General features: G+C 45.0%; 3 protein-coding genes, 3 long non-coding RNA genes and 5 pseudogenes across 12 annotated transcripts; 4 read left to right on the plus strand and 7 right to left on the minus strand.

Annotated features, from left to right (window-relative positions):
* Positions 1–6,423: 6,423 nt before the first annotated feature.
* LOC136513143 (metallothionein-like protein 2C) lies at positions 6,424–7,125 on the minus strand. The gene is made up of 2 exons (XM_066507132.1): positions 6,967–7,125; positions 6,424–6,845 (listed from the first exon to the last, which is right to left on the minus strand). The coding sequence occupies exons 1-2, from the start codon at positions 7,029–7,031 to the stop codon at positions 6,662–6,664; spliced, it is 249 nt and encodes an 82-aa protein (XP_066363229.1). The 5' UTR covers positions 7,032–7,125; the 3' UTR covers positions 6,424–6,661.
* An 84,685-nt stretch (positions 7,126–91,810) lies between these two features.
* Positions 91,811–94,182, minus strand: LOC136513059 (outer envelope pore protein 16, chloroplastic-like). Of its 2 annotated transcripts, XM_066507059.1 has the most exons (6): positions 94,050–94,182; positions 93,774–93,965; positions 93,120–93,151; positions 92,687–92,720; positions 92,498–92,565; positions 91,811–92,053 (listed from the first exon to the last, which is right to left on the minus strand). In XM_066507059.1, exons 2-6 carry the CDS (start codon positions 93,937–93,939, stop codon positions 91,913–91,915), a joined length of 441 nt encoding a protein of 146 aa, XP_066363156.1. In that variant the 5' UTR covers positions 93,940–93,965; positions 94,050–94,182; the 3' UTR covers positions 91,811–91,912. The 2 variants fall into 2 exon arrangements, with proteins under 2 accessions (XP_066363156.1, XP_066363155.1); XM_066507058.1 differs by lacking the exon at positions 94,050–94,182 and having other exon boundaries at positions 93,774–94,043.
* Positions 94,183–108,877: 14,695 nt separating this feature from the next.
* LOC136510289 (LRR receptor-like serine/threonine-protein kinase RGI1) lies at positions 108,878–229,532 on the minus strand (annotated as a pseudogene).
* Positions 116,828–117,521, plus strand: LOC136514431 (uncharacterized). The gene is made up of 3 exons (XR_010773651.1): positions 116,828–116,994; positions 117,082–117,174; positions 117,270–117,521. It is a non-coding gene; the product is annotated as an uncharacterized lncRNA (long non-coding RNA).
* On the plus strand, positions 136,650–140,841 carry LOC136514428 (disease resistance protein RGA2-like; annotated as a pseudogene).
* On the plus strand, positions 141,726–151,224 carry LOC136513481 (receptor-like protein EIX2; annotated as a pseudogene).
* Positions 171,811–173,297, minus strand: LOC136513482 (uncharacterized; annotated as a pseudogene).
* Positions 185,971–188,338, plus strand: LOC136514429 (uncharacterized). 5 transcript variants are annotated; one of them, XR_010773647.1, is made up of 6 exons: positions 185,971–186,332; positions 186,430–186,492; positions 187,206–187,391; positions 187,650–187,690; positions 187,764–187,816; positions 187,992–188,338. It is a non-coding gene; the product is annotated as an uncharacterized lncRNA (long non-coding RNA). The 5 variants fall into 5 exon arrangements; XR_010773648.1 differs by having other exon boundaries at positions 187,206–187,242; positions 187,353–187,391; positions 187,650–187,816; XR_010773646.1 differs by lacking the exon at positions 187,650–187,690 and having other exon boundaries at positions 187,206–187,242; positions 187,353–187,391.
* On the minus strand, positions 202,756–204,989 carry LOC136514430 (uncharacterized). Of its 2 annotated transcripts, none has more exons than XR_010773649.1 (3): positions 203,428–204,989; positions 203,273–203,354; positions 202,756–202,894 (listed from the first exon to the last, which is right to left on the minus strand). It is a non-coding gene; the product is annotated as an uncharacterized lncRNA (long non-coding RNA). The 2 variants fall into 2 exon arrangements; XR_010773650.1 differs by having other exon boundaries at positions 203,273–203,357.
* Positions 229,533–229,582: 50 nt separating the features above from the next.
* On the minus strand, positions 229,583–231,906 carry LOC136514427 (receptor-like protein EIX2). Its single transcript, XM_066508389.1, has one exon. It carries the CDS (start codon positions 231,904–231,906, stop codon positions 229,702–229,704), a length of 2,205 nt encoding a protein of 734 aa, XP_066364486.1. The 3' UTR covers positions 229,583–229,701.
* Positions 231,907–234,498: 2,592 nt separating this feature from the next.
* LOC136510290 (receptor-like protein EIX2) lies at positions 234,499–238,160 on the minus strand (annotated as a pseudogene).
* Positions 238,161–244,698: the final 6,538 nt, after the last annotated feature.

Raw genomic sequence — 244,698 nt, forward strand, 5'->3', positions numbered from 1 at the left:
AGCGTCCGGTCAGTTTTGCCGGAGCATCCGATCAGCTTCGTAGCCGTTGAAATCTGACGAACAGTGTTTGAAGCCTATGACACATGGCGTCCATCAGTGGACCGGACGCTAAGTCTAGGGTCCGGTCTATTGGACCGGTGTGTCCGGTCAGAGCACTGTGTGCCCAGTGAAGGGGTACAACGGCTCTATTTCGTGGGGACTTCTATTTAAGCCCCATGGCCGGCTATGGCTCACATCTTTGGCCATTTTCATTGACATAGCAACCTTGTGAGCTAAGCCAAAGTCCTCCCACTCATCTCCATCATTGATTCATCATCATAGTGAGTTTGGGAGTGATCCAAGTGCATTGCTTGAGTGATTGCATCTAGAGGCACTTGGTGTTCGTGTTTTGCTGCGGATTTCGCTTGTTACTCTTGGTGGTTGCCGCCACCTAGATGGCTTGGAGCAGCGAGGATCGTTGAGCGGAGGGTGGTGATTGTCTCCGGCTCCGATCGTGGTGATTGTGAGGGGTTCTTGACCTTTCCCCGGTGGAGTGCCAAAAGGTACTCTAGTGGATTGCTCGTGGCTTGTGTGATCCTCATCTTGTGTTGGTTGTGTGGCACCCTATTGAGGGTTTGGTGTGTGAAGCCAATTAGCGCGTGAACCTCCAAGTGAGTGAATCGCCAAAACGAGGACTAGCTTGCCGGCAAGCAAGTGAACCTCGGTAAAAATCATTGTGTTCATCATTGATTCCGAGGTGATTAGTCATCATTGTTATTCATCTTCGTGATTGATTGGTTCATTCATCTACATGGCGGTATAACCCTCTTGATCACTCTCTTTACTTTACCGCAAACTAGTTGACAAGCTCTTTAGTGTAGCTAGTTGTGAGAGCTTGCATGCTTGGTTGGTGTGGCTCTTTAGTTAGCATTTGAGAGCACACTAACATAGGGTAGTGTCATTGCTCTTGTGTGAATTGACACTATCTAAACTAGAATTGTGGTAGGTGGCTTGCATTTTGAGTAGGCTAGCGCAACACTTGCTTCGCCTCATAATTGTCTAACCATTTGGTTAAGTGTTGTTGTAGAAATTTTTATTAGGCTATTCACCCCCACTCTAGCCATTAGGACCTTTCACCAAGTCTTCATGCTGAATGACTTGAAATTGAATGTGACATTGTTTTCATCATCAGAGTTTGGAACCATTAACCCTTCATCATCAGTTGAGAAATCCTCATCACCTTTGCCCACCACAACTTGAGCTCTCTTTCCCTTGGGTACCTTCTTTCCCTTGGCAACTCCTTGATCAACCACTTGGTCATCAACATTATCCATGAATAGATCATCATCTTCATTAGCCACATCATAATCACTATCTTTAAAATCCGAGTCATCTTCACTAGAACTATATTGCACATCATCTTCATAAGTTGCATCCACATCATCAGGAATATTGTTCATGTTCCTTGTCGACGAAATATGGTCGGCAGTCCACCGAGGGGGGTGCCCGTGGTGGTAGATTATCGGTAGACGGTGCGTGTAATCAGGAACCAGATGGTGACACAAGGCGCAGAGACAGCGATTTAGACAGGTTCGGGCCGTCTGGTCGACGTAATACCCTACGTCCTGTGTCTTTGGTGTATTGTATTGAGATGTATATATATTAACCTGTTTGGATCTGTCCTCTAGGGGACCCTTGCCCCTCCTTACATACTCCGAAGGGACAAGGTTACAAGTAAAGTATCCTATTTGGTACTATTACAATGTCTTGCGGTGCACGCCAAGCAGCGCCGTGCACGCCTTGATCTCACGGGCTGGGCCACCTCGGATGGTGCAGCCCATGTACCATCTTGTGGTACCCGGGGGTCTATCCCCCACAGCTAGTCCCCGAGCGCCATGTATTCTGATGCGACACGCCATTTCAACCTTCTCCGAACAGTGAGGCTTGAGTTCTTGACATCTCCGACCACCGTTGTCGCCGGAGAAGGAGGTTGTCCGAAGAATGTATGGTGCTCTTAAGAAGAAAGAAAAAGATTTCCGTCCTGGGAAGTGTGCCCACTTGTATTTCTGAAAAGAAATGTAAGTGCGTCCTGAAGCGTAGCGTCCTTGATCATCAGAGGCGTAGAGGTCAAAAAACAAACACATTCACCGCAAGGTGAAGTGTGCCCACTTAGTCCCCGAGCCTGGTAGTAGGTGACGTAGGCACGTGGTGCCAGGGTCTAAAAAGAATTCCCAGTTAAGTTGAGAATCCAACCGTCGTACAGGCGATACAAGATGCACCGGCAGGTGCATCGTACCGATGTAGTCCCCGAGCTTGCTGAAAGGCGAGGTATGAGCCTTGTAGCAAGGTCTAAATGAGAAAGAATATCCCCAACTGTATGCGAGTTGCCTGTCGCATGTAGTCGAGACGCAAAGTCCCCGAGCCGTGGTCGGAGAGTGGTCGAGGCAGTCCCCGAGCATAGGTCGAGGAGCAAGCGACGAAGCCCCCGAGCCATGGTTGAGGCAGTCCCCGAGCACAGGTCGAGGAGCGAGCGACGAAGTCCCCGAGCCGTGGTCGGAGAGTGATCGAGGCAGTCCCCGAGCACAGGTCGAGGAGCGAGCGATGAAGTCCCCGAGCCGTGGTCAGAGAGTGATCGAGGTAGTCCCCGAGCACAGGTCGAGGAGCGAGCGACGAAGTCCCTGAGCACAGGTCGAGGAGCGAGCGACGAAGTCCCCGAGCCGTGGTCGGAGAGTGATCGAGGCAGTCCCCAAGCACAGGTCGAGGAGCGAGCGACGAAGTCCCCGAGCCGTGGTCGAGGAGCGAGCGACGAAGTCCCCGAGCCGTGGTCGGAGAGTGATCGAGGCAGTCCCCGAGCACAGGTCGAGGAGCGAGCGATGAAGTCCCTGAGCCATGGTCGGAGAGTGATCGAGGCAGTCCCCGAGCACAGGTCGAGGAGCGAGCGATGAAGTCCCCGAGCATAGGTCGAGGAGCGAGCGACGAAGTCCCCGAGCATAGGTCGAGGAGCGACCGACGAAGTCCCCGAGCCGTGGTCGGAGAGTGATCGAGGTAGTCCCCGAGCACAGGTCGAGGAGCGAGCGACGAAGTCCCCGAGCCGTGGTCGGAGAGTGATCGAGGTAGCCCCCGAGCGTAGGTCAAGAAGCGAGGGACGAAGTCCCCGAGCATAGCTCGAAATGACTGCAATATAAACATGTAGAAAGGTAGTACATGATGTACAAAATAATAAATTATGGAGAAAAATCAGCGGTGAAGAAATAGCGTATGACGTTCAGCAGTCATTTGCAAATGAGCATGATGTGATAAAGCAGTTGGTGCTTTGTAAACATCAGTGTTAATGTGAAGTTTGTGTTTATACTTAATATAAATCGTCCGACCAGTTAGTATGTAGCTGAGCCTCCAGCCCTAGCTAGCCCGTTAACCATAACGCGGGGCGCGGAGCCCGTGCACGTGTAGGAAGAACAAAGCGTCGCTAAGGAGCCGCTGCCGGCCACCCATAACGCAGAGGGCAGACGCTCGTGCACGTGTAGGGAGGAGCCGGAGACAGGGCCATCTCTGGAGGCATCGAGCGTCAACATGACTGGTCGAGGATTTGCATTAAGTATAGCTGTATGTTATATTTAAGATGGTATACATGGACAAACGTTATTTGAAGAATAATCATGACGAGGACGTTGTGGAGAAACGTCGTAATGAAAATTATATTAAATATAAATATTTGAAGTGTACTTATCATTGGATAGAAATCTGGTCTATAGCGATAAAGTTGTCCGATCCTCGAGCTTTTTGACTTATCGCCATGACGGTGGTCGTGGTTGTCGTAGCGCCGTTCTTCGCGGCGATCATTATTGCGATGTGGTCTAGTGGTCGATGTGGTCGGAGCTCGACGGAGCTGCTCGGGACGTGGTCGACGTGGTCGTGGTCGGAGCTCGGCAGAGCTGCTCGGGACGTGGTCGACGTGGTCCGTGGTCGACGTAGTCGGAGCTCGGCGGAGCCGCTCGAGACGTGGTCGACGTGGTCGGAGCTCGATCAGTTCGGTGGTCGGAGTAAGTAGTCTGGGTGACGTCGAAGACTGATGGAGTCAATCTACGTGAAGAGACGAAGCCCTCGGGCGTGTCCAACCGGGGCGAGATGCAGTCTGAAACCTCCTTTGTTTGGCATACGTGTATGCGCGGAGTCGGCCCTTGCATGCTCCGGGAGATGGTGCGTACGTGCATGCGCGCATGCAAGTGCCTTGGAAATCTGTAGTCGGCTTGCATGTCTTTGATTAATCTGTACGTGCATGTGCCAAAGCCTTGCATGCATCGTCTTCATGATTGATGCTGTAGTAGATAACTTCCTTGGCTGACAGCACTATTAATCCTTGGCTCCCAGATCAGGAACAGCGGCGTAGCATCGGGTGGACAAAGCCTTCTCGCCTCTAATCCTTGGCTGACAGCACGAACGGCTTTACGTAGATGAGAAATTGCGTCGTCGAGGCGCAGCTGAGGGCATCGAATTGGATCTGGTGGCAGCGACACGGAAACCGACTCCGTCTTCATCTCGATAGCAATAAATTGATGAGATCGGCGGAAAATAGCAGATCCCGTCGACGACAACGGCGGCGCGAAGAACAGTGATCTGATCTCTTGCCCGACGCCGAGTTGCCGATGGATGATGTTGATCTTGAGGTCCATCTGGCTCGCCATGGATCAGCGCGCACACCCCCTACCTGGCACGCCACTGTCGACGAAATATGGTCGGCAGTCCACCGAGGGGGGTGCCCGTGGTGGTAGATTATCGGTAGACGGTGCGTGTAATCAGGAACCAGATGGTGACACAAGGCGCAGAGACAGCGATTTAGACAGGTTCGGGCCGTCTGGTCGACGTAATACCCTACGTCCTGTGTCTTTGGTGTATTGTATTGAGATGTATACAGATTAACCTGTTTGGATCTGTCCTCTAGGGGACCCTTGCCCCTCCTTACATACTCCGAAGGGACAAGGTTACAAGTAAAGTATCCTATTTGGTACTATTATAATGTCTTGCGGTGCACGCCAAGCAGCGCCGTGCACGCCTTGATCTCACGGGCCGGGCCACCTCGGATGGTGCGGCCCATGTACCATCTTGTGGTACCCGGGGGTCTATCCCCCACATTCCTCCTGTTCTGCACTCCCACTCTACAGGGGCTCATAACCTTGGGCAGTGAACTTATTGGGTTTGCCACAATGTCAACCCAATCCAAGCCAGCTATAGAGTCATCATGATCAGCATACAGAACAAATGTCCTCACTCTACCTACCAGAGAGGCCATCACCAAGGTATCTGAGTCACTAACAATCAACCTAATGCCATCTGAAATGTCTTTCCCAGGTAAAAGCCAGTACATCTTCAAATTTGGGTTCTTCGGGTAGTGAAGCATGAACAACAACTCATTAAACCACACTGGAGACCAACTGCCTGCCTCACAATGATCAAAGCAGTGAACTTGCCCACCAACATAGGCCCGATTAACTCCTGTTCTAGTAAAAAACCCTCCATGATGCATCTCAACCGTGAACTCACCACTATCAGCTCCTAAAATTGGAAAGATTGCTAACAAATTAGGTCAATCCCAAACCCTAGACGAACCAAAATCATAAAAGATGGTAAACATTTGCCATTCCGATTCACAACACCATCTAACTACATTCAATGCGAAGACTAAGATTACAACGAAATGAGCTAAAGGGGATTCACTCACCATACATAGGTCGGCCTCGCCCTTGCGGCCGCAACACCGTCACCATCGTGCAGATTCACCGCAACCACCGCGGGAATCTGCACACCACTGGGCTTCGACGTCACTCCTCCGCCGTGTTGGCCTCCTAACTCGCCGGCGATTGCCTCCACTACCGGCCGCCCCACGAGCTCCCCGCGACTTCGTGTGACCATGACGGCGGACTCAGAGAGGTGAAGGAAGGGGAAATGGCGGAAATGAAAATAACTGGGGGGCCTCTCTGCTTATTTGCACGCCCCAAACCAGGCTCACGCGCGGCTCACGTGCGCTCTGTCCATGCCATGTCGGCAAAAAGCTTGATCCGATGAGTTATGTACCTAAGTGGCATACTTAAACAACATTAGGGTGTCAGAAGTCCGATTTGAGAGTTTGGGGACCTAAGTGGCACCATGCGACAAGTTCAAGGGCCTACGATGCATATACCTCAAAAAAGATTAACAATACTGCCATGACGCATGGACTTCTGGTTAGAGCTCTCGCAGGAATGCCTTACTGTTTAGCACCAACTTTGAGTGATGCAGCCCTGTTTCACACACATATATATTGTTCATCTCAGATTTTGTAGCACTGTAAATAGGTTCTCAGATTTTTTTTGCAGCATCTCGTTCTCGTCAGTCACAGCAAGAAGCAAGCAGTGACTCTGATGCATGGGGCCGTCAGTCAAACAGAGACACACACAGAGACACAGGTAATGCAGAAAAACACATATATTAAATCAGGCACGAGGCGGACATAGGAGGATAGACGACGACGGCATCGTCAAACCGCGAGACGTTGAGATGAACCCCAGGAGACGGAGACGAGGCAGGCGACCATGCATGAATAATGGCGGTGCACGCAGTTGACAGGATCTTATTTAGACGCCGCTACATAGTTTAGTACGCTGGGGGGTGGTTGTCTCCTTCCTCCTCGTGCGCCCTCGCGGCTGGCTCAGTTGCAGCTGCAGCAGGAGCAGCCGCAGCTGGTGCCGCACTTGCAGGTGTTGCAGTCGCAGCCGCCACCCTCGGTGGCCACCTCGAACCCGCCAGCGCTGGCCTTAGTGGTGGGCGCAGCGAGCACCAAGGGCTTGATGCCGACGGTGGCGGTGGTCTCCACGTCAGGGGACATCTTGCAGCTGCATGCATGAGGATGGATCATACATACGCATTCAAACATATATGATCATCATCTACTCGTCATGAATATGTATACGATATGATTGTGATGTGAGGAGGATTAGCAATCTGTTTTTTTACCCGCCGCAACCGCTGCCGCACTGGCAGCCGGAGCCGCACCCGCAGTTGCCGTTGCAGCAAGACATGCTCGGTCGAGTGGATCACCGGCGAAGGGCGCAGGGGCTGCTGTGTTACTGAAGAAGGAGTTGTGCTGCCTTGCTTGTGATGAGGTTATGGCGAGGGCGAGGAGGGGTATAAATAGGCCGGGCGGCGGAGTGGGGGACGGCAGCCGGTGGCCGGAAAGAATGGACGCGGGCGAGCCAGGGACCACCACGGCACCACTGCTTGCTTTGGGAGCAGGAATATGGATAGAGAGACACAGCAGCGCCTCTCTTTCCCTCTCACTTTCTCTCCGTGTTTTGGAGGGAAAGGGTCCAAATGGTGCAGGAACCGAACAAAAAGGGATTTTTTCTGCAGTAATTTCACTTTACTTTGAGCGAGCGAGGAGTAGCTCGCTGTCTGTCTGTCGCCATCATATTCATATCGTGGCAAGAATAAGTTTGTCTTTTTCATTAGAAACACAGAGACAGATAGATGCAAGGGGATGATGAGGCACAAATTAATATAACTCAAACTCTGCGTAGTTTATGCTAATTGTTAAGCACCAACCAACCAATTAATCAAACTGCAGGCAGGAAAGAAGTCAGGGATGTTGAGATCAGTTTAGGATTAGCTGATCAGGTCGAGTTCTCCTTGATCAGATCAGGGGTGCAGAGTCCAGGGCCAACAGTTCAGACTTGAGAGGTAGGTTCAGTCAGATCAAAAAATCTGCAGGTGGCCAGGCGTGCTCGCTGGTCCTCCTATTGCTCACTCAGAAAAGAGAGAACAGAGGTTGCAGCACCAGCTGCAGATTAAATTAAAATCACTGCATCAATGCCATCCTCTGCCGTCACTTTCATCTGCAGGACGAACACTTCGTTGCCGAATCAGAATCTCTGCCACATCGGCGAGGCGACGATGGGGGTTGCGTAACAATCCGCACGGCATCAATCAGAGAGATTGCCGGACGGGCGCAGTGATCACGGATGTGCATGCGGATCAGACGACGAGAACGACGGCTCGCGGGAACCCAACCACTCGTGAAAACGAGAAACAGTGGGCGAAGCAGAAGCAGAGCAGGACTGTTGGTGGCGCCCGCCAATTATTGCTTGCCGCGAGCTGGAATGGAATCGATGGAGCATCGCGCAGCAGTCGCTGCTGCAGGACGCGAGCATCGGGTACTAGTGTGTGTGACTGTGAACTGTTGTCGTCGATGGAGCAAGGGCCTGCCTGATGAGAGTGGAATCTCCGTGCCCATCAGATCAGTCCCACACGACACGGATGCTTGCTGGGAGCATCATGGATGCATGCAGTAGTGACTAGTGAGTAGTCACCACTACCAGCATCAGCGGCGGATGGATGGACTCCTGCTATAATGCCTCACGGGTCATGCACTGCTCTGCTGAAACCAAGTTCAGACTCGAGAGTGATCGTCATCGTCACTTCGGTTTCAGTTCCTGATTACATTCACACCAAAGGCGTGGCTCAATTTTTACGTAGTGTTTCCATCAACAATGCTGGAACGTGCACCAAATAATATCACTAGAACAGAGACGGCCTGTACTCCCGGTGAAAACCCCTCTAGTCCCGGTTCCGGATGGGGAACCGGGACTAAAGGGGGACCTTTAGTCCCGGTGGGTAACACCAACCGGGACTAAAGGTGCCTTCTGACATGTCACGAGGCCGGCACCCTTTAGTCCCGGTTGGTAATACCAACCGGGACTAAATGTTATTTTTTTTCTTTTTTCTTTTCTTTTCATTTTTTTTGTTTTCTTTTCAAAATAGGTTTTCAAAGTCGTATTGTACGCTGCTAATAATACATTTATACGTGCGTATAGTATGTTTCGGTTCAAGCACAATGAACGTATTAAATGACACAATTCAAGCATATATATATATATATATATATATATATATATATATATATATATATATATATATATATATATATATATATATATATATATATATATATATATATATATATGCATGCATGCATATGTGTATTTTACATTATATTATTTCATGTGCATATATTACAAAAGATTGCATTACAGTTGTTGTGATATAACAAGTTTCCTCTCATCCTCTAGCTTGGCTTCCATGACAGTGTTGGGTCGAAGTAGAACTCGCCCTTAGAATCGATGACCTGGTTATTAAAAAATCCGGCTATAGACTCTTGAATTACTTTGAACTGGTCTTGCCGTATGACCTTTTCCTCCAACCATCGAGCCTACATGTTTGAATTAAAGAAAAATAAATTAATATATGTACATACATACACACACACACACACACACATATATATATATATATATATATATATATATATATATATATATATATATATATATATATATATATATATATATATAAAGACATAGTAACACAATCAATAATAATAATTAAATGAATATATAGTGTATTTTTAATGTACTTTGAGTCTCTCTGTAGGAGTTCTTTGGGAGACCTCCTTGATAAACTTGCAAACATAGTAACCACAGTAGTTGTTCCCCTGTTTCTGCCTCAGACACCACTTTACGAGAAAAAGATTTGTCATCCAATCTGGTGATCCGGTGAAAGCTATATGTTTAATTAATAAAGATGATGCGATTTAGGGGACTTACTTTCAAAGGGATTACATTCAGTGGCGCTTTGCATTTTCCCATGTGTTGCTTCTCAATAAAGGTTTTCCAAACACTGCCCAATAAAAAATTTGCCATGTCATCAGATATAGTTAATCATCATGTTTGTGTGTATATATAGTTGCTAGAGATACCGAAATTACCTCTGGATAATATCTATCATATCTTGGTAGTTTTGTTGTGGTTTTCTCATCGAGTCATAGATTATCAAGTGACTTTTCACCAGATCGATGTCCATCAATATCCAGTGATTGCTGCATGTGTTTATAGGATATAACGCATAACACTCATTAATTAACTAGAATCAACATATGAGCCATTAAGGATGATCGACATTATTAACACTCACTTGAAGTTGTAGGGAAAGAGTATATCCTTCTTGTGGCGTTGGTTCACTAAGAAGTTCATGAGGTTACTCTCTGACTTAGACTTCCAATTAGGCTTTGGAGTAACTGGGTCTTTGAATACTATATGGGGATCAACAAAACCAATTTCATTGCAGCCTTTCTTTCTGCGCTCTGTCATTGTAAATCTGCATATATATAGTACTTGTTAGGATAATTTATATGCATATGCACACATATGATGAGTTTAATAATAGATCGAAAGAATTATTACTTACAGGCAATAGCAGCTAATGATAACTTTGTCTAGAGAGGTCAGGTGGCATAGTTGATGAAATTCTGCAAAGTCAACATACATAACATCATCGCCACAGAACCAATGTTCGTCTCTAATTCTGACACCAATGCAGAAGTCTCCACCGGTAGACGCCTGCATGTACCACTTATTTAGCAGGTACATTTACGTCCCCAGATCACCTAAGGCTTGAGGGTTGTATAGACTCTGGCCTAGTACAAATTTTTTTCTTCCAAATATCAACCTCCGCCGTACTCTCAATGTTTCCATCACCAAACATATGGTAAAGGTCGAGACCAGTCTCTTCAATAAATTCACCAAGGTGATCCAAATCAACATCCGGAGGTATGTTTGTCTGATGCATTAATCCTAAATTCGAACCATATTCATTTCCAACAACTAGCGGGGGGACTGATTGGTGCGATTGTTGTCCGAGTTGTGCAACTCCTTTCCCTGCCCGCTTCTTTTTCTGTGCCGCCTCAATTGACTTGGTGAGAGTGCGGTCATAGTCCGTTAACGTTGCTTTGGACGGCTTACGAGATTCCCGCTGTTGTTGCTGGTAAGAAGCCACCTTTTTTCTTAGAATATCTGGAGCTACAAAGAAGTACGGTTTCTCCGGGTTACTCCTTGCTTCTTGATCCTTTTTAAGTTTGTCATAGAATCTAGACATATCTTTTTTTATATGCATCAGTTACTTCTTCCTTCTCTTCAGATATTATTTTGGGAATAGCCCTTGGTTTCACGGTGGTTTTCTTTGCCGGCGGGGGCTGGTTCTTCGTTTGCGGGGCTGGCCTCTTGCTAGTACTTGGCTTCTTGGTAGGCGAGGGCGGGGGAGGCGTTGGAGACCTCCTTGGAGGTGGTGGCAGCGGCGTTGGAGACCTCCTTGGAGGTGGCAGCTGCGGCGTTGGAGACCTCCTTGGAGATGGTGTGGATGCAGCCTCGCCTTCCAACACATTATCATCGTACAGAGCACTATGATGATCTGGCGATTGAACAATTGGACTTAGGTTGGGGGAGGATCTGCTACAAAAAAAGGAATGACATATTATTATGAGCAGATTGTTAATTATTTAAGCCAATATAAATTAATGATGTAGTGTTTTCATCCGCACCTATGGTGAGGTAGTTCAGGAGGAGGTGGAGGCGACATCCCGGGAATGATGATGTAGCGCTTGCGCCATAGAATGAATGTCTTCTCTGCTTCTCCTAGAGTCTTCTCGCCATCACCTCTAGAAATGTCAAGAGGTAAATCACTAAAACCTTTTTTAGCTTTATCTACCGAGATGGTAGCATATCCTTCTTGGATTATATTCCCATGAATCCTTGGTGTCTTGGTTTGGTCGATAGGATTAACAAGACCAATAGCCACCTTGATTGTGGAATTCCCCTTCGGAATGTGTAGCTCACTCGATGTACAAGGTTCAGTGACGTCATCCACAGGGAAGCGCAGTCCTATGTCCTCTTGATTTGGTATCTCCGTGGAAGTGCAGCTGCTTTTCAACTGAGCAGGGGGGTTAATGTTGATTCCTGGCTCTGATGCCTGCTTGCTTGCACTCACTGCTATTTGCACTTGCCTTCTGATTTCCTCCTACATTCTCGCTTCAAGGTTTTTTTCCCGCTCCTGTGCTTCTCGCACCACTTCCTCCAACCTCTAGAGCCGCTGTGCCTCTTCTTCCTTCTTTCTCTGGCGGCTTCTGTAGGAAGGTCTATCATGAGGGAATCCATGCTCCCACGAGATACTTCCTTTGCCTCTAGTTCGGCCACCGTGTTCAATAGTCCCGATGGCATATGCCAGTTCATCCTTCTCTCTGTTGGGCCTGAACGCACCACTAGCAGTAGCTCTCTAGGCATAAAACAATCTTTCTGCTGCTTCTTGCAGTCTTACGCCATAAACGCACTTCCCTGTCTCCTGGTCTAGTGTTCCCCCATGAGCGAAAAACCAATTCTTTGCACGCTCTCCCTACTCGAGTGATTCTGGTGTGATACCCTTGTCAAGAAGGTCTGCTTCCATTTTATTCCACTTCTTAGTGGCAGTCAGGTAGCCACCTGATCCCAAGTTATGGTGGTATGTCTTCTATTGGGCATTACGTTGGTTCTTTATCACCCGACTCACACCCTCTTCCGACGTCTTGTACTATACAAACTCATTCCAATAGGGCCTCTGCTTTGAGATCGGGCCTAGGATAGTGAAATCTGGTGCTATGTTCTTCTTGACATACGTCGTGTATAGATGTTTCTTCCAAGTCTGAAACTGGGTGGCCATCTTCTTCATTGCCCAATCCCTAACTCGCTCCTTAAATTCATCACCATCTATTATATCATCATAACCATCTGTTTGGAGCGTGAAATGTTCCAAGACATCATTCCAAATTAACGTCTTGTCATGATCGGAGACAAAACTGATATGAGGAGCATTGGTCTTCTTCTTCCATTCGCGGGTACTGATCGGGAGCCGGTCCCTTACAAGGTAACCATAGTGGTGCACGAATTTCATTTTATTTGCCCCCCCGGTTCGCCTGTATCCACATTGAACTCCGAGATGATGAAGCGGCCCTCCAATGGCTTTTTGGGACCTCGAACATTTTTACTCTTTGTTGTAGTTGTTGATGTCGATCCAGAGGGCTACAAAACATAAACATTATTTTTAATGTCATGAGCACACATAAGACATGATAATATATATAGCTAATAATAAAAAATATATACTTGGCCAATATGTTGTTGCTCATTTTGTTCAAGAGCTAAGTACTGACTCCTGTCATCTGCATCCTCTTGCACGTTATTTTTAGCACCATCATCGCCGGCAACTTGAGTGCTAGTGTTGATCAAATTCATCATCAACTCTTCCTCATCCATGTTTCTCGGGTCAGCCATCTAGCTTCAAAAAACAAAACAAATATATAGTACGTCAAATCTTTGCTTACATGCGTAAAATCTACGAACAATATGCATTATTAAATCTTGCCCCTCAGTCACGGACACAATTCGCCACACTAGGGCAAACTGCGTTGGTACTAGGGCGAATTAGGGCTATACATAAACGGCCGAGGGCGAATTGCGTCGGTGACTAGGGCGAACCACGTCGGTGACATCAACAATGCGGTTCGCCCTAGTCACCGATGCAATTCGCCCTAGTGTGATTGTTTAGCGTTAACGATAACGATAATACGAATGTTGATCGACTAGGCCGCGAGAGAGGGTGGTGTGACGAGAGTGGCGGTGCTCTGCTCCACCGTATATATGTTTGTACACATGGGTGAACGAGGGCGGCGGTGCTCCACCGTATAAACCCTAAACCCTAGGGCGAACGAGGGCGGCGGTGCTCCGCCGTATAAACCCTAAACCCTAGGGCGAACGAGGGCGGCGGTGCTCCGCCGTATAAACCCTAAACCCTAGGGCGAACGAGGGCGGCGGTGCTCTACCGTATACATAGAAACGCATGGGCGAACGAGGGCGGCGGTGCTCCGCGACGTATATATACATGCATATGAATACAAATGACGAAAACATATGGATCGTGATCGAGGACAAGGATGTACGGCAAGACGAGCGGCGTGGTCTCGACGTCGGCGCAGAGTGGGCCGGGGCAGTGGTCGGCGTAGCAGAGCGGGCCGTGTCGGCGCGGTGGCGACCGACGTCGGGGGCGCGCACACTGCGGTCTCTGCTGACGACGACGACGTGAGGTGGGCCGGGCCGGGGGTGGTGCTCGGCGCGAACTGCTAGGGGTGGCGGCGCGGTGGAGGCGACCGGTGTGCTGACGATGACGACGTGAGGCGGGCCGGGCCGCGGACGCGCGCGAGGCGGTGGGGACGACCGGCGTTGGGCGGGGTGGCGGCGATTGAGGCGAGGCGGCCGGCTGGCCGGGGTACTGTGCGAGGCGAGGCGGGGTGGGCTCCAGTGTCGCGGGCTGGCCGGCTCTCCGGTGTTGGGGGCAGCCGGAGAGGCGTCGACGGCCGCACGAGGCGAGGCGCGGGCTCCGGTGTCACGGCGGCGAGCTGATGCGCGGGGGCCAGGCGACCGGCGTCGGGCGGGGTGGCGACCGGCGTGCGGCAACACCGGTAGGGGAAGACGAATCGACGGCGGCGCGAGGAAGAAGAGAGAAAGGGCGGCGGTGTTCGATGAGGAAGAAGAGGAGGGGATCGATCTGCGCCAGGCACTAGCGCTTATATACCAGGGAGATTTACTCCCGGTGCGTGTTACCAACCGCCCGGTTGGTAACACGCACCGAGAGCAAAGGTTTTTTTGGCGGGCCATGAAATTGCAGCCCACCTTTACTCCCGGGCGGGCTTCCCACCCGGGAGTAAAGGTGGGTTGCAGTTTCGTTTCCCACATGTTTTGAGCAAATTTTTTTAATAGAAATGCAATAGTCTTGTTAAATACATAGTAAATTAAATAAAAGGCATAAAATTATTTTGTTAAAAATATGGATTTTCTTTTTCTTTATTGCACATAGGAAAAATCTATAACCTAACTTTTTTTATTTTTTGTTATAATTATAAAACATAATGTAACTAATATTTATTATTTCGTTAATGCAAAAATGTAGTATTTAATTAAAATTATTAAAACTATTGGTTTTGGACAGGAAATTTGTTTTCACATCATTTTAACGTTAATATTTTAATTTTTCATCACTCAATATCCTAATTTAACTTTTCGAGAGAGAAATCCCACCAAATCAAACATTGATTTAATTTGAAACATGACATAATAAACATTTGAATTCACAATTATTACATAATATCTCAAACACACACTACATTAAATCACTATATCATCAAGTGGGCATAGCAGTGAACTTCTTCTTTACGTATGTCCCTTGGTTATGATCGCATCGTAACCATGGAGTGTCCTCATCATTTACCAAGATGCTAGAGTCTTTATTCACTTTGAAGGGCGGAATTCGGTCATCCTTTTTATAATCTTCTGACATGTCCGACTTGTCCTCAATTCCCACGATGACTCTTTTTCCTGAAAGACCTATGTGGTGCTTTGGCTCTTTGGTTGAGTCATTATCGTTTTTCCCTCTTTTTGGTTTGGTAGACATATCATTGACATAGAACACCTGATTCACATCCTTGGCAAGGACGAATGGTTTATCTTTGTACCCAATATTACTAAGGTCTACTATTGTCATTCCATACTCGTTGTCTACTATTACCCCGCCTCCGGTCACCTTGACCCATTGGCACTTGAACAATGGGATCTTCAAAGTAGGTGCATATTCTAGTTCCCATATTTCATCTATGCGGCCATAATATGTCTGCTTATTCCCATTCGGGTCTGTGGCATCTATGTGGACACCACTGTTTTGGTTGATACTCCTTTTATCTTGTGTAGAATATGTTCCCATTTATCTCATACCCTTTGTATGTGACGATATGCCATGATGGTTGCATATCCAATAAATATAGTTGCTCATGGATGCTCTCATCACCTTAACATTTTTTTTGCAACCAACCGCCGAAAGTTTCCATGTGCTTACGCGTAATCCAAGCTTCAGTCTTCCCTGGAAACTCGGATCGTAAGAGATCCTTGTGTGTCTCAATATACGGATCTACCAAAGAGGAGTTCTGTAGAACTGTGTAGTGCGCTTTATTGAAATAATCATCCTCCGTACCAATATATGTTTTCCTCCCTAGTGTCTCCTTTCCGCTTAGTCTCCCCTCATGTCTTGATTCAGGAACACCAATCGAGTCAAGGTCGAGAATAAAGTCAACACAGAACTCAATGACCTCTTCTGTTCTATAGCCCTTGGCGATGCTTCCTTCTGGGCGAGCACGGTTATGAACATATTTCTTCAGGACTCCCATGAATCTCTCTAAGGGGAACATGTTGTGTAGGAACACAGGACCAAGAATGAAAATCTCCTTGACTAGGTGAACTAGGAGGTGTGTCATGATATCAAAGAAGGAAGGAGGGAACACCAACTCAAAGCTAACAAGACATTGAACCACATCATTCTGTAGTTTAGCTAGATCAGTTGGATCAATTGCCTTCTGAGAAATTGCATTGAGGAATGCACATAGCTTCATGGTGGCTAGACGCACATTTGGAGGTAGAATTCCTCTTAATGCAACTGGAAGTAATTGCGTCATGAGAACGTGACAGTCATGGGACTTTAAGTTACATAATTTCTTCTCTGGCACATTTATAATACCCTTTATATTCGAGGAGAACCCAGATGGTACCTTGATGTTGTTTAAGCATTCAAACATGATTTCCTTCTCCTCTTTGCTTAGAGTGTAGCTGGTAGGATGTAAGTAATGGCGTCCATCATCTGTCTTCTCTAGATGCAGGTTGTCTCTTTCTCTCAAACAACGCAGGTCCTGTCGTGCTTCAAATGTGTCCTTAGGCTTTCCATACACACCCATGAAGCCTAGCAGGTTCACACAAAGATTCTTCATCAGGTGCATCACGTCGATCGAGCTGCGGACCTCTAGGACTTGCCAATAGGGTAGCTCCCAAAATATGGACTTCTTCTTCCACATGGGTGCGTGACCGTTAGCGTCGTTCGGAACAGGTTGGCTGCCATGTCCTTTTCCAAAGACGACTTTCACATCATTGACCATATCGAGTACATCCTCACCAGTTCGGTTGCGAGGCTTGGTCAGGTGGTCTGCCTTCCCTTTAAAATGCTTGCCTTTCTTTCTTACGGGGTGATTTGTAGGAAGAAATCGACGATGGTCAAGGTACACGACCTTTTGACATTTTTTTCAAGAATACACCTCTAATATTACCGAAGCAGTGTGTGCATGCATTATATCCCTTGTTTGACTATCCTGAAAGATTACTTAGAGCAGGCCAATCATTGATTGTTACGAACAACAATGCTCGCAGATCAAAGTGTTCCTGTTTGTACTCATCCCACATATGTACACCTTCTTTATTCTACAAAATGAGAAGTTCGTCAATAAGTGGTCTCAGGTACACATTGATGTCATTGCCAGGTTGCTTCAGGCCTTGGATGAGCACAGGCATCATAATGAACTTCCGCTTCATGCATAACCAAGGAGGAAGGTTGTAGATACTTAGAGTAACATGCCAAGTGCTATGACTACTGTTCTACTCTCCAAAAGGATTGATACCATCTGTACTTAAAGCAAACCTTAAGTTTCTTGCGTCATTTGCAAACTCCGGGAATTCTCTATCGATTGCTCTCCACTGGGACCCATCGGCAGGGTGTCTCAACATATTGTCTACCTTACGGTCTTCTTTGTGCCATCGCAACCATTTTGCATGTTCTTTGTTTCTGAACAGACGTTTCAAGCGTGGTATTATAGGAGCATACCATATAATCTTGGCAGGGATTTTCTTCCACGGACGTTCGCCCTCAACATCACCAGGGTCATCTCGCCTGATCTTATACCGCGATGCATGGCATACCGGGCATGCATCCAATTTCTCATACTCTTTGCCACGGTAGAGGATGCAGTCATTAGGACATGCATGTATCTTCTCGATTTCTAGCCCCATAGGACAGACAACTTGTTTTGCTTCGTAGGTAGTGGCGGGCAATTCATTGTCCTTCGGAAGCATCTTCTTTTGGATTTTTAGTAACTCTCCAAATCCCTTGTCAGATACACCATTCTTTGCCTTCCATTGCAGCAATTCTAGTGTGGTTCCCAACTTTTTCTGCCCTGCATCACAAGTTGGGTAAAGCAATTTCTTGTGATCTTCTAGCATCCGCTCAAACTTGATCTTCTCCTTTTCACTTTCACATTCTCTTTGTGCGTCACGAATGACCTAACAAAGATCATCAGCAGGCTCATCTTCTGCGGCTACCTCTTCTTCAGCTTCTCCCATTGCAGTATCATTGAAGCACGCACCATCGGGAATAATATCATTGTCGTCCCATTGTTCTTCTTCACCTTCTTCCATTACAACGCCGGTTTCTCCATGCTTCGTCCAACAAATATAGTTTGGCATGAAACCCGACTTGAACAAGTATGAATGAAGAGTCCTTGAGCAAGGATATTCCACCGTATTCTTACATATGGCACATGGGCAGCACATGAAACCGTCGCGTTTATTTGCCTTGGCCGCACGTAACAAAGAATGCACGCCATCAATGAACTCTTGGGAGCGGCGATCAGCATTGTACATCCAATGCCGGCTCATCTGCATTACATGATATAAATACCATATTAAAACCTAGATCATAATTAATTATTTATACAACATGCGTGCCACCACAAAAGGTACAAATTTATGAAAGCATCGCTACAATGTAGACAATCCCAACTACCACTAAAAGAACTAAAGCTAAAATACATTTCTGGAGCACAAGGATTTCGCGACCAATCTCAACTAAAACAGACAGATCCCCTGATTATGCAACATCTTTGGGCTTCTTCGGCTGGATCACTGCCTCATTAGCCGCCGTATCTGCCTGTTGTGCAAGATATTTTTGCACGAGTTCAACATACTCTTCCTCCCGGTAGAAGCCTAAACATCGTCCACTGCCATCCCACTGAAATTAAAACAAAAAATTAGAACTTTAATCACAACCATCATGAAAATAGGTATAAACTAACCATAATCATAAAATACGATAAAATAACTCACATTGCGATCCGGACACTTGTAGAAGATACGGCCATTGTTGGGACCCTCCTTCTTCACTCGGTACTCCATCACAATCTTCGTCTCATCACGACACTTGCCGCATGGAATGAGAGGGAGGCTCGGCCTAAGTCGCTTTGGAAACCCATGTGAGGCCGAGGACCCGGAAGCAGTTGCCATCTACTCTCTATACTCATTTTTTAATACACTATAAATTTCTCATTTTATAAAAAAATAAAATTAAGAAACTATAAAATTATCTATATCTCTAAACAATGAAGTGTGCTATGCATGCTAGAAATAAAAAGTGAATACTAATTTTAAATACCTACTTTAACCTTTCTTCATCCAAATATGCAAACTATAAGTTATTTTGAGCTCAAATTGTTTACAAATAAAAAAAACACCATAAAAACAATATATATATAGTGAACAATATGAGATAAGCCAATGATGAAAAATGAGAGTATGAGATTGGTAACCTTTACAACTGAAGAATCGAAGAAATCGACGGAGGAATTAAAGAATGGATGGAGGAACAATGGAGGGAGGAAGCAAGAACACTAGTGCAGTGAGCTTCAAAATGTGCTGAGCTCGGGCTCGGGGAGGAAGAAGGAGACGGCCGGGATATAAAGGGGGGACCTTTCGTCCCGGTTGGTGGCTCCAACCAGGACTAAAGGTAACTTTCCAACCCCCGGCGTAGCCCCGGCCCGGGAGTAGACCTTTACTCCCGGTTGGAGCCACCAACCGGGAGTAAAAGTCTACCTTTAGTCCCGGTTGGTGGCTCCAACCGGGACTAAAGGTCCCTGCCACCTTTGTCTGGCACAGTAGCCATTGGGCAGGGACCTTTAGTCCCGGTTGGATCCACCAACTAGGACTAAAGGTCTCTCTAGTCCCGAGCGCAAAAAATGCCGGGACTAGAGCCCATTTTGGCCGAGGATCAAAGGTCTGTTCTCTACTAGTGTATATAGGGTTGACCCTAAGCGGATCATCTGCAGAAATGATAGCCTAGTAACAAAGTGGGCGCCATAGGATTCACTAGAGGACTTCATGACCTTGGCGATTCATTCGGTGAAGCTAAGCTAGACTTCGTTTATAGTTGGCCGACTTATTGTGTTATGTTATATGATTCAGCAGAGGACCGCGTGATCTCAGCAGATCATTCGAGGTAAATGTCCAACTTGACTTAATGACTTGTCACCATGGTTATTGGAGTGCATTGTATGATCCAACAGAGGACTTCATAACCATGGAGGACCATCAGGTGGGCTGAGCTAGACTTTTTACCAGTCGGCTAAGTCTCTATGGTGCACCATATAATTTGGTTGGATTGTGTGACCCACCGGCGTATGATAACATGGAATATTCAAACATGATATTGTTATGGTGGGCCAAATGTACCAGAGGAGGCAATGCACCACCAGTGGCTAGAATGCGGCTTCAGTTGGTTAGATCAGCTTCAGCTTGTTAGATCACAGGAGCTTTGCGTGGAGTTTGTTGGAAGTTTGTTAGCTGCATGTTTAGTTTGTTATTCCTAAATTAGTGGTATGCTTGTAATTCACCTATAAGGCAGACCATTTGTTTAATGAAGAGTTAACCTGGGATTGAGACATTCTATCTCCCTTGGGTGCCCAGCACTGTTCACCGTCTCCTCCTTGCCGCCCGGAATTCAGGCGCCGGCCACGGCGCCGCCTGTTCGCCGCCGAGGATTCAAGCCTCGACCAGCAACCATCCACTCTTACCCCCTATGCAGCCTAAGCCGTAACAATTTGGTATCAGACTTCATGGCTTCCTCGGGACTTTCTGCCGCCGCCATCATGCCCACCACCGCCGCCGCTGCCGCCATCGCGCCCACCACCACCGATGTTGCTGCCATCGCGCTCACCACCGCCATCACCACCGCTCCCATCACTGGTGTCTCCGCTGCCATCATACCATCCGCGCCGTCTTCGATGTTCTGCGCGAGCATCAACTACACCTTAAATGCCCCAAGTGCGCGTTTGCCTCGTCGTTGGTCTAGTACCTTGGCCACGTGATCTCGGCCGAGGGTGTCGGGATGGACAGCTCCAAGGTGGACGCCGTCTAGGCCTGGCCACAGCCGCGCTCTATCTGTGGCTTGCGCGGGTTCCTGGGCTTGGCCGGATACTACTGGCGTTTTATTCAGAACTTTGTCTCCATCGCGGCTCCACTCACACAGCTGCTCAAGCGGGACGCGTTCCAGTGGTCCGCGGCCGCAGAGGCGGCGTTCGCGGCCTTGAAGGCCGCCCTGTCTGGCACTCTTGTCCTACATCTCCCCGACTTCAGCAAAGAGTTCGTGGTGGACTGCGATGCATCCGGGTCAGGCTTCGGTGTGGTACTCCACCAGGGCGAGGGGCCACTCGCCTTCTTCAATCGACTGTTCACGGCCCGGCACCTCAAGGTGGCCGCATATGAGCGCGAACTCATCGGCCTCGTTCAAGCAGTGTGGCATTAGCGTCCCTATCTGTGGGGGCGTGCGTTCGTCATCCGCACCGACCACTACGCCCTCAAATATATGCTGGATCAGCGGTTGTCAACCATTCTACAACACCAATGGATTAGCAAACTATTTGGTTTTGATTTTAGGGTCGAGTACCACCCCGGGTGACTGAACACGGTCGTCGACGTGCTGTCGCGCTGTGACGGCGACACGCCCCTTCTGATGGCCCTGTCCATGTCCTGTGACGGCGACACCTCTCTCCTGGCGACTATGTCTATGCCCATGTTCACACTCCGCCGAGGATTCAAGCCTCGGCCAGCAACCGTCCACTCTTACCCCCTACGCAGCCTAAGCCGTAACAGATATTTCAGTATATTTCCAACTAACCATTTGAGGAATCAGCCAGCACAACACCGCCTTATGATCCAGCGTGGCCTTTTTTACATGGTGAATCATCTAGTGATTACTGTGTCCTGTGTCACCCAGCTATTTGACACGGCTAGTAGTCTCTTCACCCTCTATATAAGTGCTACCCCTACCTCATTTAGACCTACTCTTTAACCCCATCCTACTCGGCACATGTATAGAGAGGATAGTGAAGCATTTAGAGAGCCACCCAACACTACTACAATATTCTTTTTGTAGGCGGTCATTTTTGGTTTACGGAGGCAGGCAAAGCGTCTGCCTTTGCCAAAAAGTCTGCATTAATGCGGCTTTATGGAGGCAGACGCCGTTAACACCATTAACGTAGGTTAATACTCATTAACGGATATATGGTTGTTGCATTTATGTTGTTGCATCGTTTACTTTTGTATGCTTTTTAGTTGTAGTTTTATGAATTTTTCTATGCTTATTGCTTAGAACCGTCTAAAAAAATGCTTATTGATTAGAAATGTTTTAGTTATTTTTCAGTTCTCTGCGCAAGCTTCATTTTCCTTCCAGCCGACACCTTTTCTTTTCTTGGGCATTGTACTTTTCTTACCGGCCCATCAACGGACGCAAGCCCACCTACCGCTCCGCCTCCTACAGCCCAGTGTCGTAGCCTGCAAGCCAGCTAGTTGCGACTTACCAGCGCCCTCACTCACTCTAGCGGGCCATCGTCCAATGTCGGCTTAGTTCAGTCAGTGCGGCTGACGGAGCAGGCCCACACTCAACGTCCATTTGCCTCTGTTCTTTCTTCGTTCCCACATGGAAGACAGCACGTCCGAGTCCGACCGAGAGATATGGAGTAGTATATTATTACCATCACGGTCTACCAAATCGAACGGGAGCAACATTGCAGAGCAGCAGGAAGATCGAGTAGCCAGCGATCGGCGCCGCATCCCTGCTCGTTCACGATGACTTTAAATCCGCCTCGCACCCTAGCTCGCTCGCATCTCTCGTATGGTTTTAAATAGCCCGCTGTAGCTTTGCAGACTATCTACCGCTATGTTATTGCTAATTATTTCGCTATTGCCGCTAATGACATTTTAGCTCCACTAAACTCCACTATTTGGTTTCGCCGCGATATATTTTTAGCACCGTTAATCCTGACCGAGGTAAATATTAATTCTTTAGTCTAGACTAAAGGACTGTAATCTATGCCTGTCTCTCTCCTTTATATACATTCTTTACTCATTAAATGATGTAATAAACCACAAAATAATTATTTAATTGTTGAATGTTGAGCGCTGATCACAATAGTATGTTGATCTATATGATAAATGTTAAGTAATGTGTTGGAGTTGACAGTTCCGAATAGAAGAGAGAGAGAGGAGGAGGAGGGAGGGAGGTGAGAGCACGGCGGTGGAGAAGGGACACACTAGGATTTTGAACAAGTGGAAATGAGCGAGTGAGAGGTGAGGTCCCTTGCCTTCATTCCCTTGGGCACTTGTATAGGTAATGGCTATTTCCAAGTGGCCCTTTTGTGGGGTTGGATTTCACATGACACTACTCTAGCTACTAGTTGGACATCTTCTATGGGGATATTTGGCCCACATACCTCATGGGCTCTCCCAAAAAGTAGCCACTCAGCTATTAGGTTATTGCCGGTACAACATGACCTAATAGATGCTCATACTAGAACAGACGCAAATAGAACTCAAATCCTGGTCATGAGGATCACCCTTTGCAATTAGTGCGTGTACGCCTCACTAAAAACTTCATCCCAAAACCTTGTGGGAAAAATGGGAATAGAGAAAAGAGCATGCACACGACTCTAGCCTATACAAGTGCTAACTCACGGGAAGCTACTGACTCCAAGTGCTTCTATGTCGATCTCCCTGATGAGCTTCGGCTTCCTCGACCGCTTCTGTGACATGGATTGTTAGGTTCGTTCGACGCGCGGGTCTTTACCTTCGAGATCTTCTCCTTGCATAGATCTTCATCTCCGGGACCTTCTTGATGTGTTGATCTTTGCCTTCAGGACCTTCTCATTGCGTAGATCTTCATCTCTAGGACCTTCTCAGCATCTAGATCTTCGCCTTTGAGACCTTCTTGTATGAGGCTTCGCATGGAGACACACCTTCTCTTTAAGAATGGTTGTAGTCATTATAGTCATAGTTGAAGGTTTCCGTGAAGCCTCCAAATCTTCTCTCATAAGCATTCGGCAAAAGACTTCACCCTACGGATTGTAGGGTCCTCTATTATGCTCCCCTAGCTCTTGAGCCATTGAGTGGCCAAAGATGATAGCAAAGTTGGGGGAGCCCTTGATGTATATGGGTCAAGTCTCCTCTAGAAGAGGCCCAACTAGTAGCCAAAGTAGTGTCATGTAAAATCCAACCCCACCAAAGGACCACATGTAAATAGTCATTACTTATATAAGTGCCCTAAGGGCATGAAGGCAAGTGAACTCACCTCCCACTCATTTTCCACTTGTTCAAATTCCCAATGTGTCCCCTCTCCACTGCCGAGCTCTCTCCACCCTCTCTCCACTGTTCGAAACAGCACAGATACTAGGCTTCACCATCCCAGATGTTTGCCTTATGCCAGGACTCAAAGTAGATAGCCTCATCAGCGTTCATAAGCTCACGAGGCAGAGCAGGATCTATACGTGGTTTGTCGGAGACTGGGTGATGCTGTACATAGGGCCCAAGCTGGTCAGCGTCGCAGTCGCTCCACAAGAGAATTTGTACCATCTCTACATACTGCAATTCTTGAGGACGGTGCAAAAAAATGCTACTGCTTCATCAGGTAACTGTTTGAATGGAGATATAAAATTAGTGCCTGTTTGGTGCGGCTCCTTGGCACGCACTCCACGGCTGGAGTCAGAGTACTTCACGGGGGGCTAGTTTTCATCGATCCATGTCCATACAAGAAAACAACTTTGAATCCATATCTATATGCAAAAGCAGCTTCGGCTCTATGCTTGGCTAGCCAAAAATGATCCTCCACGTGAGACTATTTGAGGTGGCTCCGTTCGCGGAGTGGAGGAGAAGGTGGTGCGCTAGCTGCACCAAACACGGAGTCTAGTTAGTTCCTTGTATAATGTATAGACATGCAGACACAAATTTGTTGTATATAGAGTGAAGGAAGTGTTGGATTTAATTGGGTTTGTACAATTTTTATTCAACAATTAAATAAGATGAAATTCCAAGGCCAAAGTTAATGCTAGGTATAATTTGTTGGGTCCTTCATGTGGTGTAACTTATGATTTGATGTGGGTTGATAAGAGGTTAAGTGCATGATGACCATTATGTGTTGGTGGATCATGATTTTGTGGTTGATGGTGTTACAGTGGTTTCTGTTACTAGTAACGGACAATTCATTTGTTGGTTTCACAAGTTACTTGTAACAGACAATGACATGATGACTACTAACTCTTCATGCGCCTAGCTCTTCAACTTCGTCTTCCATTGTCACTGCATAAAAGGGACACTCTTTCTCTTGTGCGCGAGAGAGAAGAGAACATGTAGCTAGAACGCCGTCATGCTGCTGTTGTGCTGCTCTCTACCATTCCCATCCCGGTTCCTGCGTGCACAGGAATAGGGAGAGCAGGCCTCTGAAACAGGTGCCGTTCATGAGTTCATCTGCTCGGGTGAAGACCGGCAATCAGGTTTTTGGGGAACGTCTTCATGCGACTGTTCGCTCATTCGTTCTTCTTCCTGCTACTTCTCGATGGCTTGGGGTAATCGGCACTACAATGTTACTGCACTGCATCGAGCGGGACGACTACATCGACAACCGCTATATCAACTAGCGTCGGCTCTTGTGCCGTTGGGTATGCTGTTGCAACCCGTCCTTTGTTATATACGATTAAATCATGATGATTAGTATCATGTACATGTTTGTTGCACTTAGATCACACGTGCACATGTCTGATGTCACAAATATGTTACTTATAATTTTCTGTATTAAATTGGTACTGAATTTGCCTAAATTTCTAACAATCCAAAAACCTGATAGGCATTTTTCGGTAATTGGCTTTGCGAGTATGCTGCAACCAAATGTTTTTGAGGGCACACATTACAAGAGGTGGCATCAGAGATGCATATTATGGTTGACTGCTATGCACTGCTGCTTTGTTGCCGAACCTAGATCAGTTGGACCGCATACTCCTGAGGAGGAGCGTGCGTTCCAAGACGCTGAAACTATGTTCAAGGGGGACAATAATCAACATGCTAAAAGACTCCATAGTAGATGCATATATGACTACAAATTGGTAAGAGATGTGGGATGCACTTGAGGCCAAATATGGAGTGTTTGATGCTGGTAGTGAGTTATATGTCATGGAGCAGTTTCATGACTACATGATGGTTGATGACGGTTCTATGGTTGAACAAGCTCATGAGATACAAACATTTGCAAAAGAATTCAAGAATTTTGGTACGGTGCTGCCGGATAAGTTTGTGGTGGCCTGCATTATTGCTAAGCTGACACGGGCTTGGACAGACTGTGTTACTTCTCTGAAACATAAGAGACAAGAGCTGAACTTTGAAAATTAATATCAATTCACATAGGTGTCCAAAAATTATGAAATAAATTTTGTTGGGTTCCTAAAAATGTTGTCTATCTGATGGTATGATTAGATTATGCAGGTCTGAGTTGATGCTAAGGCTTATTAAATCATTTGAGAGTGTTTAACATTATTTAGGTTAATATTTGTAGAAATGTTTGTGGCAAATTGGTAATAGTTTTGTTCATGAAATTTTTACAGTAGGTTCATTGTATTATTATGTGCTCACTATAATTTTTGTAGTCCTAGAATAGGTTGAGAAATAAGGTAGCTAAGTACTCCTTGTTTTAGTCTATATTAAATCGGTAATAAAAGAAAGAAGGCATTTTAGTTGCTAAGTAATACTTGAATGGTTCATGCCTGTTTAAGGGAGAGAAGGGGTAGTTTAGCATCTTAGTCATTAGAGTTAGCTTAGTAGCTTGGTAGATGTATTGTTATTTTAAGAGTTGCCATTGTCGTAATACTAAGTGTTTCATCATCATTGTATGCATATAGAGAACGAGTTGGTGGAGTTCATGACCACGGGCGAGCAGGAGTACGAGGAGGTGATCGAGGAGTACGAGGAGGAGGTTCTTGTACAGGAGGGAGCCTCGGAGCCACCAGCGACTGACTTTGCTGACACCCCGCCTGCCCAAGGCAAGCCCTGGTGCATAACCCTTATTTTGAATAATCACTGGATATATATATGTGATGTGCATTCATGTTACAGGCTTATTATTGGAACTACATGCATAGATATACCTACCTATGAGTCCTACTAGCATAGGTCGAGTAGTTGCTATGCTTAGGTTTTTCGGTAGCGTGAGTAACCTGTCGTTACTCACAATAGGTGGTTATTACTATTACTCTCATAATAAATGGTGAAAAGGAAAAATGGAGACCGGGTAGGGATATAGTACGGGTATTGGTGGGTGTAACAGGTTGTGTCCCGTGGCCAACGAGGCATAGCTTGGGTACACTATTTTCCCTGTCCGTATCGGTTAAGGGCCATCCGTTGCTATGGATGGTAGTCACGTCATAGACTTATTATCCTGAGCACATACTTGCTTATGGGAGCGGTAAGGCTTATTGCTCTCTTATCGTGGGTTCCAGCTCTTTCCAGACCAACTGATTGGAGGTGGGGATGATGGAGCTCTAAGCACCACACTGAATTTGGGACTCAGGTGTGGGGGCTTGGAGTCCAAGTTTGGATATGGACCTGGACCCCTTAACAGGAGAGTGGTGGGTTGGTCTTGCTTATGCCTGGGGTACAAGTGGGGCATGTGTTTCAGGGTACCTAGCTAGGATACATTGGTTCGTGAATCGCCACGTGATGCGGTACAACTTGGCTATGGTCTAGCACCATAGTAAAAACCATAAGATGAAGGATAATGAATGGATCTGATTGCTCAACTCATGCTTGAAAGTAGAACATGTGCTTACATAGAATGGTTAGCTAATGAACTAATTATGACTGCTAATAAAATAAAACATAAGCATTCTGTAGCATCCGATTTTAAGAACAAAACCAAATACGCATCATATGTGAGCCTAGGAAGTCAAATCTCACATATAGCTACAAATAAGGGTAATATCAAAAGACAATGCTCGATATATCACATACTTAGTATAAAGGATATAACCTTAGACAAGAAACAACAGAAAGACAACTCTGATCTTCGGGTGAAGACTCCAATTCCATAGGGACAACTGACTGGTTGATCACAAGCCTAATTCCTCCAAACTAGCAATCCGGGATTTTTCCAAATATTTGAAAAGTAAAGCAAGCGTAAGTACATGTCGTACTCAACAAATATAACATGGGGTTCATGAGGCTCAAAAAGGTTGACACTGGTTCAACTGCGATTAGCTTTTAATGAGTCATGATTTTAGCAATTGAGTAGCAACAAGTTTATCCATAATCCCAAATAAACACATGATCAGGTAAACATGAATAATGAATAGCATAAACAGTAATCATTAGTGAGCATCTTTATCATCCATATCATTAGTGTTCATCATCATTAACCATTAATGATCATCTATTCTGTAAGGGTTCCAAGGCCGCTCGTGACCATGAGCACGACTGTTATAATAGTTTTACACTCTACAGAGGTTGTACACTTTCACTATGAGTCATGATTTACCCTTTCGCCCAAGGTGATCAGCCTCTTGACCCACTACCAAGGAAGGTTGGTAGGGTTCACTATGAATCCTTTCAAAGATTCATCTAACAAGTTAGGGCCATTAGATTCACTTCGCAAACAGATGTAGGGACCCCCCTTCCCGATGGCACAATGACACGCAGCCTATACACAAGGGGACAGAGGCTGTCCTATACCCGATTCGGCAAGCCATTCTTAAGCCAATAAAGGTAACCTCTAACAAGCTAGAAAAGGTCCTCATACTTAGCTAAAGCCAGAGTCATATAGCCCTCACAGCTGTACTATAAGTCCTGGATGATCACTTACAGATAAGTCCTTAGAGAGAGGAATCTAGAGCACCATAAAAATAGCCCAATGCTCTACCCTCCATGTTCCATGTTGCTAAAAAGCATCTTTTAATGCTTATTGCATATACCACTAGTCAAGTTACAAGATCGTCGCTTTAGTTGAGCACTGGCATCATACTACCCAATGCAATACCCCATAGGTATCAAGGTACAAGGTAACAAAGTACTAGGAAATCCTTAGTGGTAATCAAGGTAGACACATGCAACATGAATTAAATGATTAAAGGTGCATAGGACAATAGGGATGATTCCATGCTATACTTGCCTTAAACAATGATCCTTCGGTAAGCTTTAATCTTCAACGTTCTTCTTCTTCTTCTTCTTGATCAACGCGTATACCTCACCGACTGGACATGATCATATAACACCACACAAACATCCATGCAATCATACATGAAGCAAACAATAGATCTAAATTAGAGCAGTACACCAATCAATGAAAAAAATTGAAATCAAATCTGCGTGTTACTACGATCACACAGATGCGAAGAGCACGCTAATCGGAGCTACGGTAAAAAAGATACAACTACCGAAAGATTTACTTTAAAAATAAAACTATAGGCTTCATTTATTTTACTTATAAAACATATATAAGATTCTTCAAAAAATATCTAAATTGTTTTAATCCAAATTATATTTGTATTTAGAAAATCAACATAAAATTATTCTTATTTTATTTACAAAAGAAAGAGGTGAAAAACCCTAATTGCTTTTAATTGAAAAAGTAACTACATATAGATTAATCAGATTAATATTTTATTCAAAAGCTTTAAACATGTTAAACAATACCACTAATACGTAGATTACGTCGTTACGAACCTAACGCAACTTGAACGGGTCAAATCGGAGCTAAAACGGAGAAGATATGGCCTAGAGAATGTAGTGGCAATTTTGTAAATAGATGGAACTTATGTTTCGAATTAAAATAAGTAAAAACCTGATTTTAACTCTGGCCGAGGTCCTCGGGTTCTAATAGAAGAAAGGGCAGGGGCTCTTTAGCAAAAGTGGAGGGACAGTGGGTTGATACTTAAAACTTCAGGGTTCCTTTTGTAAAAAGAATAGGCGAAGGGGTATCAAGCTATATCAGCCGTTAGATCTAGATTGGAGGGCCCGAATTAGATCAGAGAGGGGATTGGAGATAAATATGCCAGAGTAGTGGGGCTCAAGGGGGGGGATTCCTCGCCGGTGTTGTAATTGCTCGTCGGAGAAAAAGTGGAAAACGCCTACGGGCTCAATTAGGCTCGGATTTTGGCACAGGGAGATAGTTTAGGAAGCGACGAACTCATCTATGCACTTTACAACGGCTATTGGAGAGTAGAGAAGGCTAGCGGCGAGCTATGGCGGCAGCGGAGCGACGGCGAAGAGGTTCTGGGCGACACGGAGCGAGAGAGAGAGATTAAAGGGTTCTGCGGGTTTGCAAACATGATTAGAAGCTCTAGGCTGTTCTTACCGTGATGGAGGGGCGTCTAAATGGCTCGGCGACGATGGCTTCTTCTCGGCAGCTCAGGATGGTGAAGCTAGGGTTCCTGGTGGTGCTACTGCTGGTTCTAGGGTTAGGCGAGGGATAGCACGACCGCGGTGGTCGCTATTTATGAGCTGGGCAGCCTTAGGGTGCAAGCTACCGAGGGGGAGGCGTAATGGAGAAGGACACGGTAATGACGAAGGAGTCCGTGCCAGTTATGAGCTAGAAGATAGAGCTGACAGGACGGCCTGAGATGACAGCATAAGAAAGAGAGAGGGCTGGCTGTCGGTGAGAGAAGGGAAGGAGCGCTTGGGCGTTGGCTGATGCCGAGTTGGGCTGCGGCTGGCTTGGGCCTTTGGGCTAGCTTGGGCCGAGGCCGAGAGAGGAGAGAAAGAGAGAAAGGACTGGGCCAGCCAAGGGAGAGGGAGAGATTGGCTGGGCTAGGCCAATCAGGCTAAATAGGAGGGAGAGGAAGAGAGGGCTTCTTCTTTTCCTTTTTCTAATTCCTTTTTCTTTTCTTAATTCAAAACAAATTCAAATATGAACCGAATCAAGTATAAATATGATTTAAAATACACTTTTCAATTCAATTCAAAATGAACAATTTTGGTAGGCTTTCAAAAATAAATTTTACAACTTTTTCAATGCTTTTATTTTCTAATTTTTCTTTTCTTTTATTTCAAAGCCATTTTCAAATTCATTTTCAAAAGCAATTTAATTTCATTTTGAATTTTTGTCAAAACCACTCAACCAAATAAATCAAATGCTCCAGCGTGTATGCACATCCATGTTGCTATGCCTTATGATGAATTTTAATTTAAAAAATATATTTCCTACATTTTCAAGAGCACATAAAATACCAAAATAAATCATTTTAATCCTATTTCCAAAATTAAAATTTTTAGGGTGTTACAATTCTACCCCCTTAAGATGAATCTCGTCCTCGAGATTCGGAAGTTGTCGACTAGGAGATAGGGTTACTTTGTCTTTGGATTCTTCTTTACTTCCTCATGTAGTTCCATTGTCTTGATAAGGATTCTGCCTTACTTTGCATACCTGTTAACCTTACTCCAAGTAACTTACCAAACTGATTCCAAAATTTTAACAGGCACCTTGAACAACTCTCAGGTAACTCCAATCACTAGGCCACCTTTTCTTTTTAGTCCATACTTATTAGACCCCTTTCTTCCTATGTTCACCTTCTAACAGAGCCTGACGAATCTCTTGATCAGAAGGAGATTCTACTACCAATCATCAAAACATTAAGGATTCTGATTAAGTTGCTCGAACCTTAAATACAATTCATAGTCCTTGGTGTCACCCGAACCTTCTTAGCACAATTCTCCGTTGCTAAGGGCATTGGTCATGACTTTGCACCTCCAAGTGATAGCACTTTTCCAAGTCATAATCAATTTCATTCCAACGAGGATATCACAAGCTCAAGACCAACTTAGTGAAGATGTTATGTAGATTCTTGTGACCCTCCTATATTTCACTTTTTCTTCCAAGAAGATATTACTCCCATGCTCCACAATGGATAACTCCAGATAACATGTTAGGTAGTTCAACTCATGCTTCCTTAGTTGACTTAATGATCAAGCCACTACTTTTCTTCTCGTATAAGGACACATCCCACACCTTGACAAGATGCATCATTGTTGATATAAAACTCTTGTCCAGATCTTATAAAGCTAACACATAGGTTTTACTTCAACCTCTTCTTGGACTCCTTCAAACATTTAGCTGAGGTCTCTTGATCCAAACTAACTTAAAACCTCTTCCAGTAGCATTATCAATATCTTGATGATCTTGGTTAAACCTCCCTTGAACCTTTAATCAAACGTCATTGAGACTCTGAGTTTCTCTCAAATCTTTGGGTACCACCATGCTTCCGCTGTGTAGACTAGAACGTACGATGCTTCATCTTACAATTCCTTCAACTTGGCTACCCCTCTTAAGAAAAATTAAACTAGGGGACACAAAAAGGGTAGCTTGCACCTTCTTCCAGATGAGCCAACTAGTCTCAAGACGTTCTAACATCCCAATGATACTCTCGTGTAGGGGCAAGAACAAGAAATCTGGAATTTCCTCGTGAGTAGAAAAACAGTAGTGCGGTAAAACAACTGTAACTCACATTCTATTAATCCAACAAAGTTGTAGCTTATACCATTAGAAAGATTATAAAATTCTCCACAACTTCCTTATAGAACATTTCCAAATACTATAGTTTAGGTGGTCGAAAAGAGTGCACAACAAAAACTACTCCAGATTTTAGATAACGCGGTTGCATCATCTTGTGATTTTCATATCTCCCAAACCATAATGGCTATAAGAGCGGTTCTTGCGGTCAGAGAAAGATGTCAAAGTCTATTGTTGTCCAGAATTTTCTCATGATTTTTTTGGTCATCCAAGGATAGATATATAAGCCAATAAAGATAGGTTGCTCCGAAAGACAAGATAGAGGAAATAGGAGAAACCAAAACCCAACTATTTATTGCACTTAGGCCTATAAACTAAATGAAATTGTGGGAACACCCAACAAGATCATTGCAATCATTACAAAGATTCAAAACAAGCATAAACATAATGACAATTCAACAAAGCAATAAAGGTGCACAACTCAATCATTGACTCAACTCGCGATACTATCGTCCTCATTGTACTAGGGGTAACAATCCTAAGACTCATCTTTAGATTTTGCAAGAAGGTGACGAGGGATAGTTCTAAAAGCATATCAAATCAAGGAGTGAAGATGAGAACAAAGACTTTAAAATAAGCACCAATGTAGAGATGAATAACAAGAGTAGAGCTATAGTAGAGAGGAAAATATCAAGGTTCATAGAGCAAGGGTTTTTGTAGCAACTTCTAAACCTTAAAACGACTAGTTTCTACTAGGCTTGCGTTCTACAGTCAGCATTGCTCTAATACCACTTTGTAGCACCCGATTTTAAGAATAAAACCAGATACGCACCATATGTGAGCCTAGGAAGTCAAATCTCACATATAGCTACAAATAAGGGTAATATCAAAAGACAATGCTCGATATATAACATACTTAGTATAAAGGTTATAACCTTAGACAACAAATAGCGGAAAGATAACTCTGATCTTCGAGTGAAGACTCCAATTCCATAGGGACAACTGATTGGTTGATCACAAGCCTAATTCCTCCAAACTAGCAATCTGGTACCCATCCGGGATTTTTCCAAATATTTGAAAAGTAAAGCAAGCGTAAGTACATGTCGTATTCAACAAATATAACATGGGGTTTATGAGGCTTAAAAAGGTTGACACTAGTTCAACTGCGATTAGCTTTTAATGAGTCATGATTTTAGCAATTGAGTAGCAATAAGTTTATCCACAAGCCCACCTAAACACATGATTAGGTAAACATGAATAATGAATAGCATAAACAGTAATCATTAGTGAGCATCTTTATCATCCATATCATTAGTGTTCATCATCATTAACCATTAATGATCATCTATTCTGTAAGGGTTCTAAGGCCACTCGTGACCGTGAGCACGACTGTTATAATAGTTTTACACTCTGTAGAGGTTGTACACTTTCACTGTGAGTCGTGATTTACCCTTTCACCCGAGGTGATCAGCCTCTTGACCCACTACTAAGGAAGGTCGGCAGGGTTCACTATGAAGCCTTTCAAAGGTTCATCTAACAAGTTAGGGTCATTAGATTCACTTGGCAAACAGATGTAGGAAACCCCCTTCCCGATGGCACAATGACACGCAGCCTATACACAAGGGGATAGAGGCTGTCCTATACCCAATTCGGCATGCCATTCTTAAGCCAATAAAGGTAACCTCTAACAAGCTAGAAAAGGTCCTCATACTTAGCTAAAGCCAGAGTCATATAGCCCTCACAGCTGTACTATAAGTCCCGGATGATCACTTACAGATAAGTCCTTAGAGGGAGGAATCTAGAGCACCATAAAAATAGCCCAATGCTCTAGCCTCCATGTTCCATGTTGCTAAAAAACATCTTTTAATGCTTATTGCATATACCACTAGTCAAGTTACAAGATCATGGCTTTAGTTGAGCACTAGCATCATACTACCCAATGCAATACCCCATAGGTATCAAGGTACAAGGTAACAAAGTACTAGGAAATCCTTAGTGGTAATCAAGGTAGACACATGCAGCATGAATTAAATGATTAAAGGTGCATAGGACAACAAGGATGATTCCATGCTATACTTGCCTTAAACACCGATCCTTCGGTAAGCTTTAATCTTCAACGTTCTTCTTCTTCTTGATCAACGCCTATACCTCACCAACTGGACATGATCATATAACATCACACAAACATCCATGCAATCATACATGAAGCAAACAATAGATCTAAATTAGAGCAGTACACCAATCAATGAAAAAAAATTGAAATCAAATCTGCGCGTTACTACGATCACACAGACGCGAAGAGCACGCTAATAAGAGCTACGGTAAAAAAGATACAACTACCGAAAGATTTACTTTAAAAATAAAAGTATAGGCTGCATTTATTTTAATTATAAAACATATATAAGATTCTTTAGAAAAATATCTAAATTGTTTTAATCCAAATTATATTTGTATTTAGAAAATCAACATAAAAGTAATCTTATTTTATTTACAAAAGACAGAGGTGAAAAACCCTAATTGCTTTTAATTGAAAAAGTAACTACATATAGATTAATCAAATTAATATTTTGTTCAAAAGCTTTAAACATGTTAAACAATACCACTAATACGTAAATTACGTCATTACGAACCTAACGCAACTTGAACGGGTCAAATCGGAGCTAAAACGGAGAAGATATGGCCTAGAGAATGTAGTGGCAATTTTGTAAATAGATGGAACTTATTTTTCGAATTAAAATAAGTAAAAACCTGATTTTAACTCTGTCCGAGGTCCTCAGGTTCTAATAGAAGAAAGGGCAGGGGCTCTTTAGCAAAAGTGGAGGGATAGTGGGTTGATACTTAAAACTTCAGGGTTCCTTTTGTAAAAAGAATATGCGAAGGGGTATCAAGCTATATCAGCCGTTAGATCTAGATTGGAGGGCCCGGATTAGATCAGAGAGGGGATTGGAGATAAATATGCCGGAGCAGTGGGGCTTGGGGGGGATTCCTCGCCGGTGTTGTAATTGCTCGTCAGAGAAAAAGTGGAAAACGCCTACGGGCTCAATTAGGCTCGGATTTTGGCACAGGGAGTGTCGATATGGGACCCACGGGATACCCCTCAAGGAAGGGAGAAGATCTAGTCTAACTATAATTCTTTCCATGTAATCCTAGTTGTAGTATTACTCTGTAATCCTACTAAGAACTCTCATTGTAAATCGACTAGGACTCTGGCCTTCTGACCATATAAAGGAGGGCGGGGTTCCTAGAGACGACACTTGACAATCAATCCAACGCAAAGGCTAACGCCGACTGGACATAGGGCTATTACTCGATCACGATCGAGGGTCCGAACCAGGATAAATCGACTGTCTCTTGCATTTACCGTCGAGTTCTGCATACGCTAAAGCCCGAACAAACTGCCCCGGGTACCCCCGTGGCAGGCTATCGGTGGTGAAACATCGACAGCTGGCGCGCTAGGTAGGGGCTTTCGGTGAATTTGCATCCGAGAGCTTGACGGACCTCGACAACATGATCTTCTCAACGGGATCAACCTTCATCTTCGGTTCATGGATCTGCGAGGTAGGCGACGATGGCAAGCTCCAAAGCCATCTCCTCGAAGATTCGGATCACCATGAAGACCTTTCTATTTCGGTGACCATGACAGATCAACTCGTCGGAAGATTCGCGTAGCTCGTGATATCCGATCCAACTCAGATTTCACAGCTTTGTGCATCCGACTCAAACTCAGGCTCTGCATCCGAGATAGAGTCTTACCCTAGTTCTTTCAAGAAACCAAGTTCTTTTTAGATAGGGCTCCAGAACACGGCCTCGGCCTATCAAGAATATACCTCGGAATACACTCAGAGTCCTTTTAAGAAGTCGGGTCCTTTTCTGTTTGGACTCCACAACATGGCAAAATCTTATCAGGCATGGCCCGAAGGATCCCTCGATCCGGTGCTTAGAATGCCACTAAAAGGAGCTCAGGAAGGTCTCATACTAACTATAACATCCCAAGACTGCATCGTCCACTGGCTAGGTTCTGTTCCTAAGGATAGCGGTACCCGACTAGTCAGCACGACGACAACAACAATTCTACCCTACCAAGAAGGAGACTCAATCTACGACCTTGAAGCCTCTACTAAAGTTATCAACAACTCCGACAGTGTGGAAACCAACATCGATAACAGAACAATTAACGCACGAGAAGTATTCATGGTTTGCCATCCTTGATCACCATTGGTCCCCCTAGAAGCACCCGACATTAGGTCATCAGATGAATCTGAGTCCAACATATCACCCTTTATCTAGGGGCACGATGGTGAGACCGAGAATCAGAAGCAAGCCAGAGAAAGAAGAAACAAATTGAAACAAGGATGCCAACGCCGTGCTAGGCAGCGTAAGGAAGCTTGGATCAAATATGAGTCAGATCTAGCCGAGTACAATAGAAGAAAATCAGAACAAGAAGTCAAAGAAAGACGTGCGGTGAATACACCCTACAATAGGATCTGAGAAGCACTAGAAGAACTCAGAGCGACATCACATCCCAGTGAAAAATAGGAACAGCTCCGGGACCTTCTCCAGTCAACAGCCCTAAGGACACACGACGGAAGGACCCGCTTAAGACTACCTGCCAGGTCAACATCTCATGGGCGGGAAGATCAAAATCAAAGGAAGTCTGCTTTCGAGAGACTCGGACCAAGTGGAAGTCACAACAAAGAAAGTAGAAGGGACCATAGTCAAAACTACCGAGTCGAACAACCAAGAAAGATCAGAAGCAAAGTACCTGTTCAGACAGCCCCGCTGAACTACTCTCACCAAAACAACAGTTGGCTAGAAGGAGGTGCTAAATCAGAATACACAGAAGCCGGAATGCACGATAGATTCCCCTATTTTGCAAACAGACTTGCTTCAATATGACTACCTCACAAGTTCAAGCCGTCCAACCACTCTAAATATGATGGCAAGACCGAACCAAGGCAGTGGCTCAGGATTTACTAGTAGTCGATTGAACTAGCCGGAGGAGACAATGATATCAAGACCTTGTTCTTTCCCATGGCCCTAGAAACCATGCCGCTCCAAAGGTTCGACAAATTAAATCTAGGGTCAATCAAAAATTGGGAGGACTTGCAAAGAGTTTTCTATGAAAATTTCGCGGGTATCATTACGCACCCCATCACCCACGTAGAATCAAAAGGACTCAAGTAGAAAGGAAGCGAAAGTCTCAGAAATTACTATCGATGATTTAGCGAACTATGTGCTCAAGTACATGACATCACTGAATGAGAAGTAATCGAAGCTTTCTCTCACGGAATCATGGCTAGGTGGCAATTTTAGGACTTCTGCAAAGAAAACCTAAGAAACAATGAAGAATTCAGACGCACAGTAGAAAAGATGATTACTGTAGAGGAGAAGACACGAGAAAGGTTCCCAGATAGAAACAACCAAGACAACCTGGATAAGCAAAATCATCGAAACATTAGACATCAGGAAAGAAAACGTGGACCAGACAACACCATAGCGGTGGTTGACAAATCAAGGAAGTTTTCCAAACCCAGAAGGTATGCCGACATTGAAAACATGCATTACATCTGGCACCCTAAAGGAAATCACACCATCGGAAATTGCTACACCTTCAATGATCGATACACAAGAAAAGATAATAAGGTAAACACTAAAGAAGACAATCAAAAAAAGATGAAGACAACCACAAAGACAAGGGATTCCAAAAATCTAGGGGGACAGTAGCAGTGATCTTCGCTGGGCCCCAGATTCTAGAAGCAAACATCAAGAAAAGCTAGCTCTAAGAACCATCATGGCAGCAGAACTAGCTACTCTAAGATATCTCAATTGGTCACAGTATCCAATCTAGTTTTCAAGAGAAGACCAATGGACTAGCGTAGGAAACGCAGGCCATTACCCACTGGTTCTAGATCCAACTATCGCCGGTATGACTGTCACAAAAGTACTAATCGATGGGGGAGCCAGACTCAACATCATTTTTTCAGAAACGCTAAGGAATATGGGACTACAACTCACCGGGATGATTACACCAATGAGCACCCCTTTTTATGGGATAGTACCCAGCAAGGTAGCCATGCTACTTGGACAAATCACTCTACCGGTTACTTTTGGAACTCCCTCAAACTACCGAACAGAGTTCATCAAGTTTGAAATTGTAGACTTCGATTCATCATATCACTCAATCCTCGGGCGCCCAGCACTAGCAAAATTCATGGCGATACCGCATTACCCGTACCTATTGCTTAAGATGCCAGGGCCTAACGGTGTCCTTTCCCTTCGAAGTGATTTGAAGCGCGCTTTTGATTGTGACGTTCAGGCAATTCAAATTGTAGCCAAAGCACAAGCCGCCAATGGTAGAAAAGAAATAGCCACTATTATCGCAGAAATGAGCCCAGAAGAACTAGAGATACCGGCTAAAAAGCCTAGCATCCTCGCACCACCAAAAGAAGCCGACGTTAAGCAAATCGACCTAGGCACCGATGATCCCTCCAAAATGGCAACCATCAGCGCCCACCTCTCGGCAAAATAGGAACTCACGCTCACCAACTTTCCTCGGGACAACAAAGATATCTTCGCTTGGAAGCCGGCCGACATGCCAGGTGTCCCAAGAGAGTTGGCTGAGCATAGAATCGATATCAATGAAGGCTCCAAGCCTGTGAAGCAACGGCTACGACAATTCTCACCCGACAAGAAGGCAGCAATTAAAAAAGAAATCACAAAGCTAATGGCAGCCGGATTCATCAGAGAAATCCTTCATCCAGATTGGCTAGCAAACCTAGTTCTAGTACAAAAAAAGAATACGGACGAGTGGCACATGTGCGTCGACTACACAGATCTCAACAAACACTGCCCGAAAGATCCATTCGGGCTACCACGCATTGATCAGATAGTTGATTCAACAGCAGGATCTGCCCTATTATCCTTTCTTGATTGCTATTCAGGATATCACCAGATCACATTAAAGGAACAAGACCAGAGCAAGACATCTTTCATCACTCCGTTCGGTGCCTACTACAACAAGACCATGTCATTTGGACTCAAGAATGCTGGAGCCACTTACCAAAGAGCTATCCAAACGTGCCTTGGTGAATAGATCGGCAAAAACATAGAGGCATACGTGGATGACATAGTAGTAAAAACAAAGAACCCGGACACACTAATTGAAGACTTAAAGCAAACCTTTGAAAACCTGAAAAGGTGGAGGTGGAAATAGAATCCAAACAAGTGTGTATTCGGAGTCCTTCAGGACAACTACTCAGATTCTTGGTCAGTCGTCGTGGAATCAAAGCCAGCGCCAAGCAAATTCGAGCCATAACAGAGATGGACCCTCCTCGAAGTGTCAAAGATGTGTAGAAACTAACAGGCTGCATGGAGGCCCTCAATCGTTTCATATCAAGACTCGGCGAAAAAGGGTTACCTTTCTTTAAACTACTAAAGAAGACAGACAAGTTCGAGTGGACAGAAGAAACCAACGAAGCTTTCAAAAGACTTAAGGCATACCTCACCTCCTCGCCCATTCTCACACCTCCAAAGAAATACGAAGACATGATGTTGTACATTGCGGCAACTTCTACTGTGATCAGCACAGCGATAGTCGTAGAAAGAGAAGAAGAAGGGCGCGTATATAAAGTACAATGCCTAGTATACTACATCAGCGAAGTACTGTCAAAATAAAAAATCCGGTACCCGCATATGCAAAAACTACTCTACGCCTTCCTGATCACTTCACGCAAGCTTCGCCACTATTTTGAAAGCCACAAGATTACCGTGGTGATAGATTTCCCACTCGGAGACATCTAACACAATAGAGACGCAACAGGGCGCATATCTAAGTGGGCAGTTGAACTTGGTGCTCTCAATATCGATTTCACCCCACGGAAGGCAATTAAATCTCAAGCCCTTACCGATTTTGTTGTCGAGTGGACAGAAATTCAACAACCTATGTCAAATACCATCCTTGACCATTGGAAGATGTACTTTGATGGATCGCTCAAGCTAGGCAGAGCTGGTGCAGGCGTTCTCTTCATTTCTCTAGATGGAAAACAACTCAAGTATGTCCTTCAGATATTATGGCAAGCTACAAACTATGAAGCAGAATACGAAGCCCTCATCCATGGGCTCTGAGTACCAATTACCCTTGGAATCAAACGATTACTCATATACGGCGATTCGACAGTAGTCATCAACCAAGTCAACAAAGATTGGGACTGCACCAAAGAAAACATGGGCGCTTACTGTGCTAAAATACGAAAGCTCAAAAAACATTTTCAAGGATTGGAAATTCTATATGTCCTACATGATTCTAATATTGCAGCAGACGTCCTCGCCAAGCTCGGATCGGACAGGGCAAAGGTCCCACCCGGCGTATTCATAGAGGAGTTATCAGCTCCCTTTATCAAACAACCCGGTGAGATAACCCTTGAACTCCTAGCTAAAGGCACCCAGATTTTGGTAATCACCACCTCATGGACCCAGGTTTTTATCGATTATATCAAAGAGAATAAGTTGCCAGCAGATAAAGCGGAGGCTACCCGGGTTGTTTGCAGAAGCAAGAACTACGTCCTAGTAGGGGACAAGCTATACAGAACAGCCGCATCATCAGGAGTACTCCTAAAATGTGTCTCGGTTGAAAAAGGCAAAGAGATCTTAGACGAAATACACTCAGGTTGCTGTGGAAATCATGCCGCTTCAAGAACACTAGTCAGCAAAGCATTCCGCACTGGATTCTACTGGCCAACCGCTTTGAAAGACGCAGAAGAACTCATCAGAAAATGCAAAGGTTGTCAAATGTTCGCAAGACAAGCTCATGTACCAGCTCACAATCTCATCTGCATCCCACCCGCTTGGCCTTTCTCCTGCTGGGGGCTGGATCAAGTAGGACCTCTCAAGAAAGCAAAGGGCAGTTTCGAGTACATTTTTGTAGCAATTGATAAGTTCACCAAGTGGATTGAATACAAACCACTCGCAAAATACAGCGTAGCCAAAGCAGTTGAGTTCATCCAAGACATTATGCACCGCTTCGGCATGCCCAATCGAATCATCACAGATTTGGGTTCTCCCTTTACAGCTACAGAATTCCAAAGTTGGGCACAGGATTACGGCTTCGGCATAGATTACGCATCAGTTGCACATCCAGAAGCCAATGGACAGGTAGAAAGGGCTAATGGACTCATACTAGCCAGATTAAAACCAAGATTGTATGAAGAACTAGTGGACTATGGATCCAAATGGATTGAATAATTACCCAAAGTAGTATGGGGGCTACGAACTCAAACAAGCAGAGCCACCGGATACTCACCTTTCTTCCTAGTTTACGGATCAAAAGCCGTACTACCTGCCGACTTGATCTGGACGTCACCAAGGATAGAACAATATGACAAAGGAGAAGCAGAACACACCTGAAGATTAGAACTCGACAGTACAGAAGAAGTCAGAGTAAACGCTACCCTTCAATTAGCCAGATACCTCCAAGGTTTAAGATGCCACTACAACAAGAATACCTAGCCTCAATCACTCCAAATCGAAGACCTAGTACTAAGAAGAATACAAAAAGCTGACGGACGCCATAAACTACTCAGTCCATGGGAAGGTCCTTTTATTGTCACAAAAGTCACCAGACCAGGCACGTACAAGTTGATAACTGAAGATAGAAAAGAAGCCAACAATACATGGCACATCAGCCAACTAAGAAGATTCTACGCATGAAAACAACTCAAGGAAGAATATATATACAAGCCACAAGAGATCAACGTTCAAGATTAATAAAGATGGTGTTCCTCGACAACATGTGTCTTATTATGGCTTTCCCCCAGTTGTTTTCACTAAGCATATCAACATTCATGATCAATAAAGATGGTGTTCCTCGATAACATATGTCTTATTATGGCTTTCCCCCAGTTGTTTTCACTAAGCATATCAATGTTCATGATCAATAAAGATGGTGTTCCTCGACAATATATGTCTTATTATGGCTTTCCCCCAGTTGTTTTCACTAAGCATACCGGTCGAGAGCAAAAGAGCTGAAAAGATGCTTGAGCCCGCCAATGAGGGTAGCTAATAAGCTAACACCCAAACCAAAAAGCAAAATGGCTGAAATTATGCCTGAGCATACTGGCCGAGAGCAAAAGAGTTGAAAAGATGCTTGAGCCCGCCGATGAGGGTAGCTAATAAGCTAACACCCAAACCAAAAAGCAAAATGGCTAAAATTATACCTAAGCATACCGGTCGAGAGCAAAGGAGCTGAAAAGATGCTTGAGCCCACTGATGAGGGTAGCTAATAAGCTAACACCCGAACCAAAAAGCAAAATGGCTAAAATTATACCTCAGCATACCAGTCGAGAGCAAAAGAGCTGAAAAGATGCTTGAGCCCGCCGATGAGGGTAGCTAATAAGCTAACACCTGAACCAAAAAGCAAAATGGCTATGCCTAAGCATACCGGCCGTGAACAAAAAAACTGAAAAGATGCTTCAGCCTGCCGTTGAGGGTAGCTGATAAGCCAACACCCGAACCAATCCTAAGATGTTTTTACAACTAGGGAAAGAGCTAGATGCTGGCCACATCTCGAGTTAAGCAAAAAAGCTAAAAAGAAGAAGTTGAAGATACCTGAGATCGCTGGTCCTAAGTCTCTTCAGTACCAATAAGAACAAAAAGGTTGTTAGGACAAAGATCTACTTACCCCGAGTTGTTTACACGGTAGCCAGACAAGCACTCGACAAATCAAGAAAGTTTGTCAAGACAATGATCTACATATACCGAGTTGTTTACATGGCGTAGACGAAAGCCTGACAAGCGCTTGACAAATCAAGAAGATTTGTCAAGACAATGATCTACATATATCGAGTTGATTACACGACGTAGATAAAAGCCATACAAATGCTCGACCTATCAAGGAGTGATCCTACAACGGATGAAACAACACGACCACCATAAACTGTGGATGCGCACCACGACCAACAAATGACTACTCGGAAAAAATTCCGATCACTTGGACAACTCATTTAAAGAATAAACAAGGCAAAGACATCCAGGCAAAGAAGACATCAACAAAAAATAAAGAATCTTCATTCAAAAAGAAGTATAATATCCTATTACAGAGGCTGGAGTACAAAGGTCAATTACATCAAGCATCATCATCAGGAGAAGAAATATCAATATTAAGATTATCCACAATCCTCCTGGCTAAATCTTCGACCTCAGGCTCCACCTTTTCAATGGCATCTAGATATTCTTGACTCTCGGCTTCCTCTGCAATCTTGGACAAAGGCACCTCCGGAGCAAGAACCCGGACCTAGGCAAGAACATTTCTGGTACATAGTTGGGCGCACCTCTTCACGAACTCCTAGAAACGGGTCGGAACTTGAGGAATAAACTAAGCCCAAGATTGACCATCATCTGTTGGAGTCCGAAGAAGATCGGCTACTGACCGAAATGATTTCCACAAAGCATTCCAGTTCTCAGTAGCCATCGCCAACTTGCTAGTCAAGACTTCAACAGTTTTTTGGACCTGCACAAGATTCCTATCAGCTTCACGCCTAATCAACTTGGCAAGCATGAGTTCTTCTTCAGCACGAGTAATTACCTCCTCAGCCCTGTTGTGACTATTGCAAACAAGTATCTTCATTTCCTCAATACCCTCTGAGAGCTTCTGCTTTTCAACTCGGAGAGCTAGACTAGGCCCCAAAAAACAAGTCAGCAGAAAGGGAAATTTGAATACAAAAGGAAACAAAAAGAACCTACAATACCATTGCCCTCATTCTACATGGCCTCCACATTCTTCAAGGCCTCCTAGACAGCAGCATCCCTCCGCTTTTCTGCCTCAACCACCCGGGCACGGAGAGCTTGTTGCTCCCTTTGGTGCGTTTGACGCTCGGTCTCCATCTCAGCCTGATAGAGGTCAAGCTCTGTTTTTAGGGCACTAACCTTAGAAGACAACTTTTCTCGATTTCAGACAAGAAAAAGAAGCCGATATGATCCTGAGAAAAAGACTGAACAAAAAGAGAGAGAGAAAAATAAGACATAAGAACAGAAGAAAGATGAACATCCAAAGAAAGAACTTTAGAAAAACTTACCTGGAGTTTTTTCCCAAAAGAAGTCGCAAAGGTTCCCCAGGCAGCGGTCAGCTCTGACAAATGATGAGTGGCATTGAATTGTTGCACCACATCATCATCCAAACGCTGACCGATAGTAGCAAGAGGAGCAGAGGGAGAAGCCGACCGATGCAAAGAAGGCAAGACCAGGGCCATATCCTAGGAAGCCCTGGCTACCTCCTCATATGGATCCACCGCCATGGCCATGGTCTCCCCCAGAGTCAGCAAATCCACAGCAGCGTGATCACCAGGGAACCTTGTCTCCCTCACAGCCACCTCGCCGACCGTACATTCCAAGTCCTAAAAATCAGTACACAGGGGCGCACCAGAGGTCTGACAAGAGGTCGACTGAGGGTTAAGGGAAGGCGAGGGTCTACAAGATGATAAGGAAACTCGACGATAAGAATATGAATCAGAAAAAAGGAAAATAGAAGCAAAGAAACATAACCAGGATTCACTCACTTAGCTATCTTCTTCTTCATAAAATCCCCAAGATGAACAAAAGACCTTAGAGGGAGAACTATGGCAGCAAAAATATCACCACCACTCTGCGACAGGAGTGGCGTGGTCGGTACCGGAGCCCCAGAAGAACTCGAGCTCGATGACCGCTTACTACAAGAGAACAAGGCCAAAGTCAGAACAAAAAGAGGTGTTCAACAGCAGAAAAACAAGAAAACAACTCACCGACGCATGACAAGGGCCGCATCATCATCCTCATCTTCCTCACTCTCAAACAAGGCAACCATAGCGCCATCTGAAAAAGGAGAAAAGTACTCAGTTAAAGGCAAAAACAAACAACAAAAAGACAGAACATATTAATATGCTCACCTAGGAGCACGCTACCTACAACTTGAGTACCTAGACAAGTACTCGACTAGCGAGACTTCTTGGTAGCAGACAAACCAGAAGAAGAACAATCTGCTTGCCCCCTTTTTCTGACACTACGAGGAGCTCGAGGAACTGGACGAGGAACATACTCTACATATATGTCAAGAACTGTGAAAGAAACACCAGGAAACATCGTGGTGGTTTGAAACTTACTGGTTAAAGATGCCCTAGCAAGACTATCCCCAGTCTCCACCATGGTAGGGCGGTCATCAAGGGGGATCGGATCAACGAAGTTACGCCCCAATTCCTATAAAAGAGTAAAACAACCAGACGAGAAAGATTAAGAAAAAAGTGGAGACAACAAAGGAAATACAAAAAGTACCCGCATAAGATAAAAACAACTCACAGCAAGAGGCGGGTTGTTAGCACAATACTCAGGGACAACATGCAGGACGACGCTTACTCCTTTCAACATCTTCTGAATATGCTCGAGTACCTCCTCATCAGTCAACTCAAAGGCAGGGACCATACGAGAAGGGTCCTCCGCCCCAGAGTACTCAAAACCATAATTCTCTCGCTCCTTCAGAGGCTGAACACGGCGGCAAAGAAAACTAGAAACGATACCAAAGCCGGTCAAGCCTTGTTGTTTCAGAGTACATATCCTCTCAAGAAATGGCTAGATCGCCTGGAGCTCATCCATCGTCAGGAGATTTTTATCCCATCGGTCATTAACCATGGGACCAGAACCAGAATGAACAGCAAGAGGAGGAATCATATTGGCGACGTAAAACCAGTCGGCATGCCAATCCCTCACAGAATCAATCAAGTCATAATCAAAGAATTTACTCTTATGACCCTAACAAAACTGAATCCCGCAGCCACCAAGAACATGGGTGTCATCGCTACGGGGTTGGGGCTTCAGACGGAAGAAGTAACAAAAGAGAGAAAGAGAAGGAGGAATTCCAAGAAAAGTTTCACAAAGATGAACAAAAACAGAAAGATAAAGGACAACATTGGGAGCAAGATGGTTCAAGGTAATCCCAAAATAACTAAGAAATCGATGAAGAAAAGCAGAAGCAGGAAGGCAGAGTCCAGCACGGATAAAGGAGACAAAAAGAACAATCTCACCAGGGCTCAGAGTTGGGACCCGATGCTGGCCTGGAGCTTTCCAATCAGCAAACCCCTTGCCCTAGATCAGACCATCACTGACAAGCTCATGCAACTGATCCTCAGTCATAGTTAGAGCTGGCCAGATCTTTCTTCAATTAGCCAGATACCTCCAAGGTTTAAGATGCCACTACAACAAGAATACCTAGCCTCAATCACTCCAAATCGAAGACCTAGTACTAAGAAGAATACAAAAAGCTGACGGACGCCATAAACTACTCAGTCCATGGGAAGGTCCTTTTATTGTCACAAAAGTCACCAGACCAGGCACGTACAAGTTGATAACTGAAGATAGAAAAGAAGCCAACAATACATGGCACATCAGCCAACTAAGAAGATTCTACGCATGAAAACAACTCAAGGAAGAATATATATACAAGCCACAAGAGATCAACGTTCAAGATTAATAAAGATGGTGTTCCTCGACAACATGTGTCTTATTATGGCTTTCCCCCAGTTGTTTTCACTAAGCATATCAACATTCATGATCAATAAAGATGGTGTTCCTCGATAACATATGTCTTATTATGGCTTTCCCCCAGTTGTTTTCACTAAGCATATCAATGTTCATGATCAATAAAGATGGTGTTCCTCGACAATATATGTCTTATTATGGCTTTCCCCCAGTTGTTTTCACTAAGCATACCGGTCGAGAGCAAAAGAGCTGAAAAGATGCTTGAGCCCGCCAATGAGGGTAGCTAATAAGCTAACACCCAAACCAAAAAGCAAAATGGCTGAAATTATGCCTGAGCATACTGGCCGAGAGCAAAAGAGTTGAAAAGATGCTTGAGCCCGCCGATGAGGGTAGCTAATAAGCTAACACCCAAACCAAAAAGCAAAATGGCTAAAATTATACCTAAGCATACCGGTCGAGAGCAAAGGAGCTGAAAAGATGCTTGAGCCCACTGATGAGGGTAGCTAATAAGCTAACACCCGAACCAAAAAGCAAAATGGCTAAAATTATACCTCAGCATACCAGTCGAGAGCAAAAGAGCTGAAAAGATGCTTGAGCCCGCCGATGAGGGTAGCTAATAAGCTAACACCTGAACCAAAAAGCAAAATGGCTATGCCTAAGCATACCGGCCGTGAACAAAAAAACTGAAAAGATGCTTCAGCCTGCCGTTGAGGGTAGCTGATAAGCCAACACCCGAACCAATCCTAAGATGTTTTTACAACTAGGGAAAGAGCTAGATGCTGGCCACATCTCGAGTTAAGCAAAAAAGCTAAAAAGAAGAAGTTGAAGATACCTGAGATCGCTGGTCCTAAGTCTCTTCAGTACCAATAAGAACAAAAAGGTTGTTAGGACAAAGATCTACTTACCCCGAGTTGTTTACACGGTAGCCAGACAAGCACTCGACAAATCAAGAAAGTTTGTCAAGACAATGATCTACATATACCGAGTTGTTTACATGGCGTAGACGAAAGCCTGACAAGCGCTTGACAAATCAAGAAGATTTGTCAAGACAATGATCTACATATATCGAGTTGATTACACGACGTAGATAAAAGCCATACAAATGCTCGACCTATCAAGGAGTGATCCTACAACGGATGAAACAACACGACCACCATAAACTGTGGATGCGCACCACGACCAACAAATGACTACTCGGAAAAAATTCCGATCACTTGGACAACTCATTTAAAGAATAAACAAGGCAAAGACATCCAGGCAAAGAAGACATCAACAAAAAATAAAGAATCTTCATTCAAAAAGAAGTATAATATCCTATTACAGAGGCTGGAGTACAAAGGTCAATTACATCAAGCATCATCATCAGGAGAAGAAATATCAATATTAAGATTATCCACAATCCTCCTGGCTAAATCTTCGACCTCAGGCTCCACCTTTTCAATGGCATCTAGATATTCTTGACTCTCGGCTTCCTCTGCAATCTTGGACAAAGGCACCTCCGGAGCAAGAACCCGGACCTAGGCAAGAACATTTCTGGTACATAGTTGGGCGCACCTCTTCACGAACTCCTAGAAACGGGTCGGAACTTGAGGAATAAACTAAGCCCAAGATTGACCATCATCTGTTGGAGTCCGAAGAAGATCGGCTACTGACCGAAATGATTTCCACAAAGCATTCCAGTTCTCAGTAGCCATCGCCAACTTGCTAGTCAAGACTTCAACAGTTTTTTGGACCTGCACAAGATTCCTATCAGCTTCACGCCTAATCAACTTGGCAAGCATGAGTTCTTCTTCAGCACGAGTAATTACCTCCTCAGCCCTGTTGTGACTATTGCAAACAAGTATCTTCATTTCCTCAATACCCTCTGAGAGCTTCTGCTTTTCAACTCGGAGAGCTAGACTAGGCCCCAAAAAACAAGTCAGCAGAAAGGGAAATTTGAATACAAAAGGAAACAAAAAGAACCTACAATACCATTGCCCTCATTCTACATGGCCTCCACATTCTTCAAGGCCTCCTAGACAGCAGCATCCCTCCGCTTTTCTGCCTCAACCACCCGGGCACGGAGAGCTTGTTGCTCCCTTTGGTGCGTTTGACGCTCGGTCTCCATCTCAGCCTGATAGAGGTCAAGCTCTGTTTTTAGGGCACTAACCTTAGAAGACAACTTTTCTCGATTTCAGACAAGAAAAAGAAGCCGATATGATCCTGAGAAAAAGACTGAACAAAAAGAGAGAGAGAAAAATAAGACATAAGAACAGAAGAAAGATGAACATCCAAAGAAAGAACTTTAGAAAAACTTACCTGGAGTTTTTTCCCAAAAGAAGTCGCAAAGGTTCCCCAGGCAGCGGTCAGCTCTGACAAATGATGAGTGGCATTGAATTGTTGCACCACATCATCATCCAAACGCTGACCGATAGTAGCAAGAGGAGCAGAGGGAGAAGCCGACCGATGCAAAGAAGGCAAGACCAGGGCCATATCCTAGGAAGCCCTGGCTACCTCCTCATATGGATCCACCGCCATGGCCATGGTCTCCCCCAGAGTCAGCAAATCCACAGCAGCGTGATCACCAGGGAACCTTGTCTCCCTCACAGCCACCTCGCCGACCGTACATTCCAAGTCCTAAAAATCAGTACACAGGGGCGCACCAGAGGTCTGACAAGAGGTCGACTGAGGGTTAAGGGAAGGCGAGGGTCTACAAGATGATAAGGAAACTCGACGATAAGAATATGAATCAGAAAAAAGGAAAATAGAAGCAAAGAAACATAACCAGGATTCACTCACTTAGCTATCTTCTTCTTCATAAAATCCCCAAGATGAACAAAAGACCTTAGAGGGAGAACTATGGCAGCAAAAATATCACCACCACTCTGCGACAGGAGTGGCGTGGTCGGTACCGGAGCCCCAGAAGAACTCGAGCTCGATGACCGCTTACTACAAGAGAACAAGGCCAAAGTCAGAACAAAAAGAGGTGTTCAACAGCAGAAAAACAAGAAAACAACTCACCGACGCATGACAAGGGCCGCATCATCATCCTCATCTTCCTCACTCTCAAACAAGGCAACCATAGCGCCATCTGAAAAAGGAGAAAAGTACTCAGTTAAAGGCAAAAACAAACAACAAAAAGACAGAACATATTAATATGCTCACCTAGGAGCACGCTACCTACAACTTGAGTACCTAGACAAGTACTCGACTAGCGAGACTTCTTGGTAGCAGACAAACCAGAAGAAGAACAATCTGCTTGCCCCCTTTTTCTGACACTACGAGGAGCTCGAGGAACTGGACGAGGAACATACTCTACATATATGTCAAGAACTGTGAAAGAAACACCAGGAAACATCGTGGTGGTTTGAAACTTACTGGTTAAAGATGCCCTAGCAAGACTATCCCCAGTCTCCACCATGGTAGGGCGGTCATCAAGGGGGATCGGATCAACGAAGTTACGCCCCAATTCCTATAAAAGAGTAAAACAACCAGACGAGAAAGATTAAGAAAAAAGTGGAGACAACAAAGGAAATACAAAAAGTACCCGCATAAGATAAAAACAACTCACAGCAAGAGGCGGGTTGTTAGCACAATACTCAGGGACAACATGCAGGACGACGCTTACTCCTTTCAACATCTTCTGAATATGCTCGAGTACCTCCTCATCAGTCAACTCAAAGGCAGGGACCATACGAGAAGGGTCCTCCGCCCCAGAGTACTCAAAACCATAATTCTCTCGCTCCTTCAGAGGCTGAACACGGCGGCAAAGAAAACTAGAAACGATACCAAAGCCGGTCAAGCCTTGTTGTTTCAGAGTACATATCCTCTCAAGAAATGGCTAGATCGCCTGGAGCTCATCCATCGTCAGGAGATTTTTATCCCATCGGTCATTAACCATGGGACCAGAACCAGAATGAACAGCAAGAGGAGGAATCATATTGGCGACGTAAAACCAGTCGGCATGCCAATCCCTCACAGAATCAATCAAGTCATAATCAAAGAATTTACTCTTATGACCCTAACAAAACTGAATCCCGCAGCCACCAAGAACATGGGTGTCATCGCTACGGGGTTGGGGCTTCAGACGGAAGAAGTAACAAAAGAGAGAAAGAGAAGGAGGAATTCCAAGAAAAGTTTCACAAAGATGAACAAAAACAGAAAGATAAAGGACAACATTGGGAGCAAGATGGTTCAAGGTAATCCCAAAATAACTAAGAAATCGATGAAGAAAAGCAGAAGCAGGAAGGCAGAGTCCAGCACGGATAAAGGAGACAAAAAGAACAATCTCACCAGGGCTCAGAGTTGGGACCCGATGCTGGCCTGGAGCTTTCCAATCAGCAAACCCCTTGCCCTAGATCAGACCATCACTGACAAGCTCATGCAACTGATCCTCAGTCATAGTTAGAGCTGGCCAGATCTTTTGAGTAGCCCTCATGGCCATGAATTCTTGATTTTCAATCACAGAAAGCGATGCCTCCTCGTCTACAAAGGTTGCCTGGGACTTGCTCGCTGATCTCTTCCTACCCATATACTAGCAAAAGCAATAAAGCACTAAGAAACGATGATGCTCAGACGGCGGCGCTCAGATGACGGCGACAATGGCGATGGTGGAGTTTTGAAGATTAGGGTTTCAAGGCAAAAGCTAGGCAGTAAAGAAAAAGAAGAAGGCAAGCCTTTAAATAGATTTTACAGCAATAAAAACGAGGCCCGTTTAAACACGGCATGAGAACGCAACGATCCCTTTCTCACCACAACTAACACAGCTGAAATGATGGACGTCACATTTCAACACAACGATACAGTTCAATAGGTAGATTTCAGACTCATCCATCTAGCACCACGGCAGAGTTATCATATTGCCACAAAAAGAACTCATCAACCATGAAGCAACGAAGTGTTACCTCACAAGGAACACAAGAACCCGGTTCTTATACAAAGAACTCGGGAATCTCATAAACAACCAGGACATCAGCAGAAAAAAGAATGACAGCTTAGAAGACAAGATCCTTTTCATTACAAATGGCTTCAAAAAATACAAGATTACACACCTTACAAGACCCAATGAACTCGGTACTACAACAAGCCAGGTAACAAAAAGGAACCCGGACACAACTAAGCTCTGGAACGACTACGTGTTCCAAATTGCTACTCGGTAGAACAAACCACACTCGGCTACACTATTTTCTTCAAAGGACAAACGCGGTACATCCAAGGCGGAAATCAGCAGCACAGTGGGACAACATGGACCAGGGAAGGCCTATAGGCATCTGTCTACCCAAGTCCTATGTGATGCCAGATCAGGCGTTGATTTGCACTGGACAGCCATAGGCAGGCGAGGAGGATCAACCTAGAACTGCTGGATGAAGGAACGTATCCCACATCACAAGACTTCCTCCAACTACCACCACATACTTCCTGGTACAATGTTGCTGTGAGATTAGTCTACCTCTAATCCCTATCACAAGACTCCCTCTAGCTACGACAAGATATACAAGAACTACAAAATACTCCCGGGGGCTGCTCTACTTTAGAAACTATCATATTCATGACTACGGAGATTTCAGACCACGCAACAAAATGCTAGATGAATCAAAACAGCACACCAGGAGGGTATTTATAGACCAAAGAAGTGGTGCACATGGACCAGGAGCACCAACAGAACAAACCTAATAAAGGACACAGTGAAAAGACAGAATTCAATGAAAGAGGACTCAGGCGTGAAGGAACAGTACTCAAGAACAAGCATATTTGGAAGAATATACCAACACTGTACAACTCATGAACAAACAACATTTACACTCAACCACCACCATACAACTACATCTAACAACAGCAGACTACCAGAGAATATGCCAAGATCTAGTTGTTTTTAATAAAAGAACCCAGATATATGCTCGGGGGCTGCAACAGGAGAGGTTTTTAGTTCTTTGAACAACTCAGATTCAAGACCCTCCAACTCTTTGTTCCAAATAGCAAGAGGCTCGGGGGCTACACTCAGTGGGTGCACTTTTCTTCAAAAAGCGCACATCACTCAGAAGAATTCTTCAAGACAGGAGTTTTCAAAAAACATAAGATTCAAGACCCTCCAACTTTTTGTTCCAAATAGCAAGAGGCTCGGGGGCTACACTCAGTGAGTGCACTTTTTTCTTCGAAAAAGCGCAGTCACCAAGAAGACTTCTTCAAGGCAAACCACTTCAAGGCCTCAAGACAAAAAGAACCCAGACTGAGCTATATCCGAGTTCTTTTTGATAAAGAACCCGAGTATATGCTCGGGAGCCCTTCGGCGAAGAATCAGAGCAATTTCAAGACAAGACCCTCTAGCTCCTTGTTCCAAATAGCAAGAGGCTCAGGGGCTACACCTAGATGGGAGTACTTTTTCTTCAAAAAAAAGGTACACACCACCCGAAGATCTCATGAAACGCTACACGGTTTCACTCAAGAAAGCACTCGGTCGATGCTTGTTCCTACTCGGCAAGACCTGAAGGAACAAGACAAGGCTTCCAGAGCTCAACCATGAAGTGCTCGGGGGCTTGTCGATACGGGACCCATGGGATACCCCTCAAGGAAGGGAGAAGATCTAGTCTAACTAGGATTCTTTCCATGTAATCCTAGTAGTAGTATTACTCTGTAATCCTACTAAGAACTCTCATTGTAAACCGACTAGGACTCTGGCCTCCTGACTATATAAAGGAGGGCAGGGTTCCTAGAGATGACACTTGACAATCAATCCAACGCAAAGGCTAACGCCGACTGGATGTAGGGCTATTACTCGATCACGATCGAGGGTCTGAACTAGGATAAATCGACTGTCTCTTGTGTTTACTGTCGAGTTCTGCATACACTGAAGCCCGAACAAACTACCCCGGGTACCCCCATGGCAAGCTATCGGTGGTGAAACATCGATAGGGAGATAGTTTAGGAAGCGACAAACTCATCTATGCACTTTACAACGACTATTGGAGAGTAGAGAAGGCAAGCAGTGAGCTATGGCAGCAGCGGAGCGACGACAAAGAGGTTTCGGGCGACATGGAGCAAGAGAGAGAGAGAGAGAGAGATTAAAGGGTTCTGTGGGTTCACAAACATGATTAGAAGCTCTAGGCTATTCTTTCCGTGATAGAGGGGCGTCTAAATGGCTCAGCGATGATGGCTTCTTCTCGGTGGCTCAGGATGGTGAAGCTAGGGTTCCTAGCGGCGCTACTGCTGGTTCTAGGGTTAGGCGAGGGACAGCACGACCGCGGTTGTCGCTATTTATGAGCCGGGCAGCCTTAGGGTGCAAGCTACCAAGGGGGAGGCATAATGGAGAAGGACACAGTAATGACGAAGGAGTCCGTGCTAGTTACGAGCTAGAATATAGAGCTAACAGGATGGCCCAGGATGACAGCGTAAGAAAGAGGGCTGGCTATCGGTGAGAGAAGGGAAGGAGCCCGTGGGCGCTGGCTGATGCCGAGCTAGGTTGCGGCTGGCTTGGACCTTCGGGCTAGCCTAGGCTAAGGCCGAGAGAGGAGAGAAAGAGAGAAAGGACTAGGCCTGCCAAGGGAGAGGGAGAGATTGGCTGGCTAGGCCAATCAGGCTGAATAGGAGGGAGAGGAAGAGAGGGCTTCTTCTTTTCCTTTTTCTAATTCCTTTTTCTTTTCTTAATTCAAAACAAATTCAAATATAAGGGAAAATTGGCTATGTACCATTAAAAGATGACAAGTTTAGCTATGTACCATTAAAAGATTTCTTCTTTGCTATATAGCACCGAAAGATCACAAAGTTATTGGTTTCTACCGCTTCCGTTAACTTCGCTAACATTCCCGTGTCTCTCCGTTCAAGTCATCTTCTTCGAAGCATTTCCCTCTCCAAGTCATCTCCCTCTCCCTCAGACCCTGGACGTGGAGCGAGGCTGCCTCGCCAATGACCCAGCCCCACCTGCACCACTACCACCCACGCTGAGCATGGAGCCCCATGACCTCTGATCCCTCTCTCTCTTCCTCTCCATCTCTCTCATGCTTTTCCCCACCTAGAGCAGCACCACCATCCATGGTGGCCACTCGGCCTTGACCGACCGACCTCGGTCTCTGCTCAAGGCCGCATGCGTCATGCAGCGCAAGCCGAGTGTGACCCAGTGCCACATTGGTGTGCAGCTCGGCGGGCTGAGGTGGATAGTGCCATGTGCTGCTTCCAGGACCTACTCGCCTGCCGCGTGCTGCTGCGCTCGGACCAGGCATTGTATGGCAACGGCTGCTCGGACTAGGCACCACGGCTGTTGTGCTTGTTTGCGTGTACGTCGCCAACATGATGGTCTTTGTGACCGACTTCGCTGCCGCCATGGTGAGGATGGGAAACTTGGGCCCACCCGCAGGGAACGCCACCGACACCGCCGAGGTCCGGCTCAATGTACTGCGCCACTCCCCTACCTAATTCCACACTCCGGTGAGCATACACACCCGCGCACCCTCCTGACCTCTCAATCGCGTCCACCTGCTTAGCATTGGGGCTTTTCCCCGAGCGCCGCTGAAAGGCCCTAATATGGCTAGAGGGGGGTGAATAGCCTATTTAAAAATCTACAAATCAACTAGAGCAATTTGATTAGTATGACAAATAGCGTAATGCAAACTTGCTCTAGCTCTACAAGGGTTGTAAGCCACCTATCCAACAATTCTAGTTGCAATGATTACAAAGGCACACAAACTTGCTACTCTAAAGAGCTCAACTAGATGAATGTAAATAATAAAGCAAGCTCTTAATTCTAATTACACTAAAGAGCTTGTATCAACTAGTTTGCAAGAATGTAAATAAGTGAGTAGGGTGATTATACCGCCGTGTAGGGGATGAACCAATCACAAGATGAATATATAGACAATCACCGGGAGAATGCCAAAGACAAGAGACAATCGATTTTCTCCTGAGGTTCACATGCTTGCCAACACGCTATGTCCCCGTTGTGTCGACCAACACTTGGTGGTTCGGTGGCTAAGAGGTGTTTCACAAACCTCGTCCACACGATAGGACACCGCAAGAACCGACCCACAAGTGAGGTAACTCAATGACACGAGCAATTTACTAGAGTTACCTTTTGGCACTCCACCGGGGAAGGTACAACTCCCCTTACAATCACTGGAGATGGCCACGAACAATCACCGACTCGTGCCAATCCTCCACCGCTGCTCCAACCGTGTAGGTGGTGGCAACCACCAAGAGAAACAAGCGAAATCCGCAGCGCAACACGAATACCAAGTGCCTCTAGATGCAATCACTCAAGCAATGCACTTGGATTCTCTCCCAATCTCTCAATGATAATGGATCAATGATGGAGATGAGTGGAAGTACTTTGGCTAAGCTCACAAGGTTGCTATGTCAATGAAAATGTGCAAGAGAGTCAGCTTGAGCCAGCCATGGGGCTTTAAATAGAAGCCCCCATCAAATAGAGCCGTTGTACCCCTTCACTGGGCACAACGCGGGCTGACCGGATGCTCCGGTCAGACTGACCGGACTCTAGACCCAGCGTCCGATCAACCGATGTAAGCCACGTGTCATTGTCCATTCAACAGGAACCACCCGATCGCAATGGCTAGGTAGCGACCGGATGCTCCGGCACAAATGACCGGACGCTGGACCCCCAGCGTCCGGTCGTTTACAGTAAGGTTCCAAACCAGGTTTTCTTCGACCGGACGCGTCTGGTCCATCACAATCGGACACACCTCAGCGTTCGGTGCAAAACCCTGGATACTATGCTGACCCGACAGTTTGACCGGACCCAGACTTCCAGCGTTCGGTCAATTTAGATCCAGCATCCGGTCACTTACAGTGACCTCCAACTTTTCTATCTAGGGCGCCGGTGGCACCGTCGAACTATCCGCACTCTACGGGCGTGAAAGCATCTAGGCCCCTAGTTGGGTTTCGGTGATTAATGACAATACAAGATTACTATGACTAACGTGTGTTTTGCAGATGCAATTAAGTTAGGTCATGGTAATGGAGATCAATCGGGCAATCAAAGTTGTCATGCCCCTACGATGGAAATCGTTTCGATTTTCAAAGGATGGACGACAAGGTTAAGGATGACTAGTTCTAAGTGTCAATTGGAGTTGGAGAGACACTTAGAGTAGTTTAGGACTTTGTTTTTCCTTTGGCCGTACTATTAAGGGGGGTATGGACGGGTAGCTTGACCTAGTTGAGTCTAGTGAGTTAGGTGTGGTGCACACTTGTTAAAACCAGCTCTAGGTAGCTCCTACGAAGCCCTTTGATCCCTTGGAGCAAACTTCATTCACAATTGATCGAGAGTTGGAAGTGAATGGAGGGTCCAATACTGACCGGACACTGGCTCCGGTCCGACCGGACGCTGGCCGTAGGGTCCGGTTAGTTCATTTGACTGAGGAGAACAAGTCTGGTGTGACCGGACACTGGAAGGTCAATATGACCGAACACTGAGGGCCAGCGTTCGTTCAACTCTAGTAAGGGTCCAGACTTGAGAAAGTGTGACCGGACGCATCTAGTCAATACTGACCAGACCCTGAGGGTTCAGCGTCCGGTCGAGTCCAGTAAGGTTTCAGTAAGGGTTTTATGCTACCGGACGCGTCCGGTCAGTGCTGACCGGACCCTGCCAGCGTCCGGTCAACTCATTACTACTGGTTCACGGGTTGAACTGACCGGAGTGTCCGGTCAACACGATCGGAGCATCCGGTCACCCCGCAGAAGCTCATAACGGTTCGTTTTTCAGGCTGCCTTATAAATAGAAGCTCCACTCGTGTGTGGAGTGACTTTTGCTCATTTCAACAGCTGAGAAACACGTTTGTGAGTGCCAAGAAGAGCAAGGTCCTAGTGAGGTGTTTGTGATTTGAGAATCCAAGAGTGAAACCTCATTAGTGAATCAAGAGTAGACAAGTGTGCATCCATCTTCTCATTAGGCTTCGCGTGGTCAAGTGAGAGTTCGTGCTTGTTACTCTTGGTGATTGCCATCACCTAGACGGCTTGGTGGTGATTGGGAGCTTGGTGTTCACCCGGCGGAGCTTGTGGGTGACCCAACTCAAGTTGTGAGCGGCTTTGGGTGATTCGTCGCGACAGAGTGTTGAAGAATCAACCCGTAGAGAGCACTTGATCCTTGCACGGATCAAGGGGGAGCTACACCCTTGCGCGGGTGCTCCAACGAGGACTAGTGGGGAGTGGCGACTCTCCGATACCTCAGCAAAACATCGCCGCGTTCCTCTCTCTCCATTTACTTTGAGCATTTACTTTAAGTATTTACTTTGAGCAATTCAATACTTGTCTTTACATTCATAGAATTGCCATGCTAGAGTAAGTTTGGAACATAGGTTGCAAGTCTTTTGTGCAGTAATTTGATAGAAACACTTTTCTAGGCACAAGGGGTTAATTGGGCTATCCGTAGGATTAGATTATTGCAAGAAAATTTAGAATTAGCCCAATTCACCCCCCTCTTGGGCATCTTGATCCTTTCAATTAGTATCGGAGCCACATGCTCATGTTTTAAGCTTAACCGCTTAGAGTAAGATGTCTCATGGGGATGGACCTCCTCCTATCTTCGAGGGGGATGCTTTTTCATATTGGAAAATTCGCATGGAGGCATACCTAGAAGCTCTAGATGTTGGAATACTTAGAGCCGCCTCTCAAGGGTTCCCAACACCTAAGAATCCCACACAACTTCAAGGCGATGAAGTGAACTATGAAAAATGGAATGCAAAGGCTCGCAACACCATCTTTAGAGGTCTTTGCAAAGATGTGTTCAACCGTGTAAGGAACCACAAAAACGCCCATGCACTATGGTCGGATGTTTGTGTGCTCCATGAGGGAACTAAGAGTGAGCGTGAGGAACGCTATCATCTTGTGATTAAAAAGCTAAATTCATTTGAGATGCTTCCCAAAGAATGTGCTAATGAGATGTATTCACATTTGAATGTTCTTGTAGAGGAAGTCAATGGGCTTGGACTTACTCAAATGTCGCCATCTGACGTTGTGAGAAAGATCTTGAGTGTCCTCCCCATTGACAAATATGGCCATATTGTGACCGTGCTACACCAAGGTGATCTTTCCACCGCTACACCAACACAAATCTTGGGAAAGATCAATGCTCATGAGATGTACATGCACATCACCCCACAAGATGGCTCATCCTCTACAAAGAAGAAAGAGAAGGACTTAGCATTCAAAGCTAGCCAAGATAAGGGCAAAGCAAGACTTGAGTATGAGAGCTCAAGTGATGAAGATGATGAAGAAAGCCTTGCTCTCATGATGAAGAAGACCGCCAAGATGCTAAAAAGGCTAAACAAGAGTGGCATCAAGTTTGACGGCAAGTAGAAGAAGTTCTTCACTAGCTCAAGAAGAAAGCCAATCTCCGAGATGGATTGCTACAATTGTGGCGAACTTGGCCGTCTAGCTCATCAATGTACAAAGCCCAAGAAAGACAAGTTCAAGAACAAGAACAAGGGCAAGAAAGATGACTCAAGCAATGAAGATGATGATGAGAAGAAAAAGAACATGCCATACAAGAAGAGAGATGGCAAAAAGAGGGACTTCTACAAGAAGAAGAAAGGTGGAAAGGCCTACATTGTCGGTGATTGGCTCACGGACATTGATTCATCAAGTGGATCATCCGATGATGATAGTGACGATGAAAAGGTGGCCGCCATTGCTATTGATCTTGCATCTTCACCGCCATCATTGTCATCATCCTCTACACACCTATGCCTTATGGCCAAGGGTGAACGCAAGGTAACTAAGAGTGATGATAGTAGTGATGATGAACATGCTAGTGATGATGATAGCGATAGCGATGATGATGACTCACCTACATATGATGATCTTGTCAAAATATTAAGAAAATACACTAAGATCATTAGAAAGAGTAGAGCTACAAATGAAAAGCTTGATGCTAAAAATGATTCACTCTTAGCTAAGTGTGATACATTGGAAAAGGCTAATGATGAGCTTCGAGAAACTAATGATGATATATCATCCAAACTCAAGGAGCTCAAATCCTCCAAGAAAGAGCTTAAAGATAAACATGATAAACTTGAGTGGGTGCACAATGAACTCATCACTAGCCACAACAAGCTAAAAGATGAATACACTACTCTTAAGATTAATCATGATACTCTTGTTATTGCTCAAGAATTTTTACCAAATGAGCCACATGATGCTACTAACCATGTTGTCAAGATTGATATAGCTACTTCATGTGATGATTTAATTGATGAAAGCATTGAGCATGGATCTAGTAGCAAAGGCAAGTAAGTGGTTGAGTGCAATGACTATGATGAGTATGTCAAGCTCAAGAGTGACAATGAGAAGCTCATGAAAGATCTTGAAAAGATGAAAAGTCACAACACCATTGTGCTAGAAACTCTTGATCATGACAAAGAGTTGATCCTTGAGAATGAGAAGCTAAAAGAAGAAAATAAGAAACTCAAGGAAGAGAAGAACAATGATATTCTCAAGGAAGAGAACAAGAAGCTCAAGATGGAGAAAGAGCATCTCAAGGTGGGATTGAGCAAGTTTGCTAGAGGCAAGCATCTCCAAAGTGAGCTACTCATGAATACCGTCATGAAGATGGATAGAAGTGGCATTGGATATATGGCAAGTGTAGAGAAGATGAAGGCCCAAGCTCAACACCAACAATTAAAGCCAAAGCCAAAGCCAAAGAGATGTTTTGAGTGTGGACAAGAAGGCCACTTTGCTCATGAATGTCAAACTCCACCACCACAACCCTTGCCCAAGCATGCTAGACCCTTTGCTTTCAATGCTCACTACATGCTTAGAAAAGATTCTAGTGGAAAGATGAAAGTCATGTTCTTAGGACCCCCCAACAAGAGTAGGCCCAAGAAGATTTGGGTGGCTAAGTCACTTGTTGAGAAGGTGAAGGGCCCTCAACAAGTTTGGATCCCTAAAGCTTGAATTTCTTGTGTGTAGGTGAACTACAAGACCGGTGGAAGTCATTGGGTTATTGATAGTGGTTGCACTCAACATATGACCAGTGATCCTCGTATGTTCACCTCACTAGATGAAGAGGTAGATGGACAAGAGAAAATAACATTTGGAGATAATTCAAAGGGCAAGGTTAAAGGATTGGGTAAAGTGGCAATATCAAATGATCATTCCATCTCCAATGTGCTCTATGTTGCTTCATTGAGCTTCAACTTGATATCCGTTGGGCAATTGTGTGATCTTGGCTTTCAATGCTTATTCACCGAGAAGGAGGTTGTTGTATCCAAGGTAGATGACAATCAAGTGATATTCAATGGATTTAGATACAACAACTTATATCTAGTTGACTTCACCTCCGAAGATGCAAACTTGAAGACTTGCCTATTCACTAAAACAACACTTGGGTGGCTATGGCATAGAAGACTTGCTCATGTTGGGATGAGCTCACTCAAGAAGCTTATGAAGAATGATTTGGTGAGAGGGTTGAAGGATGTGAAGTTTGAGAAGGACAAGCTTTGTAGTGCATGTCAAGCCGGCAAGCAAGTTGCAAACACTCATCCAACCAAAGCTTTCATGTCAACCACAAGAGTGCTAGAACTCCTACACATGGATTTATTTGTACCAACAACATACAAGAGTTTGGGAGGAAATCTCTATTGTCTTGTGATTGTGGATGACTATTCAAGGTATACATGGGTGTTCTTCCTTCATGACAAATCCGAAGTTGCATCTTGCTTCAAGAAGTTTGCCAAGAGAGCTCAAAATGAATTTGAAGTGAAGCTCAAGAAGATAAGAAGTGACAATGGCAAAGAGTTTGACAACACAAACATAGAAGCTTATTGTGATGAAGTTGGAATCAAACATGAAGTCTCTGCAACTTATACTCCTCAACAAAATGGTGTAGTTGAGAGGAAGAACTGGACTTTGATCACTCTTGCAAGGACAATGCTAGATGAGTACAACACCCCCGAAGCTCTATGGGCGGAAGCAATCAACACCGCATGTTATGCATCCAATCGCCTATTCCTTCAAAAGTTCCTTGGCAAGACACCTTATGAGTTGCTCAATGGGAAGAAGCCGGACGTCTCATTCTTTAGGGTGTTTGGTTGCAAATGCTACATCTACAAGAAGCGGCAACACCTAGGGAAGTTTCAAAGACGTTGTGATATAGGTTTTCTTATTGGTTACTCATTAAAGTCCAAAGCATATAGAGTATTTAATCATGTCACCGGCTTGGTTGAAGAAACATATGATGTGAAATTTGATGAATCTAATGGCTCCCAAGGAGCACATGAGAATCTTGATGATGTAGGTGATGAACCGTTGAGAGAGGCTATGAAGAATATTCCGGTGGGAGACATCAAGCCAAAAGATGATGAAGATGATGTACAAGTCATTAACCAACCTTCTTCATCAAGTGTACCACAAGATGGTGAAAAAGATGGGAGAGTAGAAAATGAAGATACTCATATCTCCCATGAGCAAATGGTGGTATAAGCACAAGATGTTGATGCTCCACAACCTCCTCTTCAAGTGGTTAATAGAAGAAATACACCTCTCCTACAAGATCATCCATAAGATCTCATCATAGGGAGTCCATCAAAGGGTGTAATGACTCGATCTCAAAAACATACTTCATTTATTGCTCATCACTCTTTTGTCTCTTGCTATGAGCCTACCAAGGTAGAAGAAGCTCTTAAAGATCCAGATTGGATCAATGCCATGCATGAAGAGTTGAACAACTTCACTCGCAATGAAGTTTGGAATCTTGAAGAGCGACCAAAAGGTGCAAGAGTCATTGGAACAAAGTGGGTGTTCCGCAACAAGCAAGATGATCAAGGTGTTGTTGTGAGGAACAAGGCAAGACTAGTTGCAAAGGGGTTCTCTCAAGTTGAAGGCTTGGATTTTGGAGAGACCTTTGCACCGGTTGCAAGATTAGAAGCCATTCGTATCCTACTTGCATATGCAACACATCATGAAATGAAACTATATCAAATGGATGTGAAAAGTGCATTTTTAAATGGCTTTATTAATGAACTAGTCTATGTTGATCAACCTCCCGGGTTTGAAGACCCTAGATATCCTAATCATGTATATAGGTTGTCCAAGGCACTATATAGGCTTAAGCAAGCCCCAAGAGCTTGGTATGAGCGCCTTCGGGACTTCCTTATTGAGAAGGGCTTCACCATTGGGAAGGTCGACACTACACTATTCACCAAGAAGCTTGATGGGCATATCCTCATTTGTCAAGTATATGTTGATGATATCATCTTTGGATCATCAAATGAAGACTCATGCAAAGAATTTGGTGAATTGATGTCAAAGGAGTTCGAGATGTCCATGATTGGTGAGCTTACATTCTTTCTTGGTTTTCAAGTCAAGCAAATGAAAGAAGGCATCTTCATCTCTCAAGAGAAATACACTAAAGATCTTCTCAAGAGATTCAAGATGGATGAATGTAAGCCAATCAAGACCCCAATGCCTACTAATGGACATCTCGACCTAGATGAGGGAGGCAACCCGGTTGATCAAACTCTCTACCATTCTATGATTGGTAGCTTGTTATATTTAACCGCATCTAGGCCCGACATCATGTTTAGTGTGTGTATGTGTGCTAGATTTCAAGCTAGTCCTAAGGAAACACATTTAATTGCCGTAAAAAGAATCCTTAGGTATCTTAAGCACACACCAAGCATTGGCCTTTGGTATCCCAAAGGAGCTTTATTTGAATTACTTGGCTATTCTGATTCGGATTACACCGGATGCAAAGTTGATAGAAAGAGCACATCCGGAGGGTGCCATTTGCTTGGTAGATCACTTGTGTCTTGGTCCTCCAAGAAACAAAATAGTGTGGCTTTGTCCACCGCCAAAGCGGAATACATTGCCGCGGGTGCTTGTTGTGCACAAATATTATACATGAAACAAACTTTGCTAGACTATGGAGTAGTTCTAGAGAAAGTACCTCTTTTGTGTGATAATGAAAGTGTGGTAAAACTTGCAAATAATCCAGTTCAACACTCTCGCACCAAGCATATAGATATCCGCCATCACTTTCTAAGAGATCATGTGGCTAAAAATGATATATCACTAGAAGGTATAAGATCCGAAGATCAATTAGCGGATATCTTCACTAAACCGCTAGATGAGGCTACATTTTGTAGATTGCGGAATGAGCTCAATGTACTTGATTTTAGTAACTTCACTAAAAATTGAGCTTGTGTTATCCCCTGCATTCATTGTAATATACAACATGTTTAAATTTGTCGCAATGCATATAGGGCTTGTCTAACATGGTTAAGATAACCGCAGAAAAGCGTGTGAAGAAGCTTAACCTTGGATCAAACTTGACAAGCAACTAGATTTACTTACAAGTATTGCATATGCATGAATGTTGTTTTGTCGTTTTGTTCCATTTGCCCTTTTATTGCCTATTTTCTTAAAAAGAATTATAGCCTAGGGCAAAATATTTTGAAAAATATGAGGATTTGAGAGAGGTCACTCACATCAGTCCCAATTGGTGTTTATTTGGATCTTATTCAAGTTGGGACTTGATTGGGAACAGGCAGCGCGAAGGAAGTTTGAAGAATTGCTGGAGAAAGTGCACCGGACACTGCTGTTCAGCATCCGGTCAGTTCACAGGAGGTGAACTGCTGCCAAAGGAGTGACCGGACGCTACGTCTGTGCGTCCGATCAGGAGGACCTTCAGCGTCCGATCGATCGAAGGAAGGAAAGGCAGTACTGACTGGACCCTGCCTGTGTCCGGTCATGGACCACCGGACGTGTCCGGTCCCGATTCCAGAGGAATTGGACCTCTCTGGAATTGACCGGACGCTGGGTGGTAGCGTCCGGTCGCTACCACCGGAGCGTCCAGTCAGTGGATCTTGCGCGGCTTTAGGACTCTTTTCTCCGTTTCCTTTTCTATCGCGTTTGGGGGAACTATTTAACCGTATCCTTTTCCCGTATCCTACCGTGACCAAGCCTCCGAGCCCTAGCCAGCGCCGCCGCTCCCGCGCCCTAGCCTCCGCGCCCAAGCTTGCTGCGCCACCGGAACTCGCCGAGCCGACCGCCTTGCGCTCGCTTCGCATGCCACCGTGCCTGCCCTGCCCTACCGGCGCTTGCCCCTGTGCCGTGCCAACCCTAGCTCGCGCATCTGATCTGTGTGGCTCTCAGTGACAGCGCCGCCATCGTTTCCTCTAGCACCAAGTTTCATTCAAAATCGATTCCAGTGCCTTTGGTCTACCTCCTCTCGGTAATGCTAGCTCCTTGGTTCAATTTCAATTTGCTTAGATCAAATTGTAATACAATGCGCTGATTTCTAAAATTATAGGGCCACCAGTTCATCACTGCTCCTTGTAACCCTAGCCCCTACCGGTTCCGAGGGTTCCCCCGCGTGTCGCCTTTTCTTTTCTCGGATCGCCGGATCGTCAGGTAGCTTGCCCGTCGTCTCAATTTCGTACCTACATTGCTTGCTTCCTAGGTTTTCGCATCTATTAGATATATTGTATTTATTCGTATATCCATCTATTCTATTGTGCAGCGAGTCGGTGCCGTTGTGGTTCTTGTGGCAGTTGGCAGTCAACTTGGAGCCAAGCTCACGAGTAAGGATCGAGGCCAAGCCTCAAGAGTGTCAGTTTGTCTGTTGATCTTCATCAGCGTCAGTTCATCATCTTGTCAGTTCAGATGGCTCGCACCAAGAATGTTGGTGGTGGCCCAGGTGATGATGATCGGAGGCCCCTGCCTCGCCAGCCAGCGGGATCGAAGGGCAAGTCCACCAAGCAGGTGACATCTAAGAAGCGCAAGTACCCTGACGCAGAGACAGCGAGAGCAGCAGCAGTTGCAGAGGCCGCAGAGCATGCCAAGAGAGGTGGTGCCCACAGCGGAGTTGTCATTGCAGATCAGCCGGTTTCACCAGCAGTGAGAGCTACGCTTGAGGAGGTTGAGCGTCGTCACGGTAGTCCAGCTGGGACTGCCACGCTTGCAGGATGACGGGTTGCCATTGAGGAGGGTCAGTCAGCAGAGTAGGAGCCAATTCAGCAGACTCAGGAGGGCGAGCAGGCACAGCAGACCTAGGAAGCCGAGGGGATAGAGCCGGCACCCCAGCTTCGCCGCTCTAGATGGACCCGTGTACTTGTCTCGCCGAGGCCGCCGACATAATGGAGGGGATCACGTCCACCACCTAGACCACAGGGTCCACCTCCAGTGGTGCATCTCAACTTGAGGGCTGCCACGGCTAGATAGGTTTAGTAGCTGCGATTTGTAGAGTTTGAGGTTTGGTTTCCTCCTAGGAGGGATGAGAGAGCAGCTGAGGGTTTCTACATGCCACTGCAGGAAGATTTCTACAATGCTTATCTCAACAGTGGGGCAGTGTTCAGATCTCAGAGAGTCTATCGGATAGAGTCTATTGTGGCAGCAGCCGGAGAGCACATTCAGCCTTACTTATCATATTTGCCAGGGTTGACAGATTTGATTGGACAGACGGGAATATATGTTCCATCTTGGGTTCGTCAGTTTTATGCTTCACTCTTCATCGATCCACATCATAGATTTATTCACTTTGCTTTTAGAGGCAAAGACTATAGAGTGACGAGTGGCAGGGCCAGAGAGATACTGATGCTATAGGATCAGCCTGTCAGGATGCATGAGGTTTGTTATGGACAGCAGGAGCCTCCCAGGCATCCTCATGGAGGGTTGGTGCCCCCTACAGATTTAGTGCGACATTGCTTCAAGGAGCCCTTTGGTGAGGGGTCGAGTAGGAACCCCAGTGACTTGACTCCTACAGCGAGAGTGCTAGAGGCCATTATCAGGAGGACACTGCTTCCCAGGTTGGGATACAGGGAGGGCCTGACTCGCTTACAGCTCTGGCTTCTCAATGCCCTGATGCAGCAGATAGTATTTGATATCTAGGATCTCCTTCTTTCAGAGATGGAGGATACAATAGCTGAGGGATTCAAGGTCGCAGGCAGCTTCCCTATGCTCACTGGATCACGTTTCTCATCCACAGAGTAGTGCTTGATAAGCCCCCAGGTATGATGGATGAGTATACAGGTGCCACCACAGAGTTCCCAACTTACAACTTGTCATAGAGGATCAGACATAGCACTCCTCAGGCACCCAGACAGCCTAGCCGTCGTCCCGACATGCCAAAGTCCACAGCTCAGCAGGATGAGATTATTAGAGGGATTGCAGCCACTGAGGAGGAGGAGCTAGAGGCACAGCAGGACGTGAGCGAGTATAGTGACAGCTCTGACGATGACTACTAGCCTATTCCTCAGATGCCTCCATGCAGACATGATGCAGAGGCCGGTAGCTCTAGTTCTGCTCCACCTGCTCCGTAGACAGACCCCGCTCTCATTGCTATTCTTGAGCAGATGCAGCAGACACAGGATAGACAGGCACAGGAGACAGCTGCTACTTTTGCCCAGTTTCAGGCTCGACGGGACAAGTTCTAGAGGCTGCAGCAGGTCATGCAGCAGCAGCAGCAGATGCATCAGCAGTAGATACTCTTGCAGCAGCAGCTTATGGGTTTCATGCAGCATGTAGTGATAGCTCTTGGGGCTCCACAGCCACAGCCTTCACCCCAGCTTGCCCAGCCTGCTACCACTTCGACGACTCTAGTAGTACAACCTAGTGGGCTCCAGAGTTAGGGACAGCCTCCAGCTCAGTTTGCTTCACCTCTTGTACAGGTGTCCCAGTGGTTAGCCTCACCCGTGGTAGCCCCGCAGTTCACTCCACTTCAGATGGGCTTCACACCGGAGGAGTCACCCTCGCTATTTGTGCCTGACACGTCAGTCTCCAGGAGTCTTGGAGCATCTTTCAGCGAGCTGACTGGCATGCCCACACCACCTCATATGCATGCCGCCGGTCCTTCTACAGCAGCCCCAGTCGCAGTGACTACTCAAAGGCTTCCTAGCTCGGTCGCATCATCAGATCCTATAGATGTACCAGCAGCATCACAGGCTGCACCTGTCCCAGCTCAGATCCAGACTGCTTCAGCGACACTTCCTGCCACAGAGGGTCAGTTAGTTCAGAGCTTAGGGTCAGATGATGATGGCACTCAGTTCCAGCTTGCTCCTCGCACCTCAGCACCTGGCTCGTCCGCTGCAGCCCCGCTGACCGACCCCTAGGTTTTGGTGTTTGACGCCAAAGGGGGAGAGGGTTCAAGTATGTAGACTCAGGGGGAGCGACATTAAGGGGGAGCTAGTTATCTAGTATTAGCTTATTATATACATTTGGAGTTTTATTTATGTGATACACTATTACTTTTGCATTCGTGTGTTTACTTTCACGCATATTATTCTATCTATGTGATAGTGTTATCTATGTGATTGTGATAGATGACATGTGTGCTCTCTACTTTACATTATTTATATGTCATATCACTTGTGTTATTGCTCATTTGCCTTTGCTTCCGTGTTTGTACTCCGATGCAAATGAGCTTTGTTAATCGTACTCATGCTTAATTCACATCCTTTGAGTACATTGTGTTGGCTTGGGTCATATAAGCTTGACTAACACTTTTGTTCTTATCGACAAAAGCTTATATGAACCAAGCCCATCAAAAACCTCATTCTTTCACATACTCGAGGTGGTATTATCATCAATCACCAAAAAGGGGGAGATTGAAAGCATCTCAGCCCCTAGTTGGGTTTCGGTGATTAATGACAATACAAGATTACTATGACTAACGTGTGTTTTGCAGATGCAATTAAGTTAGGTCATGGTAATGGAGATCAATCGGGCAATCAAAGTTGTCATGCCCCTACGATGGAAATCGTTTTGGTTTTCAAAGGATGGACGACAAGGTTAAGGATGACTAGTTCTAAGTGTCAATTGGAGTTGGAGAGACACTTAGAGTAGTTTAGGACTTTGTTTTTCCTTTGGCCGTACTATTAAGGGGGTATGGACGGGTAGCTTGACCTAGTTGAGTCTAGTGAGTTAGGTGTGGTGCACACTTGTTAAAACCAGCTCTAGGTAGCTCCTACGAAGCCCTTTGATCCCTTGGAGCAAACTTCATTCACAACTGATCGAGAGTTGGAAGTGAATGGAGGGTCAAATACTGATCGGATGCTAGCTTCGGTCTGACCGGACGCTGGCCACAGGGTCTGGTCAGTTCATTTGACTGAGGAGAACAAGTCTAGTGTGACCGGACGCTGGAAGGTCAATGTGATCGGACGCTGAGGGCCAGCGTCCGGTCGACTCCAGTAAGGGTCCAGACTTGAGAAAGTGTGACCAGACGCGTCCGGTCAATACTGACCGGACCCTGAGGGTTCAGCGTCCGGTTGAGTCCAGTAAGGTTTCAGTAAGGGTTTTATGCGACCGGACATGTCCGGTCAGTGCTGACCGGACCCTGCCAGCGTCCGGTCAACTCATTACTACTAGTTCACGGGTTGAACTGACCGGAGCGTCCGGTCAACACGATCGGAGCGTCCGGTCACCCCGCAGAAGCTCATAACGGTTCGTTTTTCAGGCTGCCTTATAAATAGAAGCTCCACTCGTGTGTGGAGTGACTTTTGCTCATTTCAATAGCTGAGAAACACGTTTGTGAGTGCCAAGAAGAGCAAGGTCCTAGTGAGGTGTTTGTGATTTGAGAATCCAAGAGTGAAACCTCATTAGTGAATCAAGAGTAGACAAGGTCCATCCATCTTCTCATTGGGCTTCGTGTGGTCAAGTGAGAGTTCGTGCTTGTTACTCTTGGTGATCGCCATCACCTAGACGGCTTGGTGGTGATTGGGAGCTTGATGTTCACCCGACGGAGCTTGTGGGTGACCCAACTCAAGTTGTGAGCGGCTTTGGGTGATTCGCCGCGACGGAGTGTCGAAGAATCAACCCGTAGAGAGCACTTGATCCTTGCGTGGATCAAGGGGGAGCTACACCCTTGCGCGGGTGCTCCAACGAGGACTAGTGGGGAGTGGCGACTCTCCGATCCTCGGCAAAACATCGCCGCGTTCCTCTCTCTCCATTTACTTTGAGCATTTACTTTAAGTATTTACTTTGAGCAATTCAATACTTGTCTTTACATTCATAGAATTGCCATGCTAGAGTAAGTTTGGAACATAGGTTGCAAGTCTTTTGTGCGTTAATTTGATAGAAACACTTTTCTAGGCACAAGGGGTTAATTGGGCTATCCGTAGGATTAGATTATTGCAAGAAAATTTAGAATTAACCCAATTCACCCCCCCCCTCTTGGGCATCTTGATCCTTTCAGGGCGGACACTCCACCGGTGAAGTATCTTACCCTTGCTCAAATGTGCCAACCACCAAGTGTATCACCTTGTGCACATGTGTTAGCATATTTTCTCAAACATTTTCAAGGGTGTTAGCACTCCACTATATCCTAAATGCATATGCAATGAATTAGAGCATCTAGTGGCACTTTGATAACTGTATTTTGATACGAGTTTCACTCCTCTTAATAGTACGGCTACCTATCCTAAATGTGATCACACTCACTAAGTGTCTTGATCACTAAAACAAAATGGCTCCTACATTTTATACCTTTGCCTTGAGCCTTTTGTTTTTCTCTTTCTTCTTTTCCAAGTTTAAGCATTTGACCATCACCACGCCATCACCATTGTCATGATCTTCGCCATTGCTTCATCACTTGGAGTAGTGCTACCTATCTCATAATCATCTTGATAAACTAGGTTAGCACTTAGGGTTTCATCAATTAACCAAAACCAAACTAGAGCTTTCAATCTCCCCCTTTTTGGTAATTGATGACAACCCTTATACAAAGATATTAATTAAAGTACATTTGAATCCATGTTGCTTGCCCAAGCAAATTTACCATGTGTGATGGATATGGGCAAGTTTCATGAACTCCATATGATAGCAATTGCTCCCCCTACATATGTGCTAAGAGTTTGGATTGAAGCTTGCACATATGCTTAGATAGGAAATATATGAGTTAATTTCTACCAAATGATGCTAAGGTATAAGAGATGGACCTTTGAAGCATGATACCAATCGGAGTGCACCATTATACCATCCTTTGCACCATTAGTAACTAGACATACACAAAAACTAGAATACCCCATGAGATCAATATTACAAATAAGGGTCTAGTTTCCATAGAATGAACATAGGTCTAGTTACTTTAGCCTATGCATGCTAGTTTTTCATTTCAACATTCAAACCTACAACTAGCATACACCACACAAGCATAGATATTGAAAATTAAAATGTATGCCATGCAAGCAAACATATGTGATGCACATTCAAATTTACCATACAAGTTCATGAGCTTGCTCCCCCTATTTGTATGCTCAAAATTTTAATTGATCCCCTTCCTTTGTCATATTTTATCTCTCCCCCTTTTCTTTGTTGTCTTTTCACTATCTTTGTACACTATTTCTCCCCCTTTGTCATCAATGACCACAAAGGCTTAAAGTATAGATAGGGTAGGATTATCTTGTACCATGTTGAGTTAAACACTTATCTTTGTACACTATTTCTCCCCCTTTGTCATCACTATCTTTGTACACTATTTCTCCCCCTTTCTCCAAGGACAAGCTTCTTCACACCTCCAAATAAGGGTTATCTTGTACCATGTTGAGTTAAACACTTATAGCTCATTTTCTAAATCAAACACTAGGTTTACAAGCCCACAAACATGTCATATGCTACCACTAGATCATTTCAAACATACAAGCAATAGTGGTACCATACAAGCATCAAATTCATTTGATTTTCATGAATGAGCCTAGGACATGATGCGAATGACTAGATGCACTAAACATGTCCTTAGCAAGGATGTATGCCATGCCAATCAACTTTTACCTTGGATTGCTTGAAGGAGAGGCATGTCATATAGTGGGGGTGCATCAACACATATTTGAGAAGTCAAGTATGTTCAATTCATTCCTTAGCTTGCAAAACCTCTTCTCATCAAGTGGCTTGGTGAATATGTCGGCAAGTTGATCATCGGTGCCCACACTCTCTATGCAAATGTCCCCTTTTTGTTGGTGATCTCTTATGAAATGATGGCGGACATCAATATGCTTTGTTCTTGAGTGTTGAACCGGGTTGTTGGTGAGCTTTACGGCACTTTCATTGTCACATAGCAATGGCACTTGCTTGAACTTGATTCCAAAATCACTCAAGGTAGCCTTCATCCAAAGTAATTGAGCACAACAACTATCGGCCAAAATATACTCCGCTTCGGCGGTTGAAAGTGCTACACTATTTTGCTTCTTTGATGACCAAGATACAAGTGATCTTCCCAATAGTTGACATGTGCCTGATGTGCTCTTTCTCTCAACTTTGCATCCCGCATAATCGGAATCCGAATATCCAATCAACTCAAATCTTGCTCCTTTGGGATACCATAATCCAACATTTTGTGTATGCTTCAAGTATCTCAATATTCTTTTCATTGCCTTCAAATGACTTTCTCTTGGTGAGGCTTGAAATCTAGCACACATGCATACACTAAACATCACATCCGGCCTTGATGCGGTCACATAGAGTAGGCTTCCAATCATAGACCGATACATCTTTTGATCCACCAAGTTGCCTCTAGCATCACTATCCAAGCTTCCACTTGTCCCCATTGGTGTACTAATAGCTTTACTCTCATCCATTTCAAACTTCTTGAGCATGTCCTTGATATACTTGCCTTGACTCACAAATGTGCCATTCTTCATTTGCTTGATTTGAAGACCAAGGAAGTAACTAAGCTCTCCAATCATAGACATCTCAAACTCACTTGCCATCATCTTACCAAACTCCTCACAAAATTCTTGATTTGTTGATCCAAAGATGATATCATCAACATAGATTTGCATTACAAACAAGTGATTTCCAAGCTTCTTGGTGAAGAGAGTGGTATCAACCTTTCCCATCTTGAATCCCTTAGAGAGTAGGAAATCTCTCAATCTCTCATACCATGCTCTAGGTGCTTGTTTCAATCCATACAAAGCCTTTCTCAACTTGTAAACATGGTTGGGTTTCTTTTCATCTTTAAAACCAGGAGGTTGCTCAACATACACAAGCTCATTGATGTACCCATTGAGAAATGCACTTTTCACATCCATTTGGTACAACTTGATGTTGTTGGCACAAGCATAAGCTAGCAAGATCCTAATTGCTTCCAATCTTGCAACCGGGGCATATGTTTCTCCAAAGTCAAGACCTTCAACTTGAGTGTAACCTTGAGCCACTAATCTTGCTTTGTTCCTTATTACTATCCCATCTTGATCTTGCTTGTTCCGAAAGACCCACTTAGTTCCAATCACATTATGATCCTTAGGCCTCTCAACTAAATCCCATACATGGTTTCTTGTGAAGTTGTTTAGCTTTTCATGCATAGCATTGATCCAATCAACATCCCTCAAAGCTTCATCTATCTTCTTAGGTTCAATGGATGACACAAATGAGAAATGCTCACAAAATGAGGCCAATCTTGATCTTGTTAGCACACCTCTTGAAATATCACCAATGATAGTGTCCAATGGATGATCTCTTGCAACATTGGTTGGTTGAAGCACTTGCACTTGATTGCTAGCATTTGATTGATCGCTTGGTTGAGATGATGAACTAGCCATTTGTTGATCTTGCACATTGCCATCACTAGTGCTTACTTGGATTTGATAATGAGAACCACTAGCTTGCACATTTGAGTTAGAGAGTACTTGATTCTTGTCATCTTCAATATCAATCACCTCCCTAGGCCTTATATCACCAATGTCCATGTTCTTCATTGCATTGACCAATTGAGTGCCTCTCACATCATCTAGATTCTCATCTTCCTCTTGGGACCCATTTGTTTCATCAAATTCCACATCATGAACCTCCTCAAGAGTACCACTAGCCAAATTCCAAACTCTATAAGCCTTGCTAGTAGTGGAGTAACCAAGCAAGAAACCTTCATCACATTTCTTTTCAAACTTGCTCAATCTAGTGCCTTTCTTCAATATATAGCATTTACAACCAAAGACCCGAAAGTATGCTATGTTGGGCTTTCTTCCATTCAATAGCTCATAAGGTGTCTTTTCCATCATGGGGTGACAATAGAGTCGGTTGCTATAGTAGCAAGCCGTGTTGATTGCTTCAGCCCAAAATGAATGACTCACATTGTACTCACTCAACATTGATCTTGCCATATCAATCAAGGTTCTATTCTTTCTTTCAACTAGCCCATTTGATTGAGTGTACTTGGCCGAGAATTGATGTCTAATTCAAATTCATCACATAACTCATCAATTCTAGTGTTCTTGAACTCACTTCCATTGTCACTTCTAACTTTCTTGATTGTTGTTTCAAACTCATTGTGAATACCCTTGACAAAAGATTTGAATGTTGCAAACACATCACTCTTGTCACCAAGAAAGAATACCCATGTGTATCTAGTGAAATCATCCACAATCACAAATCCATATTTGTTTCCACCAATGCTAGTGTATGTGGTTGGTCCAAACAAGTCCATGTGCATCAACTCAAATGCCTTAGATGTGATCATCATGCTTTTCTTAGGATGTGTGTTACCAACTTATTTTCCGGGTTGACATGCACTACATAGCTTATCCTTTTCAAATGTGACATCTTTCAAACCTCTAACTAAGTCATGCTTAATCAACTTGTTCAATTGTTTCATTCCAATATGACCAAGCCTTCTATGCCATAACCAACCCATGCTAGACTTAGTGATCAAACATGTTGACAATTGAGCTTCTCTAGCATTGAAATCAACTAGGTATAGGTTCTCATATCTAAATCCTTTGAATATCAAGTTAGAGCCATCTACACTTATGATCTCTACATCATCCACACCAAATATGCACTTGAAACCAAGATCACACAATTGAGCTACCGACAATAGGTTGATGTTCAAGCTCTCTACTAGTAGCACATTGGAAATGCTCAAATAATTGGATATTGCAATCTTACCAAGCCCTTTGACCTTGCCTTTGCCATTGTCACCAAATGTGATACTATCAATCACATTGCTCTTGCTTTCATTGATTGAATTGAACATTCTTAGATCACCGGTCATGTGTTGTGTGCACCCACTATCAAGCACCCAATGCCTTCCTCCGGCTTTATAGTTTACCTACAAAAGAAGATCAATTCTTTTTAGGTACCCAAACTTGCTTGGGTCCTTGTAGGTTAGTTACCAAGGTCTTTGGTACCCAAATGGCCTTCTTCTTTGGGCCCACAATTGGTGTACCAATGAACTTAGCCTTCACACCGTTGGCACCCTTATAAAGCATATAACAAGAATCAAATTTGATTGAGGATACATTAGGTAGCTTGTTCTTGTTAGTCTTGCAATTTTGCCCCATATGCCCAACTTGCTTGCATCTATTGCAAAACTGACCATTGCCCTTCACAAAGCTAGCTTTGGGAGAGACAAAGGCTGCCTTGTCCTTCTTGGGGGTATAGCCTAATCCCTCTTTGTTGAGAGAAAATCTTTGGCTACCCAAGCACTTTGGCAAGTGGGCTTCTCTACCGTAGGCATTGCCTAAGGCACGAGTGAGCTCATTCACCTCCTTCTTGAGGGTTTCATTTTCCACCATAAGTGAGGCATCACAAGTGAGACCATCACTCAAGGGTGAAGTGGAAGTAGTAGTGCTACAAGAAGTGTTAGTGGGAGCAACAAAAATAGATTCATCAATAAGATCACATGTTAGTCCCACATCACATGATATGATCACTTGCTCCTTCTTGGCTTCCTCCACTTTGACTTGCTCAATGAGAGAGGAGTGAGCCTTTTCAAGCTTAGAGTGAGCTTTGCCAAGCTTCTCATGGGCTTCCATTAGCCTCTCATGAGTTGCATTGAGCTCATCAAGGGATTGCTCAAGAAATTTGACTTTCTTATTCAATTCCTTGCACTCCTTTCTCTTCATCTCAAAGCAAGTATGCACTTGCTCACACATGCCCATGAGATCCTCCTTGGAGTACTCCTCATCATCATCATCACTCCTACAAGCATCACTTTCACATTCATCATCATCACTCACATCATATTTTACCTTGGTAGGTTTTGCCATGAGGCACGTCGATGGAGTGTCGAAGATGGAGGGCTTGTTGTTGATGGCGATGCTTGCTAGTGCTCTCTTGATAGATTTCTTGTCATCATCACTAGAGCTATCACTATCCGAAGAGCCATCACTATCCCATGTGACCACATAGCCTCCACCCTTCTTCTTCTTTTGGAAGGTCATTCTCTTCTTCTTCTTCTCCTTCTTTTCTTTCTTATCCTCCTTGTGCTTCTTCTTCTCATCCTCATCATTGTCACTATTGTATGGACAATTTGCTACTACATGATCGGGGCTTTTGCAATTGTAGCATCTTCTCACATACTCTTTCTTCTTGGTGCGATCTCTTCTCTTTCTTGCACCATAGCCCTTCTTCTTCATGAATTTTCCCATCTTGCGCACAAAGAGAGCCATAGCTTCATCATCAATATCACTAAGATCATCATCATCACTTGATTCTTTCTTGGACTTGCCCTTGTTCTTTGATGATGATGAGCTAGCCTTGAATGCTATGCTTTTCTTCTTCTTGTCTTCTTCTTCCTTCTTGTCATCCTTGTCATCCCCCTCCCTTTCCATATGGTATGTCTCTTATGTCATGACATCACCTAGTACTTGGTTAGGGGTAATATCCTTCAATCCTCCTCTTATGATGAGCAATCTCAACATCTCAAATCTTGGAGGTAAGCACATCAAGAATCGATGGGAGACATCATCATCCTTGATCTTTTCTTCCAAAGCCTTCAAGTCATTGACAATTACTTGTAGCCGATGGAACATCTCCGGAATGCTCTCATCTTCCTTCATCTTGAAGCTTGTCAACTTGTCCTTGAGAATATACAACTTGGCACTCTTCACCGCCGGTGTGCCCTCGTATGTTTCCTCCAATCTCTTCCACACCTCATTTGCTCTTTCACAATCCTTGATTTGTTCAAACACCTTGGAATCAATGGTATTGTATATGGTGTTGAGAGCCAGTGTATTGCATTGCTTATTGATCTTATCTTGGTTGGTTGGATCATCGGGATCAATGATAGCATAGTCATTCTCGGTCACTTCCCATACTTGATCATTGATTGAACAAAGATACATCCTCATCTTTCTCTTCCAATAATCATAGCATGTGCCATCAAAGAACGGTGGTTTGCCCCCCCCCCACATGGTTGAACACAACTTGAGCCATAATTTGACACCGAGGTTGTTAAGCCTTCAATCAAACGGTGACCACGGCTCTGATATCACTTGAAAGGTCCTAATATGGCTAGAGGGGGGCTGAATAGCCTATTTAAAAATCTACAAATCAACTAGAGCAATTTGATTAGTATGACAAATAGCGTAATGCAAACTTGCTCTAGCTCTACAAGGGTTGCAAGCCACCTATCCAACAATTCTAGTTGCAATGATTACTAAGGCACACAAACTTGCTACTCTAAAGAGCTCAACTAGATGAATGTAAATAATAAAGCAAGCTCTCAATTCTAATTACACTAAAGAGCTTGTATCAACTAGTTTGCAAGAATGTAAATAAGTGAGTAGGGTGATTATACCGCCGTGTAGGGGATGAACCAATCACAAGATGAATATATAGACAATCACCGGGAGAATGCCAAAGATAAGAGACAATCGATTTTCTCTCAAGGTTCACGTGCTTGCCAACACGCTACGTCCCCGTTGTGTCGACCAACACTTGGTGGTTCGGTGGCTAAGAGGTGTTTCACAAACCTCATCCACACGATAGGACACCGCAAGAACCGACCCACAAGTGAGGTAACTCAATGACATGAGCAATTTACTAGAGTTACCTTTCGGCACTCCGCTGGGGAAGGTACAACTCCCCTTACAATCACCAGATATGGCCACGAACAATCACCGACTCGTGCCAATCCTCCACCGCTGCTCCAACCATCTAGGTGGTGGCAACCACCAAGAGAAACAAGCGAAATCCACAGCGCAACACGAATACCAAGTGCCTCTAGATGCAATCACTCAAGCAATGCACTTGGATTCTCTCCCAATCTCACAATGATAATGGATCAATGATGGAGATGAGTGGGAGTACTTTGGCTAAGCTCACAAGGTTGCTATGTTAATGAAAATGTATAAGAGAGTCAGCTTGAGCCGGCCATGGTGCTTTAAATAGAAGCCCCCATCAAATAGAGCCGTTGTACCCCTTCACTGGGCACAACGCGGGCTGACCGGACGCTCCGGTCAGACTGACCGGACTCTAGACCCAGCATCCGGTCAACCTATGTAAGCCACGTGTCATTGTCCATTCAATAGGAACCACCCGATCGCAACGGCTAGGTAGTGACTGGACGCTTCGGCATAAATGACCGGACGCTGGACCCCCAGCGTCCGGTCGTTTACAGTAAGGTTCCAAACCAGGTTTTCTTTGACCAGACGCGTCTGGTCCATCACGACCGGACACACCTCAGCGTCCGGTGCAAAACCCTGGATATTGTGCTGAACCGTCAGTTCGACCGGACCCAGACTTCCAGCGTCCGGTCAATTTCGATCCAGCGTCCGGTCACTTACAGTGACCTCCAACTTTTCTATCTAGGGCGCCGATGGCACCGTCGGACTGTCCACACTCTATGGGAGGACACTCCGCCGGTAAAGTATCTTTCCCTTGCTCAAATGTGCCAACCACCAAGTGTATCACCTTGTGCACATGTGTTAGCATATTTTCTCAAACATTTTCAAGGGTATTAGCACTCCACTATATCCTAAATGCATATGCAATGAATTAGAGCATCTAGTGGCACTTTGATAACCGTATTTTGATACGAGTTTCACTCCTCTTAATAGTACAGCTATCTATCCTAAATGTGATCACACTCACTAAGTGTCTTGATCACTAAAACAAAATGGCTCCTACATTTTATACCTTTGCCTTGAGCCTTTTGTTTTTCTCTTTCTTCTTTTCCAAGTTTAAGCATTTGACCATCACCATGCCATCACCATTGTCATGATCTTTGCCATTGCTTCATCACTTGGAGTAATGCTACCTATCTCATAATCATCTTGATAAACTAGGTTAGCACTTAGGGTTTCATCAATTAACCAAAACCAAACTAGAGCTTTCAGCCACCGCTCGCCGCACCTGAGACAGGCCCCACTGCCCTGGCAGCCTTCGCCGCCCGGGCTGGCAACGATGAGTGTTGGGCATGCCTGCGGCCCTCCCCATGCATGCGTGTATGCCCCAAGTTCGACGCCATCCTCACCGGCTGTGTGCCCGTGTTCTTCGTGAAAAGGCTTCGAAGAAGATGACTCGAGAAGTGGAGATACAACGGCAACATTATTGAAGTTAACGGAAGTGGTAGAAACCAATAACTTTGGACCTTTTAGTGCTACATAGCAAAGAAGCAATCTTTTAATGGTACTTTGCTAAACTTGACATCTTTCAATGGTACGTAGCCAATTTTCCCCAAATATAAACCGAATCAAGTATAAATATGATTTAAAATACACTTTTCAATTCAATTCAAAATGAACAATTTTGGTAGGCTTTCAAAAATAAATTTTACAACTTTTTCAATGCTTTTTATTTTCTAATTTTTCTTTTCTTTTATTTCAAAGCCATTTTCAAATTCATTTTCAAAAGCAATTTAATTTCATTTTGATTTTTTGTCAAAACCACTCAACCAAATAAATCAAATGCTCCGGCATGTATGCACATCCATGTTGCTATGCCTTATGATGAATTTTAATTTTAAAAAAAATATTTCCTACATTTTCAAGAGCACATAAAATACCAAAATAAATCATTTTAATCCTATTTCCAAAATTAAAATTTTTAGGGTGTTACAATTCTACCCCCCTTAAGATGAATCTCGTCCCCGAGATTCGGAAGATGTCGACTAGGAGATAGGGTTACTTCGTCTTTGGATTCTTCTTTACTTCCTCGTGTAGTTTCATTTTCTTGATAAGGATTCTGCCTTACTTTGCATGCCTGTTAACCTTACTCTAAGTAACTTACCAAACTGATTCCAAAATTTTAACAGGCACCTTGAACAACTCTCAGGTAACTCCAATCACTAGGCCACCTTTTCTTTTTAGTCCATACTTATTAGACATCTTTCTTCCTATGTTCACCTTCCAACAGAGCCTGACGAATCTCTTGATCAGAAGGAGATTCTACTACCAATCATCAAAACATTAAGGATTTTGGTTAAGTTGCTTGAACCTTAAATACAATTCATAGTCCTTGGTGTCACCCGAACCTTCTTAGCACAATTCTCCGTTGCTAAGGGCATCGGTCATGACTTTGCACCTCTAAGTGATAGCACTTTTCCAAGTCATAATCAATTTCATTCCAACAAGGATATCACAAGCTCAAGACCAACTTAGTGAAGATGTTATGTAGATTCTTGTGACCCTCCTATATGTCACTTTTTCTTCTAAGAAGATATTACTCCCATGCTCCATAATGGATAACTCCAGATAACATGTTAGGTAGTTCAACTCACGCTTCCTTAGTTGACTTAATGATCAAGCCACTACTTTTCTTCTCGTATAAGGACACATCCCACACCTTGACAAGATGCACCATTGTAGATATAAAGCTCTTGTCCAGATCTTATAAAGCTAACACATTGGTTTTACTTCAACCTCTTCTAGGACTCCTTCAAACATTTAGCTGAGGTCTCTTGATCCAAACTAACTTAAAACCTCTTCTAGTAGCATTATCAATATCTTGATGATCTTGATTAAACCTCCCTTGAGCCTTTAATCAAACCTCATTGAGACTCTGAGTTTCTCTCAAATCTTTGGGTACCACCATGCTTCCCTGCGTAGACTAGAACGTACGATGCTTCATCTTACTATTCCTTCAACTTGGCTACCCCCTTTAGAAAAATTAAACTAGGGGACACAAAAAGGGTTTCAATTCAATTCAAAATGAACAATTTTGGTAGGCTTTCAAAAATAAATTTACAACTTTTTAAATGCTTTTATTTTCTAATTTTTCTTTTCTTTTATTTCAAAGCCATTTTCAAAAGCAATTTCATTTCATTTTGAATTTTTGTCAAAACCACTCGACCAAATAAATCAAATGCTCCGGCATGTATGCACATCCATGTTGCTATGCCTTATGATGAATTTTAATTTAAAAAAAATATTTCCTACTTTTTCATGAGCACATAAAATACCAAAATAAATCATTTTAATCCTATTTCCAAAATTAAAATTTTTAGGGTGTTACATATTCACTATTAGTAATGCTTTCCACAAAAAGGAAGCCCAGCAAACCATAAAGTCTATCATATCCTTTGGAGTCAAGAAATTATTCTCCCTAGTCGGGTAAGTCTTGCGAGTACATTATGTACTTAGGGTTTATTTACCCCTATTGCAGGTGCAGCTTGAGGAATGGCTTTTGAGTGGATGATTCTTCTGGTGGGCATAGATGGATCCTTGTATCTTATCGTTAGATATTTATTTTGATTCCGCTGTTAAATTTCAGCACTCTAAACCTGGTATTGTGATAATTTATTTTTAAGAACTCTTGTTGTATGAAATGGACTAAGTATTGTAAACTCATTCTCATTATTGGATTCTGGATGAAAAATATGGATTATTCGGGTTCTCCCTTGGGGTGTGCCCGATGGAACTGCTTGATGCAGCTCATTTTCGGGGTGCTTAGTGTCTAATGGAAGATGAGCACCTCCATAAGTGTGCTCTTTCGGGTGGTTCTGCCATAGTACTGTGCTATCTAAAAGGGACTATGAGCTATGGCATTCACTATACCGGGTATCCAAGGGTACTAGAGGGTTATTGTGATGCAAATTGGATAACTGATGCTGATGAGATTTACGCCACAAGTGGATATGTGTTCTCACTTGGAGGTGGTGCTGTTTCATGGAAGTCTTACAAGCAGGCCATCTTAACGAGATCAACAATGGAAGCAAAACTCACAGTATTAGATACCACCATTGTTGAGGCCGAGTGGCTTCGTGAACTCCTCATGGATTTTACCGGTGGTTGAAAAACCTATACCGGCTATTTCTATGAACTGTGATAATCAAACAGTGATAATTAAAATGAACAGTTCTAGGGATAACATGAAGTCTACAAGGCATGCGAAGAGGTGGTTCAAATCTGTCAGAAAACTTAGAAACTCCGGAGTAATAGCGTTGGACTATGTCCATACATCTAAGAATCTGGTAGATCAGTTTAGAAAGGGACTGTCACGTAATGTGATAGGTGGTGCATCGAGGGAGATGGGCTTGAGACCCACATGAAGTCATTCTATAGTGGTAAACTGTCCTATGTGATCGGAGATCCAGTGAAGTAGGATGACGAAACAAGCTAGTGGTTGACTGTGATGGAGAGACCCCTATAATAAGGTCCAGATCGTTTGAGATGCACGTTTCTCCTATGCTGTAAGGCAGGTTGGTTTATACCTTAATATGATTCGAGTGGCTTATTTAAGCAGAGATGTCGGCCTACAGGACATCTTAGAAGGAACACACCTATATGAGTTAGACTGCTAGTCATAGTCTATAAGATGTGGGTAGTCTCTAGATACTCATGAAAGGCCCAGGAGTTTGACTTATATGCTCCAACCAGAGGGGATGCTTTAGGCAGCCTTGTATCAGTAAAGGACTTAGGTGAAACTTATTTCGCACAAAACTATCAATTCAAGGCATAGTCCATTGTTTAGTTATGAAGAAGTGTAACCTCTGTTCTAGGTGGATGTTCAACTTAACAGTCTCCTCCGAAAAACTAGTATATCAAACAATTTGCAGCACTAAGAGCAATTTCTATGCCTTGGAATTTGGTGGGGATTGTTGGATTTAATTGGGTGTATCTAATTTTTATTTAGCAATTAAATAAAATGAAATTCCAAGGTCAAAGTTAATGCTAGGTATAATTTGTTGGGTCCTTCATGTGGTGTAACTTACGGTTTGATGAGGGTTGATGAGAGGTTAAGTGCATGATGACCATTATATATTGGTGGATCACGATTTAGTGGTTCATGGTGTTATAGTGGTTTCCGTTACTAGTAACGGACAATTCATTTGTCGGTTTCACAAGTTACTTGTAACAGACAATGACATGATGACTATTAACTCTTCATGCGCCTAGCTCTTCAACTTTGTCTTCCTTTGTCACTGCATAAAAGGGACACTCTTTCTCTTGTATGCGAGAGAGAAGAGAACACATAGCCAGAACACCGTCACACTGCTGTTGTGTTGCTCTCTACCATTCCCGTCCCGGTTCCTGCGCGCACAGGAATAGGGAGAGCAGACCTCCAAAACCGGCGCCTTTCGCGGGTTCATCTGCTCGGGTGAATACCGGCAATCAGGTTTTTGGGGAGCGTCTTCACGCGACTGCTCGCTCGTTCATTCTTCTTCCTGCTACTTCTCGATGGCTTGGGGTAATCGGCACTGCAACGTTACTGCACTGCATCGAGCGGGACAACTACATCGACAACCGCTATGTTAACTAGCGTCGGCTCTGGTGCCGCTGGGTATGCTGTTGCAACCCGTCCTTTGTTATATATGATTAAAATCATAATGATTAGTATCATGTATATGTTTGTTGCACTTAGATCACACGTGCATGTCTAATGTCACAAACATGTTATTTATAATTTTCTAGATTAAATTAATACTGAATTTGCCTAAATTTCTAACCAGAAGTCTTAATAGGCTGGTTGGAAACGAATGGTAAGGACCAGCTATCTTCTTCAATTTTCCGCAAACATGAATCTTCGCGCACGTCGTTGCTTGGTAAACTAGATGATATCCCACACGTTGCTGCGAGAACTTATAGTATTGATAGGAGTAAGAATTGATGGAATAAAAAGTAGTAAAATCATAAAGTTAAATATGTTCTTTTTATCAGAATCATCTATGGGCCAGAATGCATTTTTTTTATATTAAAGGAATTCACCACGTGTTTGATGCGGCGATTAGAATAAATTTTTGAGTAGCATGGATTAATAAAACAAATAGTATTATATGTTCATAAGCAATAGGCTAATAAATCTTTCATAGTACATCCTTTAAGGAGATCGGTTTGCTTCTGTGTATGGTCAACACTCGTTATAGTTTGCACATTGTTATATGTACGTATTCATAGGGAATTTTTTAGCTGTGTTAATAATCAGTAAAACAAATCAATTGCTTCCACGAAGAACCACTATGCACTCTAACGACCAAAACAGAAGTGGTGCATGGTCATTCTGATCCTATTTTTTATGTCGTGGACGTGGAAACAATGATGCTTTCATTCTCACAGTTACAGACGGATCGACAACCAGGGGCGGATCCAACGGTGGGGCGGGGGGCTCAAGTCCCCCTACCCATACCGAAACAGTGGAACCTTCTGTGGAGCCCCATGAATTTTTAGGCAAAGTTCTATAGTGTAGAGGGGGCTGAGACTTAAGATCGAGCAACAGTGTTGTTTAACCCCCTGAAATATTTTCTGGATCCACCGCTGTCGACAACCATTTATAGCTCCTGCTCACTCCACACTCAAGCAACTCATTTGAGTGAAACTGCATATCTATTGAAACATAGAACATGTAAAATGAAAGGAACATGGCCGCACAAACTTGTTCAATAAAAAGGCAGCCCAAGATAGTCGAATATGGGTGACGTGGTGGCACGAGAAGGCAGGAAAATATTATAGTGGGCTTCTTCTATTTAGATATAGAAGAAAGAAGATCGAACATAATATACTGTTGCATTAAATATGATCATGAGCTGCCCAACCCAACCCACAAGATGGGTGGGTGTAGGCCGTCGATTTTGACCTATAGTGAAAATAAGGTCGGGGCGAGAGCTGATTTTTTAGCCTCCAGGCCGACCTGACAAAAGAATAAAAATTTACTGCATCCCACACTTTTGTTTATTCAATAAAAAATAGTATTTTGATATGCAACTTTGGTGATGGCCCGACCCCCTATTTTATAAAAATCGGCCTTTTAGCCATTATAAACTTTTAAAATTATTTGTTTTTACACCCTGAATGGTTTTTTGCAGTAGCGGTTAACGTGGCGTCAAGGAGGATAAAGTGGTCTTCTTTAATAATTTATTTTAGAGAGGTAAACCGAAGGGGAACTACCTTTTTAAAATTTTCCTGGAAAAGTCAGGCAATAAAAATCCCTAAAATCTAGTTCAATCTTAGGAAAATCACAAAGAGTTTATTTTAGCTCAATAAACTATGAAACTGGTTTCATAGTTTTCTAAAACCATGTTCTATCTTATGATGAATAAATTAAAACTGTCTTTTATGGACTCATTTTTGCTTATTTGATGCTCTCATATCTATTATAATTAGTCTATGACAATGGTCTAGACTGCGAAAAAGTTTATGGGACTTTGGTGACAACATATTTGTCATGTAATGATATCACCACATCATACTCAATATTATTTAGGCCCTATTTGATACTCTTGTGGGGAGAAGCACTTTCCTACCCAAATGGGAGAAAAAGTGCAGTTAAAATAAGCTAGTCTGAACTAGAGCATTCGCTAGCGAGAGTAGTCCGTGTCACTTAACCTTCTACTTAGTTTGGTTGTTAACCTCAACTAGTTCGAAAAAATAATGAGAGCATCTGCTAACAAATAAACACAAGAAATGAGTTTATACAATATTCAAATAATTTCAATAAGGCAAAATAAAACAGAGCATGATTTTAGGGAAAAAGTTGAAATAGGTTTGATAATTTTCTAAGCGGATTCTAGGATTTTTATAAGATTAAATATATTTTTAGGATTTTTAATTGCATAGAATTTCTAAAAAAATGACAAATTTTCAAAAAAACAAATATTTATGATCCAACCCAAACTATCATAAAGTCTAATTTATCCCTTTATAGCTTACGTCACATCACAAAAACGCCAAAATCACTTAGGGTGAAAAACAAACGATTTTAAAAATTGAGAACGATTAGAAATCCAATTTATAATTTTTTGAGAAGAAAATCCAATTTATAAATAAAGAGGGACAATCAGACTACCATGAAAGTTGTGGGAGGTTCAAAGGACTTTTTTTTTTCTTTATTCAAACGACACATCAAAATGAAAACAGCCACATCGATGTAGCCCAGCATGCAACAGCCCAACTAAAAGCATCTCCAAGAGACTCTCTATTTCCTTCCTAAATGCTAGGAATAGAGATTTTGGTGAAAAAACTATCCTCCAATAGCTTATCTAAATGATTATTCAAATATGACCATCTTCTATTCCGGATTTTTCGTTAGCCAAAAATAGAAGACGAGAATAGCTCTCTAGACCGATCACGAGATATAGAAAAACTGTTGAAGAGTGAAAACATATAGAAAATGATTTTTATGCAAATAACTCTCCAAATGATAATTTAGAGAGTGAGATTTAGAGAGGCTCTTGGAACCATCGTATTTTTTCAAAACATCTATTCTACCTCCCTAGTTGTTGTTATAATTTGATTTTTCTCCTTAAACTTCAAAACCGAGATCTTACCCTCTGAACTCTTAAATTTATTTAAATTACTTCCAGCCCTAATTTAGAGTGGTTTTGAATTTTGAAGGCGGTTGTCTTTTTTAGTTAAATAAAAGCTATAAGGAGCCATTTGTATTCTTTCATTTTGTGGAAATTGAAATCTACTTAATAGACTAGGCTATTTGCATAGATTTGATATTTCACGACTTTTCAAAGTTCATATATAAGCTTATCTCAAATTCATAGTGTGGGAGTTGAAAATTAATTCTATTGATCACCATGCTATATTTCTACTTTGCAACTTATAACACATTCTTTATCTTGCTCCCCTACGGGACAAATGCAACACACAAGTATCTCTCGTATGGCCCACTGTAATATACAAATACATTTCATATGCAACCATATTAGCTTAACTAATACTCCCTCTGTCCCGATATGTATGTCGTTTTGGCACATCATTAAAGTGTCTAGGTGACGAGAATTTTCACTGCATCTGGACACAGCCAGCGTCCTGGTGAGTGGAATCTTTACTGGACTTCATTGATGGCTAGAGCGACTCTGAAAACAGGACAGAGGGAGTATGTGTCTAAATCATGATTATTAAAATGAATTCAATTTTAGCATCCAAATGGGGCCTAAATGTTTTTAAACTAAACAAAATGCTTCTAAGTTTTTAAATTTTCAAAAACTATTATAGAGAATGATTGATATAGAAAATTCCAAATAAAATATTTATAACGCATGAAAATATGTCCAGCTGTTTAAAAAAGATTTAGTTCTAGGAAAGTAAAAAAATATCTAATTTCTTTTGAGAATTCTTAAAGCATTCTAATTGATAAACGTGTTTTGAAGTCATGACCACACGCCTAACGGTTCTGCTTCGGTGGCATGATCCCACTTGAACCTGGACCATGGCCTGTAGTATCGGGGACGCCGGGACGGCATGGTCATTGGGCCAACAACTGTCCATCCTAACTATGGATGAAAACGGATTTATTTTTGTCTAGATTCGAATTCAAATACGGATAGTATCAACCATACCGGATATGATACGATTGGATATCGACATCATAAATATATGATTTAAGTATTCGGATACGGTATCGGATGTTGAATATCCAGACTCAGATACGAACACATTTAAACCCCTCTAAACGGATTCGTTTTCGAATACGGTCGGAAAATATCCGTACCATTTTCATCCCTAATCCTAACTCATATGCCAAACCTTCAGTACACCGCCCCATCCCCCATTGGGGGCGCCTAGCTGCCGACCCCCACCCGGTGAATCCCGCCGACCTCCGGCTCCCCTCTAAAAAAAATTTCCTCCCTCACTTTCTTCGCCAAATTGGACCCAATTCAATTGTCTTCTTGGGCCAAACAATAGACCAGCAACCATGCAGTAAAAGCCAAAATTGCTGACATCAGCACATATCCCATACTTTTTAAAGTACAAAAGCCATATCTCCTAAACCAAGTATCCTATTTAAAATCTGATTACACCATCATGTTCCTTGCAATAAACTCTTCAAAACAAGATCCCACATGGATATATTTCGATAATTTTTTTAACAAACATTTATCTCATGATGAACCTGTATTTAAAGATAATCAACAAACATTATATTAACACTACACGAACATCGCAGAAAATGGCATAAAACATCATATGTATACTACGCGAACATCATATATATCATAAAAATATAGAAGATATAAAAAATAAAAATAAAATTAGTAAACTAATTAATTATAGTCAAATAAAAAGAAGAAAAAAATGCTACCAAACATCACAAATACATCGTAGAACATCACATTAAGACTACACAAACATCGCTAAATATAGCACAGAACATCATATGTATACTACGTGAACATCACAAATATTATAAAAATATAAAATAAAATAATAAAATTAGTGAAGTAATTAATTAGAGTCAAACAAAAGAAGCTACCGAACATCACAAAAAATATCCTAGAACATCAATGTATACATCGTAGAACATCACAAAATACATCGTAGAACATCACATTTATACTCACGGACATAAAAAAAATACATCATAGAATATTACATTTATACTACATGAACATCGCGTGTATTTGTAAATAAAAAAATGAACCATAAAATTATAAATAGAAAAAAGAAAAGGAAAATAAATGAATGAAAGAAAAGGAAAACATATAATAAAAAATGAAAATAGAGAAGGAACAAAAAGAATAATAAAAGACCACAAAAAAAAGAAAAAAAAAAGAAAAATGAAAGGAAAGGAAAGGAAAGGAAAAAAGAAATAGAGGAAAAGAAAAAAAGAATAATATATGAAAAAGAAAATAAAAAGTGAAAGTGCATTTGCCCCCTATGTGGGGTTTGGTGTATTGATGACATCCAAAATAGGAACTAATGTTATCTTAATGAGATATGTCGCAACTATTAGTCCCATGAAAAATTCAAAGAGTTGATAAAGATGAAATGATATCCCTCAATTCTTGAAGTTATAAAGGCGGATGAACTCAAAGCGTTCTCCAAGGGTTTTATATTTTGTTTTTGAGTTTATGATCCACCGCACTATAAAGATGGATGCAAACTTAGTTGGTCTAAGAAAGATAGAGTGCTCAAGCATAAAAATAAAATCAAAAGAGAGACACTCTAGCACTCCACGAGCATGTAGAATATTTTTCGGTGACTGTTGGTATTGAAAGTCCTGACGTAAGCCGAAACTCCCGACCGTCGGAAGTCACGACTCACGCCGGAAGTCCTGACGCCCAGTCACTTAGCCTACGCGGTGACCATGGCCGTCGGAAGTCCCGACATGAGTCGGAACTCCCGACAGTCGAAAGTCCCGACATGAGTCGGAACACCCGATAGTCGAAAGTCCTGACCCAAGTCAGGAGTCCTGACACCTGGGGTTTTGCTGGCCGGCTGACTACGCCCGTCGGAAGTCCCGACGTTTATCGGGAGTTCCGACATTGACTTGCTCGTGCGGACTTTGACCCTACGTGAACAGTATTTTCTATAAAGGTCGAAAGTCTCAAAATCTGCGTCGAAACTTTCGACGTAGATCTGAACAGTTAGATTTCTACTATGAGTATAATTAGCCATCTCATCACTTCTAACCGTTACCCACTCATTCACTACTCACCAACATTCGTCCAAAACAGCTCCAAAGTATTCAAGGCACCCATCTCCTCTCCCCTTTGCTCCAATCTTCGACTCTCCTAGGGTTTTGAGTGAAAGGAGAGGGGATTAAGTGAGAGAATCACTTTGGCAGGCTTGAGCACTTGATTTCTTCGTCGAGCCAGTTGGATTTGCGTCTATTACTCTTTGAGCTTTGCCCCTAGCCGGCTAGGCGTTACCCAAGTGCTTCCATCTTGTGGAAGAGCCTTGGGAAGTTTGTATTACCCTTGATTTCTTAGTGAAAAGCTCAAGTGACCTTTGTGGTTGTTTTGAGAGATGCAAGGAGGTGAAAGAGAGTCCGACCTTTGTGGTCACCTCAACAACGAGGACGTAGGAGCTTCTTTGTAGGGTTGTCGAACCTCGGGATAAATCCTTGTGTCCCGTGTACTTGTTGCTGTGTTTGCTCGAGATTACTTGTATTTATTTGTCTCTCTCTCTCCCGAACTTCATTTTTGGGTTTGGACTCGATCTACGATTTGGAGGCATTTCGGCGTCAAGGGAGTGACCCAACAACTTCATCAAACCACTAGGAAGTAGGGTTGTAAGATTATTTATCCGTAAAGTTAAATTTGGCACTGCTTTTGTAGTTCACGTAGGCATCGGGACTTCTGACAGTTTGTGCCGAAACTTCTGACGACATCAGGAGTTCTGACCCAAACTGTCAGGACTTCCGACATTGACTGGCAAATTTGAACTTAGCATTTGCAGTTAATTTTTAGATACTCCTATTCACTCCCCTCTAGGCATTGTTAGATCCTTTCAAAAAGAATAAAATATGACAAGAATAATAGAACAAAACAAAAAATAAAAGGGAAAACAAAAAAGAAAAGAAATAGTAGAAAGGAAAGAAAAAACAAAGAGGAAAAAAGAAAAAGAAAAAAGAAAACCTCACGTACCTGGGCCGGCTGGGCCGATGGCGGGAAGAATCGTACGTAGAGGGAGGAGGGGTCGGCACGAGGAACCCGTCTGATTGGTCGACAGCAACAGGTTCCGCCCCCCACCTCGCCCCCGCCCCCTCCCCCAAAAAGGAGAGGCTAGCGCCCGTACGTTTGGCCCTAGGCCTGCGTCCGGATGCTGCTTCCCGCACTACATCCCCTGCTTGCTCGGGTTCCGCGCCATTCGAACGACTCGCGCCCCACCCACGTCGCCCGCCCCCACGTGTGCCCACGCCGCCCGAACATCACCAGCATCGAGAAGAGGAGGAGACATCAAGGCGGGGCAGCAGAAGGCGAGGAGAGAGGTGCAACACCTGATCTACTTTTAAAATATCCAGATACAACACTTGCAACATACGTATGAAGACAGATAAAATGTTTGAAACATGCGTTTGAAATACTTACAAAAAACACATGAAACACTTAAAAACCATTGCAAGACATATGCAATATCCAGATAAAACACTTGCAACATATGTGTGAAACATATACAACATTCAGATAAGCACACTTGCAACATATGTTTAAAAAAACAGATGAAACATTTGTGAACAAACATTTGCAACATAAGTTAACAACTATTGCAACATATGCAACATCCCGATCTACTTTTGCAACATCCATACAAAATCCTTACAACATACTTCCGAAACAACTGAAACACTTGAAACATACACTTGCAAGATGCGCTTTCAGCACAATGTCACCTTGTTGCTTGGGTGAATGGAGCTCAATGCCACAGAGCGAAAGGAGGTCGCCGGTGCCCGTGATGGACAACCAGCGGAAAGAAGGCCCTGACGTGGATGCCGTCAAGGCCCGAGATGCGACGTCATCAAGGCAGCCTGTGAGGCGGTCGCTGAAGGTGGCAAGGTAGCTCCCCGCGGGCAGCACGATGCGGCAGCTGGGGCAGAGGTCGACGGCGAAGTCCCCGAAGCCGGCGTCGAGCGTGTAGGCACGCACGTTGGCCGGGAGCAGGCCGCGTGGGAAGCTCCGGAGGCGGAGCTCGTTGTACGTGGTGGTGGCGGGCGATGATGAGGTGGAGTCCGGATGGGCGAGCGGGGGCAGGAGCAACGCCACGAGGAGGGTGGCGAGGAGGCGGTGCGCCATCGCGGGTTCGTTGAGCAGGTCAGAGACGACGGGGAGGGGGGCGGAGCCGTGGAAGGGGAAGGGGAACGGGAGAGAGTGTGGGGGCGACGAAACAATCCGGAATGGGAAACAATCCGGAATGGGAAGAGTGGGCCGTTGAAATGTCCGAGCAGGAGTCACGGATGAACCGTTGCGGTTGCCTGGGCCGCCCGTCCGCAGGCCAGCAAGGAGGCACCGGACCGGACGGACGGACATCCTAACCCGAAAAAAAATCCTACTCTTTTCACGACACTTGCTTCTCATGAAGATCCACTAGTACAAAAGCATTCTTTGCACGCACGGCTTTGTCCTCAGTTGCTGCAACTTACTTCTCCACTCAAACCAAACCATAACAGAATCACAGCGACGAACTGACGACTGCAACCAAACCGCAGAGCTAACGAAAAAGGTTGCTCAGAACATTCACAAGGCAAATCCGCGGTCAGTAACGAAGACTGAAGGTGGTGGTTTATTGAACTAGACATGACTCCACTGAACAAGTACTTATTCTTATTGTACGACAATGGCACTGCAAATGCAGTTGCTCTTCCTCGACTAGGTAAGGCAGTTGATGAACTCCATGGCTGTTGCGACCGCGCCGGCAGTAATGGCATCCTTGATGATCTTGTTTCTGTGGTTGTTGCTGGCGCCGGAGATGAGGGCACCAGATAAGGCGCCTCCGATCATCGCATTCTTCTGCAGGGTCATGAGAGCAGAACGGGTTAATGAACACCAAAAGATGACTCAGAACATGGGTGGAATGAAAATGAACGGGTTACAGATTAAACAATTTTTATGATGAGGTGCTTAATGGTTCCAAACAACAACAACAACACTGTATGAAGACTGAAGACCTATCTTGTCCTAGTCTTCTACATAGCTGGACATCAGTAAAATTTCTAATTCTAATAAGCATCAGATGTTGCAAAAACCTTGATGTATGAGGTACCAGTGCCATACAGAGCTTCAGCCTTCAATCATACTATTCGAAGAAGAAAAAATGTTGCCTTACAGTAAAAAGGTCTAGATTTGGAACGGGATGTTACTTTTCACCAAAAGGCAAGCGGAAGTTTTCCCCCCTGAGATGATGTTCAACTAATCACCATAAAACTGAAAGATTTATACTCTGATTATTCTTACCCAGTCGCTGCGACCACGGACCCTTTCCACACCATACACCATGCCCACATAAACTCCAGCAACGGTACCTGCGTGTTAGACAAATAAACATCTGAATTGGTCTGAGTATATAAATGAAGAAGGGGAAGAAGCCAACTGAAATTATTTGAGTCTGAAGTTACAAAAGGCACAAATTGGTCAATTAGTTACCCCAATATGCACCCTCCTGGCACATTTTCTTCAGCTGCATACATATTGAGAAAGTGTATCAGTTTGATGTGTAAACCAGAAGTTGCTCACTGAGGTGCAGGTTTTTTTTTTCGAGAACGTGACTTCACATGTTTTTCATTAAGGAGAGGTGCAGGGTTTTAGTTCAACATTTCCAGTAACACATAGAATTCCTGAGATGACAGTACTGGATTGAGACAATAACTAGAGATCCACAGTATTCATAAGTCATGTCATGTGTTTTTGGAATGTCAAGTAAATCACGATCCACATTTAGGAACTGCAAGCAAAGAATCACCTAACTGGCAACGCTAGGCATTTGGATCATGGTATTTAAGATCCCCAATTGAAATGGGGCCTGGAGCTAGAACAGTTAAAAAATCAGCGATACAAAGGTTGTGGATATATGACTTACGGCATGCTCAATCCTGTGCTTTGAAACATCCCCTGCAAACAAAAGAGGTTTTGTCATAACAATTTCTTCTCTGATTGCCAGTAAAATGTAGGACAAAAAAAATGGAAGCATATGATTTCCTTGTCAGCAGTACTGCTATTATTCTGAAATAGCATTGGTTAAATTCAAAGTTGAGGCGAGTCTTCAGTAAGATCCATTGAGGTAATTAACAACCATTTGAACCGGCTCGGGCCCAAGATTGGGAGCTAGTACTAGCGTGTACATCTGGAGTGAATCTTCAGTAACAAAATCAGATTTTTCTCGTCATTTCAGTCATTCAATCATGACTGAATGTAAAATGCAGGCTACAGAAATGTGCAGAAACTCAATACAGACTGAATGTGAGATATTCAGGCTGCACTACAAATTACAGTCTGGTGTTATGTCTGCGCCCATTGTTTCGCTCTCTGGATTCACTTGCAGAGGCATAGAGACCGCACTGACCAAACGTTCTGGGGGAAAGATCGTATCAAAATCTCTGACATGCAAATGCATGAGGCAAAATCGAAACTTTTCCCCATCTAACTAGCAAGGGTTCCTGGGCTATGGAATGCAGCATGACTGAAACTGAGTACGAATGAAGGGGACGAGGAAGAGGCGGACGCACGCACGCACCCCTGTGGAGGCACTCGAAGGTCTCCTCGGCGGCCACCTTGCAGGCGCCGACGGCGCCGATCTTGAGGAAGCCGTCGACGGTGCGGTTGAGGAAGGGGTTCCCCATGTCGATGACGACGTCGATCTTGGGCGACCTGAGGGACCCCGAGAAGCCGCCGCGGGGCATCCTGGCCTGGCCCTACCTTCCTGGCACTGGCAGTGGCAGTGGCAGGTCAGCTGTGTGTGTGGCAGTGTGTGAGAACTGAGAAGGAGGATCGCCTGGGCAGGTTCTCTCACCTCGGAGAAGATAAAGAAGTGGAGATTGGGCGGTGGCGTTGGCGGTGGCGTTGGCGTGCTGTGCTGTACTGGTGTTGGATCATATATCAGGCCAGGGACAAGCAAAGCATGGACGGCCGAGAATGAGCCCGGCTACGTGCAAGCTATGTGTTGGCAGGCCACCCACGTCACGATCGCGCTCGTGAGGTGAGGCTAACTGCTGTACAGCTACTCTTCTGCTGGTAGTGCACCCTCCTACCGCCTGATAATAAGATCAAACTGAGCGTTGTTTGTATCCAGAATTTGTTTTTAGTTATTACATCGAGACACATGGGTCGTGATTGATTGGTTGCGTATACTCTAGTCAGACTCAGACCCACGGGATACATGTTTACGATGATTGGTCGCTTGTACGGCACTTTGGGTCTATCTCTCTGCTCATGCAAAAATCTCTTCTCCAATCCAACGCATCATCGGCCACCCAAACCCAAATGACCTATTCGTTTCTCTTATAATCCATATTTTTTTAGTTTATTTTTTTAGCTAAAACAATATTTTTCTCTCGCAACAAATCAGTAGGAACAGTGTTTTGGTTTATTTTTTCAGCAAAGCGAACGGGGCCTAATGAGTTATATTGTATCAGCCTTTAACAGAGTATCTATACAGGAGACTTATTTTGGATGTCAAAAGAGGCACAACCTAAATTTGAGTATCATCTCTCCTAGAGACCCATCTGTAGAAAGGGTTCTCTTTTGGGTCTTTTTGTTGGAGAAGAAAAAAATGGGTATCGAACCCTTTGCATGTTGCGCTACTCAAACATAGAATATGTCTTATATTTTGGGTGGCGTTGTTGGAGATAGTCTAAGATACGCAGTTTTTTTGGTTCTTCACCGGAGCTAGGCTGTTAGATGAGAGCAATTATCTAGATAACGACATTATTAGTGCATGACTAGCATAGGAATCCTGCTTCCAAAAGCGGGTCAGTGGATCGGGCCACGTCGCCCGATAACCCGTAAACCGTTCGATACGGCGACAAAGCCATGTGAGCTATCCAGTTGAGGGTCTGTGCGGGTGTCGAACCGACAGCTCGCGAACCATCCCGAGGGGTTACCCGTCGTGCAGAGGAGAGAGAGCCGCCCAAGGCCGCGCGGCACAACCGCGCTCGACCTGGCTGCCCCCGCACCTCCCTGCACGTCGTTCCCGACCATCCCGCCGCGTGGGTGGGGGCCCAAGCGGCCCCGGCGACCCCGGCGCAGGTGGGGTGCGGATGCGGCGACCCTGACCGCTCCGATCTCGGACATCCCGGCACGGGCAGGGCCCTTGCGACCCCAACACGGCCAGCGGTGCGGGCGTGGCCGCTCCGTAGGCGTGAAGGTCAAGCGCTGCAGCCCCGGCGATGGAGTGCTCGGCCCTCGCAATGAAGATCTCGCCATCTGTTCACATGCGTCGTGGAACACGGTGGAGGAATTTCTACACCCCTCTCGAACCGCTGCGCACTCGCACTAGCTCAAAAAACATCGTGCTCCTCCATGCTCGCTTTCGGATGCCCGAGCTCTTCCCTTTCACGGTGCCACGGCGGCGTCCAGGGCCGGAGCAGAGCACATTGCCGAAGGCAACCATGCTGATATGGTTGCGGGCTTGGTGAAAGGTCCTAATATGGCTAGAGGGGGTGAATAGCCTATTTAAAAATCTACAAACCAACTAGAGCAATTTGACTAGTATGACAAATAGCGAAAAGCAAACTTGCTCTAGCTCTACAAAGGTTACAAGCCACCTATCCAATAATTTTAGTTGCTATGATCACTAGGCACATAATTTACTATGTTACTACTCACTAAGAGCTCTCACACTTGCTACACTAAAGAGCTCCAATAGATAAACTTAAAACAACAAAGCAAGCTCTCAATTCTAATTACACCAAAGAGCTTGCCACAACTAGTTTGCAAGAATATAAATGAGTGAGTAGGGTGATTATACCGCCGTGTAGAGGAGTGGACCAATCACAAGATGAATATTAAATCAATCACCAGGAGAATACCAAATGGCAAGAGACAACCAATTTTCTCCCAAGGTTCACGTGCTTGCCAACATGCTACGTCCCTGTTGTGTCGACCAACACTTGGTGGTTCAGCGGCTAAGAGGTGTTGCACGAACCTCGTCCACACAATTGGACACCGCAAGAACCTACCCATAAGTGAGGTAACTCAATGACACGAGCAATCCACTAGAGTTACCTTTCGGCGCTCAGCCGGGGAAGGCACAAGACCCCTCACAATGACCGGAGATGGCCACGAACAATCACCAACTTGTGCCAATCCTCCACCGCTGCTCCAAGCCGTCTAGGTGGTGGAAACCACCAAGAGAAACAAGTGAATACCGAACGCTGCACCGGACGCACCGACCGTGAATACCGGACGTGTCCGATCGCTCCTAGACTACCACGTGTCCAGTTCAAACCAAAGTAGCCGTTGCTGCCCACATTGCTGACGACCAGACACAGAAATTGAAATGACCGGACGCGGAGCCGCAGTGTCCGGTCGAGTCCAGAGAGTACCCAAGGCCGATCGAACGCGTCCGTTAGAAACTGACCGGACGCTGAGCCTCAGCGTCCGGTCGAGTCTAGTAAGCACCCATAGTCGATCGGACGTGTCTGGTCACTCCGAACCGGATGCAGCCAGCATCCGATCAACTATTTCACCGAACAATGACTTTGCTAATTCACACCGGACGCGTCCGGTCACTGAGTTCATCGTCAATACTAGACGTGTCCGGTCACCATACCGGACGCGTCCGGTCACTCTGTGACCAGCGCGACTAACTCCTTTTCACCTCTATCTTCTTCACCCTTTCTCAAATATGCCAACCACCAAGTGTATCACTATGTGCACATGTGTTAGCATATTTTCACAAACATTTTCAAGGGTGTTAACACTTCACTAGATCCTAAATGCATATGCAATGAGTTGGAGCATCTAGTGCCACTTTGATAACCGCATTTCGATACGAGTTTCACCCCTCTTAATAGTACGGCTATCGATCCTAAATGTGATCACACTCACTAAGTGTCTTGATCACTGAAACAAAAAGGCTCCTACCATTTATACCTTTGCCTTGTGCCTTTTGTTTTTCTCTTTTTTCTTTTCAAGTCCAAGTACTTGATCATCACCATGCCATCATCATCATCATGTCATGATCTTCAATTTCTTCATCACTTGGAGTAGTGCTACCTATCTCATAATCACTTTGATAAACTAGGTTAGCACTAAGGGTTTCATCAATTCACCAAAACCAAACTAGAGCTTTCAATCTCCCCCTTTTTGGTAATTGATGACAACCCTTATATAAAGATATGAATTAAAATTTAATTGAATTCATGTTGCTTGCCCAAGCATATTTACCATGTGTAAAAAGATATGGACAAGTTTCATGAATCCCATATGGTAGCAATTGCTCCTCCTACATATGTGCTAAGAGTTTGGATTGTAGCTTGCACATATGCTTAGATAGGAAATGTAGGAGACAATGTCTACCAAATGATGCTAAGGTATAGAAGATGGACCTTTGAAGCGTGATACCAATCGGAGTGCACCAATATACCATCCTTTGCACCATGATTAGCTTGATACCACTTGGAGACTTTGAAATACAAACACTAGATAACCTATGCATGCTAGTTTTTTATTTCATCATTCAAACCTACAACTAGCATACACCACACAAGCATGTATATTGAAATTTAAAAACTTGTGCCATGCAAGCAAATATATGAAATGCATATTCAAATGCAACATACAAGTTTATGAGCTTGCTTCCCCTACTTGTGTACAATTTTGATTTGATCCCCTTATAATGTCATTTCATTTGTTTGCTCCCCCTACCTTACTATCTTTGTGAATTTCTCTCCCTCTTTGTCAACAATTAGCACAAAAGGTGGGCTCAAATTATAGATAGGTTGGGGTAAAACCATGTGAAATGAGGATCATTTTTCCAATTTGGTTCAATCTAGATTACTTGCAAAAGATATTTAACTTGGGTTGATCCAAGGACAAGCTTCTTCACACCTCTAAATAAGGGTTATCTTGTACCATGTTAAGTTAAACACTTATAGCTTATTTTCTAGATCAAACACTAGGTTTACAAGCCCACAACATGTCATATGCTACCACTAGACCAAGTTAAGCATTGAAGCAATGGTGGTATCATACAAGCATCAAATTCATTTGATTTTACATGAATGAGCCTATTTGATGTGAAGGATGTCTAGATGCACTAAACATGTCCTTAGCAAGGATGTATGCCATGCCAATCAACTTTTACCTTGGATTGCTCGAAGGAGAGGCATGTCATATAAGTGGGGGTGCATCAACACATATTTGAGAAGTCAAGTATGTTCAATTCATTCCTTAGCTTGCAAAACCTCTTCTCATCAAGTGGCTTGGTGAAGATATCGGTAAGTTGATCATCGGTGCCCACACTCTCAATGCAACTGTCCCCTTTTTGTTTATGATCTCTTATGAAATGATGGCAGACATCAATATGCTTTGTTCTTGAATGTTGAACCGGGTTGTTGGTGAGCTTTACGACACTCTCATTGTCACATAGCAATGGCACTTGCTTGAATTTAATTCCAAAGTCACTCAAAGTAGCCTTCATCCAAAGTAATTGAGCACAACAACTACTGGCCGAAATGTACTCCGCTTTGGCGGTTGAAAGTGCTACACTATTTTGCTTCTTTGATGACCAAGACACAAGTGATCTTCCCAATAGTTGACATGTGCCCGATGTGCTCTTTCTCTCAACTTTGCATCCCGCATAATCAGAGTCCGAATATCCAATCAACTCAAATCTTGCTCCTTTGGGATACCACAATCCAACATTTTATATATGCTTCAAGTACCTCAATATTCTTTTTGTTGCTTTCGAATGACTTTCTCTTGGTGAGGCTTGGAATCTAGCATACATGCATACACTAAACATCACATCCGACCTTGATGCGGTCATATAGAGTAGGCTTCCAATCATAGACCGATAGATCTTTTGATCCACCATGTTGTCATTAGCATCACTATCCAAGCTTCCACTTGTTCCCTATTGGTGTACTAATAGCTTTAGCATCATTCATTCTAACCTTCTTGAGCATGTCCTTGATGTACTTGCCTTGACTCATAAATGTGCTATTCTTTATTTGCTTGATTTGAAGACCAAGGAAAGTAGCTAAGCTCTCCAATCATGGACATCTCAAACTCACTTGCCATCATCTTGTCAAACTCCTCACAAAAATCTTGATTTGTTGAGCCAAAAATGATATCATCAACATAGATTTGCATTACAAACAAGTCATTTCTAAGCTTTTTGGTGAAAAGAGTGGTGTCAACCTTTCTCATCTTGAATCCCTTGGAGAGTAGGAAATCTCTCATCTCTCATACCATGCTCTAGGTGCTTGTTTTAATCCATACAAAGCCTTTCTCAACTTACAAACATGGTTGAGTTTCTTCTCATCTTCAAAACCAGGAGGTTGCTCAACATACATAAGCTCATTGATGTACCCATTGAGAAATGCACTCTTCACATCCATTTGGTACAACTTGATGTTGTGGGCACAAGCATAGGCTAACAAGATCCTAATTGCTTCCAATCTTGCAACGGGGGCATATGTTTCTCCAAAGTCAAGACCTTCAACTTAAGTGTAACCTTGAGCCACTAATCTTGCTTTGTTCCTTATTACTATCCCATCTTGATCTTGCTTGTTCCGAAAGACCCACTTGGTTCCAATCACATTATGATCCTTAGGCCTCTCAACTAACTCTCATACTTGGTTTCTTGTAAAGTTGTTTAGCTCTTCATGGATGGCATTGACCCAATCAACATACTTCAAAGCTTCATCTATCTTCTTAGGTTCAATGGATGACACAAATGAGAAATGCTCACAAAATGAAGCCAATCTTGATCTAGTTTGCACACCTCTTGAAATATCACCAATGATAGTGTCCAAGGGATAATCTCTTGCAACATTGGTTGGTTGAAGCACTTGCACTTGATTGCTTGCATTTGATAGATCACTTGGTTGAGATGATGAACTAGCCACTTGTTGTTGATCTTGCACTTTGTCATCACTAGTTCTTGCTTGAACTTGATCATGAGAACCACTAGCTTGCACATTTGAGTTAGAGAGCACTTGATTCTTGTCATCTTCAACATCAATCACCTCTCTAGGCCTTATATCACCAATGTCCATGTTCTTCATTGCATTGACCAATTGAGTGCCTCTTACATCATCTAGATTCTCATCTTCCTCTTGGGAACCATTTGTTTCATCAAACTCCACATCATGAACCTCCTCAAGAGTACCACTAGCCAAATTCTAAACTCTATAAGCTTTGCTAGTAGTGGAGTAACCAAGCAAGAAACCTTCATCACATTTCTTTTCAAACTTGCTCAATCTAGTGCCTTTCTTCAATATGTAGCATTTACAACCAAAAACCTAAAAGTATGCTATGTTGGGCTTTCTTCTATTCAATAGCTCATAAGGTGTCTTCTCCATCATGGGGTGACAATAGAGTCGGTTGCTATAGTAGTAAGCCGTGTTGATTGCTTCGGCCCAAAATGAATGACTCACATTGTACTCACTTAACATTGATCTTGCCATGTCAATCAAAGTTCTATTCTTTCTTTTAACTAGGCCATTTGATTGTGGAGTGTACTTGGCCGAGAATTGGTGTCTAATTCCAAATTTATCACACAACTCATCAATTCTTGTGTTCTTGAACTCACTTTCATTGTCACTTCTCACTTTTTTGATGGTTGTTTCAAACTCATTGTGAATGCCCTTTACAAATGATTTGAATGTTGCAAATACATCACTCTTGTCGACAAGAAAGAACACCCATGTGTATCTAGTGAGATCATCCACAATCATAAATCCATATTTATTTTCACCAATGCTAGTGTATGTGGTTGGTCCAAACAAGTCCATGTGCATCAACTCAAATGCCTTAGATGTGCTCATCATGCTCTTCTTAGGATGTGTGTTACCAACTTGTTTTCCGGCTTGACATGCACTGCATAGCTTATCCTTTTAAATGTGACATCTTTCAAGCCTCTAACTAAGTCATGCTTGATCAACTTGTTCAATTGTTTCATTCCAACATGACCAAGCCTTCTATGCCATAACCAACCCATGATAGACTTAGTGATCAAACATGTTGACAATTGAGCTTCTCTAGCATTGAAATCAACTAAGTATAGATTCTCATATCTAAATCCTTTGAATATCAAGTTAGAGCCATCTACACTTATGATCTCTACATCATCCACACCAAATATGCACTTAAAACCAAGATCACACAATTGAGCTACCAACAATAGGTTGAAGTTCAAGCTCTCTACTAGTAGCACATTGGAAATGCTCAAGTCATTAGATATTGCAATCTTACTAAGCCCTTTGACCTTGCCTTTGCCATTGTCACCAAATGTGATACTATCAATCCCATTGCTCTTGTTTTCATTGATTGAATTGAACATTCTTGGATCACCGGTCATGTATTGTGTGCACCCACTATCAAGCACCCAATGCCTTCCTCCGGCTTTATAATTAGACCTATAAAAGAAGATCAATTCTTTTTAGGTACCCTAAACTTGCTTGGGTCCTTGAAGGTTAGTTACCAAGGTCTTTGGATACCAAAATGGCCTTCTTCTTTGGGCCCATAATTGGTGTACCAATGAACTTAGCCTTCACACCATTGGCACCCTTAACAAGCATGTAACAAGAATCAAATTTAATTGAGGATACTATTAGGTAGCTTGTTCTTGTTAGTCTTGCAATATTGCTCTACATGCCCAACTTGCTTGCATCTATTGCAAAACCGGCCATTGCCCTTCACAAAGCTAACTTTGGGAGTGACAAATGCCGCTTTATCTTTCTTGGGGGTATAAGCCTAATCTCTCTTTGTTGAGAGAAAACTTTTGGCTACCCAAGCACTTTAGTAAGCGGGCATCTCCACCATAGGCATTGCCTAAGGCATGAGTTAGCTCATTCACCTCCTTCTTGAGGGTCTCATTTTTCACCATTAGTCAGGCATCACAAGTGAGACCATCACTCAAAGGTGAATTAGAAGTAGTAGTGCTACAAGAAGTGTTAGTGGGAGCAACTATAATGGGCTTATAAAAAGATTCATCAATAAGATCACATGTTAGTCCCACATCACATGATACAATCACTTGCTCCTTGGCTTTCTCTTTGACTTGCTCGATGAGAGAGGAGTGAGCTTTCTCAAGCTTAGAGTGAGCTTTGCCAAGCTTCTCATGGGCTTCCATTAGCCTCTCATGAGTGGCATTTAGCTTATCAAGGGATTTCTCAAGAAATTTGACTTTCTTGTTCAATTCCTTGCACTCCTTTCTCTTCATCTCAAAGCAAGTATGCACTTGCTCACACATGTCCATGAGCTCCTCCTTGGAGTACTCCTCCTCATCATCATCACTCCTACAAGCATCACTTTCACATTCATCATCATCACTCATATCATATTTTACCTTGGTAGGTTTTGCCATGAGGCATGTCGAAGGAGTGTCGAAGATGGAGGGCTTGTTGTTGATGACGATGCTTGCTAGTGCTTTCTTGATAGATTTCTTGCCATCATCACTAGAGTCATCACTATCCAAAGAGCCATCACTATCCCAAGTGACCACATAGCCTCCACCCTTCTTCTTCTTTTGGAAGGTCATTCTCTTCTCCTTCTTCTCCTTCTTTTCTTTCTTATCCTTCTTGTGCTTCTTCTTCTTCTCATCCTCATCATTGTCACTATTGTAGGGACTAATTTACTACAACGTGATCGGGGCTCTTACAATTATAGCATCTTCTCACATATTCTTTGCTTTTGGGTGTGATCTCTTCTCTTTCTTGCACCATAGCCCTTCTTCTTCATGAATTTTCCCATCTTGCGTACAAAGAGGGCCATAGCTTCATCATCAATATCACTAAGATCATCATCATCACTTGATTCTTTCTTGGACTTGCCCTTGTTCTTGGATAATGATGAGCTAGCCTTGAATGCTATACTCTTCTTCTTCTTGTCTTCTTCTTCCATCTTGTCATCCTTATCATCCTCCTCCCTTTCCACACGGTATGTCCCTTGGGCCATGACATCACCTAGTACTTGGTTAGGGATAATCTCCTTCAATCCTCCTCTTATGATTAGCAATCTCAACATCTCAAATCTTGGAGGTAGGCACATCAAGAACCGATGAGAGACATCATCATCCTTGATCTTCTCTCCCAAGGCCTTCAAGTCATTTACAATCACTTGCAACCGATGGAACATTTCCGGAATGCTCTCATCTTCCTTCATCTTGAAGCATGTCAACTTATCCTTGAGAATGTACAACTTAGCACTCTTCATCGCCGGTGTGCCCTCATATGTTTCCTCCAATCTCCTCCACACCTCATTTTCTCTTTCACAATCCTTGATTTGCTCAAACACCTTGGAATTAATGGCATTGTATATGGTGTTGAGAGCCATTATATTGCATTGCTTGTTGTTCTTGTCTTAGTTGGTGGGGTCATTGGGATCAATGATAGCATAGTCATTCTCGATCACCTCCCATACTTGATCATTGATTGAACCAAGATATATTCCCATCTTTCTCTTCCAATAATCATAGCATGTGCCATCAAAGAACGGTGGTTTGCCCCTCCCCCCACATGGTTGAACACAACTTGAGCCATAATTTGACACCGAGGTTGTTAAGCCTTCAATCAAACGGTGACCACGACTCTGATACCACTTGAAAGGTCCTAATATGGCTAGAGAGAGGGGGGTGAATAGTCTATTTAAAAATCTATAAACCAACTAGAGTAATTTGATTAGTATGACAAATAGTGAAAAGCAAACTTGCTCTAGCTCTACAAGGATTGCAAGCCACCTATCCAATAATTCTAGTTGCTATGATCACTAGGCACACAATTTACTATGTTACTACTCACTAAGAGCTCTCACACTTGCTACACTAAAGAGCTCCAATAGATGAACTTAAAACAACAAAACAAGCTCTCAATTCTAATTACACTAAAGAGCTTGCCACAACTAGTTTGCAAGAATATAAATGAGTGAGTAGGGTAATTATACCGCCGTGTAGATGAGTGAACCAATCACAAGATGAATATTAAATCAATTACTGGGAGAATACCAAAGGGCAAGAGATAACCAATTTTCTCCTGAGGTTCATGTGCTGGCCAACACGCTATGTCCCAGTTGTGTCAACCAACACTTGGTAGTTCGGCGGCTAAGAGGTGTTGCACGAACCTCGTCCACACAATCGAACACCGCAAGAACCTACCCACAAGTGAGGTAACTCAATGACACGAGCAATTCACTAGAGTTATCTTTTGGCACTCCGTCGGGGAAGGCATAAGACCCCTCACAATCACCGGAGATGGCCACGAACAATCACCAACTCGTGCCAATCCTCCACCGCTGCTCTAAGCCGTCTAGGTGGTGTTAACCACCAAGAGAAACAAGTGAATCCCGCAGCAAAACACAAATACCAAGTGCCTCTAGATGCAATCACTCAAGCAATGCACTTGGATTCTCTCCCAATCTCACAATGAGGATAGATCAATGATGGAGATGAGTGGGAGGGCTTTGGCTAAGCTCACAAGGTTGTTATGTCAATGCAAATGGCCAAGAGAGTGAGCTTGAGCCGGCCATGGGGCTTAAATAGAAGCCCCACGAAATAGAGCCGTTGGCTTAATTATTGGGTTGACTACGCATCGACCGGACGTGCTGCTCGAATGCACCGAACGCTGCACCGGACGCACCGACCATGAATACTGGATGTGTCCGATCGCTCTCAGACTGCCACGTGTCCAGTTCAAACCAAAGTAGCCATTGCTGCCCACATTGCTGACGACCAGACGCAGAAATTGAAATGACCGGACGCGGAGCCGCAGTGTCCAGTCGAGTCCAGAGAGTACCCAAGGCCGATCGGACGCGTCCGTTAGAAACTGATCGGACGCTGAGTCTCAGCGTCCGGTCGAGTCTAGTAAGCACCCATAGTTGATCGGACGCGTCCAGTCACTCCGAACCGGATGCAGCCAGCGTTCGATCAACTGTTTCACCGAACAATGACTTTGCTGATTCACACCGGACGCGTCCGGTCACTGAGTTCATCGTCAATACTAGACGTGTCCGGTCACCATACCGGACGTGTCCGGTCACTCTGTGACCAGTGCGACTAACTCCTTTTCACCTCTATCTTCTTCACCCTTTCTCAAATATGCCAACCACCAAGTGTATCACTATGTGCACATGTGTTAGCATATTTTCACAAACATTTTCAAGGGTGTTAACACTTCACTAGATCCTAAATGCATATGCAATGAGTTGGAGCATCTAGTGCCACTTTGATAACCGCATTTCGATACGAGTTTCACCCCTCTTAATAGTACGGCTATCGATCCTAAATGTGATCACACTCACTAAGTGTCTTGATCACTGAAACAAAAAGGCTCCTACCATTTATACCTTTGCCTTGTGCCTTTTGTTTTTCTCTTTTTTCTTTTCAAGTCCAAGTACTTGATCATCACCATGCCATCATCATCATCATGTCATGATCTTCAATTTCTTCATCACTTGGAGTAGTGCTACCTATCTCATAATCACTTTGATAAACTAGGTTAGCACTAAGGGTTTCATCAATTCACCAAAACCAAACTAGAGCTTTCACTTGGCCGCCTCCAAGTCGCTAGCGCATCCACGTGCATGGCAGCTACCCCCATCCTCTCTCCTAGTTCCTGTGTGCCACTTGCATCGGCTCGAGACAGAAGATGAGATACATCAGAGGCCCGATGGGAATAACAGGAGACCCGGCGGTGGCGTGCTATCCCTAGCTCCCCTCTGCCATTGCCGCTATTCTATCTAGCTAAGCTCTCTCATGTCAACTATCATAGCAGAGGAGGGCATGCAGGCAAGGTGCATGATGAAATGTCACTGCAGGTTGCAGCAGCTGACTGCTAGACTAAGGGCGGCCTCAAGGTTGGTGCTACGAGAAAGAAGATTACATTGCAACAAAACTCCATGTCTTGAGCATTAATCTACTGCCATTCTCCTTTGATTCATTATGACAGTAAGCACCCAAAGGTTTGTATCGTTATATTGCTTCAAAATTCTTCACAAAGAAATTAATGGCTTGATACACCTAAGTACTTATTTTCATAAGTGAATCATGTCTTGTTGCTAATATGTTGCATTTCAGCTTCATAGGTACAATAAGTTCAATTATGCCATCTGCCCAACCCATAGCCATATACTAATGAAAATTTCTTTGACACTTTACTGATCTTAATATAGAGGAGGCACCATTTAATATTTGAATTATCATTATGGAGTTCAAGAGCTCTGAATTTGATGGAGAATCGTAATTTGAGATTGCTCAAACAAACTATATTATCCCCGTATCAGTTTCTAAGTGGTACAGGATTGTTTCTGGTACATCAACTTTTATATCATTCCTGAATCAGAGCTTTTAAGAGAAGTGAACAAAAAACAAGAAGTTGGACAAATCAGTTTGTGACGGCAACTCCATAGCCATCAGAAGGTTAGAACTAGAATAAAAAAATGCACCATACGCTTGTATAGTACTCCATATCTTCTATCAGTACTTCACTAATGTGTGTGGTAACCAAGTCATGGAACATGGAGTGGTCAGAGAACATATGTATGAGATGGAAACTGAAGCATCAGAGAACATTCCCATGAGTCATGTTGCTCAGCCAAAAAAATGGAAGAGGATTTTTCGTATTAAATTGGTACCTCATAGGTTTCGTCTCCCATAGAAATATTATAACGGTCTCTCTCATGCCCCTTGATACATACCACAAACATGATTTCCCTGCTGCTCAACTACATACTATGCTTTTCCTGGTACCGATATAGTGCATTCAATCGAGAAAAGGATCAACTTGTCATCATCTTCAAATGTTTAGCATTAGCGATTTAGTTTCTCCCTCTATATCCATTTCACATGTTGAATTATTTTAATCATTTACTTTCATATATTCATACTCCCAATCTCAGTTAGCATCTGTATAATATTTGACAAACTAGATCAAGCAAAGGATTATTGCCACCGGTTAAAATCTAGGCATGTGCTTGTAGTCTTAAATAACCACGTCTATAACTGTTGTTGCCCATTTTCAAAATTTCAAATAAACTATATGAAACTTGGAGATTCTGGAGTTTATATGAAAATTGTTTATATGACTAACACAATACCATGGAATTACCTTGCCTTTCTGCTGATTGTATACTCATGTTAATTTTTGTTTGCATCATACGAAAGCTTTGCTAAATCATTACTTTCACTATATGCCATCTCATATTTTATTGGGTCACCTTTGTATGTTCCTATAGTACTAATGCTGAGATCAGTACTTTTGTGTTTCTCTAGAAGGATATCTTAAATTTCATCAAATTATGATGGTGTTTACCTTTTTGTTATTTCCCAATTTTGACTATGCAGGTAATTCGGTTGATTGTTCTAGACTCCAGAGGCACGGTAAAATTAAAACTAGGTTTTGATGGCAAGCTAAATTACAATATGACCACTACAACGATACTAATTATTAGAACATAGTACTATCTTTGCTGAATATATTCTCTAATTGTTAGAACATAGTAATGTCTTTGCTCAATATATCCTTCTGTCTTATTTTTTTCGTGATTTTTCTTGGGCCAATAGTTGTTTTACAGGGAGACTATGTTTCACATGTGATTTCTCATATTATAACTTCATGTTTTGTGGACCTTCTTTTGTTTGAATGACGATCTATGAATGGCTAGCAACCTAGCTAAGGCCATAAGTTTGCTTTTACATAGAAATTACTCAGCGTTGATAATGGAAAATGATTTAACTATGCCTGAATATGAGTAATTAATGTAAATGAATCTTATATCTTCTTATTATTGAACAAACTGCTATCATACTTTCGATCTTGGTTTCATGCAAGTATGCGCCAAACAAGACATCATTAGCTTATTTCGAACGTGACAAATATCCGTGGGTCAGTTTGCTCCAACTCGTTGAGGCACGAGGCTAGGCAACACACTGATCATCTTCAGATGGACTCACATATCACAGGCTGGCCTGACACAGGGAGGCGCGCGGCAACGCCACGCCTGTTTTCTAGTATTAATTGATATTAATGTATTTTAAATAATATTAAAGAATAATAAGATAAATAAAGATAGTTTCTTATAAAAAAATATGATTTATATTTATTTTACCTAATTTATCTATTGCAATATATTCTTCGTGCAAGCAACCAAACGTCGTCTCAACTCGACCAGGCTAGCTAGATGCGAGCAACAAAAACATAGCAATGTTGCGTGCGCTCTGCGCCTATCCCCTTGGGGCCATACGAGTCAGGCTGGGACGGATACGCAAATCACTCACACCCATAGGCTCTGATTGTTTGCCTGCATTAGCCTATGTCCAAGTTTGTGCAGTGCAATATAGTTGGATAAAAGACACGAGGCCCATGTGCCAACCCACAACCTAGCATGGCACGTAGTGCCAGCATGGCACAACCTGATTAAGTGGCGCGAAAGAACCAAAGAGAATTTGATCATTGCCAGTTTAAGACATTATAACATATCTATTTAGAATTTGATTAAGGGAGTACTTTCGATGAATGTATACATTTGACTAAACATTATAACATATCTATATCGGTAGTTTAATTGTAAGCACTACTTTTTATAAAAAAATACTAGAGGTAAATGCATCGTAGGCCTTTGAACTTGTCTTCAGGTGCCACTTAGGTCCACAAACTCTTTAATCGTACTTCTGATATCCTAATGTTGTTTAAGTATGCCACTAGGTCCATAATTCATCGGAACAAGGTTTTGACCGACGTGGCGTGGACAGAGTGCACATGAGTCACGCGTGAGCCTGGTTTGGGGCGTGCAAATAAGCTGCGTGGCGCCGAGCATGATGCAGTAGCGCACGTCCCACTCCAGCTGCGCGCCGGCGTCGCGCCGCTCGTGCAGCACCGCGCCCAGGCTGCCGTTGGCCATGTAGTCGTACATGAGCAGCCGGGTGCTCTTGTTCCAGCAGCACCCTAGGAACCACACGATGTTCTTGTGCCAGATGGAGCCCAGCGTGGGAACCTCCGCCGAGAACGAGTCCCGGACATGGCCTCTCGTGCCGTCGTCCGCCTTGCATGTCGCTGTTGCGGCCGTGTGGGTGCTGGGCCACAGCTTCTTCACGGCGATCACCTCGCCGGTGTCGATGCTCACGCGGTACACCATGCCGGAGCAGCCCTTGCCGATGATGTTGCCGTCCACCAGGCTCCTCACCACCTGGTCGATGGAGAAGCTCACCTTCTGGAACAGCGTGAACTGCCACGGCCACGATGGCTCGCCGCCGCTCTCGAAGTCGCTGCCACCGCCGCCACTGCCATTCTTCCCTCTAAAGCCCATCTGCCACGCTCGAAGTATGCCGATCATGCCGAGGACCATCGCCACCGTCGCAGTTACCAGCGTGATGGCGAGCTTGAGGCGGTGCACGCGCTGGCTGTCTTAGGCCGTGTTCGTCACTGGGTGACCGTTGGCGTCGATGCTCACAAAGCATACGTCCCCGCCTTTGGTGCAGAGCCCAGCGTTGCCGGCGAGGCAGGACGTCGAGAGCTGCCGGAATAGCTTCGTGTCTAGGAGGTACCCAAAGAAGTTGTTGTTGGACACGTTGAGCGTGACAAAATTGTCGAGCCCGGCGAGCGGCTTGAGGCTGCCGTCGAGCGTGTTATACGAGAGGTCGAGCACCGAGAGCTTGCTCAGCGCGGAGATCTTGGATGGGATCGGCCCGGTGAGGCCGTTTCGGCTCAAGTTCAGCGCGATGTCGAGCCAGTCGATGCCGTAGAGCTCGTCGGGGATGTTTCCGGTGAGCTCGTTGTCACTCAGGTCGAGGAGCTCCAGGTTGCAGCACTGCCCGAGCGCCGGCGGTATCGGCCCCGATAGCGAGTTGCCGCTGAGCACGAGCCTGCTCAGTGTCTCCAGCCTGCCGAGCGCGTCTGGCACGACGCCGTTGAGCCTATTGTGCGAGACGTCGAGCTCCTGCAGGGCGTGCACCGCGGCGACGACTCCGGCAGCGACCCGGTGAGCGAGTTGTTGCTGAGGTCAAGCATCTGGAGCTGCGAGCAGTTTCCTAGCTCGACCGGCACTGGTTCGGCCAGCCGGTTGCTCCCGAGGTCGAGGAAGTTGATGCTCTTCATGCCGGACACGGACGCCGGGATGGACCCGACAATGCAGTTGCTGCGGAGGCACAGGCGCATGAGGCTGGCGACCTTGCCGACCTCTGGCGGCAGCGGGCCGAAGAGGTCGTTGGACAGGAGCAGCAGCTTGGTGAGGTTGCGGAGCAGGAAGAGGCCCGGTGGTATGACGCCGGTGAGGTGGTTGTGCGAGAGGTGAGCTCCTGGAGGTTGGACAGGGACGCGAGCGTGGGCGGGATGGCGCCCTCCAGCTGGTTCTGCCACACGAAGAGCACCTGCAGCGCCGTCAGCCAGCCGAGATCGGGTGGGATGAGGTCAGAGATCTCGTTGGTGTCAACCTGCAGCTGCACCAGCGATGTGGCGTTGGCGAGCTCCGGCGGGATAGTGCCGGTGATGTTGTTGTCGCTGAGCATGAGGTCCTGCAGCACCGTGAGCCAGCCCAGCGATGGCGGGATGGTGCTGGAGATGGAGTTGATGGAGAGGTCGAGCAAGACGAGGGAGGTGAGGTTGCCGAAGGAGTCCGGGATGGGGCCCGTGAGCGCGTTCTGCCACAGCAGCAGCTTCTGCAGCTGCGGCAGCGCGCCGAGCGACGGGGGGAGCGGGTCGGACAGCAAGTTCTCGTAGAGGTAGATGTTGGTGAGGTTGGAGCATTTCCCCAGCTCCGGCGGGATGGCGCCGGAGAGCGCCGTGGTGTAGATGGACAGCGTCTGGAGGCTCTAGAGCTGGCCCAGCGACGCCACGTGCGCTCTGTCCACGCCACGTCGGCCAAAACCTTGTTCCGATGAGTTATGGACCTAAGTGGCATACTTAAACAACATTAGGGTGCTAGAAGTACGATTAGAAAGTTTATGGACCTAAATGGCACCCGAAGACAAGTTCAAAGACCTACGATGCATTTACACACATAATACTCTAATAGAGAAAATTCAGCAACTTGAGTGTTGTGGTAAAGGCTAAAACAATTGTTTATTTCACTATATTAACTAAGAGGGTAGCCTAGGCACTAGCTAGGATACATTTTAATAAAATTAGAAATGATTTTTTAATAAAAGTTACAGAAAGCACTAGAGTTTTAATGAACTTTGGACTATTCAAATTTGAAAGCCAAAATCAAGATTTATGATATGTCATGACACATGTGCTGCAACAAGAGCTCGCATAACTCATGTTAAGGTTTGAACTAACCACATTAAAGATATGTGGAAGCACGATGCAAAGAAAAAAAACTCTCAATATGAATGGAAAAATATAAATGGAAAGATATATCATATTATCTATATGACTATACGAATATTGTATTAGAAAATGGAAAATAGATAGCGAGTGTAAATATATGCAATTTTGAGTAGTTGTAGGCACGTAAGGGCAGTCCCAATCTGAAACTATCATAGGTTCCATAGCATTAAATATCATGGGAAATAAGCAAAAAAAAAAACACCCTGATGAGGAGAGAGGAGAAAAACACAAACAGTCTGCTTGTTTAGTCGTAAACGATCATAGATTATAAGTTACAATAATATTTTTCTCTCACCGCAAGCCCGTTAGCCCTAATAATCCACGATCGTTTCGGTCAAATTGAACACGCTGAAAAACGATTTCAGCTCGTTCTCCAAAGAGCGAAGAAACGAGCTTCTGCGCATTGGACACAAGCGGTGGTTTCCTCCCGTCGTCGTAACCTGACCTCGCCCGTCTGCACATGAGCTCGCATCGCCACCTGCCGCTCCTCCGCCCGCACGCAAACTCGCTTCGCCGCTGGCCGCGCTTCCATGTGGGCGTACGTGCGAGCATGCCTCGCCGCCGGCCGGGCCTCCGCATGGGCGTACGCACGCGACCAGACGCCTCACCGGCGGCTGCGCCTCCAAGCACGCGAACGCACGCGCTCGCCTCGTTTCTGGCCACGCCTCCGTCGGCGTCCGCACGAGCACGCCTCGCCGCCGGCTGCGCCACCGCGTGCGCGTGCGTGCGAGGACACCTCGCTGCCAGCCTCACCTCCGTGCATGCGAACGCGCCCACATCCAGTCACTGACTGGATAAGGATGGCTGGAGATAGACAACGAGATATGGATTAGGAGAGAAAACGGAGAGATATGGGTCGTATGCGCTCGCGCTCGTCGCCGCGTGCTTTGCTGCCGCGCTCGCGCTGGCCGCCGCTGCGCGGTAGCAGGCTTGTTGGGGTTTAGTCCCACATCATGTAGCGATGGTGGGGGAGCACAACATATAAGGCGGGAGAACCCTTGGGGGAGCACAACATATAAGGCGGGAGAACCCTCACCTATCAGGCTAGTCTTTTGGGTTGGGAAGGCCCAAGGCCTTACATGTTGTAGCTCCGGTGGACCTGGGACCTGTGGGAGCGCAGGCTCGTGGGAACGAGCCGGGCCGGCTGTAAGCCAGCTCTAAGATCGTGAACTCGGTGGTCACCACCGGTTCTAACAATTGGTATTTGAGCCGGTACCCATGGTCAGGAAAACGCTAAACCCGATAAAAAAAAATCTCGAGCGTCACGTATGGCGGGGGCAACCCGATGTCACGTATGGCGGGGGCAACCCGATGTGTGACTAAGGGAGAGATTGTTGGGGTTTAGTCCCACATCATGTAGCGATGGTGGGGGAGCACAACATATAAGGCGGGAGAACCCTCACCTATCAGGCTAGTCTTTTGGGTTGGGAAGGCCCAAGGCCTTACATGTTGTAGCTCCGGTGGACCTGGGACCTGTGGGAGCGCAGGCTCGTGGTAACGAGCCGGGCCGGCTGTAAGCCAGCTCCAAGATCGTGAACTCGGTGGTCACCACCGGTTCTAACAAGGCTTTCTCGCTGGCCTAGCTCCTCCGGCCGCCGCAGGCTTGGACCCATCTGCTGATGCAAGAGGAGAGAGAGAACAAGAAAAGGATGAACGGGAAAGAAGCGTTGTTGATTGGTTACGTTTTGTCTGGGACCCACAAAGCAAAATGTATGGGTTGTGAGGTGTAGTTTTTAGTCGTGGATTTCAAAACCATGGAAACTACATTTGCCCTGTTCGCTTAAGCTACTTTTCAATCATTGAACAATATTTTTTTTCTCACAATATTTCAGCATAAGCATCAATATAAGACAAATTTCAGTATAAACGAACAGGGCGATTATAGTTTCAGGTTGAGAGTGCCCTAATTCATTTGTAAACTTTTATTACTTGCTCCTAAAATTCTAGCTCGTGCAGGGAGAATGTCTGATGAACTAGTCTTTTTTTATCATGTAATTTATAAACCATACACATGGGAATCCTATATCTTTCTTATTCTTCTTCCTTCTATCTATCATCCCTCCTTTTATCCACATCCCTTTACTTTTGCTTCACAGCCTAGAATCAGGTTTCTTTTGTAGAGGAAAAAAATGCAGTTGCTACAACTATATGATAGATCTACTCATTTTTATAGATGTATTTATTCACATAGTGACTGTTTCTTAGTTAGGATCTCGACAATACGAAGCAATATGTTGGTTAGTTAATTTTCTATCATTACTAAGTTTTTTTTCTATTTTTAGTAGGGTTCAGACAAATTTTTTTAATTTTTTACCCTAAAGAAAAAACTAACGAGTCACACACTAAGCATCGCAATTATATTAAAAGATTTATTAATTTTCATTAAATCTTATAGAAAGAGGGATACTTTCTTCTTTTTTTAGGGATTTTTGGAAAAACAAGGTTCTTGTCTTTTTTATTCTATCCCTGGGCGGAATGGGAAGACATGGTTAGTTATTCTTCTTCTACGAATATCCAAATTTTGACACCTAATACTCCATAGATAGTTCGAATTGGATAGCAGCAATAATCAATTTTAGCGCGAATTGTTTGGAGGGGTAGTCTACCCTTTTTGATGCATTCGGCACGTGCAATTTTTTTCCTGCTAGACGATCCGCAATTTGGATTTTTATTCCCTTTATATCCGCTTTTTTAGTTAATTCAATAGCTTTTTCATTGCTTTTCAGAATGAAACTCTATTTTTTAATTGGAAAGCTATATATTCTGCAAGAATATTAGGTTGTCTATAAGGTTCTTTAACCTTTTCGATAGCAATATTAAGTCTCTGGTTTACAGAATTAACTTCCTTTTGGAGATCTATCTCTAATTCTTTGATTGCTCCCTTTTTCTTTAATAAATTGGGGAATCCAATATGGATTATGACGTGGATTGTATCGATTTCTTTTTGAATTTCTATATGTGTAATTACTTCAGAACTTGGCAAGTCCTTGGGAAATAACTCCGATGGGTAGAAAAAAGAAGGGGTTAAGAGACCCTCCTGGCCCAACCCTAGACACTCTAAGATCTTTTTCAAACCTGCTCTGCTCCCATTTCGAGTCAAGAGAAAGATATATAGCCACATCCTTTTAAGTTGTCCATGAGATACCTTTGAAATTATAAAAATTAGTTGACGTAATTAGAAGCTAGGTTTGAAAAATAGTCGGGATTTATTTGCTGGATTAATCCCACTGATGGAAAGTTTATAGTATCTAGTGGGGACGGATGCATCAAACAAGGGCCATGGCTAATGGCTTGATTAACAGAAGGATTCTCTCCACATACAGCATCAGTGCCGTCATAAAAGTATATATGAAAAAGAATTCTTCAACTTACAGTGAATTTCCCATCAACGCCGACTGCCTGGTTTACTCATCAAGAACAAATTAGACTACCTCAACCATCACACATATACCCGTGTCTCTACAGCTCTGCTTTCCGATCCTAGTTTACACGATATTTAGTTTTTTCAAAAGGTGCAGTACAACTTGACTGTAGCCTAGATATTTAGTCCAGAATGAAAAATTAACCCACTGTACAAATAGGCCAAATTTATTATGTAGAATATACTGTCAGAGACCGTGGCATCTTAAATAATAGTCGTTTTCGCTTACCAAGAAACAACTCTGACTAAATATATATAAAAATATTAATATTTATGGTACAAAATTAATACCATTAGATAGATCTTTGAATTTATTTTTATAATAAATTTATTTGGAGATACAAATGTTGCACATATTTTCTACAAATCTAGTCAAACTTACGGCACGGAAACAAAAAAACGACAAATATTTAGTTTAGATTAAACTCTATCCCTAACTCTCAATTACAACTCAAACCCATTTATAACTAAACCGTACCCATATATTGGATATATGCATAACTGACACCATTTACCTTGTTAGAGCGTCTCCAACGGACCATCTCATTTTCCTAAAAGTTTGAGATAAAGGAGTCTCAAAATACAAGAGATGGGTGCTGTAACAGTTCTTCTTCATTCCTCTCTTGACACATGGGACCTACATATGTCAGTAGGTTACTATTTCTCTCTCTTACGTGACAACGCGAGTCAGCTTGACGATGAGTGTGCTTGCGTGGAGGACGAGCACGACCGACCGCGAGGCAATGCGAGAGGCAAGCAGCGCGACAAGACGGCGAGCAGCTGTGGGACTGGGGCGCAACGGGGGCGACCAGCGAGGTGGGCATGGGCGGAGGTAGGTACTTATGTGGCAAGGTTTGGCTGTTGCCATACCTAAAATTTGAACAAAAGACTAGTAGTGTGTGTGTGTGTATATATATATATATATATATATATATATATATATATATATATATATATATATATATATATATATATATATATATATATATATATATATATATATAAATGGCCGTTGTACGGCTGGATCTAGTGGCTAGCTTGTGCCTGGTGGACCTGATGGAGTGATAAATTGGTGATCAATCATCTACGTAATCTTTGTTTAGTAAGGTATTTTAAGTGAATGCTTTAGTTTTTATTTCCAACTTTTTTTGAAACAGATTTCCATTTTATTTGCTGATTACGTACTAATTGATCTTTACGCCCTGTTCGCTTGGCTGATAAGCCATGGCTAAAAGTACTGTTGGCTGATTTATTATGAGAGAAAAATACCGTTCGTTCACTAAAAAAGTATGAATTATAAGCCAAGCGAACAGGACGTAGGATTCCGCCAGAGCTCCTACGCAACTGGAGGTGGGCGAGGCCTGGTGAGTGGTGAGTGGTGAGTGGTGAGTGGTGAGCGGTGACCGACCAACCACGGGTGGTAAAAAACGGCCTGTGGACTATGGTAGGTAGGAAAAGGGGCGGGTGGGCAATCCCCTTTCTCTTGTTTAGGGTAGAGGAAGATTTGGGGAGATTGAGAAAAAAAAAAGTTTGGGAAAGAGCCCTTTTATTATAACAGTTTCTAGGAAAGAATGATGGATTTTCTGGATCCACTGTAGCAGTAAATGACTAGTAGATGCTCTTACCATGCGATCATGTCTGTTCACTTGTTGATTTCAGCCAGAACTTATCAGTCATATTATAGTATTTTTCTTTCCCAAGAAATCAACCGTACAAATAACACCGACGGCTTATTGAAACAGCGAATAGGCTGATAACAGTTTCGGGGGAAAGAGGATGGATTTCTACGGCGAAAAGCAATCATGCTCTCAGCGGCCGCCGGGGTCCACCACCCAACTCAGAAAGCATCATCGTCCAGTAGGTCCTCAGTCGCAATCTGCTTCCGCTCTGCATCCGACAATCTTCCTCTTTGTTCTCTCTCCTCTCTCTCTCCGTTCGTCTCCATGGGCGTGAGAACTGAGAAGTGAGCAGTGAGCCAATGACCATCGACCGCCGCGCACAACCCGACTAGGGGCGGGAGGCCTCTCGTCGCCGACGACGTGACCGAGGTAATAAGGATGATCTCGGAATCCAATCATGTTTCCCCTTCTCGTTGGGTTCGACCTCCTGCTCATTTTCTTCATCACCTGATTCAGATCTGTAGGCCTCTGCATCCTGAAGCTGTTGGATCCCAAAAAACCCATTTCTTCTTTCTCGTTGGGTTGTAGCCTCGCCGCAGTTGAGTTGAGGTACTTAATCTGCTTTGGTTTAAGCCCAACACGCACAATCCTGTTTTGGATTTGCGAAACTCAATGTAACCGCATGCTTTCAATTTCATCCGCAGGGGTTTAGTTTAGGCAAGAGTTTCTTTGACATAATGAGTGGGATGGAGGCTGCTTTAGCATCTGGAGTGTTGAAGGTTGCTGGTGACAAGCTAGCACTACTGGATTTAGGTTCTTCGTCGAGTGCCTGAGGTATTTGGCAAATGTCAAATTGCACTCGGCAAAGCCAAAGAACACACGACAAAAATTGATCGGCAAAGTCCTCTTTGCCGAGTGTCTTTTATCGGGCACTCGGCAAAGGCTTTGCCGAAAACCCCGGGGGCACTCGGCAAAGAAAAGCGACCATTGCCGAGTGCCAACCCTGCAGGCACTCGGCAAAGATTTTTTTTATTTTTTTTTTAAAAAAATTCATTGCCGAGTGCCCTTTATCCGGTGCTTGGCAAAGTTTGATTCTTTGCCGAGTGCCTTCTGGCCGGCACTCGGTAAAGTTTGATTTTTTTAAAATTCTTTGCCAAGTGCCCTCTGGCCGGCACTCGGCAAAGTTTGATTTTTTTTAAAAAAAATTCTTTGCCGAGTGCCATGGTCATGGCACTCGACAAAGCTGGAAAAATGGGCGGCACTCGGCAACGGGGTCCTTTGCCGAGTGCAACACTCGGCAAGTGACGCAAAAAACGGCAATTTTTTTTACATTCCATCATGACAAATAAATTCATACAAACATATATCACATATATATCTCATCCATCACATATATATCTCATTCATCACATATATATCTCATCCATCACATATATCTCTCATCCATCCACGCATCCATCCGCACATATCACATCCATCACAATATATATCACATATATAATAATAAGTGCTTAAATCCATCTAAATAAATCCATAAGTCCATCAAAGTCCACAAGTGCATCACACGTATATCACAAGTCCATCACCAAGTGAACAACAAATGAAAAAAAAATACAACGTGCACTCATCTCGGCCATTGCGACTGTGGTGAAGGTCCAGATCCATCATTCGGAGGTGCGTGAGGTGGATTATTCGAACCACCGTCAGATGGAGACTTGCACAAAGAAAAAAAGATTACATGTGAGACAAGATTATTTGGATAGCTAATCTAGGAAGGTAGATGTCATACAAGCAAAGCACAAGCGAAAGTAAAAAACTTTCATACTCACAGGAGTAGCTGGAGCTACAGGACGCGGAGGCGGAGGTGGAACCAACAGCCTAGCTGACAGAGAGAATCCCACACGTTGCCCAAGCCCTCGTAGGAACTCCGTAATGTCTGTCAACCTCTGCGCCTGGGCCTCCCGCTTCGTCCTGCTCGGCCTCCAGCTGGGCCGCCCTCCTCTGGGTGCCTGGCCTCCAGCTCCTGACGTTGCCTCATTTCTTGTTTCAGCCGGGCATGCAATATTTCACTCCAATATTTCAGTAATGCAAAGCTAATTAAGTTGTGTAAAGATCAATGTATGACGAGTAAAATAGGACTAACCTCGAGTGCGTCGACCCAGTGCTGTGCAGCAGTCGATCGTGTGCGAATGGTCGGGCTCTCGCTCGTGCTCCGTGCTCGGATCTAGAAGAGAGAGTAGAGGCCGTGTCGATGACGCCGTTGCCAAGCCAGAACCGCCCATGCTTCTTGCCTTGCCCCGCCCCTCATGACGGCCTCTCCATCGAAGTCCTGGGTGCTCGGATCGTGATCTGACCCATAGAGCGACCTCGCCATCTCAGTGTACTCACTGATGCGGGAGTGGACGCTCGGGTTCGTGTATACCTCGGGCGGGTCCTCTAGGTTGAAGGAGACGTCGGGACATCACCTTGCCCTTGTGGGCCATACACCATGCCTGTAAGTCCGAGCAAGCCTGACCACTATGTGACGCCAACTGCGAGAAAGACAGCACGATGATTAGAAATCAGGCAGAACTGAGCGTCACAATAGATAAATAAATTCGCGTACCCATGCTTGTTTGTATCCGGTGAGGGCAGCGGCTGCCTTGATGGTGTGTTGGACCTTGCATCTGCAAACGACGGTCCCGGGCATCCCTGTGCATCTTGAGGTACTCCTCCATGAACCATCTCTCCACCATCATCGCCCAGCACCCGGGATACGTTTGACACCACCAGGGAATCATCTACACGTCATCAAGTATTGGACATATAAGAAGATCAATTAAACCAACTTAATCTCAAAACGAATCAATATTAATGTTCTTCATTTACCTCAAGGTACTGCTCCCGGGTCAGCTGCATCTCTCTTGCGTCTTTCTTGGTTTTCCTCTCTCCAAGGTTCGACCCGTAGTAGGTTACGATGGCCTGGATACGCGCCTCGTGATGCATGTCGGTGACAAATTTTTTACAGGCTTTGGTAGTCACTCCTCCGCCCTGGCCTCAAATCCCTCCTCGCATATGTAATAAGTCTGCATACAAAAGCGATGTATCCATTCATTATTTCAAGAAAAGTCCAATGAATGCGATGTATTGAGCAATGTTGTGCGAGGGAGACTTACCCAAAACTCTGTCTTCACCCGCGCTGTCTTGTTGGGGTACTCCGCATCGATGGCGACGGCGTAGTGGTCAAACGAGTAGGCCGACTCTGTCTTTGATGCATACGTGACAATACCGAGGAAGTATTGCCTGCACAGAAGACCTAGGATGCCGTTGACTAGCCATGTGCTACTACTCGACACAACCACCCAGTTCCTGCACAAGTGATTAAGAAAAATTATTAGTTTTTTCATCATATCATATGAAGTAGTGGTGATAACATATAAAGTTACTTACTTTTGCCCTTCGGGCGAATCACTGGGCGTCGGTGAGGAAGCGGAACCTATGGGAGGCTCACGGGACCTCGCAAGTAGACACTCGAAGAGGAGTCGGAGGAAGCGGAACCCGTGCCTGCCGCCTCCCCCTCGTCGTCCTCGTGCGGCTCGTTCGTCTGCCGAACTAGCTCCTCGTTCGACTCATCCACGGGTGCCACCTCCTCCCTCCAGCTCCTCCTCACGTGGCGTGGGAGGAGACGGCCCCCTCCTACGGCTGGCGGTCCTCCTCCTCCTATCTGATCTCTCCGCCGCCCCCTCTGTCTCCTCCTACAGCCGGCGTGGTCTTTGGTAAATCAAGTTCACAGACCTATGACGGTCGCCCGCTATCTTTGTTCAATCACCTGCAATAAAAAAGAAAAACAAGACGTAATTAGAAATAGGTGCAAAATAAACAAAACATAATTACAAAAAACATAGTATTACATGTATTAGAAATAATCTTCATGATTGAGATTAGCTGGATCATAGGTCTCGTCATCACTATCAACATTGTCCAACTCATCAACACTATCCGAAGGAGGAATGTTGTCTTCATTGTCATTGCCTAAACGTAATCGCTCAAGCATTTGTATGTCCTTCAGATTTCGCACCTCGTCTCCAGCGTCCTCGTCATCATCCCTTTTATTGTCTACTTCCATTCCTATCTCTTCGGTTAAGTCTATGTCAAACCTCCCTTGTAGCCCATCTTCTTGATAGAACTCTTCATCATATGTGTTTGGGTTGAAGTTGTAATCTTCATCGTTTGGGACATGTAGTTTACCGTGTGGCGATACCTTATGCACAATAGATCAACCCTTAAGATGCTCGGCGTCTTTGCACGCGTATGACGTATAATAACCTGGACGACCTGTTGAGCCACAATGTAGACATCTTTTCCTGGATAGACGGAATCCTGTCGAATCTCGACTAGCCCAAGCTTAGGGGTCCGTCTCGCTACTCCAAGATGAAACCAGTGGCATTTGAATATGACAGGAGTAGAGGTTTCCACTGTACAAATAGGCCAAATTTATTATGTAGAATATACTGTCAGAGACCGTGGCATCTTAAATAATAGTCGTTTTCGCTTACCAAGAAACAACTCTGACTAAATATATATAAAAATATTAATATTTATGGTACAAAATTAATACCATTAGATAGATCTTTGAATTTATTTTTATAATAAATTTATTTGGAGATACAAATGTTGCACATATTTTCTACAAATCTAGTCAAACTTACGGCACGGAAACAAAAAAACGACAAATATTTAGTTTAGATTAAACTCTATCCCTAACTCTCAATTACAACTCAAACCCATTTATAACTAAACCGTACCCATATATTGGATATATGCATAACTGACACCATTTACCTTGTTAGAGCGTCTCCAACGGACCATCTCATTTTCCTAAAAGTTTGAGATAAAGGAGTCTCAAAATACAAGAGATGGGTGCTGTAACAGTTCTTCTTCATTCCTCTCTTGACACATGGGACCTACATATGTCAGTAGGTTACTATTTCTCTCTCTTACGTGACAACGCGAGTCAGCTTGACGATGAGTGTGCTTGCGTGGAGGACGAGCACGACCGACCGCGAGGCAATGCGAGAGGCAAGCAGCGCGACAAGACGGCGAGCAGCTGTGGGACTGGGGCGCAACGGGGGCGACCAGCGAGGTGGGCATGGGCGGAGGTAGGTACTTATGTGGCAAGGTTTGGCTGTTGCCATACCTAAAATTTGAACAAAAGACTAGTAGTGTGTGTGTGTGTATATATATATATATATATATATATATATATATATATATATATATATATATATATATATATATATATATATATATATATATATATATATATATAAATGGCCGTTGTACGGCTGGATCTAGTGGCTAGCTTGTGCCTGGTGGACCTGATGGAGTGATAAATTGGTGATCAATCATCTACGTAATCTTTGTTTAGTAAGGTATTTTAAGTGAATGCTTTAGTTTTTATTTCCAACTTTTTTTGAAACAGATTTCCATTTTATTTGCTGATTACGTACTAATTGATCTTTACGCCCTGTTCGCTTGGCTGATAAGCCATGGCTAAAAGTACTGTTGGCTGATTTATTATGAGAGAAAAATACCGTTCGTTCACTAAAAAAGTATGAATTATAAGCCAAGCGAACAGGACGTAGGATTCCGCCAGAGCTCCTACGCAACTGGAGGTGGGCGAGGCCTGGTGAGTGGTGAGTGGTGAGTGGTGAGTGGTGAGCGGTGACCGACCAACCACGGGTGGTAAAAAACGGCCTGTGGACTATGGTAGGTAGGAAAAGGGGCGGGTGGGCAATCCCCTTTCTCTTGTTTAGGGTAGAGGAAGATTTGGGGAGATTGAGAAAAAAAAAAGTTTGGGAAAGAGCCCTTTATTATAACAGTTTCTAGGAAAGAATGATGGATTTTCTGGATCCACTGTAGCAGTAAATGACTAGTAGATGCTCTTACCATGCGATCATGTCTGTTCACTTGTTGATTTCAGCCAGAACTTATCAGTCATATTATAGTATTTTTCTTTCCCAAGAAATCAACCGTACAAATAACACCGACGGCTTATTGAAACAGCGAATAGGCTGATAACAGTTTCGGGGGAAAGAGGATGGATTTCTACGGCGAAAAGCAATCATGCTCTCAGCGGCCGCCGGGGGTCCACCACCCAACTCAGAAAGCATCATCGTCCAGTAGGTCCTCAGTCGCAATCTGCTTCCGCTCTGCATCCGACAATCTTCCTCTTTGTTCTCTCTCCTCTCTCTCTCCGTTCGTCTCCATGGGCGTGAGAACTGAGAAGTGAGCAGTGAGCCAATGACCATCGACCGCCCGCGCACAACCCGACTAGGGGCGGGAGGCCTCTCGTCGCCGACGACGTGACCGAGGTAATAAGGATGATCTCGGAATCCAATCATGTTTCCCCTTCTCGTTGGGTTCGACCTCCTGCTCATTTTCTTCATCACCTGATTCAGATCTGTAGGCCTCTGCATCCTGAAGCTGTTGGATCCCAAAAAACCCATTTCTTCTTTCTCGTTGGGTTGTAGCCTCGCCGCAGTTGAGTTGAGGTACTTAATCTGCTTTGGTTTAAGCCCAACACGCACAATCCTGTTTTGGATTTGCGAAACTCAATGTAACCGCATGCTTTCAATTTCATCCGCAGGGGTTTAGTTTAGGCAAGAGTTTCTTTGACATAATGAGTGGGATGGAGGCTGCTTTAGCATCTGGAGTGTTGAAGGTTGCTGGTGACAAGCTAGCACTACTGGATTTAGGTTCTTCGTCGAGTGCCTGAGGTATTTGGCAAATGTCAAATTGCACTCGGCAAAGCCAAAGAACACACGACAAAAATTGATCGGCAAAGTCCTCTTTGCCGAGTGTCTTTTATCGGGCACTCGGCAAAGGCTTTGCCGAAAACCCCGGGGGCACTCGGCAAAGAAAAGCGACCATTGCCGAGTGCCAACCCTGCAGGCACTCGGCAAAGATTTTTTTATTTTTTTTTTAAAAAAATTCATTGCCGAGTGCCCTTTATCCGGTGCTTGGCAAAGTTTGATTCTTTGCCGAGTGCCTTCTGGCCGGCACTCGGTAAAGTTTGATTTTTTTTAAAATTCTTTGCCAAGTGCCCTCTGGCCGGCACTCGGCAAAGTTTGATTTTTTTAAAAAAAATTCTTTGCCGAGTGCCATGGTCATGGCACTCGACAAAGCTGGAAAAATGGGCGGCACTCGGCAACGGGGTCCTTTGCCGAGTGCAACACTCGGCAAAGTGACGCAAAAAACGGCAATTTTTTTTACATTCCATCATGACAAATAAATTCATACAAACATATATCACATATATATCTCATCCATCACATATATATCTCATTCATCACATATATATCTCATCCATCACATATATCTCTCATCCATCCACGCATCCATCCGCACATATCACATCCATCACAATATATATCACATATATAATAATAAGTGCTTAAATCCATCTAAATAAATCCATAAGTCCATCAAAGTCCACAAGTGCATCACACGTATATCACAAGTCCATCACCAAGTGAACAACAAATGAAAAAAAATACAACGTGCACTCATCTCGGCCATTGCGACTGTGGTGAAGGTCCAGATCCATCATTCGGAGGTGCGTGAGGTGGATTATTCGAACCACCGTCAGATGGAGACTGCACAAAGAAAAAAAGATTACATGTGAGACAAGATTATTTGGATAGCTAATCTAGGAAGGTAGATGTCATACAAGCAAAGCACAAGCGAAAGTAAAAAACTTTCATACTCACAGGAGTAGCTGGAGCTACAGGACGCGGAGGCGGAGGTGGAACCAACAGCCTAGCTGACAGAGAGAATCCCACACGTTGCCCAAGCCCTCGTAGGAACTCCGTAATGTCTGTCAACCTCTGCGCCTGGGCCTCCCGCTCGTCCTGCTCGGCCTCCAGCTGGGCCGCCCTCCTCTGGTGCCTGGCCTCCAGCTCCTGACGTTGCCTCATTTCTTGTTTCAGCCGGGCATGCAATATTTCACTCCAATATTTCAGTAATGCAAAGCTAATTAAGTTGTGTAAAGATCAATGTATGACGAGTAAAATAGGACTAACCTCGAGTGCGTCGACCCAGTGCTGTGCAGCAGTCGATCGTGTGCGAATGGTCGGGCTCTCGCTCGTGCTCCGTGCTCGGATCTAGAAGAGAGAGTAGAGGCCGTGTCGATGACGCCGTTGCCAAGCCAGAACCGCCCATGCTTCTTGCCTTGCCCCGCCCTCATGACGGCCTCTCCATCGAAGTCCTGGGTGCTCGGATCGTGATCTGACCCATAGAGCGACCTCGCCATCTCAGTGTACTCACTGATGCGGGAGTGGACGCTCGGGTTCGTGTATACCTCGGGCGGGTCCTCTAGGTTGAAGGAGACGTCGGACATCACCTTGCCCTTGTGGGCCATACACCATGCCTGTAAGTCCGAGCAAGCCTGACCACTATGTGACGCCAACTGCGAGAAAGACAGCACGATGATTAGAAATCAGGCAGAACTGAGCGTCACAATAGATAAATAAATTCGCGTACCCATGCTTGTTTGTATCCGGTGAGGCAGCGGCTGCCTTGATGGTGTGTTGGACCTTGCATCTGCAAACGACGGTCCCGGGCATCCCTGTGCATCTTGAGGTACTCCTCCATGAACCATCTCTCCACCATCATCGCCCAGCACCCGGGATACGTTTGACACCACCAGGGAATCATCTACACGTCATCAAGTATTGGACATATAAGAAGATCAAATTAAACCAACTTAATCTCAAAACGAATCAATATTAATGTTCTTCATTTACCTCAAGGTACTGCTCCCGGGTCAGCTGCATCTCTCTTGCGTCTTTCTTGGTTTTCCTCTCTCCAAGGTTCGACCCGTAGTAGGTTACGATGGCCTGGATACGCGCCTCGTGATGCATGTCGGTGACAAATTTTTTACAGGCTTTGGTAGTCACTCCTCCGCCCTGGCCTCAAATCCCTCCTCGCATATGTAATAAGTCTGCATACAAAAGCGATGTATCCATTCATTATTTCAAGAAAAGTCCAATGAATGCGATGTATTGAGCAATGTTGTGCGAGGGAGACTTACCCAAAACTCTGTCTTCACCCGCGCTGTCTTGTTGGGGTACTCCGCATCGATGGCGACGGCGTAGTGGTCAAACGAGTAGGCCGACTCTGTCTTTGATGCATACGTGACAATACCGAGGAAGTATTGCCTGCACAGAAGACCTAGGATGCCGTTGACTAGCCATGTGCTACTACTCGACACAACCACCCAGTTCCTGCACAAGTGATTAAGAAAAATTATTAGTTTTTTCATCATATCATATGAAGTAGTGGTGATAACATATAAAGTTACTTACTTTTGCCCTTCGGGCGAATCACTGGGCGTCGGTGAGGAAGCGGAACCTATGGGAGGCTCACGGGACCTCGCAAGTAGACACTCGAAGAGGAGTCGGAGGAAGCGGAACCCGTGCCTGCCGCCTCCCCCTCGTCGTCCTCGTGCGGCTCGTTCGTCTGCCGAACTAGCTCCTCGTTCGACTCATCCACGGGTGCCACCTCCTCCTCCAGCTCCTCCTCACGTGGCGTGGGAGGAGACGGCCCCCTCCTACGGCTGGCGGTCCTCCTCCTCCTATCTGATCTCTCCGCCGCCCCCTCTGTCTCCTCCTACAGCCGGCGTGGTCTTTGGTAAATCAAGTTCACAGACCTATGACGGTCGCCCGCTATCTTTGTTCAATCACCTGCAATAAAAAAGAAAAACAAGACGTAATTAGAAATAGGTGCAAAAATAAACAAAACATAATTACAAAAAACATAGTATTACATGTATTAGAAATAATCTTCATGATTGAGATTAGCTGGATCATAGGTCTCGTCATCACTATCAACATTGTCCAACTCATCAACACTATCCGAAGGAGGAATGTTGTCTTCATTGTCATTGCCTAAACGTAATCGCTCAAGCATTTGTATGTCCTTCAGATTTCGCACCTCGTCTCCAGCGTCCTCGTCATCATCCCTTTTATTGTCTACTTCCATTCCTATCTCTTCGGTTAAGTCTATGTCAAACCTCCCTTGTAGCCCATCTTCTTGATAGAACTCTTCATCATATGTGTTTGGGTTGAAGTTGTAATCTTCATCGTTTGGGACATGTAGTTTACCGTGTGGCGATACCTTATGCACAATAGATCAACCCTTAAGATGCTCGGCGTCTTTGCACGCGTATGACGTATAATAAACCTGGACGACCTGTTGAGCCACAATGTAGACATCTTTTCCTGGATAGACGGAATCCTGTCGAATCTCGACTAGCCCAAGCTTAGGGGTCCGTCTCGCTACTCCAAGATGAAACCAGTGGCATTTGAATATGACAGGAGTAAGAGGTTTGGAACCATAGAATGATAGTTCGTAGATTTCTTCAATTCTTCCATAATAGTCGAGTCCATCAGTGCCGAGCGTAACAACTCTACTGTTTGTGGTTTTTCGATTGGGCCGACTCTGCTCGTAGCTTGCTGTGTGAAAACGATATCAATTCACGTCATAACCGGTAAATGACTTGACCCTAACGGCACAGCCATTTGTAACCTGTCTTAGCTCGTCACTTATAGGCGCATCAGTTTGGGCTTTCTGTTTGAACCAACAAATGAAATCGGAGCTCTCTGGTCCTACACCCTATGAAAGAAGGGTATCATTTTCTTGCGGGGTAGGTTGCCTTGATCCATGCCAGGATTGATGAAGAAATTCCCTGTACCAACGAGAAACAAGGGGGTTGGACGAAGAAACAAGGACATACGGCGAAATGAAACAAGTTTGTTCAGAACTTACCTAATGAACGGCTGCACCTCGACAAGGTTGGTCAACACATATAGCATGATACTGCGCCACTCTTCATTTTTCAATTGCTTAGTGGTCGATGCACTTGCGCTTTCGAGTTGCCCTTGGAAAAGGCTGAGGTTTGATTCATTTTCGCCAGTATTGTAACGAGGGGGTGGATTATAAATGCTATGAAGGTTCTCAGTGTAGTATTTCTCTATGAAGTTCGACACCTCCTCTACAATGTATGCCTCTGCAATGGAAGCCTCAATTTTGGCTTTATTTCTACATTTTTTGCGAAGAGTCTTCAGACATCTCTCGATTGGATAGCACCAACGGTCCTGCACTGGTCCCCCCATCCATGCCTCATACAGGAGGTGCACAATCAAATGCAGCATCAGCAAGAAAAAGCCAGGTGGAAAGATCTTCTCTAACTTACAGAGCAACACGGGTGCCGCTTTTTCCAACTCATTAATGATGGTCCGAGAGAGCTCCTTGGCATAAAGCTGACGGAATAAGTAGCTCAACTTTGCCAGCACTTGCCAGACATGCTCCGGGACATAGCCTCGAACCATCGTCGGAAGAAGCCGCTCAATCCATATGTGGTAGTCATGACTCTTCATCCCGTTGACTCGCAGAGTGCCTAAGTTCACTCCCCTCTTTAGATTTGTTGCATACCCATCAGGTAACATTATCATCTGGATCTATTCAAGTACTTCCCTCCTTTGGTCCTTTTTCAAGACGAAATCGGCCTTGGGCCTTCTCCAGGTCTTGCCACGACTAGGAGGTTGTATCTCTTGATTTGGTCTATCGCACAATGTTGCCAGGTCCACTCTAGCCTTAGGGTTGTCCTTAGACTTTTCAGTGTCCATGAGTGTTGCCCAAAGTGCCTCAACGACATTCTTTTTAGTGTGCATTACATCAATGTTATGTGGCAGAAGAAGGTCATCGAAATAGGGGAGCCTCGTCATGCCCGAGATATGAGTCCACATATGTTGCTCACCATATCCCACAAAACCACCTTCTTCATTGGGCACGAGAGCATCTATTTGAGCATGAACCTCAGCACCAGTCATCATCCGCGGTGCAGGGTTTGTCACTTTGACACCTTTCATAAAGTTCTTGATATCTTGTCTGAATGGATGGTCAATAGGTAGGAATTGACGATGTCTGTCGAACGACGAATACTTGCCACCCTTCTGCAACCAAATGAACCTCACACCTTCCTTGCATATTGGGCATGTGAACTTCTCGTGAACACACCAGGCGTAGAATATCCCATACGCCAGGAAGTCATGCAGGGAGTAGTGGTACCAAACGTGCATTTTGAAGGTTGTCTTTGTAGCTCGATCGTATGTCTATACCCCTTTGTCCCAAGCACGGACCAATTCATCAAACACGGGCTACATGAACACACCTATATTATTCCCTGGGTGTCCATGAATTATCAACGACAAGAAGACATTATGTCATTGAAAGGAGACACCGGGGGGGGGGGAGATTAAGGGGATAAGGAAGACGGGCCAACATGTGTATGGGGCAGCCATCATTCCATAAGGATTGAACCCATCTGTTGCCAGCGCAACACGTACATTACGAGCCTCATCTGCTTTGTCACGATGTTTGTCATTAAAGCGGATCCAAGCTTCACCATCGGATGGATGTACCATCTTGTCAGGATTGTACCGTTTGCCATTTTTGTGCCATGTCATCTGTTTCGCGGATTCCTCGGTCATGTATAGTTGTTGGATCCTCGGTAGGAACGGAAGGTACCGTAGGATTTTCACGGGGATCATAAGTTGTCTCTTCTGGCCATCATCAGAGTCTACCTCTTGGTACCTGGAGGATTTACAGTTTGGACATAACTTTGCATGCTCGTGTTCTTTCCTAAATAGGATGCACCCCTTCGGACAAGCATGTATCTGCTCATACGGCATCTTAAGTGCACGAAGGAGTTTCTATGACTCGTACATGCTCTTTGGCAGAATGTGGCCCTCCGGAAGTAGGGTGCCAATCACGGCCAACATCTTATCGAAGCCTTCTCGACTCAAGTTTAACTCGGACTTCAACCCCATTAAGCGTCCAATGGCATCCAGTTGAGACACCGTTGATCGATCGTGAAGGGGTTTCTGTGCCGAGTCCATCATGTCGTAGAACGCCTGTGCGGCTACCTCCATCTCCTCCTTCTCACGTCTCTCATTGAACTGTCCTTGCTGAAAGTCATCTAACATGTCTGCTACCCCAGCATCATCATCAAAAGCCTCCACTCGTGGTCTCACCACCTCCTCTCTCATACGATGGGCTTCACCATGGTGGATCCACCGGGTGTAGTCCGGCGTAAATCCATTCTTCACAAGATGTTTACCCATTTCCACCTTGTTTACCCTTCTCCTGTTTCCACATTTGCTATAGGGACATAAAACTAGGCAATGTCCTTTAGCAGCCTTGCCAAATGCACTGTTTAAGAAAGCATCGGTCTTGTTCATCCATTCCGTGGTGTAATCACTCTGACTTCTCCAACCCGTGTACATCCACTGACGGTCATCCATCCTCTAACATATGTATCAACGAGTAATGTAACCATCAATTGCATCTACATGGTGTTCCTACTGTCTAATAGGTGAGGATAGGTCCTAATCCCACCCGCGGATGCGTAGATAAGGTTAGTCTCCATGGTCTACTCCTATCCGAGATAGAATTTTGGCAGCACCTCCCCGCTGTTCTCCAGATACACGTCTTGCCAGGGAGAGTGTGTATCCGGAGAACAACAGGGAGGTGATGCCAAAACTCTGTCTTGGATCGGAGCAGACCATGGAAACTAACCCATCTACGTATCCGCGGGCTATCAAAAAACGTGGACAATCCAAAACAGATACGGTCGTAGATATGCAAAGATCTGCATACCTTCAACCGTATCTTTTTGAACGGGAGACGCCTAACTGGGTTACGCGATCTACGACCATGATACGGAAAGAGGGGTTATACCTAGGGTGGCGGCGGAGTCAGGCTAGCGGTGCAGGCAGACCCGCAACGGCGAGGAAGACGATCGGGTCGCCGAGATACTCCGGCTCGGCTATGACGGTTCTTCTCTGCAAAAAAAGAACAAAATATTATCTCAGTTCAAAATTTCGGCAGAACCTCCCCTACACGGTGAGGTATCCAAAACCTGCAAAAAAAACATACGGCACGATGGCCGACAACCACATATACATATGCATTGTAGCAAGCACCTAAGTATGTATGCATATTCTGATCTTGTGGGCCCCAACAGACAAGCAAAGATTATGTACTAGATATGGCATCCCAGTGCACACAGCGTTCAGCTGAGAACCTGACACTTTCCTCTGAAACCCAGAGGACCCAAGTCGGTTGTGCAAGGTCATTGGAACATCCAGCAATCAAAAGGCATTGTAATATTAGTCACCCACAAACTGATGAAATATCAAGCACTGTCACTGCTTCCGTTGCCGAAGCTAACAGAAAACATGCTTGGGGATTACGACGCCATGCCGCCATCCATCGTGCAAAATGCGTCGACGGTGACGGCGGGCCAGGAACAAGCATGGTGACATGACAATGTTGCTGACAGTGGCATAATGTAATGCCATATTGGTGCTTGGCAAGCAAGCAAGAAGACTGAAATTACTCATGACTTGCCATGCGGAAATTTTCTACTGTATGCAATCTTAAAAATGGAAGGGGCGAAACAACTGAATTCACATATGCATCAATCAAGTAAAACAGCAGAGTTGCATTCCCTGATTGCAAATTTCTCGCCACACGAGGAGGCACAGCTCACAACTATCTGCTAATCAAAAACCTGTACAGAGACCTCATGCACCAAGTTCACCATTGATTGAACTACCTAGGTACTGGAACCGGAGTACTATAAACCATTAGCTTATCACGCCTCTTCTGAATTCAGATACTACAAGCTTTACCCTATTTCTATCAGACAAAGGGAACATGAAAGAGATGAACAAGGGATTACCTAGGTACTGCGCGGGAGGCCGGGCGCCGGAGCCTGCGTCGTCGGCGCGAGGGGGCGGGCGCCTGGTGCGGGACGCCGGGGGCCAGCCGCGGGAGCCTGCGTCGTTGGAGCCGGCCGCCGGGCGCGCACAGGGCTGGAGCGGACGGCAGCGGTCACGGCGTCGGGCTTCCGGGGCGCGGGCGGCGTCGAGCTTCCGCGGCGGCGCGGGAGGCCAGCAGGATCGCGGGGACGGCGCGCGGTAGGCCGGCGTGGACGGGAGAAGGCACCGGGCGCCGGCCAACAGGGGTGCCGGCCGCCGGGCGTGCGCAGGACCGGCTGGGACGGGTGTGGGCGGGCGGCGCCGGGGGCTGCTGTGGGCGGGCGCGGGAACAGCGGCCTCGGCGGGTGTGGGCGGGCGGCGAGGCCGGCCGGCGTTGTGGTGTGCGCGAGACCGGCGGTGTGGTGTGCGCGAGACCAGCGGTGTGTTTGACTGCACGCGTGTGTGCGGCCGGGTGGGGATTGGGGTGGTTAAAAGGGAGGTTTGCCGAGTGCCAGATCGTGGCACTCGGCAAATGTGTTTTCCTTTTTTTCAAATCTAAACCCTAAACTACACTGCATCGTATTTTTTTTTAAAAAAAATACCACTTTGCCGAGTGCCGAGTGGAGAGGCACTCGGCAAATATTTTTAAAAAAATTTGGCACGCTCTTTGCCGAGTGCCTGGCAGCTGGCACTTGGCAAAGAGCATGTTTGCTGAGTGTCAAAAGATGACACTCGGCAAACCAATTTTTTTTTGTATTTTGACCTCCAAACTTTTTCTGTAGTCCTCTTACAGTACTTGATACTCTATGTCGAAATTTGGTACATTTCCCGAACTGTTTGCTATATTTAGTTACTTTATTTCATTTAATTGAATTTTTTCGGAAAATGCAAATTTGAACTGCATGGCATCGAATAATGGAATTTAATGATTAAAAAATGATATTCATGGTATTGAGTGTAGTGTGAGGCCGTATCTAGGAACGGTCCCAAAATTTCGAACATCTTGTTCACGAAACATGACCACGAACTTGCGGACGAATTGTTTTTACATATGGAGATGTCCTGGTTTGTAAGTATCGTACGTGATAACGTGCACCAAACCTTCTCAAATTTTTATTACATCCTCCACATACGATATCATGACATCTCGGCAAGTTTCATGATTTTCGGACTTCGTATGCATTTTATAGAATTTAAAAATAATTCGTCCGCAAGTTCGTGGTCATGTTTCGTGAACAAGATGTTCGAAATTTCGGGTCCGTTCCTGGATACGGCCTCACACTACACTCAATACCATGAATATCATTTTTTGAATCATTAAATTCCATTATTCGATACACGTGCAGTTTAAATTTGTATTTTTCGAAAAAAATCAAGTAAATGAAATAAAGTAACTAAATATAGCAAACAGTTCGGGAAATGTCCCAAATTTCGACATGGAGTACCAAGTACTGTAAGAGGACTACAGAAAAAGTTTGAAGGTCAAAATAAAAAAAAATTGGTTTGCCGAGTGTCATCTTTTGACACTCGGCAAACAGGCTCTTTGCCAAGTGCCAGCTGCCAGTTACTCGGCAAAGTGTTCCCTTTGCCAAGTGTCCGTGGGAACACTCGGCAAAGAGCGTGGCCAATTTTTTTTAAAAATGTTTGCCGAGTGCCTCTCCGCCCGGCACTTGGCAAAAAAAACTTTGCACAAAAAATGTAATTTTTTTAATTCCTCCCTTTGCCGAGTGCCGAAGCTGTTAGGCACTCGGCAAAGACATTTCAAAAAAAATATTGAATCTTTGTCGAGCGCCGTGTCAGGGGCACTCGACAAAGTATTTTCTAAAAAAAAAAATCTTTGCCGAGTGCCCAACAGCAGGCACTCGGCAAAGAAGGACGTGGCCGAACACCGTTACGCGGGGCAGCCTATGCCGAGTGCTAAGCTTTTGCCGAGAGCCTGGCACTCGGCAAAGAAGTCCTTTACTGAGTGCCATTTTTTGCCGAGTGCCCGGCACTCGGCAAAGAATTCTTTGCCGAGTGTAATTCTTTGCTGAGTGCGGCACTCGGCAAAAAAGGTCTTTGTCGAGTGCTCGATTTTTTACATTCGACAAAGCAGTTTGCACTCGGCAAATACTTTATTTCCGTAGTGTAGTTTCACTGTTAGTCACTGAGTTTGCTGTCATAACCGGTGTACAAAGATATCTCTCCTAGCTCCAGGATATACACGCAGATATTACAGGCTGGCTGTCGGCAGCACGTGACAGAGCAATACTGATTGAGCCACAGTCTCGCTGGGTTGTAAAATTGAAAGATGAGATGATGACAAGAGTGCTATAGCTGGCTGCTTCTGTGCAAAACCAAAGGCATTTGCATTCCGATACAAGATGGCTCATAAGATCAAGGCAATCAAGGTGAGATTTGCTGCAGTCGTCAAGCAAAGAAGTGACGTCAATCCTGAGCTGGATCTGAAAAAGGACAGCCACGTCAGGTTACAAATGAGTCGATTTCTGCGCTTAAATAAACTAGTGGGTCCCATTGTGAATAAACAAAACTATGGCTGGCCGATGTCCGCAGCTATTCCTTCCCATTGCCAAATAAAAAATCATTTTTCTTTTGCTATCGCTCATCTCACAAGCAAAGGTGCGGTCCAGCCTCCTTTTTTTATCCGTGTGAGTCGACTTCCATAGATGAATCGATTCATTCTCTCTCTTCGGATGAGTCGCCTTCTGCAGTGGTGATGGGTCGATTCATTAGCTCACCACTAGAGAAGCCCTTACAACTCAAACCCATTTATAACTAAGGGTGTTTAGATACCGGCTGCTAAAAATTAACACTATGTTTGGGTACTAATTAGAAAAACTAAACATGAACTAATTTTAAAACTAATTGTATAAGCGGTGACTAATTGACGAGACGAATGTATTAATCCTAATTAGTCCTTGATTAGCTTATGTTTACTGTAACATCATATAAATCATGGTCCAATTAGAATTAACAGATTCATCTCGTTAATTAGTCACCGCTTATGTAATTAGTTTTGAAATTAGTTCAGGTTTGATCCTTCTAATTAGCATATAAACATAGTACTAATTTTTTTAGCACTAAAGATTCAAACAACCCCTAAACCCTACCCATATATTGGATACATGGCATAACTGACGCCCTTTACTTTGTTAAAGCATCTCCAACAGACACGACATCTCATTTTCCTAAAAGTTTGAGATAAAGGAATCTCAAAATATAGGAGATGGGTGCTGTATCAGTTGCTCTTTATTCCTCTCCTGACACATGGATGCGTGTGTGTGTGGAGGTCAAGCACGGGCACGGGCGCACGGCCGGCAGCGAGGCGATGCGAGAGGCAAGCAGCGTGGCAAGACGACGAGCGGCTGGCGCTGGGGCGCAACGGGCGGCGACCAGCGAGGTGGGTGAGGCCCGGTGACTGACCAATGACGTGTGGTAGAAAAACGTCCTGTGGTAGGTAGGAGAGGGGATGGGTGGGCAATCCCCTTTGTTTTGGTCGTGTTCGTTTCTCTTATAATCTGTTTTTTTCAGCTTGTTTTTTAGCTGGAACAGTGTTTTTTTCTCACAACAAATCAGCCGGAACAGTGTTCGGCTTGTTTTTTCAGCGAAGCGAACGGGGTTGTTTAGGGGAGAGGAAGAATTTGGGAGATTGAGAAAAAAAAAGTTTAGGGATCTATTGGAGCTTATTTTTCTTGCTTAATTAATCCCTTCTATAACAGTTTCTAGGAAAAGAGCGCATCCACCGTAGTAGATGCTCTTGCCACGCGATTTCTGAGGCGAAAAGCAATCATGCTCTCAGTGGCCGCCGGGGACCGGGGTCCACCACCCCAACTCACAAAGCAAAGCAAAGGAATTGGTCGATGATAATTGTACAGAGGTCGTGTAAGTGAATAATTAAGTTAGGGAGCATCGAGAGATATGACAATTATAGTTAAACTTTTTTTTTTCAAATGTCGTTTTCAAGTGAAAAGAGAGCTTAATTCTTACAATGAAAAAGATTGTTACTAGTGCAGGTTATCTTACTAGTTTTTAAAACAAAATAGCATGTGTCCTCTGCCCTTTCTTCTTTTTTCTCGAACCACCGATCAAACACAAATGAAAAAAGACAGTGCACTTCAAAATTTGCTTCGGCTCACATCACGGGTGGTAACTCGTGAGAAGACTTAACACCGGTCAAGCTCCACTACTTTTGAGCAAGCTATGAAATACTTCTGGCGGCTATCTTACATGTGGCTCAGGTGATTTCCAGCCTTTCCGTGATACAATAAATTCTTCCTGTTACGGTGTTACCTCGAGCTATACCTTGCGATATTAGTAGACTTACTCAACGAAGCAATAGCTTCCGGAGTAGACTTCTTTATATTCTAAAAAATAGATATAGGATTTTTTTTCTATATATATCATATATCTCGTGAGTTAACTTGGAAGGTGTAGCCCATGACTTCTCCCATTTTTAGGCACGGGGATTGGAGAACAAGGCCACATCGTTGTTTCCATCAATGAAAGAGGTAGGAGAAATACTCCAGTCCACATCTCATTTTGCAAGTCATCTTGGCCCCAGCGGCGACCATAACATCAGATGGGACACTTGCCCTGAAATTCCAAGTCCAGGTCGTCCTTCCACTGATACCATCGCTACCAGCTGGAATGCTTGTCCAACGCAAGAGAGATTTTTATTGTTCTTTGTGGAGCTACCAGTTGTTACAGTCTCAGCAGAAATTTGACTTCCAAGGTTTCTGAGGCTTTTTCTAGTTTTGCACTTGCTTTCGCTAAAGGGGAGGCCTCTCGTCGCAGACGACGACGCGACCTGAGGTAATAAGGATGATCTCGGCCGGAATCCTGTTTCTCCTTCTCGTTGGGTTCGACCACCTGCTCATTTTCTTCATCACCTGCCTCAGATCTGCAGGCCTCCTGCATCCTGAAGCTGGATCCCCGCCGCAGTTGAGTTTAGGTACTTAATCTGCTTTGGTTTAAGCCCAACACAACACGCACAATCTAATTCCTCACATCTCCTCCCGCTTTCTCCCCTGGTCAGATCTCCTCACGTTTTTGCTGTCAATCCTAGAATTTCTTCGATGACCAACTCACACTTTTTGGTGTCAGTCCCAGTGAGCGTCAAGCATACTGATCAAAGGCCCTCCTTCACCTCTTTCACAAGAAGAAGAAGAAGAACAAAAAGCCCTCCCTCATCTGGCGGCATCAAAGTGTCATCCTGTCGTTGCTCTACTGCTGCTACTATGTGTGTCCTTCACCTGGTATGCAAACTAATTTCCCATTTTATTTTCACGCCGATCGATCTAATAGATCTATTTTCCTGCATCCAAACGACTTTCTGTGTTACCCATATAAGATATTTGACTCCCAGAAAAGCAGATACAGTTCGAAACATATACGAAATATAATCTGCAAACCACTAATGTTGTCACACGTCCGATCTGGGGGTGACATATGTTAATTGGTAACTCTCAGATATTTTGTCGGCCGTTCATTTATTCCAGAGTTGAGAATTATTATTGGAACATTTCTGCCACCACATTTCCTAAAAAATTATTTTCCTAAAAAGACATTACTGCTGCCACCGTAACTAGTTTTGGATTTGCGAAACTCAATTGTAACCGCTTGCTTCTCAATTTTATCTGCAGGGGTTTAGGCAAGAGTTTCTTTGACATGACGAGTGGGATGGAGGCTGCTTTAGCATCTGGAGTGCTGAAGGTTGCAGGTGACAAGCTAGTTTCACTGTTAGCCACTGAGTTTGCTGCCATAACCGGTGTAAAAAGGAATCTCTCCGAGCTCCAGGATATACACGCAGAGATTACAAGCTGGCTGTCGGCAGCACGTGACAGAGCAATACAGAGTGAGCCACAGTCTCTCTGGGTTGTAAAATTGAAAGATGTGGCTTATGACATTGACGATGTACTACAAGAAGTCCAGCTAGAAGCTGAGAAACAGAAGATGGAAAGAGATGATGACAAGAGTGGTATAGCTGGCTGCTTCTGTGCAAAACCAAAGACATTTGCATTCCGATACAAGATGGCTCATAAGATCAAGGCAATCAAGGTGAGATTTGCTGCAATCGTCAAGCAAAGAAGTGATGTCAATACTTTATTTCCAAGGGATGAACATGTTGGTACTGGGTACAGGACAGTTGGAGAGATGTCCTGGTTGAGCAAGGTTCCAGAGTCCAAAATACCCCTTAGGGATCAAGAAAAGGATGAAATCATATCTAAGCTTGTAGAATGTAATGCTGGAGAGAACAGCATGATAGTTTCTATCGTCGGATTAGGGGGGTCAGGCAAAACTACTTTGGCCAAACACATTTGCCATGACGTCAACATAAAGGAGCACTTCGGAGATGAAATATTCTGGGTCCATGTGTCTCAAGAGTTTGATGTTCAGAAGCTCATCGGCAAGCTATTTCAAACAATTGTTGGAGATAATTCAGATCGTCATCCCCCGCAGCACATGGTCCAAAAAATCTCCGAGAAGTTGAGCAATAAGAAGTTTCTTCTTATCCTTGATGATGCTTGGCATGAGGACAGACATGACTGGGAACAGTTCATGGTGCAGCTAAAATGTGGCACACCTGAAACAAGGATTATGTTAACCACTCGTGATCGAAAGGTTGCAGAAGCTGTGGAATCAGGATATATATTTGAGTTGGCATTCTTATCAGAGTCTGAGAGTTGGAACTTATTCCTGAAGGGTTCTGGGTGGGCAGAGCAAGATTTGAGCTCCGATGATGTACAAGTCGGAAAAGAGATTATCAAGGGATGTGGTGGGGTGCCGCTAGCAATTCAAACTCTTGGAGCAGTCCTTCGTGACAAGAAGCAAAAAAGTACGTGGAGGGCCATAAGAGATAATAATTTATGGAATGTTCAGAGTATAAATGACAGAGTGTTTGCATCCTTGAAGTTGAGCTATATTCACTTGGCAGATGAACTGAAGCAGTGCTTTACGTTTTGCTCCATATTCCCGAAGGGCTATGGAATCCAGAAAGATCGTTTGATTGCCCAATGGATAGCTCATGGATTCATCAATGCAATGAATGGAGAGCAACCCGAAGATATCGGAAGAGACTACTTAGATTCTCTTGTAAAAGTCAGGTTTCTTCAGAAACCTTATGAGAGCTGGGATACTGATATATACAACATGCATGATTTGATCCATGATCTCACTCGACAGATACTAAAGGATGAACTGGTGACTTGTGTACCAATTCATACAACAGAAAAATTTACTCATAATAGATATTTATCTTTGACTTCATTCCCTGAGAATGTTGACAAGGGATTATTTGACAAGGTCCGTGCTCTATATATCTCTGAAAGTAAGCCATCTTTTGATACCACAGTGAAGAATAGTTGTTGTATGCGCAGTGTTGTTTTGGACTATGCAATTGATACTCCGTTTTCACTATTCATATTAAAGTTTGAGTATCTTGGGTATCTTGAAATCCACAATGTTAGTTGTACAACAGTTCCAGAAGCTATCTCAAGGTGTTGGAACTTGCAGTCACTCCATTTTGTTAACTGCAAAGGTTTTGTGACATTACCTGAGTCTGTTGGAAAGCTTCGGAAGCTAAGGACTCTAGAGTTGCGTCGGGTTACTGATCTTGAGAGTTTGCCTCAGTCCATTGGTGACTTTTATGTTCTTCAGTCCTTGCAACTATATGCCTGCAGCAAGCTCCGAGAGATACCAAGCTCTTTAGGTAGAATTGGAAACCTATGTGTACTTGATATAAAGCGTTGTTCATCTCTGCAACAACTACCGTCAGACATCATTGGGGAGTTCAAAAACTTGCGAACTCTGAACCTTTCTGGAACCAAAGTTACCATGCTACCTCAATGGGTTACATCGATTGATACTCTAGAATGTATTGACCTTAAGGGATGCGAGGAGCTACGGGAGTTGCCTAAGGGCATAGCAAACTTGAAAAGGCTTGAAGTTTTGAACATAGGGGGTTGTAGTAAACTGTGCTGCTTACCATCAGGGTTGGGACAACTGACCTGTTTAAGAAAGCTGGGATTGTTTGTTGTTGGGTGTCGTGCAGATGATGCGAGGATCTCAGAGCTAGAAAACCTTGATATGATAGGTGGTCGCTTGGAAATTGCCAACCTTAAGTATTTGAAGAATCCAAGTGATGCAGAGAAGGCTTGCTTGAAGCGGAAGAGTAACATACGACACTTGGTGCTGAACTGGTCTTTAAGTGATACCGAAGAAGAGTTGGTATCAGATATGGAACATGATTGGGGTGTGCTGAACGCTCTTGAACCACCATCGCAAATTGAGTGCTTGGAAATCTTTGGTTACAGAGGCCCCTGCTTGCCAGGATGGATGATGAAGCAAAATGATTCTTCATATAGTGAAGATGGCATAATGCTGAAGCAAACTATTGCATCCCATTTTCTTTGTTTAACTTGGTTAACGCTACAAAGATTTCCAAACTTGAGGCATATGAGAGGATTTGTTGAGTTGCCTTCACTGAAGACCCTTGAGCTGGACGAAATGCCTAATTTAGAGGAGCTGTGGACTACATCAAGTGGTTTTGAAACTGGGGAGAAAGAATTGGCAGCACAATATCTTTTCCCTGTCCTGTCCAGTCTACGAATACGTGGCTGCCCGAAATTAAATGTGAGCCCCTACTTTCCACCATCGTTGGACCATATGTATTTATACAGAATCAATGCGCAGCTGCTATCCAGGAAGGTTCTCCCGTCAGCTGCCCAGCATGCATCGCCTCAAGAGGCTAGATGCTAACTGGAAGTTACAGGATCATCATCTGGCTGGGAAGCTGCTGCAGCACCTCACTAAGCTGAAAGAGCTGTGTAATTTACTGTGTGCAATGACCTGACACAGTTACCAGAGAGCATGCGGAACCTCACCTCTCTCGAGCGTCTCATCATCTGCGGATGCCCCGCCGTCGGCACGTTGCCTGACTGGCTTGGGAGAACTGCATTCTCTGCGACGCCTTGAACTGAGTACGGACGATTGAAAGCAGTTCCCAGAGGCGATTCAGCACCTCACCTCGCTTGAACATCTCCGCATTATATCAGGTCCTGCACTGACGGTGCTGCCGGAGTGGATTGGACAACTCTCTGCGCTTCGTGAGCTTCGTATCGAGCATTCCCCTGGCCCCTTCTCATACCTACTCTCTCGAGCGTCTCGGCATTTCATCAGGTACTGCACTGACGGTGCTGCCGGAGTGGATTGGACAACTATCTGCGCTTCGTTCACTTCGTATCCAGAATTCCCCTGCCCTTCAATACTTGCCCCAATCCATACAACGCCTGCACATTTATGGTTGCCCTAGTTTGGCGGGACGTTACAAGCGAGGGGCAGGGCCCGACTGCCACCTTGTCAGTTACATTCCTAGGGTGTACTGTACGGAGTAATTTGATTTGGAGGGATGAGGAGCACATGTGTACAGAGTTTGTATCTATAATAATAATAATAATAATAATCATAATAAAGATGTTTGTTTCCGGTGCACTCAGCGCCTCCGCTCCCTTGCCTCATTTCCCTGTTCATCCACAGTGAACCTCTTGTGGCCGTCCGTTCAGAGATGCCGGCAAACTTCTTGTGACCATGTGTTTATTTTAAGCCCATTAGATTATTTCGTGCGATATACACACGGTTAATATTCAGTACTTTCTGCCAATGCAATGGGATCACCTTAAACATTGCTATAATGTGGTTCGAAGCCAAATTTTATGCCTTGAGGATAACTAGGCTCAGATTTATGGACACGTTTACCATTTCCTGGACTGTGCAACATTCCTTTTTTTTTTGATGTGCACAGACAGGTACCAAAGTATTAGGCACAGAAATCCTTTTAAGCACTCAATGATATTATGGACTGCCAGAAAAGCAGTTTTGATGGTCCAAGCCAAAGGCAGTTTCCATGGTTGTAGCCAGGGTTAGTTACCACTTACCGGTTAATGCAACAGACTTGCACAGGGGTTTACAAAGTTATTATTCCTGCCAAAAAAGCCAAAAAGGTGGTGTGTTAATTACTCTTAACATCAGTTGTTTCCAAGGATGAGCAAAACGATTGTTTTATGCTACCAAACTAGATGTTTCGTCCATAAGTTCCATTTTACATGATGCGCATCGATTGCCTTTGTTATTAATTGTCACGTCATTATCTACTTACATGAAGGACTTTACCCATGGTCATGGCCATCCTGAGAATTGTTCATTGAGTGAGCTTCTATGATTTCGTATCAGTTGCTCCCATCATTATCTAATTTGAGTTACCATGGCCTATAGTTCTTCTTACCTCATAGATTTATGTGAACCTTCCCCTGTATGTGCCACCATATTATAATAAAAATGATATACAAGTCTATGTCTATGGGCTTCAGCGATTTTGACCATTCTGAATTTGGGGTTGTTCTTACTGCATGTACCAATCCTCCACCTCAAGTTTGTCCTTTCATTGTCCCAAACAAAAAGGTCCTTTGAGTCAATTCCAATTACGCTACTTCAATTCTCACTTCGCAGTTAATTTTTTCCATACATTTTATTTCTTGATCCAGGGAAGGAGGAACTTGAGACTTCACATATAATTGGTTCCTCATGAACTGTGACTCATTGCAATTTCTATGACAGATAACTGATATACTCGGATCTCCATATTTCTGCCAACCTTTTGGTTCTTAGGTTCAATTGTTTCAGAAATTCTGTGTGCCATATTTCAGGCTTCCTGTCAAAGGCTATATAAGAATGTCAAGCTGTTAACAGCAAAGGAACGGGAAGAACAGAGGAATCAGAATTTGGGGCAGAAGCAAAGCAGGAGGCTGGGAACAGACGAGGTGTGCTCAGTGACGAAGCCAGAAAAAAATTTAGGAGTAGCTAAACAAAAGAATAGAGGCTTTTTATCTTCTCTTAACCTTAGTCCCTCCTACCTAATACATATATGCATAAAATTTTAAGAGATGACTTAGGGGGGCTCCACGTGCCCAGGATCGGTAGGGGGGCTAGCCCCACCGCTGGCTTCGTCACTGGGTGCACAGATATTATTCAACGACAGCTGCATAGCGGCTGAGAGGGACGCGCTGCTCTCCTTCAAAGCCGGCATCACCAGCGACCCCAGCAGGCGGCTGAGATCGTGGCGAGGCCATGACTGCTGCCGGTGGCATGGCGTGAGGTGCAGCACCATGACAGGCCACGTTGTGAAGCTCGACCTGCACAACGATTTCTTCGAAGAGGATGTATCCAGTGAGGACCAAGAAGATTTACTATCTTCTGAGAACCACGTTGTTCGTTCGCTGCGCGGGAAGATAAGCTCATCTCTTCTTGATCTACGCCGTCTTAAGCATCTTGATCTTAGCGGAAATATGCTTGGAGGCGATATGGCGCCTATACCTGAATTTGTGGGCTCTCTTAAGAGCTTGACGTATCTCAACCTCTCAAACATGAATTTCATTGGTTGCGTACCTCCTCAGCTAGGCAACCTCACCAGACTGGTATACCTCGACATTCACACTGATTACTTTCTTTTCTTTTCATATTCACCCGATGTCTCATGGTTAGCAAGCCTCCATTCACTAGAGCATCTAGACATGGGAGGGCTGAACCTGAGTGCGTCGGTCAATTGGATTCATTCAGTGAGCACCCTCTCAAATTTAAGAGTACTGTACCTCAGCTTTTGCGGACTTAGTAGCTCCATCCCATCACTTCAACACCACAACCTTACAGTTCTTGAGAGACTTGACCTTTCCCTTAACCATTTCAACATTCCCGCTGCACCCAATTGGTACTGGGATGTAACAAGCCTCAAGAGTTTAAGCATAGCTGCTTGTAAATTGTCAGGCCCCTTTCCAGATGAGCTAGGGAACTTGACCATGTTAGAGACCCTTGAAATGGGTGCCAATAACATCAACGGGATGATACCATCAACACTAAAAAACATGTGCAACTTGCGGATGATAGACCTCATTGGTGTCAACGTCGGTGGAGATATAACAGATCTAATAGAGAGGCTGCCAAATTGTTCATGGAATAGTTTGCAAGAGCTACGGTTGGAGGAGACCAACATCACCGGAACAACAATAAAATCGCTACTCAACCTCACTGCCTTAAGCAAACTTTACATCGGCTACAACGACTTAAGCGGTTCTGTGCCTGTGGAAATTGGAACATTAAAAATCTGACCAAGTTGTACATTGGCTCTAGTAGCTTGAGCGGTGTGATATCAGAAGATCACTTCTCTAGTTTGAAGAATTTGATTGAAATTGACTTGTCTCAGACTTATCTTCAATTCATTGTGGATTCGCATTGGGAACCTCCATTCAACTTGCACAAGGCGCATTTTTCATCTGTTCGTTTGGGTCCCCAGGTTCCTAATTGGCTTCGATGGCAATCGAGCATTTCAGAACTTGACATTTCAGACACGGGTCTCACTGGTAAGATTCCGGATTGGTTTTGGACTACATTTTCTAATGCCAGGCTTTTGGACCTCTCTTATAACCAAATTAGCGGTGGATTACCATATAATTTGGAATTCATGTCAATTAAAGCGCTTCTTCTCAAATCAAATAATTTAACTGGTTCAGTACCACGGTTACCAAGAAGCATTGTTACATTTGATATCTCCAATAATTCTTTAGATGGACAACTACCATCAAATTTTGGAGGTCCATATTTACGGGTTGCAGTTCTCTTTTCCAATTGTATAACTGGGATCATTCCAGACTCAATTTGTCAATGGCCGCAACTGCAGATCTTAGATCTTTCAAACAACCTACTTACAAGAGGACTACCTGATTGTGGAAGAGAAGAGTTAGAGCAATATAACGCATCTATCAACAACACTTCAAGGATCAATTCTGCATTTCCTTATGATTTCAAAATCCATACCCTGCTTCTAAAGAACAACAACCTTTCAGGTGGATTTCCTGTATTCTTGAAACAATGCAAAAAACTAAAGTTCCTCGATCTAACTCAAAACAGATTTAGTGGGAAGTTACCTGCATGGATAAGTGAGAACATGCGTACATTGGTAATTCTACGTTTAAGATCTAACAACTTCTCTGGTCATATTCCAATTGAAATTGTGCAGCTTTTCTCTCTTCATATTCTTGATCTAGCAAATAACACTTTTTCTGGGGTTATACCACAGTCCCTTAAGAACTTGAAAGCTCTGACTACCACTGTTGTGGGTTACGATGAAATAGATTATCCTTTCGCAGAAGCATATCAGTTTGATGATATATTATATGATACCGATATCCTCAACGATGATAGCTTTTCATTGGTAATTAAAGGGCAAGTGCTTGACTACACCAGGAATGCCTTACTTATGAGGAGCATTGACCTATCTTGCAACAAATTAGCCGGCCCGATCCCAGAAGAAATAGATTCACTTCTTGGCCTAGTAAATCTGAATTTGTCATGGAACTTCTTGAGTGGAAATTGTAAGAATCGATGGATGTGTACCTCTCTGTGTGTAACCCGTAGCCTCCGGGTAACATCCCATTCGCCGTGCGCGGTTGCGCTGTGACCTCGCGGACGCCGGTGTCGAGGCAACTCCGGCTCGGTGGCGAGGTCCAGTGGCCGGTGGTGACTCACAGGGGCGAGGCAGAGGCGAAGTCGGTGGGCCATCCCGTCGCTGGCAGCACGGTCTTTAGATCGGTATTAGGGTTACTGTAGGTGGGTGTGGCGGCTCCAGTGAACCTCGTAGTCCGAGCCCTCACCCCCACCTTCCTTTTATGTGTGCTGTGCGACAGGGGCCCACCAACCGGATTAGGGTTGGGCTCCCCCGATCAGGGAGCCGAGATAAGGGCCCAATAGGCCGTTGGGCCTATTGGTAGAGATCAACTAACATTCTCCCCCTTGATCTCATTCCATCTTTCACTTTCATATCATTTGCTTTTGTTCATTCCATTACAGATTAGCTTATAGAGCATGTCTCATCGTCACGGTCCATTGCCGATAGACTTAACAGCTACAACTCACTACTCTGTTCTGAAATAGATACTTATCTTTGGGCCTTCTTTTGTCCAGGAATATTTTAGGCTTTCCCTTAAACCCAAGCTAGCTACATGTTCTCTGAACACTATGTCCTCTGAACATGTTGGGTGGTAAGCCTTTTGTAAGCGGATCCGCGAGCATCCTTTCTGTTCTTATATGCTCAAGACTTATGACTTGATCCCGGACTTTATCTTTCACAACATAATACTCTATGTCAATGTGTTTGGCAGCACCACTTGACTTATGTTGTGAGCATCCTATACTGCCAGATTATAATCGCAGTATTACTTTAAGTGGTCTATAGATGTCGTCAACCACCTTCAAACCGGGTATGAACTTCGTTAGTTAGTTCACCTGCCCCGTTGCCTCATATCATGCTACAAACTGTCATACATTGTGGACGATGTAGTGACAGGTTTGCTTTGAGCTTTTCCATGAAATAGCTCCCATTTGCGAGATGATAGAAAATCCACGTCTGGATATGTATTCACTCTCGCATAATCAGAATCTGAATATCCCACCATGTGGAGTGAATCAGATCTTCTATATGTCATCATGAGGCATTTCGTTCCTTGCAAATAATGCAAGACTTTCTTTATCAATTTCAGTGTTCTATTCCAGAATTGCTCTGGAATCTGCCAAGTAAAACCCGGTAACAAATGCTAAGTCAGGGCGCGTACATACTTGAGCATGTTGCAAGCTTCCGACAGCTGAAGCATATGGAACCACTTTCACTTTATCAACTGAGCTCATATTGGTTCCTGGAGCATTGAAAATCTCCATATCTATCGCCCTTGACTATAGGAGCAGGTGAGGGACTACATTTCTGCATACTGAATTTCTTTAAGATCTTTTCTATGTATGCCTTTTGTGACAGTCCTTATACCCTTTTCTTCTATCTCGGTGAATCTCGATCCCTAGAATGAACGAGGCTTCATCAAGATCTTTCATATCAAATTTCTTTGTCTCCAGTAGTAGACTGACATCACTACTAACAAGTAAGATATCATCTACATACAGGACAAGGAAGATAAACTTCCCAATCTTAAACTTTGCATAGACACAATTGTCCTCTACATTCTCTTTACTTTGTATAGACATAATTGTCCTCTATATTCTCTTTAAACCCAAAATTCTTTATTGCCTGATCAAACTTCAAGTACCATTGTCCTTGAAGCTTGCTTTAATCCATAAATGGATTCTTTATGGCGGCATCCCATTCGTTCTTTTCCTTCCATGACAAAACCTTTCGGTTGTGCCATGTAAACATTTTCCTCCAAGTCTTCGTTGAGAAATGCCGTCTTTACATCCATCTGATGTAATTTTCAATCGTAATGTGCCACTAATGTCATTATGATTCTGAAGGAAACTTTACATGAGACTGGAGAAAATGTCTCATTGTAATCAATCCCTTCTCTTTGCTCAAAACCTTTTGCCACAAGTCGAGCTTTATATCTCTCTATATTCCCTTGAGAGTCATGTTTAGTCTTGTAGACCCATTTATAGCCTACTGTTTTGACTCTTTTAGGAATTATTTCCAAGTCCCAAACTTTATTAGCATTCAATGATTTCATTTCATCTTCCATGGCCTCAAGCCACTTTGATGACTGATCACTACTCATGGCTTCTTCAAACGAGGCGGGATCATCCTCCATTTGAAATTCTTTAGTGTTGTACACTTCATAATCAGCAGGAATAGCTGATTTTCTAACTCTTTTGAGACCTATAAGGGGCCTTCACATTCGGCACATCTTCTATTTTGAGGCTGTTGTTGCTCCCCCTCATGTGTGGCAATAGGTTCTATAGAATCCTGAAGAATAGGTTCCTTATCGTCATTCATTGTTGCCACAGGTGGGAATAACAACAGGTGCTAGCACCATAGTATCTAGCACTATCGGTGCAGCTACAGCAGGTAGTGAGAAAAATGGCTCATGAATCATTGGAGTGGATGCTTACACCCGCTTCACTTCAAGGTCAATTTCTCGAGCTACCATGCTCCCCCTCATCTTTTCATCCTCTAGGAAAACCGCGTGTCTCGTTTCCACAAACTTTGTATGTCTCTCTGGACAGTGGAAAACGAAAACCTTTTGACTTTTCTGTGTTGCCAATGAAATAGCACCTTACTGTTTTGGGATCTAACTTCTCAATGTTTGGATTAAATACTTTAGCCTCAGCAGGGCTCCCCCACACACACGCAAGTGGTTTAGTGAGGGTACACTTTCTGTCCACAACTCATACGGTGTTTTGGGCACCGATTTACTTGGTACTCTTTTGAGAATATGAATGAGGTTTTTAACGCCTCCATCCACAGGCTCAACTGTAAGGTGGAGTAACTTATCATACTGCCCACCATATCCATCAGGGTACTGATTGATTCTTTTAGCTACTTTATTCTGCTGAGATTCGCCCGGTATAGAATACTGGGCTACTATACCATTCTTTTAGGGTATGCCGACCGTAGTACTCCACCACGGTCAGACCTGACTGTCTTTAATCTTTAATATCTTAAATTTATCCAATACATCTTTTCTTTCTTTGATTGGATAAATATAGTCATAATGGGAGTAATCATCTGTGAATGTTATGAACGAATCATAACCATCCACACTCTTTACAGGAAAGCTGATCACAGATGTCTGTGTGAATAATCTATAAAATTCCTGCGCTTCTTTACATACTTTTTCTTTTATGCATTCTCTGCATTGTTCTAAATCTGAGAGCTCTAATGGAGGAAGAATATCATTCTTAACTTTTCTTTCTATTCTCCCCCTCGAAATATGGCCTAAACGACATTGCCATAATTTCGACAACGCATCGTGAGCTCTCTTATGCCACCACTTCAGCTGAGTAGCATATGTCTTTGAAGAGCCAGTGAACTGACTCTTTATTCTATCGAGGTACTCGGTGACCGTGTCACACTCTGAGATTAAGCCCACAATTACAAGCTCAATCATGTTCTTTATCATAGCTAAACTTTTTCTTGTTGGTAGTGTTCATTTCCTATGCCCAAGGAGTCATAGGATATCTTTTGGGATTCAAAATCCCTCTCTTTAGTTGCCCAAGTGGCACACTACCCAGTCCACCTCAAACAAGATGAAAACTAGGTCAAAACTTTTCTTAACATAAAATTAACACCATTTGCATGCCTTGATTCCAATGTTGATCAAAATCAAAACATACACCTATTCTTATACACTAATTCTACATCACCGTTGGGCAGAAATAGAATTAATGCATAAATCTTTAACTTTCACAACTGTTCTCACACACTAATTCTACATCACCGTTGGGCAGAAGTAGAATTAATGCATAAATTTTTTTTTAAAATTAACATCTGTTCTTATACACTAATTCTACATCACCGTTGGGCAGAAGTAGAATCAATGCATAAATCATTAAAATTAACAACTTTTCTTATACACTAATTCTACATCACCGTTGGGCAGAAGTAGAATTAATGCATAAAACATTAACATTACGATATTGTTATTAACAACGTTGGTCAGTAAATAACAACATCATAATCATATCAAAACTCTTTTTCTCCAATTAAATACCACATTGGTTCAAAATAACTGGAGAATCAACAATTTCTTTAGCAGCGGAATAACTTTCTTTTTCTCCAATTAAATACCACGTTGGTACATAATTAACTGGAGATTTAAACAATTTCTTTGACTGTGGAAAAACTCTCTTTTCCTTTAATTTTACCCACAGGGAAAATTTCTTTTTCTATTTTCTTTAATCCATTAATCAATTTCCAGGAAATAAACATTTTCTGGAAAATCTTTTCTTTTCTCCAGTTAAATACCACATTGGTACAAATTAACTGGAGAATATACCTTTTCTTTATCAGCGGAAAAACTTTACATCAATTTCTTAAATTTTACCCATAGGTAAAATACCTTTTTCTGTTTTTCTTTTGAGCCAATTTGTATTTTCAATTTTCCAGGAAAAAGAAAAAAACCGAAACTGGCTCTTGCTTTTCCTGTGTGGGCCCAAAATGGCAAGGCGGCCCACGGCCCACGGCCGTTTGCGCCCTTTCCCGCGCGCTCCCCCGCGACCAGGCCGCAACCTGGGCCTGGGCCGGGAATTCGGCCTGGCGCGCGCACCCGCCTGGGCTGAAAGCCGGCCTTCTCAATCTGAGCCGTCCGATGGAGATCGACGGCTGCGCGTCGATTTCGCTCCAACAAAACCCCCCGGCCGCGGCCTCCGACCTGAAACCCTAGGTCATTCGGCCTTTCTGCTTCTCTCTCTTCTTTCTCTCTCAGTGCCGCTCTCTCCACTCTCTTCCTCGCTCTCTCTTCTCAGCCGAGCACAACCGAGAGGACATCAAGCGGGAGTGAGCAGCGAGCGGTGGAGCGATGCGGGCATCCATGGCACCGCCGCCGGCCCCCTCGCCTGCGTGCGTGCTCCCCAGCGGGTGAGCGCGCCGCCGTCGAGCGGCCTGGCCGCGGTGACCCCTTTGCCGAGCCCGGCGAGCAGCAGCACCGGTTCGGCGGCCTTTCTTCTCCCGCGCCGGCGAAAGGCCGTCGCGGCTCTTCTTTTCCCCGCGCCGGCGAGGGTGGATCCGCAGACCCTGTTCTTTTCCTTTCTTTTCTGTTTTCCTTTCTTTCTTCTCGGATTGAACCGATTAGCAATGTGGATTCGTTCTAGGGTTTCGCTTTTCAATTGATTTCTTTTTCTTTACTTTGATTTAGGGTTCGGCTCTATTCATCTTAGGGCCGAAACCTTTCTTTTCCCCTTTCTTTAACCCAGTTAGGGTTAGGGTTAGGGAGTGTTCGGTTCTTTTCTCTTCAGATCCGAAAGGGTTAGGGTTCTTGATATCCCTTTTCCCCTTTCTTTTCTCTGATCCAAACACGGATCTTTTCTTTTCTTTTACTTTTGCCGTGCGCCGGTGTAGAACAGCGGTGCGGCCATCTTTCCCCCCCGTGCAGTGGCGGTGGATTTTCTTTCTTCTTTTACCCGGTTAGGGTTAGGGTTACACACTTGTAACCAACCTGGCTCCGATGCCATTGTAAGAATCGATGGATGTGTACCTCTCTGTGTGTAACCCGTAGCCTCCGGGTAACATCCCATTCGCCGTGCGCGGTTGCGCTGTGACCTCGCGGACGCCGGTGTCGAGGCAACTCCGGCTCGGTGGCGAGGTCCAGTGGCCGGTGGTGACTCACAGGGGCGAGGCAGAGGCGAAGTCGGTGGGCCATCCCGTCGCTGGCAGCACGGTCTTTAGATCGGATTAGGGTTACTGTAGGTTGGAGTGGCGGCTCACGACGAACCTCGTTTCTTGAGCTCGATCCCCACCTTCTCTATTTATATGTGCTGTGCGACAGGGGCCCACCAACCAGTTAGGGTTGGGCTCCCCCGATCAGGGAGCAGAGCCAAGGGCCCAATAGGCCGTTGGGCCTATTGGTGGAGATCAACTAACAGAAATATCCCAGATATGATCGGCAATCTGCAAGCTTTGGAGGCTCTTGACTTGTCCAACAATCAACTTTCTGGTGAAATTCCTTGGCGCTTGTCAAATTTGACTTCACTGAGCTATATGAATGTTTCCTACAATAACCTATCAGGCAGAATACCCTCAGGAAATCAACTAAGCATTCTCAGGGCAGATGATCCTGCTTCAATTTACATTGGCAATCCAGGTCTTTGCGGGCATCCACTTCCTAAACTGTGTCCTGGAGATGAACCAACACAAGAAGATTGCAGTAGCTGCCATGAAGATGACAAGACTCAAATGGATTTTCGTCTGGGTTTAACCGTGGGATTCCTTGTAGGCCTTTGGATAATATTTTGTAGCCTTTTATTTAAGAAGGCTTGGAGGTACACCTATTTTAGCCTATTTGACAAAGTGTGTGACAAGGTGTGGAAGAAATAGCACTATACAATGGTATATGAGAAAGTAATGCCCCAATATGGGTTAGTACATTTTATTGTGGAGCTTTGATTCTAGGTAATGGATTGTACAAAAAAAATTATGAAAATAATGTACAATACTATAAATGTTTGATACTGTTGTACTGTTATGTAAGATGCTACTAGCTAGTCATATATTACTGTCATAGTGAAGCACTTCAAAGTTTGTGTCGAGCCACTTGTGATATGCAATAAGATGGCTTTACGGGCAACATAGCCTTTCACAAAAGCACATAATCATACCATATTTATTTTACTTTGAGCCTACTTTTCATCTCATTTTTTTCACAGAAGAAAGTTTCAGACACACAGAACGCTCACTTTTGAACTCGTCAGGTACAGAAATTAGCCTCACAACACGAGGTGAGGACATGAGCGGTAACTGCCGGGCACATTCTGGACCATCCATGCTTGCACGTACCAAACCGGATTGCCGTCGACTTCGTGCCCTTGGCAATTCCTTTTTTTTTTTTGATAAAGGCAATTTTTTTTTATCTTCTCTGAGGTAGGCAGGGACCTCTGTTTCTCAACCTCAGCTACCTCTTCCTCGCTCCTCTCCTCATAACGAATTTCGAATTATAATGTGGGTCCATGGACGGTCTTATTTGTGTCATTTTGCACCTTCGATTTTTTGTCCTTCATATTTTTTTATCATTTTGCTATATCTGTTTTGACATCTAATCTTATTTGAGTGACTGAAGATGACAAAAATATGTCGCAGGCGGTCTTTCCCCCACAGGTCGAGTAGAGTTTCAAATATGACAAAAATACTCTGGTTTTGTTAATGAAGGATCACTTTGTAGTTTGTACATCCTAGTTTTATATAAACGGCCTTAACTCCATGGGTCTTATTTCTTGGTTTCCCCTCTTTTTACGGTAATTTGTACACCTGTTGCTCTCCTTTTTTTAATCCAGTATAAGTACTACCTACAGGGGCCTTCTTGACCCCCCCCCCCCCCCCCCCCCCCCTTTTTTTTTTTGGTTGCGCAACTATATATAATATGTAATAGCGAACTTGCTTTACTTTCAGCTCCTCGTAGCTTAGGTTGCGGGGAGAAGCGCCACTCGTGCATGTAATGTTGTTGCTATCTTCTCCTTATCATAATACAAAGCTGGAAAACCAGATCTTTCAAAAAAAAAAGTACTACCTACAAGCCTCTTGCTATTCTTGGGTTAATTTTGTTGACGTGCACCTTTAAATTTGTCTGATGGAATTGCAGATTGATTTCTGAATGTATTATTTTTCTTCTTTGCTGAAAAAGGTTACCATCTTGAACTGCTTGTTTCTATATTTCAATGGCAAACTGGAGAAGTAGGTACGACGTACATTATGCCCCCTTCTATGCAAGTGTGAAGTGTCATTGTCTGAATGTCCTGAGCAACCTTTTTCCTTTGATCATTTATTGGACTGAATGAAATAAAACTTTTTTTAGCATGAAAGCGGCAGGTGCTCTGCCTTTGCATTAAGTAGAAGTTTGATAGTTACAACAGTTTACATGGACAATATGGGGTCCCAGTATACAATCGAAAAAGAAAAACAGCATCCTGCACTTTGCAGTTTTCAGAGATTTACATGAACATTTCGTTGCGCCATATCATATAGCAAGATGTCTTGTTGGATTATGCTTGCTATCTGTGCCGGCGTTTGCGATTTGTCGTCGAAAACTCTTCTACAACGCTCTTTCTATATATTCCATACTGCATAGATGACAAGCCGTGTGCGTCTTCTATCATCTCCCTGCCCAATCATGGCAGACCACCACTCTTTGATTCTTGTGCTTGTTGTGTTTTGATTAATCTTTGAGAAAGAGCACTCGGCCACCATGTGGTTTGGCGATTTATTTTCTCTTCTGCATAGCTGACAGGTAGGATTTGCTTGGCCTCCTCGCCTAATGATTTTATCCGAAGTCAAGATCTTTCGTTGGAGCAGCAACCAGCAGAAAAATCTGCATTTCGGTTCAACCTTGGCCTTCCATATTTTTCCCAAGGATGATCATGGATGGATCCTATGAATTGAACATTATAGGCTGATCTTACACTGAATTTCCCATCTTCTGTGAAGCGCCATGTGATCTGGTCCGGATGATCATTTAATTGCACTTGCTGCAGTTCTTCCCACAGAAAAACAAACTGTCTTAACTCCTGATCATTGGACATACGCATGGTTTCCTTTATCGGCCGAAATCTCCTGATATTTCCGATATATCCTTTTTATCCGTAGGTGCCGATAAGAAGATATCTATCTTTTTCGTACAAATTTTGTTTAAATTTATTTCAATTTACTTAAATTTAAATCAAATTTTATTTGAATTTGGTCCGATATTTCCGATATATCTTGTTTATCCTCTTTATCCGTGACCCCCGATAAATTTTAATTTCCGAAAATGAAAACCTTGGACATACGTCGCAGCCCTCTCATCCAAAGATGATCTGCCAGTGCCTGGTGCACCGTCATATTTTTTCGCCAAGCCAACTTGAAACACAATGGTGCAATTTGCTTCGGTGCTCTTCCTTGCAGCCATTTATCATGCCAGAAACTCGCCTGCGATCCGTCACCAATAGATATAGAAGTACAGCTCCTGAAAAGTTCTGTTTCAGAATGAGTGTTTTGGATTTTGAAGCCAGTCCAAGGCCTGATCGGTTCCTTCCACTTCAGCCATAGCCACCTCAAGCTCAAGGCTCTATTGAATTCTTGCAATTTTCTAATTCCCAGGCCTCCTAACGCCTTTGAGCGACAAGCCCACTTCCAGTTGACCAAGCAATGACCCCTCGTGCATCGTCTGACCCTTTCCGGACGAAATTTCTTCGGATTCGATCTATTTTCTTTATTGCCCATTTCAATAGGGGGAAAACTGTCATGGGGTAGGTTGGGATTGAAGATAACACGGACTGCACTAATTGTACCCGTCCGGCTCTGCTCAGCAATGTGCCTTTCCATCCAGGGAGCCTCGCCCCAATCTTGTATACTATGATCTGTTCGTCGGCTCGTCGAGGGCGTCCAATTTGCAGAGGTAATCCCAAGTACTTACATGGGAAACAACTAATTTGCCCTCCAAACCGTGTCAGCACGTTGTCCAGATCCAATTCATCACAACGAATCTTGTACAGTTCAGTTTTCTGGATGTTAGTTTTGAGCCCTGTAGCCTCACCGAAAAAATCAAGTATTAACTGCAGATTGGCCAGATCGTGCGATGTTGGTCTGATGAATACCGCCGCATCATCACCATTCAGACTAGTCCGTATTCTGCTCGGGTCTGTGCCAATAGGAGTGAGCAGACCCTGCATAGCCTGATCCAGAATTTTTTGTATTGGGTCCATAGCAATTATGAATAGCATTGGAGATAGCGGGTCTCCCTGCCTAAGCCCTCTTCTATGTTTTACTGGCTTGCCCAGTTCACTATTAAGGAGAATTCTTGATGTTGTTGATGCCCATAGCAGCGAGACCACGTCCCGCCATCTGTGTCCAAACCCCAACTGCTGCATCACTTCTAGCAGGTACTCCCAACAAACATTGTCGAAGGCTTTCGCAATTATATGCAAGTTGCAGCAAATGGGGACAAAGCTTTTTTTTTTTGAAACATAACGGGGGGGAGAGCTTCCCCACCAAATTTCATTTAACCTTCCAGCAGACCGGAGGAAGTAACGGTAGGCACGCCAGTCATTGAGACTGTTTACATCATGATCGCTCTTTAGTCGTTTTCGCCAAGTTACAAAGTCGTCACAGACTCTATATGATTACACGGCTATGGGCGGCTTCGCTCCGGAAAATTTCGCCGTTCCTGGCGTCCCACAGTCGCCAGAGGATAGTGAGTAGAACGAAAGGCCATAATTTGGGACTCAGGCCTGATGGGATGATGCTTGCAGTCCAGGCGTCTTCATCTGATAGGGAACTGACATTGGAAAGACCGAGTCTCCTCCAAACCTCAGAGCTGACGGGGCAACAGAAGAATGTGTGATGCCTGTCCTCCACTGCGCTGGCGCACCGCTGGCAATCTCCATCTTCAAGAACATGTTTAGCGTGGAGGTTGGCCCTTGTGCTGAGTCTGTCTTTGAAAAATAATCAAGCAAACACCTTGACTTTGTTGGGCACACGTGTCCCCCAAATGCTCCGCCCATGGGGGTCAGGGATGTCTTGGACACGGTCAAGAGCCTTATAGGCGTCTCTGGCAGAATATGGTTTGCCCGTCAATTTCATTAGCCTCACATCTGGACTATCATCAAGCTGGAATTCCTGCAAATAAGAGAGTAGGCTGTCTAGCTGAGCGCTAGCAGCAGTTGTTAGCCGAGGCCGGAGGCACAAATCAAACCTGTTTCGGAAAACACTTTGCACCGATATGTTAGGCCTGGTTGTATGAGAAAAGAGGGCAGGGTGAGAAGAACAAAGCAGGCCATCAGGAAGCCAGTGATCAAACCAGAAGGAGGTGGCGGAGCCACCGTGAACTCTGACGTACGTAATAGAACGGAAGGTGTTGAGCTCGTCATTGATAATTTTTCAGATGTTGAGACTTGCGGTCTCAGACGGTGAGGAAGTGGTAGGGGCCTCCGCCCGATGAGTGCAGTAATCGGGCGGAAGCTTTGGAAGGGTTGGCACGGCAAGTGGGCGTGTAAGGGAGTGACGCGTAATGTTGTGGTTTCATTAATACGTTCACCAATCTCCCCGTACTGTTACAAGTGTTCCCTATTTATAGGGCTCAGCTACCGCCTTTGCGGTGTTTACAACAGTGCCCCTCAACTGCTACAGTATATTCTGGGAATATTCCTCTACTTGCTCTTCGTCTCGGGGGTAATCTTGCCACGCCGCCATCAGATATTGGGCCTGCGTGACCAACCGGCCCAGCGGACCTCAGGATTCGTTGATGGGCCTTTGGCCCTCTGCCATCGTTCTCCACCCTGTCTAGCCCCAGGGTTCGGCGATGAACCCTCGGGCCCCCGCCTGCGGTCTCCGCCTCAGGTACGTCGAAAGCCACTGACCTCCGACGCCCGGTTCAGTCGTGCTCCTGCTCGGGCCTCCGCCCATACGAGCAGAGGCCGAACCGGAGCGCCAGCGCCGTCCATGAGCGCCTTCCTTTGCTTACCTGCACACACATATTAGACGTTGGCATTTGATTAGCCTATCAGTGGGGCAGCCTCCGCCCTCTTCGCCCGAAGGTGCCTGCGCGCCTAACGGGCGGAGGCTGCGCCGAGGTTACATGCAGCGTCCTGCGAGCACAGTCTGAGAAACTATCATCTTTCCAGGGTCGGGGTCTAGAGGCATGGTGGCTGGGCCTTCGCTTAGGTGATCGGTCGGAGACGTCTCTGTGAACTGCTGACCGCGTAGGTCTCCGCTACTCTCGGAGGTCGTGTTACAACAGTTCCCCCCTTTTGAGATCACGGTCCGCCTGAGCGTGTCGTGAGCTCAAAGCGCCTTAAGCGAGGACGTCCACGGGGGCGGAGACTGCGCGTGGTCATGTCTCGGACCGATCCCCGCTGGTTCCCCCCTGGCCCGCTCTGGCGCGGCCACTGGTCTTGTTAAGGTTGGCGTTGGGCTACAAATCTAGCCGTTGGGTAGCTTGCAACTTATACAGGGGTTACCGTTGGGCGGTGGGCGAACTATCCGGAGATGACCGTTGGGCGCCAGGCGCACTATCCAGGGGTGACCGTTGTACGGCGAGAGCTGAACCGCCCGCCCGCGGCCTATATAAGGGCGGTGTTGGTGGCGGGGTCCCCCCCCGCATGAGTCATTCGTTTTCGTTGCAACACCAGAAATCGTTCTCTGCTTTCTTTGCTTTCGCTTGAGCTGCCTTCGCGCATTCCTTCTTTCCGCTTGCGCCTTCCTCCCAGGTTGTCGCCGCGGTGGCTTTCTTTTCCGCCTTCGCCCATACCCACCGGCCCGCCTTCTTCGGACCCTATCGCCACCTTCTTGGTGTTAGGGCAGGCGGCTGGAGTGCGTGTTTTGAAGAGTGCATGGTTGCCTCTGCCTCTATGCTGGAATTTGAGAAGCTGGTGGAGGAGGATTTGGGGAGTGTCTCTGCCTCTGTCGGGGACCTGATCGCTGTAGATCCCGGAGATATGGCGATTAAGTCATGGGATTTCGGCCCCTCGTCCATTACTGATGAGGCGGTTGCGGAGATGTTGAAGGAATCTTGTTTTCCTTCTTCGAGGGTAAAAATCCCTCCGCCTGGCCAGACTGTTCCGGAACCGGAGGAGGGATATGAGGTGGTGTTTTGGGACTTCTTCACCTGCGGCCTTCGCCTTCCTTACATCCTCTTCCTCCGCCGGGTGTTGGAGACCTTCAATGTCCAGCTCCATCATCTGACTCCTACTGCCTTCCTTACGCTCAGCAAATTCTGCTGGGCGTGTGTTTCTTATGGCGCCGAGCCAGATGTGGACACCTTCTACACTTACTACGAGCTGCAGAAGCAGCCGAAGAAGAAGGAGATGCGGGAGGGCAAGGAGGTGGAGGTGATCTACCAGTATGGTAGTTGCACCTTCATGTCAAAGAGGAACCAAGGCGTAGACCGCCTAGAGATTTCTTTTTGCCAGAAAGGCAAATGGGACCGCGGCTGGCTTGAGGAGTGGCTTTACGTGAAGACCTACGGGGTCCGTAGCACCACCGAGGATGGTGCAGAGGTCGTAGAGTATCCGTTGTCCTCAAGAATGGAGGTGATGGCTCCGCAAACGTGCGTGGAACCGCTGGAGGCGGTGTCTCCGGCGAGGGAGGCTTGTGACCGGGCCTTTGCGTTGGCATGCCGCTACTCCGGGGGCTGTGATATGGTGGAGGAGATTATGGCCTCCGACTATTGGCCCCTGAGAAGAGACAATTCATCCTTTCGGCTTGAAATGGTGGCGGTTCCCGTTTTTGGGCCGGAAGCCTGGATCCCGTTCCCCCGCTTCAGCCAGTCTTTGGGGGAGGGGGTGACGGAGGATAGTTTCGTCTCCGAGGTTGAGGAAGCCGCCGTCGGGTTGGTCAGCAGAATTTCCGAGTGTGAGTACACGTCTCGGAGAGCCATGGCGGGCACCATGACGTGGCTCAATCGAGTTTTTGAGGAACTCGGGATCGCCTACCGGGAGCGCGAGGTTCCCGTGGAGGTCCTGGCTTCGATTGACAAGAAGAAAAAGAAGGCCTCCGCAAAGAATGTTACGGCGGAGGCCGAGTCCAAGAAGAGGAAGGGCGCCTCTGTTGCTCGGGCGCCTGCGAAAAAGAAGAGCGTTGCTCTGGTGATCGCGGTGGCCGCGTCTTCGGCCGGTAGTGCTGGCGTTGCCTCCGCCGGTAGTGAAGACGTTCAGAGCTCCTCCGTCCCGTCAGTGGACGTGCGGGTCGCGAGCGGCGGGGATCGCGGCTCTCCTGGAGCTCCGGTGCGCCCTGTGCACGGCGCTGTGAGCGGTGCGGAGCGTCTGGAGGCCAGCGCTGCTCCGGCGCGCTCCTTGCACGGTGCTGCGAGTGTCGCCGAACAGCCGGAGGCTAGCGCCGCCGATCCTATGCCCGACATTTTTGGCGGGCTGTATTCAAGTTCTGAAGAGGGCGCGGAGGTCGTCTTGCAACATGCTCCTTCGTCTCCCGCCGTTGTTGCAACTCCCCCCACGCTAGAGGCCGACGTTGGGCAGCCGGAGGCCATGCTTGCTGAGCAGGCCCCGACGGCTCAGCCTTCTTCGAGCCCTCCGCCTGCCAGGCCGCGGGCTAAGGAGAGCTGGCCCTTTGGGCCTTCGCCACATGATAGGGTGGAGACTTCTGCCCAGGGGGCTCGGCAGGCGACCCAGCCTGGGCTTTTTTTTGTGTTTACTGTCTTCGTCCGGTTTATTTGTTTATGTATTCTACCAAGTGCTAATACTATGTACTTGTTGCTTTGTAGGTGATGTCATGGCTGGACTCCTCACCTCGGAGGAGCGAGTGGCCGCTGCCAGCGTCAGGTTTGGTCCGGGGCAACCGGGGCTGATGGCGCTGGGTCCGAGTGAGTATAGAGTTTTTTTTATCTTACTCGTCTTTTGGCCTGTTGTTAATGCCTATTTTTGATCGACCCTCTGACCTGAGTTGTTGTTGTTGTTGTTTTTGCTACGCAGGCTCCTCCGACACTTCTATCTCAGGTTGTGAAGAGTGCTATCTTGGGGTTCTTGGAGACGTCGGAGGTGGTCTCTGGCAGTTGGTGTATTTATTATGAGATTTGCTTTTCTCACCTTATGGTTTTGTGTTTGTTTGTTCTTCTTTGAACAGATTGCTTCAAAAAAAGTCTGAGGGACATGGATTTCTTCCAACTTCTCCGTGTTCATCTAGAACACCAGAGCTTGGTGCGTCTTTGGCGGTTTGCCTTTATTGGTGTATGTTCGCCTTTAGACTTGTTTTCGTTTCTATTGCTGATCGCCTTGGCCTTCTTCTTTCTAATCGTAGGGGTATCACACGGCCGTTGTTATGGAAGAGCGCTGCACTCACGAGGTCTCCGACCGAGATACTGCAATTGAAGCGCTCAAGGCAGAGAACGAGCGCCTGGAAGGTGAAAAAGGGGGTTTGGCCAACTCCCTTGCAGCTCTCCGCCTTTCTCTGGCGGAGAAGGAACAAGAAAAGGAGGCTTTGAGGGCCAATCTCGCCAAGGCCTGGGATGCAGAAGCTTTGTCCGCCGAGCAGGCCCGCAGGGCGAACGAGTTGGCCGAGGGTCTCCGGCGAGAGCTGGCCTTTGAGAAGGAATCCGCAGCTGCGGTGGGGGAGCAGCTGTCTCTGACGACGAGGCGTTTGGACTTGGTCAAGGGGGTCCTTGCTGCAACCATTGGCCATTACCGGGCCATCGTCGCCGAGTTCGGAGGTGAAACCTCCGCTCCTCTAGAGGAAGACAGCGTCTACGCCCTCGCCTCCTGGCTAAAGCATCACCTTGCGAAGCTCCCTAGTCTGATCAATGGCTGCACGGACTACGGGGCGCTGGCAGGAGTAGCGAATTACGCCAAGCTTTTGGTGCGCGGCGAGTGTACGCATACCGAAAGTATTCCGGAGGGAGCGCTGCCGGGTCCAGAGGAGCTTGGTGAGACTTCTCTTGGTTTGCGAAAAACCTTGAGAAATTTCATTGGGTACTTTTGGGCTCCATTTGGGAGACCTGCTGCCCGGAAACTGGTAGAGAAAAAGAGGGCGAAAGTATTTCTAGTCTTTGTAGCCGCTATTTTTCTCTCCTTGCTTTTTGCGAAGCTGCGAAGGTTTTCATTGCCTGTGCCACTGATATTTTAGCCTATGCTACAGGATGCGTAGAAGAGTCTTGCGGGCAGGCCTCTGCTAGTTCCGCGCTTGGTGACCGCGGGCGACGCCTCCGCCACCGCTGGCGCTCCGGTGGGCGCTACGATCGGCGGTGGTGATGGACGGAGGCCGCAGGCGCCGTGTCCGCCCACAGTTGATGCGGGCTCCATTCTAGGGACTTCTGCTGTGGCCAAGACGCAGGAGGTCTAGGCTCTTTCTAGGACTTAGCTGTTTTTACTTGTATATTGTAGTCCAGTTGGACTCTTGTAAATAAAGTTTCTGTTGTTCTGAATGATTTTGTGGAAAATTTTAACCTTGTGCAGGTTCCGAATCGGGAGCCTGCGCAAGATGTTGCGCCTTTGACTCTCTACAATGACGGTATTTATGTGAGCGGAGAGCTTTGGGAGTATTGGCATTCGACCTTTCCCCGCAGTGTTGCGCGCGACGTGTTTGAGTCAGTTAAGTTTGACATAGACAACGAGCGCGCTTGCTTGGCGCGGACCTCCGCCACAATAGTTTGGATTTTATTGTAAGTTTGTGTCCTGTAAGAATGCTACTTGACGTTTTATGGAATACAAAACAGGTTCACTTTCTTGATTGTTTGTGCAGGGGCTTATGTCTGTTGTGCTAGTTTACATATCTCATCTAGTCCTGAGCTTGCACACCATGGGCCTTTGCTTGGGCGAACGTGCGTGATACAGAGGTGGTGGCCAGGACCTCCGCCCCATGTTCTCTCCTTCTCTGTGCTTGCTTGATGGCCGGGGTAGGAGTGCTGGCATTTTTTTGGCCGGCGGAGGTGTACTTGACGTTCGCCTAGCGAGGGTTGCTGAGTCGGTGTGGGATCCGATAGGAGGTTTGGTGTGGCTTATGCATGAGGCGGAGACTTTTGGTATTTGTTTAGCTGGGTGTTTTAGCTATCTGGTGGTATAGGCCTCCGGCGCTGCACACCCGTGGGACATGTTTCGATTGTGGGGATGGCAGGTTAGGTCTCCGGCGTCAGGGTGATGTTACGAGATTTCGTACGATATCCCCCTTCTTCCGTAGACCTACGCTGTTCATCACCGTGCCATAGGTCCTTTCTCTTTTCCCACTATCTTCGCCCATCTACTGGTGCCTCCGATTTTACGAGTTTTCGCACAATATCTACAGCTGAGTTAGATATCTAAAGAGACCCCTACCTCCATGGCCGTTGAAGTGGCTTGTGTTTGTGCTCTGCCTTCTTCCCCCCCTTGCGCGCAATGCTGACTAGGGTTTTTAGGTTGGGGGCTGTTTTATAGTGGGGTAGTGGTTTTTAGTTGTTTAATTTTTGATACGTTGTTTGTTGGAGCGTATCTTGACTTTAATGGCCTGTATCTTGTTTGAATTGCTTGTCCTTTTAGAGATCTTTTGGAGTAAATAGGCCTAGTTGCTGAGTGACAGGATTTGGTCAACCTTTTTCCTCCTTTTGTTGTTTTCGATGGCGGAGACCTTCCTGGTTCTGGCGCCATATCAGTGTTGCCCCTGATGCTTGGGGTGGTTTTTTGTTAAGGTCGGAGGCTTGTTTGGCCAAAGTTGTTTTTGCCTTGATGCCTGAATATGGTCAGGTCTTCATCAAGGTTCGGAGGCCTGTTTGACCAAGGTTGTTTTTTGCCTTGATGCCTGAATATGGTTAGGTCTTCGTCAAGGTTCGGAGGCCTGTTTGGCCAAGGTTGTTTTTTGCCTTGATGCTTGAATATGGTCAGGTCTTCGTCAAGGCTCGAAGGCCTGTTTGGCCATATAGGTCATTTCAAATTGCCAAGGCCTGTGGCCGGCACTTTGAAAGGACCTGTGATTATTTTTACTTACCGAATATTGCGGCGCCAGAGCTGGCCGCTTTTGGTTTCATACTTTTCGAGCGTTCTTCTAGGGAATTATCTCTTTATATTTTTAGAGGATTTTTACATTGAGCCCGCCTCGTTAAAAACCTCACCTCCGCTTGGAGTTCCCCTATGAGGAAAAGAGTACATGCTCTTTTACATTTTTTTGGGTTGAAGAAAAAAAAGGAGCTGAAAGGTAAATGAACGGAGGGGCCTCCGCTTATTATTTACGGAGGTTGCCCTTTGGTACATTGCCTAGATGTAGTATCTGCAGAGGTTGTCAATATTCTAGGTGTGGGTTGTCGTGACACCTTCGTTGTCGGTCAAGTGGAAAGAGCCTGGGCGGCCTGCTGCCGTTGCTGTGTATGGGCCTTCCCATTTCGGTTGCAGTTTGCCAGCAAGTTGTGCGTTGGGTTTTCTTCTGAGTACGAGGTCTCTGTGTTTTATGTCTTTTCTTACCACCTGAGAGTCTCTCTACTTCTTGGTTTGGGACTAATATTTTGCAATGTTTTCGACTGCTTTCAGTCTTGTGGCTTCTATTGTTTCTTTTGCATATTCTTCATCTTGCAACATTAGCTGTCTCGTTGTGCGGAGGCTTTCGTGCTTGATTTCTTCTAGCATCATGGCCTCTTCTCCATAAAGCAGTTTGAATGGTGTGAATCCTGTTGTTCTTGAGATAGATGTATTATGTGACCAAATCACTCTGGGTAATTCATCTACCCATTTTTCTTTGCGTAGGCCTAGCAATGTTTTTGATATTGCTGAAAACACTATTCTGTTTGCTCTTTCCATAGCACTATTGGACTCTGGGTGGTATACTGAGGCGAAGGCTAGTTTTGTCCCAATGCTTTTGTAGAATTCTTTGAAGTTCTCTGAATCGAATTGCTTTCCATTGTCTACTGTCAGAATCCTTGGTACACCGAATCTACAAATGATGTTTTGCCAAAAGAATTTTCTGACAGTTTCTGAGGTTATCTTCGCCAGCGGCTTTGCTTCTATCCATCTTGTAAAATATTCTACTGTCTGAATTCTGCAACGACGGTTTTGACTACCCGGGAGAGAATGTTTGGCATGCTTTGCATGTTCTGACTGTCTGCTCTACGTCTTGTATGTGTGTTAGCCAGTAAAAGCCTTGCCTTATTGCCTTTGCTGATAATACTCTAGAGCCAATGTGCGACCCACAAATTCATGAGTGTATTTCTTGAAGCAACTCTATGCCTTCGCTCTGCGATATGCATTTGAGGAGAGGCTGGACTACTCCTTTCTTGTACAATACACCATCTATGATTGTGTAATTTCTTGCCCTGGCCTGTATTCTTGCTGCTTTTGCTTCATATTCTTCGGTGGTTTTGCCTTCCAAGAATTATGTTATCGCCTTTCTCCAATCTTCATTTTGCAGGTGTAGTATGGGCTTAGGTGCCTTAGATGTCTCCGCAGTTGTTGGAGACTTCAGGATCTGGTAAAAAGTGTTTGGTGGCAGTGGCAAGTTGTTTGCCGCAGCTTTTGCCAGTTCATCTGCCTCCGCATTTTCTGATCTTGGGATGTGCTTCAGGGTGAAGCCCTCGAATCTCCGCTCCATGTTTCTAACAACGGATAAGTATTTGATGATTTTTGGCTCTCTTGCTGTGTATTCTTTCTCTACTTGGCCAGTAACCACTTGAGAATCTATTTTGACTGTCAATGTTTTTACCCCTAGGGCCTTTGCTTTACTGAGTGCTAGGATCAGGCCTTCATATTCTGCTATGTTGTTTGTTGATTTGAACTCTAGCCTTGCTATGTATTTCAGTCTGACGCCGGAGGGTGCTGTTAGGACGGCGGAGGCTCCTGCTCTGGCTTGGCCCCAGGCTTCATCCATGAATGCTATCCAGCTTTGAGTGGTTGGTTGTGCCTTGGGCTCTGTCGGAGGTGTCCAATCTGCTACAAAATTGGCTAGTGCTTGTGATTTGATTGCTGTTCTGGGGATGTACGAGATACCAAACTATGATAGCTCTGTAGCCCATTTGCCTATTTTGATGGAGGCTTCTTTGTTTCTGAGCAAGTCTTGCAGTGGCAGCGATATTGGAACTAAGATTTTGTTGGCTTGGAAATAATGCTTTAGTTTTCTTGATGCCATCAGCACTGCGTAGGCAACTTTTTCTACCTCAGTGTAGTTTAGCTTGGCTCCGGACAGTGCTTCTGAGATAAAATAAACTGGCTTTTGAGTTTTGCCTGATTCTTTTTCTAGCTCATGAACTAAGACTGCGCTGACTACATGGTCGGAGGCCGCCACATATAGCAATAGGTGGCTGTCCAATTCTAGGACGGAGACCACCAGTGAGTTTACCAGATACTCTTCTAAGTTACGAAATGCCTTCGACTGCTTGGACCCCCACTCAAAGTTGTCTCCGCCCCTCAGGGCTTGGAAGAAGGGTAGGCTGCGTTCTGCTGATTTTGAGATGAATCTGTTGAGTGATGCTATTCTTCTCGTCAGCTTTTGCACTTCTTTCTTGTTTTTGGGTTATGCCATTGTCATTATTGCTCTAGTTTTGTCTAGGTTCGCTTTGATGCCTTTGCTGCTTATGATGTATCCGAGCATCTTCCCTTTTGTGACTCCAAATATACATTTTTCTGGGTTGAGGCGGAGGCCAGCTGTCCTGAGGTTGGCGAAGGTCTCCTGTAAGTCGAAGACATGATCATCCTTGTTCTTGCTCATGACCACTATGTCATCGACGTAGGCTATGATGTTTCTATCTAGTTGTGAGCCCAAAACTTCCTTTGTCATTCTGGCAAAGGTTGCTCCGGCATTTTTGAGGCCCTCCGGCATTCTGGTGTAGCAATATGTCCCGAATGGAGTGGTGAAACTTGTCTTGTCTTCGCCTTCTTTTTTTATCTAGATTTGGTGATACCCAGAGAAACAGTCGAGGAGAGAAAATCTCTGGCATCTGGCTGCCTTGTCGATGGAGGCATCTATTCTTGGCAATGGGAAAGGGTCTTTTTGCAAGCTTTATTCAGATCTATGAAATCTATGCACATTCTCATTTTGCCATTCTTCTTTGGTACCAGTACTACATTTGCAAGCCATTCTGAATACTTGACTTCCCTGATGACTTTTGCATCTAGCAATCTTTGCACCTCCGCCTTTGCTGCCAGGATTCTGTCCTCCGACATTTTTCTCTGTTTCTGCTTTCTTGGCCTCATGTTTTCATTGATATCCAGTTCATGCTGTATGATGTCCCTACTGACTCCCTAGAGGTCGGAGGTTGACCAGGCGAAGATGTCTTTGTTTTTTACTAGAGTTTCCATGAGCTCTTCCTCCTCTGCTTTGCTCAATTCTAAGCTGATTGTTACTTTTCTGTCTGGTAACTCCTTTTCTAGAGGGGTCACCTTTGTCTCTTCCTGACCTGCCATATTTGTTTTTCCTCTGGGCATATTCGGAGCCTCTAGTTCTTTGTCTGCCGACTCGACTGCATTAATGTTTCTTTGGGCTCTGTAGATTGCTTTTTTCTATGTTTCTTGCTTCTTTCTGGCTGCCTCGGACTGTGATAATACCATGGAGTGCTGGTATTTTCATGCACAGGTAGGCCATATGCAGGGCTACGTTGAATTTGGTTGTGAATCCTCTGCCCAAGATGACATTGTATGGGTAATACAGATCGATGACGTCGAAGGTTATGTACTCGGTTCTAGCATTTACTTGGGTTCCAAACGGCACTAGGAGTGAGATTTTTCCTAATGCTTGTATCTGCTTGCCTCTGAATCCTATCAAAGGGGATTCGGAGGGCTGTAGTTGATTTCTGCTGAGCTTCATTTGGTCGAAGGTATTTGCGAAGATGATATCTGCTGAACTGCCAGTGTCAATCAGTACTCTACTTTTCTCCCATGCTGCTATGTTGGTCTTGATTACCATTGCATCTGTGTGAGGGTAGCTTTCTAGCTAGAGATCTTCTTCTGTGAAGGTGATTGGGACTCTGGACCAATCTGTGTTTTTTGCTAGGCCTTGGACTACTACGTTGTTTACCAGGCAGAGGTGATCCTTTTTCTGCTTTTTTGTTTGAAACTCCATTGATGATCCTCCGGCGATTGGTAGTATCATGCCTATTGTTGATAGCGGTCCATGGGGGTTGACTTGGTTTTCTGGGTTTGGCTCATTTTTTGGTGTTGGTGGTTGGTTGTGAGGTGGCGACGGAGGCAGTTGCTGCATGTGCTGCTGTTGCGGCGGAGGCTCGAACCTGCTTTGGTTTGGTGGCGGTGGGTTTGTTTTGAGGTAGGTTATGTGGGGAGGTTTTGGGTTTATGTAGGTCAGGCTTGCCTCCAACCTATAGTTACCCGCCAGAGGCTGCTGCAAAGGCGCTGACCGCCATGCTGGTAGGAAGTTTGGGTAATAGGCAGAGGCTAGTGTGGAGGGATGTATTTGGTTTGCGTTTAGCGCTGGGTACATTGGGCAGTACTACTGGTGGCCATTTGTGTAGGTGGTGTTGACCTCTGTTGTGCTCTGCTGTGTCGGAGGTTGGGCAGTCTATTTGTTCTTCATCCTTTCCTGTGTCTCTTTTGTCTCCGGACAATCTTTGGTGCTGTGCCCTGTGCTTTCGCCGTGAAAATGCAATATGGCCTGCGTTGTTTCTGCTTGTGGTTTTTGTTCCAGTTTTTGCCTTGGTAACCTTGCCGACCTTGGTTCCTGGTCTGGGTCTCCGGCCCTGCTGGTGCTGCCAGTTGCCCTTGTTCAGGGTAAGGTTGACCCTCGATGATGAGCACTTGCCCCTGGCCTGGTTTCTGATTTGATGCATTCTGGTTCGTATAGCTTTTCTAGGAGTTTTTGCTGCTGTTTTGCTGTCTGTTTTGACCCTGCTCCTCCAGCCTTTTCCGGAGGTTATTGTTTGATCTGCAGTATTTCTCAAACTCGTCATACAACTGATGTATGGAAGTTGGTTTCTTTCTTGCTAGGTGTGCTACGATTGGCCCGATTCGGAGGCCTTTGATCGCTGCTTCAATGGCGATCTTGTCTGGGACGTCTGGTGCCTTCGCCTTTAGTTGTATGAATTTTTGGAAGTAGTCGTGTAGTGTCTCTCCCTGCATTTGCTTGCACTAGAACAGATTTGTGGAAGTCAGCGACTGTGCTGTTAGCCCCTTGAAATTTGCCAATATCTTGTCCCGGAGGTTTTCCCAAGAATAGACTGTGCTTGGTTTGAGCATAGAATACCAAGCCAACGCGTCGCCTTCGGCTGCAATGACAAATGACTTTGCCAAGACGGCGTCGTCTCCGCCGGCGGAGGCTACTGCTGCCTCGTAACTCATAATGAACTGAGGGGGATCTGTCTTTCCGTTGAACTTTGATAGTGTGATTGGCTTGTACACCGTTGGCCATGGCGACTATTGTATGCCTTCAGAGAGTGGGGACTTGGGATCGATAGGCCTCCACATCACCTGAGATGGCATCGTGGGCGAGCTGATCACTGGCGGAGGCCCTTGTGGTATGGTTGCAGTTGGTGTTGCTGCAAAGGCTAGGATTGCGGAGGTTGACGCTGGTACTGCATGCTGCATACTTAGCATCTCAGCATGTAGGACTACCAACTGCTGCCTTATTTCTGCTGCTTGTGCTGACGCTTGAGTAGCTTGTTGATTAGCTGCGAATGCTGCTGCCATTCTGTCCCTCTCTTGTTGCGCTCTTTGCAACTGTGCTTGCAGCTGTTGTAGTTCTTGCTCGAGTGTTGTGCCTGAGTTTGGTTGGGCCTCCGGATCTTGAATCTCTAGATCTTGGGGTTCCGGTGGTTGACCCTGGGCATCTGCTCTGGTGTCATCCTCCGCTGGAGAGGTTGCGTAGGTGCTACGAGTGGTGCGCCTAGGCCTTCCTCTCTGACGCATGGTCGTTGCTGCTCTGGTGGTGGTTTTTCTTTTCCCTGCCATCGTTGGTTTGCCTTGCCGGGCCCCACGGTGGGCGCCAATGTTGAGACTTGAGGTCTCAAACGATGAGGACGTGGTAGGGGCCTCTGCCCGATGAGTGCAGTAATCGGGCGAAAGCTTTGGAAGGGTTGGCACGGCAAGTGGGCGTGTAAGGGAGTGACGCGTAATGTTGTGGTTTCATTAATACATTCACCAACCTCCCCTTACTGTTACAAGTGTTCCCTATTTATAGGGCTCAGCTACCGCCTTTGCGGTGTTTACAACAGTGCCCCTCAACTGCTACAGTACATTCTAGGAATATTCCTCTACTTGCTCTTTGTCTCGGGGTAATCTTGCCACGCCGCCATCAAATATTGGGCCTGCGTGACCAACCGGCCCAACGGACCTCAGGATTCGTTGATGGGCCTTTGGCCCTTTGCCGTCGTTCTCCGCCCTGTCTAGCCCAAGGGTTCGGCGATGGACCCTCGGGCTCCCGCCTGCGGTCTCCGCCTTAGGTACGCTGAAAGCCACCGACCTCCGACTCCCGGTTCAGTCGTGCTCCTGCTCGGGCCTCCGCCCATACGAGCAGAGGCCGAACCGGAGCGCCAGTGCCGTCCATGAGCGCCTTCCTTTGCTTACCTGCACACACATATTAGATGTTGGCATTTGATTAGCCTATCAGTGGGGCGGCCTCTGCCCTCTTCGCCCGGAGGTGCCTGCGCGCCTAACGGGCGGAGGCTGCGCCGAGGTTGCATGCAGCGTCCTGCGAGCACAGTCTGAGAAACTGTCATCTTTCCAGGGTTAGGGTCTGGAGGCATGGTGGCTGAGCCTTCGCTTAGGTGATCGGTCGGAGACGTCTCTACGAACTGCTGACCGCGTAGGTCTCCGCTACTCTCGGAGGCTGTGTTACAACACCAGAGGTAGCTTTGGTGGCCGGAGAGGGGAGTGTCGAAGGTGGCAGCATCATGGAGCAGCCAGTTCTTCCAAGAAGCTGGCTCAGCAGAAAATAATTTGTCAATAAATGTCATAAGCATGCATCGGTTCTGGACCTCCAGGTCTTTGACACCCAGGCCACCGTTATCTTTGCTAGCACAGACGTTCTCCCACGCAACGAGGCATTTGGACCCATGGCACACATCATCGCCGGTCCAGAAGAAAGCACGACGACGCCGATCAATGGCCTTGATCACCGTCTTGGGAATGTTCAAGGCCGACATGTAGTGGAGAGGGATAGAGCTAAGGACAGCAGCGGACAAGGTTAGCCGCCCGGCTCTATTTAGCAAGGAGGCATGCCACCCCGAAAGGTGCTTATCATAGTTAGAAATCAAGGGGATGCAATCAGGTACAGAGATTTTTTGAGGGGACAGAGGTAGGCCAAGGTACGTTTGAGTGAAAGAGGAGACCGTCGTCCCAAAAGCAGTAGCAAGTTCAAGAGCAATATCGTCGGGCACCCTGATAGGGAGGAAGGTGGTTTTGTGGTAGTTGATAGATAGACCAGTGGCATGCTCAAAGAGTTCAAGGATATGCTTTGTTTCACTGACAGCATCAGGGGAGCAGCTGAGGAAAATTAGGGTGTCGTCAGCGTACTGGAGCACAGGGCAGGGAGCGTTAGGCATCAGAGGGTGCTTGATACAGCCGGCAATGGCGGGGTGTTGTAGGAGTTGACGTAGAACGTCGGCAACTATGATGAAGAGATAAGGAGACAAAGGGTCACCTTGCCGAAGGCCATTTCAACAGCTAATCCAGCGCCCCGGGACGCCATTAAGGAGCACCGCAGTCTTGCCAGTGTCAAGGAGATCACGCACCCATTTGCACCATTTGTCGGAGAAGCCACAGCAACGGAGGATGTGATCAAGGCTGTCCCAATTCACGCAGTCAAAAGCCTTGTGAAAATCGAGATTGAGAATGATAGTCGGGGCGTTGCGGCGATGGCAGCAGTGAAGGCGATCAGCGTCATAAGCAAAATTGTCAGCGATGCATCTGCCAAGGACAAAGCCAGACTGATCACTACCAATGAGAGAAGGGATTAGGGGCTGAAGCCTGTTAGTCAGGACTTTGGAGATCCCCTTGATGGTAGAATTTTGAAGAGCAATAGGGCAAAAGTCTTGGGGCTTCCTGGCATTATCCTTTTTAGGAAGAAGGACCAGATAGGATCTGTTGAGGCGCTCGATGGAGGTGGTGTGGGAATGGAAAGAATCAAAAAGAGAATATAAATCAGGAGAGGTGACAGACTGACAGCCCAGGTGGCCTTGAAGAACGAAGGGCCAAAGCCATCAGGACCCGGGCTAGCATTGGAATGCATGTGACGGTAAGCGTGATGGATTTCGGCCCGCTCGAAGGGGGCATCCAGATGACTAAGATCTAGGGGACCCTTAGGGTATAGTTCACTAATCTGGAATCTCCGATTAGTAGTACGGGCACAGCCCAAGAGATTTAGGTAGAAGGAATGGAGAACAGCCGCCTTCTGATCATGGTTGTGAAGCCCACAGCCTTCGTGCTCGATGACTTGGATCTTGTTGCGCCGGTGGCGTTGATTAGCACAGGCGTGGAAGAATCTGGTGTTTTCGTCACCCTCAATAACTGCCCTGACTTTACCTCTTTGTTTCCACAGAAGCAATTTGGAATGGGTGACCCTGCTAAGAATGTTGATAATGAGTGTGCGTAGATTGGATTCAGAGGTGGATAAAGGGCGATTCTCTTCAACTCGGTCCAACAAATTGATGACGATCCTACAATCCGTTTCCTGCTGAGTGAGGTTTTGTTTTCGCCCCCTCCTGTTTCTGAGCGCAGACCGGGTTTCTAAGTTTGGCGGCAAGGACAGCAGCAGGGTCACTGTCGTCCGTCCGACAATACTAGGCTGAAGCAGAGACCTCGCTGAAATCGGGACATTGAATCCAATAATTCTCAAAGTGAAAGAGTTTAGACTTAGGGATGGTGGTGGAGATATCAATCTTTAGGGGAACGTGGTCAGAGGTGGTTCTGGTGAGAGAAGAGAGGACAGTACCGGGGAGCATTTCATCCCAGGCAAGATTAATGAACACTCTATCAAGCCGCTCGAGAGTGGGAGAGCTGCGTTTGTTAGACCAAGTGAAGCTTTTGTCAAGGAGAGGCAACTCAATGAGACACAGGAGAGGCAACTCAACGAGACACATTTCATTGATGCAGTCATTAAACGCTTCAGCCTCAGATATCCGAAAATTAGGATTATTCTTCTCATGAGCATATCTTATCATATTGAAATCTCCACAGAGCATCCAAGGAGTGTTAGTAGGCGGAGAGATAGATTTGAGCTCGTCCAGAAAGGCTGGCCTAAGCTCAGGGGAGGATGGAGCATAGACATTGGTAATGAACAAGGTGAGGTTCGTGGTGGTAGAGGTGAGAAGAGTAGAGATAGTATTAGTAGTGGAGGAGGAGCCAGTGGAGGTAAAAAAAGAGTCTGACCAAGTAGAAAGGATACCCCCACATGAGCCACTGGCGGATGCACAGTGAAAGTTGTTGAGACGGCGAGGAAGAAAGGAGTAAAGTTTGCGCTTGGGGATGTCAGCCAGCTTAGTTTCTTAAAGAAGAACAAGATCAGGGGTGGAAGAAAGAAGCTTAGCAAGAACATCACCACATTTAACAGAGTCACCAAGACCTCTCACATTCCAACTGTAAACTTTGATGCTTCTATTCATTAAGGTAGTGTTCTACACCATACATGGGACAGTGCACAGAAGCAGCTGTCGAGCTATCTACATTATTCAGGCTGCAGCCTGGGATACAAGGTGCAGGAACACAGATAACATTTGTGTTACAGAGAAGCATCTCACAACTTAGACTAGGGGTGGTGTTCTTGGCGCCACTATTAGTGTGAACAAAATTGGGAGCAGGAAGCCTCCCGGAGCGGTAGATGGCGCCACCGTCATGCACGTCTTCTTGGGAACCCATCACTGTCCAGTCGACGGCGACGCCGTCACACCGTAGATGCCTCCTGCGAGCTCTTCCTCGCTAGCGCCACAGGCAGTAGCAATGTCGGTGAGGGACTCATCATCACCTGAAGGATAGTAATTGTCAGATAAGAGATAGGGAGAGGGCGTTATGGAGGCGACGAGACGCACCAGTGAAGTCAAACTTAGCCTGCTGGACACGAGCAGCTTTCTCCTCAGGGGGCTCAAAGTTAGCCTCCTCCTTCTCCTTGAGCCTAATGCTCCTACGCAGCTTGCGAGCACTGTCCTTGACCCTCTTGCGCCTTGCACGCCTCTTCTGAGCACTATTCTCATGTTCCTCTTCAGTGTGCCCACCAGTGGTGAAAGCGGTTGGCACATCCAAGCTCAGTTCGGCCATAGCAGTGGCCGTGTTCTCGTCAATAGTGACACTGAGAGGGGCGGGCTCACTCACATCATGGAGCACACGCTCAGGCACCCCACCAACACCATACCAATTAAGTGCTAGGATAGGAGGCTGACGCTGGGTGCTGGAGCTAGAAGCATTGGCATTGTTGGCGTTGGGATAGGGAGTGGCGCGCCTGGTATGGACAGGGCGGTGGTTAGGTGTATCACTTGGAATCTCCCACTCAAGGATGCTGGCAACAAGATTTTGTGGGTTGGCAGGCATCTGCGTAGGTGGGTTACCAACTGGATGGTAAATAGGAGTGTGTATAGCAGGAACAGGCCAAAAGTGTAGTGAGAAAAGTCAAGCATAGGATTAACGTAAGCCAGGTGTGGATGGTGTAGACCCTGGCAATGGAGGTAGGCCCGCTATGATTGCGAACCAGCAGCTGCTCGGGCACTTCACGATCATGATCAAGACGAACAACAGCGCGCATAGAGGTGAAATCAACATTGAGAAGGCAGTCAGGATCAATGCAGCAAACGTTACCGATCGCCCCCAGCACCTCCCTGGCTAGCGACTCCTCCTAGTGCTCGAGCGGGAAGTCCACCGCAGCAATCTCAGCGTAGACGTTGTAGAGAAGGCATAGAAGCGGTTGTCCGTTTCCTCGTGCCGCTCCACGGTGATGGTGTTGCCCTCGAACTGGATGGGCGACATCGCGACCACCTGCTCGCGGACCTCCTGGGAGGCAAACACCATGATGCCAACGCCGCGGGACGAGGCCGCGAGATGGAAGGGTGGAGCAGGCGGGGTTGGCAAGGTGGGTATGGAGGATATCGGCAGTGGCAGTGATCATCGCGATGGTGGTGGGGGAGCGAATGGTGGAGGTGGGACGGGCATTGACGGGGGTTGATGAGTTGGAGGAGTCGCCAGCAGACATCTTGTTGTTCACGTGTTTTTTTGCACTGGAAGCTCTTGTGGCCAGACCAGAGGCAAAGAGAGCATTTTATAGGGTCACGGCACGCGGAGACAAGGTGATCGGAAGCCAAGCACCTAAAACACCTCTTGAGGAGGGAATTTCCTTTACTCCTAAGGAATAATATGGCAGACTGCATAGACGATGAATGCGGCTTGCCACCGGGCTTCGTCGCAGGAGCTTCACCGGCGACGAGGGTCCGTGTCCGTCCATCCCATGCATGGATGTTGAGGTGGCAACCAGTCTGAGAGGTAGCTGTAATAGTAGGCGGTGCATTAAGAGGGGGGAGGATAAAGTACTTTTGACCAAGCCGACCTTGCTGAGATCGCCGTGGTTGCTGTTGAGAGGACACGCGGGCTAAGCGAAGGTGGTGGTGTCCAGCTGCATGGCAGACTCTTGATCAGGCAAGTTGCCATGTTGGGTACCAGGCTGCAACCGGGCCATAGTGGGTCCACCCGATTCAAAATTTGAAATGTTCCCCGCGCTTCCTGTTAACCGCCGTGGAGTTGGCATCAAGCAGCGCGGACAGCTGGTCACCGTGGATGCGGAAGATGACCCCGTCAATGGCAAAAATGCCGATCCGGATGAGGTGGAGCTTGACAACTTCGGCAGCAACAGATGAAGAGAAGACATAGGGGAGGTCGGCCGAGACATGAAAGGCCTCAGGGTAGGCACAGAAATGATAATCGAGGCCTTTGGCCACGAGATCACAGATAGAAGGAGTAGTCCCATTCGTTTGGGTTATCCAGAAAATATGCGAGTGGCAGAAGGGATCAAAGGCCTAACAACCGGGCAGTAGTAATTTTCTAGAACAAAGGTTTGAAAGCGTGTACCGGGCTTCATGGATGGCATTGCCGTTCTGGAGCTTCGCACATCACGGATCACCAGTGCACGCGCATTCTCATCGCTGGTTGCGGCGGAACAGATTGCAGGAAGCCGGCGCTGACGATCTGAACTTGTTTCCACTTGGTGGCATATCACCGAGCACCCTCCGCGCATGGAAGGGTGAAGTGGCCCTCGTGCGCCACTGCGTCGGCCCGGCTCCGGCGCCGGATGTCTGGAGTTCAACGCTCTGTCCACCCGATGTGGAAGGCCACCCTTGCCAGCTGCAACACGCTGTTGACGGCTCTCCGAGCTCTGGAGCCGGCATGGAGTGGAGGGGAAAGGAGAGAAGTGGCTGCCGGGCACGAGGAGGGAAGGATGGAGGGAGCCGAAGCAGAGGGGTTGTGCTGTGGGCTGGCGGGCGAGAGCTGGTTGGGGAGGGGCCACCGCCGAAGGCGCCGGAGCCGGGATGGTCGCCGGCGGGCGGTGCTTGGGGTGGGGAAAAGGAGGGAGGAGGGGTGGAGGGCGCGCGGTGCCCATCAGAAACTAAAGAATTTATGCACACTAATCATTATGGGGACAAAGCTTTGTGTGCCAAAGAACGCTTGGCCATTCCAAACAACGACAGTGTTGAACTTCGTCTGTGAAGCCCGGCACACGTAGCTTCTCACAGATGCATACGTGGCTCTAGACACATCCAAAGTGATTGCGCTGCTCTTGGATGCATATTCAAGCTTCACACCGATGCATTGATCCATCACTGCAACTATTTTGTTGCAACCGAAAGAAATGTCCAATTTAATTAAACATCGCCCTCCCATATATTGCCAGTTTCTCATCCCAACACTACAATCTGCAAGCACAACCAGAACAACACAATGGCTGAAACACCGCGATCCTCCTTCCATGGAGCTGCAGTGTCCCTGTGCCTCCTGCTCTTTTCCCTCCTAGCACCAACAACAACTGTCGCCACATCTCAGGCTGTCTCCGGTGAAGAGACGTCCAACAACAGCTGCATCGCGGCTGAGAGGGACGCGCTGCTCTCCTTCAAAGCCGGCATCACCGGTGACCCCAGCGGGCGGCTGAGATCGTGGCGTGGCCAAGACTGCTGCCGGTGGTGCGGCGTCAGCTTCAGAACCAGGACAGGCCACGTCGTGAAGCTTGACCTCCGCAAAGACTTCTTCGTACACGATCTTCTCGGTGAGGACCATGCTATTCATTGGCTATGTGGGCGGATAAGCTCATCTCTTGCTGTCCTGCGCCATCTCAAGCATCTGGACCTCAGCGGGAATGATCTTGGTGGCAAGATGCCGGTGCCAGAATTCATGGTTTCTCTGAAGAGCTTGGCGTATCTCGACCTATCCAACATGAATTTCAGCGGTCGAGTGCCTCCTAAGCTAGGCAACCTCACCAAGTTGGTATACCTCGACATTCACAATGATTTCATATATGGATATGCATACAGATTTGCACATGCGTATGCGTACACATACGCGTATTCAACGGATGTTTCTTGGTTATCAAGTCTTCACTCATTGGAGCATCTTCACTCATTGGTTATTGTTAACAGACTAGATCGGAAAGGTAGGATTGAGGAAGAAGTAAGAAGCAAGAAGAACAAGCACGCAACGTAGGCGATAACAGAGGAAGGCTTAGTATTCAGTTTTGTTCTGATAATTGTTGTTGTCCTTCCCCTTCTCTCATTCTCCCTTAATACAAGGCGTTGCCGTGGCGTGAACCGCATAGGCGCAGCTGTGTCTAGCCTATGGTTCACGCCCACTAGGTCCACTGATTAGCAGGTTCGCGTGCCGGGCTCGGATGCTTCGCCTTGGTTCTGGTGCGCCTAGTTTCCCTGACACCGAGTTGCTCTCCGGTTTAGCATCAGGTGTTTGGCCTTCAGTGTTGCTGACATCCAGGGAAAAATTTATCGGCCGAAATATCCCGATATTTCCGATATATCCTTTTTATCCGTAGGTGCCGATAAGAAAATATTTATCTTTTTCGTACAAATTTTGCTTAAATTTATTTAAATTTACTTAAATTTAAATTAAATTTTATTTGAATTTGTTCCGATATTTCCGATATATCCGATATATCCTGTTTATCCTCTTTATCTGTGACCCTCGATAAATTTTAATTTCCGAAAATGAAAACCTTGCTGACATCCCCTCCCTATTGATGACCTGCTTGTCCCCAAGCAGGAGCCCGAGGAAACCGTTGCTTCACAGCCTCCAGGTCTTCCTAGGTGGCCAGCGAGCGAGGAAGATTGGACCACTGGATGCGTAATTGCGGAACGACGGCATTGCCGGAAGTGCAGATGGGCCACTGCAGCACTTTCAACGGAATTTGAAGACCATCCAAAGCTTGAGGTAGTGCAGATACCGAGTGTGAAGCTGGGACCGTCGTCTCGAGTTGTGAGACGTGGAAGACGGGGTGGATTGATGTAGTAGCCGGTAACTGCAGCTTGTAGGCGACGTCGCCAATGCGGGACAGCACCTGAAAGGGACCAAAGAACTTGAAGGCAAGCTTTTGGTTAGCACGCGGTGCAAGTGAAGCTTGGACGTAGGGCTGAAGCTTCAAATGCACCCAATCACCAATAGAGAAGTGGCGTTCAGATCGAGACTTGTCGGCTTGAGTCTTCATTCATGTCTGGGCACGGACAAGATGCTGCTGAATTAGCGTGTTCATCATCGACTTCTCATGTATCTAATCAGCTAAAGGTACTGAGTGAGCGGCAACTTCATCAGTTAAGCTGAAGTGTCGGGGATGCTGGCCATATAAGACATAGAATGGGGAATAACCCAAGGATGAGTGCCATGTCGTGTTATTAAAGTACTCTGCTAAGTAAATCCAGTCAAGCCACTTGGATAAGCAAGCACTAACGAAGCAACGCAAGAACGTCTCCATGCACTGGTTGACACACTCAGTTTGTCCATCCGTCTGTGGATGATATGCAGAGGACATCTTCAGTGTGATTCCAGCCAAACAAAAGAGCTCTTGCCATAATTGACTTGTGAACACTCGGTCTCGATTAGAGACAATGGAAGTTGGAAGACCATGGAGCCGGTACACATGGGTGAGAAAAAGCTTGGCCACTGTAAGAGCAGAAAAGGGGTGAGCCAAAGGGATGATGTGTCCATACTTGGAGAACCGATCAACAACCACCAAGATACAGTTCTTGCCACCCAAAGCTGGAAGCCCTTCCACAAAGTCCATCGAGATGCTTTGCCAAGCCATGGTTGGAACGGGTAGAGGTTGGTGGAGGCCTAGATATCGAGCTCAATCCGGTTTTGCCTGTTGACAGGTTGGGCATGCTGTCACAAAGTGATGTACTAAAGATTTGAGGCCAGTCCAAGAAAACAGTTGCTTGATGCGGTGGTAAGTTGCAGGGAACCTAGAATGGCCGCCAACCGCTGAAGAATGGAAGGCTTTGATGATCTTATGTTGGAGGTTCAAATCAGTGCCAACCCAAATGTGGCCCTTATGCCGAAGGAGCCCTTGATGTAGCGTAAACTGTGGTTCAGAAGAGGCAGACACAGCCAATTTTGCCATCAACTCCTGGGCTATAGGATCAGTGGCGTAACTGGCCTTGACATCATCAAGGCAAGAGGGCACTGGCAGGGTTTACAATTTCGGCAAAATATCGCCGAAATTTATGAAATATCGTCTTTTTCGCTGAGGTTCGAAATTTTTTTTTGTATCAGTCAAAATTTTTCGGTTAAATTCATCTTTCATTCTAAAATTACACCAAACCACACTAAAATGACCTTCCATATCATCTAGTCTTATCAAAGCCCTAAATTTCTTCAAATTTATTTAATTTTCTCACTCACACATTGGACGGCACTAGTATATGCAGCTCGCCCACCGTCAGCACACTGTATTACCGCGGCTCTACTTCTATGATATATTATGTTATTTCGTCGGTGTTATATAAATTTATGATGGATTATAGAGTTTTTCTAGTGAAATGATGCCAAATTTGTTTAAAACTCAATTTAAATTTATTTAAATTTGAACCGATATTTCTGAAATTTCCGAAATTTCGTATTTATCGCTGGGGACCGAAATATTTTTCTTACCGGTATTGTAAACCCTGGGCACTGGTGCAGAGATTGCTAACAATTCAGCAGCTTGGCTACGGCGTGAAAGAGCATCCGCGGCCCTATTGTCAGTGCCAGGCTGCTTATAGACTATGCGGTACTACAGACAGAGAAATTTAGTGAAAACTTTATGTTGCCACGCTGTGTGGAGACGCTGATCACTTAAGTGGATGAGACTCTTTTGATCGGTGAAGATGATGAACTCGCCTAACTGTAGGTAGGAGCGTCACTGGTCCACAGCAATGAGGATGGCCTTGTATTCCTGCTCGTAGGCCGACAGGCCTTGATTCTTGGGGCTGAGAGCACGACTAAGAAAGGCCAATGGGTGGCCATCCAGTAGGAGCACAACACCGACCCCCATGTTGGACGCATCCGTCTCAGTGCAGAACTGCCGAGTGAAATCTGGCAAGGCGAGGATGGGTCTTGAGCACAGACACTTCTTCAGAGTAGTGAAAGCCTTCTCATGTTCAGATGTCCAGAGGAACAAGCAGTGTTTTTTCAACAGAGATGTCAAGGGCTTGGACACAACAGCGTAGTGGCGAACAAATCGGCGATAGAAACCAGTTAATCCCAAGAAACTTCGGAGCTCTTTGACATTGGTAGGCGTCAGCCAAGAGAGCACAGCCTCAATTTTAGCTGGGTCAGTAGCCACACCACGCTCACTGATGATATGACCCAGGTAGGAGATTTCTGTTTGAGCAAACTTGCACTTTGACAGTTTGATATGCCACTGATCCTGGGCTAACAGAGAGAAGACTTGGCGCAGATGATCAATGTGTTCTTCAAACATCTTGTTGTAAACCAAGATGTCGTCGAAAAAGACAATTGCACAGCGACGAAGGAGAGGCTTCAAAGTAGTGTTCGTGGTGCCTTGAAAGGTGCCAGGTGCGCCAGATAACCCAAAGGCAACCACTCTGAATTCGTAATGGCCGACATGAGTTGAGAAGGCAGTTTTGTATTCCTCACCTTCGTGCAACCTTATCTGATGATATCCTGATAGCAGGTCAAGAGTAGAAAACCATCGAGCACCAGCTAACTCATCCATCAGTTGATCGAATACCGGAATTGGGAAGGGTGTCTTGACAGTGAGAGCGTTGAGGTACCGGTAATCGACCCAAAAACGCCATGTACCGTCTTTCTTAGGAACCAACAGCACGGGAGAGTTAAATGGAGATGTGCTCGGTTGGATGATACCTTGCTGCAACATAGCATCTACTTGAGCCTCAATTTCATCCTTGAGAGCCGATGGATATCTGTACGGCCTGACCGTGACTGGACGAGCTCCATCAACTAGAGGTATTTCATGATCATAGTCTCGTTTTGGAGGCAACTCCGCAGGTGGGTTAACCACAGATGGGAACTCTATTAGTAATTGACTGATGGCCGGTGGCAGCTGTGGTTCAGGTTGTGATGACAGATCTGACAGATGGAACAACTGTACCAACAATTCCTCAGCACTGTCAGCACCAGTTGGAGAAATGCCCTGAATCCAAACAGTAGCGCCATTGTATGGTATAGCCAGCCAGTGCTGACGCCAATCAACCTTCATGGGACTAAAAAGCTGAAGCCAATCCATTCCGAGAATGATGTCTTAGTTGTTGAGCGGCAGAATCTTCAGGTCGTGTGTAAACTGATATTGATGTATAGTCCACACTGCACCTGGAAGGAGAGCTGAACACTGCATAACATCGCCATTGGCAACTCTGACAGTCATAGCCTGACACTGAACTGAAACAATAGATAGCTGAGAGACCAACTGTTGACTGATAAAAGAAGTAGAGCTGCCAGAATCCAGCAAAATTAAGACAGGTTGATGCTGGAAAAGTCCCTAGAACTGCAAAGTTTTTACCCTGGACACCAGCCCCGAACCTTCAGTCGATAGGCAGCAACAGGACTGTTCTGCATCCTCTTCTGTTGTTGGACTGTGTACAATGTCATCAGCAGAAAAGAGAGCATAGAGTTCATCCAACACATGGAGACCGACTTGAGCTGCACATTTGTGATCTCAGCTCCATTTCTCCCTGCAGTGATCACACAAACCACGGGCACGACGATATGCCTTGAGGTCGGCAAGCTTCTTATCAATCAGTTTTGGATGCAGAACAGGCTTCTCAGCAGCGCCAACTTGTGGACGATCTGGACCGGGTGGAGGAGGCAGTGGGTAAGCTCCTTTTGGATTCCAGCGTGGGGTGGACGAGGCATCGAGACGCCGAAATTCACGCCTCCTAGAAGAATCCCCCGCTTCTTCCTGCAACAATGCAAGGGTATACGCAGTATCGATGGAATCGGATCGCTGAACAAGAATAACAGCATGAATGTCTGAATTCAGTCCATCAATGAAGCGAGTGGTATAATACAGAGAATTTGTCGTGGAATCATAGGCTGTGAGTTGGTCGACAAGCTCAAAGAAACGATCAACATAGTCCAGCACAGACGAGGTCTGGCGGATGCGGTAGAGTTGGCGAAGGAGAAATTCATGTTGATCGCGGTCAAAACGAGAACGCAGAGCACGGCAAAATTCAGGCCACTACATGGTTTTCAGTTTTTGGGTAACAGATTGGATCCAGCGTTTCGCCGGCCCAGTGAATTGCATGCGGGAACACTGAATCCAGACAGAGGGATCAACTGAGTACATGTCAAAATAATCTTCCGCACATGTGATCCACAACTTAAGGTCAGTGCCATCAAAAGAGGGAAAATGCAATTTGGGGAGCTTGCTGGTGAGATTGTGGGGTATATCAGGTGGGCGATTGTGCGGCAAAACCAGATCATATGCAGTACCATATAACTTAACAGGATGTGCAGAGGAATCGGCCATACCCGTGACCGGGGAATGAGTGAGGGTGGTGACAACCCCGTGCTCATTCTCCCAGTGATGGTTGTCGACGCGGTACCTATTGGGCCGAGTAGCCATGTAACCAGCAGTTGGGGGTGTGGCGTGCTGCTCCGGTTTGACGGGAGGCTCAAGGATGAGAGCCGGCTCGACGGTGGCTTCAATCACGGAGCGGTTCCAGTACTTGTCGAGCTTGCCGATGCGCAGGCGGAGGTCGTCGACGACACCCTCAGTCTCCTAGCACCAGGAACCGAACTCGGAGGCGGCTTGCTCGATGACGGAGAGGCGCGTGTCCTGGCGTAGCTCTGACTCGAGGATGCGGCGCTCGACGGCGTTGTCCGACTCCTCGAATTGCTTCTCCAGAGACGAATTCGCCTCTTGAAAGCGGCGCTTGAGCAGATCGCGCTGATCCGTGAGTTGCTTCTGGATGGTGGATTGCTCGGCGGCGAGCTTTTGGATTTCCGCCAGGAGAATTTCGTATCGGGGTTCATGGCTCCCAATCGCTTGGCGAATCGAGTGTAGTGGCAGTGTGGTGGTGGATCCAAATCGCGACACTCTCCAATTCGATCACGGGACTGGGGAATTACGGGTTCTCAGGCGAATTGCAGCAGCTCACTGCGCCTCGCCGAGATGCAACGGACCACGGTCGATTGTCAATCGAAGAGTAGAAGGTAGATCGAGGAAGAATCGGTGGTTCTGAGTACCAGGTGTTAACAGGCTAGATCAGAGAGGTAGGATTGAGGAAGAAGTAAGAAGCAAGAAGAACAAGCACGAAAGGTAGGCGAGCCAGATGGTCCTCAGAAGATAGTAAATCTTGTTGGTCCTCACTTGATACATCCTCTTTGAAGATATCGTTGTGGAGGTCGAGCTTCACGACGTGGCCTGTCATGGTGCTGCACCTCATGCCGTGCCACTGGTAGCATTCATGGCCTCGCCACGATCTCAGCCGCCTACTGGGGTCACTGGTGATGCCGGCTTTGAAGGAGAGTAGCGCGTCTTTCTCCATGGCAGCAGCGCTATTACGCTTAACTTTTCTAGCTAATTTTTTTGCACTATTATGCTTGCAGTGTTGTCACTTTTGATGCAAATGGGCTGGCTACTGCATTGTACCGAAGTTCGGCTATCAACTATGGCCCCATGCTTCCTTGTCAAAAAAAAAAAAAAAAAAAAAAAAAAAAAAAAAAAAAAAAAACCTATGGCCTCATGCTTCTATCACCGTCTTCTGGATCAATAAATAAACTTATTTAGTACTGTTTTTAGTTAATGGCTTGTGTGCCAGCGAATTTATTTAGTATTGTTTTTAGAGTTAAATGCACCAGAGGTCCCTTAACTTGTGAGGAGGTTTCGGTTAGGTCCATCAACTTTCAAAGTGGCTTTTTGGGTCCATAAACTTTATACGCCGTATCATCTAGGTCCATACCACTCCACGTTGGCTTCTGGTGCTGACGTGGCACGATGCCGTGGCCATACAGGCCAGCCGGAGCCCCGCGGCTCCGCGAGCAGAAGCCAGTGGACGGCGTCGCACCACCCCACTTTGGAAGCTTGTATCTCTCCAACCAAGCCGAATTAGACTTTGGCACTTTAAGCAAAGTTGGAGATCTCGCGTAGCTCTACAACATTTGTTACTACCTCTTATGCCAAAACTAAACGGATTCGGAGTTAAGAGGGGACAAAGATTGATGTTTGTATGTATTTTTGCGGTAGTATTGCATGAATACAGAGCGCGGCCTCAGGGACGACGGCGGCTGCGGCTGCGACCTGCTGCTGCTGGTCCTGCTCCTGCGCCACGACGACAACATGCACCTCGGCCTCGGAGAAGTAGTGCGACGACGAGGACGCGAGCGGGCCCTGTCCCTGTGCGCCACCGGACGCGCCCGCCCCTGCGCCCGGCCGGCGGAAGCTCCACCGCCTCTTCTCCCTCACGGGAGGCCGCACAGGAGGCAGCCGGCCGCGGAGTCGCCAGCTGCGGGCTCTGCCGATTTCGGCCTTGGCCGTGGCTGTGGCTGCGTTCGCCGTGCTGCTTCGGATCGGCGAGCTGCGCAGGCCAGGGCAGCGTCTCGGTGCCGCCACCATCCTCGGCGTCGCCACCGTGGAGCCAGGCGTCGAGGCTGCCGCTCTCGAGGAGCTCGTAGACGAGGATGCGGTCGCGGTCGGCGGCGCAGTAGCCCAGCAGGCGCGTGAGGTTCGGGTGGCTCAGGCTGCCCAGCACCTCCAGCTCGCGCGCGGAACTCGCAGTTGCCGGCGCCCACGTCGCCGTCGCCGGAGAGGCGCTTCACGGCCACCGCTGCGCCGTCGGGGAGCACGGCGCGGTAGACGAACCCGAAGCTGCCGTCGCCGATGATGTTGTCCGGGGAGAAGCCCCCAGTGGCGGCGGCGAGGTCGGCGAGAGAGAGCAGTCCGCGGTCGTGCCGTAGAAGGACCACGACGGGCAGTCTGCTGGCGTCGTACCGGCAGGCGCGGGGCCTCCCTGTCTAGTGTCAAAGGCCGTTTGCATGCACTTGCGCGTACGTACCGTCACCGTCATCGTTGGCGTAGAGCGCGATGAAGACGATCTTGATCATGGTGAAGAGGATGAAGCTGTAGATGATGATGGACAGCACGTCGAGGACGTCGTCCTCATGCTTGACGCCATACTTGAAGGTGTTGGCGTAGACGTAGAGCGGCGACGTGCCGAGGTCGGCGTAGAGGATGCCCACGCACTGGAACGCCAGCCGTAGCGTCCGAACCCAGCTCTCCGGCCTGTGTACGGTGTAGGGTACCCATGCATGCATGTACATTCAATCATCAGATTATATACGTACGTTGGCAAAACAAGTTGCTCTTATTAATCCCAGGACCAAGTATACGAGTATACTAAATTGAGGAGAAGCAGTGAGCAGCGTAGCGAGCTGGTTTGCCATGCCATCCAGCGATCAGCATGCGGGTACCTGTCCGTGGTGTCCGGTGGCGCACAGGGACAGGGCCCGCTCGCGTCCTCGTCGTCGCACTGCTTCTCCGAGGCCAAGGTGCATGTCGTCGTCGTGGCGCAGAGCAGGACCGGCAGCAGCAGGTCGCAGCCGCAGCCGCCATCGTCCCTGCGGCCCGCTTCATGCAATACTACCGCAAAAATACACGCACTACGTCAGATTCTCACACTAGGAACGGGGCATTTTTACTGTAGGGGCGGCTGGGGGTTGGGGGCGCCCCTACAGTGGGCGTCCTCGGGCCCCATCAGCCTAGCCGCCCCTACAGATGGCACTGTAGGGGTGGCTGGTAACCTGAGCCGCCCCTACAGTTGGGGCTGATCTGTAGGGGCGGCTCAATCACCAGCCGCCCCTGCAGTGCCCATTTGTCTTTTTTCAAATTTCAAAATTTGAAATGTTCAAATTTAGTCAAATGACAAGATAATCAAAATAAAAGTTGTAGATCTTGATGAGTTGAACAACTTTTGTATTCATCACTTTTACATCTGAAATCATTTAGGGTTTGAAAATTTGGTTTGAACTTGTCAAATTTCAAATTTCAAATTTTAAAATATATAAAACATTGTCACATCCAAGTTTGATCAAACTTAAATGCTGAAGCATGATTTTAGAAAATTAAAAAAAAAAACCATCACATTTGGAGTTAGTATGAGGGAGAACAACTAGTTACAAAGTTTACCCACAGATTAAAAAGAGAAATCACATTGTTCTAGATGATCCTTACATGATAGTGAACAGTGTAATTTCTTTTTTTAATCTGTGGGTTAACTTTGTAACTATTTTTTCTTCCTCGTACTAACTCCAAATTTGATGATTTTTTTCCTAAAATTTTCTAAAATCATTCTCTATCAATTTATTTTGTTGGTTTTGTCAATATATACATATGAAAAGTTTGAGCAATTTAAATTTTGAATTTCAAAAAAATGCAACTTCAGACAAAGATTTTGGTACCCCAAATAATTTCAGCTGAAAAAGTGATAAATACCAAAGTTGAATAACTCATCAAGATCTACAACTTTTGTATTGGTCATTTCTTTATATGACAAAGCGGTAATGAAATTGCTCACAAATATGACACATCTCTCGTAAGGTTTTATAAACTATATGAGACATGTGTAAGATTAGTGAATAATGTGTGCTAAGAATTTGTCAAATGAAGAAATGACCAAAATAAAAGTTGCAGATATTCATGAGTTGAACAACTTTGGTATTCATCACTTTTTATGTTGAAATCAATTTGGGTCTCAAATTTTGGTTCGAACTTGTCGTTTTTCAAAAATTCAAATTTGAAAGGTTCAAATTTTGTCAAATGACAAGATGACTAAAATAAAAGTTGTAGATATTAATGAGTTGAACAACTTTGGTATTCATCACATTTTATGTTGAAATCATTTTGGGTCTCAAATTTTGGTTCGAACTTGTTATTTTTTAAAATTTCAAATTTGAAAGGTTCAAATTTTGTCAAATGACAAGATGACCAAAATAAAAGTTGTAGATCTTCATGACCTCTACAACTTTGATGTTTATTAAATTTTCATTTGAGATCATTTGGTGTCTCAAAATTATTTTAGTAGTTTTGATTTTAATTTTTTCCCATTTTTAAAGGTTCAATTTTGCAATTTTAAATTATTGTAGTTGTTTTAATTATTGTATATGTAAATATATCTATAAAAAATAATTATAAAACACGTGTGTAGTTGCAGTTGGGACGCATCTGTGACAGGAATCGCTTGCCTACAGTGCACATCACAGGTGCAATCTGACGGACCCAAAAATTTTATTCATTTCAGCGGAGCACCGAACGTCTTCGCGTCCGCTCCCGTCCGCAATCTCCCGAGCCCCCGACTCCGATCCAGACTCCCGTGTCTCTGCCTGCCTCCTCTCCCTTCCCCTCCACAACTCGTCCCCTCGGAGGAAGACAGCGCCTCCCTCCTCCAGACCGGCCGGCGGTGCCTCCCTCCTCCCAGATGCAGATGGCGGCGTCTCCCTCCTCCCAGATGCAGCCGGCGTCTCCTCCCTCCACCTAGATCCAGCCGGCGCACCTCCCTCCTCTAGCCGGCGTTGACTCCCTCCTCCAGATCTGCGACAACCACCGCCACGGAGGAGCAGCAGCGACACCAGCAAGCGGACAACGCCACCAAGGTCACAGCTCCTCCATGGCGCTCCTCGTTCTCATGGTCATGGGTAACCCTAGCCCTGTCACTTTGCCCCCGTCTTCTGTAGTCCTGCATCCTGCCATGCCTGCGATGCCCCTAACCCTAGCCACGCCCTCGTTTTGCAGGGACGAGATCCAGGGAATCATTCAAGAGCGCTCTCACATGCATCTAGCTACTACTTTTGTTAGGTTTGTTTTTTCTACCTTTTGATTTGTGATGTCCAAGTTATTGGATCTGGATGCATCTTTGTAGTATGTAAGGAAATGTATCTACATGATATAGGTGTTCGATCTGATATTTGATTATGTACTTGCGTTTGAATCTCAGTTTGTGCATGGAGAGAATTTTAATTATCATAAATGTAGGTTGCCTTCTGAATAGCAGCTATTATCCTGTTACCATGGCACCACCGTCTCAGGTTCATTCCATGCTTTGGTCTGCTGCTTATCCTGTTAATTCTGCTCGGCATATTTGGGGGGTACTTCCTTTGCATATAGTACATAGCAGTTCCACAGTCCAATTATGGAAAAGATTTTTGAGGAAAAAGATGAATAGTTACTGCTTTTGATAGGAAAAAAATACATTAATCTAGAACTAGTACAAGCCCAGCCAGTTATTACTCACGAGTATAGTTATTTGGCAATGCAGAGACAATCCAGAACAATCCAACTAGGCTATCCAATCTGTGAAACAATCGAAAAAAGGCTAGCTGCTTCTCTAGTTTGAATAAATTCTTGGACAAATGAAATGCAGTACTATCCAGAAAGTGAGTGCAGTACTATCCAACCAGGGACAGCTAGCAACTAGCATTTTCTCCATTGTCGTACTTGCTGTTTGTCTTTTATATATTATCATTTTCTCCCAAGCTAGTTTGTTTATTTGCTTATCTTTTCTATGACAGATACCAATGAATATCTTCATCCTGAGCACAGGGGCTGGTGGGTCGGCATCAACCTTACTTCTGCTGATACCTGTATCCTCTATGATAGTGATCTGGAACTTGTATTCAGGTTAGGCTCTTAGACTGGTCTTGTGTTGTGTTTTGCAGGTACAGCAGTATCAGTAACCGCTCTGGCTCCATTTTTAGGTAAGTAGCATAGTAGACTAGCAGTTCACATCATGTCTTCTGGTCAGTATTACCAAATTAGTTTTCTGAGTGTATTGCTTGCATTACTAGCACTTGGGCACTGTCATAAGGTGTTGCCCTGAGGTATTATCAAATCCATAGATCCATGATGTGTAAAATCATTTTCACCGAGTTATTTTCCTATAGTTTTCACAATTTTCTGCATGGATTAGTACAAATGTTCAAGTTCTTATTAGCTTGTGCTACTGAATTTTGTAGTGACTTAACATCTCTATTTGAGTTGACAGAAAGATTCATGTGTAAGTAGGCTTAGTTCACTTTCAAAGCAAAGAGTGTGCCTCTCTATTTTTCTAACTGTTATCTACTCTGCAGGCTTCAATTAGAACAATACATGAAATCAGGGCAGGTTGTGGCTATGAAATCAGGTATCATCCATACACTAGACACTGCAATAATACCCAGGCTTGATGCTTAGGTTTGTTTAATCTATCTGCATCCATATAAAATTGGAAATTCAATTGATCTTGGTTTCTCCAACATAGTAAAGATTGCCCTTCCAACTTGAGTTGCATCAGGACTCACTAACTACATTCCTTGTAGGATACTGGATATGATGCTTCTAGTTCGGTCAGTGGCAGCAAAAAAAAAAGACAACATGAACCTGGAACGAGTTTGTAGTGAATTGCATACTATGTGCTTGTTGTGCAAAGGGCCTGTTAGGACCTGTTAGGAAGCAGTAGCTTCATGTCCTTGTATTGACCAAGGACTTGTTAGGATCCAACTAGTAGCTTCATGTTGACCTGTTAGGAATGAAGCATTGCAAATTAAGTTTTCCCCTGACTTTATTTGATAGACTTTTGTGAATTATGACTTGTGATGATGTTCTAAATAATGGTCTTGTGTTTGTGGATGTATATATTTATATTTGTGGCGGTCAAATTCGAATTTGAATTATATATATATATATATATATATATATATATATATATATATATATATATATATATGGTCAGATTTGAATTTGAATTATTTTTTTTGCTGGAAAATCCACTGTAGGGGCGGTTCTTGATTGAACCGCCCTTACAAATACACACAGCAGGGGCGGCTGGTGATACAGCCGCCCTTATAGAAGTCCACTACAGGGGCGGCTGATATTATCAGCCGCCCCTACATAGGGCACTGTAGTGGCGGCTGAAAACACCAGCCGCCCCTACAGAGGGCACTGCAGGGGCGGTCAGGAAACCGCCCCTACAGAGGCACCCTCTGTAGGAACACCCTAGGAAGGGCGGCTGGCGCAACCGCCCCTACAGAGGCTCTAGAGCCGCCCCTACAGTTAACTTCTGTAGTAGTGACGGAAACATCAATCTTTGTCCCCTCTTAACTCTGAATCCGTTTAGTTTTGGCACAAGAGGTATTAACAAATGTTGTAGAGCTACGCGAGATCTCCAACTTTGCTTAAAGTGTCAAGGTCTAATCCGGTCTGGTTGGAGAGATACAAGCTTTCAAAGTGGGGTGGCGCGGCGCTGTCCACCGGCTTCTGCTCGCGGGGCTGCGGTTGGCCTGCATGGCCACGGCATCGTGCCACGTCAGCACCAGAAGCCAACGTGGAGTGGTATGGACCTAGATGATACGGCGCATAAAGTTTATGGACCCCAAAAAGCCACTTTGAAAGTTGATGGACCTAACCGAAACTTCCTCACAAGTTAATGGACCTCTGGTGCATTTAACTCTTGTTTTTAATTAATGGTCTGTGTGCCAGAGAACTTATTTAGATTGTTGCTTGAAATTTGTCATCTATCTGGTATTGTTTCTTCTATTATGTTGTTTGGGAAATGGTTCATCTCAGATTATGTTGTTTTGTAAAATGATATGGATGAGCATATTTGTTTTCTAGTTGAATGAGCACGTATATATGACCATAAAGATGTTATCACAGCAGATTGTTTGCACATGTGAGCATTAAATGATTACAATCTAAGCTGCAGCCAGTCAAGCCCTTGTTTAGTTCCACCCCAACTTTCAAAAAGTTGCTACAGTACTTGTCACATCGAATGTTTGCGGCCCGTGCATGGAGCATTAAATGTAGACGAAAAGAAAAACTAATTACACAGTTTGGTGGGAAATTGCGAGACGAACGTTTTGAGCCTAATTAGTTCATGTTTGAACACTATTTGCTAAATAAAAACGAACGTGCTACAGTAGCCCCAAAATCCAAATTCCTGAAACTAAACAAGGGCCAAATAGCTAACCTATAAGGTGTTCCAATAGTTCCCAAATAGCTAATCTAGAAAGAATGTTATTGGCTATCAAGGAGAAAGATTAAATAGCTGGCGATTCTCAAATAGCTAGTCTAGCACTAATCCTCCACTGTAGGGTTCTTTTTTTTATTTCTAAGTCTCATCTAGCTAGCTATTTGCAAGTTGCCATTGATGACGTCCTAATATGAGTTGGCTAAATAGCTGGCTGTATATGATATGACATGGACTTGCAGCCAGCAGCTGGCTAAAATATTAGCCTTGCTTTGAAAGGAGGATCCCGGAGGTGCAGCCATTGTTTTGGGGTGTTCTGGTTCTGAAACAAGCAATTTATGGTTTGTGCATGCTTTACACGATGGGCAAGTTCTGTCGCTTGCAATAGTTACCAGTGATCGTCTCAATACGTCAATGACCCATTTCGGCTGGCTGAAAAAACGGCTGATGCTGATACTAATGCTAATTTGTTATGAGAGAAAAACATTGTTATTTCACTAAAATGGTACGGCTGATAAGTTCAAACGAACAGTGTCAATGTCTTTTCTTCAACTTAAATCCAATAGTAGATTTTTCTTTTCTTTTTTGGAACCGCATAACCAAATTCAATAGTAGATAACCCGTACTTATATACTCCATCAATCACTTTGGAGTCAGGGTCATAAACTTATTTAGAGCTTGTGAAAATATTTAAAAGTTTCAAAATTTAGATGGCTCTAGAAAATTGAGAAAAATATAAAAACTTTCAAAAATATTCTAAGGGCCCGTTTGGATACTTAGAATTGAATTCATTATAATAATTATAATTTAGGCACAAATTAATTAAGCTAATATGGTTCTAAATGGAATATATTTGTAAATTATTGTTAGCCATACAAGGGAGATACTTATACGTTGTATTTCTATTTTAGGCAAATAAGTTGAAGAACGTGCTATAAGTTAAATGATCTATAGAATCAAATTCACATCTCCCACCCTATATATAAATTTGAGATAGGCTCATACGTGAACATGAAAAAATTGTGGAATATTAAATTACAAGCCAAATAGCCTAACCTATTAAGTAGATTCTAATTCCTCCAAAATAAAAGGATCCAAACAATGTATTTTGAAATTGAAAACATTTCACGTTCAACTCGGCATCCTACGGAAGGACCCGACTGAAACTCGACGTAGGCGAGTGTCCCTGCTACTCCCCAAGGTAGCAGACGTGCAAGTCAAAACCGTGTGTAGCAAGACAAGCGACGTGACGTGTTATCTCCGCACTGTGGCAGAGACTATGAGAGGATACGCAGCTAAGCTCTTGTTTAGTTCCACCCCAACTTCTAAAAAGTTGCTACAGTACCTGTCACATCGAATGTTTGCGGCCCGTGCATGGAGCATTAAATGTAGACGAAAAGAAAAACTAATTGCACAATTTGGTGGGAAATTGCGAGATGAACGTTTTGAGCCTAATTAGTCCATGTTTGAACGCTATTTGCCAAATAAAAACGAATGTGCTACAGTGACCCCAAAATCCAAATTTCGCCAACTAAACAAGGGCTAACACTAGTACATAAAACCTTTTCACACAACACTATTTTCATCACTGGTTTTCTAAAAACTGTTGGTGATAATATTTCACCAGCGATTCGTGTTTTCACCACCGGTTCGTAACACGGACTGACAATGAAAACTTTATCAACTGGCGATGAAAATGTCCCCGGACCAAAAAAAAAAAAAGCACTCACCCCTGATTGATAGTGTGTACTCAAGTCCAAACCCATCCAGGGGCAGAGCTAGGAAGTTCATTTTTTGAATGTGCCTAGGCCAGCAGTGTTAAATTTTCAAATTTTATTTGAATTTGAAAAAATTCAGTGAAAATTTCACATTCATAGGGGAGCCAGGCCCCTGCTCACCCCTTTTCTCCGCCCGTGAACCCATCTTGAGTTCACAAATAATAATACAATACTGAGTTCAAATCTGATTAGAGGAAACAACATGGCTTTAAAATGATTACAATAACATAAGTTCAAAATATAAATTGCTAGCTTAGATAACATCCTCCAACAAAAGCATATAGATGAGAAATAAATACGGAGTCACCGAGCCCACCAGCACTTAGCCACCACCTTTAGCAGGATGAGACCTTCACCTGCAACAGGGTGGGATAAAACCCTGCATACTAGAATGTACTCAGCTAGACTTACCCGACAGGAGAGAAATAAAAAGACTCCAAGGATATGCAAGGCTTATTTGGTGGAGCTGATTGGATAGCATAACTTTGCAAAAGAGCATTACTAGCATAATAAGTCCTTACTTTCAATATTTTAGTCAATATTTTAGCATCAAGTTTAATGAAGCTATTTAAGACTAAGTTTGCACCTGTTCTATAGCAATCACTTGATTGATGTGCATCACAATAGTAACTATATCCAGTTTAGCATATAATCAACATAACCATCATATTCCATCAAGTGTTACTATGAATGCTGGACAGTGACCAAATTTCTCACTATCCGGAAGAGACGGCGATTCGAATCGATTGCAACCAGCTGAGCAGAAATCCATAACACAAACCCAGGTATACCGCGCGAAGGTAGCCTTAGGTCACATTTGTTACAATTCAGGAACAATCATGGGACTGAGTAGAGCCGCACACTCAGGGACTAACCGGGAGCCAGGACGATCAGGCCATGTCTACCCACGGTCCCCAGGCCAGGTCGTTCAGAACATGCCTGCCCATGGTCTAAGCCGTGTCCCCGCACATACATCCTCCCCTCCAGTGTGCACGTCAACCCCTCATCCTCCCAGTCCGAATTGAGCTACTCGGCTTCGCGGTTGGAACGACTTATCCGGCCAGCTATGTGAAAGGAGCCTTCAATCTCGAGCAAGGTCCAACAATGGTACGGTCCTTAACCGACATAAGCAGGATAAAACATGCACACAAGACCTCCATGTCCTATTGCTTCTCAATTACCAGATCTCGCCCGGTCTTGATTTATTCACCATCACATGGTTATTTTCCACGATAGCAAATATAGCCAACCATGTCAGAGTAGCCACCTATCTTGCAGGTGACAGTAATCACCTGATTTCTACCGGTCTAAGCATGGCTAAGCATAGATTGACCTACATACTGTAAGGGCACATGTATTTATATATCTGGTGGACAAGGTAGGCAATGCAGCAATGGTTTCATCCAACTCCTATCAACCTAATGCACAAAACAAGATTTATACTCAAGTGCATTTTAAAAGAGAGGGTAGGAGGCTTATAATGCTCTAGGGCTTGCCTGAGATCCAACACTAGGTCAGTGTTTTGTTAGCTTGCACCGGTTTGGAGAAACATCTCCACTCCGGCATGTACTCCAGTGGGTCCTTCCATCTTCTGGATCCGTCCACAAAACACCGTCTTCTGGCTCGTCCCCGTCCTCACATGCTTCGCGTCCACACGTTGTGCATCTAGCGTACCTAGATGAGATACAACAATGCAAGTGCATGAATGCGAAGAATGGTAATATGCATCATATAAAAGCATTCAAGATAAACATAAGGTTACACCTCAAGACATAAGCACTTAGAGAGCAAGTTATTTAACTATCACTCAAGTCTAGCATAGGGATAGCAAGCATAACAAGCATGGCACACTAGTTAACTCAAGTCAAGCTATTGCAAACAATAAGCAATCAAGAACTAATCAAGCCTAGCATCATACAAGAACTAGGGCTGATGGTGCTTATCAACATGGCATACATAAGTACATCACACAACCAGCAAGTTGAAGGTGATCAAAGTATATTACATTTGCGTTTAAACCACTCATGCACAAGCAAGTCACACACCAACATCACTAAGGCTCTAGCAAGCTGTGCAGCAGGGTTATTTTTGTGGCAACATGTATACATGACCATTTATAAGTTAAGTGCTTGACCACATTATATAACATGTTTATAAGATACCTCAGGTGGATCAATTTAACTCTAATAGTGTCATGAGCTAATACTAACAAACACACAAGGCAACATCAAGTTAAAGCCATCAACTTAAGCACATACATAGAATATGGACAGCAATACAGTAGGCACTTGTTTTAGTCATAACTGGAGATATAATTATCCAACAAAGGTGATCCTAGACTTTTTGAAAAGCGTAAGAAATTGTCTACAACTTTCTTATTACCACTGACAGCAGATTCAACAACTAACAAGGCCAAAACACATCAAGAAGCAGATCTACACAAACAAGGACAGAAAACTGATAGTAAATTCATAAATGTATATCTTGAGTTCTGTTCATCCAAAAAGCATGATCCTTAACTTTATAGAAAGATTATTAAGTTATATATAACTTTCTTATCATCATCTTAGGATGATTCAATAGTTAACAAGACCAAACAACACAAAGAAGCAAATCTGTCCAGACTTGTACAGATTCTGATACTTAAATTTTAGACAGCCATATCTGGAGTTATAGACCTCCAAAAGATGTGTTCTTTAACATTTTGGAAAGACTATGAAAAGTACTACAACTCTTTAATCATCACAGGAGATGATTCCATACCTATCTCGGTCAAACAACACAATGTTTCAAATCTGCACAGAAAGCATGTAAAACCTGATAGGGAACTTGTAAAAAGCATAGCTCCCAAACCAGCAGGCCTAAAATCATAAAATTTTAGGAAAAGCAAGATAAGGAGGTTATCTACAACTTTTGTATACATCACATTCACAGAAAGCATCATTAATATCACGAAATTATCACCGCAACAGAAACTATACAAGCAGCAGATTTCAGTATAAGAGCAACAAGGTTCTTCACTTGTTTGGGTTAATCAACATAGCTCACACAGAAGCCATTCATACAACTCAAAACACTCTTAACATATCTAAGCAACTTATATGTACTTTACAAGGTGAAAAGAGCAGCACAAGCATCAACATGCTCACACTTCTATTTTTTTAAAAGCTCAGTTAACATTCATACTAGCAGAAAGGGGTACACAACATACATGATCATACCAAGCTTAGAACTACTACTAGCATAATGAACAACCATTAATCAATCAACCAACAAGGATACCATCATAACCTCATAGCCATATATACATATTTATACACAACTTTCATTAATCTTTTATATAAAAAACAAATATAAATTTTTAGGTGATGTTGCAAAAATCTAGTTTGGAGCTAAGACTTTTATATGTGGGAGAGCTTATCAAGATAAGACTACTGTACAAATTTTACATGCTCAGGTTTTATAAATTAATTACTACAATAAAAATAAGTTTATATTGCAATAAAGCATGTGAGAGCAAGATGAATCTAAAACCCAACATTTTCTGTAAACACATGGCTATATTAAAATTCCTTAGGTTACAACAACATCATGCAAAGCTAGTGGAACCATATTTTATATTTTTACACACTTATATTATTTATAAATCATTTACTAAGCACTAAATAAGTTAAATAAAAAACTCAGACATACATGCACCAATAAAGCTAAAATTTTTACTACAGCACAAACCTCACATGAATAGCCTACCATCAAAATTTCATAGCAATTGGAGCAATACAACAGTAGATATGAATTAAACATAGAAAACCCTAATCAAGCATAGATATAAATCTACAGCAAAAACTTTGCACTAACACATGCCATATTATGCTTCTACTGCATAGATCTACTCACAAGGATTCCAAAACATCTTCATTTTTCATTTTCTAATTTTTCTTTTACTATAGATTTTAGAAGTTTCAGTTGATTTATGCATAAAGGAAAAGATTAAACCAAAAAAGAAAAACACATTTGCATTGGGAACCCTGGATCTCTAACTAATCAACCAAGCCCATATAAGTAAACTACTCTCTCTAGGCATTTAAGCATCTGGAACCAAGAAAGAGTTTCTATTTCCATTTTCCCCCTTTCTTCTTCTTCTCGAGCAGAGCACGGCAGGGGACAGCTCGAGGCTATCGCCCCCGACCGGCGTGGGAGTGGGCCAGCAACCAGGAGCAGCGCTAGGACACGCCTAGGTCAGTGCGCACCCATAGAGGACGCAGCTCAGCCAGTGGCGGACCATGGCGGCCTGGCCACGGCGGCAGGTGGCCTAATGGCCGACGCTTCGGCGGCAGCAGGATACAGACAGTGGTGCTGCTGGGAAGGCTTCACGGGAGAAGTGGTGCGAGGTGGGGAAGGAGCTAGGGCAGTCGGCTAGGCGAGGAGGACGCGTAGAGGAGCAGGAACGAGCGGCATGGGAGCTTGGCTCCTCGGCTATGCCAAACGGGATGCAGGGCGAGAGAGAACAGAGGGAGAGCGAGGGATGAGGGTAAAAGAGAGAGTGGAGGGCGTTCAAGCATCCAAGAGGAATGAGCGGGGTGCCGTGGCACGCATGTGAGCAAGCGCGAGGCCACGCAACGCACGTCCCTTGCGGCCGATCGGCACGATGCCATTTCTAAAGATGTTCCCGCTACCATCCCCTTGACTGAAACAACGATCTTCATCCTCCTCTAACTCTCTAACCATTTGATGATTGCTTCGACCAATTACTTCCTCTTATAGAGCTACATGAGTACTACAACTTTGCTTAAAGGATCTTGGGCTGGTTTGGATTGGTTTGGAAGATATAAGGCTCCAAAGTGGGGTACCCAAAACTAAAACCGAGATTCAGTTAACTCCTAGGAATAGTTAGCCTTTGCTATTTTTGAAACTATATTTGATGGTCCAAATGTGCTCCAAAAGTCATAAGAATTGCTCTATTGTTTCCATCACAAAAGGTACTTCAACTCATATTAAGAAATCCAATTGAGCTGCCATATGAATTTGGAAGACAAAATGTTGCAAACATGTTAACTTACTGTAGCCGATTTCTTTCTGTTGGGGCCCAAAACAACAATGCATTCGAACTTGAGGCCATTGTTGAAGCCACTTAGAAGCTGATTTGGTTCTTATTACAAAAATAAAGTTTGTTGTACTCCACCTATACTACAACTTTTGTTAAAGGTCAAATCTTAGAACTGGAACAGAAGTCATTATTTCATCTTAGTCAAAGTTGCATCTTGATTAAGCTTAAAACTAGCCTTTTGGTCCATTGAAGCATTTTCTTGACACTTGATCAACATGAACCCTTCATAACTTTTTTCATGAGTTGAGTTAGAGTTGTTCGAGTAAGGTTGCAAGGTTGGATTGACATCACATGTTTCCATTCACTTAACAAAGCAATTCAAGCAAGGATACAATTCATCATTCCATGTGACCTTTCGATTCCAAACTTTATGAAACTTTTCCCAATGTTCAAGAGAGCTTGATACTAAGGTGATGCACATGAGAGAGGAATGTTTAACACTACTCAAGCCTACATTTGAAAAGGGTCATCATGTAAGCAGAGGTGTGTTGTCCAATTTAAGTTAGGGCTCATTCCAGGGAAAAGACTTCAACATATTTGTCATCATTTCCAAGATTTTGAACCAGAGCTCTTGATCATCACTTGACATCACTTACTTGAGTCTAAACTCACTGCTTAACTTGAGACTAACACCTGGGTTGTTACATCCTTCTCTCTCTTGGCCTCTAAATCATATCCTCTTTCTCTCTCACACATGAGCTTCTCCCTTATGTCCTTAAGGCGAATGCCCCATGCACATGCTCATTGTGCGGGCGCTGCTCTCGGCTACAACGACTACTCAGTGCGATAGGCATCTAGCGCAGGCTTGCCAGCCCACAGCGCTGGCCAGCTACTGCACACTCATAAGCGACAGGATCGGTGTGCGCAAGCTCTCCCGTCCCCCTCACGGTGATGGTGTGCGGGGCGCTCCTTCCGCCGATGGTGTGAGGCAGCCCCCTCCTTGCATTGCCACGCATGCAATTACCCCACTTTGAGTGACGACGTGGCTCTCCTCTTAGGCGATGATAGTAAGGGCGAGCTCTCCCTCTTATGCTCATCGTCAATTTGTAACTGATGGTGATGACCTTTGTTTTCACGCCCACTGTCATTGTCAAATAACAAAACTGACAGTGATAGGCCTTTTTGAGCCACGGTGATGTTATATATATATATATATATATATATGCAGTATTGCAAAACCTTGTCCTGTGACACTTTAACACTATACTATAGCTAAACTATTCCACCCACGCAATATTGTAGGGCTATTACAGAGACACTGTATTGCACTATTTCAACTATCAAAGCAGGGAAACTTCCACACCACATATTGTCCTACACGACATGGGAATAGGGCTTCTCATGAAGGACACGCCATGCGGCATGTAGTAGCATAACACATCACTCCTAGGACCCATGCTGCATGGAAGCCTCCCTATGCCGTTTTCTCTTAGTGGTGAGCTGCCATGTCCAGCTCTGCCTACTCCTCCAGTGTAGCCAGTTATTCCTACAGAAACCTCAGAAGCTGACCAAAAGAAGTTGCGAGAAGCTTATGATGATGATATAGCCTCCTATATGTCTCATTTTCAGGCTTATCAGACATGGTTGGATTTAGGATGCTCGGGCTGTTCTTGTTGCTAGTATGGATGAACATCTAGCTGCAAAAGTTGTTCGGCTTGACCATGCTTCTCAAATGTAGGCCTTTCTTCGTCAGCGCTATGAGACATCTGGTCAGTCCACCTATATTGCCGCCTTATGTCAAGAGCAGTTGTTACAGCAAAGTGACTGTTCAGTTGAGGATTTCTTTTGACAGCTATCTACAGTGTGGTGTGAGCTTGACACTCTTAGTCCTCAGTTGTCTCTAGCCACTTGTGATTCCTGCAGGAAGCAACAAATCCACCTTGAGCTCCATCGCACCTATGACTTCCTGACTCATCTTTGTGCTGAGTTTGAGCCTCTTCGTGCTCAGTTACTTGCTCATCAGCCATGTGTGTCCCTGATGGAGGCTCTTGCTACTATTCGTAATGAGCAGACTCAACTTTGTTCTGCTGTTTTACTTCAGTCGACCTCCTCTTCAGTTCTGGATGCTCGGTCTGCATCCACAGGAATTCTTGGTATGTTCATCTCCTAAAGTGCCTTCTTTAGTGGCCTCGGGCTCTGGGACTCACAGTTCAGGTGGCGCTCATTGTGATCATTGTGATAGAGATGGACATATCAAGGCTCACTATTCCAAGAAGATGAGGCAGCAGGCTCAGTCTCGCTGAGGTGGGCATACCTCATAGCATCCTGGGTAGTGTGACTACTGGTGGTGTCTCTTAGAGTGCTGGTGGCTCTTAGCATACTGATACACAGGAGATACTCATGTTGTTTTGTTGTCTTGCTACCTCTGTACCTACTGGAGCTGCTGGTTCAGTCACTCCTGCCCCTGCACTATCTACTACTACATCTCAGTCTTCTATTGAGGGACCACCATCCACTTTAGGTATCTTGCCATGGATTCTTCACTTTGGTGCTTCTTTTCATATGACACCTGATCGTACTCATATTTCTTTCATTTGTCCTCCCCCCTTCCGCTCACTGTTCAAACTGCTGATGGCTCACCTCTTTCGGTTGTTGGTCGTGGCACTCTTTCATCCTCTCTTTTTCATGTTCCTAGTGTTCCTTATGTTCCTAATTTGACCATGCAACTTATTTCTGCTGGTCAACTCACTGATAATGGTTGTCACGTTATTCTTGATTCTTACTCTTGTCATGTCTAGGATCTCAGCAGGTGTCTCCTAGTTGGTACTGGCCCTCGTCGCTATGATTCTCAGCATCTTTGGGAGCTTGACTGGCTTCATCTTCCTTCCGCTACCTCTACCAGTCTTATTGCTCTATTTCTCTAGCATTGGCTTCTTTCTCTTTTTCTCAGTGGCATCATCGATTAGGACATTTATGTGGTTCCCGGTTATCCACTCTTGTTCATCGTGGTCTTTTGGGAAATGTCTCTGGTGATGTTTCATTAGATCAGTGTCAGGGTTGTAAGCTTGGCAAACAGCTCTCACTTTCATATATCTCCAGTGGGTCAGTGTTGCAGCATCCCTTTAACCTTGTTCATTCTGATGTATGGGGTCTTGCACTCTCCGTTTCAAAAGGGGGTCATCAATATTATGTCATATTTATCGATGATTTCTCTCGTTTCACATGGGTGTACTTCATGAAACATCGTAATGAGGTGTTATCCATATATCAGACTTTTGCTCCAATGATTCATACTCAATTTGATGCTCGTATTCGCATTTTTTGTGTTGACTCTGCTGGGGAGTATTTTTTGAGTGCTCTTTGCTAATTTCTTTCTGTGTAGGGCACTCTTTCTGACTTTTCTTGCCTGGTCCTCATGCTCAGAATGGTGTTGCTGAACGCAAACACCACCACCTTCTTGAAACTACATGTGCTCTTATGGTTGCTTCCTCTGTTCCACCTCATTTTTAGGCTCATGCAATCTCTATGGCTACTTATTTAACCAACGTTCAACCTTCATCCGCTCTTCAAGGTGGCATCCCATATGAGCGCCTTTGTGGACATGCACCTAATTACTCCAATCTTCACCTTTTTGGATGTTTGTGCTATATTCTTCTTGCTCCTCGTAAATGCACTAAACTGACATCTCAATCTATTCAATGTGTTTTCTTGGGATACAGTGCTGAACATAAGGGCTATCATTGTTGGGATCCTATTGCTCATCGTATGCGGATTTCTCGAAACGTTGCTTTTGATGAGTCTCATCGATTCTATCCTCGGCCTTCCTCTAATGTTTCTCCTCAGGCCGTTGTTGAGCCTCTTTCCTTTTTGACCTTTCCCGATACACATATCTCCACTGTGTTCCTTCATCCCCACCATCTCTACCTCTTCCACCATCTTCACCTCCTCCACCATATCCTCCACTGCCCTCAGAGCCACCTTCACAAGCTCCTCTTAGGCCCGCTTATGATTCCAAACCTCCTATGATTCGCATCTACATTCACTGCCTCCAACATCCCTCACCACCTATTGAGTCATCTTCTGATGTTTCACCTCCTGTTAAGACATCTTCAGGTGAGAATTCTTCCTCTCTGCCATCCTCTCGTTATGTTCTTCATGATCATGGGTTGCTCAAGCCTGCTGAACGATATGATTTTGCTGGCACTGTCCTTTCTAAGCTAACCACATACCATGATGCCATTTGTCATCTAGAATGGCAACATGCCATGGCTGAGGAGATCGCTACTCTTGAGTGCACTGACATTTGGGACCTTGTTCCTCTTCCTTCTCATGTTGTCTCATCACATGCAAGTGGGTTTATAAGATCAAGACTCGCTCTGGTGGCTCTCTCGAGCGTTATAAGGCCCGTCATGTTGCTCGTGGTTTTCAGCAGGAGCATGGTCACGACTATGATGAGACCTTTGCTCCTGTGGCTCACATGACCACTGTTCGCACCCTCCTTGTTGTGGCCTCTATTCGTGCTTGGTCCATTTCTCAACTTGATGTCAAAAATGCCTTTCTTAATGGTGAACTCCGTGAGGAGGTATACATGCACTCACCTCCTAGGTATCTTGTTCCTGATGGCATGGTTTGTCATCTTCGACGCTCTCTTTATGGTCTGAAACAAGCTCCTCGTGCTTGGTTTCATCACTTTGCCTCTGTGATTACTGCTACTGGTTTTCTCTGAGCGATCATGACCCTACCTTGTTTATTCACACTTCATCTCACGGTCGCACTCTTCTTCTTTATGTTGATGATATGATTGTCAATGGCAATGATTCTGATTATATTGCTTTTGTCAAGGCACGTCTTAGTGAGCAGTTTTTTATGTCCAATCTTGGTCCTGTTTATTATTTTCTTGGGATTGAGGTCTCTTCCACCTCTAAAGGCATTTACTTGTCCCAAGAAAAATACATTCAAGATCTTCTTGCTCGCCCTTCCCTCACTTATCATCGCACTATTGAGACTCCCATTCAGCTCAGCTTCATGCCACTAACGGTGAACCTCTCACTGATCTGACTCCGGTATCATCATATTGTTGGGAGTCTTGTCTATTTGGGTGTGACCCATCCTAACATCTCATATGGTGTGCACACTCTGAGTCAATTATTTGTTTATGCTCGGACCCACATCCACTATAGCCATCTTCTTCGTGTCTTGCGTTATCTTCGTGGGACCATTACTCATCGTCTGTTCTTCCCGCGCTTTAGCTCATTTCAACTCCAAGCCTACTCTGATGCTACTTGGGCTAGCGACTCCTCTGACCATCGCTCTCTTTCTGCCTACTGTATTTTTCTTGGTGGTTCTCTCATTGCTTGGAAGACTAAGAAGCAGACTGTGGTATCTCGTTCAAGTGCAGAGGCAGAGTTGCGAGCTATGGCTCTTGCAACCGCAGAGGTTACATGGCTTCGATGTTTACTTGATGATTTTGGTGTTTTAGTTTCTGTGCCCACTCCTCTTCTATCTGATAGTATTTCAGTTTTTGTGCCCACTCCTCTTCTATCTGATAGTACCGGTGCTATCAGCATAGCTCGTGATCCGGTGAAGCATGAGCTCACAAAAGCATATTGGAGTTGATGCATCTTACACTCGGGCTTAGGTGCAGGATGATTTCATTGCTCTTCGCTATGTGCCCTTCGAGCTTCAGTTGGCTGACTTCTTCACCAAGGCAGAGACACGAGCGCATCTGTTCTATCTCTCCAAACTCAGTTTCCGTGATCCACCCTGAGTTTGAGGGGGTGTTAGAGATATATGTATGTGTCTGTTTATTCCCATATATATAAGGGCTTCTATGCATTTTATACATGTACACATATTGGGCTTCAGCCCCTTCTACTGCATACAAAGTTCATTTCTCCACTCTAACAGAAACTAGGTCCAAAAACCACTGGACTAGAATACAACAACCAACAACTCAAGCACGAAGACCGACTACTGAAACTTAACCAACTTCTATTGCACAAGGCAACACTAAAAAATAAGGGAGAATTATGTATTTGGCATTGAAACAAATCAGTCTTCCGCATTTGGCACTAAAAAATTTGAACTTTCTTATTTGGCACCAAGTTGAAATTTTCTTCCCTAGATAGCACTGTCGTCCATTTGGGCTAGTAACGGCGTCACGTGGCTGGTAAAATGACATGGATGCCCTTCTTTGTAGCAGAATACATGATGCCAAATAGAAAAATAATAGATGGACAGGTTGTCAAATAAGAAAATTATAAATATCACAAATATATTGTGAACTAAAACATGGGATTTTGATAATCGAAGTCTGCAAATAAATAAATAATATCACAAATATATTGTGTACATGTGGGCCTGACGAGTATTAGGCCTATCTACCGCCTACTAGGGACTTTGCAAGCTGGTAGCAGCATCCACCAGTTCCTGAAAAAAAAATGAAAGAATGAGTAGTCTAATGAAGTACAAGTTCCAATGTACAACTTATAAGGGAGTGAGAAGAACATTTTCACGAATATAAATCACATTCAGTTTGCCTCCAAAAATGAAACGTCCAGTGCTTACCCCTTAGCTGTTTGTGTTTTATTTTCACCATTCAAGACTTCATTACTTGAGTTTATTGTTTCTCAGACTTTTCAGTGTTTTGATGATAGGCTCAGAGCATACAACAAAGATAATGATTCAACAAGACAAGCTGATAAGCTATCTCTGTTCAATCCACACATCTAGTACATGCAAATTCAACTTGTAGATCAATAAAATTAATTTGAACAGCAATGGATCGAGGAAGGGAGTAGCACTTGCCTGGCGTTGGCTGACTTGAATCACCACTGCCAGCCTTTTGACAGTGCCACCATCCTTGTTAGAATAGAACTAGAATTTAATCCTACTGACAAAAAGAAAAAAAAAATCCTTGCTGTCACAGCCTAGACAGAGGAGAGTGCAGGAGATTGTCTTACCGGTTGTGATCTGCCCAATACTAAATCCTTCATGGCTCGCCACCAACCACGCACAGCTTCGTCGCCTTCACCCCAACTTCATCTGCTGCTTCATGGAGGATATAGATCTCGGAGAGGGAGACAATGAGGGAAATGGACAGAGGAGAGAAGGAGATGATAGAGTGAGAAAGGTGCTCACAACGACCTGAAGTTGGGTGCGGCGGGATCTTCCGCTCTCGAATATATATAGTGCACTTGAGAAGTGAGCTTATTCTAATAAAGTCAAAAATATATAATGCAATAGCGTCTAAGCCACATATTACTTTTTTGGCTTGCTTTCTATTTTATAGGTAAACTGATATTCGCTTCCATTTCTGTGAATGATTCCAGGAGATCAAGTATCAACAATCAATAGCCTCAATGGTTCATGTTTACCTATAATATCTCTATCCTGCTTGTGTAGTAGTGTTTTGCAAGGTGAAGCTTCACCAAATAGTTCTTGTTTACTTTGTTTTTTGTAAATGGTACTTATGCTTGTTGGCATCAGCAAACTCTCCATTCTATGAACCAACATAAATAACGGAAAGGCAAACTCTGAATGGAGCAACAGAAAGTGTAACAGAGCAAGTGTTTTATATGCATTTAGTCTTAACTTGCATGGGCTAACTGAATAATGCGCATTCAGTTTTAATTTGCATGGGCTAACTGAATAATGTACAGTAACCAAGAAGTAAATATGCCAAAATAGCTTAAAATATGTAGCAATGTTGCAAAGATCACATATGAGCAATTAACTGTGATTTTCGTATGGCCTCGCAAATACTATTCATTGTCTAAAAAAATTATAGTGAGTACTGACTGCAAAGGTAAAACAAGTAAGCTGCCACTGAAGTCTAGAAGATCCAATTGAATTCATAAAATTATACAATTAAGCTTGGAACAGAGGCCTCCACGGATGTATCATGAATTTAATAAAAGTTGAAAAATAAGGACCGGCACAAATTAATTACACACATAATATGGCTCTTACCTTTCCGTAATGTAAATCAGTGATGTGCTGCTAAAGTGGTGAGGAAATCAGGGTGATGAGGATAGCGCAACGTTGTTCAGCATGAACTGATTGGCCACCGATGCAGCATGTGAACTCATTGCCACTTGCAGATCAGAGGAGGTGTGGGAGGTCGCTGCCTCTTTGGATCCAGGCCGCCCCCACCAGATCAGATCAGGGCATCGAGGTGCCGGGTCGCCTGGCCGCCGAATCGAAGGCACGGAGGGCTCCCGGTCTCGAGGCCTGGAACTCTCCTCGATGCCGGCTGTGGGCGTGGGGCAGCGGGGGCCGCGCGCGTGTGGCGGTGGGGCTGCCGGTGGCCATAGTGGGGACGGCGGGCGTCGGGCGCGGTGGGGACGGCGAGTGGGCGGCGGCGTTGAGCGCGGTGGGGACGGCGAGTGGGCAGCGACCATAGTGGGGACGGCAGGCGAGCGGGCGGCGGCCGCTGTGGGCGAGCGCGCCGCAGTAGCAGCAGAGGTGCGTGATGCAGCGGGGCCAAAGGAGCGAGCACGCAGCGGCGGCGGGACGAGCGAGCGCGTGCGTGAGTAACAGAGGGTACGTTGGTTGGTCACAACCAGAGAAAACTAACACGATCAAAATAGTCAACTAACAGATGAGTGGATGGAATAAACAGTAATGCTATACAAGAAAGGAAATTTTAACTTGGTGCCAAATAAGAAAGTTCAAATTTTTAAGTACCAAATACGAAAAACTGATTTATTTCAGTGCCAAATACATAATTCTCTCAAAAAATAACTCAATCGAAAACAACAAACCAAACTACCAGCTCCACTCTCCAGCTCCACTCTCTACTAACAACATGCACAAAACACACTTAGGAGAAAAAACTTAGGACAACTGGAGACAAACTAAGGACCTCTAGTAACTAAAGCTAAAAGAAAAAAGGAAACCAACTGACTTTGTCCCCTGGAAGGCAGCACCCGCCAGCTACCCTTTGGTGTGAAGATACAGCAACTAACTAACCCACTAGCTTGTTTTCTCTAGACTGGAATGGGGAGCAGCAACTTAGCCCATGATGCCTTCACCTTTTTGGAATGCCTAAAGGGAAAAAAAAACTCAAGACATTTGACCATCGCCAATGATCTGCTTCAAGTAGGTCTTTGTCCCCTTCTTCTTTTTCAGTTGTTGTCCATGCTTGACCAGTGCTTGGAGGGCTTCCATATTTGCCTTAGTGAGCGGACCATCAAAGTGTTGTGCAAATTGTTCAAACTGATGATCAGCAGATGGTTCCAACTTAGGAGATAAATCAAATTTCTTAGCTAGAAGCTCCTACGCTACTTGAATTGTCCATTTTCCAATTTTGCTTTTGGCTTTGTTAGCAAGTCTACTACTTTTGTGTTGAGGACTGGATTTGCTCTGCTTGCGAATAGGAGTACAAGGTGACTGAGCAGCGAGCCCCTCTTCAGCAGCAAAGGAGGGTAGCTGGTGTTGAGAAGATTGCATAGTGCTAGAGTTAACAGCATCCGAGTCTTGAGCTTCCAAATATAAACTAGATTGTTACTGAATTAGTGGGGGAGAGAACGGTCTGGTGATTGATACAAAGAAATCATCAATGCCAAGTGTTGTATAGCAAAAGTTATGTTTCTAGAAAAGCCAAAATGACTACAATTTAGAACGAATGAATTAAGACACATTTACATGTATGAGAATTTGATAGGATGTAAGAGCATCTCCAATAGTTTCTAAAAAATCACTTGGTAAATTAATGAGTTTTCATGTGACTAAAAAAATTGGGAGCATATTTGTTGGCTTCCTCCAACCGTTTCTAAAATCTCGCCCCTAGAAGGTAATTTTACATCAGGAGTCTCGAACTATTTCTAAATTTGCAATCACTTTTATACTTCCTTTCTCTCTTATACATTTGCATCATGAACCATGTCCTACTTTTTATTCTTTCTCATATCCTTCCACCTTCGGATTGACACGGTGGATACGAGGGCGTATATTTTCACGCGACGAGGTTGATTTTTCCAAGTGCGGGAAGATTGGGAGTTGAGATAGGGAGGTGTTGGAGAGGAGCTTTTTTCAATCTAGCCAAAAAAAAAAGATTGGGAACAGGTTTTAGAAACTCTTGGAGATGCTCTAACCTTGGCCATAACTCTAATCATGTAAGGGCCTGTTTGAATTCTCTAGTCTAAAGCTTAGTGGCTAAAGTTAAGTACTAAAAACTTTAGACCACTTTAGCTCACTTTTGTGGTAGACCTCCTGTTTGGAGCCTCAAGAGCTAAAGTAGTCTAAACTTTAGTGGCTAAACTTTAGACCATAGGATCCAAACTAGCCCTGAGTACTGTAGCTTTCTAGTATTTCCTCCATTCGGTCCCAACAAAAACAAAATTATATTTTTTTGAGAAATCAAACAATTTTGAATGTGACTCAATTTGTAAAAAAAATATGATGTTACTAAATTAATTGTGGAATATATTTTCATATTAAATCTATTTGAAGGCATAAATTTTGATATTATTTTTTTTATAATCTTGGTTGCCAAAAAAATTGACTTGTCCGAGCTCGTAATCCTAAAATTACATTTTTTTAATGGCGGGAGTAATACCTCATGGAAGTTCATATACTTCAATTTTGCAGGTGAAGTTCAAGTGCTTAATAATGGGGCAACGTAGAGAACCGCCGAAGCACGCCGTTGATGCTACTGTTCTATCAAGTGCGCAACATCCATTGCTCCAGTATTGATAACAACAATGGAGATTTTCAGGCACTGCTCAAGTTCAGGGAGGGCATCACTGATACAAAAGGAGCTCTGAACAACTGGAACCATGACACCCACTTCTGCCGGTGGTATGGTGTGAACTGCACCTCCGCTCTGCCATATCGCGTCGTGGACCTCAACCTCACCGGCCAAAACCTAGCTGGCTATATCTCTGCCTCTCTCGGAAACCTTACATTCCTCGATACACTTGATCTATCCAATAACAGCTTCCATGGCACAATACCTCCTCTTCACAAGCTCCAACATCTCACAGCTCTTTATCTAGGAAGCAACCAGTTGCAGGGTGTTGTTATTCCTGAGGCACTCACAAACTGTTCCAAACTAGCATATCTGGATCTCTCTGAAAACAACCTCACTTTGCGTTCATAAAAAGAAAACAACCTCACAGGTATTATTTCTCCTAGAATAGGTCTCTTTCTTACAAGTCTAGTATAGATCGTCCTTGACAGTAATTATCTCACTGGGAGCATCCCAATAACCCTTGGAAACATCACCAATCTACATGTAATCAGTTTTTCGCAAAATCAATGTAACACCCTAAAATTTGCTTTTTTGGAAATAGAGCTAAAATGATTTAATTTTGAATTTTTGTGCTCATGAAACATAGGAAAATAATATTTTTCTTTAAATTAAAAAAATTATCATAGGGTGTAGAAACATGTCTGAGCATTCATGCCTTTGCATTTGCTTTATTGAATTGAGTGGTTTTGGCCAAATCCAAAATGTGTTAAACTACTTTTGAAAATGGTTTTAAAATAGCTTTGAAATAAAAGAAAAGAACAAAAAATAATAATAAAAAGGAAAAACTCCCCTCCCTTTCCCCACTCCAAGCCACAGCAGCCCACCTCTCTTTTCGGCCCGCTCGGCCTGCCCCACTCCCCCTCACCCTCGGTCTGATTCTTTGAAACACGGGCCCAGCAAGCCACTGGCCTAGCATTGCTCCTCGCGCGGCCCACCCCAGCGGGTCAGCCCAGCAGCAGCGCGCGTCCCTCTCCCCCTTTTCCCCGCCGGCCCATTCCCGCAGCAGCCCAGCAAGCAGCGCGGACGCGCCGCCTCCCCTCCTCTCTGTTCCACTGACCGCCTGGCCCCACCTCTTCTCTCGCTGGCAAGTGGGGCCCACACATTAGTCATCTCCCACCTTCAGGCGTGACCGGTCCTGACTCGCCATCGAAGGAAATTGTCGTCGCCATCCCGGTTTCCTGGGATTGTGGCATGCTACCCACGCCATCGCCCCCTCATAAGTAGCAGCCGCGCCCCGTGCAGCTTTCCCATCGAAGCCTGAGCAATCCACAGCCTCAATCAAGCCCTAACAGCGCTACCGTACGCCCTAGAGCTGCCGCCACCATCGGTTCGCCGCTTCGTTGCTTCTCCGCCACCGCGATCGCATCGCTGAGCCGCGCGTGGAGGTAAGAAGGCCTCTAGTACCTGCCTTTTCCTCTCCCTCACCCTCTGTTCTTCTATCCACCCACCGTTGTTTTTCCGGCGAGCTTGAGCTACCATGTCAAGCCCCAGCGTCACCCCAAGCCATCGCGGCCCTCTCCGAGTCCTTAGTTGGGTTCGCCGTGCGCCCCTCTACGTCCCCATGTGTTTCCCGTCTCCAGTGGTGGCTGGAAACGGCAAATAGCCGAACTCCGGCGAGGCTGGCCAAGTCCGGCCATGGCAGCCGCCGCGGAGGCCCTGTTCCGGCCACCGCGTTCCCTCTTCTCTCCACCTTCTTCTAATCTCTACCGTCCAAATAAGATCCAACGGTGGATACTAAACCGTACCCCTTCGCCTGCCGTATTTACATAAGAAACCCTCTCATTTCTACTATTCTAACCCGTAGTCCAAAGCGTATTCACAGAATACATTTTCTTCTTCTAAAAACATAATTTCTTTCAGTTTAGATTCAAAATACGTTTTCATCTATTTACAGTTTTGCCACTATTTTCTTTAGGCCATAACTTCCACGTTTTAGCTCCGATTTGACCCGTTCAAATTGCGTTAGTTTCATAACGACGAGATCTACATGTTAGTAACAGTGTTTACCATGTCACTATTTCTAAAATTTCATGGTTTAAATCATATCTTGATTAATGATTATGCAACTAGATTTATAAATAAAATATAATTGATTTTTACTTTGGTTTTCTAAATTCAAATGTAATTTGACTTAATCCAATTTAGATAATACTCTAAAATATCTTATGCATGTTTTAAATATGATTAAAATAAATAAAGCCTATAGTTTTCTTCTTCTTATATAAAAGTAAATCTTTCGGTAGCCGTTTCTTTCAAACTGTAGCTCCGATTAGTGTGCTTTTTGCGCATGTGTGATCATAGCAACGTGTAGAACCTCTTTAGAACCTTTTGACTTGCTATTTCATATGTTTTGTGTACTGATCTAATTTAATTCTATTGTTTGCTTCATGTATGATTGCTTGGATGCTTGTGTGGTGTTTTATGATCATGTTCAGTCAGTGAGCTTTGCATTGGTGATCAAGAAGCAGTTCTTGGAAGGTTTGGACTAGAAGAAGATCAGAGTTTAAGGCAAGTATAGCATGGGATTATCCTTGTTGACCTATACATCTTTAATCATTTAATTCATACTGCATGTGTCTACCTTGATTACCACTAAGGATTTTCTAGTACTTTGTTACCTTGTACCTTGATTCCTATGGGTTTATGCATTTGGGTAGTATGATGCTAGAACTCAATTAAATAACCATGATCTTGTAACTTGACTAATGGTATATGCAATAAACACTAAAAGATGCCTTTTAGCAACATGGCTCAAGAGGGCTAGAGCATTGGGCTATTATTATGATGCTCTAGATTCCTCTTCTTAAGGACTTATCTGTAAGTGGTCAACAGGGACTTACAGTACAACCATGAGTGCTACATGGCTCTGGCTTTAGTTAAGTATGAGGACCTTTTCTAGATCGTAGTAGCTTACCGAAAGGCGCAAGAGGGGCTCTGATTGGTTTGATCCTGCGGCTGCCAAGGGAGTGCACTTTGGTTTCATTGTCTTTTTGTTAGTCACCCCTTAGGGGAGGGATTTTGCTGGTTGATGGGGAATCCTTAGCGGGCTACACTTGTTAGACAAACCTTTGAAAGACTTCATAATGATCCCTGTCTGCTCACCTTGAAAGTGTTTTGGGAGTAATTAACCCGGGCATATGGGTATCATGGCTCATGGTGAAAGTGTACAACCTCTGTAGAGTGTAAAACTGTTATAACAGTCGTGCTCACGGTCACGAGCGGCTTTGGAACTCTTACGGAATAGATGATCATTAATGGTTAATTGTTTATGCTATTCATTATTCATGTTTACCTGATCATGTGTTTATATGGGATTATGATAAATTTGATACTACTCAATTGCTTAAAATTATGACTCACTAAAAGCTAATCGCAGTAAACCAGTGTCAACCTTTTGAGCCTCATGAACCCCATGTTATATTTGCTGAGTACGACATGTACTTACGCTTGCTTTACTTTTTAAATCTTTGGAAAATCTCGGATGGGTATCAGATTGCTAGAGTTTGGATGAATTAGGCTTGTGATCAACCAATCAGTTGTCCCTATGGGGTTGGAGTCTTCACCTGAAGATCGGTGTTGTCTTGCTGCTATTTGTTGTCTAAGGTTATATCCTTTATACTAAGTACATTATATATTGAGCATTGTCTTTTGATATTACCCTTATTTGTAGCTATCCTGGACTCACATATGGTGCATATCTGGTTTTGTTCTTAAAACCGGGTGCTACAATCAACTTAGTGAAAGAATACCCCACGAGGTTATGCAAATGCCAAACCTAGTGGGATTGTACCTACACCAGAATAACCTGTCAGGTGGAATCCCTGAGGTTTGGCGAATGCCAAACATACTAGAGTTGTACCTAAGCCTAGGTAGATTCCCACAAGCTCTATCCAATGTATCTTCTCTTCTGGGATTGTCCTTGACATCCAATTCTTTAGGCAGCACATTACGATCTAAAATTGGCGATGCTCTACCTAATCTAATGGTTCTATACTTGGCAGATAACTATTTCGCGGGTCACATTCCCGCTTCTCTAGGAAAACCTCCAGGTCTAAACAAGATAGATCTATCACTGAATAATTTCATTGGCCAAATCCCAAACTCTTAGGAAATCTTTCAATGTTGTCTTATCTTAACCTTGAGCGAAACATGCTTCAATCAATAGACAATGAAGGCTAGGAATTCCTACACGCCCTGGGAAACTGTAGTTCTCTAACAGTATTTTCATTATCCAATAATAAGCTACAGGGCTCCATACCAAATTCGATCGCAAACCTATCTACCAGTCTTACACGTCTGCTAATGTCTAAAAACAGCCTATCAGGAATAGTTCCGCCAAGTATTGGAAAGTTTACTGCCTTGGTTCAACTATCACTAGGTTTCAACAATCTTACCGGTACAACTGAAGAATGGGTCGAAAAACTGACAAAACTACAACGTTTTAATCTGCAATCGAATAGCTTCATAGGAACAATTCCACAATCCATTGGCCATCTTACTCAGATTTTTTATTTATCTCTAGCTGAAAATAAATTTGACGGTCTTTTACCACCTAGCTTGGGAAACCTTAAGCAGATGATGTATTTGAACCTTAGCTACAATGATTTCCATGGCAGAATACCTGTCGAGTTTGGTAACTTGAGACAACTCGCTGCACTAAGTCTTTCATCAAACAAACTAAGTGGGGCAATTCCACCTTCCATTGGCCATCTTGAACAGTTGACACATCTCGATCTAGTTGAAAACAAATTCACCAATCTTTAACCACCTAACTTAGCATATAAAACCTTCTACATCTGTTGAAGTTTATCCTCTTGAATTGCCTACAAAAAGTTGGAGCTTTTAGAGTGGATTCGGGTTATAATTTGGTTCGGGGTGTAGTATGGTGATTACAGAGCAAGTGTAATTTGGTGGTGGACTAGTTTGACTACCCTTCAGGAAGGTGCTTATTGGACTCAGCATGAGAAACCGGATAGGTAAATCTGCAGTTCAGAGTTAGCTGCTAGTAAATCTCATTGTACAGTAGTTCTGCGTTAAGAACCTTTGAGAAACTTCTCATCATGTGAGATTGAATTTAGCAGCCTGCCAGCAGCGGATGCCAACCCTGTGCCACACAGGTCTCTTGAAACAAAGTTCAAAGTAGATCGTTGTCATCTCTTTAGTTTTAGTTCATGATCACACATCTTGCCATGTCGTCATGTCTGTGATATTTAGCAAAAGACAAATTAATAATCATCACTTCTCTTTCAAATTAATAAACATCACTGACAACCTAGTGTGCCATAGTGTAGCAGCGGGGCTGAATGTGCAAACCCAAGTATGCATCACTAAGAACCTACGTGTACCGCGCTTCACGGATGCAGTTCAGCGCTGCCGTTGTTTGAATTGAGAATGGAAAGGTGTAGCCTTTCTTGCGTCTTTTTTTGAGAACGTGCTTAGCACGTATTTCATTAAGGAGAAAATCTGGAGATTACAGAGTGACTAGCACAAAATGGTGAGGTGACATTGTGCAAGACGCGGGCAGGCATTACAAGGCGTGATTATGCAAAAACAGTTTCTCCCCAATGAGTGAGAACAAATTATATGATGCAGTTGAAGGTCAGAAATTGAAGGGCATCATTGTCATCTTATTTCTATCACTGACAACACTAAAACACTTGCTTCTCATGGGGATGAGAACATCCACCGGCAAAAGCGTACGGTTTGCACACAAGGCTTTGTCCCCAGTTGCTGGAAGCCTGCAACTTCCATGAGTTTTCCTTCACTCGAATAAATCATCACAAGAAAAAAGTAATCAAAATGGTGGCAAATAAATGTGTTTACTAGTCAAATGGATTGACAAGTTGGAAAGAGGAGACAATAGCTTGTGTTGCTCTTTGCTGAGGATACCTAGGCCAGAAAAGCAATTTTTTTAGATCAGCAATAGGCAAGGCTCTCAGTTCTGGAGATCTTTATTGAGCCTGAGAGAATGGTACCAAAGAAGCAGAATTATAGAAATTAGAAGTGGGCAGCAAACCAGATTTTGGCATGATTGCTGGGTAGGGGAATTAATGCTCCCTGAAAGTCAGTTTGCACATACCGTTTCAAATATCCTCCCATCCTGACTTAAAGGTGGCAAAAGCATATGTAAATGGGCATTGGGTGATTGATCAGAAGACAACTTAATGGGGCCCTTAGTGAAGATTGGGCTCAACTCCAGGAGCTACTGAATTATATTTCACTGTCAGAAGGCAGAGACAAAGTGTCTTGGGTGCTTGAACAATCCAGAAAATTTTCTACCAGCTCCCTGTATAAACTAATGACTTCAGGCAGTATTAGAGATCTTCAGATGCTTACGGCATGGAAATGCAACATCCCTCTGAAAGTCAAGATTTTATGTGGATGGCTGCCCATGACAGAATCCAATCAGGAGTTCAATTGAAGAAAAAACAATGGTCGGGTCCAGAAGAGTGTACTACTTGTGATAAGTTGGAGACCACTGATCATATACTTTTTCAATGCTCCATTGCGGTCTTCATGTGGTCTTTCTTGAGAAGCACTCTTGGCTAGGCGCGATCCCTAACAAGATGTGCAGAATTCGTTGTCGAGTTCGTTGATGATTATCGAGGAAGAAAACGAAAGATAACACTTGTTATATGTGCAGGGACACTATGGACCATATGGAAAACCTGAAATGATATGGCGTTCAACAAGAAGGTGATATCTTGCCCCATTGTGATTGTCCATAGGATGGTGATGCTGGTCAAGACCTGGCAGCCACTACTGAAGTTGAAGTTGAAGCCCGCGGTAGAAGACATGATCAATTTGATTTCGTCGAGTTCCTGTTAAGTTGTTGCTTGTTTTCGTGATATAGTTGTTATGCTATCTGGTAGTTGAGTGGCCCATTAGAGTTGTAGGGCTTTTAAAACTTTAGCTCTTTTGCTGTGTTGTGCGCTCTCTTGTAACACTAGTAATCCCAGTCCCAGATCTTGGGCTTTCGTTACGCTTTCTAATAAAGCTAGGTGAATGCCTTTGATCTAAAAAATCAAATGGTTGCATGCTCAGGAGATTCACACAAAGACAATTGAATAGAAGGAGCATAATGTACCTACTCCTGTTAGCCAATGAAATATATATAGCAACTAGCAGATCAAGGTCTAATAACCTTGTCGGCATAAAAAACCTAGAATACAAATAAATCTAAAATGAAACTAAATACCATAAGCAAATTTCAAGGTGGAGGACAACATAATTAACAACAATAGCGAGAGGCCTGTAGCTAGTACTTATACTGGATTAAAAGGAGACTAACAGGTGTACAAAGTAAAGAGGGGAACCCAGATATAAGATCCATTGAGGTAAGACCATTTGCACCAGCTCAGGCACTATGCTTATGATAGATAAGCCCAGTGCCTTGCACTTGTATCTTACTTTTCTGCACTTTACTTTTACTTGGCATCCAAGCCATGTATTAGGAATATGCTCAGCATATGCTAGAGCAGGTAAGGAGGAGAGTAGCATGCAACTTTATAAAAGCAGCGGCAGACCATCTTGTAAGACAAGCTATTGCATTTCCAATTCCAACAAGCGGCCAAGGCCAAGCTGCCCTTTGGCTTTCCTAGATCCTATATGAATCTGAGATCCATCTCGTGGTTCCAAGGGCCAATAATTGGTATCAGAGCTAGGTTCTTGAGAGTCCAGTGAGCAGCCATGTCCATCGCTAGCCAGATCGATAGAGCGCGCGCTGCCGCTGCCGGTGCCGGTGCGGTGAGGAACCCCGGCGATGCAGCAATAGCAGGAGAAGAACGATCGCGCGACGTGCGTTGCTGCCGCAGAGGCAGCAGCTGTGGCAGCGGTCGAGATGGCCAGGCAGGCGGCGGCTGCGGTCCAAGCCATGGCGGGCACGGCTGCAGCGCTGCACGTCAAGATGGAGCGGGAGCTGGTAGGAGGATCGCGAAGCCCAGCAGGGCATCGTCTTCAGTTGCCGTCACCAGAGCGGCGCCATGGACGCTGCGGCCGCTCGTCGGCGATGCAGCCAGTGGTGCAGACCATCTACCGTGACTCTAGAGTGGGGACGCCATGGCCGATGCTCACGAGGACCAACTACCACGAGTGGAGCCTGCTGATGAAGGTCAAGATGCAGGCGCGGCAGATCTAGGACACGGTCGAGTTCAGAGATGTTGAGTTCCATGATGATCGGCGGGCACTGGAGGCATTGTGTGCCACTGTGCCACCAGATATCAGCGCCTCTCTCTCCAACAAGGCAACGACAAAGGAGGCTTGGGACTCCATCGCCACCGCGAGACTCAGTGACCACCGGATCCACCGAGCGATGGTACAACAGCTCCAACATTAGTGGGAAGGCCTAGCCTTTAACCCCAATGAGCAAGTCGGCGACTTTGCCTTTCATCTTTCTAGCCTAAAGGAGCAGATGGCGTGTAATGGCAACACCGACATCACCGATGCTCGCACGGTGGAGAAGCTCCTACGCTGCATCCCCAAGAAGTACTCCCAGATCGTGCTGGCGATTGAGAAGCTTCTCGATTTTGAAGTATTTTCCATCGAGGAGGTCACCAGGAGGATCAAGGCGGTGCAAGATTGCGAGGAGGCACCCCACACTGAGTCGAGCACCGCAGGAGGCAAGCTGCTCTACACTACCGAGCAGTGGCGGGCCCTCGACAAGAAGAAGGATGAGGCTTCTAGTTCTGGTTCGCCTAGGGAGCATCGTCAGTGACCATGTAGCGGCAAAAAGAAGGAGGAGAAAGGACCTCGGACGTTGGCTGGTGCTAATGGCGGCGTCACCGACGAGCGCAAGGCAACCCGAGATGATACCTGCCTCAACTACGGCAAGACCGGCCATTGGGCCAAAGACTGCCGCCTTCCTCCATGCCATGGTGGGCAGGTTCACGTCACGCAAGCAGAGGAGGGGGACCAGGCCCTGTTCTTGGTGCATGGGTGCGTTGAGCTGCGGCAAGAAACAGGGGAGGAGGAGAAAGATTCAAGCCTTTTTCTTCCCTCGCCAGCCGGCTCCACCCTGCTCCACCTCAACGAGCCATGCGCCCACATCTTCCTCGGCCCCGACCCCTGCGACGACAAGATTAATGGCTGGTACCTCGACACCGGTGCCATCCACCACATGACTGGTCGGCGTGACTTCTTCTCCAACCTAGACTCCGGCGTGCGAGGCTCTATCAAGTTCGGTGAAGCCTCGACCATGGAGATCAAGGGTGTCGGCTCTTTCATCTTCACCACCAAGACTAGCGAGCATCGGCTGCTCACCGATGTCTACTACATTCCCGCGCTGAGGAACTCCATCATCAGCTTGGGACAGCTAGATGAGAATGACTCACACGTGGAGATCGAACACGGGATACTACGTATCTAGGATCGCCATCACCGACTTCTTGCCAAGGTGAACAGAGGCACAAATCACCTATATGTTCCCCATGTGCAGGTGGCACAACCCATGTACCTTGTAGACCGCCGCGATGATGACGCCTGGTGGCGGCACGAGTGCTTCGGGCACCTCAACTTCGAGGCCCTGAAGCTGCTCGGCAACAAGGAGATGGTGTGGGGCATGCCACATGTCGACCATATGGAGCAGTTCTGCGACACCTGTGTCCTCACTAAGCAGCGACATCTCCCCTTTCCCCGCTAGGTGAGCTTTTGCGCCAAGGAGAAGCTAGAGCTCGTACATGGTGACCTCTGCGGCCCCATGACACTGGCTACACCTGGAGGATGGTGCTACTTCCTCCTCCTTGTTGATGATGTGTCTCGCTACATGTTGGCGGTCTTGCTCGACACCAAGGTGGTAGCAGCAGATGTCATTAAGCGCCACCAAGCAACTATCGAGAAGGAATGTGGCCGCAGGCTCTGGGTGCTGCGCATGGACAATGGCAGGGAGTTCTCGGCGGCTGAGTTCACGGCGTACTGTGCCAATGAAGGGATCCAGCGCCATTACTCCACGCCATACACCCCACAGTAGAACGGCATCATCGAGCGCCGCAACCAGACGGTGGTGGCTGCCACCCGTGCCCTCCTCAAGCAGAGAGGGATGCCAGCGATCTACTAGGGGAAGGCAGTGATGGCCACCGTGCATCTGCTCAACCGCTCACCGACCAAGGCGCTTGATGGCAAGACACCGTATGAGGCCTAGAACGGGTGCAAGCTGGCGGTCGGCAACCTATGGGTGTTTGGCTACCTAGCATTCATCAAGGAGCTCAACCATGTTGGAAAGCTCGACGATCAGAGTTCACCGGGGGTCTACATCGGCTACGCAGAGGGGGCTAAAGCATACTGTGTGTTCGATCCGGTGACACGACGTGTCCGAGTGGCTCACGATGTCGTGTTTGACGAGGGCCGAGGATGGGCGTGGGACAAGATGGCTGATGATGGATTGGTGGCAGCTCTATGTGACTTCACCATCGAGTACATGTGGGCTAGAGGAGCTGTGGGAGCATAGGATGCATCTCCATCGGCGACTGGATCACCTTCACCAGCGCTAACCACATCACTAGCTGCACTGCGCTCACCGTCACTCAATCTAGGGGAGCTCGGAAACTAGTCGACGGCGGTCGGAACTTCGTCGGCAACCCAGCCGACCACTCCAGCACCACAGCGGACCACGTCAACAACTTAGCCGACCACTTCAGCACCGCAGCGGACCACACCAGCACCCACTCTGACCACTGGAAATCGGTTGGTGGCCGTAGGTGTTGGTATTTATTAAGTGCAAATAGAATATGAAGATTTCTGTAAGTGTACAGAATACCATTGCAGCATTTTACCGAGAGTATTCTAGGTATATTTTACCATAGGGAAACAATGATTAAAAAGTTGATAATTCGCCATCATGTATATACTAATCAAATTACTAGCATAGCTAGAGCAGGGATAAATGTGATGATAGGAACTTTGCAAGTGACACTCAGGGGATATATCATGAATTATATAGACTTGATAACTAGAGAGTATAACGGGTGAGATAGATTCCTATATTCCTACTACATATGTCCTTAGTTATAGCAAAAGATTAACTCCATATTTATGCATAAGGGACATTACTAAGGAAAAGCACAAACATAGTATGCTATTTCCGTCACAATCGGGTCCTACTTGGCCTACAGATGGGAGGTGGACTACAAAGGACTCAACGAGGCTGTCACCCCCACGATCTACCACCGATCTGGAATGTAAGGTGCATCCACAGGCACTACTATGTATAAGCACCACGCTTACGCATAGTCTGCTACTTAGCATGATCGATCACTAACTAAGCGCTCTACGATCCTATGCAAAAACACAAAGATAACTTTGACTACTTCTAAGTGTATAACCAATGTAAGCATAATCATATAGATAAGAATATAGCATGTAAACATTGAAGTCTCATAAGATATGAAAGTGTAGATACAATGGCTTACCAAGCCTCGGAGACTGAATCCAGAATCTAGACATGAGTCCTCTCGACCCTAATTTCTCAAGATACTAATCTATTACATTGGAGAGTCAAGCCCTAATCCTCCTAGTGTATGTTGATCTGAATGAGATTGCTCTCGAATGAGATGGCCTCCTAGAGGGGGTAGAGGGCTCCTTTTATAGGGGGCACCAGGGGTCCTATGGGCCCATGAATCCGTGGCAACGTCAAATCTCGACCCTTGTTACGAACCGACCTTGGGAAATGGCGGAGATTGGATCTCAGAGGTGGTGGCAAACCGACGTAGGAAGGACGGCCAACACGTGGGGCCAGTAGGCCGACCGTCCTATAGGTAGGGCCGACCGGCTTGTCCTAGTGATAGGTGGCCCCCACTCTATAGCGGCGGGTCCTTGACTTCGTATTGAGTTGACTTCTTGAGGTTTCACGAATCGAATCATTCGTTTACGTCGGTTGGCTTGTTTGGAGTGTATGACGGTGGTCCCAGGAGCTGTTTTCTGCTTAAATCCTCCTACAGTCATAAATTCGCCAACACTTGTGGAAATAGTTAGTTTAAACCCCTAGACTTATGTTGGTGACCATGTTTATGCAGTTTTATATGTTATATTGATGGGTAAAAATTGAGGGATAATGACCATCAACAAGTTCCCCCAAGCTTAACATTTGCTCGTCTCTGAGCAAAGCTAAACTCAACAATGGATCAGTAGTTGCATCAATGTTTTCACTCCTCAAAAGTACACATGCATTCAAACAAAAATTCTCCTCTAGATTAGAATAAACTATTCTGACTTTCAAACTTACCCATATTACCTTCAACCATGGGGCTTGTTAGCCTTCACTTGGGTCTTGAGCAATTGAAAGACAGAACGATCAAGTCAAGCACTATGTCTCAAGTTCTTTGTTCCACCATTGTTTTGGAGTTTTTTATAAGTTTTCAAAATAAAACTCAGAGATTCCATTGTATGACACTCTCAAGTCTCTCAATTTATGTTGTATTTATGGATCCTCACCAAGGCATAAAATTTTGTGCCTTTTCTCTTTCTGCAACTAAGGCTTATGTGGAGCTCATAGGTGTGGAGACAGCGCATACATACTTGCAAAGCATATATTATAAAGTCAAACAATGGATCCAAAGAGAAATGAGTCATACAATCAAATCAAGATGTGCATGTGTGTGGATATATATGGAATGGATATATGTGTGATGGAGGTGGTGAAAGCCTAATTCTACTTTGTTCCTTGAAAACATATCTCTCTTTTAGAACTTGAAAATATTTTTGCAAGAGCTTGGGCCATCTTTATTCTTTCTCTTTTTCTTTCTTCCTTTTTTTTCTTTCAGGTGGGCATCTAAGTACCCATTGTTTTCAAAATCTTAGACATCTTTGTGTCTATTTTTTCAATACTTTTGCATAGCCCAAGTCTCTTTTTGCAATAAAACTTTTGAGAGATAGCAACAAGAACAATAGAACAATTATTTGGTGGATGGAAAACCTATAAAGTATGTTTTTTTATTTACCCCCAGTGTTGGAGTAAAACATTTTTGGGTGGATCTAAATAGAATGGCATGTTGTTGCGCCTACCCCCAGTGTAGGAGTAGTGCATATGTGGGTGGTGTGTACGTGATCTTGATTTTAAGAGCATGACTTGTCTCTCATAAGGGTCAACAAAGCTTGACAAAACTCAATGCAATAACAAGTAGCATATATGTGGAAGTTTTTCTAGCCTAAATAACATATATGGCTATGGTAGGAATTCAAGCTTTGGCATACAGGAACTCATCATGTAGCATTTTTATGTTTTTCAAAAGGTAAATCCCTATATTTCTAGTGTTACTTGGAACAAGATAAACAACAGCTCAGACCTTCTCATATCATATCCGTCAATTACCTAGACTTAGATCAAGCATATGCTACCCATGAGTTTTAGTTTCAGAGTAAATCTTTATATCAAAATAGTTTTATCCAAAACTCAGGAGAATTCAAGGCTAAAAACTAGGTACTTGAAAAGAATTACAATAGAGCAACTATTTATCATTTTCAATTTTAGAGATTATTCAGAGTTCCTCTCATCTATTTGTTCAACTCTTAAAAAGAAAATACACACTCTTTTATTTTGTTTTAGTTTTGCATTTTTTTTAATATATATAAAAAGGAAACGAAAAGTAAAACAAAGAAAAAGAAAAGAAAAGAAATACTTAGCTAGATGAATGGGGCACCTCTCCCCCAAGCTGGTTGTTGGCGTGGTTGCTTAGTGAGGTGGCCAGATGTTGAAGTGTTGGAGCAGAGTCTCCATGTGTTGGCGTTGTTGGTGCTGTTGGAGATTGGCCATCTCGTGTCCCATGGTTGCCTGCCATTGTGTGTGATTATGCAAAGTACCTTGCATGGCAGCTGTTTTTTCTTCGATGGTTTTGAGCCTGAGGTTGCTTCTTGGTCTTGCTAGGAAAACCTGCCACTACCATGATAGTGTTGGGGATTTCCTGCTTGCTGTTGTTCTTTTTAATCTTTTACCTGAAAGGTTAGTGACCAAGAATACCAAAAAGCTATCTTCTCAAAGACCATGATTTTCATGAGGAAGTTACAACCTTTTTAACTAAGCATGAGTCTTCAGGTACTCATATTTTTTTCATTAAGAGTGAACCTTCATGTGCTCACATTTTTTAATGGGTATTTGAATATATTTGTCGAAAAGAGTGGAATTGCTTAACCTATGGAAAGATTGTCTATCTTTACATAATGTAACAAGCTTTACATGATTACGACTATCATCTTCCAAAGATAAGTTATGCAACATTTTAGCTCATTTGGTTGAGACTATGAAATCAAGAAGGAGGTGCTATGAACAAACTTTAAAGAACAAATCATGTTGAGTTAGTCAGGTTCAATCAAGCAAAGTTGTAACTCAAACATATTCGTTTCTTTATTTATATGAATACCAAGATCAAAGGGAAGCTCTTTTTTTTAAATAATGACCACTTACCTTAAGATGTTACCTTTATCATTGGAGCATGATGACACCATACGATGAAGGGTAGATGACTTGTTGTGGTCTTTCCTTCTTCTTGAAGCTTTCCTTGCTTAGCTAGTTTTGCATTTTGAGCTACTCATGAGCATCTTGTCTCCTACATTACCCTCCTTTCTCATCATGCCATTTTTTTAAAATTGTGTCCGGGCCTCTTGCTCCACTCATTATCTCATTCCAGCATGCTAGAGTAACGGGAGCTTGAGAGGAGGAAGAGCATTGTCAGATCATCTGAATCGACCTTCCTCCCCTAGGCTTGTTTTATGTCACTCGACACTATCAGCGAGGGCTCATGGTTTTAGGTCCATTGAGAAGGACCTCTCCTTGCAATTAGCTTTTCTTTGTACCATTTGATCTAGGAGATGATGATACAGACAGTTGCATGTTCTTTTCTCGTCAACCTTTCTTGATTTTCGTTGATTCTTGGTTGATGAGTTGGTGTTCATTGGAGATGCAAACTTGAGTTCCTCGATCATCTTTTAGTGGTATGGTGGAGAGTTATTCTTTTCTTTCTTTTTTAGCAATACGCCAGTCATCTTGATGGTTGAGGGAGGAACCTCATTGGTATTTGTGTGAGTGCTTCATCTTCTATGACTTAAGGATGTTGTCTTGCAACCATGGTTGTTCATGGCCTTACGAGACACTGTCGATAGACCACCATTGATTGATTATGTTTGTTGATATGAGGATGTATGCCATGATGTAGTGGCATCTTGTCATCCTGGTCCTTGCTGCCGATTGGTGTCTTCAAAGATGATGGATGCAGGCATCAGATTAGCTAATACGAGGTGAGTTGCACCTTGCTTCTCATCAGCATCCTAGCTTGAGTATTGGGAAAGCTCAATGCTAGGTTGTCTTCAACGTTGCTCATGTCCTGTCGCTTTTTTTGTCCACTTCCTATGAGTGAGTGCTTTTTATTGTAGATCTTGTTTTATGGCACTCATCTCCTTCTTTGTTTCATCACTGAAGTGGTGGTTTGGTTTGGGGTTTGTAGGTTCATACCAAACCATGAACAGGCATAGCGTAGATTCATTCTTCCTTGCGAAATGTTAATGGACACATACCCGAGGGAATACAACAAATTTGGAATACGGGTTGTTGTCCATAATTTGTGTGATCTTCATCTATACTAATGAAAAGATAGTTTTAAGGTTACTTTAGCATAGATTGTTCTTATCATATTTTTATAACAAATTTTATTTGTTTGCTGCATTCTAGCATGGTTCAAGGCAAAAGTAACTTGCATCAAAAGATGAAGTGAATGAATTTTGATACTTACGATCCTTTCATCCATGAAGAATGAGCTATGTCTTCTTTGCGCAAAGTTATTGGAGTTCATCATATGCCTTGATTCATCTCTGATGTGAGTTCATCTCTTGACTTACCCAGATTGAATTTGAGAATTTTCTACAGGGGTTAGTCCAACAATAGCTAGTATCTACTAAAGCACTCTTTTGGTTCAAAAATCAACCTAGACACCATGTCTAATTTGATTTAGAAAAGCATTTTAATCTAAGCACCATGCTTAATTTAAAAGTCTTTGGAAGTAAACTCAGCACACCTCTTGATTCAAAAATCAAACTAGACACCATGTCTAATTTAATTCAGGAAAACATTTTAAACTAAGCACCATACTTAATTTAAAAGGTGTATGAAGATACCTCAAAACCTAAGCATACTATAGCAAACAAAGGTAGCATGAAAGCATTACAGAGATTTACTCAAATAGAGATGAAAGAGCATGATTATGGTGAGGAATATTTATATTTTCTCGTTTCTTCTTTTTTTATAAAGATGCAAGTAGCATGAATATGCAGGAACTAACCATGAAGTGGATTTTATGTGAGAAAACTTAAACTAAATGGAGTAGGTGTATGAACTATTCAAAGTAAACATGCAATGGGATGCAAAAAATTTAAAAGATAACTACTCATCAAGTTTTAAGTCCATGAGCAAGACTATATCACCTTTCTTGATCATACTTACCATGACTCACAATTTGAGATGGAATTTGTGAGTAGTGCAGCGTCTATGTTCGTCATATGGGATGAGAGTTGAATTCTTCTGACGGCAACCTTTTCTTCAATCTACACATGGTTAGAATAATATATATGTGTGTACAAACATATGAGGTGACATGGTTCTAATGTTGATGGATCATGAACGTTCAGGCACCCTGGGTTCTTCAATGTTTCTTCTTCTTCTTGTGGAAATTTGTCAAAAAGTTGAAACGGCATCTGCTATCCTATCTATTCCACAATTCAACAGAACATGGGTAATCCAACTAAAGTTAGTGGTAAATTAGATTAGTAGATATCAAGGTCAATATCAAAATCTTTACGCCAGTTGTTTCCCCAGCAATGGCGCCAAAAATGCTTGTTGACATTTCTTAACGTCGCTACCAGAAATGGAGAATAGATTCCATCCCCGGCAACGGCGCTAAAAATGTTTGTTTGTATTTATTAAGTGCAAATAGAATATGAAGATTTCTGCAAGCCCATAGAATACCATTGCAGTATTTTACCGGGAGTATTCTAGGTACATTTTACCATAGGGAAACAATGGTTAAAGAAGTTGATAATTCACCATCATGTATCTACTAATCATATTACCAGCATAGCTAGAGCAGGGATAAATGCGATGATAGGAATTATGCATAGTGACACTCAGGGGATATATCATGAATTATATAGACTTGATAACTAGAGAGTATAATGGGTGAGATAGATTCCTATGATATTCTTACAACATATGTCCTTAGTTATAGCAAAAGATTAACTCCATATTTATGCATAAGGGACATTACTAAGGAAAAGCACAAACATAGTATGCTATTTCCGTCGCAACCAAGTCCTACTTGGCCTACAGATGGGAGGTGGACTACAAAGGACTCAATGAGGCTGTCACCCCCGCTATCTACCACCGATCTAGAATGTAGGGTGCATCCACAAGCACTACTATGTATAAGCACCACGCTTACACATAGTCTGCTACTTAGCATGATCGATCACTAACTAAGCGCTATGCGATCCTATGCATAAACACAAAGATAACTTTGACTATTTCTAAGTGTATAACCAATGTAAGCATAATCATATAGATAAGAATATAGCATGTAAACATTGAAGTCTCATAAGATATGAAAGTGTAGATACAATGGCTTACCAAGCCTCGGAGACTGAATTTGGAATCTAGACATGAGTCCTCTCGACCCTAACTTCTCAAGATACTAATCTATTACATTGGAGAGTCAAGCCCTAATCCTCCTAGTGTATGTTGATCTGAATGAGATTGCTCTCGAATGAGATGGCCTCCTAGAGGGGGTAGAGGGCTCCTTTTATAGGGGGCACCAGGGGTCCTGTGGGCCCATGAATCCATGGCAACGTCAAATCTGGACCCTTGTTACAAACCGACCTTGGGCAATGGTGGAGATTAGATCTCAGAGGTGGTGGCAAACCGACGTAGGAAGGAGGGGCTGACACGTGGGGCTAGCAGGCCGACCATCCTACAGGTAGGGCTGGCCGGCCTGTCCTACTAACAGGTGGCCCCCACTCTACAACGGTGGGTCCTTGACTTTGTATTGAGTTGACTTCTTGAGGTTTCACAAATCGAATCGTTCGTTTACGTCAGTTGGCTTGTTTGGAGTGTATGACGGTGGTCCTAGGAGCTGTTTTCTGCTTAAATCCTCCTGCAGTCATAAATTCTCCAACACTTGTGGAAATAGTTAGTTTAAACCCCTAGACCTATGTTGGTGACCATGTTTATGCAGTTTTATATGTTATATTGATGGGTAAAAATTGAGGGTTAACGACCGTCAATAGCAGGAACTCCACCAGAAGTTGATCCGACCACACCATCTTCGCCTCCGACCGCAGCATCTCCTGCCTCGCCTACTAGTCGGCTGTCTGAGATCGAGTTCACGACCCCGTTGGAGGACGATGAAGACTGCCTAGATGCCTACTATGACGATGAGCCTTTGTGGTACCACATGATGGCAAACATCCTCGGCGACCAGTCTGCCTCAGAGCAGGCAGAATAGCTCTTCGCCCAGCTTCATCTGACGCATGCCAGTGAGCCAACCACTTATGCTGAAGCGCAGGGTGATCCAGCGTGGCGGGCGGAAATGGAGCAGGATCTCAAGTCCATCGAGCAGAACCGCACCTGGGAGTTGGTGCCACTGCCTGACGGCCACCGTCCCATCACCCTCAAATGGGTGTTCAATCTCAAGAAGGATGAGCAGGGCATGGTGATCAAGCACAAGGCGCGGCTGGTGGTGCGCGGCTTCATCCAGCAAGAGGGGATCGACTACGATGACGCCTTCGCCCCTGTGGCACGCATGGAGTTGGTACGAGTCCTCGCGCTGGTGGCTCAGGAGGGGTGGAAGGTCCACCACATGGACATCAAGTCTGCCGTCCTCAACGGCGACCTCAAGGACGAGGTGTATGTGCGCCAGCCACTGGGCTTTGCCATCACTGGAGAAGAAGGCAAGGTGTACCGCCTGCGCAAGGCCCTCTATGGCCTGCGGCAGGCCCCGTGAGCCTGGAACACAAAGCTTGATGCCACGCTCAACAAGATGGGCTTCTAGTAGAACACGCATGTGGCGACAGTGTACTGGTAGAGCAGTGGATGCAATGTCCTGCTGGTCGGCGTCTACATCGACAACCTCATCATCACCGGCGCTGATGAAGCCAAGGTGGAGGCGTTCAAGGCGCAGATGAAGAAGACGTTCAACATGAGCGCTGCTTCTACCTCAGCGTTAAAGTGTGCTAGGACGCCAGCGGCATCGCCTTCTGCCAAACCCACTATGCCAAGAGCATCCTCAAGCTCAGCGGCATGATGGGCTGCAATCCGGCCCATACCCTGATGGAGGAGTGGCTCAAGCTCAGTCGGGACAGCACGACGAAGGAGGTCGATCCAACACACTACCGGTGGCTGGTCAGGAGCTTGTGCTACCTGGTCTATACTCGACCGAACCTTGCGTTCGCTGTCGGGTATGTGAGCCGGTTCATGGAGCGACCAACAATGGAGCATATGCAGGCCGTCAAGCGCATTCTTCGCTATGTGGCGAGCACCCTCGACTACGGTCTTCACTACGGTAGGGCCCTCGACACGGCGCGCTTCGTCGGCTACTGCGACAGTGATGTCGCCGGCGACGTGGACACCAGTAAGAGCACAACCAGGACCATGTTCTTCCTCGGTGGTTGCTTGGTCAGCTGGCAGTCCCTCAAGCAGAAGGTGGTGGCCCTCTCGAGCTGTGAAGCAGAGTACATTGCCACCACCACTGCAGCAACTCAGACACTATGGCTGTCAAGGATGCTGGCAGAGCTCCTTGGTAGGAATGTGGATGTGGTTGAGCTGAAGGTGGACAACAAGTCTGCTCTAGCTCTAGCTCTAGCCAAGAATCCTGTCTTCCATGAAAGAAGCAAGCATATTCGCATCAAGTACCACTTCATCAGGGATTGCTTGGAGGATTGGAGCATCAAGGCCTGCCACATTGCCACCACTGATCAACTGGCTGATATCCTCACCAAGTCACTGGGAAAGTCCAAGTTCCAAGAGATGAGGGAGAGGATTGGGCTACAGCAGATCACTTCCTGTGTTCAGCACAAGGCTTAGGGGGAGAATGATTGATAAGCCCAGTGCCCTGCACTTGTATCTTACTTTCTGCACTTTACTTTTACTTGGCTAGCTTCCAAGCCATGTGTTACGAATATGCTCAGCATATACTAGAGCAGTTAAGGAGAAGAGTAGCATGCAGCTTTATAAAAGCAGCGGCAGACCATCTTGTAAGACAAGCTATTGCATTTCCAATTCCATCAAGCGGCCAAGGCCAAGCTGCCCTCTGGCTTTCCTAGATCCAATCTGAATCTGAGATCCATCTCGTGCTTCCAAGGGCCAACAGTTTAGAAAACTAGGGTATCTCCATTGAACCTTAATTAAGAAAATCAAAATATATTTCTCATCTTCCATCGCTCAAATAAGAATACAGGCTACACAAATGTGCAAAGATTCAGTTACGAGTGAATGGTAAATGCAGGATATACAAAATTGTAGCAACGAGGTTATGTCTGCACCCTTCTTTGCTGTCTGCATTCACTTGCAGAGGCGCACAGTGCAGCCCATTTTCCATTTCGCATGGTCATATTTTGGGGAAACATACCATCAATCTCCCGCTGTGCCATGCATGGTGCAAAATCAAAACTTTTGCATCTAAAAAGGATCCTGGACTATGGAGCAGAGACTTCTAGTTTTATCAACGGCTTAATGTTAATGCGTCTAATACATGAAAGAATATTGACAAAGGTGAGTTCAATCAACATGACTGAATCTGAAGAAGAGCAATGGCAAATAAGAGGAGGACAGGAGGTGTAAGGAAGCAGAGACAGAAGAGGGGCGGATTCAATTCACCTCTATGGAGACACCGGAAGGTCTCTCTCCTCGGCGGCCACCTTGAAAACGCCAACCACGCCGATCTTGAGGAAGCCGTCAATGATGCGGTTGAGGAAGGGGTTTCCAATGTCGATGACGACATCGACCTTGGAGGATTGGTTTGTGCTGCTCCATCAGGGATATGATCTCGCAGACGAAACAATCAATAATCTTTTTGTGACCTCTTTCATTAAGAGGACAATAAGTTTTTGAAATACAACCGATGAATAATCTTACTGCATATCACAAGCAGCTCGATGCAAACCTTGAAGTTCATCGCCCTTGCAATAATACAACTAATAACATCTTACATTACAGTACAACAATATCACACACACTTATAGAGTATTTTACATTATTTTCATATTTTTTATTAATACAATTCACTACTTAGAATCAAACCCTCCACAATTACATGTACTAAGTGAAAATACGTAAGCGTTCTCACCTCCTTGCGGAGGCCGCGTAGGTTTATTTATAGAGTCAAGAATAGCCCTTGACGTGGCAATACAAAGGCAAGACTCAATCCGAGATTGATTGTTACAATTAGCCTAATATACAATATGCTAATGCATACAAAATGATATTTACTATCCATGACTATCAATCAGTCTCGGATGTTTGTCAAGCTGATTTACATGATTGATTACATGATGAGAAGCTTCCGTTTAAACTGAGTGCGTTATTACTTTCTCATATACTTTTCTAGAGTTCTTGCTCAGATTGTACCTGGCGCCTGAACCATTGTTGCCAAGTGACTACGGAAAAGATCCACACCTCGTCAAATAGTCTGTCGAGTAGGCTGAAATAGGTGTACCTCCAATCCTTCTTAAACAAAAGGCTACAGAATATTGTCCAAAGGACTACTATGAATCCCACGGTTAAACCTAGATGAAAATCCATTGGAGTCTTATCAATTTCATGCCAGCTACTATGATCTTCCTGTGTTGGTTGATCTCCAGGACATACTTTTGGAAGTGGATGCCCACAGAGACCTGGATTGCCAATGTACATTGAAGCAGGATCATCTGCCTTGAGAACGTCTAGTTGATATCCTGAGGGAATTCTGCCTGATAGATTATTGTATGACAAATTCAGAAAGCTCAGTGAAGTCAAATTTGATAACCGCCAAGGAATTTCACCAGAAAGTTTGTTGTTGGATAAGTCAAGAGACTCCAATGATTGTAGGTTGCCAATCTTATCTGGGATATTTCCGGTCAAGAAGTTAAATGATAAATTCAGATTTACCAGTCCAAGAAGTGAAGCTATTTCTTCTGGGATTTGCCCAGATAGTCCGTTGCAGGACATATCGATGCTCATAAAAAAATAACATTCTTTGTGTAGCCAAGCACTTGCCCTTTCGTTACCAAGGATAAACTATCATTAGCATATCGATTAAATTCAGCCCCATCCTGACGAGCCTCCGAAAAAGGATTATTTATTAGATTTGAAAACCCCACAGCAGTGGTAGTAAGTGCTTTTAAGTTCACAAGTGATTGTGGTATGACCCCAGAAAAACTGTTGTTTGCTAGATCAAGAATATGAAGAGAATAAAGCCTCGTTATTCCAACTGGAATATGACCTGAAAAATTATTAGATCTTAACTGTAACACCACCAATCTAGGCATTGTTTGCTAGATCAAGAATATGAAGAGAATAAAGCCTCGTTATTCCAACTGGAATATGACCTGAAAAATTATTAGATCTTAACTGTAACACCACCAATCTAGGCATGTCCTCACTTATCCATGCAGGTAAGACTCCACTAAATCTGTTTCCAGATAGATCGAGGAAAGTAAGATTTTGACATTGTTTCAAGAATAAAGGAAATCCACCTAAGAGGTTGTTGTTGTTTAGAAAGAGAATGCGGAGTTCCAAACTATAAGAATTTGCATAGTTTACCCTTGAAGAGTTGTTATTAGATGGATTTTGCTGTTTTAGCTGTTCTCTACCACAAATAGGCAGTTCTCCTGAAAGCAGGTTGTTCGAAAGATCTAAGACCCGTAATTGAGGCCATTGACAAATTGTATATGGAATGGTCCCAGTAAGACGATTGGAAAAGAGAACTGCAACCTGTAAATATGGAGCTTCAAAATGTGATGGCAATTCTCCATTGAAATCATTTTTGGAGATGTCAAATAACACAAGGTTTCTTGGTAATAATTGTGGTATTGAACCAGTTAAATGATTTGACTGGAGAAAAAGTTCTTCTACCGACATGAACTCCAAACTAGGTGGTAACTCACCCCTAAATTGGTTAGAGGAGAGGTCCAAGTGATAGGCATTAGAAAATGTAGTCCAAAACCAATCTGGGATCCTACCATTTAGACCTGTGTCAGAAATCTCAAGGTATGAAACGCTCTTTTGACACTGAAGCCAATTAGGAACCTGGTTTCCCAAATAACAAGATGATAAAAATGCCCTATCCAAGTCGAATGGAGGTTTCCAATCCGAGTCGATCATGACTTGAATATAAGTAAGAGACAAGTCAATGGACTTCAAATTTTTCAAACCAGAGAAGTGATGTTCTGATATCACACCCCTGAAGCTGTTGTTGCCAATGTGCAATTCAACCAAATTTTTCAACGATCCAATCTCCACAGGCACAGAACCACTCAAGTGGTTGTCTTGGATGAAAAGTAAGCTTAAGGCAGTGAGGTTGAGCACAGATTTTAATGTCGTGCCAGTGATGTTGGCCTCAAACAGATATAGCTCTTGCAAACTACTCCAGGAACAGTTTGGTAGCCTCTCTATGAGATCAGTAATATCCCCACCAATGTTGTTACTGGCGAGGTATACTACCTCTAAACTGCACAGATTCTTCAATGTTGATGGTATCATCCCCTCGATGTTATTCCATCCCATGTCAAGAGTGTCTAACATGGTCAAGTTTCCCAACTCATCAGGAAAGGGGCCTGAGAATCCACAGTCGGATATTCTTAGACTCTTGAGAGTAGTTACATCCCAGTACCAGTTGGGTGCAATGGTGGGACTATTGAAAGGGTTACGTGACAGGTCAAGTTCCTCGAGAGCAGTAAGGTTGTGGTGCTGAAGTGAAGCGATGGAGCTATTGAGTCCACAATACTGGAGATGCAGTACTCTCAAATTTGGAAGCGTGCTGATCGCACGAACCCAGTCCACCGCTGTGCTAAGGTTCACACCGCTCATATCAAGATGCTCTAGTGTGTGAAGGCTTGCTAACCATGAAACATCCGATGAAGATAAATATGAATTTGAAAGTGCAAATAAGAAATTGCTAATGTCGAGGTATACCAATTTGGTGAGGTTGCCTAGCTGAGGAGGTACTCGACCGATAAAATTCATGTTAGAGAGGTCTAGATACGTCAAACTATTCAGACAACCCATAAACATCGGTATGGGCATGTTCTCCCCAAGAAGATTTCCACTAAGATCTAGATGCTTGAGATGGCGCAGAGAAAGAAGAGATGAGCTTATCTGCCCGTGCAGCCAAGGAGCAACATGATCATCACCAAAAGAACCATAATCTTCTTCAAAGAAATCATTGTGGAGGTCGAGCTTCAAGACATGGCCTGTCCTGGCGCTGCAGCTGACGCCGTACCACCGGCAGCAGTCTTGGCCTCGCCACGACCTCAGCTGCCTGCTGGGATCGCTGGTGATGCCGGCTTTGAAGGAGAGCAGCGCATCCCTCTCGGCAGCGATGCAGCTGCCGTTGAGCGTCCCTCCACTGGAGACAGACCGAGAACTGGCGACGGTTGTTGGTGCTAGTGATGCAAGGAGGGAAAAGAGTATGAGGAACATAGCTGCTGCAGCTCCATGGAAGGAGGATCGCGGCGTTGCAGCCATTGTGTTGTTCTGACTCCGTTTGCAGTGCTGGATGATAAATATATACTCCAGTAGCAATAGCAAATTAGCAATGTATATATGGGTGTCCGTTACTGGATTGGACATTTTCTTTTGCTTGCAATAATCACAGTTATCGTTCAATATGTCAGTGTCAACTTTTTACCAGTCAGAATAATATTCATCCTAGAGTAGCAATCGATCGCTTTTTTTTGGACATATGAAACACACCAAAAATTACACTGAGAAACTGGCCGACAATATATAATTGGAGGTACTCTTCTTTCACTGGCAACAGTTGTAGTGCTGTAGGGGCTCCGCCCCTCCTGTTCCTTCAAAAACAGTTGTAGTGCTGTGAGGAAATCGCGTGCGGTGCACTATGTCAGATTTTGTTATTACACACGTGTCTAAACGTACATCACAGACGAAGATTCAGCGCGTCACTCTTATTACGTCTGTGATGACTGTAAGAAGGGAAGCAGGGTGAATCCTAATTTTTCTTTTGGGAAATTTTGTTGTGGGACATCAAGAACGTGGTATATGTTGATGAACATCACCAACTTGAAAATTTGGCCAGTACCATTATGAAAGCGTGTATCTTTGACGTAACATACTGCACCGATTATTTTATTCATTTATCAGATTTCAAGAGAGAGAAGGTGGGGGAAAATGTCTTTTCTACCCTTGTCTTCAACCTTTGGCTGTTCTGAGTGCTCGTCTCCGGCCCTGGTCGCCATGGACCCGACGTCGTCGGCGATGGCTTCCTCCGCAACTCCCACCCGCCGCCACGGGCTGCCCCAGCAGAATCACCACCAGCGGCAGCAACAGCTCCCTCCTCCGCTCGCGCAGGTATGTCTCCATCCGAGATTATTTGAAAGTTTAAAACTTTAAATCTTAAAGTCTGTGAGTTTAAAGCAAATATTTGAGACTGCGAACAACATCAAATAAAGAACTTACCAACAACAATCTTGTAGATTGGGCCAGCCACTACAACTTTGGTATTAATAACCATGTGTATGAATACTATACTCAAGGTGGTTTGGAAATTCTAAATTTTGAATTTCAAATCTAAAAACTTAAAACATATATTTGGGACTCTAAACTATTTCAAATTAAAAAAAATTACAGCTATAAATTGTAGTCAGCATTGATAAATAATTTTTTGGTATATACCATGGTAACATCCAAAATTGTTTGAAAAATTCAAATTTAAAATTTCAAAAGCTGAGAACTTAAAACAATATTTTTGGACTCTAAACAGTTCAAATACAAAAACTTCTCAACTACAAAGTTGTAGATCACATCAAGGGCTATAACTTTCTTATGAAGTTTGCCTTCATCCAACTTTATCTGCAAAAGTTATGAATTATTTTTGGATACAACTATTTCTAGTGACGAGCCTCTTAAGATGTCCGTCTCTGCTAATCGATTTCTAGAGGCAAACTCTTAGAATGCCCGCCTCTATTAATGACAATTTTCATAGGCAGGCATCTTAAGAAGCTCGTCTTTATTAGTCGACAAACTGAGACAGACGCCTTTGAAAGTCTGCCTCTTTTATAGTCGATCGGCCATTTATAGAGCAGCGCCACTATATGTGTCCACCTCTGTTAATCAGAGAAGGTGTATCCTTTTTCTTTTCTTTTTTTTGCTGTAACATACTAACGTGTCACCCTATATTTTCATCGCTTATATTGTACTATGGTAATCCCACATCTCACACAGACAAAGCTGAAGATGTAACTAAACACAGTACGGTAGCATCTCTTCCAAGGATGCAATATGAGAAACTAAACAGTTGCAGAATAGGTTTGTGATCATAGCCATTAATGGAACTGCAGGCCTGCAGCATACAGATAACCTTTTGATTTGTGTCACAACTAATAATAATAGTGATCCCAGTAAAGTAACGTAAGCCCTGTCCTGGATTTTCACAAAAGTCCCCCTGGTCCCAGATTGGGCTCGTCCTCGCTGCCACAATTGATAAGCCCCACATAAGTAATCGATTAGCTGGTGTGACTTGTTTGCTAGCAGCAGCACTACTACATACACTACCCAAATAAAGCTCCATCAGGCAGGATCGGAGTGGCAGACAGAACTTGGTGGCCGTCCATCATGGATGGACGGCCCAGAAATGAGCCCCGCTATGTGTGTTGGCCGTCCCAGGCTACCACGCACCTCATCCTGCAGTAGTGCCTGATGATGAGTCTTCTCTGCATCGAAAAACTTCGTTTTCCTACGAAAAATGGCACAGAAATATGGGTAAAGCAGATTTATTTATTCGTGCCAGGGGTTTGCCACTTCCAGTAGAATACTGCCATGTACAACAAACAAACTTATTGCATATTACAAGTGGCTCGAGGCAAAGCTTGAAGTGCTTCGCCCTTACAACATGATTAACAGCCTAGCTCTTACATTACATATATGACAGTACAGCAATATCATTATGCATTGAGAACTTTTATTGTGGCTGTGGATGGAGTGAATTACCATTCATTACTTAGAATCAAATGCTCCACAGCTGAAGGTCGTTCTAACCCAATAAATAAGTGGTGCTTTGTTTTTCCCATATATACTTAATACTTGTATAGCGCTTGCTCAGTTTGTACCTTGCTTTCTGAACCACCGTTGCCAAGTGACTACAGAAAAGACATGCACCTTGCCATACAATTTGTCTAATAGGCTGAAATAGGTGTACCTCCAAGTCTTTTTGAACAAAAGGCCACAAAATATTATCCAAAGACCTACCAAGAATCCCACTGTGAAACCAAGATAGATATCCATTCGAGTCTTGTCATCTTCATGCCATCTCATGGGATCTTCTTTTTTTGGTTGATCTCCAGGACACACCTTTGGAAGTGGATGCCCACAAAGACCAGGATTGCCAATGTACATTGAAGCAGGATCCTCTGCCCTGAGAGTGTCTAGTTGATGTCCTGAGGGTATTCTGCCAGATAGGTTATTGTAGGACAAATTCAGATAGCTCAACGAAGTTAAATTTGTCAAGGACTGAGGAATTTCACCATAAAGTTGGTTGTTCGACAAGTCAAGAGACTCCAATGAATACACATTGCCGATTTTAAATGGAATGTTTCCACTCAATAAGTTTGATGATAAATTCTGATTTATCAGCCCAAGAAGTGCACCGATTTCTTTGGGAATTTGCCCAACTAATCTGTTGCAAGATAGATCAATGCTCTTAAAAAATAAGATATTCCCCGTGTAGTCAAGCACTTGGCCTTTAGTTGGCAACGAAAGGCTATCACCAGACATTCCCATATCACCGCTCCAATAAGCAGAATCATAAACTTCTTTGAAAGGATTATTATCTCCTTCAGAATCCATAGTGGTAGTTAGAGCCTTCAAGTTTGCAAGAGATTGTGGTATAACCCCAGAAAACATGTTGTTTGCTAGATCAAGAATATGGAGCTGAAATAGCCTCATTATATCAATTGGAATGTGACCAGAAAATTTGTTAGACCTTAGCCGTAACATTACCAACTGAGGCATGTTGGTACTTATCTATGTAGGTAACTTTCCACTGAATCTGTTTTGAGTTAGATCAAGATATGCAAGATTTTTACATTGTTTCAAGAATAATGGAAATCCACCTGACAGACTATTGTTGTGTAGAAGGAGAAATTCGATGTATAAACTATAAACGTTTGTTGAATCAGCCATTGAAGAGTTGTTGCTAGGTGGGATCTGTTGTTTCAACCCTTCTCTGCCACAATCAGGAAGCCCCCCTGTAAGCAGGTTGTTTGAAAAATCTAATAACCTCAGTTGCCGTGATTGACAAATAGAGTCAGGAGTGGTCCCAGTTATGCGATTGGAAAAGAGAACTGCAATTTGAAAATGTGGACCTCCAAAATTTGATGGCAGTTGTCCATCTAAAGAATTGTTGGAGATGTCCAATAAACCAATGCTTCTTGAGAGTCTTAGTACTGAACCAGTTAAATGATTTGACTGGAGAAGAAGCACCTCTATAGCCATGAACTCCAAATCAAGGGGTAACTCACCAGTAATTTGGTTGTAAGAGAGGTCCAAATATGTGGTGTTAGAAAATGTTGTCCAAAACCAATATGGAATTGTACCAATAAGACCTGTGTTGGAAATGTCAAGGTTTGAAATGCTCTTTTGCCATCGAAGCCAATTAGGTATTTGGGGACCCAAATAACATGATGAAAAATATGCCTCTTGCAAGTCGAATGGTGGTTTCCAATCCGAGTCCACCTTGACTTGAATATGTGTATCACTCAAGCCAATGGTCTTCCAATTAGCCAAACCAAAGAAGTGGTCTTCTGATACTACACCACTGAAATTGTTATTAGCAATGTACAGCATAGTCAGATTTGTTAACATTCCCATCTCCACAGGCACAAAACCGCTCAAGTGGTTGCTACTGATGTCAAGGTTGCTTAAGGCAGTGAAGCTGGATATGGACTTTGGTATCATGCCAGTGATGTTGGTTTCATCTAGAAATAGCTTTTGCAAACTGTTCAAGGAACATTTTGGTATCCGCTCCATTGTGCTACATCCCCACCAATGTTGACCTGGCTGAGGTATATTGCTTGTAAACTGCACATGCTTTTCAGTGTTGATGGTATCATCCCCTGGATTTCATTGTATTCCATGTTGAGGGTCCGTAACAAGGTCAAGTTTCCCAACTCATTAGGAAAGGGCCCCGACAATTTGCAACTACTTATGTCTAGACTCTTGAGGCTAGTTACACCCCAGTACCAATTTGGTGCAGCGGGACCGTGAAAAATGGTCCAAGAGAGGTCAAGGTTCTCGAGCACCGTAAGGTTGTGGTGTACAAGTGATGGGATGGAACTATTAACACCCTGTTCGCTTGATCGTTTCTATGGCTTATAAGTCAGCTGATGCTATTTTGTTGTGAGAGAAAAACACTGTATCATGGCCAAGGTTTAAAATAGCAGGCTATTGCAAATAGCGGCATCTTTTTTACAGAAGCTATAAAGCTATAGCGGAGCTATGACAGATAGCGGTTTTTAAGAAAACCATAAAAAATCAAGTAATTATTTCATAAAAACACAAGAATCGGGAAAATTACTGAACACAAATATGTTTTCCAGGCTTTAGGAGTCTAAGAAATATTATTTAATATAGCATTATAGCACAATTTGTGAGACTCAAGTGTTCAATTTTCTAAAAGATCAACTTAACAGCAAAAGATAAATATATAATAAGTAGATTGTCACTCTAAAAACTAAAGTTGAAATAGCAGGGCTATTTTAAAGTCACAGCTAATCAATTTAGCGACTTTAAAGCATAGTATAGTAGTTATAAATGACATAGCGGAAAAATAGAAATAGCGTAGCGGAAGCTCTCTCCAGAGGCTATAGCGGCGCTATAGCGTTGCTATAGCCCGCTATTTAAATCCATGATCATGGTTGATAAGCATGGCTGATACGATCAAACGAACATGGTGTAAGTTGACAAGAACTGAGATCCAGTACTCTCAAATTTGGGAGGGTGTTCACCCAATGAACCCAGTCAACCATTGTGCTAAGGTCTACGCTGCTCATGTCGAGATACTCTAGTGAGTGGAGGTTTGCTAACCATGAAACATCCGATAAATATGAATATGAATATGAATATGAATATGAATATGAATATTGACTAATGAATTCTTAGACCCCTATGTTGAGGTATTTCAATTTGGTAAGGTTTCCTAGCTGACGAGGTACTTGACCACTGAACTTCATGTTAGATAGGTCAATATATCTCAAGCTCCTTAGAGAACCCATGAATTCCTGTATAGCCAGTCCGTCCCCAATAGAATTTCCGCTAAGATTTAGATACCGGTGTCTGCGTAGGGCAAGAAGTGATAAACTTACCTGCCCACACAACCAATTAGCGACATGGTCCTCACCATAATAAGGCTCTCCCAAGAAGTCAAAAAAATCTTCTTCCAAGAAATCGTTGTGGAGGTCGAGCTTCACCACATGGCCTGTCCTGGAGTTGCACTTCACCCCGTACCACCGACAGCAGTCTTGGCCTCGCCACGATCTCAGCCATCTGCTGGGGTCGCCGGTGATGCCGGCTTTGAAGGCGAGCAGCGCATCCCTCTTGGCCGCGATGCAACTGCCGTTGAGCTGCATACCTCCACCTCCACTGGAGACAGCAGACCGAGAAGTGGCGACGGTCGTTGGTGCTAGTGCTGCTAGGAGGGAGAAGAGTAGGAGGAACATAGCTGCTGCAGCTCCATGGAAGGAGGATCGCGGCGTTACAGCCATTGTGTTTGTTCTGACTCGATCCGTTTGCAGTGCTGGATGATAAATACTCCAGTAGCTATGGGTGTCCGTTATTGGATTGGACATTTTCTGCTTTTGCTTGCAATATTCACAGTTATCGTTCAATACGTCAGTGTCAACTTTTTACCAATCTTAATAATATTTATCGTAGAGTAGACATCGATAGATCGCTTTATTTGGACATATGAAATCACACCAAAATTACACTGAACTGACCGGCACTACTACACAAATTCTTTTGCGCAGCGTTTGGTATAGTGTCTTGGAGGCAGGCAGGCATTTCGACCGCCTCGGTTAATGCCTGGATTAACCGAGGCGGTCATCTTTTATTAACCGAGGCAGTTCTAAAATCTATTAACCGAGGCGGGTAATGTAATATAACCGCCTTGGTTAATGCCTATTAATCGAGGCGGGCATTATAACACAACCGTCTCGGTAAATCATTAACCGAGACGATTATTTTATAAGGCCCGCCTCCTAAAATCTGGCCTAGCCCGCTACTATTTCGAAGCCCAATACCAGTGTTGAGTATATAAACACAATGAAACCCTAACCTCACTCCCAGCCCACTCTCTCGCCACTCTCTTTCTCCCAGGCGCCGCAGACGCAAGGATGAGCGGCTCCCTCCTCCGGACCCTCTCTCTCTCCACCACCAACCTCTCTCTCTCCACCGCCTCTCTCCGGTCCTTCTCTCTCTCTAGGGCGGTTGCGGCGCGGGGCCGTGGTGGTGCCGGCCACGGTGGCGTGCAGCTGGGCAACGCGACGGCGTGGGACCACGGTGGCGCGAGGTGGCGTCGCGAGGCATAGCAAGACCTCATCGGCGTGCGGCGGTGCGAGGCACGTCGGCGCACGAGGTCCGAGGCTCGATGACGGGGTTGCGGCGGCGCGGGTCCGAGGTAGGTCAGCTCTCCCCATCTCCCTCTCTTTTCCTCTCTTCATCTCCCTCACTCTCTCCCTCGCCGGTGCTAAGATCCACGGCGGCGGCGGGCGGATCCACAGCGGCTTCGCGTGGAAGAACCTCCCTGCGGCGGGTGCCTACAGCAGCGGCGCCTCAGCTCTCTCTCCCTCCCCTGGATCCGGCGGTCGGTGCTCAGATCCGACGCCTCCCAGTGGCGGGTGCCTGCAGTAGCGGCGCCTCAGCTCTCTCTCTCCCTCCCCTGGATCCAGCGGCCGCTACCCTGGTGCCGGATCCAGGAGGCTACGAGGACAGCGAGGACGGTGGCGACCGCCACGGCAGCGGTGGATTGGGCTTGGCGGGCCCGTCGATGGGCTCAGCGGACTCATCGAGGGCTTTTTTCTAATTTAATTACCGAGGCGGGCAAGCAAACGCCTCCGTCGGAAAATCATTTTTGCCCACCTCGGAAAAGATTTCTGCAGTAGTGCGACAATATATAATTGGAGGTAGGAGTACTCTTCTTTCATCGTACTGGCACCCGTTGTAGTGCTGTTACCACTGCGAGGAGGAAATCGAGTGCGGTGTCATCTTCAAATCAACAGGCTGTAGACCACAGCAAAAAGGGAAGCATGGTTTTTTTTCACGAACGTGCCCTTGTGACACGTGTTTCATTAGGCAGAAGAGTAAAATGTAGGTTACACCACTCCTCGGTAATCAAAGGAGTACTGAAGGACAGAACCCCAACTTGGGCTCACATAATTACATTGTCGACTTAATTTACATTATTACATTTGCGACCAAACGACCATAGACAGGTAGACTAGCACGCCTCCTCGAACATGCAATTGATCCTGGCCAGGCCGAACTTCATCAGCTCGCGCAGAGCCGCCCTCTTTGCGGAGTCAAGTGGCTCCTGGAAAATCTGATTAAAAGCAGCCATGACCTGAGTAGATGCGTTCTGCTAGGGTTGCCGAGTTGGATTCCACTTGGCGGTCAGCACTTTCTGTGCTTGCAGTGTTGCATTCACGGCACGTGAACCGCACTTGGCCACAAGGTGTATACTACGACAACTGGATGCAGGCGATGGAGAGCGACGCTTTCGACGTGGTGGTGTCGCCTTGATCAGCGGAGTCTTCAGCGGTGCTGAGACTTGCTTTGCGAACTCGATGGCCAAAGACGACGGCGAGGCCCGAAGCATTTCCCTGGGCGAAGTCGAGGTCTACTGGACGTCACTGGGAGGGTCATCGAGCACGTTGGTGGCCATCTCCGCAACATGGCCTGGTTCTGAAGCGGAGCGTCGGTGGGAGGTGGATCTTGGATTGCCACTTCAATCAACATTGGGTCCAGCATCGTGTCTACTGTAGGTAGCAGTCCAACTACCTCGCACGACGAGCTAGGACGGTCGTCCTACTGACACTCGCGTGCAAAGGGGCCCCCAAGCCAGGCACATACGCCGGTCGTGCCCTCCGACACATGGTACGCTATGGAAAGGTGCGCCCGGAACTCCATCAGCTAGACAGTTGGCCGATTCCCACCAACGAGCGTGACAAGAACAAGGGAGAGGTCCGCTTCAGATGTGGCGAGCTCCGCATTCGTCGGGATGATGAAGACCTCTACCTTGGGACAGCTATCAGTGTCATCCAGAGGTGGTGCTGGTGCGGCGACGATGGCGACAACAGTGGTAGTGCTTGGCTTGGCACGACGTGATGTCGTGGCGACATGCTGTATCCCGTTGGTCTGGCATGGCGACACGTCCTAGAGGCACCCCGGCCTCCGAGGACGAGGGCTTGTGCGGCGGCAAACGACCTCGCTTGCACACCCAGGCCTGATGGCCGATACCTCGACAATGGAGACAGCGGGACGGGTAGCGACACTGAGCGGCAACGTGGTCGTGTGCCAGCTAGTTGAAGCAGAGGCCCACTAACTCCGGCGGGACAAGGCGCCGGCGTTTGGTGGCCACCCTTGTCAGCGCCAGTGACGACGGCTCTCGACGATCTGGAACCCGTCGGCGTCGACGTTGGGCCCTTGGTGGGGCACATGCGTGGCTCGTGGACGCTGACGAGCCAAGTCAGGCACCTAACGCCCTGCGCCACGGGCCAGACCAAGGCGACGCTGTGTGGGCCCACGCGTGGCCGGCAACGGTGGTGCCCTGCGACCATCGGGCGCGCTGGACCAGCCAATGACGTCGCTTCGTCTTGGCGGCCACCAGGTGGGTTCCTTTCATGGCAGCTGTGCTCTGCGCCACGTCCAGAGCTATCGCCAGCGGGGAGGTGGGGTAGCTAGGCGCGGCCCCGCGGGCCCTGCGAGTGGCGTCCAGGTACAGCGAGCGACTAGCAGATGAAGCGAGGTCGTCGTCGGAGTTGCCAGCGTCGGGGTCTTCCTCACAACGCGGGGTGAATCCCAATTTTTTTAGTTGCAGAGAAGCCTTCACTGGCATGGCACGCCGGCCGCCGCGGCCACAAGCAGACCATGTCGATGAATGTCACCTACACGTGCTCGGGGCCTCGGAACCATTCGTCGCCCTGCTCTTTACCATCACCATCGCCGCCTCCATGCATGCGACCACACCGGCCGCCAAGTCCCGCTCCCAGTCTGCGCGCTGGCGGCCGTGTCGCGGTACTCCCAATCCGATCCCATCCACTTCAGTTGCTTCGTTGCGTGGCTCCTCCAAGCAGCAGCAGCAGCAGCCTAACATGAGGTCGTCCAGGCTAACTCTACCCTATCCCTACTGCAGTAGTGCCTGACGATGGGCCTTCTCTGCATCCAAAACTTCATTTTCCAACTAAAAATGGCACAAAAATATGGGTAAAGGAGATTTATTTAGGGGGTGTTTGGCACGGCTCCTCTAGAGGGGCTCCTTTGGAGGAGCCACAATTTGTGGCTTCTCTAAAATGGCTCGGACTTCTCTGTTTTTTACTGAAAAAACGGCAGAGTCAGAGCCGATGCTAGAGAGGAGCCCTGCAAAATAGATCAAATCATGCCAGGGTTTGTCACTTCCAATAGAATACTGATAATTTCAGATGAAAACAGTCAACTACCAAAAAAAAAGCTAATTCCTTCTTTCTTCTGTGAGGGATAGGGAAAACTTTTATTCTTCTTTATTTTAATATAATAAAAGAATGAAAATAATATTATATGTTTTATTAGGGTGCTGGCCCGGTCTGGCCCAAAACCGGCCCGGCAGCCAACACCGAAGCGTCGTCGACTCGTCGTGCTCGTGGCCACGCGCTGAACCGACCGAGTTCGTCAAGCGCGCGCGGCGCGCCTCCCACGCGTCGTGCCGCGTGGCCAACGAGCGCTGCCACTCTCTGCAACGCACTAGAGACCCCCCGTGAGCAGAGCACGCCATCCCTCCCAGCCTCTGCCTCTCTCTCTCTCTCTTCACTTCCCCTTCTCCGTTTTCCAGCGATCTGATGTCTTACAGATTTCACTTGTTCTTCTGCAGCAAGTTTTGGCCTGGGCCTCAAGAGGATGACTTCAGGAACCAGACCTCACTGTCACTGATGAGGCAGTTCGTGGCAAGGGATCCCGTCTTAGCAAACTCAGAGGTATAATTTGTTCTGCTCTTGTTATCGGAATTCTCAATCGTGTTTGTTAGTATATATACTATAAACTATATAGCGCAGCTGTGAGGGGTTAACTACATAACAACCTAGGTGGCATTGTAAATTAGAAAATTTGACATCCAAGTCGAGGCGAAGAGAACTTAAACTTAGGTGATGGGCCGGGGGTGTACGCCCACACCTCCCAATAATTGTGCTAGGCTCGGTTCTTGCTTAACTACATTGAAACTTTGTTTTATGTCTTGAGCTGGGCTATGTCAACATTGTCCTTAATCAGCAACAAACAACATACTATTGCTCGAAGATTGTAACTGTAATTCTCTGGCAATTTCTGAGCTCTACTATCTTTTAGCTACAACTCTCACCCTTAGAGTCGCAGTACTTGATAACTTGGGTTTGTATTGCCATTAATTCTGTGCTTGCTTCTTGATATTTATAATATAATATTAGATGATAACTAGAAAGACCGGCGCGGCTTTGCCACGCCCACTTTAAAGATTGGCCAGTTCATCTCTTTGATGCGTTGCTGGATTTCTAGTTACTGGGACTGCTATAGCGACCATACAACATACATGGCCTGTCCATGATAGCAAGGGGAGATAATAAGCAAACTGGAGCATTATTGTACCAGAGCCTTGTACTACTTTGTTTTGCTAGTTGCTGTTTTTTTAATTTTGCTTTGCAGTGACCTGAAACATCGATGGTACTTTGTTGAAGCTGTTAGTTAGTTCAGCCGAAGAAGAGCAACTCCAACAGAAGAGCTATCCATGTTGTGTAATCTATATTTGACTATTTTGGGAAAAATGAGAGATTCCAACAGTTATTGTATCTGGCTTTCTAAAATAGCAAGTCATGTATCCCAGAGTTCTCGTATGCTAGATATAGCTTGCATGTGCCACTAGCCATTCTCCTCACCTCATTGGAAAGGTTGTTGGAGTTTTCTGTTTTTTGTTGGGGTTTCTATTTTAGAGGTTGGTTAAATCATGAGTTTAGCCATTTATTTTTACCAACTCTGTTGGAGTTGCTCTAACTTTTGCATAATGAAAGCCATTTTTTGAGCTCTTGCTTTGTCTATCATAAATAAGCTTATAGTTGGCGCTAAATTTACCTATAGATTATACGAGGTTTACATTTACATTCTTGATTAATCTATACTGAGTTTATACATCAAAATATGTATTTTGGTTTATTATCTACTTATGACCAAAATTGTAACACTACCAGTGAAGTTTGATCATATTTGGTGCTAACAAGTTCTGGCCAAAATTATATTTATTTATATTGTAACACTACCTCTTGAGTTATTAGACGAGCCTTGAACCTCAACACCAGATCTTGGCATGTGGTGGGTTCAATTGCACGAAGTACTGCCCTGACTTCCTCCTCTGTAATGGGTGAGGATTCTCTTCTTTCTGAAAGAGATGATTTTGATATTGGTTCCAAAGAAGACAGCTTTTCATCCTTGACAACCAATGTTCTAGTTTCCTATATACCAAGAAATAGGGCAATTTTAAAGCAAAGAACCTGGTGCAACTTATGATTATATGACTGCAACTCAAATTTCACGTGTGTAGTGTGGAGAATGAAGAAACTGCATATAGGTTCTATCTTTATCTTTTTGGAGGTTGCACCATTAGAAGTATTTGCATCACCACCCCCTGATTTCGTCTTGAGTGGATTTGGATGAAGGTGTGGCGCTCTGAGCATGCGAGTTGTTTTGGAGCAAGTTCTGGCGATGGTAGGTTATCTTCCTGTTGGACAAAGCAGATACAAAGATGAGTTCTATTCCACAAGATTAGGTTTGCTAAGGTGTCCCACCTCCTATGAAAGAATATGTGAGTTCTAAGAAGAATTGTGATCATTACATATGTGTGCTTTTGTCGTCAACGTCAGACTCATGTTCCTGAAATAGAGAAAAATTAGGATAAGTATTTACTAACTCTATTAAGAATTTAGTTAGACTTTGTAAATAAAGATAGTAACACTGTTTTTGTTACCTCAATATTCGCCTCTGCAATGTGAGCCTAGATTTTAATCTTTGTTCACTGCTCACTGATTTTTT

The sequence above is a fragment of the Miscanthus floridulus genome, chromosome 16 (genome assembly GCF_019320115.1).
Source record: "Miscanthus floridulus cultivar M001 chromosome 16, ASM1932011v1, whole genome shotgun sequence".
NCBI lineage: Eukaryota > Viridiplantae > Streptophyta > Magnoliopsida > Poales > Poaceae > Miscanthus > Miscanthus floridulus.

What these genes read in the sequence shown, in the direction of transcription:
- LOC136513143 (XM_066507132.1), bottom strand. Translation starts at nt 7,031, where the DNA reads ATGTCTTGCTGCAACGGCAACTGCGGGTGCGGCTCCGGCTGCCAGTGC. An exon ending in TGCGGCAGCGGTTGCGGCGG is followed by an intron (nt 6,846 to 6,966) that starts GTAAAAAAACAG and finishes TCATGCATGCAG; the next exon opens with CTGCAAGATGTCCCCTGACG.
- LOC136513059 (XM_066507059.1), bottom strand. Translation starts at nt 93,939, where the DNA reads ATGCCCCGCGGCGGCTTCTCGGGGTCCCTCAGGTCGCCCAAGATCGAC. An exon ending in AGCACAGGATTGAGCATGCC is followed by an intron (nt 92,721 to 93,119) that starts GTAAGTCATATA and finishes ATATGTATGCAG; the next exon opens with CTGAAGAAAATGTGCCAGGA. An exon ending in CCAGGAGGGTGCATATTGGG is followed by an intron (nt 92,566 to 92,686) that starts GTAACTAATTGA and finishes TCTAACACGCAG; the next exon opens with GTACCGTTGCTGGAGTTTAT.
- LOC136514427 (XM_066508389.1), bottom strand. Translation starts at nt 231,906, where the DNA reads ATGGCTGCAACGCCGCGATCCTCCTTCCATGGAGCTGCAGCAGCTATG.